General features: G+C 44.3%; 6 protein-coding genes and 1 pseudogene across 16 annotated transcripts; 3 read left to right on the top strand and 4 right to left on the bottom strand.

Moving 5' to 3' along the window:
• Nucleotides 1-70,890: 70,890 nt before the first annotated feature.
• Nucleotides 70,891-142,303, top strand: EGLN1 (egl-9 family hypoxia inducible factor 1). Of its 7 annotated transcripts, none has more exons than XM_059900462.1 (6): nucleotides 70,969-72,069; nucleotides 117,247-117,366; nucleotides 122,540-122,676; nucleotides 124,540-124,630; nucleotides 125,355-125,422; nucleotides 126,465-129,005. In XM_059900462.1, the coding sequence occupies exons 1-5, from the start codon at nucleotides 71,158-71,160 to the stop codon at nucleotides 125,379-125,381; spliced, it is 1,287 nt and encodes a 428-aa protein (XP_059756445.1). In that variant the 5' UTR covers nucleotides 70,969-71,157; the 3' UTR covers nucleotides 125,382-125,422; nucleotides 126,465-129,005. The 7 variants fall into 7 exon arrangements, 6 of the variants coding, with proteins under 6 accessions (XP_059756449.1, XP_059756448.1, XP_059756445.1 ...); XR_009498037.1 differs by lacking the exon at nucleotides 124,540-124,630 and having other exon boundaries at nucleotides 70,978-72,069; nucleotides 126,465-126,796; nucleotides 127,462-129,005; XM_059900461.1 differs by lacking the exon at nucleotides 124,540-124,630 and having other exon boundaries at nucleotides 70,978-72,069.
• SPRTN (SprT-like N-terminal domain) lies at nucleotides 135,698-148,025 on the bottom strand. Of its 2 annotated transcripts, none has more exons than XM_059900457.1 (5): nucleotides 147,460-148,025; nucleotides 146,340-146,439; nucleotides 142,323-142,451; nucleotides 139,328-139,595; nucleotides 135,698-138,053 (listed from the first exon to the last, which is right to left on the bottom strand). In XM_059900457.1, exons 1-5 carry the CDS (start codon nucleotides 147,678-147,680, stop codon nucleotides 137,314-137,316), a joined length of 1,458 nt encoding a protein of 485 aa, XP_059756440.1. In that variant the 5' UTR covers nucleotides 147,681-148,025; the 3' UTR covers nucleotides 135,698-137,313. The 2 variants fall into 2 exon arrangements, with proteins under 2 accessions (XP_059756440.1, XP_059756441.1); XM_059900458.1 differs by lacking the exon at nucleotides 147,460-148,025 and adding an exon at nucleotides 146,855-147,034.
• Nucleotides 148,026-148,165: 140 nt separating this feature from the next.
• Nucleotides 148,166-152,976, top strand: EXOC8 (exocyst complex component 8). Its single transcript, XM_059900349.1, has one exon. The coding sequence runs from the start codon at nucleotides 148,288-148,290 to the stop codon at nucleotides 150,463-150,465; it is 2,178 nt and encodes a 725-aa protein (XP_059756332.1). The 5' UTR covers nucleotides 148,166-148,287; the 3' UTR covers nucleotides 150,466-152,976.
• Nucleotides 152,977-155,855: 2,879 nt separating this feature from the next.
• LOC132350800 (transmembrane emp24 domain-containing protein 2-like) lies at nucleotides 155,856-156,536 on the bottom strand (annotated as a pseudogene).
• Nucleotides 156,537-171,416: 14,880 nt separating this feature from the next.
• GNPAT (glyceronephosphate O-acyltransferase) lies at nucleotides 171,417-202,282 on the bottom strand. Its single transcript, XM_059899081.1, has 16 exons — nucleotides 202,019-202,282; nucleotides 193,441-193,623; nucleotides 188,764-188,940; nucleotides 186,703-186,832; nucleotides 183,505-183,632; nucleotides 182,748-182,823; nucleotides 182,343-182,494; nucleotides 182,065-182,195; nucleotides 180,360-180,583; nucleotides 176,806-177,048; nucleotides 175,312-175,391; nucleotides 174,307-174,447; nucleotides 173,930-174,029; nucleotides 173,752-173,845; nucleotides 173,202-173,263; nucleotides 171,417-171,727 (listed from the first exon to the last, which is right to left on the bottom strand). The coding sequence occupies exons 1-16, from the start codon at nucleotides 202,094-202,096 to the stop codon at nucleotides 171,684-171,686; spliced, it is 2,043 nt and encodes a 680-aa protein (XP_059755064.1). The 5' UTR covers nucleotides 202,097-202,282; the 3' UTR covers nucleotides 171,417-171,683.
• On the top strand, nucleotides 202,021-222,518 carry C16H1orf131 (chromosome 16 C1orf131 homolog). 2 transcript variants are annotated; one of them, XM_059899082.1, is made up of 7 exons: nucleotides 202,021-202,471; nucleotides 204,409-204,752; nucleotides 219,228-219,284; nucleotides 220,253-220,348; nucleotides 220,471-220,557; nucleotides 221,122-221,174; nucleotides 222,217-222,518. In XM_059899082.1, exons 1-7 carry the CDS (start codon nucleotides 202,384-202,386, stop codon nucleotides 222,353-222,355), a joined length of 864 nt encoding a protein of 287 aa, XP_059755065.1. In that variant the 5' UTR covers nucleotides 202,021-202,383; the 3' UTR covers nucleotides 222,356-222,518. The 2 variants fall into 2 exon arrangements, with proteins under 2 accessions (XP_059755065.1, XP_059755066.1); XM_059899083.1 differs by lacking the exon at nucleotides 202,021-202,471 and adding an exon at nucleotides 203,046-203,143.
• Nucleotides 222,519-232,096: 9,578 nt separating this feature from the next.
• On the bottom strand, nucleotides 232,097-280,615 carry TRIM67 (tripartite motif containing 67). Of its 3 annotated transcripts, XM_059899380.1 has the most exons (12): nucleotides 280,494-280,615; nucleotides 279,875-280,391; nucleotides 279,578-279,805; nucleotides 246,747-246,842; nucleotides 245,031-245,153; nucleotides 243,822-243,932; nucleotides 241,882-242,041; nucleotides 239,676-239,821; nucleotides 236,705-236,843; nucleotides 235,295-235,598; nucleotides 233,308-233,470; nucleotides 232,097-232,162 (listed from the first exon to the last, which is right to left on the bottom strand). In XM_059899380.1, exons 1-12 carry the CDS (start codon nucleotides 280,613-280,615, stop codon nucleotides 232,097-232,099), a joined length of 2,175 nt encoding a protein of 724 aa, XP_059755363.1. The 3 variants fall into 3 exon arrangements, with proteins under 3 accessions (XP_059755363.1, XP_059755362.1, XP_059755361.1); XM_059899379.1 differs by having other exon boundaries at nucleotides 279,578-280,615; XM_059899378.1 differs by having other exon boundaries at nucleotides 241,888-242,041; nucleotides 279,578-280,615.
• Between the last annotated feature and the right edge of the window lie 7,743 nt (nucleotides 280,616-288,358).

The raw sequence follows: 288,358 nt of genomic DNA, 5'->3' as shown, positions 1-288,358 counted from the left end.
AGCTTTCACTACAAAAATAAATACAAATTTATTGGAATCCATTATCTTTTTAGACAAAGCTGAATTTGCTTTGCTATTGTTTTGTTTAGGATTTTTTGCATCTATCTTTATGAGAAAGATTGTCCTTTAACTTTTTTCCTTATGATTTCCTTGTTGGGTTTTGGTATCAAGATGATGCTGGGTTCATAAAACAAACTTAGGGAGTGGTTCTTCTTTTCCTGTTCTATTTCTCTGAAAGAATTCATGTAATATTGGCATCATTTATTCCTTAAATATTGGAATTTACACTGAAATAGTCCATGAGTTGTGTGTTTGTATGTGTGTGTGCGAAGGTTTTAAATTTTGTATCGACTTTCTTTAATAATTGCAGGATTATTCAAATTTTTACTTCATTTTGCGTTTTTGAAAAGAAACTGTGTTCTATAATTGCTAAGTGCAATGGTATATACATATAAATTAGGTCAAGTTTGTTCATTGTGTTGTTCAAAATAGACCATATCCTTACTGATTTTTAAAAAAATCTGCTTATTCTATCAGTTACTGATAAAAGTGTATGAACATCTAATATTGTGGATTTGCCTATTTCTCCTTATAATTCTGTCAATTTATATATGTGTGTGTGTGTGTGTGTGTGTGTGTGTGTATGTTGGGAAACGCAGTCATGTACATACAGTCTGCCAGCCCCTGCTCAGCTGCATAAGAATGGGCCGTGGTCCTGGAACACTTCCTTACTAGGACATAAAAAGCCAACACAGCCTGTGCTGGGCTCTTGGCCTTGTGAGAGAATACCTTTTCCTGTTCTGGGCTTGATGTATATGTACTCCTTTGTTCTGCTTAAGCTTGTGTGTCAGTGGCCATCAGGCACGCCCCCAGCTTTCTGTATTTAGACCCTGAGCGGGAGGGGTTCGGGTCCTTCCACTGCAGCTTGATGTGAGATGATGTGGTCCCCTGGTTGGCTGCAGAACAGATCCGCTGGTCATGGGGGACCAATGCATCGCAAGAGGCTGGATCTTGTGCACATTTTATCACTCTTTCTTCTTGCTATAAGTAAACACTGGATTACTTGAGCCTGGTGTTTCTGTCTTCTGTTCTCAGCGACCTTGAATCATGCACTGGTTTCTTCCTTGGTTGGCACTTATCCCCCGTTTAACCTTGACCGCACTTCTAATAACATAACATTCCATCCTGTGGCACAGCCTGACCACCCAGTGAGCAGTAAAACAATGTATATATAGTGCTATACAATTATTAGTTCTTCACAATTTATATGTTTTACATGCAAATTGTGTGTGTGTGTGTGTGTGGGTGTGTGGGTGTGTGTATTCCTGTTAAATTGAAATCTTGGTTTAACATTTGCTATTTTTCTTTAAGAAGTGAACCTCTTTATCTTAAGGGTTTTTGCTTTAAAACTCAACTTTTTGTACGTATATTAATATAGAAGCAACCAGCTTTCTTTGGGTTAGAGCTAGCATAGTGTCTTTTTCCATATCCTTGTATTTTAATTGAACCAGCTAGTCTAATTACATTTAATGTAATCACTGGTGCATTCAGTTTAAATCTACCACCTCTCTATTTGCTTTTTATTTGTTTCATCTCCCCTGTGTCCCTCCTTCCCTCCTTGCTTGCATTCTTTTGGATTGACTTAGTGTTTTACAGTTCTTTTCCCCCAGCCATTCTTCCATTTCTCAGCCTTGTATTATATCCTCTTTTAGCTACTTTATTAGTGGTGTCCTAAAGGTTGCAACATGCATCCTAGACTTATCAAAACCTAATGTTATTCGGTACTTTTACCCACCTCCTGAACAACAGAAATACCATTTTCCTCCTTTCGATTTATGTGCATTGTTGTCGTGTTGTAAATTTTTCTATTATTTTAAATTCCACAAGGTAGTATTATTATTAGTTTAGGTAATGAATACTGATTGGATTAACTCCAGTGTTTACCATTTTCATTGTTCTTTATTGCTTCTTGCATCTCTGGTCTTCCACCTGGGAGTATAGTTTCATCTGCCTGAGTAATACCATTTAGTATGTCCTTCAGTGCAGGTCTTTTCATGGTCAATTCTCTCAATTTTTCTTGGTCTAAAAATATTTTCTCTTTTCTCTTTATTAGTTGAAGGATATTTTCTCAGTTGGTAGTTATTTTCTTTCGGCTGTTTAAAAATATCATTCCATTGTGTTCTGGCTTGCACTCCTTCAGTCTGGTTGTCAGTCAATCTAATTGTGGCTCTTTGTTATGTTTATCAACAAATATTTTTAGAGTCCTTTTATTTTGTTTTGGTCTTTTGGAACAGATAATAGAGAAATAGAATAACAAGCATGTTTCTTTACCAGTCCCTCTGTGAGCCACTGATTTATGCTGATAACAGGCTTTTAGGAAAAGGAGGCAGGGAAAACACGCTCTCAAACTGTGAAGAGCTATTTTTCATATGTATTGCTTATTTCTTGTTACTTAAAATTGCCTTCAAATTACATACAGTAAATAAAACTAGTCAAGCAGAAACAAATATCTCTATTGGTTGTATTTTAAGAGCTATAAGAAGTTTTATTTATTTGTAAATCTTTATTTTTTTTTTAACCACAGAACACAGCGTGGGATTATTTATTTGTTGAAAAACTGGATTATTCGTGCAGTGGAGTTTTCTATAGTCTGGATTTTGCTGATTACACCTCTGTGGCGTGGTTCAACGCGTTCCTCTTTCCTCATATACTCTGTGTTGGTAGTTTCTGAGAGTCACGCTTCATTTTTTGGCAAGATTTTTTCAAAGATTGTTTTGTGTTCTTCCATCAGGAGGCACATAACGTTTGATTGTTTTTTGTGTATAATGTTAGCAGCCATTGATCATCAATGGTAAGATCCATTAATTTATTGCAAATGAATTATATCCAATTCAATTATTTCCTCTTTGCTTATTATCTGAAATACTTCTCTAAAAAATAACTTTCTGTCATCTACTGTTTAGTTACTCAGTAGCAGAGTGTGTATAGGAAAGGCAGAATAAATGCCCGATTATTTCACCTTTATTTACCAGTTTTCTAAATGATGGCTTGGTTTACCAGCATCCTCTAATGGTAACCTATATAGGCTATTTTTTTCGGGGGAGGGGTGTGTAATTAGGAACTTGTGGATTTAAATATATTTGATGTGTTTCAATCTGTTGCAGTTATCTTTGTTCTCAGATTGTTCCAACTTTGTCCTGTCCTATTTCTGAACATTCTATTCTTTCTTAGTTCTGTTTTCCACTAGCATTTGACTGGTTTCTTCAAGCCCTCTGAATGTATCTTTAGGCCCAGGTATTTCCTCAGAGAGACTCTTATTCTGTGTCTTGGCTTCATAAAATACCGATTTGCTTCTTTGATCATGTAGTTCAAATCTGACATCTTTTTAAAATTTCTTCTATTTCTTTCAAATTATTTTTAAACTCTGTGTAAACCATTTTTCAGTCACTTGATGTGTTCTATTCTTTATAGAAAGGAACACTCCCCAAAGAAAACGGAAAATGAAGCAATTCTAAATAAGATGGCACAAATCCGGGCATTTCATGAAAATCTAACCTGCATTTAAGGTCCGCATATACTTGAATATAGCATCTTCGTATATTTTTTCACTAAGTTTTTAAATTCTAAGTACATCCCTCTTCACAGCTGTGAGATCTGGTAACTCCACTGTACTTTTCAGCCGGTCTTCCCTGTCTAGAGGTGTGTCTTCTGTTGGAGTTACCCCTGAGGCAACATTTTTGACAATATTCACTTCTTCGGATACTTCTGTGATGGGCAGGCCGTCTTCAGAGACACTGATGTTTCTGTTCTCACACAGATCCCAAGAACCTACATCTTTCAACGTGTCTACACCTTCTTCAAGGGTTTTCATTCTAAATGACTTCTTCCTTCTCCGGAAGCTTCCTTTTTTTTCCTCAAAACTTCAGCTGAGAAGTAATCTTTATTTATTCATCTATGTTTAACTTCAGTTTTATTTATTATTGCTTCACATGTTTCACAGAACTTTCATTTAATATTTCAGCAGCGGCTGGTGGTGTGCTTTCCTCCACTGAAGATTGTGCGTGCAGAGGAAAACAGAGCAGATTCTAAGCATCACACAGTGCAGCGGCCTCTTTTTCTTTAACACTTATTTCTTTTTAATTTATTTATTTTTAAAGAAGTATAGTTAATTTACAAAGATGTGTTATCTTCAGGTGTACAGCAAAGTGATTCAGTTATACATATACATATATATGTACATATATATATTCTCTTTCAGAGTGTTTTCCATTATACATTATTACAAGATATTGAATATAGTTCCCTGTGCTATACAGTAGGTCCTTGTTTTTTATCTATTTTATATATAGTAATGTGTATCTGTTAACCCCAAATTCCTAATTTGTCCCTTCCCCTGTTTCCGTTTTGGTAACCATAAGTTTCTTTTCTATGTCCGTGAGTCTATGATTTATAAATAAGTTCATTTGTGTCATATTTTATATCACATAGAAGTGATATCATACGATATTTGTCTTTCTCTGCCTGACTTACTTCACTTAGTATGATAATCCCTAGGTCCATCCACGTTGCTGCAAATGGCATTATTTGTGAATCGCTTTCATTCTCCACCCTTGAATTTTCGCCACCTAAGGGTGAAACTTTGTCTCTACCACATCCAGAAAGTGTCACTTCCAAAAATGAAAGACTTTGATCAGCACTAGATCAGGTCTCCTACTGTACCAGCTTCAGCTTTGATCCTGTGCTATGTGATGTGGATTCTGTCTGAAGGATATGCTGGCGTCTGAAGTATTCCTTAAATTTTCGTACAGCAAGGCAGTTGGCTTATGCTGACACTATTCTCTCCGTCCACAGATCTCCTTGTCGTGGAATCTGAAGGACCAAGTTGTCTTCAGGTTGCTCAGTCCTAGATTTTTTTTTTCTTTTCTGTATCCACAAATTTCTGAAAGTCTTCACAATGTTGGAAGAATTCTTCTACCACAAGTTTCTCTTTTGTTGTTTTCTATAGTGTCCCCTGTTTCATTATTCAAAACTCTTTAGAAAATCTTGAAATCTTTTGATTATTAAGGAAGTATACAAGTTAGAATCAGTTTCAATTGTAAACAACAGAAAACTCAAAAAACAGCTTAAGATACAAATTTCTCTCGCATACACATAAATAAAATATGATCTGAGAGGCTCTGTCTGATGGGTGTTTATCCCAGTTTTACTTGCTGCAATATTATATGACTGCTTATTTCCCAACCTATTCCAGACTGTCCATTAACAGTACTTTGTTTCCTTTTTTTCCGTTTCCTACATTCCATTGGCTACACCAAGTTTTCTCCTTTTACTTTGCAAGTTTTCCATTCTGTATTTTTTTATCTTATGATAGTTGCCCTTATCTCAAGAACCAAACTGAATTGATTTCTTAGACTTCTCCACATCTCTATCTTCCCCTATTAAGACACGTACCATAGCACACTCACGTCACTTTAATCATGCCTCTGCCAACCCCACATTGATTAGAGATACAATTTTAGTTCTGAAGAATTTTTAAATATTTTTGTTTCAAAAAATTTGTGTCCTTGTTTTTTTTTTTTTTGTACACTTTTTTTTTTTTTGGCTGTGTTGGGTCTTCGTTGCTCTGCGCAGGCTTTCTCTAGTTGTGGTGAGCGGGGGCTTCTCTTGTTGCGGTGCATGGGCTCTAGGCGCGTGGGCTTCAGTAGTTGTGGCACGCGGGCTCAGTAGTTCGGGTGCGTGGGCTTCAGTAGTTGTGGCACGCGGGCTCAGTAGTTGTGGCACACGGGCTCAGTAGTTGTGGCTCACAGGCTCTAGAGCACAGGCTCAGCAGTTGTGGCACACGGGCTTAGTTGCTCCACAGCATGTGGGATCTTCCCGGACCAGGGCTCGAACCCGTGTCCCCTGCACTGCCAGGCAGATTCTTAACCACTGCGCCACCAGGGGAGTCCTGTCTTTGCTTTTTCACTAATTTGTTTCATCATATTTATTTTCTATATCTCTTGCAGCATCCTCAGGAATTGTTCTCATTTGAGTGCTTCTCCAGTAGTATTTTTTTTTAATCGATTTCTGTCTGACAAACCTGAAGAATTATATGCCTGGTGATGTCTTTAATATTGTTAATGTACATATTTAAATGACAGTTTGACTGAATATAAAAGTCTAGGTACAAAGAACTACTTCAGTGCTTCAAAATATCACCCCAGGCTTCCCTGGTGGCGCAGTGGTTGAGAATCTGCCTGCCAATGCAGGGGACACGGGTTCGAGCCCTGGTCTGGGAAGATCCCACATGCCACGGTGCAGCTGGGCCCATGAGCCACAATTACTGAGCCTGCGCGTCTGGAGCCTGTGCTCCGCAACAAGAGAGGCCGCGATAGTGGGGGGCCCGCGCACCGCAGTGAAGAGTGGTCCCCACTTGCCACAACTAGAGAAAGCCCTCGCACAGAAACGAAGACCCAACACAGCCATAAATAAATAAATAAATAAAATTTAAAAAAAAAAATCACCCCACTGTCTTCCTGTATCCAAAGTCCCTTTGTCTGTATGATGTCAATCTAATTCTTGTTTCTTTGAAGAAGACTGGCTCTTTGTGTGAGCTTTTTAACATTATCATTGTCTTTGCTCTTCTTAAATTTTATTATAATATGTCTAGGTATAGGTTTTTCCTTATCTGTCCTCTTTGGCATTCTCTGAGCCCTTTACATGTAGAGTCTTTCATCCTTAATTTTGAGGAATTTATCACCGTTCACTTGAAATATTTCCTCCCCTCAGTTTGTTTTTTTCTTTACTTCATAGGCTCTTTTATCCAGATATTGGCACTTCTACACTTCATTTCACTTACCTTTATCCTCTTCCCCCTTCTATTTGATCTTATTCCCAAATTCCTGCTTTGGGTGTATCCATCACTATTATTTTCATGGAGCCAGAATATCTGTGTTTAAATCCTGGCTCCGCCTCAGGCAATTTACTTAACCTCTTTGTGCCTCAATATCTTCATCTGTAACGTAGGAATAATCCTAGCTCCTGCCTCACAGAGTTATTGTGGGAACTAAATGAGTTAATATATGAAACACACGTAGAGCATTGCCGGGTACAAAGTAAATAATACATACATTCAAACTGTTACTATTATTATTATTAATAATTGTTCTTCTATTTTCATACCTGTCATTTCTACTTATCCCTTTTTTGACCTCTTGTATCAGCTTCATATTATTTATGTCTTCTGTGAGGATATATGTTGCTTATTTTAAATTCATGATTCATCTGTACCAATAACTCTGCTTTCAGAATTCACGTGGTGTACGCTATTCGGTTTTGTTGTTTTTCTAGTTAGCTGTATGTTTTCGGGAAGAGCCATGCCTAGGTCTGGTTTCTCTTCTTGGTGACTTTAAGGTAATAGAGAAGATGTGCCTCCGTGCAGAGAGCCCCAGGTACCACACAGCAGCGATCCGTAGCCCTGTTTCAGGCCACCACACTGGCAAACTCCTGGTCAGGGATTTGCTCTTAAAAGTGTTAGCGAGATGCTGCCGCGCTGGAAAGAAAGAATCTGAGCATGTGATGCACGGGTCCTGCAGTTCGGAGTGGGAGTGGGTGCAGGTGTGAGAGCTTAGCACCTGCTTCCATCAGTGTCTCACCTCACCCCACCCCAGCAGGGCTTCTAGGTCGCCCTGAAATTACCCTGAGACACCATCTGGCCTGGCTATTGCTTCCGTGATGATCCTCTCAAGGCCATGTGTGGGAGAAGCCAGGTTAGAATTTAAAGCTCTGGTCTGGCTTCCTTGGTCCCTGGGCGTTCTCCTCCCTAGGCCGAGGCCCCCTCTGGCCATCCCCTCACTCACACCAGTTTGTGAGTCCTCCTGTCTATACTGGGTTTCCCACAATGTTTCTGTTGGGCCTTCAGACCCTCACTTGGCTCTCACTTCTGATTTGGGGAGATAGAACCAGCAGCCTAAGAGGGCTGCCTTCTTATCAGGAGCCAGGAGTCTCCTCTTCACAGGAAACTTCTAGGCCTTTTTCTCTTTGGTTTCAAAGATAAACTTAATGGTCAAACACTATGAGTTTCTTGGATGACACTACTCACTCTTAAGGTCACCATTGACCTGGGCTCTTTGAGATAAGGATTCATGGAAAGAAGACCACATACTCCCTACCTCCCACCCCAGAGGAGGGACTATTTTTTCTTTCTCTCTCTCTTTTTTTTTTTTTTTTTTTGCCTTTCTTTTCTTTTCCTTCTCCTTCCCCTTCCCGTTCTTCTTCTCTTCCTCCTCCTCCTCCTTCTTCTTCTTCTTTTACTTCTTCTCGTCCTCCTCCCCCTCCTCTTTCTCCTTCTTCTTTTCTTCACAGAGCCTTGCACATAATGGCCTCTTGATAAATACATAATGACGTGACTTGGATCTATATCTAACTCTTGTCATGCGATGTTTTCAAATGAACCAATGAGACCACCTGTAATAGAAAGAGACTGGAGCTTCCCTGGTGGCTTAGCAGGTGAGAATCCACCTGCCAATGCAGGGGACATGGGTTCGAGTCCTGGTCTGGGAAGATCCCACATGCCGCGGAGCAACTAAGCCCGTGTGCCAGAACTGCTGAGCCTGTGCTCTACAGCCTGTGAGCCACAACTACTGAGCCCGTGTGCCACAACTACTGAGCCCACGTGCCACAACTACTGAAGCCCACGCACCACAACTACTGGGCCCGTGTGCTACAACTACTGAGCCCATGTGCCACAACTACTGAAACCCAAGTGCCTGGAGCGTGTGCTCCGCAACAAGAGAAGCCACCGCAATGAGAAGCCTGCGCACCGCAACGAAGAGTAGCCCCAGCTCACCACAACTAGAGAAAGCCCGTGAGCAGCAACAAAGACCCAGTGCAGCCAAAAATAAATAAATAAATAAGAAAGAGTCTGCCTTTCTTTTCTTAATTTTAAGTCTGAGTAACTGAAAATTCTGATGAAGGGTGCGTGCAAGTGTATAACAAATTCCTTACGTGATTAGTCAAGCTACCCGACTTGAAACAAGTTTTATTTTTCTCTCTGTTACTGGTAAACTGCATGGCCTACTTTTACTTGGCTCAGATCAAGTTTGATCAACGTGTTTGGCACATAAATGAATACATCCCTAAATAAATCAACCTGTTTGGGCAAAACAAATGAATCTATTATGACAGGAGCCAAGCAGAAACTTCCCCTGCAACTTTCCTACGAATATGACACACGATCAGTGTCTAAAGGTTTCCCCACCACCTCAGGGAGCAGAGCTGCACCTGCCTTGCTGCACGTTGCAGTTTACACAGACTGTGTCACACTGTTGCTTTGACTAAGAACTCAGTGATGGACAGATTAATTTACCTGGAGAGTGTCCGATCTTAATCTCAAATCTGCCTCTGCTTTTGGTGCGAATGTTGAGAATTCTGAGAAAGAAAACAGAAATGCTCTCCTATCTGGCATGTGAAAGACAAATGATTAATTGTGCTTTAATTTTTAACAGCATTCTTTTGAAAGTGCCTACATAAGCCCATGGAAATAGAAGTTTCTGCCATATGCATGTTGCTTTCAAGTCCACTGAAAGTATAGTTTCTCACACTTGGTAGTTCATAGTGAATTATCTTGGTTCTCAGTGATGAGTGGGTACCTGTATAACAAGGAAATTTGTGTCTCTTTTTTAAAAATAATTAATTAATTAATTAATTTGGTTGCACCGGGTCTTAGTTGTGGCAGGAGGGTTCCTTAGTTGTGGCATGTGAACTCTTAGTTGCGGCATGCGTGTGAGATCTAGTTCCCTGACCAGGGGTCGAACCCTCACCCCCTGCACTGGGAGCGTGGAGTCTTATCCACTGCGCCACCAGGGAAGTCCCAAATTTGTGGCTCTTGACGGTTCACACACAGCCTCAGATATTCTATACTCAGTTATGTATATTTGAGATGACCACTGGCAGCTAAAGTATATTCTTGGACTGCAGTGAGGCTTATTTTAGAGGCAGCACTGAGGAGCAAAGTAACATAGTCTTGGGAATTAAATAGACGTCAGATTGAGCCCTGGCTCTGCCACCAAGTTAAAGCTCCAGGCATGTAACGTCATCTTTCTGGGCCTAAGTGTCCTCATCTGCCTATGATGGTAATTAAGTGAGATGATGTATGGAAAGTGTCTGATACATAAGAGATGTTTAAATGATAGTTTCAATGAGCCATTAAAGTTGTAACATTTACTTAATAAGCATTTATTTATTCATATTGTGTGCTGATTTCCAGGAAAGGATAAAACACAAATGTTTTCTGTCTTTCAATCACGTATATCTCAATACGTAGAAAATTTGTTACATATATGCATATTGGATTCATGCATATGAATAAATATGTCACATACCTCCCATATAACTCTCAAAATTAGAAATTGAAGAGTCAATGGGAAATTCCACTTCTTTTTTTAGAGTTTGAATTGCTCCAGATCCTTGGAATGACCATAATATCAATTGTATATAAACTGAAGTATTATATAGCTACATATTTCTGATTTATCACATTCACTTGTTCAGGGATGCAATAAAATGTTGTGACATCTTACTTCATCACTTTTATTCATGCCCTTAGCTTCAGCACTTTTTATTACAAATTTTAGAGATATATGAAATAAATCATTTTAGACCTGTTTTTAAAAATTTTGCATAAGACAGAATACTTCCAATATTTTAATAAAATTAATGCTGTTATATCAAAACTTGATAAAGATAGCACCAAAAAAAATAATAAAACCCTTATAGCCCATCTCACTAATACATGTCACTGCAAAAATTGCAAATAAGGTTATTTTCAATGGAGCACAGTAATACATTCATAAAATAATTCATAAATATCAGGTAGAGTTCATTATAGGAGCATAAGAATGGTGCAAAATTGGGAATTCTATAAATGCAGTTCCCTGTATTAGTATATAAAAAGCACATGATCTGTGGTGGGTTTGTAATGTGTCAACGTGTCCAGGCTGAATCAAATTCCTTCCCTTAATTATAGAATAAATCAGTTGAAGTAATGAAAATATTAACAACTATGAACAATTTGTGCATATATAAGCAATGACAACTCCTTAAGCTGACCAAAAGCAGTAATAAAATGTTATCAATTTTAAGACATATTCTGATTTCAGAGGTTTAAAATGTCAAAAAGATGTGCCTCTAATAATCAGTGAAATATGGCGTTTCAAATTGTGGAGGAAAAGATGGGATATTTATTGCAGTCAACACATTTGACAGTACGAAAACCATTCTCTTTGACAAAATAAAAATGTACACAAATCACAAAACAAATGACAAATTATAACAGTTATTTTTAAAACATGAATGGGGAGAAGTATGACAAAGGGTTAATTACCTTACTATAAAAAGAATTCTTATAAATTAATAAGGAAATGATCAATAGTTAAGAAAAATGGGCCAAAGACATAAGCAGACAGATCTCTGCAAAGAGACATATGGACAAGAAATCAGTGACAGTGTACTCAACTTCACTCTTTAAAATGCAAATTAAAACAAAATACTATTTACACTTATCAGATTGGCAAAAATTTTAAACTTTGATAACACCCAGTATTGCTAAGAGTAAGGGAAACTAAACACATTTATACACTATTATTGGTGGAAGCATAAATGGCACATCAAATTTAAAATTTTGTTCTTGGCTTTATAGAAATTATGTCAGTGATTTGTAAAGTCCTCTAAAATGGAGTATTTGAACACAGATTTATCAACCATGTGCTTTTGTAATCAAACCAATCTAGATGAAGGCTGGGCCTTAGGATTTGATGTCGAGAAGGAAAGAAGCTAGGCTCCTAGTAACCCTATATATATATACTTCAGGGTTTTCTTTAAGGTCCGTTCACAACTCCATGTAAGTGCTTGTATACATGGTTCTGCCCGTAAATGCCGCTTGGAGCTTGGAGCCTGGCAGCCCTGTGGGTGTCTCTCATTTCCAGTTCTTACTTGCCGTGGGACTTGGGTAAGACACTTTCATTAAGACTTGGAAAATAGGTAGAACAATAGCTGTTTCCCAGAACTGTGATATGAACGGAATGAGATAACTTATATAAAGCTTTTATGATGTTACCTGACACATAGTATACTTAATAAATACTGTTATTATTATTTTATAATCAGCTCACAATCTTGGCTATTGGCCCATTTTAAAATGCTGTCTTGTGCTTAATTTAATAGGGTTCTGGAGAAAAGGAAGCTTTTTGGATTCAGCAGTTCATCTGTAAATGCCTTTCTTTTTGTAGACATCCACGTGCCGATTGTTGTTTTTGTTTTAATTCTTGACATAAAGTTCACACCTCACATCTTTGGTCAACACTCACGTAGTGTTCCAGGCCCTTCTCCTGTCTTAAGATGACTTCAGGTCAGGATAGCCATGTGCAAAAATATCCTGCATTTCATGATGGTTCAACTTCTCTGTAGAAGCCAAGTTGGCTGAAGGGACAGCTAACTCAAAGAATGTCACACTTTGCTGGTTGGAATCTGTAGTTGGAACTCTGGTGGCATCTATTCATAGCAGTCCCATGGTGACATTGCATTTGTGTTTTGGAGGGAGACTCTGAGGAAAAGCTACTTACTGCTCTTTCAGAACTGAAAAAACTCCAGGTGAAAATCAGCTACAATGAAATATATGTATATGTGAAACTGAATATTGAATATATATAGAATATTGAAAAATATATATTTCATATATATAATATATACATTATATATTTTTTAATCAAAATATAGTTGTATCTTGCTTTGAAATCAGAGAATCTGACACGCTTGAGCCAGGTACGAAGAGTGGAGATTTGAGTGGATTCGATAAAGACCTTAGTTGGAACCAAGTAGTTGAACATGAAGTGATGTTTACCTCTGGAATGCGATCATGTCAGTTGATACGTGCACATGTCCTGTTATATGGAGGAGTGAGAGCTAAACTATAAACACATGCATTGGGCTAATTTTATGAAGTCATCTTAACCGTGGAATAACTTCTAGCTTTCAAGCAGAAAGAGAAAGTTAATTATTGCTGAATTAATAAGCCCAAAACTGCTCTGGAATCATTGGTATTAGTATATCTAAATGGAGAAGGTAGGAATCAGAAGGGGGTGGTGAGCATCAGAAACTGAGAGGTCAGGAGGGCACATCCAGCTGCGTCTAAATTGATGAGCCACACAACTCACATCTTTTGTCCTGATTGTACGCTGCATCTGAAAGATGCTCTGGGCTGCAAGTAACAGAAATCTCAAACGGTCCTAAACGTGAAGGAAAGGTATTATTTCACAGAGCCGGAAGTCTAAATGTAGGACAGGCTCCAGATGCAGCGTAATGAAGGCTCTGGCTCTGTTTAATTGTTATTGTTCTGCCCTGTGTGTCTAGCTTTGCCCTTAGCCTGTTTCCACTATTATTACAAGAGGAGGGAAAGGGAGGCGAGGAGAGGGAGGAGAGGAGGAGAGAGAGGGCTTTCCCATCAGCCTCATTAAGTAGCAGCTGTCAGTGGCCACTATTGCATCGCACATTATTGCCATGGACACGTCACGTGCTGATTGGCTTAAATGTCATCCCTGAGTCAATTACTTGACCAGAGGATGGAATTAATGTTATTGGCCTAGACCAGAGAGAGACCTCAAATCTCCCAATTAGAGGATAGAGTCAGATTCCCCTTTATCACACAAGCTGCATATGAACAAAATTGGAGCTCGGTTAGATAGAATATGATGGGGGCTGGATGGGGAATGTATGCCTGATAGACAGCTAGCAGATTATACCACATATACTAATTAAGCAACCTCTGACCAGGAATCAAAATTTTAAAATTCACTGTCCATAGGGCATAAAAGACTGATCACTTTGCAAGTTATACCTCTCATAAGTTAATATATTAGCATCTGAGTTTATACAATTATCTCTCCAGGTCTTCACAGGACTAAACCATTCTTGATGTGTCGACAAAACAGGTATCTGGGGACTTCTCTGGTGGTACAGTGGTTGGGAATCTGCTTGCCAACGCAGGGGACAGGGGTTCGAGCCCTGGTCCGGGAAGATCCCACATGCCGCGGAGCAGCTAAGCCCGTGAGCCACACGGCCCACGTGCCCGTGCTCGGCAACAAAGACAAGCCACCGCGATGAGGGGCCCGCGCACTGCAACGAAGAGTGGCCCCTGCTCATCGCAACTAGAGAAAACCTATGCGCAGCAATGCAGACCCAACGTAGCCAAAAATAAATAAATAAATTAAAAAAAACAAAACAAAAAAACAGGTATCTGTGCCTGCATTTCTGAGGACCAGCCACACACCACAGAATATAATGATTTCACCAAGGGGGCTTTAGTTGGCGTTCACTGATGACCCCCTTCTTGTCATATTTCGAGCTTTCATCATTCATATTCTATATTTCATCAACTTTCAGTACATAATTGCTCTAAATGCATCAGTGGGAGCACTCTAAGTTTGTACCCTGGTTTAAAGTCTCAATCCAGTGCAAATACAAGTCCAAATGATTTCCTTTCCTCCCCACTTATTATGTTCTTTTAATTCTTATATATTTATATAACTATATAAATTTATTTAAACGTGCAACATTTTTTTGTTTATTATCTGTCACATCCACTGGACTAAGGGTAATGAGGACAGAGGCTTTGTCTGTTTTATTCACCACTGTAGCCCAGGACCTTAGTCTAAGCCTGGGCACTATTCTGTGCCAGGCATGTAGTTGGCCTTCAATAAATTCCAGGCAGTCCTTGCTTTGCACTGTTAGTGTGATACCATAAAATGACTGTGTAAAGCATTCTTAATAAACTATGGAAAAAGTTAGAATTGTTCCATGATCATTAAAAATGTTTGTCGAAACAAAAACTCTAATGTCAGTTATAAATGCATAGCAAAATGAGAAAAGAGTGAAACTCATATTCACTTAGTATACTGTAGTTTAAAAATTAGAAACATAGGAAAAAATAAAGTGTTTTATACCTTTGCAAAAAATTTATTGAGTGGTTTGCTTCTGTATGTCTATTCTCTACTTCACTAATTCCTGGTTTTACATTCAATATATTCACCCTTGTGCTTTCTTTTGTTTTATACTGTTCTTTTCTTCCTAGCTTTTTGAGCTGCAATTTTTTTAAAAAAAAATTTTATTGGAGTATAGTTGATTTACAATGTTGTGTTAGTTTCTGCTGTACAGCAAAGTGAACCAGTTATACATATGTCCACTGTCTTTTAGATTCTTTCCCCATACAGGTCATTACAGAGTATTGAGTAGAGTTCCCTGTGCTATACAGTAGGTCCTTATTAATTATCTATTTTATATATAGCAGTGTGTATATGTCAATCCCAATTTCCCAATTTATCTCTCTCCTGCCTTTCCCCCCGGTAACCATAACTTTTTACATCTGTGACTCTATTTCTGTTTTGTAAATAATGAACCACAAATTTCGCTCATTACTTTTTGTTCTTTCATTTTTATTGAAAAAGTATTTATTGCTATTAATTTTTCTCTAATCACTGCTTTAAATACATCCTGTAGATTCTGATATATAGTGTTTTCATTGCCTATTACTTGTTTAAAATCATATACTTTCAGCTTGTATTTCTCCTTTTAGCCAAGGGTTGTTTAATAAAAGATTTTGTTTTTATATCTCTGTGACTATTCTGATATGAGGACTGCTACCTCTGCTTTCTTTTTGTTTCCATTTGCCTGGTATACTTTCATTCATCCCTTCATGTTTAGCCTTTCTGAAACACTTTGTTTTAGGTGTGTCTCTTGTACATAGCATGCAGTTGAGTTTAGTTTTGTGAGCAAAATTGGAAATCTTTTTGTTTTAATAAATAAATCAAGGACTTCCCTGGTGGTGCAGTGGTTAAGAATCCACCTGCCAATGCAGGGGACACAGGTTTGAGCCCTGGTCCTGGAAGATCCCACGTGCCGCGGAGCAACTAAGCCCATGCGCCACAACTACTGAGCCCGCGGGCCACAACTGCTGAAGCCCGTGCACCTAGAGCCCGTGCTTTGCAGCAAGAGGAGCCACTGCAATGAGAAGCCCTCGCACTGCAACAAAGAGTAGCCCCCGCTCGCTGCAACTAGAGAAAGCCCACACGCAGCAACAAAGACCCAACGCAGCCAAAATAATTAATTAATTAATTTTTAAATTTTTTAAAAAACCACTCCCTGCTCCCCTCTCCCCCCCCAGCCCCTGACAACCACCATTCTACTTTCTGTCTCCATGAAGCTGACAACAGTAGGGACCCCATATAAGTGGAATCATACAGTATTTGTCCTTTTGTGACTGGCTCATTTCACTTAGCATGATGTCCTCAAGTTTCATCCATGTGGTAGCATGGGTCAGAATTTCCTTCCATTGGATGGATAGACTACATTTTGTTTATCCTTTTATTTGTCAATGGACACTTGGTTGCTTCCACCTTTTGGCTATTGTGAACAATGCTGCTGTGAACACGGATATATAAATATCTCTTCGTGTCCCTGTTGTCAATTATTTTGCATATATACTGTTACTATAATTTTGATATAATTTTTAAGTTTATAACTTTTTCATCCCATTATTATTTTCCATATTATTTTGTATAATTTGAATGACAAAGTTGTAAGGGACTTTACAGATGACCTGGCCCAACTCTCTCATTTTTCAGATGAAGAAGCTAATACCCAGTAGGCTTTAGTAGATAAAGTCTCACAATTATTTCATGGCAGAATTGAGACTAGAACCCAAGTCTCTGGACTCCTAATCCAGAGAGTTTGCTATCATACAGGCCCCCCCTGTGACCCTGCTAGTGATATCCACCCCTTCTCCTGCTTGAATCTAAAAGTTGTTGATGACAATCTTATATGCACTCACATACTTGATATTTTGAAAACTGGGCAAAGTTGTACTGCCTGTACCTAAATTAATAACTTTTATCTCTGGAAGAGAATTAACTAGCAACTAGCAATGTGTACACGCCTCCTCAAGACTGGCACCCAAATCAAGACTCCCCAAAGGCAGATGTGCTACGACAAACATCTTTACGACTGGTTACTTGTCATGGCAACTGCTCGAGGAAGAAAAACAAAATCCTAAACTCTCTGGCTTCTACAGGCTTCTAAGAGCCAATTATGCACCTCTCTTCCCAATTCCACGTTTGGTGACGTAACATCGGCAGCTTGAAATCAGCCATAGTGGAAGAGTGTACACCACAGAAACCAGCAGATGCTACGAACTGTGCCCCATATTCCCACTGAAAGCCGGCGGTTAAGCATTTATCACCACCTACTGTTGCCAGGCACTGGGCTCAGAGTTATGGGTGGTGGCGGCAATGTTATTTAGTCCAGCTTATAATCGATAAACCTCAGTCATTTAGTCATATTAAGCCAATCATTTATTCTTTTTTAAAATATTTATTTATTATTTATTTGTTTTTGGCTGCATCGTGGCGCGCGGGCTTCTCTCTAGTTGTGGCGTGCAGGTTTTCTCTCTCTAGTTGTGGCACAAGGTCTCCAGGGCGCGTGGGCTCTGTAGTTTGCAGCACGCGGGCTCTAGTTGAGGCACAGGGGCTCAGTAGTTGCGGCACACGGGCTTCGTTGCCCCGAGGCACGTGGGATCCTAGTTCCCCAACCAGGGGTCGAACCCACATCCCCTGTATCAGAAGGCAGACTCTTCACCATGGACCCCCAGGGAAGCCCCCCAATCATTGATTCTTACTCTACTAGTTATATTTGTTTCCTCAGGTGTAAAAAAAAAAAGCAACAGAAATGTCATCTATCTCCAGGAAAATTGTATTACGATAACTCGGTAAGCAAGGGTCTCAAGGGAGAACTAATGCGTGTGCTTGCCTGGCACCTCAGATCCAATTTGCAGGAAGTGCAAGAATCCTCAAAAAACAAGAAGCCAACAAGTGTAGTGTATGGAGAATAGAAACCTTACTCTGAGGAGAACAGAATTCACATACCCAGGGCACAGGTTGATTCCTGAGGCAAGGGATATTTGGGGGTGTGATTCTGTCATGCCAGACACCCACCTTCCCACCAAGCCCCAGAGACATGACAAGGGAACTTAAGAATGTGGCCTTGGTTCCTCGGAGTCTGATAGCTTCATTACAATTCAGGTGCAGAGAGGACCTGACGGAGAGGAGTGGCAGGTCATCAGTGAGCAGACTAAGGTAAGTTTCTTAGAGCAGGGGGTCCCCAACCCCTGGGCTGTGGACTGCTACCCGTCCTTGGCCTGTCAGGACCTGGGCCGCACAGCAGGAGGTGAGCGGTGGGCAAGCAAGCGAAGCTTCATCCACTGCTCCCCATTGCTCCCCATCGCTTGCGTTACCGCCTGAACCATCCCCCCCGCCTGCCCCCCAATCCGTGGAAAACTTGTCTTCCACGAAAGCAATCCCTGGTGCCGAAAAGGCCGGGGACCGCTCTCTTAGATGGAAGACACAGCAACACACTCAGCCCTTCTGGGGGTAAAACACCAAGAAAACTCAAATGGAGACAACCAGAACTTGCAGGTTAGTTGGGTCAAAACACAGTGTCTGGACTGGTTGTAGGTCCCAGCGACCCTGGCGGATATGGAGTCTGAACCAAGTGTTGTTTTTGTTACCAATGAAGTTGTAACCTACTCCCTTATTTGTTACCCAGGGTGGGTGGTTTAGGAAACTCAGGGTTATAACAGTTCAAAGAGAGGATAAATGACAATCTTTCCACCACGTATACCGCATTTGATGTCCGCATGTGCAAGAAGAGAAGTGTCCTCTTCACCCTCAGTATTCTTAAGTGCTGTTGATCATGTAGTTGGTCCCTACTTTATTGCTTGTTTAATAAACAAATTCATGGATCCCTTTCTTTCCATTCCCAGCACCACTAACAAAGATCAGGCATAAACACTTAGTACCTATGATGTCCAGGCACGGTGCTGGAGATGAAAAGACAAAGGTAGAATTCTTCTCCTCAATGACTTAAGGTCAATAAAAGGAAATGAACATGCTACAGCAGTAGCCCTGTGACTGGTCTCCACTTCCTTGCTCTCCTTCTACTCCAACCCATAGTGGATGTGCTAGTAGTTTCATTGTCCTGAAAGACCATTTCGATCATGTCACCCACCCAATCATCTCTATGACACTCCCACGCCGGTAACGTCCAGTCCAACCTCCTCAGACTGGCAACGGAAGCCAGGCTACCCCAGGCCAACTCCTCTCTGAAGCTCTCCAATGTTGCCCACGACTCTGCTACACAACAGCCTTGATCCAGAAAAACCAATTTCATCACTGTTCATTGAACGTGCCCTGTGCTTCCTCTACCCCTTTAAAACATACCTCTTTCCCTACACATGCCCTCCCCGCTCATTTTTCCTATCCGAATCCCTTCTGCCTTCCAAAATCCTGTTCAAATTAAACTTTACCCAGAGTCTTTCCTCCACCTTAGAGGTGAGGCTTATTCATTCATTCAACAAGACAAATTAGCTGAGTCTTTACTGGGCGTGAAGAACTGTACTCAGTGCTAGAGACGTACAGCACCTGGAAAAAATGCCTTACATGTAATAAATTCTTAAATAATTATTGACTTGCCGTGAAATAGAAATTCTGGTCCTATTTAATCTTGCCCTTACCCAATGAATGTCGGTCAGCCTATTAAGAACTTGATGAAGTGATTGAAACTTCCCAAATTAAAGAATATTATAATATATATCTGTCTTGTTTTGACAGTTCAAGGAAGATTATTTGTAATCTCTACAGAAATAAGTGATAGCTGTTCTTTTGTCAAAGTGAACAATGCATTCTTCCAGGTAAAAAAAGTCTGTCCTTGTCGTCACAGTGGCCAGTTTGAAGTCCTTTGAGCTTGAGATTTTAGCACTTATTGTAACTTGTCCCACTATTAAATATTGCCTTGTGCCTTGTGAGTCCTGTATTCTATAAGATACATTAAAAATGAGTTTGTCGCGATGAAGAGTGGCCTCCGCTCGCCACAACTGGAGAAAGCCCTTGCACAGAAACGAAGACCCAACACAGCCAAAAATAAATAAATTAATTAATAAATTTAAAAAAAAAATTCCTTAAAAAAAAAGTTTGTTTTTATTTTCATTACTCTAGGAGGTGGGTTATAAAAGATCTTGCTGTAGGACTCAGAGGCAAAGAATATACAAATCAATTTTCACTGCAAAGTAAAGGAGCTGTTACAGTGGAGGATTACTGGACTGAATGTCAATACTATGACATAGTGTGAGTGTGTTTCATGTTTGGTAATTGCAATCATTGTTGCTTTTGTTGTGGTCATCCATGTACAATGCTTGGTGTCAGTCGATTTATCTCTTGTAAAAATAAAATACAGTGTGTGTGTGTGAAAAAAAAAAAAAAAAGATCTTGCTGTGATTTATGTTAAAGAGTGTTTTTCCTATGTTTTCCTCTAAGAGTTTTATACTGTCCAGTCTTACATTTAGGTCTTTAATCCATTTTGAGTTTATTTTTGTGTATGGTGTTAGGTAGTGTTCCAATTTCATTCTTTTACATGTAGCTGTCCAGTTTTCCCAGCACCATTTATTGACAGAATAAATTTAAAGACAGAGAGGCTGTCTTTTCTCCACTGCATATTCTTGCCTCCTTTGTCATAGATTAGGTGACCATAGGTGCGTGGGTTTATCTCTGGACTTTCTATCCAGTACCATTGATTGATACAGCCACTGTGAAGAACAGTACAGAAGTTCCTTAAAAAACTAAAAACTACCATATGACCCAGCAATCCCACTACTGGGCATATACCCTGAGAAAACCATAATTCAAAAAGACACATGTACCCCAATGTTCATTGCAGCACTATTTACAATAGCTGGGACATGGAAGCAACCTAAATGTCCATCGACAGATGAATAGATAAAGGTATATATAATGGAATATTACTCAGCCATAAAAAGAAATGAAATTGGGTCACTTGTAGAGATGTGGATGGACCTAGAGTCTGTCATACAGAGTGAAGTAAGTCAGAAAGAGAAAAACAAATATTGTATATTAATGCATGTATGTGGAATCTAGAAAAATGGTACAGATGAGCCTATTTGCAGGGCAGGAATAGAAACGCAGATGGGGAGGTGGGATGAATTGGGAGATTAAGTTTGATATAAATACACTACCATGTGTGAAATAGATAGCTGGTGGGAACCTGCTGCATAGCACAGGGAGCTCAGCTCGGTGCTCTGTGATGACCTAGATGGGTGGGATGGGGGGGAGGGCGTCCAGGAGGGAGGGGATGTATGTATACGTATAGCTGATTCACTTCACTGTACAGCAGAAACTAACACAACGTTGTAAAGCAATTATACTCCAATTAAAAGAATGAGTTTGGTTTATTTCTTTTCACAGTTTACTTAATTTGCTTAGAAAACAAATGTATTATAAAACTTTGAAAGTGTTACTATACATTTATAGAGGGGACCTGCAAATTTCATTCACATTGCAACTCAAACAGAAAAAAATGTTTATTTTTCTCTGTAACTGATTTGGGCTTCCTCACAAGCCCCTCTATAAATGAAATAAAGTTAAGATTTTTGCCTCATACGGTCATCTTTGCCTGATGCAGTGATTTAAACTTCATAAATCTTCATCTCTTTAAGATAAGAACCACCAGTCTCAGATTTCCTCTCTACCCCTCCCTTACTTCTGTCCAAGAAAGGAAACGGTGTGGCTTGCTGTGCCTTGTGGCCACAAGGGAAAAGCTTCCTCAGAAATGTGCTCTTTCCTGTGGCCTCGGTGGTGAAGACAGTGTCCTCCTGGTCACACTGTCCTCAGAGCAGCCTGGGGTGACGTCCACAGTCAGTGTAACGTGCACTTGGGGCTCTCAGCTGTGTGAAGCTAGTGAAGCTCCCCGTGTAACTGGGCCTTACTGATATTGATGATCCTTCTGCATCTTTAATCTGTCTTCCTTTATGCTCTGGCCCAGGTGGTCCTCCCCTCAGCTATGGCTGTTTTATGCATATTAGGCCCCCGTACCTCCCAGCTCAGCCATGTGCCATGTACTCTATCAAGGGCTTGCAGGAACTCCTGGGCCAGCCCAAGCCATGCAGGAACTGAAGCTAGCTAGGGAAAGTTAAAGTTCTCACACCTGGCAGAATGGTTACCATCAAAAAGACCACAAATAACAAGTGACGGCAGGGATGTGGAGAAAAGGGAACTCTTGAGCACTGTTGGTGGGAATGTAAATTGGTGCAGCCCCCATGGGAAACAGTCTGGAGGTTCCTCAAAAAATTAAAAATAGAACTACCATATGATCCAGCAGTTCTGCTTCTAAGTATTTATTGAGAGAAATGAAAGCACTGACTTGGAAAGATATTAGCACTTCCATGTTCGTTGCAGCATTATTTACAATAGCCCAGACATGGAAACAACCTAAGTATCCACCAAAGGATGAATGGATGAAGAAAATGTCATATATATAGATATATATACATATCTATCTATCTATCTATCTATATATATATATATATATACGCCATGGAATATTATTTGGCCATAAAAAATATGGATATCCTGCCATTTGTGACAACATAGGTGGATCTTGAGGATGTTGAGGATGTTGTGCTAAGGGAAATATGTCAGACAGAAAAAGACAAGGGCTGATGATTTTAGTTATGTGTGATGTCTTTTAAAAAAATAAACCAAAAAAACCAAGCTCATAGATAGAACAGATTAGTCGTTGCTAGAGGTGGGGCTTTGGTCTGTGGGAAAATGGGTGAAGGGGGTTGAAAGATACAAATGTCCATTTATAATATAATAAGTCCTTGGGATTTAATGTACAGCATGGTGACTACAGTTAGTAATACTGTATAGGGCATTTGAAAGTTGCTAAGAGAGTGGATCTTGGAACGTCTCATAACAAGAAAAAAAATTTGTAACTCTACGTGGTGATACATGTTGACTAGATTTATTGTGGTCATCATTTCACAATATATACATAGAGCGAATCATTATGCTGTACACCTGAAACTAACACAATGTTATATGTCAATTATATCTCAATTTAAATAAAGAACTATTTGACTGTTAAGCTGACCTTGACTTTAGTCCGTTTGATTTTGCACATCCTCATTTCATACATTGTATATTCTCATCCCTAAACTGCTTTTAAAATTCCACCTTCCGGACTTCCCTGGCAGCGCAGTGGTTAAGAATCTGCCTGCCAATGCAGGGGACAAGGGTCCGAGCCCTGGTCCGGGAAGATCCCACATGCCGCGGAGTAACTAAGCCCATGTGCCACAACTACTGAGCCTGCGCTCTAGAGCCCATGAGCCACATCTACTGAGCCACGCACCACAACTACTGAAGCCCACGCGTCTAGATCCCGTGCTCCGCAACAAGACAAGCCGATGCAATGACAAGCCCGCGCACCGCAATGAAGAGTAGCCCCTGCTCACTGCAACTAGAAAAAGCCCTCATGCAGCAACGAAGACCCAACGCAGCCAAAAATAAATAAAATTTAAAAATTAAAAAAAAAACTGCATTAAAAATAAATTCCAGTTTAGGACTTTTGCATATCAGCTGACAAATGAATACTTTGATTCAAAACTTGGTGGAGCTGTCTGCCTACCAACAGTTCTATTTTGTAATTTCTCAATCTTAGTTGTGTAATAACTAAGTTGTATAATTATTTAAATATTTGCTTGCATAGTGTTCTATTTCATAAGAATGTGAGAAAATGGAAAAATGAAAATGCAGATTCTAGAGCTAAACTGAGGCTCACAAACTTAATACAGTTGAGAAGAATGTAGAAATCAGGTAAGCTGTTGGTCATAACTTTATAAATGTTCTACAGGTCTCTTTCAAAAGCAAAAATTAGGTCCCAAAATGAGAGTGATGAAACTTGTCTCTCAGAAGGTAAAATGCTTTTGCTTTCTTATAGCTACTAACATACCCACTTTAAGACAAGTTTTACATGTGGCTTATGTATTAGTTTTCTGGAGCTGTTATAACAAAGTACCACAAAACACAACAACAGAAACTTATTTATTGTCTTACTGTTTTGGAGGCCAGAGTCCAAAATCAAGTTGTCAGCAGGGCCATACTCCTTCTGAAGACTCAAGGGAACAGGGGAAGAATCCTTCCCTGCCTGTTTCCTTGCTTCTGGTGCCTGCTGGTAATCTTTGGTTCCTCGTCTTGAAGCCGCGCCACTCCAATCTGCCTCCATCCTTATCTGGCCTTCTTCCTGGCATGTCTTCACATCATCTTCTTATAAGGACACTAGTCATTGGAATCAGGGCCCACCCTAATCCAGGATGACTTCATTTTAACTAATTACATGTCCAAAGACCCTAATGCTAAGTAAGGTCACATTTTGAGGTTCCAAGTGGGAAAAAAAAAAGAAAATTCTCGAACCAAATAATGTGGAAGTAATTCTGTTTAGGAATCAGAGGCTTATTTCATCTAACAGTTAAATGTTCTCATATGCTTCCCAAGACGTTATTTGGTTTCTAAAATTATATATAATTGCATATATTTTCTTCCCATCACGCTAAACAAATAATGAGCAATTCTTAAACAACAATACTTAGACAATACTTAACTTTCCAACAATTAAACAGTTGGATGGGCAGAAAATTATTAAATTGAGACCCTCGCATGTCTTAATATAGTCCTAGGAAGAACAAATGAGCCTTGGAGATTGAGCATATGGAAGCAGGGAAAAGAGGAAAAAGACACAAAAGGTGACAGATAATTTGCCTTGACTGTATAAACCTGCAAAACTGTTGATGAAGAGTATAGCAGCCCAACCTAGCACGCTAGTTCATGCTCTCTCCTTAATCAGATAGTATACGTTCTACACTTTCAATGTTGAAATTCACTTTCATTATTTTCAAATGTGTGAAACTACTACTCTGTTAAGACAACTGCAAGGTCTTACCTTCCATTTAAGTATGGAACTTCTATGGCAGGGCTTCTTCATCACATTAGGGTCATGGACCTCTTTGATAATTGATAATCTGATAGTTGAGGCATGTTATGGTGTTTCTCCCAAGAAAAATGCAAATACTACACTCATACTGTGTGTGCTGTTGTAGGTAATTTATGAACTGTCTGAAATCCACTCATGGATCCCAGGTTAAGTTCCATGCTCTATTATTTTTTATTCCTTGGAAACTCAATCTTAATAGACTTCTGCAAATGGAACATCTTTTGTATTTGTCCACCAAGCATCCTGTTCCTTGTTCTGGTATATTTATGGAGCACTTTACAGTTTAAAAACATGCATATAAAATTGATAAAATCTACAATGTACTTTGTAAGCATCATCATGTATATTTTTACTCAGGGAAGCTTTGATAAAATGTATTTATTAAGCACCTACTTTTTGCCAACTCAGACTATGTTACTGAATTTTAAGAACATAGTTCTCATGTTCTTGTGGTGTACCACCATGCATAAATAGAAGCTTAAAATGGTTTTAGGGTTGTTCACAGAGACATCATCTATAAGAGAGAAAAAGTGGAAACCAACTAAATGTCTTGTCTGTTGTTACAAAAGAATGATTAACCTATTGAATGAGATATGTTGCAATCATTAAAAATTATGATTATCGTGAGTTTATAATTACATGGGAAAGAGTTTAATAAAAATGTGTCTCATTTGATAAGCAACAAAAAAAGAAGACTACAGATTTCCTCTTTCTGTTAGGATGTACAAAGTCACAAGAGACCATCATTCTTACCTTAACAACTAAAACAAGATAGATAGGTTATAAAATAATATTTTAAAAACTCATCAGGGGGACTTCCCTGGTGGCACAGTGGTTAAGAATCCACCTGTCAATGCAGGGGACATGGGTTTGATCCCTAGTCCGGGAAGATCCCACATGCTGCGGAGCAACTAAGCGCATGCGCCACAACTACTGAGCCTGCACTCTAGAGCCCGCGAGCCACAACTACTGAGCCTGAGTGTTGCAACTATGGAAGCCCACACGCCTAGAGCCCGTACTCCGCAACAAGAGAAGCCACCACAATGAGAAGCCCACGCACTGTGATGAAGAGTAGCCCCTGCTCGCTGCAACTAGAGAAAGCCCGCGTGCAGCAACGAAGACCCAACACAACCAATAAATAAATAAATAAATAAATAAATAAATAAAACTCATCAGGGGACTTCCCTGGTGGTGCAGTGGTTAAGAATCCACCTGTCAATGCAGGGGACATGGGTTCCATCCCTGGTCCGGGAAAATCCCACATGCCGTGGAGCAACTGGGCCCATGCATCACAACTACTGAGCCTGTGCACTGGAGCCCACAAACCACAACTACTGAGTCTGAGTGCCACAGCTACTGAAGCCCACACGCCTAGAGCCCGTGTTCCGCAACAAGAGAAGCCACCGCAATGAGAAGCCTGCTCACCACAATGAAGAGTAACCCCCGCCCCCCGCTCACTGCAACTAGAGAAAGCCCACGTGCAGCAACAAAGACCCAACGCAGACAAAAAAAAAAACTCATCAGAAAACTAAGGATTTTCAGTGAACTGAAAAAACCTAAATAAACTAAAATTCAGAAAGCAATGAGTCCTTCACAGAAGAGAAAATGTTCCTAGCTGCTCTTCTCCCTGTGAAATGCTGCAAAGAGGGCTCTGCCTGATCTGGTGGCAAGGAGAAGCCAACCAAAACTTTAACAAGTTTAACAACATAGGTGGTTGGGTGTGACAGATCAGAATTCAGAAGAGCTCCAGTCACATAGCAAGTTTGTACCCACTCACCAACTCTTTCAATAAGTCTTCACAGAATACTGGAGAGCAATATGCCAATGGCTGGGGCAGGATAAGAGGCCTGAGACACATCCATTTTCAGGTGTGCAGGGCCTCTCCTAAGTGCAAGACAGATGCCCTTAGAATAAGAAGGCAGATCAGGAGAGCTGACAGAAGTCTAACCTAAATGCCTATGGCTTTCAGTTCCAAATGCTGGGGAAGGAGAAAAAGAACTGAGAGAAACTCTGCTCAAACAATCTGAGTTTCCACAGAATAGAAGGCAACTGTACCCCACAGACTGGTAAAAGTACAGCAGGACAGACAGAGATCTCCTGAGTTGCAGAAATCTGGAGCCAGTACTGGAGAACAAAGAGAACTCCTCAATAACCCCAAAAGTTGTCAACCAAGTTATAAAGCAGAAAAGCATCACCAATAGTTTAAAGAACTGATAGCTCAGCTGTAAAGTACAAAGAGATCTCTGAAAACTTGCCATTGCTCAGATCTTTCACCCTGCAGAGCAGAAAGTCCTAATTCCACCATCAAAATATTTAGAAACGATGTTGAACTAAATCCAGCTAAAAATACAACAAAGTCCAAACCAAGGTCAACTATTGAACAAATTGACTCAGCCCCCAACTCTAGTGGCCTGACACAAAAAGGGCATGCACCTTTCTAGAGGAAAATATTTACTTTATCCTTTACTATTTTTATATCAATACATATCATTCAGTATGCAATCAAAAATTACAAAACACATGAAGAAGCAATAAAATGAGATCCATGGAAAGGAAAGAAAAGAAATAGTCAATAGAAACAGACCCAAAGATGGCCTGAAGTTGGAATGATCAGACAAGAACTTATAATAGCTGTGTTAAAACGCTATAGGGTCTAGTAGAAAAGGTGAACAATATGCATGCAAAGATACAGAAATTTAGCAGAGACATAAAATCTATTACAAAAAGAACCTCATGGAAAAGTTAGAAATGAAAAGTTCAGTATCAGAAAAGAATAATTCACTAGATAGGATTAATAGCAAACCAGATATAGCAGGAAAAGGAGAATCAATGAACTCGAATATGAGACAACAGAAAGCATCTAAGCTGAGAAAAGACAGTGAGAGGGGAAAAAAAAAACAAAACCTGAGTGTCCAATATCTGTGGAACAATACCCAATGGTTTAATATATAGGTAATTGAAGTCTCAGAAAGAAAGGAGAGACAGAATGGAGAAGAAATATATGAAGAGATAATGACTAAGAATGTCCTGAAATTTGATGAAAGACATCAATTCATAAATCCAAGAAGTTAAAGATACCTCAAAGAAAAAAAAAATCTAGGCATATCATAATCAAAAGTTTAAAGCAAAGATAAATAGCAAATATAAAATCAGTTAGAGAGGGAAAAAAAAAAGAAACAAAATCAGTTAGAGAAAAAAAGGCACATTAAATACAGGAAACAATAGCAAATAGATGAAAATAAAAGTTAAAATGCTAAAGAAATAAACTTAATCTAGAATTCTATATCCAGTGAAAATATCCTACAAAACCAAGGCAAAATAAAGACATTTTCAGACTGACAACAGCAGAGAGAATTTATCCTCAGAGATCTGCACTACAAGTTTTTCAGGCTGAAGGAAAATGATGCCAGATGAAGCTCAATATATGCAGGAAGGAATGGTGGGTAAATATGCATTAAAAAAAAAAAAACTTAAAAAAATCTTCACCTTTTAAATATATTTATTTAAATTTTTCTTTTAAAAATTATTGATGTTTTAAAACAAAATGTAAAGTAATAATGCATTGTAGGGTTTATGGTATATGTAGAAGGAAAATATAAGATAATAAGAGAACAAAGAGTGGATGTGGGTAAATTAAAACGTACAGTTATAAGGTTCTTATACTATCTATACAGTTGAATATTATTTGAAGATAGACTAGGGTAACTGAAAAATACTTATTAAAATCTCTAGAGCACCTTCTAAAAATAACACAAAGTTGGATATAACACTAAAAAGTGAATAGATGAGGCAAAATAAAGTACTAAAATTAACACATGATCACACACACAAAAAGGAAGGACAGGAGGAATGGAGACCCAAATAACGAATGGGAAAATAAAAGCCAATAAAAGCCCAGTGGTTGATGTTGGCTGCCATCAGCAACCTCTCTCGGGCCAGTAGCTGGAACACTTACGCGTGGCCTCCCTGTGTGGCTTGGGGTTCCTCACTCGTGGCACTGAAATTCAAGGGTGCACATCCCAAACAGAAAGAGAGAGCTAGAGGGGACCTGCATATCCTTTTATGACTTAACTTTGGAGGTCTTATTTCCGAGGTCATTACAAAGAATCACCACATTCAAGGGTAAAAGGCCTTCCACTTCTTAACTGGGGGAGAGGCAAGTTTCTGGAAGAGCTTGTAAGACTGGAAATATGGTTGCAGTCATTTTTGGAAAGACAAAAATCTGTCACAGGCTCCATTTGATGAGGTAGTGACTTGGTTATTTTTCAGGTTCCAAGCCATTACTAGGCATCTCTCTTCAATTACAGGTAGGCCAGATGGTCAGTTATCTCCATGATCAGAGGTGGACAGGATCCTCTAACATTCGTAGGGAGTGGGCTAAAGGGGATATTTTGATCACTCTTCCTAAATGAAGTAGCACCAAGGCCTAGATATGAAGCAGTTTTTGTCAGAGAGATTAGGGCTTGGCAAATTATTACTTGAGGGCCAAATCCAGCCCGCAACATGTTTTTGTAAATAAAATTCTATTGGAACACAGCCACCCCTATTTGTTTATATAATATCCCTGGCTGTTTTCACATTACAATGGCAGACTTGAGTTGTTGCAACAGAGACCTACAATATTTTCTATATGGCCTTTACAGCAAAAGATTTCTGACCCCTGAGATGGAGTACTCATACCTCATCATAGGAACAGGTGGATGTACTTTCCTGTCTCAGGATCTCGGGATCTGAAAGGAGATTTTCTCAGTCTCCTTCAGTCTCATTTGTTTGATTAAGATGCACAGGGGGCGGGGCTGGTAGGACGCTCTACTTTTAAGAGGTGGGAGGATGGTGGACATCTTGGCCACCAAGTGTATTAATGACGCTAAACGCACCACAGATCGGAGGTAGATGTCTATACAGATATTTCTTAAGAAGATCTCAGACTAGGTGGAGTCTTATCCACAGACTCCAGATCACTTCTTGTCCCATCTATTTACTAAGAGTAGATGGCAGAGTCAATGGAACAGCCTTTATTGGGGTTGGGGTAGTCTGACACAGGAATGAATCAAAGAATCACCTCAGAAGACTTCTCTGTGGGGGGGATTGGATGATCAGGTCTTCCGGATCACTGCTTTTCAAGCATACGTATTTCTGGGTTTTTCCTTCTATCTTATGCTGATTACTTTTTTTGTCTCCAGTAAAGGCTCTTTCCGTAGCATAAACAGGGAGTCAGTTGTCATGGGCTCTCCCTTAATAACAGCAAGTTCATGGAAATAGGCATTCATGGAAACTGTTTTATGAAAGCGTCCTCCACGTCTTGAATTCTCTGCCTGTAAATATTTGTTTCCTCTATGTTGACAATTTCTGTCCAGTCCTTACATTCTTCTTAAATCAATTTGTTTTAAAGAATGTCCATCTGCTCAGGGAGTTCTCTAAGAGCCTCTATTTTTAGGACTTTGTATTTATTTTCCAGTTGTGCTTTTGTTAAGTGCAGTGATCAAAAGATGTTACAACGTTTTGTTGTTGTTCTCCCTCTTCATGCCCAGCTCACACTTTATCACTCATTTTTTTTTTTTAAACAACAATCCCTGATTTTTTTTTTTTTTTTTTAGGAATTCCTTTATTTTAATTTTGTTTATTTATTTATTTATTTTTGGCTGTGTTGGGTCTTCGTTTCCGTGCAAGGGCTTTCTCTAGTTGCAGCAAACGGGGGCCACTCTTCATTGCGGTGCGCAGGCCTCTCACTATCGCGGCCTCTCTTGTTGCGGAGCACGGGCTCCAGACGCGCAGGCTCAGTAGTTGTGGCTCACGGGCCTAGTTGCTCCGCGGCATGTGGGATCTTCCCAGACCAGGGCTCGAACCCGTGTGCCCTGCATTGGCAGGCAGACTCTCAACCACTGTGCCACCAGGGAAGCCCCATCACTCATCTTTGATTGTAGATGGTCTCTACCATTTTCAACTAATACTGATGTAGTTTTGCAATAGGGAAGAACAAATCTGACTCCATATTAGATCTGTTCCTTTTTACTTTAACCTTTGGTGCTCTGTTGCCTGTGCTTAGTCATGCTGGCTCTGCACCTTTTGTAAAAGAATGTTGCCCGTAGCCTGAAATATACAGGATAGCTTTTCTCAGGGCTCTGACCTTTAAGAGTCCCTTCATGTAGAGAAAAAAAGTTGCAGAACAGAGAATAACATTTGTTGGAGGTGTACAGGAACATCATGACCTGACCTACATGCACAGTTGCAAGAACAAAGGATTCGGACCCCAAGAAGTTTGCAATAACTAAACACGCTCCTCCCTCACCTTGCCTTTAAAAGTGCTTTGCTGAAACCCTTCAAGGAGTTTGGGGTTTGGGGGGCATGAACCACCCATCTCCTTGCTTGGCCCTGCAATAAACCTTTGTCTGCTCCAAACTCCGACGTTTCAGTATTGCTTGGCCTCACTGTGTGTCAGGCACGCAACCTTGCATTTGGTAACAATTTTGGCAAAGCTAGTCTAGGAATCTGTGCCCATGGCAGGTCAACAGGTCAACCCCTTTGCTGAGTGTCCCAGCAGCTGCCAGAGCTCATTTTGCTCTGGGGACCTCGGAGGGGCCGGCCCCAGAGGCACCGGCAGCCCCACAGCATGAGGCTGCTTGGAGCCACGAAACGTTCAGAGCTGCAGTCTACATTTGGAGTCGCTTAGGGGTAAGGAGCTCTAGCTTCAGCAGATGGGGAATTCTCTCCACTCCATTTGGGCTCATCCCCTTGTGGCAAGTGAGCCACTCTGGGTGTGTTCTCCTTCGAGAGCTGGGCCACTCTATTTGGAGGCCTCCGTCTGGGAGTGGAAGTGGAAGTTTTAGACTACACCTCCTCGGATTTTCTGTCTGTGCAATCATAGCTTATTTGTTGTTTGTGGGTTTTGTATGTACTGTATATTTGTTGTTTGTATGTGTGTGTGTATCAGTACTTGCATTGGCCAGTTGAGATGTCTTTGGCAAATAACGGGGCTCGCGTGTGACCACACCAGGGTATCCTTCCCTGTTGCATTGGGTTTTGCCTGTGGTGGAGCATTGATTGGGATTTTCCCTTTTGGTCTAGCCTTGGTCATTCATTCAGCTTCATCTCTGATGGGGCATTGGTTGGGGTTCTCCCCGTTTGGACTGACAGGGCATTGGTTTGGAATCTCCCTTTTGGGGCTAGGGAACTGTGACTCTGAGAGACTGATGTAAGTTGTTGTTTGCTTGATATTTGATAACACCGGTCGTGAATAATTAAGTACGGATAATCAGAGTTCTGTCCCATCCTATAGTCCCCCTAGGGTGTATTTTGCAAAACTGGGAGATCTTCATCTATGCTCCCATAAATGAAAGAAAATGATATTTTTACTGTAACACTGTGTGACCTCAGTACTCCCTGAGATCTGAAAAACAATAGCTCCCAATGCTCTGCTATTATATCAAAGTGGGCCTTTTGCATTTGCTTTGGATTTTACCTTGGAGGGGTGTGTGTGTGTATGTGTGTGTGTGTATGTCTCAGTACCTGAGTCCAAATCCTATTCTCTCTTCCTGGTTTTGCTGAAAGTGAGGCATGTGAATGTGAACGAATTTTATATATATATATATACACACACATATATATATAATTGTCTATTGCTGTTATTTCTTTAGACTGAAGTGGATATTTGGGAACTAAAAAAAATAAGGAAGTTTCTTTAAAAGAAACTCAGGTGGACAAACTGTGGGAACTCTGGTTCTGTCTGCCTTTATGTGGGAATTGACTTGTACTTCTAGGTATAGGGGAAGTTGGACAGAGCAGATTTCAGGTTCACATGATGTGGGAAATATTCAATACTGAATCATCTGCTGCTGAAGCTAGCTTAAGCTTGTTGGTTTGATTAATATAGACATTTGTCAGCAAGGAAAATAACTTAATATGATGAAACTTTAAGTAAATGCAAATGAGATAAGAGCTTTTAGGTAAACTCTATAGGAATAATTATGTTTTGAAAATGTCTATCTAAAACAGTCTCTCCAGATTTTGGTAACTTGAAACTAAACTAGGTTGAATGGTGAGAATTCATTGACCATCTGGGTCATTTCAAACAGGATAAAATATTAGAACATTAGTTGCTGGGGAGATCTAAGTTTACCTACCTTTGCCTTCTTAGGAGAGTAAAACTAAAGCATACGTTTACAATCAGGAAATGCTGGTATGACAAACAGTTCACAATTACTTGCCTCTTGGTTTTCACTAGAAATTAAGGTTTTTGAGAGGTGAGGATTTTAATTTAAATATGTAATTAACGCTACTAAAATAATAAAGGAAACATTTCAGTACACAGTAGGAGAGTAGGATGTATGTTTTGAGTAAAAAAAGGAGTTTTGTGTACGGTCAGTCTGAGATTAGATTAAACTTAATTAGGTAAATGGGTTTTGTTATGAAAAGTAGGCTGCTGCAGGACTAGATTTGGTTCTTCTCTGCCAAGAGCACAAGTTTACTTAAAATGCTGCTTTTGATAACAGATTGTGTGAACTTCCTTGCCTTTAAGTGATCTGTATTTGTTTTTAAATATTCACAGTGACCTATGTTTCTATCTGACCAAATGTTTTTAAAGCTTTTTGATATTTTTGACAAACTTTCTGTCAAATTCTAATTAAAGTCCTTTTGACTTCAGCTAAATTTGGGTTGCTTCAGAGGGCCCCTGAGGCATCTCAGAAAAATATTAGACTAACTAGAATTTTTTGGTATGTTGAATTACATGGGAAGCATTGTCAAATGAGTGATAAGCCTCCTCAGAATATACTACATGGATAAATGTTATTAATATAGACAGTCTAGAAAGTTTCCAAAATTTGGATATGTCTTAGTATAATGTCATAATTCTAGTTGTTATCTTAACATACTGTATGTCACAGCAACTTGATTGAGCTTCTTTGTCAAAACATTGTAATCGGATCTTTAACCTTGCCTTTTTAAGTCTTGTATAGACAGCTAAACTGATGCTTTGCAAAACTGCTGCATCTTCAAGAAGACTCATAAAAAGGACCTTTTTTGATAAGTACAATTTTCATTTACATAGTAAAGCTGAACTGGGTAAGATGTTTAAAAAGTCTAATGAAAACTCTGATTTCATAAAATTGTTGATAAAAAGGACTAATTACATAGGATTGACTAAACTGATGAGTATGGTTATAATTTTTTGGTTTCGTCTGAAATATTGTTGGCTTTTAATCTATGTATTCTGATTTAACTGTTTACCAAATGTTTGTCTATCAATATTGAAAGTTATTGTTTTACTTCTAACCACACTGTTGCCCCTACTGTTTAGGATAGGGAGAAAATTCTCTAATGGGGTTGCCACAGAGCATAACTACTCATGATGTGTAACACCACTTGCTTTAAGTCTGTTGCTAAAAGCACATGTACATCTGCTTTGGCCATTAAGGAGGGGAATACATTTGAAAATCAAAATGGAGTAGCTGTGGTTCAGACATCCAAGGTAAAACTAGGTGGCCATTGTGGACCTGATTTCAGACAAGTTTCTGTATTGCTGAGAACTTTAGTTTTCTGAGCTGTGTCATACTCGGATGCCACCAGCCACTCTCAAAGCAGTGTCTGCTGGCAGCTGGTAGCTATAACGTTATGACCTCACAGTCTCCTCTTGTAGGTGTTAAATTTTTAGACAATAAAATTGCTTTAGATCAGATGTTAGCAGAAAAAAAAGGAGACATGTAGTGGCCAACAGCTCCTGTTATGTATATGTTAATACCACATCAGAAGTTAAAACCTACTTTTGTAGACAACTGGCTACCTGGCTACAAGTCTCCCCAAAATGCCAGGTCCAGACTGGTTTTCAGGTTTATTCTCCTGAATACCTCAGGGAATGAGGTCTTAATCTTACAAGACTTGAATCCAGGACTTGGAACTTGGGAATATTTCCAACTCAGTGTCCATTCCACAAATCAAGGTAGGGCTATGCCCCATTTCAGAAAGAAGTAGCCAGAGCAGTTGTTGCCCAATTCCCTGAAAGATTTGGGGAAGGATGAGACAGGATTGGAGATTGAAATTGAGTTCCCCAAAAACTGAATTCCTCTGTCAAGTTTGTGATTAACCTCTCTATACAAAACATTATTCACCTTCTTGTCCAACACCTGTTCTCCTCAAGATTGAGGAGTATCAAAGAAAAGGGGGGAAATGTATTAGGGAAGAACAAATCTGACTCCATATTAGATTTGTTCCTTTATACTTTAACCTTTGGTGCTCTGTTGCTGGCTCTGCACCTTTTGTAAAAGAATGTTGCCTATAGCCTGAACTATACAGGATAGCCTCATCTCAGGGCTCCAACATTTAAGAGTCCATTCATATAGAGATAAAAAGGTGCAGAACAGAGAGTCACGTTTGTCTTATTGGAGGTTTACAGGAACATTGTGACCTGACCTATATGGACACCTGTAAGCACAAAGGATTCAGACACCAAGAAGTTTTCTTTTTTTTTTTTTCTTAATGCATGTTCAACTTAAATTTTTTACTGTGAAATAAAGCATACCCACAAAATAATGCAAGAAAACATTTACATGCACCTTAAAAGCAATAATAAAACAAGCACCATGGAGCCACCAGCCTGGTGGATGCAGCACTGACCCGGGGCCCCTGTGGTCCCCCCTTAGCAAGGAGAGTATCAAGTGATAACTTTTCTCCTTCTTTTTTCTTCTATCTAAACACACTGGGTAATCCTTCAATAAACAGATTAACTACAGGGTTCAGTGGTAGGAGAGAGACACTCCAGTAGCTCCAAGCACACCAAGCACTCAGTCCGTGGTTCCTAAACAACCTTCCCCACTAAAAGGAACCGGGGGGAAATGGCCGATTCCAGGGCTGAGGCAGGGAAAGTACAAGCTAAGCCTGAGTCTAGTTAATGGCAGATAGAGAATGCTAAAACAACAAAAATGACAGGACTCTGTCAAAGAGCCAGCCAAATTTGGGACAAGGAGTAAGTAATGACCATAAGGGATAACACCTTCAATTAAAAAATAAAAAGAATCCGTGAAACCACTGACTCTAAAAATAAGACTTCCAAGTGTAAATAAGGAGAGGCAAAAGGGGAGAAAAGAGGGCTCGGCCCAAGAAGAGCGCCAGCAGATAAACGTGAAAGGGACGCATGAACTACAAAGACCACCGTTTCAGACCCCATGTAGTAAATCCTCAGTGCGCAGACACCAAGAAGTTTGCAACAACTAACCATGCCCCTCCCTCACCTTGCCTTTAAAAGTGCTTTGCTGGGCTTCCCTGGTGGCACAGTGGTGGAGAGTCTGCCTGCCGATGCAGGGGACACGGGTTCGAGCCCTGGTCTGAGAAGATCCCACATGCCGCGGACCAACTGGGCCCGTGTGCCACAACTACTGAGCCTGCGCATCTGGAGCCTGTGCTCCACAGCAGGAGAGGCCGCGACAGTGAGAGGCCCGCGCACCGCGATGAAGAGTGGCCCCCGCTCGCCACAACTAGAGAAAGCCCTCGCACAGAAACGAAGACCCAACACAGCCATAAATAAATAAATAAATTTATTAAAAAAAAAAAAGTGCTTTGCTGAAACCCTTCGAGGAGTTCAGGGTTTTGGGGGCACGAGCCCACATCTTGCATGGTCCTGCAATAAACCTTTCTCTGCTCCAGACTCCGATGTCTTGGTATTATTTGACCTCACTGTGCGTTGGGCACATGAACTCGCGTTCGGTAACAGTTTTTGCATACAGGACATAAATCATCTCTTTTCTGATCTCTTAGCACCTCATTCCAAAGATCTACCTGTTGTCCATTCACTAATTTACACCTTTCATTTTCTCTTTTGTTATATTGTATTTGCCACCTGATTCAGAATGAAGATCTGGCTATTTCAGTTGCATGATGCAATGATTAAAATGCTTAGTTTCATCTTCCTTGTACACAAGAGTCCTTCTGTGTCTTTCTGAGACTTCTGAATTACTTAGGTTTGTCCTTCTGGTAAGTTCTGAACTCCGGGCTGCTGCTTCCTCCTCCATGCTCCTCTCCAGGCTTGTATTTCTTCTTCAGTAGGAAGCAGGACTTTAAACTTTACCGTCACTTCATTGCCTCTACTTCATTGGGGATATTTATATATACATATATATATTTTTTAAAATTATTTTATTTTTTTATTTTTGGCTGCATTGGGTCTTTGTTGCTGCGTGCGGGCTTTCTCTAGTTGCGGTGAGCGGGGGCTACTCTTCGTTGCGGTGCGCGGGCTTCTCATTATCGTGGCTTCTCTTGTTGTGCAGCACGGGCTCTAGGCACGCAGACTTCAGTAGTTGTGGCACGTGGGCTCAGTAGTTGTGGCTCGCGGGCCCTAGAGCTCAGGCTCAGTAGTTGTAGCGCACGGGCTTAGTTGCTCCACGGCATGTGGGATCTTCCCAGGTCAGGGCTCAAACCTGTGTCCCTTGCATTGGCAGGCAGATTCTTAACCACTGTGTCACCAGGGAAGCCCTATTTTTTTATATTTTTGAAAAAATTTTAGAGTTCCTTTTAGAGTTTGAGTTGAGTTCCATGGAAGTTTGTCACTTACCTGTGTTCCTGAACTATGAAACTATGAACTAGTAATATCTGGGTTAAGGAATGGTTTCTCTTGATAAATACATTTTATAAGTACTTATAACATTTGTATAGATTTCTATCTTTTCAATATTTTATCCCACTTCTTTACATAATATTCTTTTGTTTTCTCTGTCTTCTTCAAGCCCAAGGATTATACCTTTAATCCTAATCCCTCCATTAGAGATATTTGTATTTTTGTCTATTGGTTTCTCCAAATATTTGTTTACTCTTAACAGTCCATCTTTTTAAAATTTGTTTGTCTCTAGAATTTTAATCAAACCCCCAGATCTTGCCTTTCAAATATTCTGGAGTTTCAAATTTTTTTTCACTACATCCAGTACGTTTGTCTTTAAAGAACTGAAGTTCTTGTCCAGGTTATTTCCCACATTGCTGGCTAGAATTTCTCCCTGGACAAAATGTAACCTTGGCCCTATGGTGTGTAGCATGACTTTAATCAGAAGGAATGTTGAGAATCAGTATATTTCTTGACCTGACTTACAGTCAATTTGTCAACATGAGATGTCTTATTATAAGCAATGGTTTCATGGGACTACTTTTTCTTTACCCTTGTACAGGCAGAATAATCAGGTTATTGATTATTCTGAGTTGACTGATTTTCTCTATCTATGAATTTCTTCAAGCCCTCATGACATGCGTAGTAGAATTCTATGTTAGGCTCCTTAGTAAAGCTGAATATTTTTGTTTTCCATGGAGTCCTCATTTTTTACTGCATAGAAACTCTTATTTAAGTAATGAATATCTCTCTGTCTCTGTCTTTCTCTCCCAGACAGAAGAAAAAGTGAAGGGAATCCCAGGCAGAAGAAAGAATGTAACCAAAGACACAGGCATGAGGGAACTGCACTTATCTGTGGAAGAACTCATATGGGTAAAATGGGAGAGGTGGCAGGAGCTGGGGCTGGAAAAGCGGAGCGGAGCCAGTGTGTGGAGGGTCCAATATGGTCCCCCAAGGAGTCTGACTTATCATGCTGAATGGGGAAGCATCTAAGTTTGTTTGTTTGTTTCAACACAGGAGCAGGGACTTCCCTGGTGGTCCAGTGGTAAAGAATCCGCCTTCCGATGCAGGGGACATGGGTTTGATCCCTTGTCAGGGAACTAAGATCCCACATGCCATTGGCAACTAAGCCCACACGCCACAACTAGTGAGCCTGCGCGTCGCAAACTACAGAGCCCACGTGTCCTGGAGCCCACGTGCCACACCTAGAGAAGAGAAAACCCGCACGCCACAACTAGAGAGAAGCCTGTGCACCACAACGAAGATCCCACGTACCGCATCGAAAGATCCTGCATGCCTCAGCGAAGATCCTGCGTGCTGCAACGAAGACCCGATGCAGCCAAAAATAAATAAAATCAATCAATCTTAAAACAAACAAACAAATAAACAAAACCCCCCACAGGAGCAGTACGTGGTTTCCATGTTGAGAAAGATAATTCTCAACTAGTGGTCTTGGAAGGTGGATTGACAGTCGGGATAGGTATTGGCAGCAGGGAGACCAGTCAGGAGATGGCTACAATAATCTAGGGAGAGCTGGGGCAGGTGAGTTGTGTCTCAGCTCACGGCATCCTTGAAACACTGAAGGGAAAGCTCCAGTGATCTGCAGGAGTGACCCAACCTGGCACGCCAGTGAGGAGGAGGGCTGGCATGGGAAAGAACTGGACGTGGATGGAACTCTTGGTAGCCTGACCAGCGCCTGACTAGTCCTTCAAGACACGATCCTGACTGGATTCGATCTTTCTGGCCTTCCTGCCTGAGCCGGAGTGCACTTGGATTTCGTGACTACCCTGCACTGTTTCTTAAATCAGTGTTACATTCCTGTTCCCCTTGTGGATTAACTGGAGCTGGCTATGAATGCCTTCCCAGTTTCTGCCTGTGCAGTCCAGACACCGGACCCAGTACAAGTGGTGATGGGGACACTCAGGAGGCTGACTTGAGGACCCTTTCATGACTATTCATGATTGGTTAGGGCTTACTTGGCAACTAAACAGATGTGGAGAGATAAACAATAAGAAAAAGAAGCCAGTGGCGACTCTGATGTGTCCATCTCAGACAACTGCATGATTAGCAAAGACTTGAAATGAAAGAGTAGGCTGGGGTGAAATCTATTTTAAACTTTTGGAGTTCGAAGTGCCGGGAGGACATGAAGGTAGCTCTCTGGCAGACAGCTGGAAGCACTGATAGTGTCTTCTCCATTTGGAATTCTTCACCTGCAGCCAAATGCCCACAGGTCATGTCAGACAGTACGTAAAAGCCTAGCCAGAAGCTTCCTGTTTAAAATACTTAAAAAGAGTGTGTTGCACCTTGTTTTTCTGTTATGGTCTTTCCAGCACTTCAACCCTTAATTTATACTCCAACTTTTCCTGGTATCTCCTTGGTTTTCTTTTTTTTTTTTTTTTTTTTTTTTTTTAATTTATTTTTATTTATTTATTTTTGGCTGCACTGGGTCTTTGTTGCTGTGTGCGGGCTTTCTCTAGTTGTGGCGAGCGGGGGTTGCTCAGCAGTTGTGGCGCAGGGGCCCAGCTGCTCCGCGGCATGTGGGATCCTCCCGGGCCAGGGCTCAAACCCGTGTCCCCCGCATTGGCAGGCGGATTCCCAACCACTGCGCCACCAGGGAAGTCCCTCCTTGGTTTTCTTGCTTAGCATTATCAGATTCTAACGTGCCATAATTATATTTACCTTTTTCATTGTCTTTCTCACTGTGTGCTACATACAAGTGAGGATTATTTTTCTGTTTTATTCACTATTGTACCCCTAGTGACTAGAACAGCATCTCACATATGCTAGGCATACAAAAAATACCTTTTGAATAAATGAAAGAAAAAGTAAATAACTTTTTAAAAAACATTAAAAAAAACTTTTTAAAAAACATTTCACGTATATTCAAACCTTATATCCATTAGCAAGTAGGCCTACATGAGTGGAATTATAAAAAAGTATTATAAGATATTTGTAAATATGTTTATCAAAATGACTATCCACTCTACTGATTCCAGATCTAATTACACTGGAATAATTAATTGCTTTATGTCCTACTTAGAAATTTCTCAAAATTATAGCATTAGGATGTTAATATTATCTCCTAAACTATAAAATGACGTTTAATTTGCTTCTTCATGTAAGTTAAACATAATTAGAATGCTTAGTGGGCCAGAAAGCAATTTTGTTTGATGAAGCTGGTCTTTCTCTTTTAGTGTTAGATTCACTTAATATAAAATGACATTATCTTTATAGATCATTTAAATTTTATATGGATTACCTTTACAAAATATTTCTAAAATACAGTCATTTCATTGTTACAGTGTTACTCATGGATTAGTTAAGATCCACTTGAGGAAATCTATTATTTCTACTTCCCTCTGAAATAGTTAAAGTGTTCATAAAACTTAACTCATCAGAGAGCATGGGAGATGTCATACAGATCTTGATGGCATAAACATTCCTGAAGAGTTCTGAAGTATTTTGATCATTTTGAAAATAAATTTAAAATCCAGTTAATAAAGAAGTGATTTTCTAAAATGTATGCAACGTAAGTAGCAAGGGAAATTCTTTAGAAATTTCATTTTAAACACTTTGTTCAAGAAGTAAGTCTTCTCTGAAGCAATGAATTTCTCACCATCTTCACTTGTTTATTATATTCAGGTGATTGGTATTAATCTGCCTCTTCCTTCTTTTTGCATCTCCATTTTGAAGTCTTATTGGAATTCATCCAGTACAGAAAATAATTTAATTTTCATTGAGGCCTTTTCAGACTATGTACATCTGCAAAAAATATCAAAGGAATGATCCAGAGCACCAGCTACTACAAAGGAAGGATCTTTGTTAGAAACCTGAGTAAGAAAGCATCCAAAGTTATTAATCATTTTCTCAATCCTTTCCACATCCTTGCCAGTGATTCCTAGGATACAATACTAATAATATTTCCTCTGACATAGGCATTACTATAACGAAAACTCCCTTTACATAGTAACATTGACTCAATCGGGAGTCAAGTGCTGAGAAATATTTTTAGAGGCCATTGTTTGCAAAAGATGCCTTCTTACATTTTTTGGAATTGCCATGCATAAGCAAAATTTGATCAACAGAAAAGAAATTGTGATGGACATTCTGCAAGGTCCCAATGGTTCTGACAGCAAAAGAAAAGAAAGGGTCTAGTGAAAAAGCAATTTGCAGATGGATACATAAGAGTATAATATCATTTCTGTGAAAAAAATTCCAATACACAAGACTACACCCTTCTATTACGTACACAGAATGGTGACTGTAGAAAGTATGTGGGTAGCAGTTTCCAGAAGGGTGCTGGATTTCACTTGGTATTCTTTTTTTTTTTTTTAATTAATTAATCTATTTATTTTCGTCTGTGTTGGGTCTTCGTTTCTGTGCGAGGGCTTTCTCCAGTTGCGGCGAGCTGGGGCCACTCTTCATCGCGGTGCGCAGGGCTCTTGCCGCCGCGGCCTCTCTTGTTGCGGAGCACAGGCTCCAGACGCACAGGCTCAGTAGTTGTGGCACACGGGCCCAGTTGCTCCGTGGCACGTGGGATCCTCCCAGACCAGGGCTCGAACATTCTCAACCACTGCGCCACCAGGGAAGCCCACTTGGTATTCTTTTAATGTATGGCCCTGAGATTATATATAATTACTCATGGAATAAAATGTAGAGAAAGACTACACATGATTATAGAAGAAAAGATAAAATGGGTCAAAAACTCAACTCAAAACAAATTTTTGAAGGTGGCTCTAAGGAATTAGTTTGGAAAGGTAGTGGAGTATAAATGTGCTCTACAAAGCCCTTTGAATTAGCTGTGTAAATTGTCTCTTTTAACTTTTACAACAAGATTAAGGCAGGTAGTATTATTTGCTCTTTACAGATGGGCAAACTGAGACTCAGGAAGGTGTCTCACTTTCAAATCTCACATACATATTAAGGGAGTTTGAATTTGAATTAGGTTCTTTCTCCAAAATCCATCCTTCTGCCAGTGCAACAGATTGCTTCCAGTAACTTTGTCAATTTTCTTCTGTGACCACCTACTAACATCTTTTGTTTTTAAGTCCTTTAATCCTTTTATTATTTGAACACAGTTATTCTATTACAAACAAACGATTATATAATTGCTTGGTTCTTTTAGATCAAAACAAATGTATTTAACAAATGTTTTACACAGTTATTGTAGAATCACTGCAGAATAAGAAAAGATTAAAGAAGGAAAAAACTCTACATGTCATACCATTTAAAGGTAGTCACCGTTAACATTTTGGTAAACATCCCATTGCAGTACTGTTTTATACTCAGCTTTTACGAATTACTCATTCGGGGGACTTCCCTGGTGGCACAGTGGTTAAGCATCTGCTTGCCAATGCAGGGGACATGGGTTCGAGCCTTGGTCCGGGAAGATCCCACATGCTGCGGAACAACTAAGCCCGTGTGCCACAATTACTGGGTCTGTGCTCTAGAGCCCGCAAGCCACAACTACTGAGCCCACATGCTACAACTACTGAAGCCCGCGCGCCTAGAGCCGGTGCTCTGCAACAAAGAGAAGCCACTGCAATGAGAAGCCCACACACCACAATGAAGAGTAGCCCCCACTCGCCGCAACTAGAGAAAGCCCGCATGCAGCAACGAAGACCCAACGCAGGCAAAAATAAATAATTAAAAAAAAAAAAGAATTACTCATTCAGGACTTCCCTGGTGGTGCAGTGGTTAAGAGCCACCTGCCAAAGAAGGGGACACGGGTTCGATCCCTGGTCTGGGAAGATCCCACATGCCGCGGAGCAACTAAGCCCATGCGCCACAACTACTGAGCCCACACTCTAGAGCCTGCAAGCCACAACTAATGAGCCCATGCGCCACAACTACTGAGCCTGCACTCTAGAGCCCGCAAGCCACAGCTACTGAAGCCCACGTGCCTAGAGCTCGTGCTCCGCAACAAGAGAAGCCACCGCAATGAGAAGTCCACGCACCGCAACAAAGAGTAGCCCACGCTCGCTGCAACTAGAGAAAGCCCGCGTGCAGCAACCAAACCCAATGAAGCCAAAAATAAATAAATAAATAAATTTATTTTTAAAAAAAAGAATTACTCATTCAACAAGTATTAATTGAATGCTGAAATGTATTATTATATAACAATGTGTTGTAAACATTTTCCCATCATTAAATATCTTCTATGGTCACACTTGTTGCACTGTAAAATTTTAAGATCGATCTCTATCCTTTTGCGTATTTAATGGAGGATACAAGCTAATATTTTTGTATTTAATGAGAAACTCCAGAGAAATTAAATTTTAGTGATAGAGTCTCTAAGTTTTCTACAGAACCAAGTGTCATAACATTTTTAATTTGTTTTATCTGCTTTGAAGCCATTTCGTTTGGGTTGCTATATGTTGGAGGTTGGCAAATTATGGCCTGAGGGTCAAACCTGACCCACTGTCTGTTTTTGTGATACAGTTTATAGGAACACAGCCACATTCATTTAGTTACTTGTCTTTTGCTGTTTTGTGCTACAACAGCAGAGTTAGTGGCCCACAGAAAGAGTATGGCCCCCCAAAGCCTAAAATATTTAATATCTGGGCCTTTACAGAAAAGGTCTGCTGACCCCTGATACATACTACAATGTTGATTCCTGCTCAAAGCTCCTCTGGCCCATATGCTCACAAATCACCATATTTTGGTACTAGAGACGTGATTCCAAATAGAGCATCCAGGTCTAGAACATAATGTCAGATGCCCGAATCAGAATCTGTCTACACAGCCTCCCCCAAATCCATAAAATCAACAAAATGCAAATAAAACCATACATTACCCAGCCTGCAGCATTAGTAGGAGACAGGGAACAACTCAAACATCAAATTACCTGTAAGAAGAGAAATAAATACCAAATTCCAATAGAACTCCTGCTCCTACAAGCTTATGGAGGCTAAGAGTAGGGGGACAGTGGCTTAAACAACTCCATTTAAAAGAAAAGAGGGGAGCAAAGGACTTAAAGCATTGACCAAAATCACCCCAGGAAGAAAACGTTCCACATTGAGTGTTAGCACTCAGGTCTGGGAGGTGATCATTCATAGTCCTGGATACATGGAAGACGCTTGAAGGTGATGGGGCTGGAAGTAGCTGCCTCCAATCAGGACTTGTCCTGCGGGGTGTCAGTGAACAGAGAGGGGGTGGGGCGTCCTGGAGACACCACAGCGAGGGGAAAAGAGAAAGTTAAATCAAGGATCCTAAACAATAGGACACACCAACACTTTCACTCTCCAACACTACCGTAAACTCATTTATTTAAAAGAAACTGTATGTCCATATCCTGGCTGAACTGGGCATTCATATTATGTGTTAAATGCCCAGGAATAGCAAAAAATTAAATCAACTCCATACAAAGCAACTATAAGAACACAAAAACAAAACAAACAAACCAAGAATCATACTTTTAGCTGATGAAAACTCTCTCCCCCAAACCAGCCACCAAGTAGTATACTGTGACACAAAATTCTATGAATTATATATTCTCAAATAAGCATGTAAAGATAATTTTGTAAAACACCACTTAGAATCATAAATTCAAACACTAAGAAGAAATATGGACCTCCCGCCACAAAAAAACAAATAAAACAAAACAAAAAAAAGTAAGAAATGCAAAAAGAATTGATCAAACTCAGCAAAGTAATTGAAGAAAAAAGCATAAGGTCTAAAAAATGAAGGACTACAAAGTGCCCAAGGAAGAAGGAATTCAAATAAAGACCTAATAATAAACAATGAAGAAAGTGAGTAAAACAACAAGGGGATGAAACTGAGATAAAGATATTTTAAAAGGGATTAGAGAGAATATGATGGGAATGGAAAACAGACACACACAAAATCAACATACACATAACTGGAATCTCTGAAGAAAAGAAATGAAACAAGGGAATAAAACTAGTGTTTTAAAAAAAAAAAACTTTCCAAAAGTGAGAAAACGTTAATATAAATATTGAAAGGGCTTACCACATACATGGGAAAAATGACCTGCTATGATGAACTCTGAGGTATAACTTAGAAAAATCAACAATGAAATATTCTCAATGTTTAAAATGCAATTAAAGTTACTGTACACTAGAAACTAACACAGCACTGTAAACAAACTATACTTCAATAAAAAAAATTTTTTTAATTACTAAACCTGCAAAGAAGCAGAGAAATGTAATCCATAAACAAAGAAAAATTAATCCAATTGCAACAGACCCAGAAACGGTGTGGAATTGGCAGAGAAATCCTTTATTTATTTTTTTATTTTATTGAAGTATAGTTGATTTACAATGTTGTGTTAGTTCCAGATGTACAGCAGAATACATATATTCTTTTTCAGAGTCTTTTCCCTTATAGGTTATTACAAAATATTGAGTAGGTCAATATTTATTTATACAGTAGGTCCTTGTTGGTTATCTATTTTATATATAGTAGGTGTGTATATGTAATCCCAAACCCCTTATTTATCCCCCCCTCCCCTTTCCCCTTTGGTAACCATAAGTTTGTTTTCTATGAGCAGACAAATCCTTTAAAACACCTTTTATGAAAACACTCAAGGAGGTAAAGAAAAATACAGATGCACTGAGGGGAGAAATAGAAGATATAGAAAGAAAAGGCCAAATGGAAATTCCAGACCTGAAAAAGATGATGTAACCAAAATGAAAAAAATCACTGGATGGGATTATCAGAAGACTAGACATTGGAAAAAAAAAAAAGATCATGTGCCTAAAGATACAGCAAAAGAAATGCTTTCAAGTGAAAGCACAGAGGGGACAAAAAGACTGAGGGGGAAAAAACAAAAGAACTTCACTTCAGTGATCTATGGGACAATATTAAGTTGTCTAATATACGTATAATTTGAATCTCAGGAAAGTGGGGGCAGAAAACTCTTTGAAGAAACAATAGGTAGAATGTTTTCTGACTTGATGAAAACTATAAACATACGTATCCAGGAAGCTCAATGAAGTTAATCAGAATTAAAACAAAGAAGACAACACCAAGTCATGTTATCGTCAAATCACTGAAAGCTAGTGAAAAAGAGAAATGTTTAAAAGCATTCAGAAAATAAAACACGTTAGAAGTGGACCAAAGGTAATAAATACCAAAGATAATTTTCAGAAACAATAGAGCCAGAACACAATGGAAGGACAACTTTGTTTGGCTAGAAGAAAACCCCTCAACTTAGAGTTCTATATCCAGCAAACATATTTTTCTCTTTTTTTTAATATTTATTTTTTTATTTGGCTGCACCAGGTCTTAGTTGCGGTATGTGGGATCTAGTTACCCGACCAGGGATCGAACCTGGGCCCCCTGCATTGGGAGCATGGAGTCTTAACCACTGGACCACCAGGAAAGTCCAAAAATATTTCTCAAAATAAAGGCAAAATAAAGCTTTTTCAGGCAAACAAATGGTGGGAGAATTATTATTATTATTTTTTGGCCAGCCAGACTTGTACTAAAGAAGTATATGGAAGTTCATTGTGCTTAAGGAAAATTATGGCAGAAAAACACCACTCTACCAAAGAAGAACAGGAGAGAGAAAGTGAAGGGGCAGAAGAGGGTAAGGAAGAGAAGGAGAAAGAAGGTGGAGGAGGAGGGGAAGCAGAAGCAAGAGCAGGAAATCAAGAACAGAAACAGAACAAGCAGAAGCAGAAGAAGCCTCCTGTAAATAAGACGGCCATGTGCATATGTTTATGTATTTTCTATACCTGCTTTCACATTACAATAGCAGATTTGAGTAGCTGTGACAGAGACCAGTTTACTATCTGGTTGTTTATGGAAAATGTTTGCTGACCCATAGTCTATATATTTCAGTTAAATGGTAGAGACTATCAGATTGAATATAAAAGCAAGATCCAACTATATACTATCTCCAAGAAATGTACTTAAAACATAGAGACATAAGTAAAAGAATGAAAATAATATACCATACAAACACTAATTGTAAGATAAAGTGGCTATATTAATATCAAAGTAAGCTTTGGGAAAGGTATAATTAGCAGGAATAAAGGGGGACATTTTCTAATGATAAAAAGATCAATTCAGTAAGAAGGCATACAATTTCAATTGTGTATTTAACAGAGCATTAAGATATAAAAGAGCAAAACCTCACAGAACAGAGAGAACAAGAAAAACCCATAACTATAGCAGGAGATTTCAACATCCTTTCTCAACAATTGATAGTACACAGAAAATAAGTAAGAATACAGAAGATTTGAACATTATCAACCAACTTGACCTAACTGACATCTGTAGAACACTTGACTCAGCAACAGCAGAAAATACATTCTTTTTAAGCATACAAAGACCATTCACCAGAATAAACCATAGGCTGGGTCATAAAATAAGCCTCCAAGATTGACAGAGGATTGAAATCATAGAGAATATGTTCTCTGATCAAAATGGACTAAATTAGAATTCAATGGAAGAAAGACATCTGGAAATTCCAAATATTTGAAAATTAAGTAACACATTTCTAAATAAGCCATAGGTCAAAGAAGAAATCACAAGAGATATTAGTGCAAAACATATTTTACTGAATGAAAATAAAAACACAACATATTAACACATATGGATTGCAGCTAATGTAACGTTTAGAGAGGAATTTATACCTTTAAGTGTATGAAGTGTAGTATATCTAAGGCTAGCTAGCAATTGCATATATTTTCTTGGTTGACATGTTACTAGAGACTGCTTTACCTGGAAACAACTAAAACCAGTATTTTCTCAATAACTCCATGTCAGTATTACATATGCAGCTCATTTTGTATAATTTTAAATCCTGTTCCTGTTTTTTAAAAGTCAGATGTCCAAAGTGCTTAGAAAAGAAGAAAGGTCTAAAATCATTGACTCAAGTTTCTACCTTAACAAACAGAAAAAGACAGCAAATTAAATCCAGAGTGAATTGAAAAAGGAAATTATTCACATAATAGCCAAAATCAATAGAACAGACAACAATAAAGAAAATCAATGAAAACAAAATTGCTTTTCTAAGAGAAACAAAACTGACAAGTCCTGAAACTTATATACTATTGTATATCAATTATACCTCAAAAAAAAAATAACACAAAACAAATTTTTAGCTAGATGGATTAGAGGGGAAAAAGACAGAAAATACAAATGATCAATATTAGGAAATTAGCTAAATGTTCAAACATAGGAGTCTGGTTAAATAAACGATGATATATTCACATGATGGAGACCCATGCAGTTGTAATAAAAATGAGGAAGAACTCTAGGACAAGATATGTGGTGGTTTCCAGGATACATTAAGTAAAATAAGTAAAATGCAGAACAGTACATGCAATATGCTATCTTGTGTATAAGAGAAGAGGAAATAAGAAAACATACACAAATCTGCTTATAAAGAAATATAGGAGACATTACAACTGATACTACAGAAATGCAAATAATTATGAGAGACTACTATGAATAAACATATGCCAACAAACTCGATAACCTAGAAGAAATGGATGAATTTCTAGAAACAGAAAACCTACCAAGACCAAATCATAAAGAAATAGAAAACCTGAACAGACAACTAAGGGGCATGGAGATTGAATCAATAATCAAAAACCTCCCAAGAAAGAAAAGCTCAGGACCAGATGGTTTCACAGGTGAATTCCACCAAACATTTAAAGAAGAATTAACACCAGTCTTTCTCAAACTCTTCCAAAAAATTGAAGAGGGAACACTTCCAAATTTATCTTATGTGGCCAGCAATACCCTGACACCAAAGCCAGACAAAAACACTACAAGAAAAGAAAATTACAAACCTATATCCCTGATGAAGATAGATGTAAAAATGCCTAACAAAATATTAGCAAATCAAATTTAATAGCACATTAAAAGGATCATTCACCATGAGAAAGTGGGATTTATCCCTGAGATGCAAGGATGGTTCAACATATGAAAATCAATAAATGTGATATACCACATTAATAGTATGAATGAAATGAAATATTAAAATCATATAATCATCCCAATAGATGAGAAAGCATTTGACAAAATACAGCATCCTTTCATAATAAAAATGCTTAGCATAATAAAGGCCAATATGGCAAGACCACAGCTAACATCATACTCAATGGTGAGAATTTTAAATCCTTTCTTCTAAGGTCAGGAACAAGACAGGAATGCCCACTCTCACCATTTCTATTTGACATAGTACTGGAAGTCCTAGCCAGAGCAATTAGGCAAGGAAAAAAAACAATAAAGGGCATCCATAGCAGAAAGGAAAAATTAAATTATCTGTGTTCACAGATGACATGATCTAATACATAGAAAACCCTAAAGATCCAACAAAACATAGTTAGAACTAATAAATGAATTCAGTAAAGTTGCAGGATGCAAAATCAACACACATAAATCAGTTGCATTTCTATAAACTAACAACAGACTATTTGAAAGAGAAGTTAAGAAAGCAATCCCATTTACAATAGCATTGAAAACAATAAAATACTTAGGAATAAATTTAACCAAGGAGGTGTAAGACCTTTAGACTGAAAACTATAAGACATTGAAGAAAGAGGTTGAAGGAGACACAAATAAATAGAAAGATATTCCATGTTCTTGGAAGAATTAATGTGGTGAAAATGTCCATACTACCAAAAATGACCCACAGATTCAGTGTAATCCCAATCAAAACTCCAATGGCATATTTTCACAAAAATAGAAAAAACAATTCTAATATTTGCATGGAACCACAAAAGACTCCAAATAGCTGAAGCAATCTAGAGAAAGACAAACAACACTGGAGCCATCACAATACCTGATTTCAAGCTATATTACAAAGCTAAAGTAATCAAAACCATATGGTCCTGGCATAAAAACAGACACACAGAACAGTGGAACAGAATATAGTTTAGAAATAAACCTGTAAATATATGGTCAACTAATTTTTGAGAAGGGTGTCAAGAGCACACAATGGGACAAGGGCAGTCTCTTTAATAAATGATGTTGGGAAAATTGGATATTGTCATGCAGAAGAATGAAACTGGACACCTATATTTCACCACTCAAAAAATTAACCTGAAATCAAATGTAAGCCCTGAAACCGTAAAACTTTTAGAAGAAAACATAGGGGAAAAGATCCTTGACATGGGTCTAGCTTTCTTGGATAAGTCACCAAAAGCACAAGCAACACAAACTAAAATAAACAAGTGGGACTACACTAAACTAAAGAGCTTCTGCACAGCAAAGGAAACAGTCAGTAAATTGAAAAGGCAATCTACAGAATGGGAGAAAATATTCAAAACCCACATACATGGGCTTCCCCGGTGGCGTAGTGCTTGAGAATCCGCCTGCCAATGCAGGGGACGTGGGTTCGAGCCCTGGTCCGGGAAGATCCCACGTGCCACGGAGCAACTAAGCCTGTGCGCCACAAGTACTGAGCCTGTGCTCTAGAGCCCGCGAGCCACAACTACTGAGCCCATGTGCCACAACTACTGAAGCCCGCGCACCTGGAGCCCATGCTCCGCAACAAGAGAAGCCACCGCAGTGAGAAGTCCATGCACCGCAACGAAGAGTGGCCCCCGCTCGCCGCAACTAGAGAAAGCCCGCGCGTAGCAACGAAGACCCAACGCAGCCAAAAATAAACAACTAAATAAAATAAATAATTAAAAAAAAAAAAAACCCACATACATGATACAAAACTAATAGCCAAAATATGTAAAGAACTCACACAACTCAATAGCAAGAAAAGTGAACAATCCAATTATATATTGAGCAAAGGACCTGAATAGGTTTTTCAAAGTAGACATACAAATGGCCAATAGGTATATGAAAAGTTGCTCAATATCATTAATCATCAGGGAAATGCAAATCAAAACCACAGTGAGATATTACCTCACACCTGTTAGGATGGCTTTTATCAAAAAGACATGAGATAACAAATGTTGGCGAGGATGTGCAGAAAAGGGAATCCTTATACACTATTGGTGGAAATGTAAATTGGTACAGCCATTATGGAAAACAGTATGGCAGTTCCTCAAAAAGATTAAATTGAACTACCATAGGATCCAGCAATCCCACTTCTGAGTATATATTTGAAGAAATTGAAATCAGTATCTCAAGGATATCTGCATACCCATGTTCATTGCAGCATTATTCCCAGCAGCCAAGACATGAGAACAACCTGTTTGTCAACCGATGAATAGATAAAGAAGTTGTGGGTTATATATATATATATAGAAAATTCAGATATGAGAAAGGAAAAAATCCTGTCATTTGCAACAACATGGATGGACCTTAAGGGCATTATGCTAAGTGAGATAAGTCAGAGAAAGACAAATACTGTATGATCTCACTTATATGTGGAATCTAAAAAAGCTGAACTCGTAAAAACAGAGAGTAGAATGGTGGTTTCCAGGGGCTGGGGATGGGGAAATTGGAGAAATGTCTATGGGTATGAACTTTCAACTAGCAAATAAATAAGTTCCGTAGCTCTAATGCACAACAGATTGATGACAGTCAACAATACTGTATTATAAACTTCAAAGTTAAGACTGCATCTTAGTTGTCCTCAACATAAAAAAGAAAGTTCTGTGACATGACAAAGGTATCAGGAACACTAATCATATTGTAATATATAAATGTATCATATTAACACGCTGCATGCCTCAAACTTACATGATGTTATATGTCAATTATATTTCAATAAAGAAAAATACAGGATGGATAAACCAGAAAATAATAAGACTGGTTACTCACAGAGGCAAGGAGGTGAAGTGGATGGATGGAAGGAATAGGGATAGATACTTCTCTGAATGTAACTTTTTTAATAGTTTCCCTTTGAAATCATGTTAATGTTTTACATATCTAAAAAATTAAATCAATAAGGAAGGGTGAATGCCCTAACACTGAACTCAAACACAACCAAACAACCCTAGCCGGACTGCAAATTCATAACACTACAGCACTGAAGGCAATAAAAACAAAAACTAAATCAATTACTTTTGAACATAGTACTTTGACTATATATTCTCAATCTAGGAGAAAAAAAAGAACTTCAGACCAATCTTGAACTCAATATTTGTTTTTGTTTTGTAGTAGTGGTAGCAGTATGTGTGTGGTAATTATGAAACTATTTTACTTGTAGCAAATTGTGTTAATGTCTGTAGCCATAGTTCACACTACAGACGAAGGGAGATACAAATAAAGAACAGGGGAAGGCAAGGAAGAACCTTGTGGTATTGGATTGGAATTGGAGGTATCAGTATGAACTCATGATTACTTAGGTCTGTAGGCTGAAAGGGTCTAGAACCAATGATATCCTAGTTGCAATAAGCACACTTATAATCTAGATCTTGGTTTCCAGATTCCATTACTCACTAAAAGGATGCAGGGCTCACTGAATAAATGACTGATCCCAGGGTTGAGGCAGGGAAGGTATAAGTTGAGCCTGGAACATCTTGTAACCAGAAGTGCTCAAACAAACAAAATATATGTAGCACGGAAAAAAAGACACAGAAGTCTTGAAGGAACTCCCACTATCCATGTCTGGGACACTTTGAGCACAAAAATAAATAAGGATGCAATGGATTATAATCCACTTAATTAAATAGGATCCATGAGTCTATACTGATGATTAAATAAAGAAAGGAAGGCTCTTCCTCACAGTAAAATGCTCACTAGTTAGCGTGAAGGGAGTAGTGGAGTTGGATAAACACTATTTTGGTTCAGGCAAGAATTGCTAAGGAATGTTATATCTAGTTTGATGAGGTCTTAAAAAGTGTCTCCCCACAGATTACTTATTAATTCCACAGAGAAAAACAGTAACTATATAGCGGAGACACAAGACGATACCTTGACCAGATGATCAAAACTAATATTACCAGTTAAGGACAGATGGACACCATGTACCTCCAAATGTGATATCCAGAAAAGGACACGACATTACTTCCTTAGTATTTCAGTCAGAGAGTGTATAATCTGAATCTAGCTCTAATCACGAGGAAGACAAATCCAAACTGAAGAACATTCTGTAAAACAACTGACATATATTCTTCAAAAATGTCAATGTCATAAAAGAAAAAAAAACGTTGAGAATGGAATAAAAATGCCTTTTAAATTTAACAACTAGAACATCATTACCAATTTGGTAGCGATAGAGATAGAAATCAGATCCCAGTGGGCTCAAAAAGTGAATGGGAACTAAAAACACAGCATCCAGGTAACTCCTGTGAGGAAAGGAGACAGGGTGAACAAGGTACGCCAATTCATAAATGGTTAATAATATACTTTTGTGGAGGACATATTAGGTTGAGCGACACGAATATGCTATCTTTATGGGGCAAATGGTGTTAGAAAAACTGTATATTTACATTCAAAGAATGAAATTGGATGGACCCTTATCTATGCCATACACAAAAATCAACTCAAAATGTATTAAAGATTTAAACATAAGACCTGAAACTGTAAAGCTCCTAGAAGGAAACATAGTGGGAAAGTCATAATATTAGTTTAGGCAATGATTTCTTGGATATGACACATAAAGGATAAGCATCAAAAGCAAAAATAGACAGGTGGCACTACATCTCACTAAAAAGCTTCTGCACAGCAAAGGAAACAGAAACAGTGAAAAGGCAGCCTATGGAATGGAAGAAAATATTTGCAAACTATATATCTAAGGTGCTAATATCCTTACATAAAGGACCTACTGCAACTACAATTCAATAGCAAAATAAATAACCCAAAAAATGGACAAAGGACTTGAAAGGACATTTCTCCAATGAAGACATACAAATGACCAAAAGGTACATGAAAAAGTGCTCAACATCACTAATCATCAGGGATATGCAAATCAAAACCACAATGAGATATCAACTCAAACCTGTTAGGATGGATATTATAAAAAAACAAAACAAAGCAAAAACAAAAAATAACAAGTGTTGTCAAGGATGTGAAGAAATTATAATCCTTGTACAGTGTTGGTGGGAATGAAAAATGGTGCTACCACTATGGAAAACATTATGGAGGTTCCTCAAAAAAATTAAAATAGATCCAGCAATCCCACTTCTGGGTATATATCCAAAAGAATTGAAATCAGAATCTTGAAGAGGTATCGGGACTCCCATGTCCATTACAGCTTTAGTCACGATAGCTGAGATATGAAAATAAATATGCATGGATGGATGAATGGATAAAGAAAATGTGATATAAGCATACAATGAATATTATTCAGCCTTAAGGAAAGAAGGAAATCCTGCCTTTTGCAACAACATGGATGAACCTGGAGGACATTATGCCAACTGAAATAAGCCAGACACAGAAGGACAAATACTACATGATATCACTTACATGAAGTATCTAAAGTAGTTAAACTCATAGAAGCAGAGAGTAGAATGGTGGTTGCCAGAGGTTGGGGGGGGGGGGGGGAAACAGGGAGGTATTAGTCAAAGCATACAAAGTTTCAGTTATACAAAATGAATAAGACCTAGAGATCGACTGTATAGCATAGTGACTGTAGTTAACAATACTGTATTGTATAATTAAAAATTTGCTAAGAGGGTAGATCTTAAGTGTTCTTATCACAAAATATAACAGAAATAAATAATTAGGGCAGGAGGAAACTTCTGGAGATGGACTTTTTATGGCATAGACTGGTGACGTATTCATGGATGTATACTTATATTCAAAGATATCTTTTGTAAAGATTAAACATGTACAGCTTTTTATGAATTAATAATAGTCAATAAAATGGCTTCTTAAAAAATAAATTGTAGAATAAACATCTATGTTATTTTTGAAATAAAAAAAGGAAGTTTGAAACAAAATATTTGAACATGTTGAAAAAAAAGAAAGAGTGAGATGTAGAGATCAAGATGGCAGAGTAGAAGGACGCTGGGCTCCCCGCCCCTCATGAAAACATCAAAACTACAATTACATATAGACTGACCCTCACTGAAATTGACCTGGGGACCACCAGACAGCTCTTCTACAACCAACGCTGTAAAGAAAGAGCCACACGGAGTGTGGTAGGAATGGAGAAGAAGTGATCTGGTTGGGACCCACACCCCTAGAAGAGGAGGATATCACAGGCTCAGGGATTCCTGCCCTGGGGAGCAAGGGGTTTGAGCCACACTCCAGCCCTGTGGTCTGACACCAGGAAGACAAGCTCCCTTAGTGGGTTTGGAAGACAAGGTCCCTTAGTGGGTTTGAAAGACAGTGGGGCTTACCAGAGTGCTGTAAGAAACCAAGCCTCCTGAACACACGCACAGCACGGAGGCAGCAGATTGGAAACTGCCTGGGGCTCTGGCCTGCCTGCCAGAACCACCCCAGTGCACACCCCACAGCTCACACCAGGCTCCTGCTCCAGCCCCTCTTGCTCTGGCATTGCTCCCCACGAAGGCGGAGGTTGCTGTTTCCAATGAGAATGTGTATTCTTGGAGGGAGCAGAGCCAACTCAGACCCCGCCCATGCCTCTGGCCAGGGCTGAGGCAGCCATTGCCAGCATGCGCTTTGGTGCACACACTTGGGAGGGAGTGAAAGTAGCTCCCAGGCAGAGACCACCTTCTCCAAAGCTCCTTTCCCTGTGCACACTTGCGAGAGGATGGGGCCAGCTCAGTGGTGAGGCAGCAATTTCTCAGGCCCCAACCCAGCCTCTAACCAAGGCTTGCACACTAGGGAAAAAGTGAAACCAGCACAGAAGTGCAGCCCTAAGCCCTCAGGCCTCAGCCGCATCCCAAATCAAGGTGGAGACTACCATCACACCCAGGAAAAACCTAACTCCCTCAGGGCACCTGCTCCTGACCTCACATCTGAGAGGGCTGTGATGACCAGTGAGCACAGCAGAAGCCCTGGCTTGCACGTAGTTCTGGCTTTAGCCTCTCCAAGCCCAGCCTTACCGCCTACATGGCAAACACTGCCAGCACACCACTGGGAAATAGGCAGCCCTGCTCACTTCAAATCCAGCTCTTCCACCAAAGCCACTGGACACGTGCAAACTGCACAGGGACACTCACACACAAGGGCACACCTTCAAGACCAGATAGGTAACTGTTTCACCTAATTTCATACAGAGAAAGTTAAACAGAATGAGAAGACAGAGAAATATGTTTCAAAGAAAAGAACAAGAAATAAAAAAACCCTGAAAAAACCTGAATGAGGCAGAGATAAATAATTTATCTGATAAAGAGTTCAAAGCAAAAGTAATAAGGATGCTATTGAACTGGGGAAAAGAATACATGAACACAGTGAGAATTTTAACAAAGAACTAGAAAATATAAAAAAGAACCAGTCAGAGCTGAAGAATACAGTAACTGAAATGAAAAAATACACTAGAGGAAATTAACAACAGGTTAGGAGATACAGAAGAACTCATAAGCGATCTGAAAGATAGAATAATGGAAATCATCCAATCAGAATAGCAAAAAGAAAAATAAATTTAAAAAAATAAGAATAGTTTAAGGGACATCTGAAATAACATCAAGTGTACTAACATTTGCACTATAGGAGTCCTAGAAGGAGAAAGGAGAGAAAAGGGGGTAGAAAATGAAATGATGACTGAAAAATTCCCAAACCTGAAAAAGGAAACTGATATCCAGGCACAGGAAGCACAGAGAATCCCAAACCAGATGAACTCAAAGAGACCCACACCAACACATATCATAATTAAAATGGCAAAGTTAAAGATAAGAGAGAATTCTAAAGGCAAGAAGAGAAAAACAGAGTTATACACAAGGGAATCCCCATAAATCTATCAGCTGATTTATCAGCAGAAACTTAGCAGGCCAGAAGGGAGTGGCATGATATATTTAAAGTACTGAAAGGGAAAAACCTGCAACCTGGGATATTCAACCTAACACTGTCATTCAGAATTGAAGGAGACATAAATAACTTCTCAGACAAGCAAAAACTAAAGGAGTTCATCAATACTAAACCAACCTTACAAGAAGCATTAAAGGGTCATCTTTAAGTGAAAAAGAAAAGACTACTACAAGAAACAAGAAATTATGGGAAGGTAAAAATCCCACTGGTAAAGACAAATATATAGAAAGGTTATGGCTCAACCACTTAAATGGCTAGTACAAAAGTTGAAAGACAAAAATTATAAAACCAAATATAACTACAATAAAGAGTTAAGGGATAGACATGAAGATGTAAAATACATCAAAAACTCAAAACATAGGGGAGGGGAGTAAAAAATGTAGAGCTTTTAGAATCTGTTGAACTTAAAATCAGTTTAAAACAAGTAGATATAGTTATAGGTCAACATATATGAACTACATGGTAAGCACAAATCAAAAACCTACAATGGATATATAAAAACTGGAGAGAAAGGAGCACAAACATAACACAAAAGAAAATTATCAAACCACAAGGGAAGAGACTAAAACACAAAGAACAGAGAAGAACTAGAAAAACAAGCAGAAAACAAGTAACAAAATGTCAGTACGTACATACCTATCAATCATCACTTTAAATGTCAATGGACTAAATGCTCCAATCAAAAGACATAGGGTGGCTGATTGGATAAAAAAAACAAGACTCATTTATATGCTACCTACAAGAGGCTCACTTCAGAGCTAGACACCCAGACTGAAAGTGAGAAGATAGAAAAAGATGTTCCATGCAAATGGAAATGAAATCTGGGGTTGCAATACTCATATCAGACAAAGTAGACTTTAAAACAAGTCTACAATAAAGGACAAAGAAAGACATTATATAAAGATAAAGGGATCAATACAAGAAGAGGGAATAACATTCATAAACATATAGGAACCTAATATAGGAGCACCTAAATATATAAAGCAAATAGTAACAGACATAAAGGGAGAAATTAACAATAATACAATAATAGTAGAGGACTTTAACAACTCATTTCATTAATCGACAGATCATCCAGACAGAAAATCAAAAAGGAAACCGTGGTCTTAAATGACACATTAGACCAGCTGGACTTAAAAGATATCTACAAGACATTCCATCCAAAAACAGTAGAATACACTTTGTTGTCAAGTGCGCATGTAATGTTCTCCAGGATAGATCACAAGCTAGGCCACAAAACAAGGCTCAAAAATTTAAGAGGATAGAAATTATATCAAGAATCTTTTCCTTCCACAATGGTATGAACCTAGAAATCAATTATAGTAAGAAAAATGGGAAAACACAAACATGTGGAGACTAAACCACATGCTACTAAAAAAACCAATGCGTCAATGAAGATATCAAGGAGGAAATCAGAAAACAACCTGAAGACCACTGAAAATAAAAGCACAACTTTACAAAATCTATGGAACGCAGCAAAAGCAGTTCTAAGAGGGAAGTTTATAGAAATAGAGTCATACTTCAAGAAGAAAGAAAAATCTCAAATAAGCAACCTAACCTACAATTTAAAGGAATTAGAAAAAGAAGAACAAACAAAGTTCAAAGTTAGTAGAAGGAAAGAAATAATAAAGATCAGAGAGGAAATAAAATAGAGACCAAAAAACAATAGAAAAGATCAATGAAATCAAGAATTTTTTTTTGAAAAGATAAACAAAATTGATTTAGTCAGCTTCATTAAGAAAAAGAGGATCTAAATGAACAAAATAAGAAATGAAAGTGGAGAAATTACAAGCAATATCACAGAAATACAAACAATCATAAGAGAATACTATGAACAGTTATATGCCAACAAACTGGAAAACCTAGAAGAAATGGATAAATTCCCAGGAACATAAATCTCCCAAGACTGAATGAGGAAGAAATAGATAATCTGAACAGATATATTACTGGTATTGAAATTGAATCAGTAATCAAAATACTCCCAACAAGCAAAAGTCCAGGACCAGACAGAAGCACAGGAGAATTCTACCAAACATATGAAGGGTTAAAACCTATCCTTCTCAAACTATTCCAAAAAATGAAGAGGAGGGAATACTCCCAAATTCATTCTACAGGGTCACCATTACTCTGATACCAAAACCAGACAAAGACTTTACCAAAAAAAAAAAAAAAAAAAAAATTACAGGCCAATATCCCTGATGAATATAGATGCAAAAATTCTTAACAAAATATTAGCAAATAGAATTCAACAGTATATAAAAAGTATCATACACCATGATCAACTGGAATTTATTCTAGGGATGCATGGATGGTTCAATATCTGCAAATCAATTAATGTGATACACCACATTAACAAAATGAAGAACAAAAAATATCACGATTATCTCAACACACACAGAAAAAGCATTTGAAAAAATCAATACTCACTCATGATTAAAAATTCTCGGCAAATTTGGTACAGAGGAAACATATCTCAACATAATAAAGGCCATTTATGACAAACTCACAGCTAACATCATACTAAATGGTAAAAAACTGAAAGCTTTTCCTCTAAAATCAGGAACGAGACAAAGATGCCCACTCTTGCCACCATTTCCTACTGAAAGGAACCAGGGCTCTTCGGAAAAAATGACTGATTCCAGGTCAGGGACAGGAAATGTACAATATGAGTCTGGGCCATCTTGCGCCAGAAAGCAAGAAAAATATCAAAGATTAATGTGAACAAATCTAAAATACATATGAAACAACTTGAATAATTTCTCATTGGCCAAAAGTGGGACAATTTAATCATCAAAAATAATAATTAAAATAATTCAAATATATGAAAATCAGTGCATTCACAATAATATTTTAAAAGTCCTCATCTGTCACAATTGGAAGGTGCTAGGACACCAGCTCAATATTCTGAAAATTGATAAATAAAACCTATCTTTCATCTACAAATTGTATGTCAGGGTAACAAAAAAGTTGATGAAAAAAGTTCTCTATGGTAGAATTTCAGTTAGTAAATTCAGAAGGAATGATAGAATTAAAAATTCTTTTTTTTTCAACCTCTAATGAAATGTTGGATCTAGTCACAATCATCAATTGCTAAAACAATCAGGTGAAAAGTTGATGAAAAACGTTCTAATGCTGGAATCAAGCTGACATCACTTAAACCCATGAGCTATATTTCATCATGAAAAATGAAACTATGAGACATTATGTTTCTCAAAATGTGATGGAATAGGAAGCATACAACAAGCACTATGAAGTATTCTTACCTAAAATATAGAGCCTGAATCTAATAAAAATTCTAGATCTAACTGTCTATCTACAAAAATAAGAGGACTATCATACGGAAGCAATCAGCTAAATCCAGGAAATATTCTACAATACAAGTGACATAATTTCTCCAGTAAATTAATGGTATGAAAAAGAATGGCAGGGTACTAGCAAAATTGAGTAAAAGGGACTTAAGAAACATGACAGTCAGGTGCAATGTATGAACTTTGTTTAGATCTTAAATAAAACAAAGCAACTGTACAGAGGATCTGTGAGAAAATCAGACAAATTTTTTAAAATTAATTTATTTTATTTATTTATGTTTGGCTGCGTTGGGTCTTCATTGCTGCGCGTGGGCTTTCTCTAGTTGCGGTGAGCGGGGGCTATTCTTCGCTGCGGCAGGCAGGCTTTTCATTGCGGTGGCTTCTCTTGTTGCAGAGCACGGGCTCTAGGCGCACAGGCTTCAGGAGTTGTGGCACGTGGGCTCAGTAGTTGTGGCTCGTGGGCTCTAGAGCGTAGGCTCAGTAGTTGTGGTGCACGGGTTTAGTTGCTCCGTGGCATGTGGGATCTTCCTGGACCAGGGCATGAACCTGTGTCCCCTGCATTGGCAGGCAGATTCTTAGCCACTGCACCACCAGGGAAGTCCCCAGACAAATTTTAATATTTGCTGGATGATGGGTAGTATGAGGAGATTTTCTTAATTTTGGTGAGTGTGATAATGGCATGACGGATATGATTTTATTTAAAGTCCTTATTGGATATGCATATTGAAGTTGAGGTATGATTTATAATAATACTTCAGCCAAAAAAAAAAAAGGATAAAATTGGAAACTACTATGAGTAAATGCCAACAAATTGGACAACTAGAAGAAATGGACAAATTCCTAGAAACAGACAACCTACCATGACTGAATCATGAAGAAATAGAAAATCTGAACAGACTGATTACTTGTAAGGAGATTGAATCAGTAACCAAAAACCTCCCAACAAACAAAAGTCTAGGACCAGACAGCTTCCCTGGAGAATTCCACCAAACATTTAAATAAGATTTATTACCTATCCTTCTCAAACTCTTCAAAAAATTCAAGAGGAAGGAACACTTCCAAACTCATTTAATGAGGCCAAACCAAAACCAGACAAGGATGCCTCACGAAAAAAAAAATTACAGGCCAATATCCCTGATCAACATAGATGCAAAATCCTCAACAAAATATTAGCAAACCAAATTCAACAATACATTAAAAGGGGGCTTCCCTGGTGGCGCAGTGGTTGAGAATCTGCCTGCCAATGCAGGGGACACGGGTTCAAGCCCTGGTCTGGGAAGATCCCACATGCCACAGAGCAACTGGGACCGTGAGCCACAATTACTGAGCCTGCGCTCCGCAACAAGAGAAGCCGCGATAGTGAGAGGCCTGCGCACTGCGATGAAGAGTGGCCCCCGCTTGCCGCAACTAGAGAAAGCCCTCGCACAGAAACGAAGACCCAACACAGCCATAAATAAATAAATAAATTAAAAAAAAAAAACACCAATACATTAAAAGGATCATACATGATGATCAAGTGGGATTTATTCCAGGGATGCAAGGATGGTTCATTATCCACAAATCAATCAATGTGATACACTATATTAACAAAATGAAGGATAAAAATCATATAATCATATTAGTAGATGCAGAAAAAGCTTTTGACAAAATTCAACATCCATTCATGATAAAAGCTCTCAACAGAGTGGGTAGAGAGGGAAACATACCTCAGTATAATAAAGGCTTATATGATAAGCCCACAGCTAACATCATATTCAATGGTGAAAAGCTGAAAGCTTTTCTTCTAAGATCAGGAACAAGACAAGAATACCCACTCTCATCACTTTCCTTCAGCAGAGCATTGGAAGTCCTAGCAATAGCAATTAGGCAAGAAAAAGAAATAAAAGGAATCCAAATCACAAAGGAAGAGTTCTCTATTTGCAGATGACATGGTATTTATTATGTATACAGAAAACCCTGAGACTCCACCAAATAACTATTAGAACTAAGAAATGAATTCAGTAAAGTTGCAGGATACAAAATCAATATACATATCAGTTTGTTTCTATATACCAACAACAAACTATCAGAAAGAGAAATTAAGAAAACAATCCCATTGGGCTTCCCTGGTGGCACAGTGGTTGAGAATCTGCCTGCTAATGCGGGGGACACGGGTTCGAGCCCTGGTCTGGGAAGATCCCACATGCCGCGGAGTGACTGGGCCCGTGAGCCACAACTGCTGAGCCTGCGCGTCTGGAGCCTGTGCTCCGCAACAAGAGAGGCCACGATGGTGAGAGGCCCGCACACCGCGATGAAGAGTGGCCCCTGCTCGCCGCAACTAGAGAAAGCCCTCGCACAGAAACGAAGACCCAACACAGCCATAAATATAAATAAATAAATAAATAATTTAAAATAGCTTATAAAAAAAAAAAAGCCCTTTCCATCTCTAAAGTGCAAGGATTCTCTAATGGGGCAACATGGACTATAGGAAAAAAAAAAATCCCATTTAAAACTACATCAAAAAGAATAAAATACCTAAGTATAAATTTAATCAAGGAGGTGAAAGACCTATACACTGAAAACTGTAAGACACTAATGAAAGAGATCGAAAAAGAAACAAATAAATAGTAAGATATTCTGTGCTCATGGATTGGAAGAATTAATATTGTCAAAATGCTCATACAACCCAAACAATCTACAGATTCAGTGCAATGTCTATCAAAATTCCAACGGCATTTTTTCACAGAAATAGAAAAAACAAATCTAAAATTTGTATGGAACCACAAAAGATCCTGAATAACTAAGGCAATCCTGAGAAAGAAGAACAATGCTGGAGACATCACACTTCCTGATTTCAAACTATATTACAAAGCTGTAGCAAACCACAACAACCAAAAAACAGACCTTGGGTGAAGGGGGTCAGAAGGTAAAAGGAAAAAAAATCTTTTCCCTGAAATGCAAAACTGTAGTCAATTTAACTGTATGTCCTTGGGTTAGCTGCTCAGTTGCACAAAGATTGAATTTTCTTATATGTAAAATGAAAGTCCTAACAACATCTACTCCATAGTCTCATAGAGCATCATATGAGAATTTGTATGTGCAAGTCCTTTGTGAACTGTAAAAAACTACATTAAGGTTAGCTGGGTGTTTATTTACACATGCTTTTGTATACACACATTTTGTGAAAGTAATGGGATTTCAGATGATCTTTGTAGAATGGGTAGGAGTTGAATTTGCAGAGAATAGAAGGGATGAGTCAGTTGTGGGAAAATGGTATGATATAATAAAGAGCAATTAAAAAACAAAAAGATGGAGCTGAGTGGGAAAAAATTTTTTAATAAAATAAAATAATGACTAGGGGCTTCCCTGGTGGCGCAGTGGTTGAGAATCTGCCTGCCAATGCAGGGGACGCGGGTTCGGGCCCTGGTCTGGGAAGATCCCACGTGCCGCGGAGCAACTGGGCCCGTGAGCCACAGCTACTGAGCCTGCGCGTCTGGAGCCTGTGCTCCGCAACAAGAGAGGCCGCGATAGTGAGAGGCCCGCGCACCGTGATGAAGAGTGGCCCCCGCTTGCCACAACTAGAGAAAGCCCTCGCACAGAAACGAAGACCCAACAAAGCCATACATACATACATACATACATAAATAAAAAGAATGTAAGCAGACAAGAATAGCATTAAAAAAATTAAAAAAAAAAATAATAATGACTAAATATTAATAAGAAGGAATGTAATGGAGGAAAAACATTCTTATTTAAAATTTAGACTATGACTACTTTTGCCTTCTGAAGGTGGGGGAAGAGTGTGTAAACACCATATCAATAGGAATATAAATCACATATCATTTCCTTCCATATTCAGGCACTAGTATATAGCAGAGGATGAAATTTCAAATTCGTCCAGTTCTGGGCTACTCAAGAGAAAGTCTCTGAGTATACTGCCTTAGAGATAATAGTGAGCAGTTGGATATCTGAAGGTCAGCCCAGAGCCCAGGGATCAAGCTACATAGTGAGAAAATTCAGGTTCCTTAAGAGGTTGTGTGAAGGATGTCCCAAAATGGAGTAGCCAGAGCAATGTAAAAAGACTCCTGAGGGGGGACAGAAGAAAAAGAGCTTTAAAAAGAGCTGAGTGTTGAATCTAGGTTCTTTTTGGAGCAGAAGAAAGAGAACAAGGATAAGAGTGAGATCCTTAGTTCAATGGGAGCAGAAATTCAGAGTCAGGGATGGCCACAAGAATGGAAACTGTGCTCCCCCTGCCCCTGTCCCCCATCTTTTTGCCCTTGCTCAGAGCTTTGCAGATCCCTGGGGAGGGAACTGGACTTCCCATTTGATGTGGGTAGAACTCTCAACACATTTAAATAAGAATGTCTCCTGACAAAGAGATGGGACCAGGGAAAATGTATATAAAAGATGAAAAAAACACACAAATGTATGGTATTGGCATTAAAAAAGACACATAGATCAAGGGAACAGAATAGAGAGCCTAGAAATAAATCTACACATATATGGTCAATTAATTTATGACAAAGGAGCCAAGAATATATAATGGGAAGAGGATAGTCTCTTCAATAAATGGTGTTGGGAAAACTAGACAGTCACATACAAAAGAATGAAACTGGACCACTATGTTACACCACACCAAAACTCAGCTCAAAATGGATTAAAAACTTGAATGTAAGACCTGAAACCATAAAACTCTTGGAAGAAAATATAGGGGGGGGAAGCTCTTTGACGTCTGTCTTGGCAATGATTTTTTGGATTTGACACCAAAAGCAAAGGCAACAAAAGCAAAATAACATGTGGGACTACAACAAACTAAAACGATCTGTACAGCAAAAGAAACCATCAACAAAATAAAAAGCATTCTACAGAATGGGAGAAAATATTTGCAAATCATATATCTGGTATACTATATGTATTACAGAAAAAGAACAAACAACTCAATGAAACAGTGGGCAGAGGATCTGAATAGACATTTTCCCAAAGAAGACATACAGATGGTCAACAGGTACATGAAAAGGTGCTCAACATCACTAACCATCAGGGAAATGTAAATCAAAACCACCATATCACCTCACACCTGTTAGAATGGCTATTATCAAAAAGACAAGAAATAAGTGTTGGTGAGGATATGGTAAAAAGAGAACCCTTTGTGCAATGTTGATGGGAGTATAAATTGGTGCAGCCACTGTAAAAAACACTATGGAGGTTCCTCAAAAAATTAAAAATAGAACTACCATATGAGCCAGCAATTCCACTTCTGGGTATTTACCTGAAGAAAATGAAAACACTAAGTGGAAAAGATATCTGCACCACCATGTTCATTGCAACATTACTTAAAATTACCAAGATATGGAAGCAGCCTAAATGACCATTGATAGATAAATGGATAAAGAAAATGTGGTGTATACATATATATGTATATATATGTGAATATTATTCATCCGTAAAAATGAAGTACATCTTGCCTTTTGCGACAACATGGATGAATCTCAAGGGCATTATGCTGAGTGAAATTAGTCAAATAGAGAAAGACAAATTCTGTATGATCCCACCTACATGCGGTTTCTAAAAACCGAAAATAAAAAAACTGACTCATAGATACCAAGAATAGATTAGTGGTTGCCAGAGGCAGTGGGTTGGGGGGGCGGTGAAATGGTCCAAAGGTGTGAACTTTCAGTTATACGTAAGTCTGGGAGATCTAATGTACAGAGTGACTATAGTTAACAATACTATATTGCAGGTTTAAAAGTTGCTAAGAGAGGGGCTTCCCTGGAGGAGCAGTGGTTAAGAATACGCATGTCAATGCAGGGGACACGGGTTCAATCCCTGGTCTGGGAAGATCCCACATGTTGCGGAGCAACTAAGCCCATGCGCCACAACGACTGAGCCTGCGCTCTAGAGCCCACGAGCCACAACTACTGAGCGCACGTGCCACAACTACTGAAGCCTGCGTGCCTAGAGCCTGTGCTCCGCAACAAGAGAAGCCACCGCAATGAAAAGCCTGCCTGCCGCAACAAAGAGCAGCCCCTGCTCGCCACAACTAGAGAAAGCCCACGCTCAGCAACGAAGACCCAGTGCAGCCAAAAATAAATAAATAAATAAATAAACAAATAAAAAAGTTGCTAAGAGAGAAGATCTTAAAAGTTCTCATCACAAGGAAAAAAGACTGTGTGTGAGGTGATGAATCTTAACTAAACTTCCTATGGTAATTGTTTCATAAAATATACATATATCAAATCATTATGTTGTACACCTAAAATGAATACAATGTTATATGTCAATTATAACTCAGTAAAAAATAAATTAAAAAAAAAAGGCAAAACGGAGGGAATTCCCTGGCCGTCCAGTGGTTAGGACTCCGCACTTTCACTGCCGTGGGCCCGGGTTGGATCCCCTGGTCGGGGAACCAAGATTCTGCAGCCAAAAAGAAAAAAAAAAGAAAAAGAAAAGGCAAAATGGGAGGGCACAAGAATATAAAAATGTTGATAATTGTTGAAGTTGATAATTATTGACCTAATCAGGGCCGAGGTTGATTATACTACTATTTCTATCTTTGTGTATGTTTACCTTTTCCCACAAAAAAAGAGTTACAGAAAAAACTGAGCTGTCTTTAACCTGGGTTGGTGTAAGTTACTGATTGGGACTACATTAAAAGTGGGTTCAACATTAAGGTAATGTTTGTTAACAACAACAATGACAACAAAAAAACAACTCATAGTGTAATTATATTAACCCATTATATTTATATACATTATATAAATAAATCAATAAATCATTATAATGAGGAATGATTCTAAAGTTTCATGTTATATTTCTTGAGATGATCAATTTTTAACTGGATTAGTAAGTTTTAAATCATAAGCTGATAAAGTGGGTGATAGATGAATTTTCCTGAATATATACAAAGTCTATTTAAATATTTTATTTTCATAAGGGAACCACCTTGGTAGACAGTAAACCTGGTTCGACGTACGTGGGGAAGCACAGCGCATGTGTGCATCTGGCAGAACACCCAGTACAGAAGAGAGCAGGTGCTGTTTTCCAAGACACCTACTTGTGCGTGTCCCGATACTATAGTTAGAAAATGGCTCAAATTTTTAGTTGCTTTTCCCAGAACTTGAAGATCGTCTTCCTGTTTATCTTGGTGGGATGCCTATGTTGTACTTGTGATTTTTCTGTTCTCTGTAATGTATTAAAACAAGATTGTCACAGATGGGGAAACAAGAGGTCATTAGTTAACAATCAGATGTGTGATTTCCTGAGCAGAAAAGACGCTCTCTTGTGCATTTTAAACATTTTTAAAGGAGAAATAGGGCTAGTCCCTTGAGGGCAAAGCCTGTTCACTGGGCTTTCCTCAAGACTCGACACAGTCATTTCTAAATTCATTTCCTCATTTAATTCTGTCCTTTGCATTTAATCTCAGTTTTGCCTCTATTTTTCTGTAAGTCTCTCATCAGTTCATAGTGGTTATTGCTTTATAGTTTTAAGTAAACATTGCCAGAAGAACAAAGGAAAGTGAAAGAGGTGGTCAATTAGCTTTGGTCCAAGTTGGTGTGATATGGAGATGACAGCACCTTTCCTTGAATTCATCCTTCAGGTTTTAGACCAGTTGATCTTCATTAGGTTTGGGGCAGGGAAATAGTTGTACTAATTACTGGCTTTGGGAGACACAAGCCTTTGTTCTCCTCAAAGTATTAGGTAACACTCTTAGTGCTACTCATCTCATTGCCTTACTCTTGTTTCATTTTCTATAAATGGACATAATAATGGTACCCACCTCACGGCGATTGTAAAGATTAAATGAGATAATATTTGTAAAATGCTTAGAACAGGGATTGGCACATAATAGTAAGTACCCTGTAAGTGTTTATAAGATAAATTCCTGCATGACAGTGTGGATCTTCTCTGTAACATTTGAATAAATGACAACAGCTACATGCCGGTGGAGTTCTAGAATCTCCTTGGTGAACTTGTCATTCACTGGCTATTGCATGGTCAGCAGATGGTTTGGTGAAACCTCACTAATTTGGAATGAGTTCACAGGTTATTAAACCCGAGTAAGTGAAAATTCTGAAATCATCGATCTTTGGAAGTATTTGAAACACATTTTATATTTGTTCTATTCATGAAAAATTTGAAAGTGTCACATTTGACTAATTATTTTCAAGATACACATGTTCAGTTTGTGATTTTGTATACTTAATTGGAACAAAATGAAAGCTAATAAAGGTTTTGATACGGACATCTAATCTTTTAGGTAGATATCAACGAAAATACATGAAAAAAGCATAGAGAGATGTAAATACACTTCTTTGCATGCCGCAGACCTAAATAGTAATTTTTAAAGTTATTCCTGGACTACTTTTAATATCTACAAATAACTAAATTTAGAAGAATCAAGTGTTTGTAGAATGAGTGTTCCCTAGCAAACTTGAGAATACTTAATCAGTTATCATTACTACAGCAAAAGGAGGCCAAGGAAGTCTTAGATTTCACTTGTATTGAAATTATATTTTACTTTTATAATTTACGTATGTCAAAACGTTTTAAAAGCTAACTTTTTAAGCCATTTTAAAGACTTTCTAAATTAATCGATTTGAAATCTTGATTAGTGCAATGGGCAGGGCTAGCAATTCCTTTTTCTGTGTTCCCACCCCGTCCTATCCACCCTCTCTTAGGGCATTTACTCTGAGCTCTAGGTTGTCATTATTTGTTTACACGTCCGCCCCCTGCACGGAACTTATCTGTCTTCCAAAGGCCAAGCTAATTGGAATTACTGTCCTCTTTCACCAGATTGGATCCCCAGAGTACTGTTTATTTATATGGCAGAATTTAATGACAGTTTTAAGTTCTGTGTAGTTGATGAAGAGTTCTTGGATTCAGGCTAGTTTTTAAAAAAATATTCTACAAAGTGGTTTATAAGTCCTTATATTATTCTGCTTTTAACCTTACACATGTCAGCTCTTGTGTTGTTAATCTGGAAGGCTAACATCTCAAGGACTGCTGAAGTTACCTGCAGTCTATTCAGATGGTACAGAAGCCCAGCACAGCATTTCCCACATTAGCAGGTGCTCAATAAAGATGGTGAACATCGCAATCACAGCCCTTTTTATTCCAAAAATAAATGGCAGGGCGGAAAGAAACACCGTTGGCTTATTTCTGGTAAGGTTTTTAGGTACTATAAAAGAAAGAATTGTACTCATCAGCATAGCACAAATTCTAATAATAAGAGATACTTCTGTTTAAACTTAAAAGTCGTTAATGCAGTAATGCCCATTTGCCTTCCCTCCGCCCCGCGCCCTGGCCAGATCCACTTCTCAGGAGCAGTTCCAGCAGTTTGAGCTTAAGTGCCTGAATGTGGACCCTGAAATGAGCTTTGATTACCTTAGTCGACTAGGTAGCCAAACATTTTTTCACGAGGGTTTAAACTCCGCAAGATTTCACAGGATTTAAAAATGGTTTAAAAAAAAAAAAAAAAGCATCGAATTTCAGTACCTTTAAATTTGGCTGAAACGGGGGCACAGGGGCTTGGACTGACACCGCAGCAATACTTAGTTTTGTTTTTAACCATTTCGGGCCTTCCTGAAATACAGGCTGTATTGGCGTAATGGAAAAAGGAGCCTTGGAATCCTAGAGTCTGGTTTCTGGGTTCCGTCCCGGTTCTGCGTGACCTTGGGCAAGTTACTTTACTTCTCTGAATTTCCGTTTCCTCCGATGCAACACGACGATGGCAGTAGCCACCTTGCAACGTAGTCTGGAGCGCGCCTGGAACACACCCAGTCGGCCGCACACAAACAGCAGCCATATTAAGGCCGCCCAGCTCCGCGACGACCTCGCGGCCGCGCTCTGCCCAGCAGGTGTCGGTACCGCCCGGAGCGCGGGCCCGGCGGCGGCGGCGGCGCGGACCCCTCCCTTCCGCCGCTCTCGGGCCTGCCCCTCGGCGTCCCCGGGCGGGCCGCGGCAGCGTCCCGGGCCCGCCCCGGACGCAGTTGGCGAGGGCGGCGAGGGCCCCGAGGGCACCAGACCGGGCTCCGAGCCCCAGTCGGCCCAGTGCGGGAGAGCGGAGGCGGCCCGGGCACCGCCTGCGCCCGATGCGCGAGCGCGCGGCCACCGCCCCCTCGGCCCACCCCTCGCCCTGCCCCGCCCCGCCCCCCGCCCTCGCGCGCCGCCCGCCCGGGTCGCAGCGGGGCCGTGGTGTACGTGCAGAGCGCGCAGAGCGAGTGGCGCCCGCACGCCCTGCGCTGCTCCGCGGGCCGAGCCGGGCCGCCCGGGACGCTGAGGCGGCGGCGGCCGAGGCGGCGGATCTCGCGCGCCGGGCCCGCGTGCCCGAGCGGAGGTCGCCGTCCGCCGCGCAGGCCGCGCTCCTTCAGCCCGCGGCGGCGATGAGGCGCTGAGGCGGCGGCCGGCGCCGCGCGGCGGGACCGGAGGACGAGGAAGCGGCCCGGCCGAGGGCGCGGGGCGCCGGCCTCCCGAGGCGAGGGGCGGCGGGTGCATGGCGCAGTGACGGCCCTTGCGGCTCCGCCCGCTCCCCGGCCCCAGGCGAGGCCGTCCGGCCGCCACCCCTCCTGCTCGGCCGCCGCCTCCACCGCCGCCGCCGCCGCCGCCGCCATGGCCAATGACAGCGGCGGGCCCGGCGGGCCGAGCCCGAGCGAGCGAGACCGGCAGTACTGCGAGCTGTGCGGGAAGATGGAGAACCTGCTGCGCTGCAGCCGCTGCCGCAGCTCCTTCTACTGCAGCAAGGAGCACCAGCGCCAGGACTGGAAGAAGCACAAGCTCGTGTGCCAGGGCGGCGAGGGCGCCCTCGCCTCCGGAGCGGGCCAGCCCCAGCATCCCGGCCCCGCGCCGCCGCCCAGGGCCGCCGGGGCCGAGGCCAGGAAGGCGGCGCCGCGCCGGGACAGAGCCGCCGCCGCCGAGGCCGCGGGCCCGCGGGTCGCCGGAGACGCGGCCAAGGCGAAGGCGAAGGCCAAGCCGGCGGCCGACCCCGCGGCGGCCGCGTCCCCGCCTTGCGCGGCGCCCGGCGGCCAGGGCCCGGCGGCGGCGACCGCCGCCGAGGCGGAGCCCGCGAAGGAGGAGCCGCTGGCCCGCTCGTCGCTGTACCAGGAGAAGGCGAACCTGTACCCGCCGAGCAGCGCGCCGGGCGAGGCGCTGAGCCCCGGCGGCGGCCTGCGGCCCAACGGGCAGACGAAGCCGCTGCCGGCGCTGAAGCTGGCGCTGGAGTACATCGTGCCCTGCATGAACAAGCACGGCATCTGCGTGGTGGACGACTTCTTGGGCAAGGAGACCGGGCAGCAGATCGGCGACGAGGTGCGCGCCCTGCACGACACCGGCAAGTTCACGGACGGGCAGCTGGTCAGCCAGAAGAGCGACTCGTCCAAGGACATCCGAGGCGATAAGATCACCTGGATCGAGGGCAAGGAGCCCGGCTGCGAAACCATCGGGCTGCTCATGAGCAGCATGGACGACCTGATCCGCCACTGTAACGGGAAGCTGGGCAACTACAAGATCAATGGCCGGACGAAAGTAAGTGTGTGCCGGGAGTGGGCGCGGGGCGAGGGAACGCGGTGTGTGTGTGTGTGTGTAAAAGGGGTTTCCTTCTTGTGCAGCACCCCGTGGAGCAAACGGATAGCATCCACCTCCTGCCGGCTCACACCCTCCTGCGTCTGATTGCACGGTCTTCTGGCTAAACTTAGGCTCTCCCTTGAACTTTGCAGTTTTCTCTTTTCCCTCGCACAGTGAGTCGGCTCAAGCCTCGCTGGAGCTCTAGGCGCCCGACGGGGATGATTAGAGTGCTACCCGAAGCAAGTGCTGATTCCGCATCAGCCTTGTGTTTGCAGCGGCTCTTAAAGTCCCCGTGGGCTTTGAACCACTCATCAGCTTCCGACTTCCACAGTCGAATGTTGTGTTTAGTGAGGAACCTGCCAGCCGCCCACAGAAAGGTGCATTTAAAATAAGCATTTAGGCCGAAGACTCCTTACATTCAGGAAGAGCCCGGCCGTTCCCCTCCCCCTCTTACAGCTCTCATCCCTCTCCCTGTTCCTGCTGTTTTGAAACCCACTGCTATACGGGGGAAGAAGTATTTCCGTTTTCAGACCGCTCAGTGTAGGTAGGTTACATTTTTAGCATAGGTTTCCTTTATTTGCTTTTGTTAGTATAATCCCGCTGTTGAAAAAGAACTGTTTTGTAGCTTCCTGGAAAAAAAACCCAAAACCCCCATGGAATTGGAGCAGGAGAGAGGGCTCCCTCTTAAGTCTCGATTTGGTGAAATCTTTGTTTTCTCTTGACTGTTGTAGTTTTTCCCCAACAGATTCTTCCGTTCCTACCTGGTCTGATGGCTCTTGCCTCCTCACTGTGGTAAATGATAGACTCTCCTTCTCTGTACTCTCTTGTGGTTCTTTTCCATTTTACTCCCCAGATCTTAATCTTTTCTTTGTATCCAGCTCCACTCCGGGCCACCCTACTCCACCCTCCTCCACCATCCATCTCTGTCTGATCTTGTGAGTTTGAGGAGATTGTTCAGGAGATCATCGCACGTGGGTGTTTGTACACAGACACTGACTCTTCCCAGTAGTTCTTTTGTGTGTGTCAGACCATCTGTTTTGACAGTCATTACGTGTGACTCTCAGACTGCCCAAAAGGCTAGGCATAGGCAATGAGGAAAGTTCTAAACGGGAAAATTTGGTGGGAAAAGACAAGGTAAAGTCTAGTTTACGCATTGCTGCTTCGTTGCTGGATGAAGGCACGTGTCTTAATATCATACGGTCGCCAAAAAAAAAAAAAAAAAAAAAAGGTGAACACTTGCTTAACACTAAGCTGGAAGGAAAAAAGAACCTGATTAAATGCCAACTTCGGTCTTTAATGCAATTCTCATTTGTATACGTATATATTTTTTTAATTTGTTATGGATCAAATCTGAAACTAGCCATCATCCCTAGAGGAAGGAAAGTTTGAAAAAGCTTGAAGGCATATTAATGTAACTGTACAAAACTGACCGAAGTGTGTATATAGTTGGGGCACAAGCTTCAGGTGAAGTCATGAAGAAGATAATGTCCTGAATCTTCCTCGCTCTGCTTTCCTTAGTTAATTTAGCTTTCCAAGTTAAGCTAAATCCTCTTCTCTCCTATCTTCCTGTTTTTACCTGCCCTTCTCAGGGAAGGGACAGCAGTCAGCCTACCTCTTACCAAAAGGGCCTCCTAATGGGGAGGCTGTTAGAGAATAGCCACCTCTTCCCTCAGGAGTGCCAGTGGTTGAAGGGCCATTTAGGTTTTAGATCACCTGACTACACAGGTCATGTGAAGGAAGGATGGATTTTAAACTCTTTAGATTTTGATCTTATGCTCACGTTAATTTTAGGGGCACAATTTCAGGATCTGTGAATGGTTTTAGGGAATCCCTTTCATTGTACTTGGTTGAGAGAGGTTTTGGTAATCTTGTTTGATTGTGTAGTTTAAGCATTCCTAAAAGAAGCTAAAGATGCTTGCTTGGGGGGAATGGAAAGGCAATCAGATTACCAGCCACCATATATTGAGCAACCTCAGTGTGCTGGGTGCCAGGTTAGGCTCGATACAGCCATGGTCACAGTAATTTTAATCCTATGACATCGGTAGCATTATTCTTACTGTACGTTTGAGGATATTTTAGCTCCGACTTGGCTAAGGCCTGCCACTTATGATAACCTAGCTGGGATTCAAACTTAGGGTCATTCAGACATCAAGCCCTGTGCTTTTTCTACTACACTGGATATGGGTAGGATATTAAATGAGAAGATGTAGATTACTTAGCACACTCTTGGAACTAAAATTTGATATACATATTTTGTTGACAGTGAGAGCATTAGCCTTGTATGTGAATAATTGTAGTTTATCTTTGGACTGTAGGAACTTCTTTTATTACAATGTTTGTTTCAGATAGTGACTGAAAAGCCAGTTAAATTTATCTGCCTGGATCATGCTTATACTCCTAAGAGAGGCAGAATATGGGTACTATATGTGATTGCAGAGAGGGTCTTCAGTTAAGGGTTTTATTATCCTTTACGACATTATAGTGATTTTAAAAGGTATTTGCCTCAAATGTGTGGTATTTTTCTCACATAGATTTTCACAGCAACTCTGTAAAATATTTAGGTTGTTGGTGTATTATCCCTGTTTACAGATGAGGAAAGTGACCTCAGGAAAGGTCACTTGTTGGAAATCCTGCAGCATACCAGGACTTAAATTCAGGTTTTCTGACCGAGATTTGGTGTTCTTCATTTACACTGTCTATCCTGTATGGTCTTTGTGCATGTCAGTGCCTGATAATCAGATGATGTATAATTTATAATTGGCTGTGGCTCATTCAGTATATTCTTGGATTTCTCCCAAGTTTCTGCTTCCAGCGCGCTTATCTGGCCACTGTTTGTCCAGCTACTTTAAAAGAGGAACCACAAGGGAAAGATGAAGAAATACAGGAAAAAAACAGGAACATGATCATGGCCACTGAGCTCCAGTTTCCACTTTCTCTGGTCCTTTTTTGGGATTTTCCCCCTTTTTGCCCTTAAACTGCCCTTTGATCCTTTATCCTTTCTCACACCCTTTCTTCCATCAAGAAGACTTGCAGCGATGTCCAAGAGGAAGGAGGCACGGCCTGCTGATTTGTGAAGAGTAGCTTTGGGTGGGCTGTAAGAAATCATAGGTGCCTTTACTTGGGGTAGAGGAAGAAGAATGCAGAGGAGTGCAGATCCTGGGAAAACGTGCAACTATTCACTTGGAGTTTCTTTTTTTTTTTTTTTTTTTAATTTATTTGTTTTATTTATTTATTTTTGGCTGCGTTGGGTCTTCGTTGCTGCACACGGGCTTTCTCTAGCTGCGGCGAGCGGGGGCTACTCTTCGTTGCGGTGCGCGGGCTTCTCACTGCGGTGGCTTCTCGTTGCAGAGCACAGGCTCTAGGCGCGCAGGCTTCAGTAGTTGCGGGACGTGGGCTCAGTAGTTGTGGCTCGCGGGCTTAGTCGCTCTGTGGCATGTGGGATCTTCCCGGACCAGGGCTCGAACCCGTGTCCCCTACAGTGGCAGGCGGATTCTTAACCACTGCGCCACCAGGGAAGCTCTCATTTGGAGTTTCTTAACCACTCTGAAGGAAAACATTTGCCTGTTACAATAAAACTACTAGAATCATATACATGTTTTTGGAATTTTGTCTAGAACTTACTCTGTTCAATTAAAATGTACATAAAGAGAAGGAGTGATAAAATAAGACCAATAAGCAGCAGATTCTATTCCTGAGATTTTTCACCAGTCCTGCAGTTAATTGGGCAGCTCTAGCTGATTTTGGCTTTTAGAGCAAAGGGTAGGATAAGGAAAGACCTGATCCTTTATTATCACTACCATAGAGATGTGGTGTCAGTCCTCTTAGATGTTACAAACAAAACCAAACAAAACTGCCTTCTCAATCTACTTCTGCCACTTTCTCTATACTCTTGGCTCCCAGGATGTACTAATTGAAACAGCTTGTTTAATGTTTTCATAGCTACATCAGAGTTCAAGATCAAAGTCAATTATTCTGTATTCAGAAAGGCTGAAAATATTACAACTTCCGTAATAGCACTTTTGCATAGTGCTTTACTGTTTTAAAAGAGAGGCAGGTGGACTGAAAGAGTAGTCTTAATAGGTTGTGGCAACCAAGTTCAACTTTGTAGGAAAACATTTTGTACGGTGAATTAGTGTACGTGTAGTTCACGTATATGGTAACTTCTTTAATTCTAAAGGAATTTTAGTTTAAATTAACAGGTTGTTGGTTTTTCAAAAATGTTTATAGCTCTTCCCTTATCTACCGCCTAATAAGCCACAAAAATTTCCTGCAAAACCTTAGTCACACAGGAGGAGAGCATCTGAACGTAGAAGGATAGTGGACTTTGTGCTGCTGTGAAACCTGGCTTGGATTCTGGATCTGCCACTGTTTCTGTGTCCTTGAGCCAGTTGCTTAAGCTTTCTGAGCCTCAGTTATTCCATTTGGAAAATGGTGTTAAATGATGCCTGCCTTTTCTGTCTCTCAGGCTTGCTGTGAGGAACGTATATAATCTTGCACGTAAAGGCACTTTTTTAATTGTAAAGCACTATGCAAAAGTGTCCTTAACTTATTACTCTTCTCATTTAGAAAATTTTCTAGTTTTCTGATTTCTTTCTTTAAAAGAGTTCTGTGCTTTTCCTGTCTTTTCCTCTTTAATAAGCTAGAGGAAAAAAGACTTTAGAATGATCACCCATTTTTGACTATTTTTGACTTCCCCTCCAGACACACACACACACACACACACACACACACACACACACACACACACTTTTTTTTTTTTAAACAGAGGAAATAAGTCCCAGAGAGGTTAAGTGCCTTGTTCAAGGTCAGAGAGCTGGTTAGTGATTTACTATATTCTTATATCTGCACCTTAATGCTGCATCTCATGTAAAAATCACGTGTTCCCACTTAACTAATTTTGGTGTCTTTTATGCCATTTTTGAGGCTACGCTTGAACATTTATGACTTCCTTTTCTTCTCCCTTTTACTCCTGTCACTCTACAGTTTGGCTTATCTGATATTCTAGTTTAAATTTTCCTCCTTTCGATAATTCCTCCCTAATTTCCCTAGATGTTCTTTATTTGCCTCCTTTTTCCCTCTTTTTGTTAAAGCCATTTTCCCTGAAGCAGGCCCACTCTCTCTTATTTCCTTAGTTGGAACTGTCTTTCTGCTCTGTGTGTCTGATTTAAATGTTTATTCTCTGTTTTCCTTTCCCCCTTTTTCCCCTATTAGGCATGAAGTCTGTCTTTGTTCATCTTCTAGCATGTTCTCTGAAGCCTGTGCCTTCCCAGTATGCCTTTGGATTGATGTTATCAGCTTAGTTGTTTTTATTTAATTTTTCTCTTTAGGCTTTTAAAGCAACACCAAATGTTTCAGTCTCCCTTTCGTTTGCACACATTCCTGATCAGTGTTTCATAGATGCATTTTAGTGCTGCATTTGCATTCTACCTCCTTTTCCACTATGCCCTTGTTTCTGCACCTGAAACATTGTGACCACAGGATGGCATTCAGATGATTATTTGAACCACATTCATGGCTTGTCTTTGACTCTTTCTGTTCCAGCTAAAAACTTTCTATTCTAAAAAACAAAACAAAGAAACAACCAAAAAAACTGACAGATGATTAACCAAAGTCTTCCCTTAAAATGGTTTATTTCACACCTGTATTCCTTGGCCCAGACTCTGAATTGTTCTGCCATCTTTATTGGAATGTTTTGTGTTTCATTATCACATTTTTCCAGAACCAAGTCACTGTTTTATTTCTGAAGAGCTTGGATCGTATCTGTACCCTCTGTCTGTTTGCTCGCTGAAATCACCGTAAAATTTTCTTGGGTCTGGAGTTCTCATTTTCTTTATTCAGTGTCCCAAATCCCGTTTCTTTACCAAAGCGAAATACACGTACTCTTGCTCCTCCTGTCGTGTTCTCTGAGTCTTGTTTTGATAGTCTTTTCATGCGTTCGTTGAGTCAACAAATGACATGAAGTGAGTACTTTGCATGCACAGGTACTGTCCTAGGAGCTGGAATACCTGAACAACAAGAACGAAAATGCCCCATTCTCATGGAGCTTAAATTCCACTTGAGGCAGGTGAGGGGCAGGGAGAGACAGTTAATAAAGAGATGGATGAGTAAGTGCATGACACGTTAGGTGGTAAATATTAAGACAAAAAAATAAACAAGGTAAGGACAGAGTGACCAGGGGGTTTTCTTTTACATAGGATTGATAAAGTAATACGATATTACGTAGAGGCTTGAATGAAGTGAGGGCCCGGGTTACAGGGGTACGTGGGAGAAGAACATTCCAAGTAGAGGTACTAAGTAGCACATACAGCGGCCCTGACGTGGGGTGTGCTTGGCGTGTTCAGAACACAGCAAGGAGGAGGTCAGTGCGGCTCGAGCGGAGCGGAGGGGAGGGGATGGGCGAGAGCATGGTAGGAGGTGGGGTCAGTAAAGCGGGGCTTGGGAAGTAAGGTTGGTTCCTGTGGGGTTTCGCCTGTGAGCCGTGGCAGGAGCTCTGGGTTGTATCCTAGGTGACACGGGAGGCCCCTGGAGAGCTTGTTCTAGGAGATCTCCGTGGCTGCTGTGGGGGGCAGATGGGAGGGAGCGAGAGTGGAAGCAGGGGCACCAGGTGGGAAATTGTTCCAGCAGCCTTGGCCCCAGGAGGTGGTCGCTCCCATTACAGCAGTAGCTGCAGACCTGTGGAGAATTAGTTGGATTCTGGATATATTTTGAAAGTAGACTCAGTGAGATTTGCCGATGGATTAGTCGGAGGAATGAGAGAAAGGAAGGAGTTGAGAATGTCTCCATGTTTTTGGCTTGAGCAACTGGAAGGAGATAATTATTATTTCATCTTGCTCCAACCCTCCTGCTTTCCTCCTCTTGCCCGGCTCTTTCAGTTTCCATTTATAGCAGATTGTTGACACTTATTTCGCAGCTCAATCCAGAGGGGAAAAGTTCCGTGCTCTGCTTGTGCACATTCCTTCAGATTGGCTGTGCTTGCTGCTACTGCTGTTGACCTCACAGCGCCATCCTTTCTTCTCCAGAGGCTTTATGGCTTCTTTGCACAGTACGCTCTCTTCAGCTCTGCCCCTGGGGCTGCCTGCGGGAATTACTGCACGACATCTTGCTGAACTCCTGGTGCTGTCGACAAGTAGGTCTGTGCTCTCTTACATGAACTGCTCACTTAAGATGGCTTGTAGATACAAATCCATGTAAAAAGAATTACAGAGATTCTGAAATTTAGGGAAACATTGGAGAAAATTGAATGGTTCAACATGAGAGACAAGCATAGATTTAGAAATTTCAAAATAAAATTAGAAATAGAACATCTTTGTTTAAACATGCTGTTGGAAGTAAAGCTATTGTAGAAAATTGAGAAGAGGTAGAATGACCGTGAAATATCAAAAATAATTCCTGACATATAGATGCAAACAACTATGTGATAGCTTAGTAGGAAAAGAAGGGGGAAGTTTATGATCCCTTAGGGATCTGAAAAGATAGCAGAGAAATACAGCTCTCATCCCCTTGATGAGGGGCCTGACCCTGGAATTAGAAATAGAAGTACCACCTGTCAGATGGGAAGAGATAGGGTTAAAATTAGAATATAGTATCCAGGCCTTTTAAGCATAAGAAAGCTTGCTTTTGACTTTAGGGTAAGGAGGGTCACAGAAGTATGGGTAAACATTAGAATACTCTATATGAAATGATTAAAAAAAATTAAAACCTGAAAGGTCAAACTTGAGCTCTAGAATTGAGGAACCTTATAATCTCAACTTAATTCAAACAACTTCAGTTTCAGCCTGATTTTTGTATACATGGGAAATGTCAGATCCAGCCAGTTAATTGAAAGAGTCTAATCAGGAGTTTGAGTTATTAAAAGATTGGCCGCATCTGAATTTTTTCTCATTAATATTGGTACTCAACTCTCATCTGTAGATGGTAACTAGAGGTTCTGAGTCCATAGTTTTGTCAGTAATTATCCTCTATTCTATCTCTAGGCATTTTTTACCGTCTATTATGTCTTCCACTGACTTCTGTTAGCATTACTTCTCTGAAATACAACCTTGAAAGTTACTTTTTAATTAGAAAATTGCGTGATTTTCCCCCATAGGCCAGGTCTTTCGTGCTGCTTCAGTAGCACTATTGACCACCCCACCTCTAAAATCTTTGATCACTCATTTACTAGCCTGGATCTGAGCCTTTCAAGTGTTGTTTTCTCAGAATACTTTTCAGAATTTTCCTTATTTTCTCAGCTTCTAACTGTAGTTTTTTCTTAAAGCTCAGTTCTTAGCTTTCTGCTCAGCACTGTGAGAAGACACATGTCGGGGGAACTTGAAGCATCTATATTTCTAGACTTTTCTTCTCAGCTTATATTAGTTATCTGTTGCTATGTAACAATGTAACAAGTTGGACCAAAATGTAGTGACTTAAAATAACACACATTTATTATTTCAGCTTCTGTAGATCAGGAACCTGGGCACAGCCTAGTGGCTTCGCTGCCTCTCACGAGGCTGCAGTCAAGGCGTCAGCCAGGGTCGGTGGTCTCCTCCAGAGGCTCAGATGGGGAAGGATCTGCTTCCAGGCCCACTCAGTGGCTATCAGCAGCGTTCAGTTTCTCGTGGGTTGTTGGACTGAGGACCTCAGTTCCTTGCCATGTGGGCCTCTCCAACACAGCAGCTTGCTTCATCAAAGTATGCAAATCAAAAAGGCAGTAAAGAATCCTCTATCAAGACTGAAGTCCCAGACTTTTGTAACTTAACCACAGATGTGACATCCCATCACCTGTGCTGTATTTTTTTGGTTAGATCAAGTCACTAGGTTCATTTCACACTCAAGGGGAAGTAATTACACAAGGGTGTGAATACCATTTCTTAAGTTGCTTCTTCCTTTATAGTGTTTCCCCCTGAAGTGATACGGTTTGTTTTATTTATTTATTTATTTATTTTTATTTTATTTATTTTTGGCTGTGTTGGGTCTTCCTTGCTGCGCGTGGGCTTTCTCTAGTTGCAGTGAGCGGGGGCTGCTCTTCATTGTGGTGCACGGGCTTCTCATTGCAGCGGCTTCTCTTGTTGCGGAGTATGGGCTCTAGGTGCGCAGGCTTCAGTAGTTGTGGCACGTGGGCTCAGTAGTTGTGGCTCGCGGACTCTAGAGCGCAGGCTCAGTAGTTGTGGCGCACGGGCTTAGCTGCTCTGCGGCGTGTGGGATCTTCCTGGACCAGGGCTCGAACCCGTGTCCCCTGCATTGGCAGGTGGATTCTCAACCACTGCGCCACCAGGGAAGCCCTGAAGTGATAGTTTCAATGGTCTGTGGTTTGTCTTCTCTTTTTGCTCTGGTCTATATCTTTTTCTCCCTGGGTGCTCTTATGTGCTGGAGGAAGCACAAGTTCTTAAGCTAGTTTGCCTGTGTTCAAGCTCTTGTTTTGCTACTTAATTGCTCTCTGATTTTAGGCAAATTTTCTAACAATTAAAGTATCGCTTTCTCATCAGTATATTAGGAGTTAATAATGGTACCTAATTCAATAAGGTTTGTTTAGAGATAGGTGAGATACATGAGAAATGCTCAGCAGATTATCAGTGTTCATTTAATATTAGCTGTAACTATAATAACAGAAGGAGGAGGAGGAGAGCAACCATGACTTCAGCTATTAGGATTTCTTCAAGACTCCTTGATCCGTCTCTTACCCTGGCATCTGTAAAGGACTAATGGACGTCTCCACTTGAATGTTCTACAAGTACTGCAAACCCAGCATGGTTAAGACTGAAGTTTCCTCTTGGAGGGGATCAGGGTTGGTGGGGCTCTCTGATGGGAGAACAGGTTTAAAACTGAACCTGTTTGCAAAACCCATTTATTTTTTCAACAACTATTTACGGTGTCTAATATATGCCCGGATCAATGCTAGGCACTGAGAGTACCATGATGCCCAGGTCAAGGTAATTCTCTCTGCCCTTCCCAAGTTTATTGTCTGAGGGGAAGATAACACTGAACCTGCAGTTCCATGTGTGATGGATGTTTATGAAATGTACTGGAGCCCATGGGAGCATGTTAGAGGAGACCTAGGTTGGTCTGCAAGCCAGGAAAGGTGTCCTTGAAGAAGCAGTTATTTAGACAGACTTCCGATGGATGAGTTCATTTCAGTGGAATAAGTCCAGTGAAAGTCTTCAAGTCTGAAAAAGCATGATGTTTTAGAGGAACATTCTTTCCTTTATCAGTATGTAAATTTTGCTCACTTAAAAATTATTTCCTGTGTCTTGTTCCTCATTCCCGTTTACACTTTCCTAAGAGACTCATCCTTGTCTCTGTCCTAGATCATTAGAAACGCCTACTTTTTCTCTTTTTGGATCTTTCCTTACCAGTCCAGTCTATCCTTTACCTCTCGTGTTATCTTTCTAAAACACAGATCATATCACTCTGCTGCTTGAAAAATATGTTTCCCCTTCAAGTCTTGGTATGCCATACAGATATTTTTTTTTTTTTAATAAATTTATCCATTTATTTATATTCATTTTTGGCTGCGTTGGGTCTTCATTGCTGCACGCGGGCTTTCCCCAGTTTCAGCGAGCGGGGGCCACCCTTGGCTGCAGTGCGCTGGCTTCTCACTGCAGTGGCTTCTCTTGTTGCAGAGCACGGGCTCCAGGCACGCAGGCTTCAGTAGTTGTGGCACACGGGCTCAGTAGTTGTGGCTCACAGGCTCTGGAGCGCAGGCTCAGTAGTTGGGGCACACGGGCTTAGTTGCTCTGCAGTATGTGGGATCTTCCCGGACCAGGGCTCGAACCCGTGTCCCCTGCATTGGCAGGCGGATTCTTACCACTGAGCCACCAGGGAAGCCCCATACAGATTTTTTTTTTAAGGAATGTTTCATTTCCCATCGTGTACTTTCTGCTGCAGCCACTGGAGCCTACTTGCAGGTTCCTTGAACTGCATTCATCTTCTCTCTCTGCATTTCTACCTCTCTGCATTTCTGTGTGGAAAGGTAGTAGGGAGGCTTCCCCAGCCTCCTTGCCCCAGTTCTTCTAAGCAGAATTATACCTCTGTCCTGTCCGTTGCTGTGGCACTTCTTATCACTGATGGAGCACCTTCGACAGTGGTGGGTTTCCTCCACTGCTTGTGAGCCACATTAGGATAAGACCCCTGTCTTACTCATGTTGATAGACTCAGCTTCTTGCATCGGGCACTCAGTATTATATTTGGATTTTCACTGTACCACCCTGAGATTTTTAATCGCTTTATACCTGGACTGTTATACAATATTATTATTTAATTCATTCTTCTCCATGTACCACCTACATCTATCTAATATAAATTTACTAACACTTATAAAAATCTTACTCAAAAGTCTTCTGAGGTTTATTTAAAGGATACAATTTGATTCCTAGGCACTTAATGCTCCCCAGCTACTTAGGCCCACCGCACCTATCCACCCTTATTTGCTACCCCTCTTTGAAATACAGCCACTATTTCAGCCAGACTATTTTCTGCCTTTTTGCTTCACTTCTCAATCCTCCCAGCACGTCTGTGAGTTCTTTGACTGGTTTATGCTCCCAGGATTCAGATCTTATGCATCCCTTAGCATCTAGCTTAAGTCCCATCCCCCATATCTCCCTGAACTCTGAATCTCCATTGATCTCTCTTTTCTCAAAAACTTTGTATATCTTTTATTCCTGAAGTATCTTCTCCAGAAAGTTATAAGGGCAAGGGGAGCCGTATTATATACTCTTTGGTCTTACACAAAGCACCTTTTGTTGTTCTTGTTATTTATTATTCATATGTTAACACTTAGTGAATTGCCCTCAACCAACCTGCCGTGTACCTCACCTCTGCTTCCCCTCTTTCTATCCATTTTCTAAAACTACAGTAAGACTTTTTGAAAGTCTGTGAGCATTTTCATCCTATTGTGGTCACTCTCCTTTCTATGGTTACTATGCTATTTCCAGTCCCTATTTTCCAGATAAAAATAACCCAGGCCAACATGGCCTAAACTATTTTTAACTCCAAGTACTGGGAGAAAGGTCTGAAAGTGAAATGAAGTTTTAGCCACTGCCTTGGCCCACGGTCAGTTGGTAGGTTATGCATTGTGGTAGAAGCCCGCACGTCCATGAATCTCGAGGGCAGAGTGCATGTATGTCTTGCCTCCCTCATCCCCACCGGTGAGAATCCCCAGGGAACCTGTGTCACTTCAAAACAAAGCTGCATAATAGACACGATGTTGAAAGTGACCTCTTACATACTCTTCTCTGTGACCTAGGAGAGAAGCTTGTGCCTAGCAAGCTGACACAAAGCTCGACATTTTCTATACCGTGGGATTGATGTGCAAAGTTAAAATTTTTCAGGAGCAAAATTATCATAGTTTTGATTTGGTTTTAGTATTTGGTAATTTATTCAAAATTTTAGATCACATTAAAGGAGTTGTATTTACATTTACATTTTTATGCTTAAAAAGAATTTCACTTTCCAACTTTGCTTGATTTTGGTATTTAGAATGTATTTTCATTCTCTGAGAACAGTTTTCTAGTTGGAGGAAAGTAGCTTGAGATTTAATGTTTACCGCAGATAATTTATGTGCAAAGAATGGGCGTAGTTTTGGGTGGCTACAGTCCAGAGTATTTGGAATCAAATTTCTTCAATGAAGAAAATTTTGGCTAAAAATCACGTATGATAATAAAATAGCACCCCTCTCCAGTAGCTTACACTTTTTGTTTCAAGGTAATTATATACACTTGTGGTTCATAACTTTGTTTTGCATCTGGACCCCTTTAGGAATCTAATTGTAGCCATGCACCTTCTCACCCTAAAAATGAACATACCTGCATGTTTTGCTTATACTAAAGCCCATCCATAGACCGTACAGTAAGAACCCCTGTTATAAGAAGAGTTCTAAAGAACAGAACAAAACAAAAAAATTTTAAGCTTTTCGTGTCTCCCCCTTTCCTTTTCGTGCCTGGTTATGGTTGAGGGAGGTTTCTGTATTTATTCAGTTGCCGTTCTCGACCCGTGTCCACAGAACTCTGCTTTGAATTTTTTCCCTCCATGATAGTAGTCAATTTAAGTTATGGAGACCCAGATAAAGGATATATACTATAACTTAAATCTAGTGGTATAGATGTACAGACTTCTGAAAGATGTTTGCCTTGTACAATCTGGCTATATAACAAAGCAAAGTTAACTGTTGTGTACCAGGTTGGAAACCGTGACCTTAGGGAGAATGCCTTCCCAGAGGGCACACCTCTGCAAGTATGTCTGCTAGGTTATCCTTGCTTTAGAATTCTAGATGTGCAGTTTTGCCATAAAAGACTGAGATCCTTTATCACCAATAAATAACACTGGATTGTGATTCTTTCTCTTCTCCCTCTTTCCCTTTACACTGTGTTGTTTCCTGCTCCCACTGCACATGTTCATGTGTTCATGTGTATTTTGCTTTTTTTTTTTTTTTAACTTGTAACTGACATTTCAGTAAGATTAATCTGAATTTTTTAAAAAATAAAAACCTTGGTAATAATAGAGCATCAGGGTTGGGGGGGGGTTGGGGTGCAGGGGAGGAGTGCCCTTAAAACAAAAATGAAACTAGAACTCATATTGGTTGGTTTTGTTTTTCTTAAAAATAGTTGCTATAACTGTTAGATATGAAGGGTCTCTTGATAGTTTTGGTAGAAAATATTTTTAATACGTGTAAGAATAATTTGTCCATCTTGCTTATCTCAGGATCTGTGCTTTGGTGTTGGGTAATAACTGTAAGGTTTTTCTCTGATGTAAAGATTCTTGCAGGTGTTTCTTTATCTCAGAAGTGTCTAGAGTCAGGGGTGATTGTTAACAGAAGCCAGGAGTAGGAATAGGACCTGCTAGCAGTACTTTGGGTGCTTGTCGTCGGGCTCTCTTAGCTCTGAGCAAGACACTCAGCACTCCTCCCGGTCTCCTCGTCTCTGAAATGGGAATAACGTTGGCCTGATTAACACAAGATATGTTGAGTAATTGATTATTGTAAGAAGCTTTTTAAAAAGGTGATTCTGGCTCTCATCAATGCCTTTTCAAATCACTAGGCCTTGGCCTTGGCAGTCCTTAACTCTCCACCTTTGCCCCCGTTTGTCGTGTTGGTTAACCTTAGCATTACACAGGAAAGTTCAGTTTTAGATGAAGAATTCTTAACTTGCTTTTAACGGGATACCAGAACCTTATTTTTCATTAAGAGCAATCTGTTGTTGCTTAGGCAGTTGGTACGTAGCCTTGGCACTGGGAAAAAAGAAACTGCTCAGTTGATAAGGGCACCTTGAACTGAATTTCACAAGTTGTGTTACATCATGGGTAGTGAAATAACTCAGTCCAAGGGACACCTTGATCAAAGGCTCTTTCTCTCTCCATGTTCTCCCCTTTAGCAGAATGAAGTCAAATGGCAATAAATATTTTATTTATAATCATGAATTGAATTATTTAAGGTGCATTTAAAAAATTGAAACCTTTGGACGTTAATTACTTTTAAGAGCTAGTGGTGTACACAGATGAGCTAGTACCTGTAAAATGATCGGATCAAATCTCACACAAAGGAGTTTATACTTATTTTATAGTTTTTATTGATGTAAACATAGATCAGATTGTTTGGTGATTTGTTGATATTAGTATTTACCTTATTTGCCATATAGGCTGTAAGTTAATAGGCTTTTAAAACAAAATCTGAGAAGTTAATTCTTCCTTCCCTAAAATAATGGGGGTGGGTGTTTGGGGTTAGCTATTTTTCAGTCATGCTTTATGTCTTTTATTACCCTTAGTAATAGCATCTTGTGGCTATTACCATTTCATAGCATTACTTTGGTGTCTGCACTGTTGAATTCAATTCATAATGGTAATAATTGTGATTCTAGTGAAAAATGCATTTTAAGAAGCTCACGTTATCCTTGATATAAGAAATTACTTGTAGCTTCCACATTTTTCCTAAAATTGGTCATTTTTAACAATTGAAACCAGTAAGATGTGAACTACTCTACTTACATATTATAGGAAGTAGCTTTTTTATGTTGACACTGGACAAAATTATTTTAGTTGTTTACAAAGAAAATAAAGCTTATTTGAAAATAAAGAATTGAGAGGAAAGCAAAGTTAAACTACATGTATCCATATCTGTATTTTTCTTATAGAAATATATGCTATCGAGATATGGAAGAGTGATTTCTTTGAATTATACAGTACTTTTAATAATATAGATTATATACGTGTAATTTTCGTGCTTGCTATCTTTTCAGCTTGGGAATTGCATGTATATGTTAACTAAAGAGCTTACGTATGGGAAGAGAGATTGCTCCTTTGTTTGTGACTTTATATGTTTTCTGATAATAAAAATAATCTAGCGCTTCAAAATCCATGAAGCCAAAACTGACAGAATAGAAAGGGGCAATAGACAAATTAAAAATTACAGGTAGAGATTTCAGTACTTCGTTCCAGTAATTGTTAGAACCAAGCAGACGGAAAATCAACAAGGGTGTATGAAAGATTTGAACACTGTCAACCAACTTGACCTAATTGACATCTGTTGAACACTCCTTGAAATAACAGAATAAAATACACTTTTTGCAAGCACACATGGGGAATAGACCCTATGCTGAGCCATAAAACAGGTCTCAGTGGACTTGAAAGGACTGAAATCATTTAGAGGCCGTTCTCAGACCACAGTGGAATTAAATTAGAAGTAAATAATAGGAAGAAATCTTGCAAATCCCATATATGCGGAAATTGAAAAACACATTCCTAAATAATGTCAAAGAAGTAATAGATATAGACGTAGAGGTCAATGGGCAGGAATAAGAATCCAGAAATAGGCCCACATTCAAAACATCAATTGATTTTTTTGTTTGTTTGTTTACAAAGACACTAAGCTAATTCAATGCAGGATAGTTTTTTTTTTAATTTTATTTTTAAATAAATGGTTTTGGAATAGGTGGATGTCTATACGGAAAAAGTAAACATGACCCTTACCTCACTTCATACAGAAAAAATTAATTCAGAGTGGATCACTGACCTAAATGTAAGACCTAAAACCATAAACATTTTTAAAAGAAAAAAATAAGAGAAAAATTTTATGATCTTAAGATAGGCAAAGATTTCTTAGGACCAAAAAAAAAGGATGAACGATGAAGGGAAAAATAAATTGACAACTTGGACTTTAAACATTAAAGCGTTTTGCTTATTGAAAAACACCATTAAGAAAAAGACCCTTTTAGGAGAAAATATTTACAAAACATATCTGACAGAAGACTTTTATCTGGAATATAGAAAGCTTTCTTATAACTCAATAATAAGAAGGGAAACAGCCCAACAGAAAAAAGGGCAAAAGATTTGAACAGATATTTCACAAAAGAAGATATGTGAATGACCATGTACGTGAAAAGATTCTCAACATGATTGGTTATTAGGGAAATGAAAATTAAAAGCACAATGAAAAACCACCGTATATACACTAAAATGGCTAAAATTTAACATACGGACAATACCAACTTTTGGCAAGGATGTGGAACAACTGGAATCCTTACACGCTGATACATTCCTTCATCACTTGTGGGGATGCAGAGTGGTACGGCTACTTTGGGAAACAGGTCAGCCACTGCCCCAAAAGTTAAATACATATAGACTCATCATATGACCCTAAGTATCTAAGTATTCTACTCCTAAGTATCTACTAAGAGAAATAAAAACATGTCCAGATAAAGACTTGAGTATTACTCATTATCCTCAAAAATAGGAAACAACCCAGATGTCCATCATCCGGTGACTAGATAAATAAAATATGGTACATCATACAGTGGGATACTCTTCAGCAATAAAATGAACTACTCTTTTATTCAACAATGTGGATGAATCTCAGAAGCACTGTGCTCAGTGAAAGAGTGTACCATAAATTATTCAGCTCCTTGTGTTGGAAGTTTGGGTTATTTCTAATTTTTTGCTCTGACAAATAATTCTGCATCAGATATTCTTGAAGGTGAATCTTGTGCATTTTAGTAAGGTTTTTATAAGAAAAATTTCTAGAAGTAGAATTGCTGGGTTGAAGATTATTATATACTTATATTGCTAACATTTACTCAATGCTTACTATGTACCAACCACTATTATTAGTACTCCTTCTACCCAGATTATCTTGTTTAATTCTCACAACAACCATATGAGGTGTAGATACTATTATCTTCCTCATTTTACAGTTGAGGAAACTGAGGCACAGAGATTTTTTTTAAAAAAAACTTGTCCCAAATCACACAGCTAGGGACTTAGGAGCCAGGGCACAAACCAGGATAGTCTAACTGCAGAGCTTGACCTCCTAGGTAAGACATGTGAAGTATGTTTCTATTTATGCATGTTTTAGGGGAATTGTATTTACTTTTATGTTTCCTACTTGATCTTGCTCAATGCATTATAGAAATTTCTTAATTTTAAAACATTGGGGATAAGCCAAATATTTATCAAGCGAGTCTTTCTCTTTCCTTACTGAAATAATTTCAGAAATGCACTATTGGAATGTTGTTTAATTTCAACACAGACAAACTCATACTCAAGAAAAATACAAACTGTTCACTTAAAAGAACAGTCTTTTGATGGTATACAAATATAGTGTACAATTCTTTGAACAGGTTAGTTTTTTCACATAGATCATAAAAGGTATTGGTCAAGTAGTAAAGTTCATATTAACCTGTAACGATTTTCAAATAGGCTGTATATGCAGAGGGTGTTGTAGTTCCTTTAAGTGTGTAAGCTTTGCATTAGAATCATGTTACTGTCAGGGGCCCACTAGAGATCTTCTGAATCAGATTTTGAATCCCAGGAGAAGGCCAGACAACTTCTTAAAACTTAATAGAGATCCTAGTTCATATTTGGGTCTGAGAAAACTGGTATAAGATGTATTCTTAATCGATAAGGGATATAAGAAATGTGACATCTGATATCTCAGATACCCAAAGGACATTTATTAACTATTCTAAATACCTCTTAACAACCAATAAGTTGGCAAAGAAGAAATCTTTTATTAATGAAAACAGCTGGTTTACATTTTCTTGATTATATTAATCCCATAAATTAATGCTCTCTCATCTTTCTTCCCCAAGGCTTCTATACAAGTAGGCGATACCATCTGCCTTCACTTGGTCATCACTTATTTATTCCTTAACCTACTTATAACATGACATGCGCGTTCAGGTGCTGTTTTGAAACTAATCTTTTGAAAGGTATTATTCCCCTGTTATAAGTGGACCTGTCCTTTTCTTTCTGCTGCCTTTTTTCTCCTGTTTCTCTGTAGCACTTGATTGGAGGTAGTGTGTTATATTGGTGAAGAGTGTAGGATTCAGAGTCAGAATGCCTGGATCCTAAGCCTAGCTCTGCCATTGGCTAGTTGTGTGATGCTAGCAAGTTACCTGCCTTGTGTTCACATTTGTTTCACGGGATAAAAAGAGTACTTATGTCATGATTGTGGAGAGGACTAAATGAGCGAATGTATGACAAGCATTGTAGCTGGCATGTGGTAAGCTAGCAGAATTCCTGCTTCTTGTTGTTCACCCCTCCCTTTTCCTTTCTCCTTCCTCAGCTAACGTGATACTGCACCGCCCTGGCTTTCTGTAATCTCTCAAACCATTCCTTCTCTGTTGGCTTCCTTTCTTCTAAGTGTAGGTATTTCCCTCCCTTTGGCATCAGCATTCTTCTCTTTACCCGTAATACGGAGATCAGCCACTGGCTTTGAGATCAAGCAGACCTGGGTTTCAGTTCTAGCCCTGTTGCATGTTAGCTGAATGACCTCAGATTTTAACCTGAATCCTTTCCAAGCTCAGGTTTCTGACCTGTAAAATAGAGGCAGTTCCTTTTTTCCGGGTTATTGGGAGGATTAGAGATAACAGAATGCCCAGTATAGGGTCTGGCACACTAGTCGCTGAGTGAATGGGATCCGCTGCTCCTGCTGTCATTTCTAGCTTGTGTCATCCACTTGATCTCTTCCAGTTCTGTATCTTCAGATACCATCACTGAACTGTTGATTCTTTTTTTTTTTAATGTTGTGTATTTTATGTATTTATTTATGTATTTATTTTAGGCTGCGTTGGGTCTTCGTTGCTGCGCGCGGGCTTTCTTTAGTTGCGGCGAGCAAGGGCTACTCTTCGTTGCGGTGCGTGGGCTTCTCACTGCGGTGGCTTCTCTTGTTGCGGAGCACGGGCTCTAGGCGAGCGGGCTTCAGTAGTTGTGGCACGCGGGCTCAGTAGTTGTGGCTCGCGGGCTCTAGCGCGCAGGCTCAGTAGTTGTGGCGCGCGGGCTTAGTTGCTCCGTGGCATGTGGGATCTTCCCGGACCAGGGATTGAACTAGTGTCCCCTGCACTGGCAGGTGGATTCTTATCCACTGGGCCACCAGGGAAGTCCCGAACTGTTGATTCTTAGTTCTGTTTCCCAAGTTGCATTTTCTTCTCTCCCTGTTAAGGTGCGCTTTCTCTATTTCTTACTGGTATTTTAGAGTTTTCATATCTGATATCAAATTAATTCTCTATCATCTTCCCTCGGAAACTTGCTCTTTATTGTGTGTTCCATTTTTTAATCCTTGTTCTTGACATCCTCCCAGCCATGGTACCTTAGCATTGGGTTGATTCATGCTGTCTTTCTGTCTGTCTCTGCTTCCTCTCTCAGCATGGGTTCCATTCTCACCAACACTGAGGCTCAAACACCCATCTTTGGCTTTCAGTTCCCACTATCTTTTTTTGTGTGCTTTTTCCTAATAGCCATGAATGTCATCTCCCTGCTTCCAGTATTCCTTGTTCTCCCTAGTCTATCCTTTACATTCAACTTTACATTCATCTTCCTAAAGTGGGGGGGTTAGTAGATTTTTCCCAAAGGGCTAAGTGTTTTAGGCTTTGGAGGTCCAACATTCTTTGTTGCAGTTACTCAACTCTGCTGTTGTAACGGGAAAGCAGCCATAGCAATGTGTAAATGAATGAGCATGGCTGTGTTCCAATAAAACTTTATTTACAAAAACAGGAGGTGAGCTAGCTTTGGCCCACAGGTCAGGGTTTGCTGACTGCTGTCCTAAATGACAGCTCAGATTATTGTCAGTGCTTGCTTATATGACTTCAGGCATTCTGTAGCTTGAAAAATGAGTCTGAATTCCTTAGCATAGGATTTGAGATCTGCCTCGAGTTAGCTTTATTTCCCTTATCATACGTTGTTTATTCTAGCAAATGAAACTACCTCCTGTTCTTCGGACATGCCATGCTTTATTAGGGCATCTCATGGTTCTTTTGTTGATTAAGGTTTTAGAGTAAGCACTCTGTGTATTCTTTTTAATATTCCTCCCTCCCTCCCTTCCTTCCAAATTACTGCTTTGCATAGTATTTCTTGAAATAATTCCCTTTTTAAAATACTGACTGCCAGGTGGAACAGTTTTCCTAGCACCCCGCTTTCCTATTCTTATCTAAAGTATTTTGGTTTTAAGTGTTTTACTTCTCATCATTTGGAGAAGAAAAATATGATGCAATTACAAGGTTCCAGAAATATTAATTCTCATGCCAGTTGCTCTGAATGGTAGTTCCTAACACTTTCTTAGCCATTCTAGATGCATGTGTGAGTGATGCCGTGGTACATGGAAGTTCTTTGGGAAAATAGCTTTAGGTCTGATGGGCTTAGTGGCAGTTTCTTCAGAACCTGTTTTTTTTTTTTTTTTTTTAAAGTTACATTTAGTTGCCTTGGAAATATATTTATTTATTTTATTTTATTTTTGACTGTGTTGGGTCTTCGGTTCGTGCGAGGGCTTTCTCTAGTTGCGGCAAGCGGGGGCCACTCTTCATCGCGGTGCGGGGACCACTCTTCATCGCGGTGCGCGGGCCTTTCACTATCGCGGCCACTCCCGTTGCGGGGCACAGGCTCCAAACGCGCAGGCTCAGTAGTTGTGGCTCACGGGCCCAGCTGCTCCGTGGCATGTGGGATCTTCCCAGACCAGGGCTCGAACCCGTGTCCCCTGCATTAGCAGGCAGATTCTCAACCACTGCGCCACCAGGGAAGCCCTCAGAACCTGTTTTGACCTCTGTATAGTAGTATTCTATTTCTCCTATCTCATCTCAGCCTTTCCGATCTCACTGAGTGATGAAGGAACATCTCTATTTGATTTTTTTCTTAAAAAATTTTTTAAAAATTTACAACTTCCAGAGAAGTTGCAATATTATTACAAAGAATTCCTGAATGCTCTGCATCCAGATTTCCCAAATGTTAACATTTTAGTGCATTTGCTTCATTTTTTTCCTGTCTCTCAATATGTATTCTGAAATATTTGAAAATAAATTACAAGCATGACACCCGTTACCACTAGCTACCTTAGTACATTGTTTTATATAATCACACAACAATAATCAAAATCAGAAAATTAACACTGATAATTCTGTTATCTAATATACAGATCTTATCCTGATATGGCAAGTTATTCCAATAATGTCTTTTATAACAAATGAAAATCTTGGATCATGCATTGCATTCAGTTATCATGTCTTTTAAGTTTCCATTAATCTGAACCAGTTCCTCAGATCTCCTGTGTTTTATGACACCTACATTTTTGAAGTGTACAGGCCAGTTATTTTGTAGAATGTCCTTCAGTTTGGGTTTGTCTGACATTGTTTAACCATTAGATTAGGGTTATTTGACTTTGTCAGGAATATCACTCAAGTGTTGCTGTGTTCTTCTCAGTGCCTCTTACCAGGAAGCACATGATGTTGATTTGTCCCTTTACTGGGACATTTCTGTTGGATACTGTATATCTCCCTTAGGGGTTGGGGGCATTCTGTATCAACTTGGTGGACACGTGAGCTCCTTAGAGCTCCCTTATGAGCCCTTGGAGCTCTTCCTAGCAGCATTCTAATTCCTTAAGTTAATATTTTTTAGTACTTTCTCTAGACATGTGCTGGGGACATAAAGACAAGTAAAACACAATCCTAGCCTTAACAGTACTCATGGTGTAATGCAGGGGTCAGCAGACGTTTTCCCAAAGGGCCAGATAGTCGTTATTTTAGGCTTTGTGGGCTACATGGTGTCTGTTGCAACTACTCGAATCTGCCGTAACGTAAGTGGCTAACCATGGAACAGAATGTAAAATTGAAATGACTATTTAGGATAAAACTGAGCCTTGCAAGAAATGTCTTGTTTATAGTGAGCTTCTTAGATCTGTATCTGCAGGCCCTTCTGCTATTTGCTGGAAAACTTTGAAAAGCACTGCTAGGCGTTTGGAGCCATTGAAGGATTAGAGGAAGGCAGGGACATCAGATTTTGATTTTAGAAAGTTAACTTGGATGGAGTACAGAGAATGGTTTAGAGCAGGTCATGGCAGTCCTGGAGGCAGGGAGAGGGGTCAGGAGGCTGTTACTAGGAATCCAAGGAAAAGATTAAGGACCTCTTTTAAGATAGAAGTACTAGCGGCGTAGAGATCCAGACATACCTAGCAAGGGATATTTGATCTGATTGATAGTATAGGGCAAGGGGAGTGGAGAAGGGTAAGTCAAGGATGATTTCTAAGCTTCTCTTGGGAAATTGACCAAGGTTGCCACTTGGTAAAGGAAAGAATATATGAAGAACATCAACTTGAAGACCAGGGATGACAGGCAAATAAGTTGTTCTGGAATTGTTGAGTTTAATATGCCTGTGTATGTACAAGTGGAAATTGGTTTTATAGGTCTAAGGCTGCAGAGAGCCATCTGGACTCTGGTGGTCAGCATATAGATCATAGCTGAAGCCACAGGATTGAGTGCCGTCCCCTGGAGAAAGAATTTTGCATACCAGTGCTAGTGCTAATTACAGAAGCCTTGTGGGAAGGAAAACTTCATTGGTGGAAAGGGCATGGGAGGAAAGCATATTGAAAGAAAAAGAAGGAAACCAAAAGACAGTGGTGTTTTAACCAAGGAAGAATAGAGGTGCAAGAAGATCAATAGTATGAAACACAGCAGAGAGGGTTAATTAGGATTAGAACTTGAGACATATATTGCTTTTATTAAAAAGGTGGGGGGGGGCATAGTTTGGGACTTTGCCCAAACTTTAATGGTATCTAGGAGTCACTTGAAGATCTTGTTAAAGTAGAGATTCTGAATCAGTAAGCCTGGGGTGAATTCCAAGATTCCACATTTCCAACAACTTCCGAGCAGTGTGAACGCTGCTATTCTGAGAACTACCTAGACCACCCACAGTTATCAAATTGTGCATTAAGGCAGCCCAGGGCACTGTAGCAAAGTCACAGGGGTGCCATGAATATTTTTAAATTTCAAGGGAAATACAGCAACATCTCTTGGACACCACACCATTAGGTCACTATATTCCTTTTGGTGATGTCATACCTTTGTGAAGCTGGGTTTTCAGTGCTTACTGTGATTTTTTTTAAAAAGTAAGTACTGCCTAAAAATCAGTGTGAAACAGGAAATGAGGCTGATTCCAAGGTTTGAAAAGTTATGCAATGCCCAACAGACGCTAAATTATTAGGATTTAAATACTTGCTAAGTGGTTTGGCCCATACGACTTAATGAAGTGAACAATCAGATATTCCTTTTGGCCTAGGAGTGCCATGAAAAAATTACTGTGACACTAATTACTATGTGAACCAAGAAAGTCTGGGAACCATTGGCATAACTGTTCTTCATAGAAACTTACCTGTGGAGCAAAGCGGCCGAGAAGATTGGGTGGTAGCTGAGAAAGGGCTTATTTTAAAGTAGAAAAGACAGGTATGTTACATGCTGGGGGAGGGAACAGCTGAGAGAGAAACAGATGTGAAGATACGCAGGTAAAGGTGTTGACTTAGAATGAAAGGTCTCTGAGGAGATGAGACAAGATGGAATCTAGACCCTGCTTTTCCAAACCTTGCTCCAAACCCGCAGCATTGGTTTTCTGGAAGAAGCGCAGAATCTCATGTCCCACTGCAGACCTCCTGAATCAGAATATGGATTTTCAGTAAGATTCCCAGGTGATTAAATGTGTGTTAAAATTTCAGAAGCACTGTATAGGCAGGATTATCCCTCCATAGGAGAAAGAATGCCCCTTTTGTTTATTCCATCACTGTGTTGTATATCTTGTACACGCCAGCCGTTCTGATTGAGGGAAGTGAGGTGATGAGGCCTATAGATTAGATACATTAAGAATTCTGAGAGTAAGAAGTTGAAGAAGTTTCTACTTGATTGCCTTAATTACCTCATAGAAGTAGGAAACATCTCCATCTATTGAATTAAAGAGTTGGAGCTGAAATAATGGCCGGAAGAGGTAAGTGATGGAGGTTTGGAATAACCATTTTGAGGAGTACAAATAAATTGACGAGGATGAAATTGCCAAGCAATTCTGAAGGTCCGGCTGAGGTCAGAGACCCCTGTCAGTTGTTTAGGTGTTAGTCTGCATGGTAATAACTTTTTCCAGCAGTGCTGAGTAGCTTGGGTGTAAATTTGTTAGTCGGCAGGGTGAGGTTAAAGAAAAAATAAAAGGGCTAACAAAAACTCTATCCTGGATAAAGAAAGAAATGAAGCCACAAGGAGAAATATGAGAAGGAGGGGTAGAAGGATTGGAGGTCTTCTTGAAGGCCTATGAGTTCACACATCCTGGATTTGGAGGAGTTCTGCCCTTGTTCTTATCTACCAGGAAGAGGAAAATTCTTTTTTGTCAGGCTGTAGAGATTTATCAGGACTTAGTGATTGATTGGCTAAGAGGGAAGAAAGCTCAGTCTAGAATGACTCCTAGAATTCTGGTTTTAGAGACTGCTTAGAGTACATTATTAATCAGTGAGGAATTGATCTCCAGTGAGAGTTTTGTTTTGTTTTGTTTTGTTTTATATGGGGAAGTGTGGAGGCAGGATAAGATCAGATTTGGAAATGTCAAATTTGAGGCTGGATAGGGGACTGTCTAGGTGGAGATGGCTAGTCCACTGATAATATAGACATGCTACTCAGGAGAGGTCAAGTATGAAGATCAATTTGGGAGTCAGTGGTATAATAATAGCTTCTATCAATTGAGTGTTTACTCACTGTTAGGCAGAAGACTGAGCAGTTTATATGCATTATCACATTTATCCTCTCATCAAGTAGGCTTACACAAATTGTCTGTGGTCACACAGCTAGTAAGTGGTAGAACCAAATCCACGCCCTTCTACTACATTCTGGGAGGTGATTGATACCAGGTGTGTTAGATCTTCTCAGGTGTAAGTGACAAAAGAAAATGAAAATTTCCTCAAATGGGCTTAAGCAAGCCAAAAAAGAAATTAATTGCGTCCCATAACTATAGGTCTAGTGATTGACCTTCTGGCACAGTTGGAACCAAGGGCTCAAGCAGTACCATCAAAACTTGATCTCTCAGCCCTTGTTTTCTGTATTAGTTATTCTCTTGTAAGCTCTCTTCATCCTCTTCTCTCGCCAGTAGTTTCAGCCTTACATCCTGGAGATACACAGTTGACCCTTGAACAGCAGGGGTTTGAACTGCAGGGGGTCCACTTATAGGATTTTTTTCAAAGTAAATACAGCATGATCTGCTGTTGGTTGAGTCCCCAGATGCTGAACCACAGACATGAAGGAGCTGTGTATACAAAGGACAGACTGTAATTTATACTTGGAGTTTTGATTGCTCGGGGGGTTGTTGTCCCTAACCCCGGCATTGTTCAAGCGTCGCTGTACACAGAAAGAGAGCTTCTGTTTACCAGGGGCTCTGACCAAAATCCTTGAGTCGAGTCCCGTTGGCTCTGATTGGCCTGGGCTGTGTGCTTATTTGTGAACCAGTCTCTGACCAGGCTTGAACCATGTGCGGAACCTGGAGGGTACAGAGTGAGCCTCACCCGGACATAGGCACTGAGGATGACAGATGAGCATTGCCCTAGGGAATGAGGCTGCTGGAACGAGAATAGGGGGAAGGGACGCTGCGCAAACCAAAGCAGATGTCCACACACGGGCAGGGATGAAGTCCCCCTGTGACTGTGTGAGGAGTGTACCAGGAATGATGATAGTAGCTAACATTAATTGGATGCTTACTGGGTACCATGTGCAGTGCTAGCCCTTTATATGCATTCTCTTTTTAATCCTCGCAGTAGCCCTTTGAGATATATACAGTCCACCCTCCTTACCCGTGGATTCCGCATACATGGATTCAACCAACTGTGGATCAGAAATATTGGAAAACAATATTCAGAAAGTTCCAAAAAGCAAAACTTGAATTTGCTGCAATGCTGGCAACTACAGTTGACCCTCGAACAACACAAGTTGAACAACACAGGTCCACTTACATGCACATTTTTTTCATTAGCAAGTACTGCAGTACTATACTATCGGCAGTTGGTTGAATCTGTGGATGCGGAACTACAGATCCGAAGGAACCTCAGATACAGAGGGCCAACTAGAAGTTATACTCAGGTGTTTGGCTGCGTGGCAGGTCAGTACCCCTAACCCCTGTTCAAGGGTCAGCTATATTCACATAACATGCACATTGTATTAGGTATTATAACTAACCTAGAGTTGATTTTAAATACATGGAGAATGTGCGTAGGTTATTTGCAAATACTGTGCTATTTTATATAAGGAACTTGAGTGTCCATGGATTTTGGTATCCAAGGAACAAATCCCCGTGGATACTGAGGGACAGCTGTACTGTTCATATCCCCACACGTAGCTAGTAAGTAGCAGAGCTGAAATTATAATCCAGGCTGGCCAGCTGCAAATCTTAATATACTTACTTAACCATTATACTATAAGTTGCTTTCTCTCCTCTATACCACCATAACATTTCTATACCACCATAACATTTTTTTTAAGGGCCTTTTATTTATTTATTTTTATTTTATTTATTTTATTTTTGGCTACATTGGGTCTTCGTTGCTGTGCACAGGCTTTCTCTAGTTGTGTTGAGCGGGGGCTACTCTTTGCTGCAGTGTGCGGGCTTCTGATTGCGGCAGCCTCTCCCATTGCGGAGCACGGGCTCTAGGTGCATGGGCTCAGCAGTTGTGGCTCGTGGGCTCTAGAGTGCAGGCTCAGTAGTTGTGGTGCACGGGCCCAGCTGCTCCGCGGCACGTGGGATCTTCCCAGACCAGGGACCGAACCCGTGTCCCCTGCATTGGCAGGCGGATTCTTAACCACTGCGCCACCAGGGAAGTCCCCGCCATAACATTTTATTTGTGTTTTTTTTCGTTGTATTTTTCACAGTTTGTCTATTATAGCTGGGGAGTTACAGTGGTTTAGAGCATAGTGAATCAGACCTAGGTTACCATTTGTTCTGTATAATATGCTTTTAATAAACATTTGTTAATGTGACTTAAATAACATTTACCTTAAATGTTATAGTGGAAATTCCTTGTTATTTTAAAAATTAAATTCTCATTTTTTCCCTTTTAAAATGTTTTGTGCCATTTATTTATTTGGGCTGTGCCGTGCGGCTTGTGGAATCTTAGTTCCCCGACCAGGGATTGAACCCAGGCCCTCGGCAGTGAAAGCACGGAGTCCTAACCATTGGACCGCCAGGGAATTCCCTGTGCTTTATATTTTAACCTCACAAGTGGCTTTTTATATTTAGCCACAGAACACTTTCTTTTTTTCTAAGACTTTTTATACCATCCTTGAGTATGTAAAATTCTAGTTGAATTGTTGCATTTTAGTGTGTCTCTAGAGATTATGAAAATTTTTTTTGTTAATCTTGGTTGAGCCTTTATAACAGTAGCTTCAGAATCTTACCCAGTATTTCTGTAAATGTTTTCTTTTTCAAAAAAACAAAACAAAATAAAGCTAATAGTGCTTCTGCAAGGCTTTTGTCATCAGAGTAATTTATTGAGGTCACCCCGTTTATTTATTAGAATTGGATATTCACAAAACTGAGCCGATATCCTAATGTGTCCGCATTTGAGATGTTTATTTTAAGCAGTGAGTGTTCTGTACTGACTAATAAAGTTTGAGTTTTTAGACCAATAAAAGTGACCAAGTACTGTTTAATTTTGGCATCCATTATTACGTGCATTGTGATGCCAGTCATATTTCTGCTAGTCCTGTCGGTTTGAAATGTCTCCTCTATGTCATTATAAAGGAAGCAGTATAGGATTGGAAATTGGGAGACCCAGATATTTGTCCTTTGGATCTCTAGTTAGAGGGGTCTCTTAAATGAAGAGTTTGGACCAGACCTTTATGGTCTCTTCCAGTTTTAAAATTCTAGAGTTTCTGTTTTCAATTTCTGCTATATCAGAAGTACTGCCAGATGGAACGTATAGTCTTCGAGCTAGATTGGAAGGTTCTGTAGTGCAGGTTCCTCGTTTGAGAGCTAGAGAAAGCTGGCTGGACGACGTGGTCCACGAGCTCCGCCACTCAGCGGCAGACGTAGCAGGGACGGGGGGTTTCTGCCTCTGCTCCTCTTTCCTCAGAACAGTTGTGCCAAGGGGAGCACAGCTAGCATGCGTTTGTGTGACTAAAGAAACATTTTATTAGGCGTGTTGCTAGCTGCCAAGATGCATGAACGAGGGGACGCGCGTGAGAAGCCACATAGCGTGGAGCCTCAAAACTGGGCTGTGGAGTCCGGCAAAGCTGGGTTCACAGTCAGCTGGCTGCTTAGCTCTGCGGCCTCAGGTGAGTGCGCCATTCCAGATCTCAGTGGCCTTGTCCATAAACTGAGGACATTAGCATTCTACACAACTGTTGTAAGGATTCAATGAGATAATGAAGATTCTATCAGTGCTTCGCAAGGTGCCTGGTGCATAGGAGGCTCTTGTAGAGATTATAATGAAGGTGTTCGTGAAGGAAGAAAGGAATTAAGATGTACAGAACTCTTTCCTTTGTTGTCTTGTTTAGCTCACGTCCTCGTGTGAGATAGTGCTAATTCTAATTTCTCAAATGAGGAGACAGCTCTGAAGGTTTGGGACTTCTCCCACGCCCCATAGCTGTCGGTCGTAGCTAACGCGGCTAACGCTCTCTGTTTCCCAGGCTGTGTTTTAAGCACTTTTTGTGTCCTAGCTTATTTGCCATGCAGGTCAGGTATACCGTTGTTATTTTCACTTTACAGACAAGAGAAATCAGGCACAGCAAAGTTAAATAACCTCCCCAGTGACCCAGCACATAGAGTGCAGGCAGTCCCTGTGTCCTTCCTTTATTTCATGTGGTGTTTTGGGAATGTAAAAGCCATGTTGCAAACTGGAAAGCACTACGTAAGATGGGGTGCTATTTTACCTTGGTCCCTGCACTCTGGAGATGACAGTCCACTGGGGATGTGTCTTCTCCATGCTAAACCTACTCACTGCTACCACTGTTACTTACTGGACATTGTTTGGCCATTCTTTTTTCCTTAATAATACTCCAGCTTGTCAGTATTCTTCCTCTAATGTGTCCCCAGAAATGGATACAGGCTTCAGATATGGCCTGAGTAGTACAGAATCTAGGAACTGTTTAATGTTGCCTAATGTCGCAGTAGCTTTTTAGTAACACAGTGGCTGGTTTAAGTTTATGGTCAACCCAAACTCCTAGATTTGGGGAGTTTTTTGTTTTTTAAGATATCTGTTGTCTAAACTGTCTTACCCCCATTTTATAGTTTACTCTGCCCCCCAGGAGTTGTGAGAATTAAATGAAAGAATGAGTGTAAAGTTCTTGGCACAGTGACCGGCACGTAGTAATACCTCAATAAATGGTGGTTTGTTTTCCTGTTATATATATTTATCTAAACTCTTCCCCTTCAGGAAAGTTATACTGATAGATTCTTCTATTTTTGTGATTCAAGATCATTGATAATGATCAAAATTTGTGGTCAGGTTGCTGAGTGGCCACATTTGGGTAGAAATAAATGTAATTGAAGTTAAGTTTAAGGAAGGGTTGTAGAGAAATGGGAAGTAACATTTGAGAATCATATAAACTATTCTCACGCTTCTACTGTTTGTTTTAAATTCTGTTAGGTAATTTTAACCATTGTGGTTTGGTTTGCATGTTAAGTGTTTGGGAGAAGAAAAGTTTGTATTGTTGCAGTACTACCCTCTGCAAAGCCTTTGAAGATATGAGATGTTTACACACACACACAAAAAAAAAAATTGATGAAAAGGTAGATTAGGTAGAGGCTAAAGACAGAATAGAATCTCCAGGCAGACAGGGGCCAGATGCGGCATTTATAGAGAAGCAACCTGTTAGTTTGTCCAGCTCATGTTTCACCGTCTTATCAATCAAATATATGAGAATTTTTTCAAGGTGTATCTGGTTGGTTCTTCGTAATTAATTTACTTAAAATTCTCTCAAACTGTATACAAAAGTGGAGCCTCACCTTAAGACTTCTTGCAACATTCTCTGCAAATTAATCACATCCTTATAACAGTGGCCCATCTCATGGCCCATCAGTGACTTTGGTTAGAGTCACTGGGCCCCATCGCCCTCCAGAACCAAAACAAAACTTCCCCTTCCGTCAGCAGCGTATGTAGAGATAATATTGAATAACAGTTGGTAAAATTCTGCCTACAGTAGATTTACACATAATGATGTTGATCAGATGAGCTGGATAGATCTGTTAGTAACAGGATTCAATAAACGTTGTGACATAAAGATTAACCTGGGCCAGCAGAAAACTGTAGCTCAAAGAAATAGGTGGCTCTGAAGAAGAGGGGAGAAGAAGCAGAGTGGCACAGATGCTTGTTCTGGAGGGCAGTGGGAACAAGGGTTGGAAATACTGGATGTCAGTACTTAGTTACTGGCAATATGCCTGGAAGTCACTAGGCATAAGGGTTTAGAGAACTTGAATTCTTAATAGTTGTTATGGAAATCTTGTATTCCTTTTAGACTGTTTTTCTAAACCACTCACTAGGTACACTTGAACATTCTTAAAAATAAGCTATGCCTAGGGCCAAAATAAAGTCACATGGTACTGAATGAAAACCAGTCTGTAGGCTTAATTTAGTAACCCTGCCTGTGTGTGTGTGTGTGTGTGTGTGTGTGTGTGTGTGTGGTGTGTATGTTATTTTTGTCATTCCTTGCAACTAGAAAGCTGTTGAACTTCAAATTTACTTCTTATGACCTAATAATACTTCTGTCAACCTTTAGCATAGATGGTAAAACTCAACTTCTATTTTAAATGTATTAAAGTTGTTTACATTATTCCCAACCTCCCCCCTTAGTCATTAATTGATTTATTCAGCACATAGTTGAGCACTTACGTTTGGCACAGATTAGTAAAGCCTGGTTCATGCCCTGTAGGAGTCCAAAATCTGATCGGAAAACCCAGAAAATAAGTATTATAAAGGTGTCTAGATATGGCAATTTATAAATAGTTAAGCAAGTATCCTCAGGATGATGTCAAAAACAAAGAACGTTAAAGAGCATTAAACTCACTCCAAGTGATAAAAGTAGAATAGAGGTTAACTGTATTTGAACCGGGCCATAATTATTTTCTAAGACCAGATCTGGCTCTTTCTTACATGGATTACATTCCCGTGCAGTGATTTGGAGAGGCATATTAAACCCTTCAGCACTTAAAACAAGGCCCAGATAGGTTTATTTGTAAAACGTAGATAGTCGCTTTCCTGCATGACTCATGGAGCCGTTGCAGGACTGAAATGAGATGCGCTGTATGCAAGTCCTGTAAACTGGAGTTCTCTCCCAGTAAACTCATCCTCACAAATGCTGCAACCTGAATCTCTGTCAGTCACGCCACAAAAGCTTTTCAGAAGTGCTTGGTTCTCTGCCTACAAAGAGAGTTGTGCTGTTATTATTGAAAAAAAAAAGAATCAGCTCATTATTGGAATTATTGATTTCTTAAGAGTCTGGAGTTATGTTTTTATGACCATGAGTTATATGTTCTTATGAACTCAGAAAGAGTGCTGACTCTGTCTATTAAATCTTAAAATGAAACGAGCATTTTAGTGACTACTGAATATCTCTCCAAGCATTGAGGTTAGGGCTAAGTTTAAACTTTTAAGTACTGCATTTGAGCCCATTCATTTTGGGAATATTTTTAAAAATCTGACTTTTGTTGTTACCGTTGCATTGATTCTACATCAAGAACATTAAAAATAAAAAACAAGCATTTTGATAAACCGTTATGGAAAAGAATATAAAAAAAGAATGTCTGTACATATATAACTGAGTCACTTTGCTGTACAGCAGAGAGTGGCACAACATTGTAAATCAACTACACTTCAATTAAAAAAAAAACAAACACAGGATTTGGAATCACAAAACAAAACAGAAAAAACAACCCAGGGGCTTCCCTGGTGGCGCGGTGGTTAAGAATCCGACTGCCAATGCAGGGGACACGGGTTCGAGCCCTGGTCCGGGAAGATCCCACATGCCGCGGAGCAGCTAAGCTCATGCGCCACAACTACTGAGCCTGCGCTCTAGAGCCTGAAAGCCGTAACTACTGAGCCTGCGCTCTAGAGCCCACGAGCCACAACTACTGAAGCCCGTGCGCCTAGAGCCCGTGCTCCACAACGAGAAAAGCCACCGCAATGAGAAGCCTGCGCACCGCAACGAAGAGTAGCCCCCGCTCACCACAACTAGAGAAAAGCCTGCGCGCAGCAACGAAGACCCAACGCAGCCAAAGGAAAAAAAAAAAAAAACCAACATTTTTTCCTCTATAGAGTAACCCAAAAGAGGAAAGAGCTAGCTGTTTGCCAGCTCCAGTAAGAAAAGCAGACTCATTACTTTGCAGCTATACTTTGGTGCTACTCTATCACCTACTCAAGTGAATGAAAACTCAGAGCTGATTGTATCACTTCCTAGCTCAGAACTCTTCGGTGGCTCCCTGTTACCCACCAGATAAAATCAAGTTAATTATCGAGGAGCACTCACCTTCCAGGAAGGGGCTTTGCGTGTGTCCAGCCTCGTGCTCACACTTGGGGCTCCCCCTGCTGGCAGCTTATACACAGCACACGCCTGAGCGCGTAACACCGGGCTGTTCCTTGTCTTCATTTGTGACTTTTCCTTTTCCTGGAATGTTCTCCCTCTCCTCTTTGCCTAGCTAATTTGTACTCTTCTTTCAAGACCCATTTATCAGGAAGCTTTCCCTGATCCCAGCTTCCTCCAGTGGAATAATGCTTAGTGCCTAGTCTGGTCATTTTAATTGTTGGTTGTGTTGAAATGATTAGTTTTCCTTTCCGTTCCGCTGGAATGTAAGTCCTTCAGGAGCGGAGACTGTCTTCCTACCAGCGTGCTCGTGAACCCTGAGTCTCCACGTGTTCAGAACTGGACCCCTCGTCTCCCGCCGCCCCTGCCCTAAGCCTGTGCCACCTGTTGTCTTCGTTCGTTTAGGGTGGTTGCCGTTTTCCAGCTTCTCAAGCCAGAACCTTGGAGTCGTACTCTCTCTCTTGCCCCGTACCAGTCCCTCTGGGAATCCTGCTCGTGCCGCCTTCAAAACAGAATGAGAGTGCAGCCGCTTCTTACCAGTGTGGTCCAAGCCGTCAGCGTACTTCGCCTGAGTTATTGCAGTGGCCTTCTCACTCACCTCCTGCCTTCCACCCTTGCCAGCCTTCATTCTGTTTTCCACATCAGGGGTTGCAGACTTTCTGCAAAGGGCCAGATGGTAAAAATTTTAGGCTTTGTGGACCAAACAGTTTTTGTCACAGCTACTCAGTCCTGTCGTGGCATGAAGACAGCCATAGATGATAATACGTAAACGAATGAGCGTTCCAATAAAACTTGACTAACAGAAACGGGCAGTGGGCGGTAGTTTTCCAGCCATTGCTCCACGTGGCAGCCAGATTGCTCAAAGCCCTCCAGCGACCTCTCTCTTACTTAGTCCTTTCAGTGGTGTCTGCAGCCCCCAGCTCTTCACCTCTGACCTCATCTCACACTGTCCCCTGCTTTGCTCTCTCCTCTCCAGGCACACTGACGCTCCTTTCCCTCCGACCGGCCAGGCACACTGTGCCTGGAACATTCAGTTCCTCATCTCTTTCAGATTTGCTCAGACGTCAGCTTCTCAGAGAGGTCTGCCTGACCACCCCATTAATAATTACAACCCCAGCATTGTATTCCCCATTCCTGTTTTTTTTTTTTAACAATGCTTATCTTCTCATGTACTATTTATTGTGCTCTGTGTTGACTTAATTATTATGTTTGTCCTTTCTGCTCCTAACAGAATATGTTCCCTGAAGGCAGTCACTTTTTTAATCTGTCTGTTCATTGTTGTACCCCAAGATCTAGAACAGTGTCCGACATATAGTAAATGCTCAGAAAATAGTTGTTGAACGAATGAACAAATAGTGGATATTTTTAAGGTTGTTGTTGTTGTTTTTTTAATGCGTTCTTCCTTCTCTGTCACGGCACCAAATCCTGTCTGTTTCACAGTCTTAATTTTGCCTTAGTTTTCCTGTCCTCTCCAGTCCCGTGCCCCTTCATCCGGGCTCGCATCTCTCACGTGCACGTCAGTAACCTCTAATCCCCGGTCATCCACTCCATCCCCTATGAGTAGCCTGAGTGATGTTTGGAAAGTTGAAATATGATTATTTTGCTACTATTATTTGAAATTTGGCCCTTTGATAATCAGAATCCTATGGAGTGCTTGTTTAAAATTCTGAGCTCGTAGGCCTCATCCCATACTTACTAAATCAAGATTTCAAGTATGGGGTTTGGAGCCATATTTTAAGAAGTAGACCAAATGATTCTTAGTGAACACATTTGGCTTCCCTGGCTTGTAAAACAAACTCCTGAGCAAGTCGTTGAGAGCCGTTCTGCCGGCCCCTGCCTGTCTATCCTGCCTCATCTCCCCCCGCCGTCCTGCCCCACCACTTCATGTTCCAGCGGTGCTCACCTGTTTGTGGTCCTCTCAGGGTGCCGTATTTGTTGCTGCTTTTTCCAAATATTGTGTTTACTCAGAATCTCCCCCTACTCTGGAAGAGTTCTGTTTTTATCCTTCAAAATTCTGCTCATTTGTCACTTTCTCCATAAAGTATTTTCTGCCACCCCATTCCCATGAGCGCACTGATCATCTTTGCTGTCTGGATACCTTGTATAAGACTCTGTTTTGTTTATTACACTGTCCTGGATGCCTTTGTGTGACTGTCTCCCCGTTGTGACCCGCCTGAGCCAATTCAGTTGTTCAGGTGTTAGGCTCTTTTTGAGAGATACTGCTCACGTTTGCAGCTACAGATAAGTGAGTACTGTTGATCTCCTCCTCCAGAACTGAGCTTCCAGATGGCATGTTACTATGAAAACAAAACTCAGACTGAGCTCTGCCACACACACAAAAATAGTCTTAGAGACTGTTTTCTAAACTGGATGGACTCTCTACTCTCCATTCGTTTAGAAACTCTGACAAGCACCTTTTATGAAAGGTTTATTCCAGGCAGAAGTGCTAATGTGGTTTTAGTATTCATTTTAACCTAGATGAGATCAGACAACAGAATTCCCTTAGAGGGGACTAATCACAGAACCAGCAGGAATCTTAAGGCCTAGGGAACCATCCCAAAGCGTATAGACCACTGGGTTCCCTAGACGTCTATGTATGTGCTCATGTAAGAGCAGTGGTCCCTGTTTGATATCTAGCCAAACCACATGGCTTACTCACCACTCTTTTCTAATACTGTAGTCATTTCTAATATCGATTATGCTAATCACCAAACTCTCTGGATTTGAAGAGAGATAAGGATCCTGGGCTTACCTGAGGTTTCTGATTAGAAGCTTTCAGCATTAACCAATGACTGTCTGTATCCAGGAGTGGTTTTGCAAACGTTAACTGGCAATCCAGGATGAATATCAGGACCCTCTAATCCAAGCCCTCCCGTCCGTTAAAACAAATGAGCACTCTCTATGCTGAAATAATTTAAATAGTTTAAATCACACCTCTCTTCCAGACTCTGGAATTTCAGGAAGCAGGTGTTGAACTTTCATCTCTGTATCCCCAGGCCTAGCGAGGTGCTGAAGTGAATGTTTGTAACGTTAAGCAGCTGGGGGTTTTGTTTGTTTGTTTGAATGCTAAATTGCAAACTCTGCCAGAGAGTTATATCAATAATAAAACAAGTTTGCCATAGCTGTCAGAGACTGTGTCTTACCTGTGCACCTCCTCTCGTGGGCTGGAATGCAGTCGTGTGGCTCCTGGAGATCCAGCGGAGGCCTGCCCGGGATCCCCACCTGCTTGTGCAGAGAGGTTGCTCCGTCCTCCTCCTCAGGTTTCAGCTTGGGGTGCTGCGGGTGACTGCCGTACACACAGAGCCCAGCTTAGGAACCTGAGGAAGAGTTGTGCAGAGCTGGTGAGATTGCAGCCGGGGCTAACAAACTCCAGGTCTCCTCTGACAGCAGAGCCAGGCGGCTCAAATATAAACTGCTTCCCCAGACCGACTCCTGATGTGTAAAGTAGAACTGTATCAATTCCTTGCTAAAAGGGAAAAGGAGTGCAGTAAGGCGTCATTATATATCTCTACATTACACTGCCTGTTGGGACATTGCTCTTAAGCAGGTTGATTTTTAAATGTATATTGAAGTTTTTTTTCTTTGGGGCTAGAATTAGGGCCCAATAAGGAAAGTAGTGTGTCTGGTGTTGGATTAAACAGTCCATCATTGTTGGGCCATTTGAGGAGTAATTTGGAGCATTACTATTTATTATGTTTCCTTTTTTTTTCCTGCATTTTTCATTCCTGTGAGTATGGAGAGAAGAGTCTCTTGGACTCTTTAATTTATATTAGTAATTATTATGGTTATACTCTGCCTTACTACACAAATTATAACTAGCTTGTGTTAAAATATTCTATAGGAGCATAGTAAAAATGTTGAAATTGTTCTTGTATTATATGATAGAAGATTAATACAGAGCTCTCAAAAATCAGTAGAGAAATGGTGAATAACCCAAAAGGAAAGTGAATAAAGGATGTGAGTAAGCAGTCAACAAAAGAATTAAATAGCAAGTAAACGTGTGAAAAATGTTTACTCATAAATTGAGATATGATTAAAACATTAATAATATAAGTTTTTACCTATTTTAAAAGAATAGAACTTAACAGCCGGGTTGGCATATGGGTGGGAATATATATGTACTCATACAAAGTATAGGGTTCTGAAGGACATTTTGGCAATAAAAGTTTTTAAAGATTTATGTTTCACTTCCAGGAATTTGATTTCAGGGAGTTATTGAGGATGTTTACAGTGATTAGGGCTCCAAAACTGTTCTCGATCACAGTATTGTTTATAATAACAAAAAGTTTGAAAAAACATTTTAAGGAAACAACGTAAATGCCCTTATATGTCCTGTTTTATGATATGTCTTTAATCATTTACAATTAGTCAAAAAAGAATTAGTAAAAAAATTAGTCAAAATTCATTTACAATTGGTCAACCTTCGGCTGGTTATTTAACCGTTTTCCTGTGATGAGGAAAGCCACAAAGCTTCATGCGTTCTTCCTCTCAATGAGCTTATTCCGTAAGAACGTGACCTCTGTTCCTTCTCTCCTCCCTACGCTCTCTTCCTTCCGTGGCACTCTGCGGCAGCCGCATCGCCTCCCCGTACCCTGTGAAGAGGGCGCCGAACCCACATCTCCAGCCACATCTCCGTGACCTCCTTTTGGAGTTCCAGACTCGCATTCCCAACTGCCTTTTGAACATCTCCACCCAGACGGCCTAGTAGCATGGCAAACTCAGTATGTCCACAAAAAGGAGCTCATCTTTCCCAAACCCAGATTCCCTACTTCCATTAATGGTCTGTTCATCTCAACCAGACGCAAACCCTCTTAAACCGTCTCTGACTCCACTCTGTCCCTTGCTCTGTCTGTGAGAGCGCGTACTAAGTCCATTCACTGTTCTCAGTCTTTACCCCTCCCCCTTCTGCTGATACTGTGTCTTGCTCCCTCTTTCCCACACCCTTCACAAAGCCCCTCCTCTCTATCAGGCTGTCATTTCTTTTCTTTGTCTATTGCAGTTGTGATCCGACTGGTCTCCTCAGTGTCATTTTTCTTCTGCCCCCTTTCCCAAATCCATCTTGTATTCTACTTGTCATGTTTCTGAAGCACAGTTCTCTGATAATGTTGCTCCCTTGCCCCAAAATGATGGCTTCCCTCTACCTGTAGTATAAAGGTTCCTTATTCCTAAGTCTGGCCCATCTTACCTTTTCCGTTTTCTTCCCCCTTCTCATGAACCCTGGGCTTTAGCAAATCTGAGTAATGTTCTTTATTTTCTCGTTTAAAACTTCCCTTAGTTAGTTCACTCTGTGAATTGAAGTGCCCTCTTCTTCCATAAAGTCTGCCATGATCTATCATAATACTGTCTCGGTACCTCCTTTTACATTCTCCTCTTTCTCCCTGGAATTAGTCGAGTAAGTTTTATCCAGTACTGATCTTCTGAATGGTCTTTATCGCCCTGTGTGGACTGGAGGCTTGTACCAGGAGAAACTGCCCTTGTTCTTATCACTATTGTCCTTTTTCCCTGTGCTAGTTTTATTTTTTCCATGATACAGATTTGAAAATTTTACCTCCCCAAACACAAAGTCGAAGTTTATTTATGGTGAGATGTGTTATTTATAACACTGAAGTTTAGCAAATAAGTCAAGAGACTTAAAATTTTAAATGCCTGTGGATTGCCCTTCCTCATTACCCCTGTTTAACATGCTAATTAATGCAGTGAACAAAATTCATAACTTTATGAAGTTTTTAATTGTCTCTTTTAGGAAATGAGGTGAACTAAGCAGGTGTAATTGAAATCTGCAGTTTTAAAAACTAGATTATTCTTATAGTAAATACCAACTTGCTGTTAGTCTAGTTCTCTTGATGACCTATTTTCCCTGTATTTGAGCTAGGTTTTGTGGACCCCAGAGGTAGTGATAGTGGTGGGTGCGTGTGCTTTGGGAATGAAGGAGGAAGAGACTTAAAAGCTGTAACTGCAGGGCTGGAGGCAACCTTCTGCAGCACATCTGGACGTGGGAGGACCAAGCCTTACGCACGTGTGTATCGCTGCGGCAGGTGGGCAGTCAGGCCAAACAGGGCCCCACTGGAGCCAGGAACTGAGGAGGCTGGAGAGCCGGCGATTTTCCCTCTGGGCTCCTCAGGGTCTCTGGGGCCTTTGGCAGGCTTTCTATTCTCATTATAGTTCAGTTTTCTGATCTCCAAAATGGAGACATTAATTGTACCTAACCTCATAAACTTGTGAAGACCAGATGAGACGGTAATCCTTGCCTGGCTCAAGGTAAGTGCTTCCTAAATGTTAACTGTCAGCATCTACGAAGGGCAGAGGGCTGGCAACCCTGGGGCAATATAGTTTAATAGAATACATTTTCAGATAGTAAAGCTTCTCCCCTCATTCAGGGTAAATGTAGTACTTTGATAGCCTGTAAAATTTCACTTTTCTTAGCTTTGAATCAATGTTTTAAAATCATTCAGTTCAAAAAGGAAAAAGGAAAAAAGTTTCCTGGTTCAACTTCATATTGAATACAAGCCTTCCAATGCCAGAAATAAATGTCTTCAGATTCCAAAGAGGTATCGCAAGCCTCTTCCTTCCTTTTATTCTTAGAGTAAAAAAACAAATTTATGGTGTTTCCTATCTTAAGAACGCCCTCAATCATGTATATTTTCATATCAAAAGAAAAAATAGTATTTAATTGTTTTGCTTATGTTTAAATAGACTTTTCCTAATGGGAAACTGAAATATTTAAAGTTGGTGTCTCAAAGAGATGTCAGATTAGGAATGTACCTCAGAATGATATAGTAGGCAATTGCATTGCTTCTTTTTCAGGCTAATGTCTAGACTCTTCCACTGTCTTCCAACCCAACCCTTATAGGAGTGTGAGGTCGTGTCTGCTACTCCTCAGAGAGGACAGAAGGATAACCAGGGAGTATCACTCCAGTCCCCAACAAATCTCTAGGGATAGAGATATTTCAATTTTTCTTTGTAGACTTTAATGCCTTTCCTTATCCTTAGGACCAGTACATACAGTGTAAATCTCTTGGAATAATTTTATCCTTTATAGGTGTGTCTTAGTCCATTTGGGCTGCTATAACAAAATACCACAGACTGGGTAGCTTATGAACACAGAAATGTATTGCTCACAGCCCTAGGGGCTGGAAAGTCGAAATCAAGGCGACCATGCTGGTCACTGTCTGGTGAGGGCCCTTTACTGGTTCGTAGCCAGCGACTTCTGGTTGTGTCCTCACGTGGGGGAAGGGGCAGGGTTACCTCCAGAGCCCCTCTGTAAGAGCACTAATCCATTCATGAGGGCTTCCCGTTTGTGACCTCAGCACCTCCCAAAGGTCCCACCTCCTAAGTCTTTGGGGGTTAGAATTTCAACATGTGAATTTAGGAAGGGACACAAGCATTCAGACCATAGCAGTGTTCATTATCTTACAATAATCTTTCATATAAATCCCAGAATAGGGAAGCTGCCTTCTTAAAAGCTTTTGTTGTGGCCATCGCCCCCCAAGGACCACAGTGGCTCACTGCTGCTTACCTTTTATGTCCTTCTTCGTCTGCTGAATTGTCAAGATTTCATCCTATTTTTACCAAATTAACTTTACTACTTAAGTAATTAAGTGACAGAGCAGACCGTTATAAAAATACCCCACTGTCCCCTCAGCTGTTTCCCATGTTTGTCATGCTTATACTGTTTGCTTTTTATCCCTTCACCTTTACAAACCACATCTGTCCTTTAAAGATAAGCTGGGGTCATGTGTAGCTCAGAGCCTTGTCCCTTTATTTTATCCCACATGAATAATTCCTTTTTTTCAGAATTCTTTTTCTGTTTATTATTTGCACTACTCAGTTTTATCAGTTGATTTGTAAGTGCCTGGTGTTTTCTTTCTTTCCAGTTAAGTCCTTTCAGATAGTTATCACACTGACCCTTTTTGTAGTGTGATATGGTAGGTATTCCATAAATATTTTTTAATACTGCTAATGACTTCTAGACTAATAACGTGCTCAAGCAGGTAAAATCAGGTGTAGAATGAGTTGTTACTAGTTGCTTTATCAAGAGATTAAGAGAAAATACATTGAATTTATTAAAAGTATTGTGAATAAGAATCTGCGTATTAAAACAAGAACAGTAATATCAAGAGTCTTTTTTACACAAATATATATAAAATATACCAAGAAGGGCTTCCCTTGTGGCGCAGTGGTTAAGAATCTGACTGCCAGGCAGGGAACACAGGTTCGATCCCTGGTCCGGGAAGATCCCACATGCTGTGGAGCAGCTAACCCAGAGCGCCACAGCTACTGAGGCTGCTCTCTAGAGCCCACGAGCCACAACTACTGAGCCCACGAGCCACAACTAATGAAGCCCGCATGCCTAGAGCCCATGCTCCACAACAACAGAAGCCATAACAATGAGGAGCCCACACGCCGCAGCGAAGATCCAACGCAGCCAAAAATAAATAAAATAAATAAATTTTTTAAAAAATTAAAAAATATATATATATAGCAGGAAAACAAAATTACCAGTTAAGACATAAAGCATAAATATTATTTCAAACCTGGAAGCACTATGTTACATTTAAGGAACTTTAAATTTTGATAATCCAAACCATAGCTAAGGATAACTTTATTTAAATATGAATACTTACTTTAAATATAACAGCTTCCAGATCTCATGAGATGTTACAGAAATACCTTTTTATGTTTTCTAGAATCCAAATGGGGAGGAGTCTCAGGACACACATGAATGGCTAAGTGCAGTTTCACTGTCATTTTTAGGCCACACAGATACTTGAATGAATTTATGACCCTTCCAAATCTTTGCATGTTTCCTACAAAATTTATCTTTCCCCGGAACCTCTAGGAGTTTGGCTCTTTTGGGTCTCAGGTTTTCCATGACGATCTGCTTTTTCTGGGTATGCTTGTCTCTCCCTTTTCCTCTTAAGAGTCTCTAGTTACAGGCACGGAAGGGCTTGTCTGTGTTCTGGGATCAGGATCGCCTTGCTTCCTTCTCATTTACGCATCCCTCTTATTTTATAGCCACCCGCAGTTAGCTGTAATTATTGAGAGGCCGTCTAGTTCGCTGGGTTACGCTGGTGTTTTGCATTTTATCCTTTTACAGTTGTACTAATGTACTGCTGCCTTTCCTGCGGCTGGTATTGACAGGTCAAGCTGGCAGATGAAATGCAGGCCTTGTGTATCACTGATCCCCTTCTCCTTCCTTCCTTTCTCTACATTTGGTGGCGTCCCTGCCACCAGAGCAGAGCTAAAGGGATCTAGGGAACAGCAGACCAGGCTAAAGTGGTAATGGCACCTCAGATAATACATTTAGGTGGGCGTGAGTGAGCTATATCAGGGATTACAAAATTTAATTAATACAATTGTTTAAAGCTTTTATTGCATCTTTTATTTTTTCCAAAAGTCTCACTTGGAATTCAAAGGACACAGATAAGTGCTGCCCCTAGTTGAAGGCTGGGGCAAGACCAAACAAATGTTTGGCCTCTTCTCATTTCACTGGACCCCCCGCCACCAGAGTGGCCACCCCCAGGTACCTCCAGTAACCCTAAGGAAAGCGGAGTAGAAGTGACTGACACAAACAGATCCCGTTTTGAGGCATAATTCTGGTGTCTTCAATTCTGTTCTACTCTGGGATGTCTGGCTCATCGTGACTGTTGCTGAGAAACTCCTTTCCTACCCTGTGCATGTTACTAAAACCACTCTTTCACCTAGTGCTTCCATCTTGGTAAATAGTTAGCTCCATTCACTCAGTTACACAGGCTGAAACCTGCAGTCACCCTTGACTCTTTCCTACTCTCCGCTTCCAGCCCCTGAGCACATCATGTTGGTTTTCTGCCTTCAGGATACATCCCACCTTGCCACCCTGGTCAGCCTCTTTTTTGTTTTTCTCCTAGAAACAAACTGCGGTAGCCAATTAGCAGTCTTCTTTTTTCACTCTCCCTCCGCAGTCCCCCAGCACACACACCACAGTCTAGTACAGTGGTCAGTTACACGGGTTCTGAAACCAGACTGCCCGCATTCATACCTGGGTCTACTGTCATATGGCATTAAGAACATTAATTAACCTTTCTGGGCCTCAGTTTCCTTAACAGTTAAATGAAGAGGAGGAGGATGGTACTAGTTACCTCATACAGTTGTGTCAGATAAGTTATTATACATAAATTACTTAGAGTAATGCTTGGCAAATAGTAAACGTCCAGTGAATGTTAGGTAGTGGGTGCTATTGAGGTTATTGCAGTTGTTATTTTTTATTCATACAGAATCTAAAGTGACCTTCTTCAGACACTAATCAGATGTCTGCTCCGTCGGCCTCCTGTCACTTTTAGAGCAGTACCCAGAGTCCTCACCACGGCCTGCTGGACCCCCTCTGACCGTCCTTTGCCCGCGCTCCTTTTCCTGCAGCGGTCCTGCTGCTGTTCTCCGCCTGCCCCGCCACTTCTGCCTCTGTGCTCGTGGTCCCTCTGCTGGACGTGCTCACCCCGCACACGGACACACGACTCGCCACTCCCTTCCTTTCGGCTCTGCTCAGTGTTAGCCCCTCAGAGCGGTCCTCCCTGGCCAGTGTTCCAGAGTGTCGTTCTGTCATTTTCTGTATCCTTCAACTTAACACGTTATTGACCGGAGATGTATTAACGCCACAGACGTTAGTTTCTGCAAAAATCCCCCAGTCAATAACGTGTTGTCTTCTCATAAGATACGAAGAAAATCATCGCTACCTAACATCACGTTATATATCTATTTGTTTGTTGATTATTTACCCCACTATGCTGAGTGCCATAATCAATGAAAGCAAGAGACCTTGTTCATCATTTTAGCCCCAGGGCCTTTCATCTACATAGTAGGTGCTCAAGAGGTGTTTGTTAAATGCAGGGATGGGATGGGGTGGGATGGTGTGGATGATCAAAGAAAGATTTTCCCATTTGTTCTTACACGAGAAATGCTGAGGTTACAAACCAGGTAGTTGGAGGGAGGCCTGAGTAAACTTTCTCGAAATGAGAACTCCTTAGGGAAGAGTTCAGGTTGATTTTTCTTTTTTTTTTTTTTTTTTTCCCTTCTTTTTTGTTGATAAGAATGTATCAAGGAATTTACCATAATTGTCTCAATTAATCATATATGGATTAATTGCATTATTAAATTAGTACCTTTTTATAGTTACTGTTCAAGGTCTGCTACATATGCCTTTCCTTTGCAGCTAATGACAGGGAAATCGGGTTTATCTTTTATTGAGCGTTATTAAATGCAAGAAGCATGTCATTCTCCCTCTTATTACAACCTCAGGTCACAAGAAGAGGGATTTAAAGTCTGTCCAGAATTATGAAAAATAGAGACATAAGTAATCTTCACCAAAAATTCTTCTTCTGGTAAAGAGCAGTAGGTCCAGGTGTCTATGAAAATGTGATATTTTTTTTAAGCATTCAGGTTTAAAATGCTTTCTAGTCCCTCAGAGATAGAACAGAGTTATTTGTTCACTTAGGAATTTTAAAAATTAGCATTTGCCATTTATTTTAAATAATGACGTAATTTAATTACTGTTTGGTGACTTTATACTAATTCATTGATATTAATACTGATCCATTAACTTTAACACGTGGAGAAATTAGAGAAATAAAGAATTTTAAGAATAACTAGTAATCTTGAACATCTTTGTTTTTGTTTTCTTTGTAATTCCTGAGATTTGAAAAAAAAATTACCCTTACTAATTTCAGTTGATTATAATGTACTGCATTTCTAGGACATGCAAGTTATTTGGTGCTTTTTATTTTGGGCCTCTCTTACGCCTTCATACTTAAACCCAACAGTCTTCTGAACTACATCTTGTTATAATCTGAGTGAAAAAATGACTTTCTGATTCGAAGAGGGGTTTGTCACATGCTAATTTGTCATTTAGCCTTTTTTTAAAAATCACTGACGTTAAATGAGTTAGCGTTTGGAGTTGACCTTCTAAATTGTGCCTGTCCAAATTGGTACCCCTCAGAGACGGTATCAGAGGAGGTGTGTGGCTGTCGGACGGTAACGCGGGTGTTCTGTGGCGAGCTCGGGGAGGGTGGCCATCTCTCACGGAGCAGGACAAAGCCCACCTGATCCTGATGAGCGGCATGAGTAACGATCACGAAAGAGGGTCCTGCGGGCTTTCCGATCCTTCCACGTTAGCTTTTCCCATTGCTGTGAGGCAGAATTCACCACACTTTGCATTGTTCACCAGCCTACCCTGTGTTTTTTATTCATGTCAACATAGAAGATTTTTCCCTCTTCTATCTACAAACATGATTTTTATTAGAGAAAGAATTTAAGTGTAAGTCAGAGTAGCCAGAAGTCAGAGATCTTTGCTGTGAGCGGTTTTCCCTTTTTATTCATACGCGGACTTGTTACTTTATTATTGTTATTATTATTATTGCAGGCCATGGTTGCTTGTTACCCAGGCAACGGAACGGGCTACGTGCGTCATGTCGATAATCCAAACGGAGACGGGAGATGTGTGACATGTATATATTATCTTAATAAAGACTGGGATGCCAAGGTATGCCACCTCATTGAGCTTTTTTTTTTTTTTCTTACAGGTATTTTTTCCTCACAGGTAGTGTTAAGATTCATACTCCTCATAGGTGAGACTGTCTTTAAAACGTGGAACAGTTAAACATTTCTCCTTAGATGTGTTTCACTCAGGTGTTAGGAGTGGATCTTTGTTAACATGAAACAGATCCTAATAGAACTCAAAAAGTAGATTTCCCTTACTTCGGATGTTGAAACATTCATATCCAAAATTTAACTTTTCCAGAAGTATCTTCTATTAAAGTAATATCCCTTCTAATAGTTTTTATAAAAACACTTCCGAGAATGTTTGTTTTATCATGACTTTTGCGGGAGATTATGTGTTATGATTATGAAGAGTTATTTGCTCTTTAGCGCCTGCATTTCGTGCTTTGCATTGTTGCAGAGGTGTTGTCTGGCCCTGGGCTATGGGTTATTGGAGGCAGGATTTCTTCGTCCCCGGATTATGAAAAACTAGAAGTTTATCGGTACTGAAAAACCCTGTAAAACCAGTTAGAATGTACAGCGCATCCAATTTCTCGTGTTGCAAATATTTATTCCCTTAACATCAGCCTGAGTTTCACTTAAGTTTAAATGATTTAAACTTTAGAAGTGTGTCATGTATTATTGCACTGGAGGTTGTATAAACTAATTTTTCGTTGATTTTTTTTTAAAAAATCTCTTTTTATTTACATGTACTGAAGCAAAATATTTAGATAGAAAAGTGAACATAATGTATAGCCCAGTGGATTTTCAGAGTGAACACACTTGTGTAGCCAAGGTAATTTTTAAAAAATCAAATAACCTTTAAAACACCTTCTTCCACCACACGCATACACACACAAATGGAAATCACCAGGTCTTAAATGTGAAAAACTTAGTCCTGTTCTAAAAGCAAATCCTAAAACTTAGAATATGCTCACAGTGATCCAGTAATCTTTCTATATCATACTGATTTAAAGAATTTCCTCTGTCCTTGGGCTTCCCTGGTGGCGCAGTGGTTGAGAGTCTGCCTGCCAATGCAGGGGACACGGGTTTGAGTCCTGGTCTAGGAAGATCCCACATGCCGCGGAGCGGCTAGGCCCGTGAGCCACAGCTACTGAGCCTGCGCGTCTGGAGCCTGTGCTCCGCAACAAGAGAGGCCGCAACAGTGAGAGGCCCGCGCACCGCGATGAAGAGTGGCCCCCGCTTGCCGCAACTAGAGAAAGCCCTCGCACAGAAACGAAGACCCAACATAGTAATCAATCAATAAATAAATCTTTAAAAAAAAAAAAAAAGAAGAATTTCCTCTGTCCTTGATACTCTATGTAGAAAACCCTAAAGATTCCACACAGAAACTGTTAGAACTGATAAATGAATTCAGCAAGGTAGCAGGATACAAGATTAATATACAGAAATCTGTTGCATTTCTTTACACTAACAATGAAATATCAGAAAGAGAAAGTAAAAAAAATTCTGTTTAAAATCACATCATAAAAAGAATATATCTAGGAATAAATCTAACCAAGGAGGTGAAGGACTTATATGCTGAGAACTATAAGACACTGATAAAGGAAATCAAAGATGATGCAAGGAAAAGGGAAGATAGTCCATGCTTTTGGATTGGAAGAATTAATATAGTTAAAATATGGCCATATAACTCAAAGCAGTCTACAGATTTAATGAAATCCCCATCAGATTAGCCATGACATTTTTCACATAACTAGAACAGATAATCCTAAAATTTATATAGAATCACAAAAAACCAGAATTGCCAAAGCGATCCTGAGGAAAAAGAACAAAGCTGGAGGCACAGCCCTCCCAGACTTCGGACTATACTCCAAAGCTACAGTAATCAAAACAGCGGGGTGTTGGCACGGAAACAGACATATGGATCGGTGGGACAGAATAGAGAGCCCAGAAACAAACCCACACACCTACGGTCAATTAATCTTTGACAGAGCAGGCAAGAATATACAGTGGAGAAAAGACAGTCTCATCAGCACGTGGTGCTGGGAAAGTTGGACAGCCGCATGTAAATCAGTGAAGTTAGAACACACCTTCACATCATGCACAAAAATAGACTCAAAATGGCTTAAAGACTTAAATATAAGACATGACAACATAAAACTCCTAGAAGAGAACACAGGCAAAACATCCTCTGACATAAATTGTACCAATGTTTTTCTTAGGTCAGTCTCCCAAGGCAATAGAAACAAAAGCAAAAATAAACAAATGGGACCTAATCAAACATAAGCTTTTGCACAGCAAGGGAAACCATAAACAAAAAGAAAAGACAACCTATGCACTGGGAGAAAATATTTGCAAACAGTGCGACTGACAAAGGCTTAATTTCCAGAATATACAAACAGCTCACACAATTCAATAACAAAACAAACAAACAACCCAATCAGAAAATGGCAGAAGACCTAAGTAGACATTTCTCCGAAGAAGACATGCAGATGGCCAACAGACACATGAAAAGATGCTCAGCATTACTAATTATTAGAGAAATGCAAATCAAAAGTACAATGAGGTATCACCTCACACCGGTCAGAATGGCCATCATCAAAAAGTCTACAAATAATAAATGCTGGAGAGGGTGTGGAGAAAAGGGAACCCTCTTGCATTGTTGGTGGGAATGTAAATTGGTGCAGCCACTATGGAGAACAGTATGGAGGTTCCTTAAAAAACTAAAAAGAGTTACCATATGATCCAGCAATCCCACTCCTGGGCATATATCTGGAAAAGACGAAAGCTCTAATTCAAAAAGATACATACACCCCAGTGTTCATAGCAGCACTATTTACAATAGCCAAGACATGGAAGCAACCTAAGGGTCTATCAACAGAGGAATGGATAAAGAAGATGCGGTACATATATACAATGGAATACTACTCAGGTACAAAAAAGAACAAAATAATGCCATTTGCAGCAACACGGATGAACTTAGAGATTATCATGCTAAGTGAAGTAAGTCAGACAAAGACAAATATATGATATCACTTATACGTAGAATCTAAAAAATATTACAAATGAACTTATTTACAAAATAGACTCAGACATAGAAAACAAACTTATGGTTACCAAAGGGGAAAGGGGGGAGGGATAAATTGGGAGTATGGGATTAACAGATGCACACTACTATATATAAAATAGGTAAACAAGGATTTACTATATAGCACAGGGAACCGTATCCAATATCTTGTAATAAACTATAATTGACAAGAATTTTTTAAAAAATATAGATATGCACACATATATGTATAACCGAATCACTGCTGTACATCCAAAACTAACACAATATTGTAAATCAACTATACCTCAATAAAATGAATAAAGTTTAGAATTAAAAAAAAGATCAAGTAACATAACAAATGCAAGAATAGAAAGTATTACAGAAGTGTGACAAGTAGTTAAAAGTAAAAAATGTTACTTTTCTGGGAAAAAAAGAATTTCCTCTGTCCTACTGCAAGTTCAAAGTAGAGGTAAGTTTTACTGTTAAGTATATTTTGAGGCATTATGTCAACAAACATGTTTTTTTGTTACAGCTTTTAAAGTTTGAAATAGAGACATAAATTTGGTAATTCACCTCGAGCCCAACGCACAAAACAAATTGCTATAAATTTGGTTAAAACTTAAATTTTTTTTCTGATTTTGTGAGTATCTAGAAAACTAGGAATATGTTTGATCAACTCTTAAATTCTACATTTTGTTAGAATCTAGGTTCTTTCTAGGCTGATCTTTTAATTTTTATATGACCTGTCCAAGGTCATTAATACATTGTTTTTAAATTAGCATATAAGCAGAAAAAGTCTTCAGTATTTTTATATGTAAAACTGAAAACTTTCACTGCAAGATTGCACTGAATATGTACACTGTGGCAGAAGTTGTTCTGGGTGCTGGAAACAGCAGAAATAGAACTGTCCCTTCCAGAGCTTGGGCTGCAGTGGAGGGTACAGGTCAGTAGACGGACGATTAACAGTTGGCTTTGCCAAGTGCAGGACAGATCGCTGTGGGAACACGTGGGAGGCCGCCTAATTCAGTGATCAGGGAACGTTTCCCAGAGGAAGACCGGACGCTTCAACTACGTGTCTCTGAACATTTTCAGCATGTTCTCGGTCACAGTCTAGAGCTCTTGTAGATGTCTGCATGAGTGCTTTGGGAGTTGCTCGGAACAACGCTGGAACCTGAGGAAGGAAGGCAAGGGAGCCGAGTAGCTTGAATCTACCTTACTTGACAGTGAGCCTGTAAACAGCTTCTCTGGCTGTCATGGAACCGAGGAATAGCCTCAGCCTCCGTGGTGTCCTGATCAAGTATCAATGTGCCTTTCAATTTAAGAGTCTACCTGTTAGGAGTTTAGTTCTCCAAGGGTGAAGAGCTACTCACTTGGGTGGGGTTTACCTCGCTTTACTCCCCCCGCCCCCCAGATTATAATTACCACAAGGACAACATCTGCCTGAATTATTTCCTACTCTGCACCCAGGGCCCAGGACAGGTCCCAGAACAATAGACACCCAGTCAGTATCGGAGTGAATAGGTGAGTCCGTCTGGTCCCAAACAGAGAAGGATATTTGCTGGGGTAAATAGTAATGATCCTTTGTGAGGGGAGTCCAGTTGTACAGGCAGGGAGTCATCGATGTGTCAGGCCCAGTCTGGGGAGGGAGAGCTACAGTTTCTAATAATGACTGCAGCGCTGATGACAAATGACACTTTCTACTGATTTAGTGAATTCCTTGAAAGGCATTAGATTTGTGACTGCCCAATTAAGGGCAGAGAGCTAGTTCTTTGACATACTTAAACCATTTGCAGTAATTTAGTCAAGATGACTAGATATGGATACATTTTTAAGAGTAGGTTAAGCAAATCATCACCATACATAAATAAGAAATGCTTACTAGTTTTTCAGGCTTTCAAGTGTCATTTTAAGACTTTTGAGTTCAGATCATATACATCTGTCTCATCAAGTATTTACAAAATTCCCTAAAAGAAGGAATGAATGTTTCCTTGTATTGGTGCATGTACTTGAAATCTCAGCTCACCTTCCAACCTCGTTAACCGAGATATATTTGTGAATAATCGATTTAAGACTTCTGATATCCTGAATCGGTCTTTTTCCCCCCTAAATTTAATTTTGTAGCATTCTTGGTCACTCATGCTTACATATTTGGCCCTTTTCCTAGGTAAGTGGAGGTATACTTCGAATTTTCCCAGAAGGCAAGGCCCAGTTTGCTGACATTGAACCCAGGTTTGATAGACTGCTGTTTTTCTGGTCCGACCGTCGCAACCCTCATGAAGTACAACCAGCATACGCTACAAGGTAGTAGTCCTCCCTTTAAGAAAGAATTGGTAAAGAGCATGGTAGGGTAGGAGGGGGTAGCTAGGATAAACGTGAACATTTTCTAATGCGTATTTTCCTGTTCTTCACTTGCCTTTATCATAGGGCCTCGGTCGTAACTGTTTAATTTGAATAATTCTATAAGATTGATTCACAGTTGGTACCAAATGCTTGTGAGTCTCTTTGCACAGCCTCTCCTTGTCTGGGGTCAGACAGGGAAGCACGGGGCTCCCGTCTTCCCAGCCCTGTTTCCTTGTTTTGTGCATCTCTTAACTACTATCCGTTCTCGGATCTGGTGAGAGTATTCACGTGGGAAATAAAGATTAGATAGAGAAGGGAAAGGGCAGCTTTGTTAAAGGTGGTCCGTCAGGGGTGGGGGGCAGAGGGATGACGTAGAAAAATGATACAGAAAAGAAAAACACATAACCAGAGAGGAGACATACAGAGGAAGAAGAGTAGAGCAAAGACAAGTAGAGAAGAGGTATTTGGGAGTTAATGTTGGAAAAATCACCCTTCAGCTTTAACAGTAAGCATCTGTCAGGCTTGTTACACGCTTCTCCGCATTATTTTCTACGTTACACTCTCTTCCTACCAAGTTTAGTTTTCTAAACCTATTACGTTTCATGTATTCTTAAAAACATTTCATTTACCATTTACCATGACCCAATTAAAATGTTTAGACTATTAAAATGGAAGATGTTACAGACATTGTTACCAAAATGAATATTTGGGGAAAAAAAGTGCTACTCTTTAAATACCTATTTTTCATTATAGAAGGGACTTTGAACATTACAGTAGTGAATCACCGGCATGCAGTTGCCGAGATCCCTTGGGTACGCAGGGAGAAGAGCTGCCTCTTGATAATGATGTCAGAGACGGGCCAGCATTTGATGCGGTTCAGACTCTGAAGACTCTGTCACCTGTCCCTCCTTCTTGCGTCTCTCCGAGCCGTGTTGCCTCAGCCCTGATGCATCGTAGTGAGTGCTGGCTGAGCAGGGTGGCTAGCGGCCAAGAGAGTCCCTGGGTGGAGGCCGGGGTGCCGTCACATCCCACGGCGCGCCGTCCTGAATCCCCGTCTCGCCTCTCGTTCCCCCCAGTGCCCGTCTCTGCCCCAGAAACCGCTTCACAGACCTTCCTTTTTATGGAATCTCGAATACGGTGTGGTTGTAGCCTTTCTAGATGAAGATAGAACCAACATTTTAGGTGGTAAATAGATGCCAGACGATTATGGAGTGCTCCAGGGGTTTGGAGGAGGGAGACGGGGCTGTTGGATTGGAATCGATGGGTCCAGTGTCGCCACTGGGCCTGGAGTGAGGAGGAGCGGGGAGTAGGGCAGCGTCGGCAAAGGCCGGGAGCGAAGGGCGAGGCTGTGGAAGTCCAGCAGAGGTGGCCGTGGGGAGGAGGAGCCTCTAGACAGATGGGTGAGGGGATAGGGCAGGAGAAGCAGGGCGACGCCTGGTACTTTACAGCTGTCTTCTGGGAAGGCCTTGGGGCAGGTATGAGAACTCTGATGACTAAGTAACTAGAAGTTTAGGGCAGGTGCAGAAGACACAGGAAAGTGTTTGTCTGTGCACCTTCCCTATTGCCACGGCCACCTGACAAGGATAGAAGAGGCTGCGTGGTAGGAGAGGGGCTGGAGCTCTGGAAGCCGGGAGGCCAGACCTCGAGCTCAGCTCTGTCCCTTTCCAGCTGAGTGGCCTGGGCCTTTGGCCTCCCCCGCTGCCCAGACTCCCAGACTCCGACTCTACTCTGCCTTTGACTCGTTGCTTCCGATGTGTTACAGGATTTAGTTCTGTCACGTTTGCTGGCTCTTCATTTGATCAGTCAGTGTTGCTTTCCCCCCAGCGAACACTGGCCAGAAGCCGCAGGACACTCTGACCGATTGCTACGTTCTACTCAGGAGCTGATCATTTGTAGCATGCTTTCACTTCCTGTGGTGTGTGCACATTTTCCACGTTATTGGTACCAAAAGCTGTAACTGAGTGCCTTGTGGTATTTAATAAACCAGAGATTCTTCATTATTTGTGAAATGAGATATTCCAAGTGAGTGATGAAATTTTCAGAAAAATGAAACAAAACATAGTATAACTGCTTTGATAAAAATCCTAAAAAATGCTTAGCATAATTTAACTTTCTGGATGACTCCAGGTTGTAAAATTGTAAACCCCCATCACGATTTTTTGCCGGTATGTGTGTATTGATGTCCTCAGAAGTGGTGGAGACTGTCAGCCCTCCCTTGCTCTACAGGGCCCCTGGCCTTGAGTCCTTCTCTGTTTCTCTTCTTTTCTTCTAGAACTTGTGCTATTGATAGTGTGCTTTTTCTGTAACAGCCACTCTTACCTTCTTGTTGTCTGTTTCTGATCTGCTGTGGGCTTGCAAAACAGATAATCAAGTAGGTTAAGTAGGTATTAAGAAAGTCATAAAAACTCATCAACTCTGCCACATAAATTGTAGCTCCTCCTGGTTCTCTGCGATACTCCTGAGCATTGGGACGGCTGATTAATAAGTAAGTGGGTTGTCACTGTGCTCCCTTATCATCCGATGTCACCCCCAAGTTAGGCACTGTTTTGGCATTGCAAGCTTTAGTAGACCTTTGCAACAGCATATGCTTTGTTTTCCCCAGTGTGATCATTCTTACGCTATTCTGAATTTTCTTTTAGGTACGCAATAACTGTTTGGTATTTTGATGCAGATGAGAGAGCACGAGCTAAAGTAAAATATCTAACAGGTAAACATTCGGGGCCAGGGTACACCGGAAGGAAGAGACCCCGCAGCCAGGCAGCGCTTTCCACGAGCCAGAAGACTCGCTCCTTGTTTCCGGCAGATTCTTAATTCCCCTATTTAAGAGGACTGCTCTTAAGTCATCTTCATTGTTATCTTGAACCATCAGAATTGCCCAAAGATGAGGAAAGTTTGAGACAAAGAAGTCTGGGAAAATCATTTGAGTACAAGCTGAGTTTTTCTGTGATAATCCTTTTCAGTCACAGGCTGGCTTCCTCTCATTCTCCCCGCAGAGGAAAGGTAATAATATCCTTTCCTTTTTAGATGTACATGCTCTGAAGAGTACTCCAGGTCTTCCATGTTAAATGTGGACATGAAGAAAATTAATACAAAGGAGATGAATTGAGATGCTGAAGTCAGTAAAGCAGACAGGCACGTGGAGTCCGTGTCTGCCAGTGGCGTCCATAGGTCACCCCCAGTTACGGAGTGTCTCCTGGAGCAGTTGGGTCTGAGGTCTCCATCAGATGGACCACTGACCTGTCTTGTCTTTAACCCTACCTTGTATCTCCACACACCTGCTCAAGTTCGTTCATATTACTGATTTAACTAGCTGGATTTTTATGAGCCCGTTGATAATCCTGCATCAGCCTTTTATAAAACTATAGAAGTCGAATGTTCGCGCATTTTCTGTGCATTTTTAAAGTCACTATTTGTGCCAGAAGCCTAGCAGTGCGCCTTCGGTGATGCTGGACACACTGCTCTTACAGCACTTCGAGTTGCTTTTCGAATAAAAGGAGACAAAAATCGTTCTCTCTGTGTAGAGGAGGACTTTTCCCTGTGAGCGTTTACTAGTTCAGCGTCTGTGCGTGCCTCGTAGTACAGTCCTGAGGGTAGCTTTCGGAAGTGCAAGCGTGATCATTTTCAGATGATGTGTGTTTGCAAAGCTGAAACACTGTGCATACTGTTAGGGACTCAGTGGGAAGCAGTAACAGAAGCTCTGTGGTGCTTACTGAATGAATGAATTCTTTTTTTTTTTTTTTACCTTGCAGGTGAAAAAGGTGTGAGGGTTGAACTCAATAAACCTTCTGATTCAATTAGTAAAGATGTCTTATAGAGCCTTTGATCCAGCAATACCCCACTTCATCTACAGTAATTATTGACGCTATTTGTTAACTTGTGAATACGAATAAATGGGACAAAGAAAATAGACCACCAGTTGGCAATTTAAGGAAACAGAAACAACTTTTTTGTGTTGCATCAAAACGAAGATCTTGACTGTGTGGCTTTGTACTGCATGATTGACTCCAAACCTGCGATGGGAGGGATATAAGTTATCAGCTGAAAGTGGCATTTACATCCGGACATGAAATAAGTGCCCTAGGTAGAAGTTTTTCATTCTTATATTTTGCCAGATCTGTCATCTAGCTGACTTCATTTCATCTCTCCCTTTTTTATATAGTCAAGTTTGAATTTGAAGTAATTTTTGTATGATCAGGTACAATTTATCAAAACTGAATTGAGAAAAAAATTACAGTATTATTCCCCAAAATAGCATCAATCTATTTTTGTAAACCTCTTCGTACTATTAAATTTTGCCGTAAAAGGCCTCTTACAATGATTGTTGCCAGTGACTAATGATTACTTTAATTTTCTTTTTACTTAAAATAAGAAAAGGAGCACTTTAATCACCAACTGAAAAATCAGATTGTTTTGTAGTCCTGTCTTACACTAATTTGAACTCTTAAAAATTGCTGCTGTTGTTTTTCTGACATTGTTAATAGTGAAACATAACAGTAAAACCATCACCGTTGACTACCAATAACTTTTAGTTCATGTTTTGTAAGAAAAAATACACAGTAAAAAGGTTTTATCTTGTAAGTTACATTTAAAAAAAACTAAAGTGACTGGCACTAAATGAACTTGAGGCGATCCTCAGCATCAAGTTCCCAAGATAAAGGGCTTTCTTATGCTTTCAGGTATATATATCCTATAGATGTAGAAGATACTGTCCCCTTTGCTAAGACTTTTCCTTTTGCTTCCCGTCAGGTTGATTGTACTTTCGATTTTGCTGTTACGTTTTCTTCCTACTCCTGTGCCCATCTGGTCAGCAGGTCAGAACCTCGTTCCTGTTGGGTAGCGTCAAGGGGAGACTGTGTGTATCCAGACTGCACGGTGTCGTTACAGACTTAACGTTAGTGACGCCCCAGACCACTGCTGACGCACTCCCCAGACACAGCGCTCTTCGTCAGTACCGAAAGATGGATGTTTAGCTTCAAAACACAAAACACGAAGCAAAAAAACAGACACTTTTATGTTTTATGAGTTTGCTTTTTTACTTTTCAGGAAAAAAAGAGGGAATACTACAAAATCACACAAGGCCTCCCAGACTTCTGTTATTTAACACCTGAATTAGGACGGGTGTCTTAGACTTCAGTTTCCTAGGCTCTTCAGCAAAGCCCAAAGGGTGGTATCTGTATTTTGCATGAATTATGGGTGTAAGACCTTGCCCACTTCAGTTTTCCATCTCTATCCTTGATCTTCTTTGCCAAAATAATGTGAGTGTACAGAAATATTTCTGTATATTTCAACCTATGACAGTTTTAGCATCTGTATAGTTTGTACTCAGTTAGAGACCTTTTCTATGGAAAGCTCAGTAATTTTTATTAAAAGATTGCTATTGTTCATGTAAAACATGAAAAAAAAATTGTTTAGTGAACTGACAGTGTGGACTTAGGGTGGGATTAAATATTCAGTATTGTGATCCCACTTCCGGAGAACTTGCAGGAGACAATTACAGTTGACTGTTGTTTCTCCTCACCCGTGCGCAGTTTCGTTCCACTTCCTCTCCTAGTTCCATATAATACAGCGGAACGTCTCAACAGTAAGTGCCTCTGCCCCCTGCCCTCCACCCTCCCCGAGCGCAAGTTGTCTTTGCCAACTGGCCTGCAGTGCAGGGCGCTGCCTGAGGCCACAACTCAAAAGCGCTGTTATTTTTAGGTCTAGTAGAAATCGTACGATGTGGATGGGAGGCTTGTCTGTGAAGGTGTACAGCAACGGCCTTTTAATCTGGGAGCCCCTGTGTCATTCAGATGTGTTCCTCTGCAGTTGTGCAAAGTGTCAGATTCTACTACCTGTGGGTTTTGCTCGCCAGACAGGTTTTAAGTTTTGGGTTTTTTGGTTTTTTTTTTTGGAAAAGTTTATATAAGTTCTTGGAGATTGTTGTGAAAGGATCGAGAAATCGGGATAGCCATTCCTTTAATATCCATTTAAAATCTGTTCATTTCATGTTAGTGGGACCGTTAACTTGTCACCAAGCAGGACTCTATATAAGACAAAATTTAAAACTTTTTGTGGCCTATATGTGTTTAATCCTGGTTAAAGATAGAGCTTCTAATGCTGTTTTTATTCACCGTATTAACCAGCCGTAAAACACAGACCTTTATCAACAGCAGGCAAAGAATTTGAGGATTCATCTACAGATAGACTATAAAGTCATGTAATTTGAAAAGCGGCATTTCATTATGAAAAAGCTCTCAAGATGCTTGTAAAGCTAATCTAATTAAAAAGATGTATAAATGTTCTTGAAAAAATTATGCTTATTTCCGCCTGTCTTCTGTTGTTTTTTTTAATCCTTTATCATACACTGACTATCTTAATGGGCCCTTCCGTCAGATAATGTGCTTTTCTATCACACGTCTCTGGTTCAGTCCAGAGCGTTTGGTATTGCCTTTTATAAATGATAACAGGGGGAAGAGAGAGAACAGTAAACATGGGAGCCCGACAATTTCAGTGACATCCTGGGAGTACCTGGACTGGGTCCACGGGCTCCATGAGTTCTCTCTGGATTCTCCACATTTGGATTCTTGCCCTTTTACTAGGAGTTTTACACTGTCGAGAATATCTGTGTCACCCCTCTGCTGCAAAAAGGAAGGGCCACTAGGTTTTATCGCTGACCGTCACAGGTGTCCTATGTGTGTATGCAAGAAACTGAAGAGCTCTCACAATATGAGGTCAACGTACATGTTCATTTATCTCTTATTTAAAATATTTTTTGGTATGGTGTTTTTGTTATATCCCAACCTATCCTAGGGCATTTGGACAATTGTGCTGAAATACACCTGCGTGGATTAAAGGAGAGGGCAGATGAGTTAGGGATGAAGACTTAATTAAATTTGGTAGTGTGGTAAAAAGAGCCCAGACAGGATTGACAAATCTGTTTAGTTCTGGCTCAGCCACTTAATTGCGTGACCTTCGGAGCCCTTTTCATCTGAAAACAAGCACAGTAGCTCCAGTCTTAGAGTTGTGTGTGACCTAAGTGAAACACGTTTTTCCCAAGACGCACAGGGTTCAAGGATGAGAGCTGTCTCTTGGTTGTGGATGGCAATTTTATGTATTTATAGCACATATTTAATAATATAATTGTACATGGACTTTCAGAAGTACCCAGTCTCCACTGCTTCAAGAATAGGTTTTTAGACATCTTAATGCCAGGAATACGTTCCCCAGATTCTGCTGTTGATTTTAAGGCAGAGTCTTCTCATGATGTTGACCAGCAATTAAATTTCACCTGAAACATGGCAGTGCTCAAGGACGGACCATTGGACCAATGATATGTATAAAGGGCGTGGCCTCATGAGCCGGGAAGAGTGTTACAAGTAGAAAACACTTAAATATAAACCAGTTCATAAGACAGGGAGAGCCCACACAGCTGCAGGCGGCTAAAGCTCTTATCGAATGGATCACCTCTGCACTCTGAACAGGTGGTGTAGACGTTATTGGATAGGGAGTTACTGGATGAGATCTTTCATTGAGATTAGGCCTTTTTCTGCCAAAATTGTTATATTTCTATGCTCTTCTATAAAATGCCTTTACAGTTTTCTAAGTCAAAGGTATAAATGCACACGTAGCTAAGTCAACTTGTTCTGTAAGGGTTGTTAAGGAAAACGGCCCCTTGTGTTCTTCCCCTGAGAAAAGATTTCAACTCTTCTAAGTGATTCTTTGAGTACGTGCCCGGTTAGTCCTTAATAATGCAGTTGCGTCGCTACATTCTTGATTCTTCAGTGTTTGACATTTATCTCCTAACTTCCCCACATGGGAGGTAAGAATACAGGGGTCTCTCCAGCCCTCCTCCACTGCCCCTGCCACACCTCCCCGATCTCCTTACATAATTACATTGTAACTTAGGTCACATTAATGTTAGACTATCTCGGACTTCCCTGGAGGTCCTTCCCTGGTGATCCAGTGGTTAGGACTCTGCGCTTCCACTGCAGGGGGCACGGGTTCGATGCCTGGTTGGGGAACTAGGATCCCACATGCCGCGCGGCACAGGCGGAAAAAAAGAAAAAAAAAAAAAGGCTATTTGTGCTAATTCAAAGGTGAGACGCAGAATAAACCATGATGACTTTCCCGCAGTTTACTTTTTTCTTAATGTCTCGCTTGATCTTTCGTTTTCCCCTGTGGCGTCTAACCTGCAAGAACCTGGAGTGGTTGTCCTTTGTGCCTGGCGCACAGCCGTCTTCCCTAGACGTCCTTCCACATTGTTCTGGAGGTCCTATCGCCACTCTCCGTTGGGTCTCCCATTACCTGGGTCCCATGTCTTCCTCAATCTGGTGGGCCTGGCCTTCAGCACGTTCTGTGAAGGAGTATGTGGGAGCTCAGTTTTCTGAGACCAATGTCTTTTTTTTTTTTTTGACCCTCACATTTAATCGGTAACTTGCCTGAGTTTAGAAATCTAGCTTGGAAATAATTATCCTTCAGAATTTTGAAGGCATTGTCCAGGTTCTGAGTTGCAGTGTGGTTGCTGAGAAATCTGAAGCCGTTCCAGTTTCTAATTCTTCACACGTCATCTGCTTTTCCTCTGTGGAAGCTCACGGAGTGATTCTTTGTCCCCAGGGCTCCACCGTTTCACGGTGTGCCCGTTCTCCGCCAATACGCTAGGTATGCGAACTGTAAATTCGTGCCCTACATTCGGGGACGTTTTCTTAAATTGTTTCTCCCCTCCATCCTCTCTGCTCTTTCTGAACCCCCGTCATTCAGACAGTGCACCTCAGCTTTGAGCCAGTTGCTGTCGTCTGCTTCCTCTGCATCTTTGTCCTTTTCCGAGGAGACATGACTTTTTCAGTTCTGCCCGCGAGGGTTTCATGTCTGCTCTCACGTTTTTAATTTTCAAGAGCTCTCTTTTATGTTCTCTGAATTTTTAAAATATAGAAAAACCTATTCTGTTGAATAGACACAGTATTGAACATTGTTTTCTGTTGGTTTTAATTTTTGTCTGTCAGGTTAGAAGCTTTCCTCCCACATCTGATAGTTCTTGCTTGTGTGTTCATATTCAAGGGGGGAGTCCTTGAGCTTCTGGTTTTCCAAGGAATAGTAGTTGCTGCCTAAATCCGAATCTCTTTCACTATCTTCCCAACAAAGTCACCTGTAACCTGTACCTGCCGCATAACTGTGAGACACAGAAAAAAGTTCAGCTTATGGGAAACTAGAGCCGGCATCAGAATTCCTATGAAGGCAGAGTCAGGTGGAAACTATATGGTAAAGGGACAAGGGCAGGGGGCCTAGCGGTGGCAGCACACAGGGCAAAAACAGGGCCCCCAGCACGAGTGATGGGGATACTGGCACCTCACACCAGTGCATCACAGCGCTGCCCACTGGAGCATCAAGGGGAAGTCTGAATGAGATTGAAGGGGGCTGTGTGAGGAAGGTACCGTGTCTGGGACAGGGGGAGATGTCTCCTGGAGGCTTGATGATAAAGTGAAAGAAGGAAGTAAGGGTCTTACAAAAATAAAATTACAGAATCAGGTGAGACTCTAAGCCCCTACCCCCTCACAAAGAAAAGTGTCATCTCTGAGAAATACCGTATTTCACTGTTCCGACAGAAGAAAACACTCTTGAATCAGAAACCCCTCACCCTTGCCTACATCGAACCAACTGTTTCTGCAAGTCAAGGAAAAGAATACCTTTCAAAATGAGCCAAAAAGGGAAGAAAATATCTACAAACACTACTATCTATAAGAAGAAAAAAAACGAGAAGTATAGCTGCTGAAAATTCTCCCCTCAACCATAAGGCAGAAGAAAACTGCAACAATATTCGGTGTGAACTAAATATCCTCCAACAGGACTTGACTTGGCAGGAATAAAAATTAACACCTGAAATTCGAAATTCAAAATCTCAGAACAAAAATGGACCAAAAGATTCCTCAGGAAGCTGTGAAACAAGAGCTGATGTAACTCAGTAGAGAAATTGAAAATGACAAAATTAAAAAGATTAAATTGTGAGGTACCCCAGGAAGAACAGATTCAACTGAATATATAATGAAGGTCATTAAAAAAAAAAAGTAGGAAAGCAGCCCAAAGTACAAAATAAAATAGGCACAAAGAGTCAGAAAGCAGAATGGACACATACACGCCTGCTATACCAATGAGAATGAACAGTCTACAAATAACACCGGTGGCTCTCACAGACATGCCAAGAAGCTGGACTCCATCCTCCCCTCTGGGGTCCTATGGAGGTGGCTATTTGAATATCTGATGTTAAGAATGCAACTGAACAGGTGTCTGGGTGCATCTTACCTATGGAATTATTTTAAATGTATACAAATACATAAAGGAATCCTGTGAGGAATCTTTTGTTTAAAAAAAAAAATCCAGTTTTCTTTCATGTAGATGCAGATTTTCATATATTTAGTTTGCAAGGCATGCTTATAACCTGGAATGATTTGGGTCTTAAGAATATCCTATCTTGAAAATACACACACTTTGATTCTTCAGGGAAGTATGGGGAAGAGTCAGTGTTACGTTCAGATGTTTTTGCAAAAGCAGGTAACAATGGAAGTTGAGAAGTGCCTCGCCATGTCATTCACTTAACACCAAGGACGTAACAGCAAGCTGCCCTTCGTTCTCCTGGACCTCTGATACAGGGGCAAAGGGCATTACGTCCTAGGAAGCTTTCAGACTAACCTAGATTATGATACACAACAAAATAAGAAGTGCCAGACATTCAAAGGAAGAGTACTATGGTTTTGAAAGCAGTAGAAAGTGTAGGTCCCACCGTGTCTGGAAGACTGTCTGTTGGGGAGTACCATGTTTTGCCGTATGTTCGTTAGGGTTCAGAGTGGAACATGAGGTGAAAACAAGTCTAGGGAGGTTAAGGTGCCCTGTAGATCGGTCCTCGTTTGTTTGAACAAGCACACACTCTTGGCCATGCTGTGTCCCCTCCTCTCTCAGGACTTGAGATCCTAACCTATCTATCTTCTCCCTTTGTGAGTAGCAATTACTGTTCCCGTTGAAGTTTCTCCCTTATATCCTTTTGGCTTTGCTTTGCCTCCGGTTTTTCGGAGAAATTTAATTTACTAAGAGCGCCATCTGGTGTTCAGTTAAGCCAGAGGGTATAAATCTTTTGGTAGGTTTATTCGCACCAGAACAGAAGAAAGCGAACAGCGGCTTGTTTCTGTATTACAGTCTACAACGGTGTAAATTTTAATATTGAGATGATTCCTGAGTCACTTAAGAAGATCAAGTCTTTCACTTTTCATATCAAAAGGTGTGTGATGATGTGTATGGAATTATATAACTTCTAACATTCTAGTGGAATGTTAGAAAAATAAAAGAAAACCAGAGCTGATCTCCACATTGCATCCTTTTCTGTTAATTTCAACTCCCCAGGCAATTTAATCTGTAATAATAATTGTCCGATAGAGTTTCACTTCATTTGGTGGATATGCTACTTAGTCAACAACAAACACAACAGATTGCTAAAAAGGCACCAATAGCCTCAAGGACAAAAAATTGAGACAAAGAACAACAGGAACCCACTGCCCCTCAATAAGGACTAAACTGCAAAAAGAGCTCCGCTTTTTCACCAAGCAGCCCAGTGAGAGGAGATACCGCGTGTGCCCCAGGCACAGGATCCCAACTGGGGACTAAATCTGCAGGAAGATACAGCGCCTGTTTCACTTTGACATTCTAATTTACTTAAAACTCCTCTAAGCTTTGGGGAAAAAAACAAAAAACAAACCACAAGCTCAGAGCTGTAGGACAATGGGATACTCTGAGATTTTTGTCCCATTTTCCCACCCACCTTAGAATTTCCAGTTAGGATACGCATTTATAGTCTACTATAAAAGTCTACTATACTTTCTAAGTCTAAAGTTGCTTTGCTAGACATTGTATAACCTTGACTTTAAAAAACAGCGAATTCTTGTAGCAGTCAAGTCTGCTCCCCTTCTCCCCACCCCATCTCTCCAACATGAAGGGCAACAACATTTAAAGGTTGACCCCAAATTACTAGCTGTTATTAGGATAGGAAATTTGCTTTAAAAGGGAAAAACAAACCAACAGAACAGAAAACTCTTTTTCTAATATAAATGACAGATTTCGGAGTATCAGAATTCTGAGCGATTGACGCGAAGGCTTATTTAATCCCAGATTTAAAATTAACTGCCGTTTTCTTGCCAGCTAACATATTGCCATCCTCCCTTAAAACTGACCAGCTCTTGATTTTACAACCTGAGTATTTCTCGAACCCATCCTCTCTCTCCATCCCTGCCACTGCCCCCCTTTCTCCCTCCTGTCTCTGTTGCCCCCGGAGAACCCGTCAAAACACTTCTCGGATGTTCCTGGCTGGCTTGACAAGCCTTCCCAACCCTCCCTGCACCGGCCCCACCCGAATCACCAGATGTGTGTGAACAGGGACGATACACACCGGACATGAAGTGGAGAACGTGACAGATGGGTCTCTTTGCCCCCCAGCTCTGCTTACATCCGTCCTGTCTGCAGTCCTTCTCCTTCTGCCATCTTACCCCTCACATCTTACACACACTGTGTCCACTGGGAACGGCTTAGTCCTCCCAGTCGAATGTGCCCGTCTGTTTCCAAGCCTTTGTGTTCCTTCTGTGCAAGGCCCCTTCTATCCTCCCCCCACCCCAGGCGAACCTGACTTGCCCTAGAAGACTCAACCGGATGTAGAATTTGTCTCCTCCATTCCCTGAAGCCCTGGGCTATTACACTGATTGATTGTCCTTTTAAGTTCCCACAGCACCTAGCAGAAGCCCATCAGAGCACTTACTATGCTGAAACCGCTCTGCTTCTGTCTCACTCCCCAGCTAGGCTGTAAAGCTCCTTGAGGACATGGGCTCTTACTTACTTCACAGCCCCAGAACCTTGTACGGTTTTGCACCCCTCCGCCCCCCAAAAATGTTTAACTGCACGAAATTTGTTAAACTGAAGTAGAGAAAATGATCCTCTATGAAAGTGTAACGGTATATATTCAACATAATACACATTTTAAGTCATTTATCTATAAATATTTATTAAATACTATTGTGTAACTTCACGCTTAAGAAATATCAAAACTCGTAAACACTCAACCAGACAGGCTAAAATGAAAGGGACCGACAGACAACAGCATTAGGACCACTGAACAACAAGCTCTCATACACTGCTGGCAGGACTGTAAACTGGCAGCATTTACTAAAGCTAAACACAAATGCACCTGGTGACCCTGCATTCCAGACTGGGGATATGCTCAGCAGAAATGAGTAAGAATGTTCTTAGCAGCATTATTCAGAATGGCCAGCCCCAAACTGGAGATAATTCCAATGTCCATTAATATCAGAATGATATATAAACTCGGGCATATTCATACAAATACTACAGAGCAATGAAAAGACTGAACTTCTGCTACCCATAGCAACAAAGGTACTACTTCATGAAGTTTAAAAACAAGCTAAACTAACCTGTGGTGACAGACAAAAACAGTGGTTACTCTGGGGTGTTGGGTGTTGACTGGGAAGGGGCGCCCATGAGGACACTTCACAGTAACTGAAATGTTCTCTAACTGCCCCCGGGTAGTGGGCACTCAGCGGGGAACCCAGCTGCACCTTATGTTATGTGAAGTCATGTTGCAACAAAGTTAAGAAAAAGAGAACCTGTGAACTAAGGCCCTGAAACTATGCCAACACGCTGGCGGTAGAGCCATGAGACAAAAAAGTAAATGGATCAAACTATCTCTGACCCTTTGCTGGGACGTGGAAAAGAATGTTTTTTAAAAGAAATATACTTTTTTACATACACAAATGGTATTCCTAAATGGTTTCAACTTTGGCTTAAGGTTCATAATACTGTTTCCAGATGATGGTCCACTTGTACATAAACTAGGCAACTTGGTTATGTTATATATGCCAGTTACTTAGTACCGAGTTTTAACCAGTCATTTTGCTAAAATTCTGAGAAATCAGCTCAACTCTGGCCTACAGAATTACAGTGGCTATTTGTTACTAGCGATATTCCAAACGAAATTTATTTTACTCTGTTTATCTACTTTAACCTAAAATCTGCTGCCACCTTTTAGTGAAACAGAGAAATTAAAATCTTTATAATATAGGAAATTGTATTTCCTGTTAAAATTTTGAAGAAAAAAAAAAAAAAAAAAAGAAAAACCAAAAACCTTGAGTACTGGAAAACAACTAGGTTGTATTTTTGGTCAATATGTCCGATACTATGAATATTACCAGTTCTGGGAATGAGTTTTAATATTAATAAAGGAATATTCAATTTAACCAAACACCTGACAGGATTCCTCACTGACTATTTTACGGAAAATATGCAAATAAAAAGATTAACAGATTTAAATACTTTTAAAAGCAAGAAAGAACAAAAGTATCTAAAAATTATACATGTAGGCATCCAGAACAAACTCTGGGCTACAGTATACCTAAGAGTGAATTACAGCACCTTTAGACATAAAATGTGTTAAATTACAATTTCGTATATGTATATATAAAATAGAACATTTAATACGGGTGAACTAGGTTATAAGCGGCACTACGCAGACCTTCCTGAGCGGCTGACACTGTGCTATGAGGTGACCCGGGGGGACGGGTGAGACCCACTCATCCTTCAGGGATTTGTTTCAGCACCTGCAAGGCACCAGTCCAAGTGCTCGTTAATCTGAGACTCCGCAACTTCACTCTGACAAACCGGACAGTGAACCATTCTGCTCTGACGAGATGAACTGCCGGCGTTCTGTGCTGCAGCCGTAGGACGTGAACCGCACGCTGGCTCGTTACCACCACTCTGCGTTTGCTCGTTCTTGATAAAAAAGTTCTCGAAAACAGTCCTGTCTTCGAGCCTGGGTCGTTTACGTGGGAATTTATCTTCAGGCCCACCTGCATCCTGGGGTGCAGCCACAGACGTCGATTCCACTGCTTTGAAAGGATTTCTTCGGGGTATCTTAGAAGATGTCACCCTCCTCTGAGCACTAGAAGAGACCGAGTTTTTAGTGACGTCACCAGCCGTGAGGCTCTTCATCGGAGACCCACTCACACTTCCGAAAGCCTCGCGCTTGGGGACCGCGACGCTCGAGAAGTAGTTGCTGACAACACTTTGGTGACCGGAACTGAGGGCAGCGGAGACTAGGGAGGTTTTTCCACGTGAACCGTTCTGTTCAAATGTCACCTCAGGTTTCGAATTGGGTCTTAAGGCATTTGCTGAATGGCCCTGATTTAAAAGATCCTGGGTTTTAACAGCATGTGAAGTGATACATTTCCCAGATGAAGGCAAATTGCTGGTTTCCCCTAGAACATACCCTTTCCCACTGAAAGGGATTAACAACTGTGTCTCTCCTCTGTTCGGTTTACCTGCAAAAGAAGCAAATAAGATTCTTCCTTGGCTCAAAGTTCGTACCGTAACAAATATTAAGCTAATGGACAGCTTTTCCAAGTGAAGAACTACTCCTTCTGTCCTGCATCGGAACTGTGTTGTAGCTTTCTACTACTGGGAGCCGGACAATCCTCGGCAGTAGAAAGCTGTGGTACTGAGAAAACATACGGGACAAAAACACCCTCTCATATCGAGATAAGCAGTTCCATCACGCAAACATCGACAGCAAAGTCACTTTTACCTTGAAAATTGCTTTTAGTATTCTTAAGTGTCATTCCAGAAAGGAAAAATCTGCTACCGCATTCTTATCTTCCCAACTCACAAAATTGAGGACATAATCTCTCCACTTAAATTCTTCTATCACTTCTCAACTTACTAATAAACACTTCAGAATTTGAGAAACACAGTGTGTGTCTGTTGAGTCCTTATCACATCAAATCCACAACTTCCCAAGGGAAGAAGCATTAACTTTAGTAACCTTGTTACCCCTTCAAAAGGCAGTTACTCTAGGGGCTTCCCTGGCGGTCCAGTGGTTAAGACTTCGCCTTCCAATGCTAAGGGGTGCAGGTTCGATCCCTGGTCAGGGAGCTAAGATCCCACATGCCTCCAGGCCAAAAAACCAAAACAGAAAACAGAAACAACACTGTAACAAATTCAATAAAGACTTTAAAAAAAAAAAAAAGGGAAAGACATCATAGAGCTAAAAAAAATTTAAAAGAAAGAAAAAAAAAAAAAGGCAGTAACTCTGAACTGCACAGGAAAGGGATAAATCTTGAAGATGAAGTACTAGCATAATACATGTCATATCCTTTTCCCATTCTTCTCCCTATGAAAATACATACATCAACAGAAGTCACTTGGATAGGCTCCAACTGATAGGAAGGGGTGTAGCTAGGACTTACATTCCGGGCATTGTTATTTGAATTACTGTTTTCATTTTGACAATCTTTTTGCCTTCTCTTTCTATCCTAATGACCCAGTGAGTCAGGATAGGGAAAGGGACTTTACCCTCAAATTTTAGCAGTGGAAACTACGTCTACTTTTACTCACATCTATATACAGCAGAGGATATTTTTCTACCACCATTTCATGGACAATGGGATTTTTGTTTTGTCCCTTAAGTCCACACTTGAAAACGTCTACACTGGAAACGATCCTTAAGCTCATCTAACGCCAGTTCTCTGATGGACAGCACTGTCTTTGCGTTACAGCCACAGCCGTGGAAAAGCTGGAAGAACATAAGCAGAGTTACCTTTATTCTCTGCTTCTGATGCTGGCTGCTTTCCTAGTTTTGTCTTTCCTTTGCCTTTCTTTGAGTAGCTCTCGGGCTCCTTGATTTTGATGTAGGTGCCGCCGCAGGTTTTTTGGTGCTCAGCCCACCAGCAGTCCTGCGCAGAGGGCGCCCTGTTGGTGGCGCGCTTCACGTAGCCGTAATACGGCTTCCTGTGCTGACACGGCCCATCGCAGCGCCACCAGTGTCGCCGGTACTCGTCCACCTCGTCGTGGAAAGTATGGTACACCTGGGTCGAGACAAAGCTGTCAGCGTTAAGTAGGCAGGTTAACAAGTGTAAGAAAATAGATGAGCAATATATAAGCAGCCCCCCGCCCCCTTTTTTAACTTTCCAGTTTCCCAGAGCTTTCTGCAGTTGTGCTTTGGGAAAGACAGTAACGATATTTAGCTTCTCTTCAAAAGTTCATTTTAACGGGAAACAGCAGCACTTAATTTAGTGCTTCATGAACTGTGTAAAGACAGAAAAAGGTGAGACTAGAAGACAAAAAAATTAAAAATAAAAAAAACAAAAAGCTTCCATAAATGCTAAAAGTTTTAGAAACCCTATTTCTAAACGACAAAAAACCAGGATAAAGACAAGATTTTATATAATGCTGTAATAAATAAGAATTGTTCCCACTGCCAAGTTGGAATCTTCCCCTGTAAGTAACCAAAGGGCTCTGAGGACTATTTCCTGTAAATGCTGGACCCAAACACAAGCGCCAGGCCTCGCGCAGCGTCTGTCACACCCGCTCTGCACATGCGCCCGGCCCCGCCCATGTCTTCATAATAAGCCTTCGGGCTATCACTTCATCTGATTATAGGTGAAAAGCTCTCCAGGACTTGAATGTTCTCAGCTGGTACCCCTAGTGGCTATTGCCGGCCTGGCACAGGGAAGGTGCTCAGTCTGAGTGAAAAGCTTCATTGAGTCAAATAAAATTCTCTGTAAATGTGCTTTTCAGTCCTTAAACAGGATCCGTTTGTTTCACCCTCTAGATGAAATCTTACTTAGAACCTGAGCAGGAGACAGAAAGGACGGTTAGCCCTCCCACCCTGGTAGTACCGAGGATGGCAGGGCGCCATTTAAAAATTGATACTCCTGAATGACTCTGAGCACCTTTTCCTTCTGTCCTGTGAGTGAAACATTACTACTTAGAGAAGGAGCAACAGCATAGGAGTTTTGCATTTAACTCTTTAGTAAAGTCCCCTTGTGGGAAAGAATGCTAAGCTTTCTATAACTCTACAGATAAATAGTTTCATAATCACCATCTCTCCATTATAAGCAAACAAACTCTATTATTTGGCAAGCACGCAAACAATGCAAATTATAGCCGGTGCAGAAGAGACTGGAGGACAGAGGGTCTGGGAGCATGGAGGTTTGCAAGACCCTGCCCGCTCTCTCATGTTGAGAACACCCCGCTTAACAATTCAGCGGCAAAGACGACAGGGAACTGGATCTGTTTTGCTTCCGACTTCTGTACTTCCTATAGCCTGGGGATGTAACTTTTTAACAATGTAGTCACTAAAATAAAATTGTTCTCAATGTGGATGCCCTGTGGAGTCTGCTGTAACCTGATGTAACCCATGAAAGCAAGGGGTGTCCACTTGATTAAACCTCCTAGATGAAAACACAAAGACATCCAAGTTAAAAGGGCATATCCTCTTCCAACTGAACAACAGGAAGTATACTAGGATTTTGCTTAAAGTGTAAATTCTAATGAAGAAACTAAAAGTCTTTTATACTAGCAACTCCGTAATTCTTTTGCTAATCTGGATTTTATGTGATTGTGTTAATGCAAGCCGCTTCCCTGATGTCGAAGGAACTCTGTCCGGTAATTAAATGAGCTCTCTAGAAAACTAAAATGACGGCTAGAAAATAATACACGGGGGGTGAGCACTTCTAGCTTTCCATCACACTGGCCTTTATTGCCTTTTAAAGGAAGGAAATAGCTGAACACACCAAGGCATTTAATCTTTGTAGGAATTAATATTTCTGTTTGGTTCCATTCAATATTTGCTAAGCGCCTGTGGAGGCACTACATTACAGATCTTATGCAGAGGTATGTAAAGATAGGCAAGAGCCATCCTGTGAGAGGTATGAAAGTAGAATATAATAGTGTAAAAGGTTAAATATCTGCTGAGGAGGTCCCGAGGAGGGAGAAGTTGTATCTCACTGTAAAGATGGAGATCATTTTGACAGAAAATAGGAGAAGTGGCATATTTTAGGAAGAGGGTATATGAGGACAGGCACGGAGGTGCAAAGTCCAGTTAGAAATGTTAAGACATAAGCAGGAGGGTTGCAGAAGGTAAGAGAAAAGGAAGAGCAAGGTTATCTGAAAAAATGAATCAGTAATAACAAAAACAACTAATATTTAACGAGTATTCAAACTGTGCTAAAATGTTTTGCACGTACTTCCTCTAAGCCTCACAGGACCCGACAGGTAGGTGCTGTCATTACCCTCCTTTCACGTGAGTAAACTGAAGCGTAGAAGAGATCAGCGGGTCCCACAGTGAATCAGTGGCGCCAGCGTCTGGACGCAAGCAACCTGACTCTTCCTGCTTTTTTGACCCCAGGCTCCGCCACCTCCTACGATATCATGCAGAAATACGAATCAAAGACTTCTGATGAAGGGAATGACATATGAAATGGTAGCAGAATATGGGACAGACTGGAGGGGGAGACGACAACGAGGCAACAAAATCAGGAGCGGACGGTAGTCGTCCAGAGGAGAGGCACGCAGGCCTGCAGTAACCCTGTGCAACGCGCTGCCCTAGTTGTGGCTGGAGCCTTCAGGGTATCGCTGGTGCGGCCGCCCTCGGCCTACGTGGTCCTCGACAAGCCAGCCAGCTTCTCTGGGCCTCTCACTTGCTGTGGAAAATCCTCAAACACAGTATTCGTTTCTACCCACTTCTCTATTTTCAGGAAGTACTGAATAAATAACTACTGAATATCATAAATGTGTGTGGCTTTATATACCGTTATATTGGCTCCCGTCAGGCGATTGATGCGATGCATATGTTTACAAAACTCTGGACCGTGCCCTTCCCGATCTTTATCGTTATTCGTGACAAATAAATAGGCATGTATCATCTCATGCAAGAGGGTCTGAAACAGAAAACAGTCAAATTAATTTGTTATGGTGCTTTTGAAAATAAAAATGCATTTTCTTACTCTACCTGGGGTCTTAACCTTCTCTGGATCACAGGCTCCGTTCAGATACTGAACAAAGTCATGAACGATCTTTCTAGAAAACTTACATAAGCACACATTCACAAAACTTTGCCTCTATAATATCCACAGCTCTGTAGGTCCCAGGCTAAGAACTCCCTATTCCAAGAAAGTCTTTTTAATTATTAATCAAAATCCAGTAGAAAAGACTGACAAATTCAACTACATGAAAATTTAAAAATTCTGTATGGGGAAAAAATTTTATAAGTAAAGCGAAAAAAGAAACTCAGAAAAATACAGGTGCAACCATCTCACAGCCTATTAATTCCTAAAATATAAAGAACTCCTAAAAGTCCACAGGGAAATGACCAACAATCCAATTTTAAAATAGGCAAATGTCACGGACAGGTCAGAGAAAATGAAACATAAATGATCCGTAAACATATGAAAAGTGTTCAACATCATTTATAAAAACAGAAATGCAAATTAATACATTAGTATACCACTTCCTGCTTATCAAGATTGGTAAAACTCCTGAAGTTTGACACCATTAGTAAAGCTAAGGGAAAATAAGCACTCCCATATATCACTGGTAGGAGTGCAAAATGGTTCAAATTCTCCTCTCCCTGGGGAGGAGAATTTGATAACATCTAACAAAATTACAAATCCATTTATCGTTGAACTCAGCAATACCCAGACTAAAATGAAAGGCCGTACATATGAGGTATTTTCTCGGTGGCACTGCTTACAAAAGCAAAAGAGTGAAAACAGTGTTTAGCAATAGGGGCCTTGTTGAAAGAAGAGCCACATAATGGAATTCCATGCAGCCATAAAAAAGAAGGAAAAATTTCTCTATGAAATGATTTGGAGGAGGCTACAGACTATCATTTTAATGAAAAAAGGCAAAGTACAGAAGAGTATACACAGAATTTTGTATAAGAAGTATGCTCTGTGGTGGGGAGGGGATAAGAGTGGATATAAATATTGGCAAAACAGAACGATAGAAAAAAGAAACTAATAACAGTATCCTTTAGTAGGTAGAGAGTTCAGAATAGAGGGATGGGGGAGATCAAGATTTCTTTGTGTACAGCTTTCTATAGTTTTGGGATTCTGAATCATGTAAAAATTTAAAACAAACAGTAAAACCTGCTCATTCCACACCAAGGATGCGTTTAGGTGCAAAGTTAACAAAAGCACTTAAGGCTGCTATTTCATACTTTATTCTAAAAAAATGTGGATACAAAAAGTGAAAATCATAAAGGTCTTCAAAAGCATACCTTTTTCATAATCCTCCATAGTTTTGTGAAAAAAAGAATTTCCATCAGAAGAACTAGACTGGCATTAATGAATTTTAGTCTTATAAAATTATGCTGAACAGCAAAATGGGAGAATCAAACATTTTAACTTGGTCATTATGAAACCATCCCTTTTAAAATGATCAACTCTATCTTTTCAAGAAAATGTCACTCTATTGAGACTTAGAGTCAAAAGCCATTCTAAATTTCAGACGTCTCTCAACATTCTGAAATAATGATAACTATTCTCAGAAAGGAGAAACTACTTAGGTTCCCGATATTTGGTTCAATTTAAACACATCTTGAAAATGGGACATGGCATTATACTGAACACTTCTATTTTTATATATCTACCATTTTCCACATTTAGGCTCTACACAACACGGTCCCAAAATACCTCTATGTCCCACCACTGTTCTATATCTGGCCAAAACCAACTACTTCTGATCCTAAACATGCCATAAGTTTAGTGGCCTCGCTTTTGTTCACAGCACTCCCATTCCTTCTGCCAAGACAGTCTCCTCTACTCTGTGTACATGTGAGAATCCAACCTGTCCTGTCACGCTCACCCCCATGTTTTAATTTGCAGCAGTAACAGTTCTAAGGGGACAGGACAAGAGCTTTAGAGCAGGGAAACCAGAGCCTAAACCAAGGATCTGGTACTCACTCTCCACGTGACCCTGGACAAGTTACAACTCGCTCCTCATCCTGAAAATGGAGATATCCTAATCTTGCAGGGCTGTGGTAAAGGCAAACACTAGAATAACTAGGTTAGTCCGGCACACAGTAGGTGCTCAATAGTGAGTGGTAGGCGTGGTGCTGTTACTAGTAATAAAATCCACATCTCTGAAGCTTTTCTTGACCTCCTCAACCAGTTTAAGTCTTTTTCTTTTCTGAATCCTACTGATCATAATTTAGGCAGCTACTTTCTATACAGGCCAGAGTCCCCCTATTCTTCCTCTGTCCACCTTCCTGATCTGATGTTAGAACTTTCTGCCAACAGCAAATGCTCACTTGAAGCATTAGCACCTATTTCCCATTTTCTTCTTGCCCATTACCTTAAAATGAAAAAAATTGTTCATGTGTTAATCATTTATGCAACAAATATTCATTAAGCAGTTTTCAGTTAGGGCTGTTCCAATTAGGGCTCCTGGTAAGGTTGATCTGGTTAATCATATTGTTCAACTTTTTGTTTTTTTTTTTAATTTTTACTATTTTCTTTTTCTGCTTATTCATTGAATTACCAACGGAGTTCTGTTAACATCTGCAACTATGACTGTGGATTGATTATTTCTCTTTTTGTTTCTGCTAATTGATGCTTCATGTCGTTTAAAGCTATGTTATTACTTTTAGGGTCATTATGTGTTTTTACTTAATAGATTATTCTATCATTATAAAATGTCTCCCTTTTTTCTAGTAAAACTTCCTCCCTTAAAATCTTTAGATTAATACTAATAGAGCCATAACAGTTTTCTGTTGTCTAGTATTTGGATGATATGCTTTTTCTCATCCTTTTATATTTAACATATGTGTGTCTTTATTTTAAGCATGTCTCTGTTAGTCTAGGATGTCGTTTCATGTTTTTAACTGGAGTGTTTGGTCCATGTACATTTAACACAATAACTGCTGTTTTAATGTCCACCTTTCTCTTTATTTGACCTGGGCTTTGTTCCTTTATTCTTTTCTTTCTTATTAATTGAGTTATTTCTGTTGTACCATTTTACATTTAGTGACTATTTACCTTTTTAAAACTATGGTAAAAAAAAAAAAAAAGTAACATAAAATTTACCACCTTAACCATTTTAAGTGTACGGTTCAGTAGTGCTAAGTACATTCACATTGTTGTGAAACCCATTACCTTTTATTACCCTTAAAAACATATTTCCAAGCATGTTTTAACTTATTTCCCATCCAACCTCTACCACCTATGCCCTCTAGTGCATACGTTTCAGGTGATATAATTGGGGCAAGACCACTCACACTGGCTGTATCTTGGGGATCTTCAGGCAACTATTCGACTCAACTAAACATAGTCTGACAGCTCCTACAGCTCCATTTTGGTAGTAGGAGTGACCACCAGCTCTAGATATGCAGTGTGCCCTCACGCTGGTTTGTTCTGCCAGCTCAGCTACACGTCCTGGGAGGACACCATGGCGGCTGAACAGAGGAGAATCAAAATCTGTGTGTCTCAAAACAAAGATCTGGATCGTAAGTTTCTCTCTGCTTCTAAACCAACCACTTTGCCTCTCTGAACCTTGATTATCTCATTTATAAAAATGAGGACAACACACCCTGAACATAAACAGGATTACCGTAAAGATCAAATTGGGTGACGGACCTGAAAGCCTCTATCTTCGAAACACGGTAAGATTATAAGGGAATCACTATTATTTGCCCCACAATAAAAGTTCGCAGTGAGGGAAAACGGGTTTTTTCTTCTTCACGTGCACAAGTTAATTTACAGCAGTCTAAACCAGTAACACGCGTTTCTGAATTACTGAGCTAAGCATCAGGTTCACGCAAAGAATACCTCCACCAGATCCTTTCTTGGTCTCAACTTTAAGAGGGGTTCACTGAGGCGGATGGAACACATTCCGCCCCTGCCTTCGTAGCTGCATATCCCAGCGCACCTGGAAAACAACCACCACAAAACCGTCGCTTAGCAAACATACGCGAAAGGGAAGCGGACGGGAAAGGGCAACCGCTGGTTCCTTGTCGCACGGTCCAGACTGAGTGGGCTCTGGGGCGGGAGGGGGGCGGCTCTCTCGAGAGCGCACGCGCAGCCGCTCGGCGGGGCGGTCCCTGCCTTTAGCGCCAGTTAGGGAGGCACGTGAGCAGCAGGGGCTCCCCGAACCGCAGCCGGGCCGTAAGAGCTCTCGAAGAAGGCCGTCCCGTTCTGCCGCTCCCCGCCTCCTCCCTACACGCCACCGTCGGTCAGTCGTCGGTGGCGGTGACGGCCAGGTCTCCAGCAGCCTATGTCCAGAAGTATCGAGGAAACCCACATACGCAGCAGCATGGCACTAGAAACACACTTCCGTGTCGTACCTTCATCTCTTACTTCAGGGCGCTTCGCCTCCATCCAAGAGCAAGCGCGGTGGCCTCGAACCGCACCGTCAACTTCTCAACTCCGTTCGTATGCAGGAGCAGGTTACCTGGAGCCGGCATTTCCCGGACTCGGCGTGCCGGAAAGGGCTGCTTTGAGACGCACCCCGCCCCCCCCGAAGATCCCCTGGACCCAGAAGTAGGGAAACGCCAGCCCCTTCCCGACCCCGACCCGCGAGCTCGCGGCCCAGCGGCGGAACCCGCCGAACCCGGCAGGGACTGCACGCGTCCCGGGGAAGAAAGCAAGCCGCGGCCCAGGCCTCCTTTCTCAGGGGCGGGTTCCGGCTGCTTCTCCCGCCTGGGTCCTAAAGCGCTCCCGTCAGCCCCATCAGAAAAGGGTCAGCTCATCGTCCTAACGCCAAGGAACGTCCCCTTACAAGCCAAACCGCCGCGGGGTGGGCCACAGGGCTCCCCTGACGCTGTCTGGGCGGGACAGAGAAGGGCAAGGAAGGGAAGGGACACAGGACCGACGGGCCGCCTGCCCGCAGCTCCAGAGCCCGGGCTGAGGCCGCCGGCGCCCCCCGCCCCCGGCGCGGCTCGGGACTCACAGCGTCATTCGCATGCTCCACTTCACCTCGACCGCCTCCAGACAGCCCCAGAAGAAACGGTCGTTGAACTGCACAAACAGGGCCTGCAAATCGGGGGTGGGGTCCACCAGCTCCCAGGACGCGTCCACCAGAGACAGGGGCTCCTGGGCCAGATTGCGCTCCGAGACCTGCAAGTTCCACTCCTCCTGAAGCCGCAGCGCCAAAACCAGGTCCTCATCCATGGCTGCCGGGGTCCAGGCCGGGGGACTCCACGTCCCGGAGCCTCGGACGGCCGGGTCGAGCTCCTCCTAGGAGATACCGGCCCGCGGGTCAGCCCGCCGATCTCGCGAGACTCAGGCAAACTGGCTCGAGAACGAAACTTGTCCCAGACGCCAAAGTCAAGCTTCTGAGGCTCAAAAAAAAAAAAAGAACCCCCCGTGACAGCACCTCCCAGTGGGCTCAAAACTTGGGTTCCCAGGGCTTGAGCCGGAGGCAGGTTTCAGAAACCTGGTTACCCCCTTCACGGTTCGCGAGTAACGTCAAACACCAACGTCACACTCGGTTCTGGCGCAGTACCTACGTCTCTCTGCCCCGCCCTCCACTCGCTTCCGCGATAGCTTCTTCGGCGCATGCGCCCTAGGCCGCTGGCGCTGCTGCGCAGGCGCACCGCCTGCTCCCGGCCTCTTGCGCAGGCGCAGTGTCTGAAGTTCATAGCCGGGCGCAGGCGTACTCGTCTCTCTTCCAGCCTGCTTCCGCAGCCCTGGAGTTGGACCCGGCTTGAGTGGGCCTCGACAGCGGCGGCACCGGCGACGGCGATAGTGACAGGGACTGCGTGAGTCCCGGACGGAAATGGCGATGGCGATGTCAGACAGCGGGGCGAGCCGCCTGCGGCGGCAGCTGGAATCGGACGGCTTCGAGGCGCGGCTGTACGTGAAGCAGCTCTCGCAGCAGTCGGACGGAGACCGAGACCTGCAGGAGCACCGGCAGCGCATCCAGGCGCTGGCGGAGGAGACGGCGCAGAACCTGAAGCGCAACGTCTACCAGAACTACCGACAGTTCATAGAGACGGCCCGCGAGATCTCCTACCTGGAGAGCGAGATGTATCAGCTCAGCCACCTGCTGACCGAGCAGAAGAGCAGCCTGGAGAGCATCCCGCTTACCTTGCTGCCGGCTGCCGCCGCCGCGGGGGCCGCCGCCGCCTCCGGAGGGGAGGAGGGGGGAGGCGGCGCGGGGGGCCGCGACCACCTCCGGGGCCAGGCTGGCTTTTTCCCCAGCCCCGGGGGCGCCTCCCGCGACAGTTCCGGGCCAGGCGAGGAAGGAAAGCAGCGCACTCTCACCACCCTGCTTGAGAAGGTGGAAGGCTGCAGGCACCTGCTGGAGACGCCGGGTCAGTACCTGGTGTACAACGGGGACCTGGTGGAATACGAGGCGGACCACATGACCCAGCTGCAGCGGGTGCACGGCTTTCTCATGAACGACTGTTTGCTGGTGGCCACTTGGCTGCCACAGCGGCGGGGGATGTATCGCTACAACGCCCTCTATCCCCTGGATGGTTTGGCCGTGGTCAATGTCAAGGACAACCCGCCCATGAAGGACATGTTCAAGCTGCTCATGTTTCCCGAGAGCCGTATTTTTCAAGCGGAAAACGCAAAAATCAAACGAGAGTGGCTGGAAGTGCTGGAGGAAACCAAGAGGGCCCTCAGTGAAAAAAGACGCAGGGGGCAGGAGGAGGCAGCTGCCCCTCGAGGGCCACCTCAGGTGACTTCCAAGGCCAGCAACCCATTTGAGGACGAAGACGACGGCGAGCCAGCTGTTCCCGAGGCAGAAGAAGAGAAGGTGGACCTCTCCGTGGAATGGATCCAGGAATTGCCTGAAGACCTGGATGTCTGTATTGCCCAGAGGGACTTTGAAGGGGCCGTCGACCTGCTGGATAAACTGAACCATTACCTGGAAGATAAGCCCAGCCCACCTCCTGTAAAAGAACTAAGGGCCAGAGTGGATGAGCGCGTCGGCCAGCTCACTGAGGTGCTAGTGTTTGAACTGTCCCCAGGTCGGTCCCTGAGAGGTGGTCCCAAGGCCACCCGCCGGGCGGTTTCTCAGCTAATCCGGCTTGGCCAGTGCACGAAGGCTTGTGAGCTCTTCTTGAGAAACAGGGCAGCGGCTGTGCATACTGCGATACGCCAGCTTCGCATCGAAGGTGCCACTTTACTCTACATTCATAAGCTCTGCCACGTCTTCTTTACCAGCCTTCTGGAGACCGCCAGGGAATTTGAGACGGACTTTGCGGGCACCGACAGCGGCTGCTACTCTGCCTTTGTGGTCTGGGCGAGGTCCGCCATGGGCATGTTTGTGGATGCTTTTAGCAAGCAGGTGTTTGATAGTAAGGAGAGCCTCTCCACGGCGGCTGAGTGTGTAAAAGTGGCCAAGGAGCACTGTCAACAACTGAGCGACATCGGCCTAGACCTCACCTTCATCATCCACGCCCTCCTGGTGAAAGACATCCAAGGGGCCTTGCACAGTTACAAAGAAATCATCATCGAAGCCACTAAGCACCGCAACTCTGAGGAGATGTGGAGGAGGATGAACCTGATGACTCCGGAGGCCCTGGGGAAACTCAAAGAGGAGATGAAGGGCTGTGGCGTGGGAAACTTCGAGCAGTACACGGGGGATGACTGCTGGGTGAACCTGAGTTACACGGTGGTTGCTTTCACCAAACAGACCATGGGCTTCTTGGAAGAGGCACTGAAGCTGTACTTCCCGGAGCTGCACATGGTGCTTTTGGAGAGCCTGGTGGAAATCATTTTGGTCGCTGTTCAGCACGTGGATTACAGTCTTCGGTGTGAGCAAGATCCAGAGAAGAAGGCTTTTATCAGACAGAATGCATCCTTTCTGTATGAAACGGTCCTCCCCGTGGTGGAGAAAAGGTTTGAGGAGGGTGTGGGGAAACCCGCCAAGCAACTCCAGGACCTGAGAAATGCATCGAGACTGATTCGTGTGAATCCCGAAAGTACAACGTCAGTGGTCTGATGCCTGGACCTGTTTATGTGTATCCGTGTATGTTGCTTATGGATTATTTATATTAAGTTGCAGTAGCATATTCTTTATAGTCTCAAACATGTCTTAAAAATAAAAGATGCTCTCTGGGATAGAAGTGCAAAAGCAAAAGGAAAAAGAAAAAAATGTTAAATTAAGGCCATATGACAAAAACGTTGGAATTATTGAAATATATAATATGCTTTCCTTTTAAATTATGCAGCTCTCTAATGCATATATCATCACACTATAGCATTTCAGCTTATCCTTTGACTCACGACACACTTTCTCACAGTGCAGATTATGCAGCGCCGATAAACAATATCTGTAAATACAGAGTTTAAGTATGTTGTGAATGTCTCCCCGTTCACAAAAATGTTAGGTTTCTTAAAGGGTACTGTGCCATATAAAACACCCTGCGCCCTATACTTCCACATCTTAAAATGTGTTTGAACAATTTGGGGGAAAGAAAGGAGTTGAGGAAATTGGTTTTAGGGTAAACTTTGGTCAAAAGAATTCCTTCGTGAAGGTAGCTAGTGTGCGGACTTGAGTACTCCAATCCTTATAGAGCACAAGGGGAAGCTGTCATAAACACAGTTCCAACGTAATTTAAATGGTTCATCATTTTTAGCTGCTAATTAGCAGCTTGATAACACTTGATTTGAGAGCATTTACTTGAAAATCTTAAGAACTATCATCAATTTTTTTTTAACATATTTCTGAGTTGTCTGAAGTTCCCCTTTAGAATATTAAAAAAAATAAAAAATGAGACACATCGAAGAACCTGACAGCACTTTTGGTGTGGGTTACACGTAGCGGCTCAGACTTCATGCAAGTGGGAGAAAAGTTTTCAGATTTCAGGGTCTGGGTGGGTGGGAAATTAGGGAAAATCCTATGCAGACCCCACAGTGTTCTTAAGTATGACTGCTTTGAGCAGAGATTTGTTTTTGTTTTTTCGTGGCTAAGTGGATAGTTTTCCGTGGCTAAGGGTAAGTGTTTTTTCGTCTCACAGAAAAGTGAGACAGTGTGCCCAAAGGAAGGAGGGGAAGAACCTTTGGTGACGCCTAAAATGCTCCAGGCTGCATTTTTCTTGTTTTATTTTTTAATTTTATTTGTTTTTCAAACTGAATATAATGCTTACTTCAGATTGTTTAGTAAACAAAAATAACTAAAGAAATTCGAGCTTCCCGAGCTTTCTAAACTTGCATCCATTGTATATTGATTATCTGGCCTTCCTCATACTTGGAGACAAACTGCTATGACCCATTTTCCCCCTAACTTATAGTTGTGATTCTTGTTCCTAAGTGTCATTTCTGATGCCGATGACTTCAAAAGGTCGTTTCCTTTATCTGAAGGAAAATAGTGGTATTAAGACTGTGGGAATTATGTAAAACCTAAAATAGCTTCTAATAGCAGGTTAGGGTTGTAAAGCTCCTTGACTTAATTACTCATATGCCTGACGAACCTCTTATTTTATATTTAGCTCTGCATATCTAAAAGGTTGGAAATTATCAAAGTTAAAGATTTTCTTTGACATTTTTTTCACATAACTTTAGCATTTGCTAGATAGTAACTGTAACTGGATATCTCAGTTGAACAAAAACAGTTATAATCTGCCTTTTTGTTTTTTAAGATCACTGGAAACTTGAATTTGATAAAAATGTTATGATTATTTTGTGCCGCTTAAAGTTTCTAAAATCATATTGTATGAAACATGTATTGTGTCAGTATTTGATGCTGGGTCCATGAAATGATACTTCTGAAATCAAAACTTCTCTTACGGCATGAAGTGATAAAAACCTCAGTGCGTATGTGCTCAGATGCTGTTTAAATGGTAGACTCTTCACAGAACTGTCTGCTTTTTAAAACTGGAAGTACAGAATTTTCTTGTGTTAAAAGTTGTGTGTTCCTTAATCAGAGTTGTAGCTGGAGGAATTAGGCTGTTGGTGAATCGGGTCGTGTGGGAAATTGATTAAAGACCATCGATGTTGCAACGTGCCTTTGTGCCAGGACAGAGCAATTTCGCTGCATTTCCTCCAAGTGGGGTCAGAGCTCTTCTCTCTAGTTCTCGTTCAGTTAGACACCAAAACAAGGTCTGAAAATGGAATGCGGTTAGAGATTGCCCAAAAATATAGTACGTACGGTATTATACCATTTAAGTGTTGATTGCCTTGTCTCGGTTGCTTCGAAGATAACACTGTCACTTGAGCTTGAAATCAGACTTGATTGAATTAATTAGTGTTGAAGAAAGACGCCCTGTGGAATTGTCTGTTTTTGATTAAAGCCTCATTTCACTTAAGTGCTGAAAACTCACTTATTTTTGTTTAAAACACTACCTGTGGTTGTCATCAGCACTTGTACTTTGCAACTTGCTTTCCTGGGATTGGGAATTCGGGACTTGACGTGTAGTATAAAATCAGTATGTGTACATTTTGCTTATTGGTATGCTGTGATCTGAGGGAGTCTTGAAATGTTTTACCAAAATAAAGCTGAAAATTTTTCTTACACTGGATAAAATCGATTGATATTACAATGTTATATTTATTTCTTTTCTTTAATGAGGATTTAATATTGTTATGTTCATGTTACTGAAATGTTTTAAAAGCCTAGGTTGTTTTCTACTTTTTGTTTTTCTGTATGAGGAGTAATAGGTACAAAACTGTTAGCTTTATTTAAGTAAGTGTTCTGCTACTATCAGAATTGTGAATTAAGTCAGATTGCAACTTTTTAGGATTCCCTTGAACGGGAGATTTCAGATGTACAAAATGTGAATTTACTCTAAAAACTGGGTGTTAGGGACTTCCCTGGCGGTCCAGTGGTTAAGACTGCGCGCTTCCAATGCGGGGGACGTGGGTTTGATCCCTGGTCAAGGAACTGAGATCCCGCATGCCACAGGGCACAGCCAAAAATAAATAAATAAGTAAAAATAAAAATATAAAAAGTGGGATTCATACCATCTGCACATCTTTCAGTGAAGAAAATATAATGTGGGCTATATGACCTAGGAACTAGGATCATAAATGACAAGGATCTCTTTTTTTTTTTTTAAACGTGGATATTGCGGGAACTATCACGCATAATTGATTTAACAATATTTAGCGAATGCTATGCCTCACATTGACTAAAATGCGGGGTGGGGAGGACAAAATAAAGTTAAGCATGCTTTCACTTAATATGCTTAAAAATTGGTGAAAATAGAGAATAAAAACTTGGAAAAAATAAATTAGCAAATGAAAGGCAAAACTGTTGCAAATTAAATTCAGCAAAATTAATTAGTTTATCAATAAATAATTGAATAATTGCAAACCGTGTTGGAAAAAAAAAAAAAAAACAAGACCAAACAACCTGCGTGTCGCAGCTTAAGTGCCATGGGAATGCTGAGAAGGAAGAGGGCAGTGTTACTCTGAGGAGTTTGGAAAGGCCTCGTGGAATTGTTGGCCTTGGAGCAAGTCCTGGAAGAAGGGACAAGATTTAGGTGTGCAAGGAAGATGGGCATGCAAGTGTGAGCAAAGACACACAGCAGGAGCGCGTGCGTGCTTGGGACAGTCTTGTGAAGTAATGTCACTGTCACAGCGCCGTTGCAGATGTGCTAGAGATTTGAGGAGAGGAACGCTGTGTCTGTAATTCATCCCTACTAAGGAAGCTTCCATCGTGCAGAGGGTAGGAAGTAAGAAGTCCACGTCATCCTGCCCGAGCCCCCGGTGACCCCCTCAGCATAGGTGCCACTGGTAAGAGCTTCTCATACATCTTTTCCCCAGAAATTGGACTGTACGGCACCTACTGTTGAGCTCTTGCTCTTATTCGAGTGCCACCAGTTCAGTATTTCTCAGAAGTGCTCACATCAGTACCTCACCGGGCTGGATTTTTCTGTGATTGAACAGCACCCAATCACAATGAATGGATCTGTCAGGATCGCGCACTTTCCAATTACTTTGCTGTCTTCAGGTTTTTTTCAGGTTTTTTGCCAAAAATCCTGGAAAAAGCTCTCGGTGCATGTATCTTTGCTTACATGTGTGACTGTGTCTTAGGACACATTTCCAGAAATTGCTCGGCCAAACCGTACATTTTAAATTTAGGTAAATGGGACTTCCCTGGTGGTGCAGTGGTTGAGAATCTGCCTGCCAATGCAGGGGACACGGGTTTGAGCCCTGGTCCAGGAAGATCCCACATGCCTCAGAGCAACTAATTTAAATCTTTTAACTCAATTTTGAACTGTTTTCACACACACACACACACACGCACACAAATTGGCATGCAACAGTTGTCCTAAGGTAAAACACAAGTCACCTTAAAACTGTTGCAAGTATTTTCACCCAAGGTTGAAAAATTGTTTATCCTGAACATGAAAACCTGTAACAAATTTAAATTAATTATATAAAACTCGTTACCTGTAGTTTTCTCCTTGCAAAGATCCAAAAAAAAAAATGTCCAAGTAACTAATATACATCAGTCACAACATGGTCCTGGATCATCCCCACACCAAAACTAGATGCTCCTTTAATTTTAAACCCATCATCAGAGACCAAGAGAACATCATTTCGTTTTATACAAAACAAAATTCACATGTGCCGAAAAAGAAAGAGCCAAAAAAACCAGAAACAAAAACCCTAGTACTGACAGTAACGTTCAGTACACTAATTAGTGGCCAAAATGCCACTGATCAAAAAATAAAATAGTGGCTGTATATCACTGCAAAGAAATCCAAGAGGCTTTTAACCCTTTGGCATCAGAAATCCAGATTTTTCCAATTATGTGAATGCATACCTCCTACGTGCCAAGAATAGAGAAAGTGTATGTGCCGGCATACAAAGAAAAAGAACTACCGTTCACTGCACCACCCAGAGAATTGGCTTTAACAGAGACTTCTTACAAGGTTAGGCAGAAACCAAAAAATGGTTATTAGCTGCTTGTGTCAAGAATTTTAAGTGGAGGTGATTGATTGAGTTCTAAGGTTCAAAGTAAAACTTTAAAGGGGAAAAAGGTTAGGCTGGCTAGAAAATGTCAAGACTCAGATTGTTGTTTCTGATAAGGACTCAACAAAATGAATCTTTAATGACTTGAACTGCAGGGTAAGGGATCCCAAGGATGCAGTCATTTTTAGTAAAGTGCTATCAGTAAAGTACTATTCTGAGCAAACTGCATTTTATGATGACAAGAAAAGGAAAGAAGATGTAATAAGGACTATACACCTATATTCCACTCACAGTGTTTGAGTTCTGGAAGGACCTGCATAATGAAGGAAGAATTCAAATGTGAAATCATGCCAATCACATGTCAAATTTTCACTGTAACTTTCCAAAAAAAGTGTTTTCCCCCAATATCTGTTAATCACAAAGAAACAGAAGCTGTGAATGTACATTTCAGAAAATAAAGATGGGGAAACTAATGACATTATTATGACCAAGATGTTTGGTAAACAGTGAATTATGAATTTGGGATCATCGGGAAAAGGCTTTTTAAACAACCCTCCGGACTTCAAAAAATCTCTTCAGGTAGTAGATCTGTCCCAGTGTCATAGAAACTAGAACAAGAACTTCAAAGAAGGACCAAAGGGCCACTCTGCTGTTTGTGTTGTCATTGATTGCTCTGTGTCTTCCCTCCCAAACTTCCATGTATTCCTGTTCATGCTTTACAGCTGTCATCGCCACTGCGAGCTCATTAATCATTTCGTCTAGCTTGTTCTGTTGAGCTTCTGTTTCCATGTCTTGTCCTTTTGGAGCCTCCCCAGTATCAACGGTGAACATCACTTTGTCTTTGGGGTCATAGTGGACATCCTATTGCCAAAACAAAACTTATTATGTTCCATACACGTGAGCAGCAAATGTGTATTTCCCACTGGACTCCCGGTCTGCTTTATAAATTCCTGTATTATCAGGCCCTGTAATTTCCACGTCGATGTCCAGGAAGCTGCCCTTGGCCACCTCCAAGATGAGGCCCATCTCGGTGCCCGAGGTGACCCGCTGGAAGAAGCACTCCTTGGCAGGCCCGTCGATGCTGACGAAGTAGCCCGAGGCCGTGGCCGGGAGGGCGGCCAGGAGCGCCAGCAGTTCAGCAAGTGTTCTCATGGTGGGGCTGGGTCCGAAGCCAGGACCCAGGACCGGGACTGCGGCTTCCAGACTATTCTGATTGTAATAAGATTTATTCATTTTTACTCATCTGTGAAAAAAGCTTTCCAAGTTTTGCTTGTAATTTTTATGAGTGAGATTCAGCAACCTTGTATTTCTTTTTTTATTAAGCTCCCTACATCCGTCCTTTGCCATTCTTTTCTTAGATGATCTTTGTCTTATGGTTTTGTAGTTTATAGTATATTTAGGAAATTAATTTTTCATGTGTACTAAGTGTTACAGATATTTTTCCCCTCTTTTGTCATTTATTCATTTATCTTATTCATTTATCTATTTAGTTATTTATTTTTGGAGTACAGTATATGTTAATCCATTATGAAGCCAGACTTATCTGAGTTTTTTCTGTGTGATTCCTATGTTTTCGGTCAGACTTTGAAAGGCCTTACTCACTTTCGGATTCCAAAAACATTCATGCTTTTCTTCTAGCAATTTAGTATATTGTAGTATTTGAAATTTTGCTCCATCTGTAATTTGTTTTAAAGAATGTTGTAAGAATCCCATTTTCCCACAACTATCAATAATTAGCAAATTGCTGCAGTAATTTTGAATCATCTTTCTTTTTCCCCCCCTTACTTGAAATGCCATTTTAATAATTTATTATAGTTGTACTAGATGTGTATCTGGGTACATTTTTGGCTCTATGTTCTGTTTCACTGATATTTTGATTTCTGTGCCATTATCAACCTGTTTTAATTGTAGATTTATAATTTAATAACAACTAGGACTGGTCTCATTCTTCTGCTGTTTCAGTTTTTTCCTAAGTATTCTTACATATTTATTATTCAAATTGCATTTTGAATAATTTAATGACATTCCTTACCATCCTCCAAAAGAGTTGGCATTTTGATTGAAATCATATCGAATGTAGATCAATTTAGGGAAATTTGACATCTTTATAATTTTGAAACTTCTTATTTATTTATGCAAGTGTACTTTCATATTTCAGCAGCATTTTCAAATTTTCTTCAGGTAGATCTTGCACATTTCTTGGTGAGTTTATTCCTCGGTACTTCATCTGTAATGCTTTTGTGAATGAAATCTTTACCTCCATTATGTTTTCTGATTGTAGGTAAGAAATGTACTGATGTTAGTTTTCTGGGTTTTTTTTTTTTAAGAGTTTTCCAGTATATAATCATCACATCACCCAAATAAGGATAATTTTGCCTCTTAAAGTTTTATACATCTTATGGGGTTCTCTTAATATTCTATATTAAGTTGAACATCCAAAACTATGTTAAATCAGAGTTTTTGCTTGATATTAATATCAAGGAATTAGAAATTATACCAGATATGTATCTACTAGAAGTGTTTTTCCTGTTTTTTTTTCCCTCAAAGCCTGATGTTGGCTTTTGATCATTATGTTAAGGAAGTGATCATCTCTTCCAGTTAACTAAGAGTTGTGGTTTTAATTTTTTTAGGTCAGGAATGCATGTTGAATTAATAAATGAACCTCAGCATCTATTGAGCTAATCATTATTTTTCTCCTCTGTCATATTAATTTGGTAAGTTTTTAAGATAGATTTCCTAACACTGAACCACATTCACACTCTATGAATTAATTCTATTTGGTTGTAATGCATAATTCTTTTAATATAGTGCCTGATTCTAATGAATATTTCCTTAGAATTTTTGCATTGATAACCAGTGCTTGTGTCATTCATCAGGTGAGTATGTGCAGCATGATAATAATGATGGTGAAGTGATGAGACACATCAGCATTCCTTTTGATTCCTGAACAATGAGAATGAAAAATCATACAGTGTGACACAGGTGACTTGTGTCACTTCACGTATAATGAGCCACCCTAAGCTTCCAGGACAGTCAGAGCTCTTAAAAGGAGGTAAGGAGGTATTCCATTGAATCTCTCTCCCATTTCACACTGTGTCAGAGATGTACGAGATACGTAAGCTGTCTGTATGTTAAATACATTCTGTATGTATTGAGAAACACATGTATGTTTCATTCACACAGAATATTTGCATTTCATTTTTTCCCATCAACTTCCCTAGAGCAGTGTTGGGCATAACATAGATGATAAAAGCTTATTAAATAAATACTATTGAGCACATTTCTTTAATAACTAATGACAGTTCTCATTTATGAGGTGACTAGTTTGCACCAGGCCCTTTATTACATGCTTGATCTCATTTGATCCTGACAATAACCTGGAAAATAGGTATTGTTTTACTCATTGTACAGATACAGGAAGAGACTCAGCGAAAGCCATATACCTGGCTAAGGTGTCTCCCCGCTGAGTGTCAGGCTGTGTTCAAGACCAGGTCCCAGGCCCAGTTTTTTCACTCTGTCATTAACTAGACGATCACTTATATACAGAATTATTTCAAGCTGGTGTTTCTAAGTAAAGTTTCTGAAGACAAAATTATTTTGGCATGTGCCTCAATCAATAAGAATCAGAGGGCTTCCCTGGTGGCGCAGTGGTTAAGAATCCGCCTGCCAATGCAGGGGACACGGGTTCGAGCCCTGGTCCGGGAAGATCCCACGTGCCGCGGAGCAACTAAGCCCGTGTGCCACAACTGCTGAGCCTGCGCTCTAGAGCCCGCAAACCACAACTATTGGAGCCCATGGGCCACAACTGCTGAAGCCCGCGTGCCTAGAGCCCATGCTCTGCAACAAGAGAAGCCACCGCAATGAGAAGCCCGCTCACCGCAACGAAGAGTAGCCCCTGCTCGCCACAACTAGAGAAAGTCCGCGCGCAGCAACCAAGACCCAACGCAGCCAAAAATAAATAAATAAATAAAATTTAAAAAATAATAATAAGAATTAGAATACCTGCATGAAAAAAATTCAAGTATGACAAGCAACGTGTGGTAAGACCCTTTAACAAGCTGTGTGGTAAGCCCCTTTAACAGGTTATTTAATCTTCACATCAGTCTGTGAAGGAATTGCGGTTTTGTGAAATTAAATAATTTGCAAGTAATCCAACCTACAAGGGGGTCCCTAACTAAGTGGCCCAGGAGGGACTTGAACTCAGAGGACACTCCTCTAGGGCTAGTGCTCTAAGCCATTGAGCTGTGTGATTGGAACCTGGCTGATGTTGACATCTCACCAGGATAGACTGCTCTTTTTTCCAAAGGCTTATCCGTACACATTTTGGGTACTCTGTTAAAATTATACTTATTATATTATGTCAGAGGATATTATTATTTTTTATGATTTCCTTAGAAAAAATAAAGTGGCAGGTTTGAGTTAATGAGATAGTTAGATTATTGCCGTTAACACCAATTTGTACATCATCAGTGATGTTAAACAGGCTCAAACGTGCAGAAACTGCATCAGGCATTAAGACGGGTGTAACTTAGCTCCCTGCAGAGGCGAGAGAAGCTCCTAAACCACTGGGCAGGTGTCATTTTTAAAAAATCTATTTGGCTGCAGTGGGTCTTAGTTGAGGCATGCGGGATCTTTAGTTGGGATCTTCAGTTGCAGCGTGCAAACTCTTAGTTGCGGCATGTGGGATCTAGTTTCCTGACCAGGGATCGAACCTGGGCCCCCTGCATTGGGAGCACGGAACCTTAGACACTGGACCGCCAGGGAAGTCCCCAGGTGTCGTTTAAGTAGAAAAGTTGCAGGAAAAGAGGTGTTTCTCGTGTCAACCTTCATTAGTTTTGCCTGATAAGTTGACTTACTTTCAGATTATTATACCTGCTAAACACATTAAACAAAGTTATAGAAGCCAAGCCAGAATTGATATTCGTGTCTGTGGTCTCATGCATTGCTGGTGGGGATTACTGTAAACTGATTCACTGGATAATTTGAAAATGCAGAATTATACAAGCCCTTTCACCTGGCAATCCAGTTCTGGGGATTTATCCTAGAAAAATCTTCACGTACTTCCTAAATGAGGTTTACCCATTAAACAAACGTAGATGCGGTTTATGAACAAGTTTTTAAGAACACTTCCAGTCTCCGGTCCGGCACGTAAGGTGCTTGGAAGTTGCCGCTCTGTTCTAACAGGTAAAAAGCTGAAAAGACTGAAAAATCAACACCTCTTCCTGGATCCATAAAAAGGGAGGACACAGGGCAAACGAGTGCCCCCAGGATTGGAGAGACGGACAGGCAAACACAGGGGGTCTCAGGTTACGGGACCAGAGGCTCAGAGTGAAAGCCACCAGCGGCCGGTGCCCCTGGTAGGACACCAGAGCTGGGCCTGGCGAGGTGCTGGCAGACCAGCGCAGACAAGTCTGAGGGTTAAAAACTCCAGGGGAACGCAGTCGAAGGAGAGGGGGCAGTACTGTGAAATTTACCTGCCACCAAGCTCGAACTGTGAATATCAGAGGAAAATCCCTCAGGCTTCCGGCACGGGGAGGCGAACGGGACAACTGGAAATAGGATGGAGCGCTCTACTCTTAACAAGCCTGCCCTCAGGAGGAGCTAGTTAACCGGAGACTAAGCTGCCAGGGTACTAGCAACCTAGCTGAAGGGAGATCCCCAACTTCAGCCCGCTCTCGCCATCCTGTCCCAGCTGAGCGGGGAGAAAAACGCTGAGAAACAGTTGTGAAGTTCACGGTCCAGGAGCACAGGCTCCTTGAAAGAAAGAGACGTAACCCCAGAACTATTAGCAGGCTCCCACTATGCCCACACTCACCATCACATCACTAAAGGCCTGTTTCCAGCAGCTCCTGTCACCTGGTACAACAGGAAAAACAATTTCAAGGCGTACCCAAAGGCAAAACGCACAATGAAGAGAGAGAGCCAGCATCAGATCAAGGAGTGACAGGGATGTTGGAATGATCAGACCAGGGATTTATTACGACAGTCATTAATGTGTTAAGGGCTCTCATGGACAAAGTAGGCAGCAGGCGAGAACAGATGGGCAGTGTAAGCAGAGATGGGAATCCTAAGAAAGAATTTTAAAGAAGGCTAGAGATAAAAAACAGTCATAGGGCTTCCCTGGTGGCGCAGCGGTTGGGAGTCTGCCTGCCGATGCAGGGGACGCGGGTTCGAGCCCTGGTCTGGGAAGATCCCACATGCCGCGGGGCAACTGGGCCCGTGAGCCACAACTACTGAGCCTGCGCGTCTGGAGCCTGTGCTCCGCAACGGGAGAGGCCGCGACAGTGAGAGGCCCGCGCACCGCGATGAAGAGTGGCCTCCACTTGCCGCAACTAGAGAAAGCCCTCGCACAGAAACGAAGACCCAACACAGCCAAAAATAAATAAATAAATAAATAAAAATTAAAAACAAAACAAAACAAAACAACTCACATTATTTAAAAAAAAAAAAAAAAAAGAGTAAATCAGGGACTTCCCTGGCAGTCCAGTGATTAAGACTTCACCTTCCAATGCAGGGGGGTGTGGGTTCGATCCCTGATTGGGGAGTTAAGATCCAACATGCCTCATGGCCAAAAAACCAAAACATAAAATAGAAGCAGTATAGTAACAAATTCAATAAAGACTTTTTTTTTTTAAATTAATTTATTTATTTTTACTTTTGGCTGCGTTGGGTCTCTGTTGCTGCGTGTGGGCTTTCTCTAGTTGCGGTGAGCGGGCGCTACTCTTCATTGCAGTGCGCGGGCTTCAGTAGTTGCGGCACGCAGGCTCAGTAGCTGTGGTGCACGGGCTTAGTTGCTCCGTGGCATGTGGGAATCTCCCCAGACCAGGGCTCGAACCCGTGTCCCATGCATTGGCAGGCAGATTCTTAACCACTGCACCACCACGGAAGTCCCAATAAAGACTTTTAAAATGGACCACTTCAAAAAAAAAAAAAAATTAAAATGGAAGGGTAAATTAGATTCAGCATTAGTGACCCGGAAGGCAGGTTAGAAAAAGATACTCAGACTAAAACACAAAGAAACTTTTAGAAGGGGCCTCAGTGACATGCGGAATGTGGATAATTAGAACCTCAGAGGAAAAGAATATTTTATTTTCCAATTTTCGTCTTTATTTTCTCTTTTTGCCCTAATTTGTGAGAAATGTCTTCATCTTCCAACCTTCTACTGAGTTTTTCATTTCCTATCTGTTTTCATGTTTATTTTCCCTGAGCTCTCTTTTTGTCTGACTGTCCCCTTTATAGCGTGTCTTTTATCGCGCGGAGGCTATTAAGAATATGTGGTTTCCTTGTTGCCACTATGAAGGTGGCCCTCGGGCACACCCCAGGGTCTGGGTTCTCCATGCTGGCGCTCCTCACCCTGCCCCGCCTGGCGCCCTCGCCCCCACCCAGCGTCGATTTCTGGACTCAACAGTAGATGGAGTCCCGCAGGACAAACCGCTCCCCACTCCCCTGGCCCCAAGACCTTCTTTCTTTTCTGAAGAACTTCAGGGCCAGGTGCAGGAGGCGAGAGGCAGTGGGCAGGAAGCAGGCATCTCTCCCTCCCGCTCCTTTCTTGGGGCCCTGCTTCTTCCTGAAAATCCTATTTTCTGCCTTGGGTTTAAATCAGTGAAAACAAAAGCCAAAAAGCCTAAGAGGGAAACATTTTGCGGGTGATGTTTCTGCCTTCCACCCCACTGCTGACTTCCCCCAAGACAAGGAGGATGAAACTGGATGATGTGAGCGGTGAGAAAGGAAAAGAAAAAAACATATGGAGAAAAACGAGAACATCGAGAAATATTCATCCACAGGTGTATATAGCACATATGTATACTGGGTCTCACCAGGATGGTGATTTTAAATAAAGAATGAGAGAGAGAGAGAGAGAGAGAGAGAGAGAGAGAGAGAGAGGAAGGAGGTGATGGGTCTCGGTAATGACAGTAAAGCTGCCGTCCCAGCGGGAAGCCCTAGCAGCCTCCCCGTGGGAACCTGTCTCCACTCCAGGGCGATTCGGTCCTTAGCTGGGTCCCAGGGCATCTTAAGTGACCCACCCCTACCCCTTGGACCAGCAGTTTTGCTGCCCCAGGTCCCGCCCTGAGCAGCTCTGGGCCGTTGCCTGGGCTCCTGCAACTCCATCCCTTTGGCCTCTGGCCTGAGATTGGACGTTATCATCCTGTTAGCCCCTACTTGTTTCACGAAAAGCATTTGGGGAATGGAAACAGCAAATGGAAATGATTTAAGTCATCACGTCACGGCAGGTCTGTGCAGCTCGCTTTCCTCGTGGATAAAGAGAGGATGATCTTAACGGGCACGACCGCACGGTCGTCCTGAGGATCAAACGAGCTAACACTCGTCAGGCTCTCGTGACAGTGCCCGGCGCGGAGCTGGCCCCCTGTAAGCGCTGGCCAAGCAGAAGCAGTCAGGCCCGGGTTGTACCCCCGAGGGACCTGGCAGGGACACAGCAGCCCAACGAGGCCTCGCCCACGTCCCGACCTCAAGCCCTTCGGTTCAGAGGTTGCTGCACCTGACAAACAGCACAATGGGTTAAAGGAAGCTTCAGTTTTCTGAGCAGAACATTACCTTCGATTTCAGTTCATGAATTTGACACTTAAAGAGCGTGATCTCCTCCTCTGAGGCCAAGGGCAGCATGAGCCAGTGGAGATCCCACGAGCGTCCCACCAACAGGGATCCCGGGTAACCCGCATCCCTGGGGAGCGCTCTGCTGGCCGCGAGGGTCACTGCCCACAGGACAAGCTGGGGACGAGGGGGGCTCCCGGCCTGGGCAGCACCCACGTGTGAGCACAGACGAGGGCCAGCAACGACCTGCTGGGGTCAGGTATCTGACCCTTACTGGAGGCTCCCCGTGGGTTAATGCGCCCCGGGTGAAATGGGTACCCTGTCATCCTCACGGAACAGAGGAGGAAGCTGAGGCATCGGGGGGTGGGTACAGGGTGGCAGGCTCCCGAACAGCAGGCTTGGGCCTGGGTTGGCGCCCGGTCCAGCTGGGAACGGGCCGCACGGCTGCCCCACGGGCACGCGGACAGGAGGAGCGCAGCCGGCAGGGCCGCCTGGAGCGTGCTCTGTCCCGCTGCCCTCTGGGCCCCAAGAAGCAGGGGCCGGGGGCGGGCCGTGGCCCCGCTGCCCTCGCTGCCCCCCCCCCCCTCCCGGTCCTGGGGGAAGAGGCCGGAGGACTCCGAGGGCCCTTAGCCCAGCTCCAGCCCTGCCTGCCCTTCCTCGTCTCCTTCCCGGCGCCCACGCGGTCCTTTGCCCCAGGAGGGAGCTCTTTCCCCTGCTTTCTCCTCGCACGTGGAGTCTCCCCCCCCCCCCCCCACCCCACACCCCCGACCCCTCGCAGTCGTCACTGCTTTCGTCCTCAGCCGGCTCTCAGGGCCAGCTCCACGGTACAACGGCTGACTGACATCTGGTTCCTTGAGCTTCTCACTGTGTGAACTGGGGTGAGTGATTTAACCTCAGCCTGTTTGGTCAGCCACGCAGCGGAGTGATAGCAGCATACCGTCTGCAGGAGTAAAGGACACAACACACGTAAGGGATTTAGGACGGTGCCTGGCACACAGCAGGGGCTTAATATACGTTAGCTGCTACGATCACCGTTGGTCTTTAAGGGGCAGGCGGCGGCAGCCTGAATGGGTGCCCAGAACACCCGCGATGGGAGGCAAGGGGAGACGGGGCACTGAGCGGTCCAGCGTGGACGGGTCCTGTCCCCACCGAGTCGGCAGAGCACACACCAGGGTTCCTCTGGGCGCAGCACTGGTGCGGGCGGCTGGAAACCTGCAGAGGAACGTACACGGTACAGCTCTCCTGCCCTGAAACGGGACTGAGGTCTTCTAATTTCACACTCTTTAACGCGCTTCCGAAGGAGTCTAGTCCCAACTCACAAAAGAAGCATCGTGAACAGATAAGAAAGAAAAACAATGTCATTGAAAAAATGTAGACGTTGATACTGCTTTGCCCAGTAAAATTAAGTTAATAAGTGCTCCTGTTTCAGAGTATCATTTTTATTTATTTATTTATTTATTTATGGCTGTGTTGGGTCTTCGTTGCTGCACAAGGGCTTTCTCTAGTTGTGGCGAGCAGGGGCTGCTCTTCGTTGCGGTGCGCGGGCTTCTCATTGCGGTGGCTTCTCTTTGTTGCAGAGCTTGGGCTCTAGGCGCGTGGGCTTCAGCAGTTGTGGCACGTGGGCTCAGTAGTTGTGGCTTGCGGGCTCTAGAGAGCAGCCTCAGTAGTTGTGGCGCACGGGCTTTGTTGCTCTGCGGCATGTGGGATCTTCCCGGACCAGGGCTCGAACCCGTGTCCCCTGCATTGGCAGGCAGATTCTCAACCACTGCGCCACCAGGGAAGCCCGAGTATCATTTTTATTTATAGAGAATCCGCATCTGTTGCTGTCCCTGCCTGCTGGCAGGGTGCTACCTTCCTGGTTTGGCTAAGGCATCGTGAGTCCTGGCCCTGCCCCTCCTTGCATGGGGAAGCTCATCATGACCCGAGAACTGGCCACCTGGGGAACCTCGACTGGCTTCCGCCCAGTGTCCCCGAGATGCGTGCCTCCTTAGAGCCGTCAGATGTAGGTGCTGTGGTTGGAACGCCAAATCCACCCTGGTGGGGCGGCCTGAGAATCTGTGTGTTAAGCCAGCTCTCCAGGTGATTCTTAGGCAACTAACACATAAATACTGCTAATTACGACCATATGGATGTGGTCTGCTTTAACCGCCAAGCTTGCCTGAAGAAACTGATAAATCGTCCTACCTATGAGAGTTTCTCATGGGAAGAGGAAGCTGGACAAGTCGCTTTGTCTCTGCTTTGTCAAACTGAAGCAGCCAGAAAATCTCATTTTTTCATTTCCAGTTAATGCAGCTGAGGCAGGATCACACTTTCTAAGAAAAGTTCATTTTTATGTTAGCTATTTGTGGAATTGTTTCCTTTTTGTTCTCAGTATTTAAGGGCTCAATTCCCAAAGAAAACATAGGTTTCAAGCCCTGAGTCTACATAGAAGCAGCTAAGACTTTACTGGACCCCAAATCCATATTTTTCCCTGAGGTAATTGTAATCTTTCCTCTCAGCTCCCTCTTATTTCATAGTCAGTAACTTCTAATAGGTTTCTTGTTTCCTGATTACCGGGAGCAGCTCTCTATCTGGTTTGGTCCACACAAAGCAGCAGAAGATGCTACTTCAAGCTTCATGAACCTCCCAAGCCAGCAAGGTTTGGTCTCAGGGATACACCTGTTCACTAGCTCTTTGCAGATCAATATAAATAGGTACTTGGTGGCCCAGGGCCCCTCTAGACTGGCTCAGATCCTTCTGGTGTAGCCTGTGATGGAAACTTTCTCCCCACAGGGCAAACTGGTTTTACAGAAGATTACCTAATAAAAGTCACAATTAAAATGACAAAAAATTCAGAAGGGCCATTCTTTCACAAAGAGGTCATACGTATGCTTCCAATATGTATGCGCAAACATTTTTTTTTTTTCTGAAGTAGGCAGCTAAGAGAAATCTGGCTGAAAGATTGCAGGTTGAATGCTTGTAAACTGAAAGCCAACAGTTTGATGGTAACTGAGTAGGAGATCTGAGCCTTAACCTGCAGGAGATGAAGCCAAACAGTTTGTGCCATAGACCCTAGAGAGCAGGTCTTAATAGCTGAGACATAAAAGCAACCTACGTGTCCACTGATAAATGAATGGATAGAGAAACTGTGGTATACATATACAGTGGAATACTACTCAGCCATGAAAAGGAAGGAAATCTTGCTATTTGTGACAGCATGGTTGGACCTTCAGGGCATTATGCTAAGTGAAATAAGTCAGATGAGAAAAGATAAATACCATAAGATCTCACTTACTCTAAAGAAAAAAAAGAAAAAAACTGAGGTCATGGATATAGAGAACAGACTGATGGCTGCCTGAGGCAGGGGTTTGGAGGTGGATGACATGGGTCTGGGGTCAAAAGGCACAAACTTCCAGTTATAAACCGAGCAAGTCCTGGGGGTGTCATGTATAGGCTGGTGACGCTACTTAATAATACTGTATTGCATATTTGACAGTTGTTAAGACAGTAGGTCTTAAAAGTTCCCATCACAGGAAAAAAAGAATTCTGTTACTATATTTGGTGATGAGTAATAACTGGACTTATTGTGGCAATCATTTTTCAATGTATACAAATACCAAATTATTATATTTACACCTGAAACTAATATAATGTTACATCAATTATATCTCCAGTTTTTAAAAACGTGGAGAAGAGGGAGACAGAAGAGAGGACCAGGAGGACACGGTGTGAGGACACAGCCTGACACCACAGCTTTGAGGGAGCAGGAGCCAGTGAATGTGGGCCGCCTCTGGAAGCTGGGAAGGCGAGGGAACAGATTCCCACTAGAGCCCCCAGAAGGAGCGCGGCCCTACTGACCCCTGGATTTCAGCCCGCTGAGATTCCTTCCAGACTTCTGACCTCCTAAACAGTACAATAATACATTTGTTCAAGCCACAAAAACTCCCTGAGAACAAAGCACATCACCTGCAACTTTAGAACTGAGATTCTAAAGACTTTCTGAGAAAGCAGTTTACATTCAGGAATCAGAATGTTCTAGTCAACTTCAGAAACCAGAAGACAATGGAGAAATGCTTTTCAAAATTCTGAAGGAAAATTATTCCTAACCTAGAATTCTATGCTATTTTCTTTCTTTCTTTTTTAAAAAAATTTAATCTATTTTTTGGCTGCATTGGGTCTTTGTTGCTGCGTGCGGGCTTTCTCTAGTTGCGGCGAGTGGGGGCTACTCTTCGTTGCGGTGCACGGGCTTCTCATTGTGGTGGCTTCTCTTGTTGCAGAGCACAGACTCTAGGTGTGCGGGCTTCAGTAGTTGTGGCTCGCAGGCTCTAGAGCGCAGGCTCAGTAGTTGTGGTGCACAGGCTTAGTTGCTCTGCAGCATGTGGGATCTTCCCGGACCAGGGCTCAAACGCGTGTCCCCTGCATTGGCAGGCGGATTCTTAACCACTGCACCACCAGGGAAGTCTTCTAACCTAGAATTCTATACCCAGCTAAGCTATCAGACAACGATGAGAGTGGAAAAAAAGATATTTTTAAACAGGTGAAGTCTAAAATATTAATCCCTCATACCCCTGGAACATGGGCTTCACTGACATTAATAAACAAATAAACAAAAAGAAAGACATGGGATCCAAGAGGGAGGGGAATCCCATGCAGAAAAGTGAAGGGAACTGTTAAGGTCACAGTGACGGGAAACCCCAGGTTGACAGCTATACAGCAGGCCTCGAAAGCAACCAGCCCAGCCAGGGTGGGCTCTAGAAAAATGATGTGTGTGAACCTACTGAGGGGGATTCACACTTCTGTCAGAGTTGATAACTTTAATCTGGAAAAAAAAGAAGTAAAGATACGAACAAGTCAAAGAAGGCATCAAAATCTGTTTTCTACCCCACGTTGAAGGATTCCATTCTATTGGTGGGAGGAAGAAGGGATGTCGGGAAAAGCTGTGATTTCCACCAAGGCCCAGCTGGCCTTGGAAGATGGCAGGTGTCTGCGAGAGAGAGAGAGAGAGAGAGAGAGAGAGAGAGAGAGAGAGAGAGAGAGACAGAGAGAGAGAGACAGAGAGAGAGAGAGAGAGACAGAGAGAGAGAGAGAGACAGAGAGAGAGAGAGAGACAGAGAGAAGGAGGTAGAGATGGAGCAATGCACCACCCCATAATGCTGTTGGGCTGAACAGCTGGGCTGAGACCTGCTCTAAGTCAGGGATGCGAGTGCCTAGGGCCATACTGACCACTCCAGAAGCACCCAATCTCATTTACTCTGAGAAGCCAAGGAGGGTTTGTCCCCGTCAGGAGTAGCAGTAATAACAGGTTACACTTACTGCCAAGGACTGTTTCAAACATTTTACTGACACACGTTTCTCACAACTCAAGAGGTATTAGCATCATCCCCATTTTATGGATAAGGAAACTGAGGCTCTGAGAGTTTAAGCAAATCACATGTGAACACAGGGCTACTGTATGGCAGAGTTGGATTTCATAGCCAGTTGGGCTTTGGACCTTGCATTCTTAGCTGCTACATTATACTGTTTGGATGGGAGACTGTGCTGGAAAACCAGATGCTAAGGGTCTTTCTTTTTACTTACTTCAAAGCAGGGGCAGCTCCAGAATTTATAGATTGGGCGGGGGTGTGGAGGGGAAGGCCTTAGGAACAGCAGTGTGGCTTGCAACTGCGGTGTGTGCAGGAGCTTGTGTGCGGCAGGGTACAGGATACACGCTTTGAAGCTCTGTCGGCATACGAAGCGTGCTGTTCTTTGACTAAGACTTTAGGTTGACTTGGGTGACTTGGGAGGGTTTGAGGAGACTGAGAGGGGAAAAGTGGCCCCTGCCACCTCCCACAGCTGTCTCCCTCTGCTGCAAGGCCTCATTTGGTTTGGGTTGCACCCCGTTTTCCTGCCTCTCCTCTGTCTGCTTACTTGTGTGGTTCTGATGCCAGAGCTGGCCAGGAGACAAGTCTAGAGCCACGTGCACCCAAAACTCCAAGGTCTTTGTCCCCAAACCTGAAACGCATTACGAACAGGTCTCAAAGTAGATAAAAGTCACCTTAGTCTTCAACACATACACTCATGGCATGAGAAGAAAACAAGTAACCAAACTGGGTGTACAGGGATTCTTTGTAAGGCATGCCTACGCAGCTAGAATTGGCCAGGACCCCGCCTCCCCACTGCTCTGGTCTCCCTGGAGGGCAGCAGCTCAGTGCTGTTTGGCTGGCACGCCATACAGCCCTCAGCCAGGAACAGCCCAATTGACTCCTCAGCTCTTAGGCAGCCTCAACACACGCCAGTCTTCTCTGGCTTCCCAAACAAGCAGAGCCACACGGAGGGCCCCTCTGCCCCCCACACACGGACTAGAGCAATGGCTCTCCAATCCGAATGTGCAGCAGAAACAGTTTGGCCTCTGGGGAACAAACGCACATTCCAGGAATTTGCACACAGACAGTCCTACAACCACATGTCGAGAAACTTTTCAGCATTTCCCACGGCACTTATATTCCTGTTCAAATGTTTTACAGGAGTCTCTAAGCCACTACAGATGTTGAGCCCTGCTGCTATGGACTCAATGGTGGCCCCCAAATTCAGATATTGAAGCCCTAATCCCCAGTGTGACATTATCTGGAGATGAGCCTTTGGGAAGTAATTAGGGCTAGATGGGGTCAATGGGGGTGGGGCCCTCATCTGACGGGGTTAGTGCCCTTCTAAGAATAGACAGCAGAGAAGACTGTTCTGTCTCCGGGTGCACAAAGAGTTAATGTGAACACACAGCAAGACGGTGGCCTCCTACAAGCCCAGAACAGAGGCTTCATAATGAAACCTACCTTGCTGGCACCTTGGTCTTGGACTTCCGGCCTCCAGAACTGTGAGAAAACAAATTTCTGCTGTTTAAGCCACTCACTCTGTAGTATTTCATATGGCAGCCCAAGCAGACGAATACACCTGCCTTTCTTTTAAATTTCACTTCCCATTAACTCTTGTTTCAGCCACATTTCAGGTCCTTTGGAACCAATCCCAGGACATTTCGATCACTATTCTTTCTGCACACCCACCCGCCGTACCTCCTGTCACCTCAACCCCACACTTCGAGGACTGGCTCCTCTCACCCTAATTCTCAGCTTAAATGTCACTTCCAGTAGTGGCTAGCTGTCAAGTTTTTTGCTGTTCACCCACCTTATTTCAAACTTTTCTTCCCTTGAATTGTTAAGCCTATTTATGATACTTCTCCTAACTTCTCTTTGTTCCATGTACTTTCTCTAATTCAGTTTTATTGATTAAGGCCCTTAGGTGGCAAAATTTACTGTAAGCTAGCTACCATATTACAGATCTCTGTCAAACGTGCACTTGTTTGAGGAAACTTTAATTAAAGAAAGCCAGGAGAAGTCTAAGATATGCCCTTTCTAGTAGTTTTCTTTTGATGGCCAGAGCCTTTAGACTCGATGCTGCACTTTAATTCAGAAGTCAACGTAACAGTTTAATACATGTAATAAGTTAAAAAGTGTTAGTGAAATAGGAGCTGGGTTTTGTTTTTCCAAACATGTTTCCGAAAGCCTGTTTTATTTTAAAACACACACGGAGTTGGACACAAATGCCTTTTTAACCATCGTGGAGGAGATTTCACGGATTGCTTAAATTGGTCACTCTTCCTCTCTACTGAGCCCGCCGTTCTTGACACCTTATGAAGGACGAGAAGATGGGTCTCTTCCTTTGCTTCCCTCTTTGTTGTAATACGAGTCCTTGGATGACAGTAATTATACGACCAATTTTTCCGTAACCATTTGGCGATCACTAAAGCTTTGCAGTTGCCGGTTTTCCTACCGGTGTCTTACCACCTAAGGGAGAAAGACAGAGATGGCTCATGACATGATATTGAGTTTGCCCTTCCTTGTACAACTGTTTAGGCACTGGCAAAAGAGAAACACATGACACTTGTGCAGAGTTTTACAGACTGACAAAGCACCAATGGAGACAGCAGCGCCCTTCGCAGAAGAAGCAGCGGTGTCTCAGAGGCGATGGGCATGGCCAGCCCCACAGCCATGTTTCCTGAACTTCACGTCTAGCATGGTCTAGTACATTCACACTCACATATCTGCCTTCCGAGAGGAAGAACTCAATCCCGTCGTCCTCACGACGAGGGCTTCGGGGTTTGTTTTAGCTTTATGCCCCTCTCACCAAATTCAAAATTGAGTTTCAAGGTTACGTATTCCGAAAGTTCAGACATACTGTAAATAGAAGACTGGGGGGAAATTCCCTGGCGGTCCAGTGGTTAGGACTCCGCGCTTTCACTGCCGAGGGCCCAGGTTCATTCCCTGGTCAAGGAGCTAAGATCTCGCAAGTCACGGCGCGGCCAAAAAAAAGAAAAATGACTGGGATTTCAACCTACGTATTTTCTTCAACAAGAAATTAGTATTTTCACCTTCCCTATCTCTGTCAACTACACCTTTGCCCTCTATACTTTTTTCTTCAATGACTCTCCTTTAACCATATGCCTGCCCTGGTTTTCCCCTAATCCCAACAAACATCTATCTAAAGCTCTTCTGTACAGGTTTGACAAGTGTACTGAGTTACGATTAGGTACAAAAATACTACTTGTAAGAATATCCACTCAGTGAGCTAGTCCTTTTTCAATATAATCAGCAGACAACTATTTTTTTCAAAAGCTAACACCCTCCCCTTCTAAAGTCACCCCATCATTCCTATGAGAAGTGTTCTCTACCTCCTCTGACCTTTCAAATCTGTTTATATCAAAAGTCTTGACTCTTACTGTATACCATAAACAAATGGCCTCGCCTTTTGGGGCTGGACTATTTCTTTATAAGCTGATAGGACCTGCAGAAGAGTCTGGATTGGATTATTCTCCCAAGGATGTGCTATCAGCCCCCAATTTCAAGTTCAGAGTCTACATATGATGTGGACATTGACCCCGACCCCTCCCACGGGAAAGAAGAGATCTGAGGGTGGAGAGGGAGCAAATGAATCCAAGGACCAAAACGAGAGGAATTTTCTTGATGTTCACCAGGGCTAGATGTAAAGGGTCTAGATCTTGGACCCTGATTAGTTATGTTAGGAGCTGATCATTTTTATGCTGTATAAGACCGCCTATTTTATGCCTGTTGTGTCTTCTCTGTTAGTTTTCTCCTTAGTTTCCTTGAGAAAATTCTAGATGATAGAAATAGTTCTCTGCGTATACTAAAACTCTACTGCTGTTCATTTTGATCAAGTATTTAGTGCCATACTTTCTTGTTTTACTATATGTTGATAAATGCAATGTGCAAACCCATCATATTTTTATTAAACAGCACTTACCAAGCATTTCTTCTAACTTTGTTGTGGCAGGTTCATTCACAGTAAATATATAATCATTATTTCTAGGAGAAAAAGTAACAAGCTTTCTTATTGAATAAACTAAGAGGAAAAGACAACATTCATTATTTATATAGTAAGACTACTTTGAAACAGTCTTCCTCAGGGCTAGTTTTAAATAGTTGAAAGTTGTGTGTATATATATGTAAGATTATACATACATACACACACACACACACACACACAAACACTACATGCCCCGCCCCCCAACTTTTCTTATAATTAACCTATAAATTTCCATATTAGGTCGAAGCTAAAACGCTGGCCTAAAGCACTTTCTTTCTTTGCTTCAATATGGTTTTTATTCACACCCACAATAAAATTCGCATGGTAACTCAGAGTGACTTAGCTAATCAGGACATGGATAAGTGAAGCATGATGTAATGTTTCCTAGATCCTGCATTTCCGCATCTCTCTCTCGACTTGGTGCTCAACTGTTCTGAGCTGTCGCTGCCCCCTGAGCTCACGCTGGGCGCCGTGCACAGTTACTTACACCTTCTTCTTCTGCACCACACCGAGCCTCACAAAAGCTGCTAAGGCATTTTTTTGTACATCGGAGGATAATACATCGTAACACTGTGAGGCACCTAAGAGAGAGGGAAAGGGAGAGTTAGTGGCTTACTTTCTGTGCTCAACTAACAGAAGTTACCCCCCACAGAGGTGTGACTCACCTTGATCGAGAAGCTGACCTGTGAATTTTCTAACTTTCACCAAGTACTGTTTCTCAGTGAAGTAGTCTTCTTCTTCGTTCAAGAGGTATTTGCAAATTATCTGAGTTTTAAGAGGGAGGATGAGAGGAACAGGAAGTGAAAAAGAGCAGCCAAATACAGGAGAAGAGTAAATAATTTTACACTGCCCCTCTTAACAGAATGATACATTATATGAGAGCAGAATAAAGACCTCCCCCCGAACCCCGCCAAGAAAAGTTCTACCTTTCACCTGGGGAAGACACTTGCTCTTCAGACCAGAAACAAGCACAGGGTAGGAAAAAGTCTTAGTTATATCTGCTATGGGAGGATGAAGGAGAACTTGCGAAAGATTTACACACCTGGTAAGATTCCACAAAAGGTTTAAAGAGTCCTATTAAAAACTCTAACACAGTATTTCCTTTTTCTGTAACTAGGACGTCCCTTGTCGTCACTTGCACGGCCTCACTTTTACAAAGCAGGTAACAGCCTTCTTCAAAGTCCTGCAAGGGGAGGGGAGAAGACAGAATGCGTCCTCTAATTTGTAACTCAGGTCAGCGACCCACTGCTGGGCTCAGCACGTGCAGCCCTGTGCCCTCCGAACAAGGGAGACGCCAGCTAACTCTGCAAGCCTTCCCGGACTGTTGTGGCGGTCAGCCAGGAGCCCGCGCAGCACTGTTCCAGCACTCACAAGGCTGAACCTCAAGTACAGCAAACACCGAAAACCTGATGAGCCTCAGAAATCGTCACCTGGGCCACAGATTTGCCTTCGCTTTGCACTGACGAGCCATACTCCTTGCACTTGAATAGAAGTGCATGCAGCAAGTCCAAAAAGTACTGAGAGTCATGTTATGCTGAGAACGGCAGTCCTCATTTCCTACTGAATCAAACCTGTGGCCCTCAGCATAACGGACAGACACTTAAGCCAGTTGTCAATGCTGGCACTGCCCCCAGCCCAGCAAGCCAGAAGTCCAGCTCTGGGAGCCCGATCCTTCACCTGCTGTCTACACCACCAGGCAGGACCACTGTTGTCTAATCGCAAAGCAAAAGGCCCTACTCATTCTAACAAGTGGTGCTGGAAAACGTGTGCTGGTTGCTAAATTTTCTAACAAAACAGAGTTGGTTTATTTACAGTGGCTGCACTGATGGTTCAAAGATTTGGTTCCTCTCACCAAATAATCCCTACATTATTGATTAAACCTGACCAAGAATTAAAACAGAGTTTGTTGAACTGTGAGTGTCCATGTTTCTCTTTTGTTCTGCTGCACGTAGCCTTGAAGGGAGGGAAGACACACCCGTGAATCCAAGCCTAACATTTCCAGAACTCACACCGCAAACACACTTGCTCTTTGGCAGTAAGGATTTACCTTTAGTGCATTTCCTGGAAGAAAGATGAACTCATCTGAAAAAACATTGCATAGGAAGCGAAAGCAACTGTAGACATCCTCTGGAAATAAATTCATTACATAAAATTACAACTCTGCTTTTTAAACATTCAGGGAGTACCAAGAAGTCCATGATACTCCAAAATGCAGTATTTTAAAGGCATATTATTCATATACCAGGGACAAGAATTCCGGCCCCCAAAGGAAGCTATAACCAATCCAAATTTTACCTACAGAGAAACTATAGGCTAGCATAGTTTCAATGGTTGAGACTGAATTACAACCAGGTCTCTAACCGGTCAGTCTGGTAACGAGCAAGAGGCCACATTCCGCAGAAGCCGGGGTACCTCATTTCCCCTGTACGTGGTTCCCTAGCAGAGAAGGAGAGGAATGGCTTCCTTCATTCCCTTCCACACTCATATCTGCTGATGTCTCTACTGTACCCTTAGCGCTAGGACACACTGGCACACAATCATAGAGACTACTGTCTTAACCCTTGGGCGTGTGGGTCTGCCCTGCCCGTCGGCTATAGACCATCTTTCTGATGTGAATTTTCTCATTAGAAAAATATACATCCATATGGACACAAACGGTTGCCTCCAATTTCAGGGTGTTCACACTGAAACACTCTAGAAGACCACGTATGTGCCCCTCGGTTGTGGACAAATCCCAATGTAAGAAGCCTCAGACAGAACTAAGATCAAGCTTTGAGCTTTCTGTGTCCTGAACTAAGTTGTCTGACCTCTCTGGGACCCAGTTTCCTCATTCACAAAATGAGGGTGAACGCTGGACCTCTGAGGTTCCTTCCAAGGCTAAAGGTCTGTGGCTGAGCCCAGTGTTTCTCAACTCTGGCTTTTCCTTATAATTATCTACAGAGCTTTGAAAAGCAAAAAACAAAAACATCGATTTCTGGCCCACACCCCAGACCAGTTGCATCAGAAACCTTTGGGGATGGGACTCAGCCTCCAAAAATCCTAAGGTGCAGCCCGGGTAGAAAACCCCTGGCCTTGACTACAGGTTTCTGTGAAAAAAACCAGTTTTACTCATTATTATACTCCTCGGTGCGACCAGAATGCTACCGTGTGCTGAGCTGGACTGTTTACCCGCCCTGCCTGCTTCTGTCAGACGAGGGAAGTGACGTCAGAAAAAGAGCATCCGACCAGCAAATGGGGAGCTGTGCTCTAGTCCCAGATCCTTAAGAGACCAGGAATCTCTGGGCCTCATTTTCCTTATTTACAAAAGGAGAGGTTGAGATGAGATGATTTCTTAGGTCCCTTGCAATTCCCAAATTCTACGGCCAGGTATGTAGGGGAAAAAATCCTAACGAGCTCTGACTAGAGGTCCCATCCCTTGCTGGTGTGTGGGCTGCAGGCATGTGGCAGAGCATTATAATACAGGGCTTCAAGCGTTGCTCTCTATATGGAACTCAACGGCCAGGTCTCTTCCAAAACTCAAGACCACCTTCCCGCAAGTTACCTTTCCTGAACCCAGGCGTCATCTGCAATGCCACAGCTACTAAGGAAGGACGGACAAAAGCGTTGAGCAGCTGGTTCCTGTAAGCCGAGCACATGAGGAGAGTGACGTGCTGGAAAACAAGCCCGTCGACCACTTCTGCGTCTCCAGAGTCCACTTTCAGAGTCACCCGGTCTTTGGCGAGGCTGACGACGTTGGAGTGCAGCAGAAGGCTGGACTGGACCACTTCCTCAGCAAGTTCACTGTCTACATGCACACAAACAATCCGTTCAGGCAAATGGCGAAGAAACGGGGTGGTCACAGCTGGGAGTCTCAGGCCCAGCACGAACCAACGCTAGTGACCCGACACGCTTATTCTCAAGTGCCGCGGACGGGTTTTACGCTCCACCAATTGAGGTAATGATACCATGTGTGAAGGATATTGTAAAAGCACTATTTCATAAGTCAACTGCCTCTGAGGACATGTAACGTGCTTTCTTGTCTACCCCAAATCTGTCAGCCATTCTGAAACGCACATCAATTCCCACTCTGAAAACCAACGCTTCCTCAGGAACCAAGGTTTTGTAATTGCAAGTTACGTGACAAGAAAATCACATATATGGGAATGTAAGAATACTAACACAAGAAGACATGCTTCATACACACATACACACACCTCGCTTAGACCAATTCCGAGATGGCAAGGATATCGCTTTACAGCTTTGCACGTAAACCCAAGGGCAGCCCAGAGAGGCACTCTCCTATAGCTTCAGGTCTCTCTGAGCACAGAGGGATGCCGAGGAGATTTTTCTGGTTTTCCTACATCAAAGATAACTAAAGAGGCAGGCTCATAACAGTTCCTGGTAAGCCATCACCTGACACTACACCGGCCTAGAGATAGCCGAGGAGTTAGAATTGTAAGTACGATGAAGGGACGGTGATATTTAACAGCGTTCTCGATAAGGGAAATGCTTTTATCGCTCCCCTGGGCCAAAGAGCTGGTTGACAGGTGGGCTAGGCAGGCACACTTCTGGAGCTGGGCGACAGGCTCCGCCGCTGCTGCGTCACACGAGGGACAAGTGGGAGGTGTGGGTTTCCTTCCGGACTCGACCACATTCGCTTGGACTAATCTGCCTTGTCTCAGCCCGCGCAAGGTAAGGGTGCAGCACCTGATACCATATATATAATACAAGATGATTTATCTTACACATACAGTATAATGCTATGTATATCATAAAAAGGCCTAGATAGAATGCTTAAGAACATATGGGGTAATCTGGGTAAAAAAGCAAAAAGGAACCGAATACACGTAACACGTTCTAAATTAGGAATAGTGTTTGATAACTACATGATTTCTGGTACTTGGATACCAAGCGGCTCTCACTTTGTAACAACTGGAGTTGTCGTGGCAGCTGCACAGGTACTTTTCGCTGGGGACTGGCCACATATTTATCCCCTCTTGAAAAACCAACACCTCAGAAAGACAGGTGCCTCTGCTTTCACACGTTTCTGGGCCAAACATTCCTCTTTCACGACTTTCTGCCTTGTATTACAGTCGACATGTCCTTTGTTTCCCATCAGACTGTTAACAATACTGGGATTCGGATTCATCTTTACTTCCCTCCCGGTGACCAACGCTCAGCTGGCCAGCACTCCTGTTGGCAATTCTTCCCGGCCTCTCTCAGCCACACCGCCCTCTGCCGCTGCCTGGCTCGGCTTCCTGAGTTCTTACCTACGCACGGCAACCTTCTCGCTTGTCTCCCTGCCTCCAGTTTCTCCCCACTGTGGTCCATCTTTAAAACTGACATCAGGGGACCTCCCTGGTGGTCCAGTGGGTAAGACTCCGCGCTCCCAATGCAGGGGCCCCGGGTCTGATCCCCGGTCGGGGAACCAGATCCCGCATGCCACGGGGCAACTAAGCCCGTGCGCCACAACTACCGAGCACGGGAGCTGCAACTAAGAGCCTGTGTGCTGCAACTAAGACCCAGTGCAGCCAAAATAAATTAAAAAAACAAAAACATACCTCCTTATAAAAAAAAACACAAAACCTGACACCAGGCTGCTTGCTAAAGGCCAATCCGTCACACTTCCCTGCCTAAAACCCACGCCCGCGTCCTGTGACCTACAGACTCCAGTCCAGATCCCCAGGCAGCGGGCCTCTATGATCCAGCCTCTGTCCACATCTCCGTCTCCATCACTCCCTTCCCAGAGCCAGTGTTCTAATGTTACCAACCACCAGCAGGGCAAGGGATGCCCGGTGCTGTCACACCCGCCATCGCATGCTTCCTGATCCCTACATTAACAGCGCTCCTCGCCATCTGTCTTCCTGAAGCGCTCCTACCGTCCCACCAAGATGCGCTCAGTGACTTCTATGAAATCTTCCCTGCGCGTGGGCCCTTAACTACACAGCAGTCTCAGTAAGCCCCAGCAATGTGTCCATAGCTCTCTGTCTTTATGGCACCCAGCCCTCTCTACTAGTTTACACATTACTACCCACCCTGTCTTCTACACACCAGCAGAACCTCCAGAACGGGGTTGCATCTAGTTCATCTTTGTACCCCTGGTAGTTCCCAGCACGCACTAGGTACTCAGTATAGGTTTAATGAGTGGACAGTAAATACTTGACTATAAATAATTATCCGGTCTTAAAAAGACTGCATTTCCAATTGTAGTCAAAGAGATTGAAAACAACTTAAGCTAACTATTGTCATATACATCCCAAACTCCCAGCATAGTCTTCATAACTCCAATGAGGTTTTTACAAAGTTGTTATTATCAGAGAATTGTATACAGTTCTCCAAGATCAGCCCTTTAATCCTTACAATCCAGTGAGGCAAATGGGTTGCAAATATAATGTGGTAGAAAGAGGTGGGTGTAGGGGTTTCCCTGGTGTCGCAGTGGTTAAGAATCCACCTGCCAATGCAGGGGACATGGGGTCGAGCCGTGGTCCGGGAAGATCCCACAAGCTGCGGAGAGACTAGGCCCGTGCGCCACAACTACTGAGCCTGCACTCTAGAGCCCACGAGCCACAACTACTGAGCCCGCGTGCCACAACTACTGAAGCCCGCGTGCCTAGAGCCCGTGCTCCGCAACAAGAGAAGCCACTGCAGTGAGAAGCCCACACACTGCAATGAAGAGTAGCCCCCGCTCGCCTCAACTAGAGAAAGCCCGCGCGCAGCAACGAAGACCCAACGCAGCCAAAAATTAAAAAAAAATAAATAAAATTAAAAAAAAAAAGTTTAAAAGAGAAAAAAGAAAGAGGCGGGTGTAGAGGGAAGAATATGTGGAGTACAGAGTCATTGTTTAGTCTCCACTCTGCCAGGTAGCAAGGGCGGGTATTCTGGTCCTCTATCTACTCAGAGCCTCATAGGGAGAAATGACATGTAAACCGTTATTCTCAAATAATTGATATGCTACGTTCAATGTCCTAGAGTGATAAAAACAGATTAGGCTTTCTTTCTTTGAGCAATGCTTTGCTTAAAGTCCTATATGGGTTTTTTTCACGTCTAGGCTACAACGTTTCCAAATTAAGAGATAAAAAAACAAGCATTCTCACCACATATGTCCCACATACATACCAGGCCAAGTGAGAAAACCCCCGAAGGCCTGGGCTAAGCCTTTCAGCCATAAAGTCTTTTCCAACAGGGCATCGAAGTCCATGGATGGCCGGTTCTGAAGCAGAACAGCAACTATTAGTGGCCACGGGCTCAGAACCAGGTTTTGAATTTGCAGGAGCTGCATTCTATAGGCAACTTCAGTGACAAAGGCGTGCATGTCCTCTGACTGTTTCTGAGGAATATATCTAAAAGGAAGAAGACAGAACAACCAATTACAGTTCTGCTACTTAGACAATGTGAGTGGAGAAGGGAATGGGAGCAGACAGACCCTTTAGAAGGTTTCTCATACTTTCTGCCAACTGAATTCTCTCAGGTCACGCTGCAAAAATATACTTTCACTTTACTAGAGTGGGATCTGTCCATTCGTCTCTGGACTATGCTCTTGAGAGGTGCTTAAGAATACTCAAGGTAAGAGGGTTGGTTCTATTATCCCTGGTTCCAGGCCAAAACAAACAGACAAATAAACAGACAAAAAACACTTGCTGCTGCTTTGTAAGTGGCTGCATCACTTCTCCTGTGAAAACCGATGCCTCCTCCCGTGTACTGAACTGCTTTGTCTCCCGAGAATCCACGGTACTTTGAACACGTCTCTTGCAGAACACACCTAACAGGCGATGACATGATATGTATGGCAACTGCTCGTGCCTGTACTGACAGGCTGCACCGCTGGCCTGACTACTGCTACACCGCCCTTCCGAGCAGCTTCAGGGCACCTGCTAAGCACTGCCTCGGTCCTTGCCTGACAGATTCCTCATGCGTGGATCACCCGGCGTTGAGTCAGATGATATCCGGAACCTACCCAGAGCCGGCTGGAGCGAGGATGTATGCGTAGGACCTAACAGCAGCCACATGATAAGGTGGCTTAATGTGAAAGCTGTAGCCAATGAGCACTCCCTGGTAATGGATACAACCGGCCAATTTGAGATGGACAAAGTGAAAGCTCGTGGCTGCAGAAAGCTAACATCTGCTTCTGAGAGCTGACGAAGCTGCGAGTGCGGCTGCCGGCCGCTGTGGGGCCACTGGCGCTACAGATAAATTATGATGCTGCAGTCATGGAAGCCTGGCTGGGCAGGCGGTTTGTCCCCTTTACTCCTGCGGGTGTATTTCTCTACATTAAGAAAACCCAAATGTGTATCTGTACCTGCACCCTGAAAGAAGCTAACACAGTTCCTTGCCCACAAAACTATAACCTTCTTGAGAACAGGGACTCACTCCCATTCATTATTATCAAACAATCATTTCTAGGATCAAAAACAATACTTAGTACACACTTCGGCTGGCCTACCAATAGGAATTGTGCTCGACAATTCCCATACATGCACTTGTTAACACCAGCTTATTTCTTCACACTTTTAAGTCAGTAGGGTACTAGGGAGGGAGCTTGGGGAGAAGGAATCAAAAGAAGCATCTATTACTTTGAGAGTAGGCAATGGGTTTTGTCTTTTGTTTTGTTTGTTTGAGCATTGTCTGGCTTTGCATGCTTAATGTATATATCCTGCAGTTAAGTGTCTGGCGAACATACTAATTGAAGCTTTCTGCTTCTCCGGGGTGTGATCTCAGATAACCAAGTTTCAGTGCCAGAAGTGGTCAACTCAAGAATCGCAGTTTACACTTTCAGATTTTCATCCTTGTTTCTATGTCAGTTATGAAAACACAGGCCTTGCACCTTGGAACCAAGTTATATGGGCTCTGACGCATCCTCCCAGCTGCCAGAGATCGAAGCGACACAGGGTCTCCGAAGTACACATGAATGTTTCCAAACTTTTCAGAGAGAATCTTCCTGGCTTTCAACAATCCCTGAGAGTACCACAACAGGGGAAAAGAAAACAGGAATACATTCAGAAATCAGTTGGTGTATAAAGTACATCATAAATAAATATAAATTGAAAGAAATTTAATTTCTTTAAATGCCAGTACAATCAAGCTTGGCTACCCTTTACGTACAGTTGTAGATTCTTTCGGCTTAGGAACCCCTAGGAGCTCATAAGCATACAGAGTTTCTTCCAATATCCTGTCGTAACTGATGCTGATTGGAACAAGGTAGGTATCAAAAACTTCTCTTTTAAAAAACGGTTCCATCACAATATTCAGAAGACCTGTAAACGTAGGGAGAAATGATTGTTCAAACATATTGAAAAGGAGAGCAAACAAGGCCACAGGAACATACTAAAAGTATACATTATATACCAAGCCCATAAATAGAAAACAGTTGAACTTAAAGAAACAGTTATACTTATGAAGTAAAGAACATCTTGCAAAAAAAGTGTCAAGTTCTATTTAGCAGCTACGATGACACCACGCCTGAAGCCTCTGGGTTTGTGTTTTCCCTTCAGTCTGTAAGGAACCTACCAAATTTTGGAGTCAGTGTCTTGGCGGAGCGGCTTCTGGTCCCTTCGAGGAAAAATTCAACAGGAGCATAACCATTCTTTAAAGAGAAAACACAAACAAACACAACAAAACACAAAACCCATTGCCTACTCTCAAAGTGATAAATGCTTCTTTTGATTCCTTTTCCCGAGTTCCCTCCCCAGCCCTCTGAGCAAACACTGCTCACAGTGAAACTTAAACAAGAGAGTCACACAGAGTAAACAGATTGCGCAGGTTATGCACATTCCTTGAGGGGGAAAAACCAGCTAAGCAGTCCATTCAGAAGTTACGAATTTAGGGCTTCCCTGGTGGCACAGTGGATAAGAATCTGCCTGCCAATGCAGGGGACACAGGTTCGAGCCCTGGTCCGGGAAGATCCCACATGCCGCGCAGCAACTAAGCCCGTGTGCCGTTAACTACTGAGCCTGCGCTCTACAGCCCGTGAGCCACAACTACTGAAGCCTGCGCGCCTAGAGCCCCGTGTTCCGCAATGAGAGAAGCCACCGCACCACAACAAAGAGTAGCCCCCGCTCGCTGCAACTAAAAAGAAAGCCCGTGTGCAGCAATGAAGACCCAATGCAGCCAAAAATAAATAACTAAATAAATAAATTTATATAAAAAAGTCTATTAAAACAAAAACAACAAAAAAAAGAAGTCACGAATTTAAGTAAGACCTTAGAGCAAACTTCAGTGAAAAGAAAATACAGCTTGCAAGTACTCGGTAATTATTTGCACCTACCCGTAACATAGTTTTCACATATTGGGAGAACACCGCCCAGTAGAGTTTATTGCCACCAAAGGTCCGCCGCATGAAAAATGCCCCCGACATTCGCAGCAGCTCACTAACCATCTTCATTCCTAGGAAGTCTACGAAAGAAACAATGGTTAATGTTTATTTGCAGACCTTGAAGCTTTCTATAAATATCTCAACTCAGATGCTATTAAGATAGATTTCACGTATGTAAGACATCCCTAATCTTAAGAAGAAACATCTAATGGAATTAAGGAAAGAAGGGACTCTGTCAGCAGGTGCTGGCTGGGAGGTTACCTTGTGCACCCCACTCTCCATGCACCTCTGCATTTACAACCAGACCAGCTAGAGATGGGGGAAGAGCAGGCAATGGGACAGGCTTAACTACGCCTTCATGCCAATTTCCTTAGTCAGCACTGCTGCTGACCTCAGTGACAGACCAACATATATCCTCCATGCTCTGGACAGTCAGGGCAAACTAGCTCTCACCTTTCCTGTTTAACCATCAGGTAAAAATATCAATCTTCTTTTAGTGGCACAGATTAAAAAAGAAAAGCAAGTCCAGAATGAGAGAAAGAGTTCTACCACCAGTTTTAAAACAGTTCTTCTCATTTTTCCCTAATTTTCAAATAACTTCCTCACGTGTCTATATAGATGGAAATGCTTTCAAAGTGCTTAAGGTCCTGGCAGTTTTTACCTTACTGTTTACTGTGTTTATTAGCAAAGGTGTAGGCTTGAACCCCAGCTTTCCTGGCTAGCTTATAAGGGAGATGATAAACAATTTATTTGCCTTAGCAATCCTACTTTTTGGAATCAATCCTACAGAAATAAAAGCACTAATATGAAAATGTATTGAAAGCTTGTTTGTAACAGCAAAACTACCACATTATGATACATATACACTGCTGAATATTATATAGCAATGAAAATGTTAGACATGAAGTTGGAACCTTACCAAAAAAAATCACACCACATACAAAGATTAACTCAAAATGGATCAAGGACCTAAATATAATACCCAAGACGATAAAACTCTTAGAAGAAAATATAGGGGAAAAGCTTCATGACATTGGACTTCGCAATGATTTCTTGGATATGACACCAAAAGCACAGAAGATAAACAACAGATAAACTGGACTACAGCTGTCCCTGGGGTTGGGGGGAGTCTGTGGGGCATTAATTCCAGGACTCTCCACGGATACCAAAACACTTGGATGTTTAAGTCCTTTATATAAAAGGGAAGAGTATTTGTATATCACCTAGCACGTCCTCATACACTTTAAATCATCTCCAGATTACTTATAATTCCTAATACAATTGCTATGTAAACAGTTGTAAATACCATGTAACTGCTATGTAAATAGTTTCCTGTGAATGGCAAATTCAAGTATTGCTTTTTGGAACTTTCTGGAGTTTTTTTTCCTGAATATTTTTGATCAATGGTTGGTTGAATCCATGGATGCGGAACCCGTGGATACAGAGGGCCGACTGTACACCAAAATTAAAAACTTCTGCTCATCAAACGATACAATCAACAGAGTGAAATGGGAGAAAATACTTACAAATCACATATCTGATAAGGGGTTAATATCCAGAACATATAAAGAACTCCTTCAATTAAACAACAAAGAAAACAACCAACCAAAAGGACTTGAATACTCCTCCGAAGAAGATATAGAATTGGCCAACAAGAACATGAAAAGATGCTCAATATCACTAATCACCAGGGAAATGCAAATCAAACTCATGATGAGATACTACTTCACACCCATTAGGATGGCTATTATTAAAAACAACAAAAAAAACCCCTAAAAAAACAGAAAATAACAAGTGTTGGTGAGGTTGTGGAGAAACTGAACCCTTGTGCACTGTTGGTGTGATTGTAACATGGTGCAGTGACTGTGGAAAACAGTATGGCAGTTCCTCAAAAAATTAAAAATAAAATTACCATCTAACCCAGCAATTCTACTTCTGGGTGCATACCTAGAAGAATTGAAAGCAGAGACTCAAACAGGTATTTGTTCACCTATGCTCACTGCAGCACTAATCACAAGAGCCAAAAAGTGGAAGCAACCCAAGTGTCCAGGGACGGATCAATGCATAAACAAAATATGGTATATACATAGAGTGGAATATTATGCAGCCTTAAAAAAGGAGAATTCTGACAGACACTACAATACGGATGAACCCTGAGGACGTTATGCTGAGTGAAATAGGACAGCAACAGAAGGACAAATCCTGTTTGACTCCATGTACAGGAGGTATCTGGAGCCGACAGATTCATCGAAATAGAAAGGCGAATGCTGGGTGCCAGGGGCTGGAGGGAGAACAGAATGGGGGGTTAAGTGTTTAATGGAGACAGAATTTCAGTTGTGCAAGGTGAAAAGACTTCTGTGGATGGATGACAGGACAACAATGTGAACTTAATGCCACTGAATGTGCACTTAAAAATGCTGAAGATGGTAAATTTTATGTTTTGTGCATTTTACCACAATTGAAAAACATGGTAAAATAATTTAGATCTATTTACTGACCTACAGAGATAGCCACTGATATATTATCAAATAAAAATAACAACAGCAAGTAATACATCCAGGTCGTATAATCTCATTTTTCAACCTGAACCAAAAACCCTATGTGCATATATGCTTGCTGACGTCTGGGTAGGTGCAGTAAAGCGCAGTGCAGAGGACAGAATCCAAACTATTAAACACTGGGACTGGTAGAAAGAAGGGAGAGGGTTTCCCTGGTGGCGCAGTGGTTAAGAATCCGCCTGCCAATGCAGGGGACATGGGTTGGAGGCCTGGTCCGGGAAGATCCCACGTGCCGCGGAGCAACTAGGCCCGTGAGCCACAACTACTGAGCCTGAGTTCTAGAGCCCGTGAGCCACAACTACTGAAGCTCGCGTGCCTAGAGCCCGTGCTCCGCAACAAGAGAAGCCACCGCCATGAGAAGCCCGCGCACCGCAACAAAGAGTAGCCCCTGGTCGCCGCAACTAGAGAAAGCCCACGCACAGCAATGAAGACCCAACACAGCCAAAAATAAATAAATTAATTTAAAAAAAAAAAAGAAAGAAGGGAGAGGTTATTTTCATCATTTTCTTCAAATAACCTCGGCACTGTTAAAATCATTCCCGTGAATGCCTTAATTTTTATAATTAAAAAAAGGGAGAAAACCAATGCATACCCATTCCTGCTGCTATGACCGGCACAGGTAAGTCGTAGTTGTATAAAAGAAAAGACAGCATCAGAAAGTCAATGTAACTTCGATGACTGGGCAACAGAACAACAGGATGCTCCTGGATGGCTCGCTGTAGCTTTAAAACAAATGTTACACTTTGAATAATTTCAGCTTTCATATTATTAAAATCGTATCTTAAATCAGAAAATGGAAGAACGTGCGTATGTACAGAGGGAATACGAGTAACGTTTTTCTGTCTCCCTACCACGTACGCAGAACTTACTTCAGAGTTCTAGTTAAATAATCTCCCATAACGCAAGAACAGCAAAAAGATAAATTTTACGGATCGTAACAACGATGGTGATGATCACTAACACGTAGTAGTTGAGGAGCAGACTAAGCACTTTACAGGCGCTGTTTAATGCCACGTATTTGTACATAAGGCCTAAGCCTCAGCTTCCTCATCTGTGACGTGGCCACGCCTCTAACACATGGTGGAGCTAGGCCTGGATCTGTCAGTCTGAATGAAAGTCAACTGTCAGCCACTGCGCTAGACTGACTGCTAGTTTGTAGGAAGAGAAAACAAAACTCCTCTCAGGGAGATTAAAAACAATTACCAATTGTTAGGACCAAGGAAAGGACTGGTATTTCTCTATCTATGCACCGGGCTCACTGCCAGGGAGAGTGGGTGCCTCGTAGCAGGGAGGGAATGCATCCGAGCTCCCCGATCCACTCCTCGGGCTGTCAATCCCCAAAATACCCACTGTGTCAAGGTGTGTCTGTCTTCCTGAAATCTAAATATGTAACCCACTGAGGCAAGGTAGTCTGCGATCAGTTAAGACGTAGCCAGCAATATCCCCCGCTCCCAACACTGTAGCAAACGTTCTCCGACAGAGATGCAGACGGTTAAGTCAGCAATCTAGAAATCAGTCACGGCAGGAAGAAATACTTGGAAGCAAAGCAAATGACTGAATAAAAACAAAGCATTAAAAGGCATGAGGAGGAAGGCCGGTGAAGGTAAGCGCTTCCTAGTAAGAGAAAAAAGGTATTAAAAACAAATGAATAGAAATAATCTTCATAGGGAAAGCTCTGACTTTCAGAAAAAAGTAAACAATTAAATGACAGGAGTGATAGAATTAGAAAAAGCACCATTTGGCAATCGTAAGAGTAATAACTGATTCAAGCAAAAAACATCAGTGGCTGTAAAAACGAGTGGAGGAAAGTATGATAAAAAACAGGACACTGAAGCATCCTTAAAGCCTCTTGTCCCAAGATACTTATTAATTACAGGGGGACAAAGGGTAACTCTACAGTGGCAAAGAGCACTGCAGCCAACTGATGAACGTGAACATCACCAGGAACAGGCAGACAGAGGCCACGTGCTTCTGGGCTGATACACTGAGAAGGACACGGCCTGAGCCTAATCGAGAAGACATCCCAAACCCAAATCTAGGGACACTAGAATATAACTGGCCTGATGTCTTCAAAAGTAGTATCATGAAACACAAACAAAGACTCAGTAATTGTTCTAGATTAAAAGAGTCTAAAGAGATACAGAAGCTGACTGTAACACACGACGCAGGACTTTCTTTTGCCTAGACAGGACACAGCTGGGACAGCTGGTGAAACATGAATAAGATCTGTACTACCAGCACTGTGTCAATGTTCATTTGCTTATTTTGATAATTACATCGTAAGAGAATGTCCTTGTTTATAGGGAAAACACACCAGAAACGTGTGTGAGGAAAGGAAAAAGAACATGTTGTAGGGGCATCTTGGTGAAGAATATACAGAACTTCTTTGTACTACTTCTGTAACTCTGTGAACATCTGACATTAGGTTAGTCTGTAAAGTCTGTAACTAAGTGACTAAGTTAGTTTGTCTGAAGCCTGTAGATCTGAAGGTACGAGGAGAAAACACCCTGCAGAGAGGCGGAGTCTTTTCTGCTCAGGCTGGATGCCACCTGCTAACCAGGGCCTGCTCATCTAGTGCAAAGCGGGATGCCTTTGAGTTGAATAAATTGTCAGGGATTGAAGAAGAGGTTGCTTTTTTACAAGCAATACTCACTTTCTGAATACCTTCTTCATTTACACACACTTTCGAGAAAATTTGTTTAAATACTTTGCTCAGGGCAAAGGCACAGAACCGAATGGCTCCCAGACGCAGTTTGTGGTTCATTTCATCCAGGATCTCACAGGCTTCCTCTCGCAGGACCTCGGCAGATTGAAGGGATTCCCTGGAAAGCTACAAGAAAAGGGAAAGCAAGGATAAATTTCTGGAAAAAAAAAAAAGAAGTCAAAATTCTTTTTGCTCAAATCAGTAGGACCAGTTCCAAATGGACCAATGTTATTCTATAACTCAAAATGGTATGTTTTCTTCTTAATTTAAATTGATATAATTTAAGCTTACATCCAAATTCTCTAAAATAAGTTGTTGCTCAAGATCTAGTGTCCGAGAGCATACACTTAGTAGTTACTTTCAGTAGATTTTTGCAGCTGATTTTTTAAAAAATTTATTTTATTTATTTATTTTTGGCTGTGTTGGGTCTTCGTTGCTGCGCACAGGCTTCCTCTAGTTGCGGCGAGCGGGGGCTGCTCTTTCTTGCGGTGCACGGGCTTCTCACTGCGGTGGCTTCTCTTGTTGCGGAGCACGGGCTCTAGGCACGCGGGCTCAGTAGTTGTGGCCACGGGCTCTAGAGCACAGGCTCAGTAGTTGTGGCGCACAGGCTTAGTTGCTCCGTGGCATGTGGGATCTTCCCTGAGCAGGGATCAAACCTGCGTCTCCTGCATTGGCAGGCAGATTCTTCACCACTGCACCACCAGGGAAGTCCCACAGCCTACACATCTGAGGAATCAGGATCAGAAGGGAAAGAGAGCACTGGAGCATTGCCAGGAGAGGACCTTCCTCGAGACAGAAAATGCTCATGCCCGTCTGAGCCAGTTGAGAAGGCTGGGGAGTAGGAAAGACAAGACCCCTGGGGACAGGAAGGACCTGGATAGGTGAAGAACACAGGTGAAAAGGCCGGTTTGTTCAGAAGGCACTGGAGGAAAGCAGAGAAGAAGAGAATGACCCGGCCTCTTAACCTGTGCACCTGGGCTTCTCATCTGCCCAACTGATATGCTGTCCCTACAGATCCCTCTCCCTGGAAACCTGAGAGAAGCAACGGTCTTACAAGTCCTTGTCCCCAGTGATGTCCCTCTTCAGTCTCTTCTCCACGTCACAAACCTGAGCAGTCTCTTCAACGCAGAAGTCATCACATCCTTCCTTGGCTAAAGCCCCTTCAATGGCTGCTACTGCACTGTGCAAGATAAAGGCAGCCTGAGCTGGAGAAGCGGCAGCAGGGATGGGAAGAGGTAGACAAGTGCTATTTTTAGAAGGGTACGTCATTTTTAGCAGAGCACATCAGCAGCTCTTAGTGCCTGAGAGTGTGTGAGAGGAGAGTAAGAAGCTGAAGATGGCATCCAGAGTTTTGGTTCGAGCAACTAGCATATGAGGGGGGGGCATTCTTAGAGACAGGACAATCTGGGTGGGAGGGGGGAATATACACAGTACAGGGGTGGGGTGGATCCAAGACTTTGATTTAGACATCTTGAATGCTTTTGGAGTGCTTTTAGAATTTCCAAGTGGATACCCAATAAACTATAAAAATATATGTATGAAACTCAAAAGAGATCTGGGCTGAAGCAACAGATACTAATTATCTATATTACTTACAATAATATATTATTTTTGTATAGTAATATTATGATACGGAGACATTAGCATAAGGAAGGTACTTAAAATTCTGGCAATAAATAAAACTGCCCAGCGAGTGGGTAGATAAGAAGGGGCGAGAACAAAATCTTGAGGAACAGCAGCATTTAAAGAGACAGGCAAAGGAAGAGAAGCCCATAAAGACAACTGGGAAATAATCAAAAAGATGAGGTGGGCAAGCGGGAGAGTACGGTGTCAGGGAAAGGAGAGAGCGTGTACCAAAAGCTATCCAGGATTTGAATGAGGTTGATTTTAGCCACGAGGAAGGAGGTCATTCACCATCTTGGGAAGAGCTCCTACAGGGCGCTGGAAGACAGATTCCAGTGAGTTGAGTGGTACACGAAGGGTGAGAAAGTAGGGCAACGAGCATAGAAAACACAGCCAACTTCTTCAAAGAGCAGAGCAGAAGTGGGAAAGGAAGAGATGGGTAGTAAGTAGAGAAGGAATGTGGTCAAAGGAAGTCTAATTAAGTTGGAAGAGAAGTGAGCATGTTAAATGCTGATGGTAAAGAGCCGGTAACAAGGAAGAAGTTGAGACAACTGAGGGGACAGAGGACAGAGCAGAGTCCCCGAGGAGGAGGGGGGAGGTGGAATTCGGAGCAAAGGAGCAGGGTGGGGATTAAACTCGAACAGAAGGGGACCCCTGTTCCATTCTAGTAGGAGGGAGGAAGAAAATGATGGGTGTTAGATGCAGGTAAGTTAGGAGCCAGATCTCAGGGAGCTGAAACAGCCCTCACTTATATAATGGCTTACATTTTCTTTGTGAAGTAGGAAGAGAAGTCATCTGTCCAGAGTAAGCAGAGAAGGTAGGGTTGGAGGTTCAAGGAGAATGGGGCAACTGAAACTGCCGTTTTGGAGACAGGGAGAGAGTTTACTAGGGAGACAATCAATGACTGGGTAACACAGAGGGCCCAAGGGTGCTGCGTAACCGAGAATTTAAAATATTTCCAATCTACCTCGATTATATGATTCTTCTCAGCAGTACATTCAAGTCCGAAAAACACTGGCTTAAAACAGTCACACTTAACCTGGCTGTGCATTAGAATTACATGGGGAAACTTAAAAAAAAAAAAAGAAGAAGAAGAAAAGAGAAATGCCTGGGTCCTAACCTAGACCAATTAAACCAGAATCTCTGTGGATAGGACCAAAGTATTTTTTTTTTCATTCATTAATTCAAGAAATATTTATTGAATGTGTACTACGTGCTAGACACCAGGAATACAGCAATTTAAAAGAGAGAGAGAGAAACTTGACTTCACTTATGAAATAAGTTCAGTCAGACAAGATTAATAGATACCCCAAGATAGATCACAACAATATGATTAAGAGCATAGGTCATATGTCCGAATCAGAATAAAAGAGACAGCAAATAATAAAGATAATAAATAATTTTCCTGGGAGCTCCCCGGCGGTCCAGTGGCTAGGGCTCTGCGCTGTCACGGTCTGGGCCCGGGTTCCAACCCTGGTGCAAAACAGAGCACAGCTTCTCTCCCAAGCCCTCTTCTACGTCCCTATCTCAGTGAATGGCTCTAACAGCCTTGATTCTTCTTTCCTTCACTTCATTCACCCGACTGGTCATTTCTTAAGTCTGTCCACTTCTCTGTTTCTATAACCACTTGCCAGTCCAGGCAGCTACGATCCTACCAAGGGATTACTGCAGGAGCAGCACACACAGCCCTCCCGTCTCCTTTTTCGGCAGAACGGCGCCTCTAAAACATAAACTGATCGTGCCGCACTGCAACCGGAAACCCTTCCACGGCTTTGCACTGTATGTAGGATAAATCTAATTCCTTTGGACGGTTTACAAAGCCCTTCACGACACGGCCCCGGCTTTCCCCTCCAGTCCAACTCTTGTCACTGCCCTTCCTTTGCTCTCTTCAGTCTGGTTCCATCGAACACCTCTCAACATCATGAACATACACGCGCGCTTCTCCTTAAAATAAGCTGGTGGTTCCCAAACTTCACTATACTTGGGAATTGACTGGGCTTTTAAAAAACTTTGGACGCCTGGCTCCTCACTCCTGACATTCTGATTTAATTGGTGTGAGGGTGAGACGTAGGCACAGGGATTTTTAAAAGCTCCCTGAATAATTTTTTTTTAAACATTCCTTTTTTAAAAAAAATTTATTTATTTATTTATTTATTTTTGGCTGTGTTGGGTCTTCATTGCTGTGCGCAGGCTTTCTGTAGTTGCGGAGAGTGGGGGCTACTCTTTGCTGCGGTGCATGGGCTTCTCATTGCGGTGGTGTCTCTTGTTGTGGAGCACGGGCTCTAGGCGTGCGGGCTTCAGTAGTTGTGGCACGTGGGCTCAGTAGTTGTGGCACGCGGGCTCAGTAGTTGTGGCTCGCAGGCTCTAGAGCGCAGGCTCACTAGCTGTGGCGCACAGGCTTAGCTGCTCCGTGGCATGTGGGATCTTCCGGGACCAGGGCTCAAACCTGTGTCCCCTGCATTGGCAGGCGGATTCTTAGCCACTGTGCCACCAGGGAAGCCCCTCCCTGAATAATTTTAATGTGCCATGAGGTTTGAAAACCACAGGGATAAAGTTATTTGGTCTGCTAGGAACACTCTTCTTCACCACTTCACCTGGAAAACCCCCAAACATCTTTCAGGCCTCATTTATAAAATCACTTCTCTAACTCCCTACACAAAATTAGTTGCTCTTATAACTAATTAATGCCCCTGTACACTGGCCTCCCAGTAGCAATGTCTTGTATCATATTTCACTGTAATTGACTGCACAACTGTCATCACTCCCTATTAGACTATACACTTAAGAGGTCAAGAACACTGCTCAACTAGCTATTAGACACAAAGTCTAGCAAAGAGGCTAAGACGCATTACTGGGTACAATAAACATTTGATGAATGTGCTGAATATAGCAAAATCTAAAAAGATACATTAAAAATAGCAAAATAAATTCACAGAATCAAGAAGAGATAGAACATGCTGACAATGAACAATTCTGGCTATGGCTGAAGGGGGAATCACTTACCTGTTTAATGACATAATGAATCTCTTCAGAGTTGAGAACGCTACATTTAATCTCACTTGGCTTGCAAGGAGTAATTCCCTTGTAGACAAGAGGTGTGTAGCATTTCATGGCAAATTTCAGGTCGCTGACATGCCTCCTCTCCTCCAAAACATCTTCAAACTCATCCCACTTTTTGAGCTCCTTCTGTGGGTAAGGCAAATGAAAGAAAGTGATGCACATGCTGTAAAACTGCGTGGGTAAGGTTTCATCGTAGCCCAAATTCTTATTCTGTGACACAGAGTCAGAGCAGAGTGTTCTGATGTTAGGTTTTCATACAGTAAGAAAAAGAAATGTAGCTATTGGACTTCCCCGGTGGTTGAGAATCCACCTGCCAGTGCAGGGGACACGGGTTCGAGCCCTGGCCCGGGAGGATCCCACATGCCGCGGAGCAGCTAAGCCCACGTGCCACAGCTACTGAGCCTGCGCTCTAGAGCCCGCGAGGCACAACTACTGAGCCCTCGTGCCACAACTACTGAAGCCTGCGCCCTAGAGCCCATGCTCCACAACAAGAGAAGCCACCGCAATGAGAAGCCCGCACACTGCAACGAAGAGGAGCCCCCGCTCGCCGCAACTAGAGAAAGCCCGTGTGCAGCAACGAAGACCCAACGCAGCCAAAAATAAAAATAAAAAAAAGAATAAAATTACCAAAAAGAAAAAGAAATGTAGCTATTATTAGGATCAATGAATTGATGATATTGAATTATAATATTTTATTATCATATTTCTGATTGCTATCTTTATAAAGCCAGTGCCCCTTTATGAAAGTTAACAAACATAGCAAAGGTGGGACATTAGGCTCTAGAGTAATCTGATCAACTTTACAGGTTTCGTCAATCACACCAATAAACTTGTTTTGTCTGCCTCTCTCACTTAGTTTTAAAAATTAAAGCGTACATCAGAGAGTCAAGATTATGTCAAATCAAATAAAACTACATGGCTGCAAACCCAAGACAAACGTGCTCCCATATAAGCTACTGTGGAGCAGTCTGTATTTTGCTGTGTTACTTTCTTTTCTCCTTTCAACCCACTGCAATTCAGCTTCTATCCAACCAGCCCCTGAAACTGCTCGTTATTAGGCTACCAACGACTGCTGAATTGTTAATTCTTAAAAGTTTGTTTTCCTGATGATAAAAGTAATAGCAGTAATAATAAGTACAGCTAACACGCGTCGTTGCTTCCTAGGTGTCAGGCACTATCCTGAGAACGTTACCTGTATGAAGGGGCAATCAATTCTCACAACAAACCTATGAGGTAGTTGTCACCACTACCACGTTTCACAATGGGGAGATCAAGGCACAGAGAAGCGAAATAACTCAGCCAAGGTCCCACAGCTCTCAGAGGGCAGAGACATGATTCAAGCTGAAGCCTTATCGCTTCACAGACCCTTTTCCTAACCACTACCCTATACTACTCAGCATGCTAATTATGGAAGATTTGGAAACGTGGAGACATACAAGCAAAGATAAACTGCCCACAATGTTACACCCTGGGAATAACTACTCTTAACACTTACTAGTTCCCTTATTTTTTTCATTCATAGATACAAAAATACGTATTTTTAAATTTAAAACATGGACCCTACCAAATATAGTTTATCTTGCCTTATCAACTGTATTCTGAATACTTCCCTATATTAAATATTGTTTTAAAATATTTTAGTGGCTGCACCGTCACCTTTATATTCCCTAATTTCTTAATATAATTTTTTAATTACCAAAGTGATACATGTTCATTATAAAAATTGAGGAGATACAGAAAAACCCAAAGAAGAAAATTAAAATCAACTGTCTCCCAATGAGCCAGAGACCATTTCAGTGAATGCTTTTTTCTGTGCCTGTGAAAAGTCCCTCCCTCACCACACGTACATTTTGATTTGTCTCCTGATTTTTTTTTTACTTAATGTTATAAACGCTCCTCCATGTCATTTAAGTTTCTCCCACAATATTACTTTTAATGTTCGATATTTGGACTCTTTTTTTCATTCATTGCTACTATAAAAAGCGTAACAAACATTAATATTTCTTTCAAATCTAATCATTAGACCCTGGCCTCTTGCAAGTCTTTGTCCTCCTAGATCTCCCCACCGTGGGACACCATTCTCAAGCACTCCCTCCTTTTATTACCTACAACTATTCTGAAATGTTCCTACTGTGGTCTTTAATTCATGACTCTGTCACAGCAGAAAACCCACCTCATTTCTCTAATCCAGAGATTCTCAACCTGGGGGAAATTTTCCTCCCCCGGTTACAAATATGCGTTCTTTCCTCCCACTTCCTTTAATGTATGTTAACATCTCCATTCCTCTTTTCTTCACGCCACACGGTGCTGAGTACTCTCACCTACTCAACTGGTTTCAAATATTTATGCTTCTGAATCCCTTGCCCTGTCCTCCTCTCCCATCTGGCTTTTCCAAAACCGAACTCACTTCTCCTCTGCACAATCCTACACGCTGATTATTTTCCTGAAAGCTCAATCAATAACCCCACACCATCTACATCCCTCTGTCTACATCACTCTAGACCTTTCCTCCCTCACCCTTCACATCCAATCCGTTCCATCCTGCTAACACGGCCTTTAAGGATCCATCACGTCTACTCCTCATTCACATGCCCAGCCTGTGCTCTTTATCACAGCGGCTTCCTCACTGGTCTCCTTGCCTGTGCTTTGTCCCTTTGAATCAGTCTTCCATGGCACCATGCGCCCTTTTCAAAACACAATTCTGGCTTAAAATATTTACATGACACCCCTCACCTCCTTCAGAATAAGACCTAAGCCACTGCTGGCGTCATATGAGAACCTCTATGACCTGGCTTTTCCTTCTCACCACACTCATGGCCCACTCAACAGTGAGTGATTTGATTTCCCCAACACAGTCCATCGCTGACAGGCCTCGGGGCCTTTGCACGTGGCCATCTCTGCCTGGAATGCCCTTCTGTTCCTGTCATCCTTGCTTTGGCATCACTCTTCTGTGACAACTCTCCTTGACTTCCCCTGATGGAAAATGACTCTGCCTTCCTCATTAGGACTTCTTTACCTTCTACATACGTCTACTGTGGTATGTATCCCATAACATGTAATCGTTTGCATGTCTGTCTCCCTACTAAAATGCAATTACCTTGAGGGCAGGACAGTTTGTGTCCTCTTTGTATTTCCATCATCTAGCTGTGTTTGGAATATAGCACAATTGATCAATAACTGACCGACTAAATGTTAAGGTAATAAAAAAAAAACAAACAGAAAAACTGAGACCACCATTAGGCACAACGAGAATACAAATAGAAGCAAAGAGCATTTATATGGAGTTTAAGTGTAAAAGGATAGCATGTAAAACATGTGAAATACACAAACATGAACATTTTTATGCCTACATATATAAGTATAGAGAATATATGAGGGGAAAATATTCGAGCTTGGAATTCTGGTGTAAAACTGCAGTCGCTGTAACATATCGCATACTCCTGCTTATAAGGCTGAAGAACCTCAAATTTCACGGTTCTCATTAATGAAGTAATGGCATAAGTTATACAGGCTCAGACTTGGTAGAATGCCACAAATTACCATTATAAATGATATAATTTTAGGGACAAAAAAGATCTTAGAGACTTCCCATTTAGCGGTCCTGGGTGTGGGAACAGAAAAGGATCACAATCAGTTGGGGAGGTGTGTGTGGGGTGGAGGAGGTGGGGGGGGGAAGAGAAAGAGAGAGCGGAAGGGGAGGAGAGAGGAAAGGGGGAGAGGGGAGGGAGGGCGTCCTCAGAACAAGAACCTGCAAGGCAGAGCAGCACGTATGTACCCAGCAGGTATGTAACCTTGCCAGCTGTGATCATCTGCAATCCTTCCACGGTTCTGTTAACTGCAGGATCAAGCTCACACTTCTCACCACACGAGCCAGCTATACAAAGACCTAGTTGCCTAAACAAGCTATGACATCTCATGGCTCCCGCAGCTTTGTTCAAGTCACCTCTAAGAAGGGCATTCCTATCAAACACCTGAGCATCTGTTATATGCGTGCTATTGTGGTATGTGTTGGGGATATGTGTTGTCTAACCAAGACGGACACAGCCTCTTTTGTCAGTAACCCTGTGCATGGTGGTACCAGTTGTTGAGACAGGGCACTTACAAATGGCCATTCGCCACCGTTCACCTGGAAAACACTCAGCCATCAGCCACAGCTTTTCTGTACACCTCCTCTGTGTACCACTTCCAGATTCTCCCTTTAACGCAGGACCAAAATGGTCATCTTCTCCATTGAGTCTTTAGGGAATCCTCATTACATTTTCATCTAGAATACTTCAATAAACTTGTCTTTGGTGTCTCCCCTACAAGATTGTGAACTTCCTGTCATGTGTCTTATACATTTTTGTATTCCCAGTCCTTCAATCATTGTTTGTGGAATGAAGAAATAAATTACTAAATGAAGCCACTTCTTGAGCCCTGTTGATGACAGCTCTCCAACATTCACAGTCTAAAGCTCAAACTTCTCCCAATCTGGTCTAACTCAATGTCTAATCCAGTGGTTTTTAACCCAGGCTGCACATTAAAATAACTTGGGGAACTTAAAATATTGATGCCAAGGCCCCCCTAAAGATTCTTGATTAATTTGGTCTGGGAGGGGTACCTGGGTTATCAAAAGCATTTTTGAAAGTACTCTAAGTGATCCCTACATGCAGCCAGGGTTGAGTGTTACTGCTCATTAACTGGCCTTCCCTACGCCATGCTGGAGAAGTATTTACCATCATAAAATAAATACTCACCCAGGAGCACGATACAATGAGGAGGCCAAGTGAGAAGAATGAGGTGAACGATTTTCCCCCCATTGTTCGTCTTCCCTATCTTACTTTGCAGAGTGGGCCTCTCCTGATTGCCAGTTAAACAGGCCTCTCCTTGTACCTCCCTTTCAACTGCTCTGGTGGATCCATTCATTCAACAGTTACTGACAGCCCCAAACGTACCGGGCACCGTTCTACAGGCTAAGAACATGGCATGAACACGGTGGACAAGGAGCGTGCCCTGAGGGAGTTGAAGGAAAGGCGGACAACAAACAAACAAGGTAAGTTCGCTTAGGGATGCCACCGGTAGCATGCTGGTAAATGTGCAACTACGGGAGAGCCCTGGTTTATAGCACCTGCCAGTTTCTGGGGTACACACGCTCCCAGCGTGGCAGATTTCAAGCTACCAATACGACCTCACTGAATGTGGAGTTGGGAGGAGATGCAAGGAGCCACCGTTCTCCAGGATTTCCACCTTACAGTGTGACAGATGGAAATAACTTCAAGAGCGTGGATAACAGGAAAATTTAGTGAAATAATTAGGAAGTGCTGAGTTCTGAGTATTAACTATTTTTAACGGAATTTGTTTAATTGTAAATGTATATAACAACCTTTAATTTTTAATAATGGCAGTGTTTTAACAATAGGCTCATAAGCTTCATACAAATTTAACAGTCAGCTTTGAGAGCCAGTATAAGACTGCTGTAGCACAACACTGACAAGAGAATATAAACAAAATAGAGGAACTAATGAGGAAGAGTGATTGGAGAGCTACTTTCGATTGAGTGGTGGGGAAGGGCCTCTTTGAGCTGGGACCTCAATAATAAAAAAAATCAGCCAGCAATGCAAGGTTCTGGGAGAACAGAGCACACCACACAGAGAGGGCTACAAGCACTCCGAGAAGGAAGCATGCTTACTTCTGAGAAACGGAAGGCCAGTGCGGCTGGACCAGCGAGCAGGATTGGTCATACCAGAGACGGAACAATTACCTAATTACGTAGAGTCTTGTAGGACACGGTAAAGAGTCTAGACTTCCCATTCAGACTCCAACAGGGAGCCATCATTTGGGTTACGGGTACACCGGTGATTACGCAATCCCAGTCTGCTTTTCATCTGTGGTCTCATTGGAGGATTTCAAGCAGACGTATGGCTTCAGACACCACCTACTGGCGGAGGCTGCCATATCTGTATATTTAGGCCAGACCCTCCTCTTCTACTCTGGTACCGCATTTCTAACGCTCTTTGGAGGTCTCCCCAACACTTCGTGAGGTATCTGGTCCGTTAACAGGATAATCCACAAGTTAAAAATCATTAATTTTGCCTCTTTCACCTCAAACTCAACACATCCTAAGTTGAAATGACTGTTCTATTACCCCGACCAAATCTGCTCCTCTTCCTCTTTCTCATCAGTGAAAGGCATCGTCGTCCGCCCAGCTGCCAGATCGCAGAAACGGGGAGTCAACTTCAGACTGCGGCCTCTTCCCTAGCTACCACATTCAACTGCCCTGAATACCACACAAACTCACCCGCCTCCCTCCTCGCCAGACTCACGGCCACTGCCTCACTGCAGGCTTTCGTCACCTCCCTGGATTTACTGCGACAGCGTCCTAACTGACCTCCACGCTTCCGGTATCAGATTCCTTCTGCAACGAATTCTCTTTCTACAGCCTCTGCTTACACATCGATAAAAGAGGTTACCCACATAATCATGCCAGAAACCTAGTAGTCTTCTCAGACTTTCAAAAATACAAATCCTATCATCCTTAAATGGTGTCCCATAGAATGAAGATTTTATCCTGAAGGGCGTTTAAAAACATAAAATTCCTTTAGGAAATATCCTCTGCCTACTTCCTTAGTTTCGTTTCTCACGTCCCCTTTATTCTACCCTTACCTATCTTGGTTCCCCCAAACATGCCAAGGAGTGGTCTTCTTACACTGATGCCTAGGACAGTCTTCCTCTCCCTCACCTCCCGTTCATACCTCAAAATCTCAGCTCAGGTGTCACATTCTCTTAGAAGCCTCCTCCAAGTCCCCAGACAGGTCAGGTGCTCCTTCCCAGCCCTCCCACAATATACTGGGCACGCTTCAATCACTGGGCTTCTCTCACTTAACTGCGATTACTCCTTTATTCTCAGGACATCCTTTGAAGTCCTTAAAGGCAAGGGCTGGATCTTTAACTTCCATATCTTGCACATTGAGAATACTGACTAGGACACTGTTAAGTACCTACAGCTGCAACGTCTGCTGCAATCAGCAGTATCTTAACTATCTCTAAGACTAGATTAGAGTATTGCACAATAAGAGTGTGGCCCAGGAAAGAAACAAGGGCAGTCTGAAACAGTAAGACAAAGTTCAGGTTAACATGAAAGTTAAGACTGCCGTCACAAGAGGAGTGAGGGCGGCTGTCCAGCTTCAGAAGCAGTAACGGCTTACATGCAATTAACTGCTTTAGTTTTTCACGTGAAAAAGGTGACCAAAGTCTTATCATTGGTGAATGGGGAAATAAAAAACCAACTCTTTCCTTCAATACACATGTGGAAAATTGCTGTAATTCACAAACCAGTTTAGGGCTGAAAAAAACTACCCATGGGAAGTCAGAGCTACACAGCAACCCTCTTTCCCTACATTTCGAGGTTGAACTATTTCACCACTGCGCTGTGCGGTGAGGTCAACGAAGAGAGAGGTCCAAGTGATAAATCTTGGGAAAGTGGACAATTTAGCAGCAATCATAAGTCCAGAGCTCTTGACAGCAAGGGAACAGAAGTTTCCCCATGTTCCACTGGTCTCCCAATTTGAAGGTAGCCATAGGTATATACATTCTTTTCTGAAACTGAGTTTTTTATCTTGCTCTTTCGTGTTTTCCCTGTTATGACCTTCCTACATAAATTAACATTATATTTAAGCCAGAACATTGGTAACATGACTTTAAACTGCATTCTTTTATTTCCTCCTAAGGTAGATAAAAATTAATTTGGTTAAAAAAAAAAAAAAAAAAAGTCAGTTGCTCCAGGGTTGTGAAATACTTCCACCTGGTAATTCCTTCATGACAATTCTGAGTGACCAACATTCCGTCGGCCAAAAAGACCAGTTCAAATCAGAAGAGGGGGTTGTGGGGTGAAAGGGCCAACTGGAGAGAGGCCGGGGGGCATTAGCTCTCTTCCAAAATGACTTGTGGAAAAAGTACAATGATGGGCAGAAGACAGATACACAATACAAATTTCCAGGAACTCCAAATCTTCTTAGATGAGAAACGTAAAGTCTTAGAAACTCAATGCCCACAGACAAGCCAAATACTTTTTCTCCCGGGAATATCACAGCTGCGAAAGAGCGGGGTGGGTTGGGAGCCACGGGCTACCTCAGGCTGAGTCAGACCCGCAGATTCCTCGGGTTCGACCGAAAGGTAGCCCGACACGCCTCGCAAGAGATGGAAAGACTCCAATTCTCCCCGCCTCGTTCCCGTGTCAGGGGCGTTCTGAAGGCCCAACGCCTGGTGGAGGGGAAGAGAAGGAACGAGCGGGAAGGAACCAGTGGAACCATCACCAGGAGAAACTTCTAAAAGCACACGGACATGCCCACACGCAGCGATACAACGTTGCCCTAGAAACCAAATCAACCACCTACTCTCTCCTGGGGGCGGGGGGGGCGGGGGGGGCGGGGAGGCTCGGACCCACTCTTCTGGGCCCTGGGTCGCAGCCCGGAGGAACCCGGGACCAGGAGAAGGAGGTCCTCTCCCGCGGCCCCGCCCCAGCCTCGCTCCCCCGGGCGCATACCGAGTAGAGGAGCACGACAGCGCCGGGACTGGTGGAGCCGACGGAGAAGCAAGAGCTGGACGACCTGGAAGAATCCATGCTGCGGCCGCTGTCCCGGGCGTGGCCTGGGATTCTTAGCTAAGCGGTGGTTGGGGTGCTGCTGGGGGCGGTTCTTCCGCACGGGGCGGCCCGACCTCGCCTAGGGCGGCAGCACCCTCTACGGCCCCTCCGGAGGACCCCGGGAGCCGCCATCTTAACCAGGACGGAAGCCGCGCGGGGACCTGCAGCGCGCGCGTGCGCAGCACATCGGAACCCGGAAGCGGGCGCCGCGCGGACGGAGTCCCGCGCGCTCCGCGCTGTCCCGCCACGCGTGGCCGGGCCCCACGATGGCGCAGGAGCCCGGGTTAGCCGCCTCCGCACCTCCCGGTTCTCAGGCCCTTCTGGACGTTGTGCTCCAGAACCTCTACGACTTTGGTGAGTACGGGCCTTCGGAGCCCACGTGGAGAGCGGACTTGAGCAGCCCGGAACTGGGCCGGCCTCCGCTTTCAGGCTAAAGGTTCTTGAACGTCGAGCACCTCTCGGCTCGTCCGACCCGGTTCTGACAGTGGGTCCCCCACTCGCTTCCGTCGGAGATCACCCTCCCCCCCTCTCCCGTGACCGGAGTCTGTTGAGCGTTTTTTATGAATTAAACCTCCCAGCTCGTCCCTCGGTGGGGACCGGCTTGCGTGTCGGAAGCACCAAGGCTTTCAGACTTACCGGGGAGGTGTTCGCAGGACCTCGGGCTCTCGAAATAGCACCCCTTGTTCCCGAATCGCTTTCCGCCGGGAAGCCCCCTTTCCCCACGCACCCCCCAGACCCGCCTGACCCTCGGGCATTGGTGCCACCTTGTCACGTGGGGATCTCATCCTTCAGTGTGTCCCCTGCCAAGGACTTCGGAGGGCGGTTTCACAGGAAGCTTTTCATGACCTGTCATCCCTAAGTTGGCTGACTTATGCTCTCCTTCCTTTAACTTGACTGGGGAAGAGGAAGATAAAAGAGCTTACCGTTAAAGATTGGCAACTCCTGGCACTTCAGGAGGGAGACCGTTCCATGCACTCTGAAGAACTTGCCCCAGGGAAGGTGACATCCTTTGTTAATGCACCAAAGGTAATCGTTAGGCATTAGTGCCTTTAAAGGCCAAACGTATTTCTTAAATTTGTAGCGTGATGTTGCTATTTTATTTTGGAGCCATTGCTCAAAATTCTAAGCTCATTACACAGTAAAAATAATAGCTAAAAAAAAAAAAAAAAGCTAAAATCGTATTGAGAATTTACCATACACTCCATGCTTTACAGGTATATACTCGTTTAATTTTCACAACGATCCTATGAAATAGATGTTGTCATTAATACCATTATTACAAGACAAATCCCATTATTGTAGAAACAAGCACTAAAGGTTAAAAAACTTGAAGTTCACCCAGTTAGTAATTTGCAGAGCTTGGGTTCCAAGCCCTACACTCTCTGGCTCCAACCCCTGCACTTGTTATCGACTTGAACTGTGGACAGAGCATCTCTGTGCCCTTGGGAATGTCGGAAGACAGAGAAGACTTAGCCTCTGACCTTGAGAAGTCCTGGAGGAAAGGACTATTCTGCAAAATCCTAAATATAGTTCGTGTTAACACAGCCTGGAAATTATGCTTGGAGCTCTGAAGGCATGGGCTGTATCTACTCATTTGTATATGCCTAATGCCAAAGGTTAGTCGACTCAATACGTATTTACTGAATCAAAGACTGAGAAAATAGAAGCAAACATAAATAGCTGATGTTTGGAGAGCTCTGTGATATTCATACTGTCGATGAATCGTTAGGCCTAGAGTTCTCATCAGAACCTTCAGGTGACTGGTCGGAGTTTGAACAGCTGAAACAGAGGGGAGGTATGGAGATTTAGTTGAAAATAAAGGCATTCAAATTAAGCCAGTTGTCTTAGGTTCATCTTAATTCATAACCGCGAAAGGAAATAGGAAGACCACGGTCCCCACCTGTAACCCTAGAAAGTGTTAAAAAGAAACACCGGCTGCAGTGGCAGATGTACTAACATTTTCACTACGAAGTGTGAGCCAACGGGGATTACCAGTTTCTGGGGTATTGCGATGACGACACTTAAAGTCAGGACCAAGGTGAGGACTAAAGTAATTGTGCTAGTAAGAGTCAAAGACGTAAATATAGTTACCTGGGGAAAGATGACTGTGCACTTTGGATTCTATAACTTGTGCAAATACGACCCTCTCGGAAGAAAAATAGTTTTTGTCTTTGTGTGTACTTCTGCGTGTTTGTAGCTGTGACACACGTACACGTGCATTCGCATGATTTGGTACTGGTGATAGCTAAAACACAAAATATTGATTTTTCCTTTTGTGTTTGAACAAACAGGAGAGACGGAAGATGAAGCAGAGCAGAAAAGGATCAGAAAGAAAAGAGAGAAGAAAAGAGAGATGGGGACCCCAGCGGCCTTGGTAGCGGAGCCGGCTCTCCAACCTGGATCTCTTGTCAGAGGCCAGAGGAAGAGTGCTTCCGGCTTCTTCCAGGAACTCCAGGAGGAGCTGCAGGGTGTTCCCGCCGTGACCCCTGGTGGTTTCCCTTCAGGACCTGTAGTCTCTAGTGCTGCGGTAGCCCCCTCTCCCCCGAGGAGTGACAGGGAGCCAGTAGAAGTGGTGGAATTTCACAGCAGAAGTAGAAAAAGAAAACAGAAGCCCGATCAAGACGAGAACACAAAGGTAATGAACTGGCTTATGTGGTGAAAACCCCGACGTTGTCCTGCCACCGTTCTAGGCCCTGGGAACAAAAGGCAAAAACTGCTTTTTGTTCAAAAGGCATTGAACAAAAGGCAAAAACTGCTTTCTCTCAAGGACCTTACATTCTGATGGAAAGCAGTGTGACTTTGCTGAATAGCAATCTCAGGCTGACTCAGAATTCAGTCTATGAGAGAAGCATGGGTGCTTATCCAAACTTTTTTCACAAGTTTTTGTCCAATTCACTGCAAAAACCCAGACATTACATTTCTGTTACTTTCCCCATGTCCTGTACACTTTTGTCTGTCATAAAAAGAAAGAGGATTGTCTTAGTTTCCTGGGGCTGATGTACAGAAATGTATTCTTTCACATTTCTGGAGGCCAGAAGTCCGAATCATGTTGTTAGCTGGGCCACGCTCCCTCTGCAGGGGGAGGGTCCTTCCTTGCTGCTTCCAGCTTCTGGCGGCTGCAGAGCTCTGGGCTCTTCCTCTGTCTTCACAGGGACTTCTTCCTAGTGTCTGAGTCTCAAATCTCCTGCCTTTCTCTTAGAAGGACACCTGTCATGGGATTTAGGGCCACCCTAAATCTAGGATGGATCTTATCGTGAGATCCTTAACTTAATTACACTCCAAAGATGCTTTTTCCAAATCAGGTCACATTCGCAGATTCCCGGGGATTAGTGCATGGACATATCTTTTTGGAGACCACGATTCAGTCCACTACAAAGACAGTTAGGCTTGCGTATTCTTGATGAACATGTGAACACGTGCTAGTGACTGGTGTTTACCACATCTTTTCTAGAATTTAGGTAGTACTTTATGTCAAGCTCACCAGCATCTCTTCCTCAAAGATTATTAATGCATTCTGTAACCATATCTACCTTTATTTTAGGATTCTAGGTCAGCTTTCCAATTCTTACAGTATCCAAATACTGGGGCAACGGGAACTGTTACAGGCAGACCAAGAAATGGACTCCTTTGGCCCTTGCAGCCAGAGCCCCCAAGCCGGCCAGCCAGGGAGCTTCCAAAAAGACTGGTATTACCACAGTGTACCGCAGTGAGCCAGACGTATATTAGTATTTTCTCTGTGTGCCACGATGTGAAGAAGGTTGGAAAGCACTATTGTGCAATACAATTACGTGTTTGGAGAATTTAACTGACATAAAGCATCTAGGCACCCTCCCTTGTTTCCTCAAAGGTCTCGGTCTTCAGTTTCTTCTTACACTCACTTGTGTTCATCTTTCTGGAATAGAGAGTTTTCTTTCTAATAGAAAGGACAAAAAAGTTGGCATTGAATGAGTCTGCATCTCCCTGTCTCCTAATAATGGAACATGTTTAGCAGGCTGTTATTCTTCTTTTTTCTGCTCCAAAGAATCCCTTTTCCTTGTAGTTGGCTTTTCTCAGGAACCTCAGCTCGTTTTACATTTTGGACTTCCTCAACTTGATGAAATTTTTAGCTTCCTTGGTGGTTCTCCCCTTTTCTTTCTTTCTTTTTTTTTTTTTTAACTGGAGTATAATTGCTTTACAATGTTGTGTTAGTTTCTGCTGCACAGCCAAGTGAAACAGCCACACCCATACACACATCCCCTGCCTCTTGGACCTCCTCCCCCCCGCCATCCCATCCCACTAGGCCATCACAGAGCACTGGTCTGAGCTCCCAGTGCATTACAGCAGGTTCCCACTAGCTATCTATTTTACACATGGTAGTGTATTTATGTCAAACCTAATCTCCCAGTTCTTCCCACCCTCTCCTTCCCCCCATATGTCCACACGTCCATTCTCTACATCTCCCTTTCTATTCCTGCCCTGCAAATAGGTTCATCTGTACCATTTTTCTAGATTCCACATATATGCATTAATATACGATATTTGTTTTTCTCTTTCTGACTTACTTTACTCTGTATGACAGACACTAGGTCCATCCACATCTCTACAAATGACCCAATTTCATTTCTTTTTATGGCTGAGTAATATTCCATTGTATACATGTGCCACATCTTCTTTATCCATTCATCTGTCGATGGACATTTAGGTTGTTTCCATGTCCTGGCTATTGTAAATAGTGCTGCAGTGAACATGGGGGTACCTGTGTCTTTTTGAATTACGGTTTTCTCAGTAGTGGGATTGCTAGGTCATATGCTAGTTCTATGTTTAGTTTCTTAAGGAACCTCCATACTGTTCTCCACAGTGGCTGTATCAATTTACATTCCCAACAGTGCAAGAGGGTTCTCTTTTCTTTTTTTTTTTTTTTTTTTTAGAGGGTTCTCTTTTCTCCACACCCTCTCCAGCATTTGTTGCTTGTAGATTTTTTGATGATGGTCATTCTGACCGGTGTGAGGTGATACCTTATTGTAGTTTTGATTTACATTTCTCTAATAATTAGGGATGTTGAGCATCTTTTCATGTGCCTCTTGACCATCTGTATGTCTTCTTTGCTGAAATGTCTATTTAGGTCTTCCGCCCATTTTTTCATTGGGTTCTTTGTTTTTTTGATATTGAGCTGCATGAGCTGTTTGTATATTTTGGAGATTAATCCTTTGTCTGTTGCTTCATTTGCAAATATTTTCTCCCATTCCTTGGGTTGTCTTTTCATCTTGTTTATGGTTTCCTTTGCTGTGCAAAAGCTTTTAAGTTTAATTAGGTCCCATTTGCTTATTTTTGTTTTTATTTTCAGTACTCTAGGAGGTGGGTCATAAAAGATCTTGCTGTGATTTATATCAAAGAGTGTTTTTCCTATGTTTTCCTCTAAGAGTTTTATAGTGTCCAGTCTTACATTTAGGTCTCTAATCCATTTTGAGTTTATTTTTGTGTATGGTGTTAGGGAGTGTTCTAATTTCATTCTTTTACATGTAGCTGTCCAGTTTTCCCAGCACCATTTATTGAAGAGGCTGTCTTGTCTCCATTGTATATTCCTTTGTCATAGATTAGGTGACCATAGGTGTGTGGGTTTATCTCTGGGCCTTCTGTCCTGTACCATTGATCTATATTTCTGTTTTTGTGCCAGTACCATACTGTCTTGATTACTGTAGCTTTGTAGTATAGTCTGAAGTTGGGGAGCTTGATTCCTCCAGCTCTGTTTTTCTTTCTCAAGATTGCTTTGGCTGTTCGGGGTCTTTTGTGTTGCCACACAAATTGTATAACTTTTTGTTCTAATTCTGTGAAAAATGCCATTGGTAATTTGACAGGGATTGCATTGAACCTGTAGACTGCTTTGGGTAGTATAGTCATTTTCACAGTCTCAATTCTTCCAATCCAGGGGCATGGTATATCTCTCCATCTATTTGTGTCATCTTTTATTTCTTTCATCATTGTTTTATAGTTTTCTGAGTACAGGTCTTTTGCCTCCTTAGGTAAGTTTATTCCTAGGTATTTCATTCTTTTTGTTGTGATGATAAATGGGATTGTTTCCTTAATTTCTCTTTCTCATATTTCGTTGTTACTGTATAGGAATGCAAGAGATTTCTGTACATTAATTTTGTATCCTGCAACCTTACGAGATTCATTGATTAGTTCTAGTAGTTTTTTGGTGGCATCTTTAGGATTCTCTATGTATAGTATCATGTCATCTGCAAACAGTGACAGTTTTACTTCTTCTTTTCCAATTTGGATTCCTTTTATTTCTTTTTCTTCTCTGATTGCCATGGCTAGGACTTCCAATACCATCTTGAATAATAGTGGCGAGAGTGGACATCCTTGTCTTGTTCCTGATCTTAGAGGAAATGCTTTCAGTTTTTCACCATTGAGAATGATGTTTGCTGTGGGTTTGTCATATATGGCCTTTATTATGTTGAGGTAGGTTCCCTCTGTGCCCATTTTCTGGAGAGTTTTTATCATAAATGGGTGTTGAATTTTTTCAAAAGCTTTTTTTGCATCTATGGAGATGATCATATGGTTTCTATTCTTCAGTTTGTTAATATGGTGTATCACATTGATTGATTTGCGTATATTGAAGAATCCTTGCGTCCCTGGGATAAATCCCACTTGATCATGGTGTATGATCCTTTTAATGTGTTGTTGGATTCTGTTTGCTAGTACTTTGTTGAGGATTTTTGCATCTATGTTCATCAGTGATATTGGTCTGTAATTTTCTTTTTTGTGGTATCTTTGCCTGGTTTTGGTATCAGGGTGATGGTGGCCTTGTAGAACGAGTTTGGGAATGTTCCTCCCTCTGCAATTTTTTGGAAGAGATTGAGAAGGACAGGTGTTAACTCTTCTCTAAATGTTTGATAGAATTCACCTGTGAAACCATCTGGTCCTGACTTTTTGTTTGTTGGAAGATTTTTAATTACAGTTTCAATTTCATTACCTGTTCATTGGTCTGTTTATATTTTCTAATTATTCCTCGTTCAGTCTTGGAAAGTTGTACCTTCCAAGAATTTGTCCATTTCTTCCAGGTTGTCCATTTTATTGGCATAGAGTTGTTTGTAGTAGTCTCTTATGATCCTTTGCATTTCTGCGGTGTCAGTTGTAATCTCTCCTTTTTCATTTCTAATTTTATTGATTTGAGTCCTCTCCCTTTTTTTTCTTGATGAGTCTGGCTAAAGGCTTATCAATTTTGTTTATCTTCTCAAAGAACCAACTTTTAGTTTTATTGATCTTTGCTATTGTTTTCTTTGTTTCTGTTTCATTTATTTCTGCTCTGATCTTTATGATTTCTTTCCTTCTACTAACTTTGGGTTTTCTTTGTTCTTTTTTTTCTAGTTGCCTTAGATGTAAGGTTAGATTGTTTATTTGAGATTTTTCCTGTTTCTTGAGGTGAGCTTGAATTGCTATAAGCTTCCCTCTTAGAACTGCTTTTGCTGCCTCCCATAGGTTTTGGATCGTCGTGTTTTCGTTGTCATTTGTTTCTAGGTATTTTTTAATTTCTCCTTTGATTTCTTCTGTAATCTCTTGGTTATTTAGCAGCACACTGTTTAGCTTCCATGTGTTTGTGTTTTTTACAGTTTTTTTCCTGTAACTGATTTCTAATCTCATAGAGTTCGTCGGAAAAGATGGTTGGTACGATTTCAATTTTCTTAAATTTTCCAAGGCTTGATTTGTGACCCAAGATGTGATCTATTCTGGAGAACATTCGGTGTGCACTTGAGAAGAAAGTGTATTCTTCGGCTTTTGGGTGGAATATCCTATAAGTGTCAATTAAGTCTATCTGGTCTATTGTGTCACTTAAAGCTTGTGTTTCCTTATTTATTTTCTGTCTGGATGATCTGTCTATTGGTGTAAGTGGGGTGTTAAAGTCCCCTCACTATTACTTTGTTACTGTTGATTTCCCCTATTATGGCTGTTAGCATTTGCCTTATGTATTGAAGTGCTCCTATGTTCGGTGCATAAATATGTATAATTGTTATGTTTTCTTCTTGTATTGATCCCTTGATCATTATGTAGTGTCCTTCCTTATCTCTTGCAACAGTCTTTATTTTAAAGTCTATTTTATCTGATATGAGTATTGCTACTGCAGCTTTCTTGTGATTTCCATTTGCATGGAATATCTTTTTCCATCCCCTCACTTTCAGTCTGTATGTGTCCCTAGGTCTGAAGTGGGTCTCTTGTAGACAGCATATATGTGGGTCTTGTTTTTGTATCCATTCAGCCAGTCTGTGTCTTTTGGTTGGAGCATTTAATCCATTTACATTCAAGGTGATTATCGATATGTATGTTCCTATTACCATTTTCTTAACTGATTTGGGTTTGTTTTTGTGGGTCTTTTTCTTCTCTTGTGTTTCCTGCTTAGAGAAGTCCCTTTAGCATTTGTTGTAAAGCTGGTTTGGTGTTGAATTCTCATAGCTTTTGCTCATTTGTAAAGCTTTTGAGTTCTCCGTGGAATCTGAATGAGATCCTTGCTGGGTAGAGTAATCTTGGTTGTAGGTTTTTCCCTTTCATCACCGTAAATATATCCTGCCACTCCCTTCTGGCCTGCAGAGTTTCTGCTGTGAAATCAGCTGATAACCTTATGGGGATTCCCTTGTATGTTATTTGTTGCTTTTCCTTGCTGCTTTAATATTTTTTCTTTGAATTTAATTTTTGTTCATTTGCTTAATGTGTGTCTTGGTGTGTTTCTCCTAGGGTTTATCCTGTATGCAACTCTCTGTGCTTCCTGGACTTGTGTGACTATTTCGTTTCCCATGTTAGGGAAGTTTTTGACTATAATCTCTTCAAATATTTTCTCAGACCCTTTCTCTTTCTCTTCTTCTTCTGGTACCCCTATAATTCGAATGTTGGTGCGTTTAATGTTGTCCCAGAGGTCTCCGACACTGTCCTCAATTCTTTTTATTCTTTTTTCTTTGTTCTGCTCCATGGCAGTTATTTCCACCATTTTATCTTCCAGCTCACTTAACTGTTCTTCTGACTCAGTTATTCTGCTATTGATTCCTTCTAGAGTATTTTTAATTTCAGTTATTTTGTTGTTCATCACTGTTGGTTTGCTCTTTAGTTCTTCTGGGTTCTTGTTAAACGTTTCTTGTATTTTCTCCATTCTGTTTCTGAGATTTTGGATCATCTTTACTGTCATTACTCTGTATTGTTTTTCAGGTAGGTTGCCTATTTCCTCTTCATTTATTTGGTTTTGTAGGTTTTTACTTGCACCTTCATCTGTAACATATTTTTTGTTGTCTCATTTTTATTGATGGGTGGGGCTGTGTTCCCGTCTTACTGGTTGTTTGGCCTGAGGCGTCCAGCACTGGAGTTTGCAGGTAGTTGGGTAGAACTGGGTCTTGGAGCTGAGACGAGGACCTCTGTCTCTGGGAGGCTTCACTCCAGTTAATATTTCCTGGCGTCTGAGGTTCTCTGTTAGTCCAGCGGTTTGGGCTCGGCCCTCCCACCACAGGAACTCAGGCCTGACCCCCAGCCTGGGAACCAAGATCCTGCAAACTGTGTGGCACGGCAAAAGAAAAGAATAAAAAAGGAGCGGTACAATAACAAAGAATAAAAAATAAAATAAAATTAGAAAGATAAAAAATACATTAGGAAAAATAAAAGTAGAATTGAAACAGCTACAACAAGGTAAAACAGAACCGCAAGAGAAAAAAGAAAAAACAAAGAGGAAAAAAAGAAAGGCCGGGAAGGGCCTTGGCTGTGGGGGGCAGCGCTTAGGCGGGGGAGGGGTTTAGGGTGGGGCGGGGCCTCGGCTTCGCACCTGCACCTGCGCGCTGCTGGGGGAGAGGCAGCGTGGCCCGAGGGGGCCTCCGGAGTGTGCAGTTCCGGGGTTTGGAGGTTGGGCCCTCGGTGAGGGTGTGTGGGTGGGCTTAGGCCCAGTGTAGCTGGAGGGGGTCTTGGAGTGGGTGTAGAGGCGGGGCCCCGGGTGGGGGGCAGGGGCGGGGCTTGGGCTCTGCGCTGCTGAGGGAGCCTCGGAGGGTGGGGGATTAGGCCCTGGAGCGCAACAGGCTCCCTGGTGCCCGAGTGGGCAGGGAGAGCACTGGCTGTGCTCCCTTCCGTGCCTCCGCTCCCCTGAGGGTCTCCCCTGCCGCCGCTGAACCCCTAACCGTGGGTGGGCTCCGTGGAGGGGAGGAGGGGAGAAGGTATGAGAACTCCTCCCCTCCCCCAGCCGCCCCTCAGGGGTGCCGGTCCCGGAGGTCCGACCTTTACTTCTGCTCCCCCTTTCCCCACCCCGCCCCCAGGACCCGCGCGGCTGGAGGGGGCCTCGGTGGGCAGAGGATCAGGCCCGGGATCTCAGCAGGCTCCCCGGGGCCCAAGTGGGCAGGGGAAACGCTGGCCACACGCCCTTCTGACCCTCTGCCCTCCCAACGGTCCCTCCCCTTTCCCTCTCTGGGCGTGGGATCCCTTCCCCTCCCCCAGCCGCCCCACCCCGTCCTGCCTCCACTTCTCCTCCTTCACTTCCCCACGTGCCCCACGTCCTACCCACTCGCTGGGGGTTCCTCCCGTCCCCTTAGGTGTCCGTGGTCCCCCACCGGGGCCTGGTAGGTGCCCTAGTTGTGCGGAGATGCAAACTCCGCGTCCTCCTAGTCCACCATCTTGACCCTTTTCTCCTTTTTAAAGTTTATCTTCTGAACATGTGAATGTGTGTGGCTAAGGAGACAGTATATGTGAACACAGTAAAAACACATACGCCCATAAAAAGACTTCAGAATGTTGACATTGCAACATATAAATAACTGCAAATTAATATAGAGCTAGTTTTTGTGGCATATCCTGGGTATAGGGCATGCCAGGCAAAGGATAGACCATTGGAGTAATTAAGACACATAGTGCTATGCTAAGAGTTTGTGCAACATGGGAGCATGTACATGTGGCCCCTGCTCTCTGAAGACTTACAAGTCACTGCAGGACAGTGCAGACAGACATGGGGTCCGCAAAAATACGTGATCAGATAATGATAGCCTCCATTGACAGTCGTGCAATCAGCTGGCCATCTTTGAAGTTTTCTTTTTATTTCTGTTTTCCTTTTATTTTTCCATTTATGTGGCTCCCCCCACTAGTCGAGTCTCCATGTGAGTTCCTGTTGCCCTCTGTTGTCTGAAGTATTCTTGAGAACACAAGAGGTACTGGCAAGTAAATGACCTTCTTTTCCCAGAATTTAGGCTTGTGCAATAAATAATGATTAAACTACATAGTGTATTGAAACAGATTTTCATGGGTGTGACATGATGATTTATAATAAGAAATATTAAATATTTGTCCCTGTTTCTAGCACAGAGCTCCTAAAACCCTTGGAATTTCTTAAGAGATGAGAGCAGTAAAGGTGTCTTTTGTTGTGTTAGTGAAGTGACTTGGAAAGCGTCCTTGAATGGGGACTGGTTGCCAGGAGAACCAACCTTGTGATTAGAGAACCTATGCCCTGACTTCTGGGGAGGGCAAAGGGGCTAGAGGTTAAATCAGTTGCCAGTGGCCAATGATTTACTCAATTATGCCTGTGTGATGAAACCTCTGAAACTCCAGAAGGACGGGGTTTGGTTTGGAGAGCTTCCAGGTTGGGAGAGTGGAGCCTGGAGAGGGTGTGGAAGTTCCTCGCCCCTTCCCATGAGCCTTGCCCTCTGCATCTCCTCCATCTGGCTGTCCCTGAGTTAACTCCTTTTAGAATAAGCTGGTGATCTAGGAAGTAAACGGGTTTCTTGAGTTCTATGATCCGCTCTAGCAAATTAGTTGAACCCAAGGAGGGGGTCATGAGAACTTCCAGTCTGTAGGCAGTCTGTCAGAAGTACTACAGGTAACAACCTGGGCTTGCATTTGGTCTCTGAAGTGGGGACAGTATTGTAGGACTGAGCCCCTTCACCTGCGGAACCTGTGCCGTCTCTGGTAGATAGTGTCAGAATAGCACTGAACTGTAGAACACCTGGCTGTGTGGGACCGTTGCTCCCATGTGTGGGAAACTCTCCCCCCTGCATCAGAGTTGGTGACCAGAACCCCTTTTAATGGACTTATCTGGGAACTTGGTCAACATTTGTTTAATATTTTACCCATTCCAGATAGCTGACCCATAAATGAACTTCCTGATCATGTCCCATTTGTAAAGCTCTATAGATGTAGTCTGCCCAGAAATCTTATTCATTCATTTATTCCACAAATAATTGGGTGCCTACTTTGCCAGGCCCAGGAGATCCCACAGTAAACAAGGTACAGTCCTCTGCTCTCATGGAGTATATGGTTTACTGGTGGGTTAGGCAAACCCTGAATAAATTAATACCAATAATATACTTAAGGACTTCCCTGGTGGCACAGTGGTTGAGAATCCGTACGCCAATGCAGGGCACATGGGTTCGAGCCCTGGTCCGGGAAGATCCCACATGCTGCAGAGCAGCTAAGCCCGTGTGCCACAACTACTGAGCCCACGCACCTAGAGCCCATGCTCTGCAACAAGAGAAGCCACCGCAATGAGAAGCCCGCACACCGCAACGAAGAGTAGCCCCCGCTCACCGCAACTAGAGAGAGCCCGTCAGCAGCAACGAAGACCCAACGCAGCCAAAAATAATTAAATTTATTTTAAAAAAAAAATTAAATACTTAAAAAGAGCTATAAACCCTCTGAAGGAAAGATACAGGGTCCTGAGAGTAACAGGGAGAACTTCCTTTAGAGCCAGTGGTCAGAGGTGTCCGAGGAGGTGACTTTAGGCTGATGCTCTGTTGCAGAGTGCTGGGAAAGGAGGGAACAGAGTAATGCAGGCGGAGGGAAGCTGCCTTGTAAATGCTCTGAGCTGTAGAGAGGCCTGCTGGGTTCCAGGAGCTGCTGGAAGACGAAGGGGAGGGGGACGGAGGGGGGAAGGTGTGGGCTGTTGGAGAGACAGGCTGAGGCCGGCCCGCACCAGGCCCCGGAGACATAGAGCCTTTGGAGTTAGTTTAAAGCACATGGAAAGCCACCAGAGAATTTAAGCAAGGGCACGAAGTGATCTGATTTATATTTTAAAAAGATGGCTCTGGCCCCTGCATGGTAAATGGATTATAGGTGAGCAGTAGCCAGAGGCATGAGGGGACTGAGTGAGGAGTTTACTGCAGGGGTCCAGGTTCAAAACAGGGTGGCCTGGACTTGTGATTTGAGGATTGAGTGGATGAACTCACTCTTTAATGAGTGCAAGGCTGCCTATAAGGAAGAAAATTCCTATGCTCTTAAGAAATGAAAGGGTCAAGTGTAGCTTAAAATGATTCAAGTATTGTCTGGCCTTCAGAGGTGTGTCTGATCAATGTGATTTTTCCACCTCTAACACTGGTCCATCTCATGAACCTTATGGCCTCCACAGAAAAGAGACAAGAAAGATACAGTAGAAGTAATAGAACAGTGTACTGTAGGTCAGAAGCGACGCCTGGATCCTGTGGCCTGGACTGAGGTACACATACACTGCTTCTGAACGTGTAAGGAATTGCTGAGCAAAGATTTACCAGTATTTCCTGAGTGCTTACTGTGTACTAACCGTGATTATTTACATTCATTAACTAGTTCAGTATCTCATTAGGTCTTCACAGCGTGACCTGTCTTCATTTCCTAGAAGAGGTTGATGCCTAGAGAGGCTGAACTATTTGCCTGCATTTAAGCAGGTACCCCACCATCCCATATCTGCAGTTCCAAAACCCCAGAGCTTTGGAAACCACAAGTTAGGTTGTTTTTTTAAGTTTGACGCAAATTTATTTGGCAGTAAAACCCAACCTGAACTGAAGTGAGGCTTAAGAGTTATTTCTGTTGGTTCCATTGGGTGTGAATATTCATAGGCATTGCTGCAGAAACGTGAATATGCTTAATTACGGGTTGCTGTCTTGGACAGTATTCAGTATATTCACAGCATTACCATCTGAATTGTCTCAGAATTCCAGATAAAGGATTGTGGATGTGAAATAAGTGCTAGAGCTCAGGTTCAGACCCCAGGCTTTTGGGCTTAAAAGCTGTGTGCCCAACTACTACACAAGCGAGAGGGAATGTAGGTTAGTTAGGCTGTTTGTCTCTTGAGGAACACAAGTGTACCGCACCAGAAGCTTCACTAGACATAAAGACATTCTGTCAAGTTATTGCCCCAGGTTCTTTTTTTTTTTTAATGTTTATTTTATTTTTTATTATTTATTTATTTATTTTTGGCCACGCCCCATGGCACATGGGATCTTAGTTCCCCGACCAGGGATCCAGCCTGCGCCCTCTGCATTGGAAGCACGGAGTGTTAACCGCTGGACTGTCAGGGAAGTCCCTGCCCCAGGTTCTTACTGCCCTCATAATCTCTGCAGTATCCCAGGGCTGCCCTGAAGTCCATCACCCTTTAGCTGTACCATGTCCCCTACTCTTTAGTACATCCAGTGTCAGATAGGTATTAAGAAGAAAGTAATCTAGTTGAAATAATTTACGCTCAAGAAGATATGAAAAAATTTCTCAATATTCCCAGAACTGCTGGCATAATTAAAAAGAGAGTGTTTATTTACCTAACTCTTCTCTAATTGGACAAAGTTTGGACAGTGTAACTAATAGAAGAAAAATCTTACCAGTGCAGGAGAAAATACTTTTGGTCAGCAAGTCAGCCCATGAGAAAGTTCCCTGAGTCTGGTACTCAGTCTGAGTCTGCTTCTTATAGCTTGCTTTCTTCTTCACTACCTAACAGACAGGTTCTCACAATCTCCAAACGTTTCTCTCTCCCGTGTGTGGGACAGTGAGGCTTTATCAGTCAAGAGAGGGGAGACAGGGTTCCATAACCAGTAGTCCCTACGTCTCAGTGGTTTAAAGGCAGAAGTTAATCTTGTTCTCGTGTTACATGTTCATCAGGATTGTCAGGGCAGTCGGCTGTGATTCACACCATCCTAATCTAGGGACCCAGGGTGATAGGGGCTCCACCATTTGGTGGAGAAGGGGAGGTGATGAAGCCTTTTTAAATTTTTTTATTATTTTTTTACTTTTTTGTTTTTTGGCTGTGTTGGGTCTTCGTTGCTGCGTGCGGGCTTTCTCTAGTTGCAGTGAGTAGGGGCTACTCTTTGTTGTGGTGCGCGGACTTCTCATGGCGGTGGCTTCTCTTGTTGTGGAGCATGTGCTCTAGGTGCACGGGCTTCAGTAGTTGTGGCTCGCGGGCTCAGTAGTTGTGGCTCGCGGGCTCTAGAGCGCAGGCTCAGTAGCTGTGGCGCCCGGGCTTCGTTGCTCCGCGGCATGTGGGGTCTTCCCGGACCAGGGCTCGAGCCCGTGTCCCCTGCACTGGCAGGCTGATTCTTAACCACTGCGCCACCAGGGAAGCCCCCGTGAAGGCTCTTAGAGGTTTCACGTGGAAGGGGCACGCTTCCCTCTGCTCACACTTTGGCCAAAACAAATGATGTAGCCGTGCCTAACTTCAGGTCGGCAGCAGAGCCCAGTTCTCCTGGGAGCCTAGAGGTGGAGGAGGACCCGGTATTGCCTGTGGGCAGTAGTGCCCCCTCCCACAGTGAGGGCAGGGGAAAGAAAACAGGGGAGACCACTGATTATTTCTAAACGCAGGTGATGCATTGTGAATGTATACTAAAGTGGTTTTAAAGCTAAAAGTAGAAATTAAAGTTAAGGTAGTGGTGGGGGTCATGCTAATAGACTCAGCATCATGATAATTAGGCAAGAATTTTTTTCCAAATGTTTGCTTTTATTATAAAGAAGGATCTGTTACCGAACCAGGTCCATTTGCCTGACGTGCAGCAAGCCAGACGCCGAGATGCCGAGGTTTACAGTTTATTCATGAGGCAGCCAAGTGAGGAGATGGGAGAACAAGTCTGAGATCACCTCCCAACAGCGAGGGGGCTGGGCTCTTTACGGGATGAGCACGGTGGTCTTAGGCGTGGGGAAGGGTGATGGGAGGAAGGGGAGGAGGTGAGGTAATCGGTGTTCTGCGCAGGCGTATCTGGGTTACAGGCATCTGTGTTCACAATGCGGTGGTGCTCAGCACGATCGGAGCTTCCTGGCCCCTGACCTCAGAAGGCCCTTCCTCGGACACCCGCGCAGGCCCAGCTTTAGGGCTGATGACCCGGCCAGCCTTAGCCAGCTCGCACGGGGCAGGAGCTGACTCCAAATTCCTGCAAAACACCTGGGCTACGAGAAGTTGGGTAGGTATGCAGTTAAAAAGAGGGGAAAGGAAAGAAAAAAATAACTAAAGCGAGCTTCATCAGTGAAGGCAGGTTACAAGCAGAAGGGTTTTAACAAGCCATTCCCCTGTCCGTTGCTCTCCGCACAGACTCTGCCCTGCTGAGCCGGAGGCCAGGACTGCTTTTCTAGATGCTGCATGGCTGGGATGGCCCGAGGTTGAGTAGAGACCGCTGTCCTTGGCCAGATTTGACAGTAGTTTCCTTGAAGTCTCAAACTTCTGGTCAATTCTATGGATTGGTAACCACAGCCAGGGGATATATTGATGTAAAGAGTCACATATTTTGATGGCATTTCCAGTATCATTATTTTCTGTGGGGAATTATAAACCCAGTCTCCATCATTTCTAGAAATCTGATGTTCCTGAAAGAAATTTTCGACTCAAGAGAGTTTAAGAGAGTTAGCCATTATTCCAGTGGCTGGATAGGAGGGAAGAAAAGAGGGAATTCTTTCTCTCTCTCTCCCTCCCTCCCTTCCTTCCCCTCGCAGCTTGTGGGATCTTAGTTCCGCGACCAGGGATTGAACCCTGGGCCATGGCAGTGAAAGCGCCAAGTCCTAACCACTGGACCGCCAGGGAATTCCCGAGAATTATTTAAATATGACCTTTTTACCCTCTAAAATTCTGCTCAGTTATCCTTTTCTAAACCCCCCACCATACAGAGTTTCCCACATTTGGTGTGTGAGATACAGACATTGGTCTCTCTCTTACTCTCTTTTCTTTTTTCTTAGTTTCTCGTCAGTCTTTTCTTAAACTTTGAAACCTTAAATTTATTTTCTCCATTTTTCTTCCATTAGCTGTTAATTAGGCTTCTGTGCAACAAGCATGTGTTATTGTTTGTTATTTAGGCATCTGGGCCAGTTTCAAGGCTTTTAAAAACATGAGTGTGCTCTTGGTGTGATGGATACTATAAGGAACAGATGACCTTAATAAAGAATGTTTTCTTTTCCTTTTCAGACCAAAACTAGTATCCTCGAGAAAGATGTGGATATACAAGAGTTTAACTTAGAAAAGGTATGTGCTTTGAAATTATTAATTTTTTCAGCTTTGTAATACCAGAAATGAATATGTTTACATGTTGTCCAATGGTTGGGGAAATGGTGAAGCAGATCACACTACATTTACTTGATTGAACAGTGTGCAGTCCTTTAAAACATGTCGGTTTTGTGACTACAGTGTCAGCGATACAATGGTAAGTAGGAGAAGCAGGGATGTGTGTGTCCTGTGGCTGTAACTAGGTTTTAAAAATGTGCGAGAGAGACTTCCCTGGTGGTGCAGTGGTTAAGACTCCACCCTCCCAATGCAGGGGGCCCGGGTTCGAGCCCTGGTCGGGGAACTAGATCCCACGTGTATGCCGCAACTAAGAGTCCACGTGCTGCAGCGAAGGTCCCACGTGCCGCAACTAAGACCTGGCGCAGCCAAAATAATACATAAATAAATAAATAATTTTAAAAAAATTTAAAAAAATGTGTGAGAAAAAAGGAAGTAATTCAGCTGCCAAGAGTGGGTATTGGTGACTTTTTCTCTTCTACAATATGTTTTTAAAGAAAGAACATGGACCTGTGTTTGAAGCTGCTGTGATAAAGGGTTTCCACGTGTGAGTAGATGTGTTTGGGAAGGTACTTTTAGTTGTTGCCTTTATGGATAGTAGCTTGTTTTAGGGCACATCCTAAAGTACGGCAGAGCTCTGTGGGTCACCCTCGTTTTGTCACTCACTTGTGTGGAGATAAGTCTTTGCTTCGACTGCCCGCATTCAGTGTGGGAGAATGGCGTGGGGAGGTTATGGACCTTTGTGAGAGACTCCACAAAGCTGCTTAAACCACACCGTGACAGCACTCTTGCGAGCTGTAGCCCCTGCAGGTCCTCCATAAAAGTGCTGGGCGTGTAGCCCATCGCGTCTGGCAGGCAGCACTCCTAGGGCTGTGTTTCCTCTGTGGAGTTTCTGGAAGGCACTTGGGCCTGACTGTGCTTTGTGTCTGCAGGCTCGTTTGGAAGTGCACCGGTTTGGGATCACAGGTTATGGAAAAGGAAAGGAGAGAGTCCTGGAGCAGGGACGCGCCATTATGCTGGGCGCTAAGGTGAGGGCTGCTTCTGCCTCCCACCCCCAGACGGGGTACAGCAAAGGGGGGCGGCCCAGGCAAGGCAGGGCGGGGGCAAAGGCAAAGTCAAAAATGATGCTGAGTGTCCTTTCTCATTTCAGCCTCCCAAAAATAGTTATGTGAATTACAAGGTTTTGCAGGAGCAAATCAAAGAAAAAAAGTCAGCAAAGGAAAAAGAAAAGAGAACGGTAGGTGTGATAGCCTTTTCTTAAACTGGAACAGAAAGGTGGTTGCAATTTGCTGGACCCCGCTGCTTGGAAAGCAGTCTAGACAGCAACAAATCTAGAGTTAGGTGAATGTTCTTCCCCTCTGTTCAAGTCAGCTACATTTTGTGATACCAGCCACGTAATCTGACTTATTTACCTGAAAGGTTTGCTTTGAGATAGCAAACTCCTGTTCAGGTACTGTGAGCTACTTTGACCTTTTCCCTATATGCAGTCATTTTTTTTTTTTGCCTTTTACATTGTATAGAACACACGGGCTTCTGAAAAACCACAAGGGGAATAGATGTTACACTCCCTCCCTTTCGCCTAAAATGGAAGATTTGACATTTCTACTGTCCATTTTCTCTGAATGGCCTTTCACAGTCTTGAAAGGGTTTTAGGATGAAACTTTGTATAATTAACATGCCTACTTGAAAAAAATATTAAAAGTAAATGGTATCTCTGGCTTTTGGTCACAAACCTCTTGCCTTTTTTTGAATCTCCGTTATCCATTACTGATACGTATGTTTTCTTTAATTGTGAAATCAGGCCCAGGACGCAGATATTTTCAAGAAAAAAAATAGGAAAGGACAGGAAGACAGGTGAGTGATACCATCAGGTACTCGGGTGGAATGATTTGGATAAACCTATTGGTTAGTTCTGAACATAGTACCTTGAATTGATGTGGTGTTTCTAGCCTGTTACAGTGCTGCACTGTCTCTCCTGAACCTAAATCAAGCCCTTGAGGGGGGAGACAGGATTCAGTAAATTGTCCAAGATCAGACAACTCCCTCAGAATTGAACTAGGAACCTTCTCCAGTCTCCCATTTTCAAAGACCAGACATGCGCAGTGACTAGTGGAAAAGCTGAGATTGACGTTTCCAGCAAGACCTCTGTCCCCTCCTAAGAGAGCCTGTGCTGCCTGCACTTCCATGACCACATGAGGGAGAGCACCGTGGTTTGAGTAATGGAGCATTGATTTTGTGCCTTTCTGCTTGTTTCTTAGCTTTTGTTCAAGTACCTTTTTCTCTCTCCTCAAATTACTGTTTCAAAATCTACTTTTGTCTTGAGCTTTTTCTTGGAGCCCTAGTGAGCTTGCGCATGCTGGAAGGTGGTCATCTGTTCTGGTTGTGTGGTCTGTCAAGGGCCCACTGTGCGCTGGGCACATAGGTGTCTAGGTGTTGGGCTTACAGCCATGATCACACTGAGGGTCCCCGCCCTGGAGGAGCTTACATTTTAGGGAGGGAAACACACCAAAACATCTAAACAGATAAGTAAGGGCATGTCAGGTCCTGGCAGGTTTCGTGAGGAGGTTGAAACAGTGCATCGTGAGAGAACGTCACTGAGGGTGGGCTGGTGTGTCGTTCTAAGGAGGCCACATCTGAGTCGAGAACTGAGTGGGGAAGATCCAGACAGATCTGGTAGCAGATATTCAACGTGGAAGAAACCAGTGCAAAGGCCCTGGGGCAGGAGGCAGTTGGCATGTTCAGGGATGCAGGAAGCTAGTGGTGCTGCAGTGGGGCGGGGGCCTTGCATGGGAGGGGCCGGGAGGTTGCAGGGCCAGACCTCGGTGGCCTGGTTGGTGGTGCTGAAATCCTTTTGTATAAGCTTAATTATAGTACCTTCCTCTCACTTTAAATGTAGGAAATCCAAAAAGAAGAAATCGGCTCCCAGTATTTTGTCAAGTAGACGGATTGGACAGGTTGGAAAATTCAAAAATGGGACACTGATTCTGAGCCAAGTTGATATCAAAAAAATAAATTCTTCCAGAGTGGCTAAATGAAGTACTTTATAAAATAAAGAGAGAAGTGGGAAAGTGCCAACGTACTGAAACTGGACCCCTACAAGACTTCCAGATTATTCTTATTTATTTCATATTTCATAGACTGCTCTTTTATTTTAGGGAACAAAATCAAATTGAAATAATAAAATTTCTATCTGCTGAAGTGTCTGATTTTTTTTTCTTTTTGGTGATAACCGTGTTGGGCCAACTGTGATGTGAATCTGAAGTAAAACTGAAACCGTGTAACTCACTCAGATTGGGACTTGAACTCATGGTCTTTTAACTGAGATCACACACCTGGTCTTAGGACTTAATGAAGCTCAGGTTCTGGATGTCTCATCACAGAAAGAATTCAGCGAGAGACAAAGTGATAGGTTTATTTAGAGAGAAATACACTCCACAGACAGAGTGCGGGCCATCTCAGAAGGCGGAAGTGGCACCAGGGTTTGGGGTTGTCCGTTCTTATAGGGGTGGGTAATTTCACAGGCTAAGGAGTGGGAGGAGTATTCCAGATGTTTTGGGGAAGGGGCGGGGATTTCCAGGAATTGGGCCGCCGCCCTCTTTTGGACCCTTGTGGTCGCTCTTGGAACTGTCCTGGCACCTGTGGGTGTGTCATTTAGCTTGCTGATGTGTTACTGTGAGTGTATACTGAGGCTCAAGGTCTAGTGGAAGTCGACTCGTCCGCCATCCTGGACCCATTTGGTTCTAATCCGTTTATGTCGTGTCCTCCGGCTGTGTCATTCTTTCAGAGGTTGTGCCCTGCCCCCTTCCCTCCTGTTTCAAAACTATTGAGAAGGATGTTTTAATATTCTCCATCAAGGTTCACTCGAGTTTCACTTTCACTGGTGTTCTGTGCATTTGCTTGTAGATATTTCATAATTTTATGGATTTGTAGATGCTAATAATTAGCTTAAAATTGTTTTTTAATTTTCTAAAAATGATTTAATGTTACTATATCATGAAAGAACTAAGAATGTGATCATTTGTCAGTTTTGTGGGAAAAGCATTTTCGATTTTCAGCCAAAGTGTATAAAATCTACTTTGTAAGAATGTGTATAAATAAAATACAACTTTTGTGGTAAAAATGACCATGACTATTAAATAACACAACAGATGAGTTAAGCAAATGTTATCTCCTTCTAAGTCATCACCTGGGGTAATCATACATATATTTTTAAATAATATTGCCCATGTTGAAAGTGTCTGGAACTTCTCAAAGCTTGTGGAACTTTAAAAAAAAAGGTCTTCAATTTTGTTTTGTTTTGTTTTTCATTGCCAAAAAATTCAGATCCAAGCCTAACAAATAATAAAGTTTTGGTGAAAACAGAGGGGTACTTCTCACTGCTGGCTGACTTTCTTAAGTGACTCATACATTGACTCTGAAGGCATTGCCATTGTTCAAAATATGCTTTAAATTGAAGCAAAATTGGAAATGTTTTATTAAATTAAAACACTGTAATTGTTTTACTTTTCAGGTTCATTTTGAAAGGCAGTATTCGTTAGGGTGTATATTTTGGCAGTTTTTAAGAGGGACTTTTTAAGAAGGTGTAGAAGATCCCAAATATGGCAAAAGCCCTAGGAAAAATCTCAGGAGCTGGAAATAACCTACTGGAGTGGACACCGGACCCGTTTAACTCCCTTTCTTTATCTGCAGGGAGCCAGGAAACCTAGCGGCTCCACCTCACCCCACCTCCCATGAGCTTCAGTGGCTCAGATAACTGAGCACTTGGCCCGACTCTGGACCAGAGCCCCAGGCTAGTCAATTCTGGAAAAGCATGCAAATTCCTAGTATAAATTGCTTACCTCGTTTTTGTTTAACCTTTTAAATATTTACCGAGCAGTTTTGTGACCACTGGGTGCTCTGGAACCACCCAGAGGTCTAGAGGCTACAAGCAACCTGCACGGTAAGGACTGATGATCACGCATAAGACTGTTCTTTTATCTCCCCCTTGATGAGGCTCCTTCCAGCCAGGATAGAAGCGGAGAGAAGTGACAACGGAAAAGGTTCTTCGTGGAAGACAAGGGGCGTCTCGCTGCAGCCACAGAGGGAGGAGCCCTGGCCTGGGTGCGCTGGGTAAGAGCTTCGTCGCGGTCTCTTCCATACTCACCGCCCTCCCCCCTTCGCAGAGCGTCTCCCCGGTCGTGGACACATCGCGTGGATCGGTCCTGGTGCCACGCGACACTCCCGCCTGCCCTTGCTCCCGGTGGCCCGCTTAGGGAACTTGAGGTTCCCGTCCCCAGAACCCTTGGCCTTGTGGACCTAGAGCCCCTACTTTGCAAAGAGGGAAGCAGAGAGCACAGCTGTGTCCCCCTGAACTGAGGCTGTTGCCTGCGCGAGAAGAGACACCACCTCGCGGGGGTGATTGGGCCTGACCAGCGAGAGCAGGTGGGGCTGCCGGCACCCAGGGGCCAGGGAGGAGTCAGTCTGCGCCCAGGTGGTCACCCAGGCGTCTCTAGTACTCCCTGTCCCCAGTGTCGGTGGTGAACAGACAAGTGCCGGAACCCTGGACTGCGAAGGGCCCGGAGAGCTGAGGGTCAGATCCTCCCCGCCCGCCCGCAGAAGGTGAGGGTCTGAAGCAGGTGCTGGGCGAGGGCGGAGGGGGTCTAGGATGAGGAGGAGAGGGCGCTGACGGTGAGTGTCTGGGCAGCGCCAGGCCCGGTGAGGCTTCCTTGGCGCAGCTCCCCTCGCTGGGACTCTTCAGGGAGGCGCAGATGTATGGCACGGGGGGTGGGCCGGTGGGCCCTGCGATGTCCCCCGCAGACCCCCCGTCGGGAGTAAGGACTTGGTCCCTCTGCTGGCCTGAGCGCTGAGCACACAGCCTTCGGCGGCCAGCGCTCTTCAGGGACTGCCCGCCCCCTTCCCGTGGTGGCCACGGGCAGCGATGATTGACCTGAGGGTATTATTTTTCTTATTTTTAAATATTTATTTATTTTTTATTTATTTGGCCGCACGGGGTCTTAGTTGCGGCATGCAGACTCTTAGTTGCGGCACGCGTGTGGGATCTAGTTCCCCGACCAGGGATTGAACCGGGCTCCTCTGCATTGGGAGCGCGGAGCCCTAGCCACTGGACCACCAGGGAAGTCCTGATGTGAGGGTGTTCAAGCCCAGGCTTGTCATCCCAACTCTGGACGACTCCAGTTGAGGTGTGAGGCCCTCGCTGAGTCTCCCTTGGCCTGATTCCGCTTCCTTCTCTTTGTGTTGATGCCAAGAGCTCTCTCCAAGGGACGTCCTGCCCTCTGCTCTCAGAGTCTGCAACTGCCCCCGACCCTGCTGAACCACTCGGTGGTCTGGCAGGCGACTGATGGCTGAGGCCAGGTCCTGGGCTGGGGGAGGGGGGCATGGGAGATGGCTGCTCTTGGGGAGCATAATTTGAGGAAAGTTAAGAAGGGACAGAGTTTTCAGTCAGACACCAGGCTCGGTCTGTGGGTGAAGGGACCGGTCAGTCTCCTTCATGCTCCCAGGTCACTTAGGACATTTCCCCCAAATCTTAGCTTCCACTGTAACCCATGATCGATTTTTCATATGTGAATTTATCTTTAACCATATGTTAACTGTTACCAATTTCCAGCCTTATTACCTCTTGCAAAAATGAATTCCATGGACTGCTTGAGATGGTACCTTATAAAAGAGAGTCAAATGTAATCACTTCACGATTTCCTGGGTCACGCCGCAGAAGCACATTGACCTTGGGGTCCCTCCACCCCGCCCCACAGTCTCTGCCCCATCCAGCTGGCACTTAGGCCGCTTTGGAGAGAGGCAGACCTTGCCGCTGAGCAGTAATCACAGACCATACCTTGTCTTTCAGCTGTTGGCAGTGTCAAAAGAATTTATTTCAAATCTGCTTAAGACTGTGGTAAAACTCAGGTTTTCCAAAAGGCAATACACGAAGTTCAACCAACCCCCAAGGACCAGAAAACACAGTGTCTGCAATTCAAAAAATACAAACGCTTGGGATACCAATACAAAAATTAGAAAAAAGTTGCATACCTTCCCCCCACTTCCCTCCTCCGTGTTTCCAGTTGAACGTGAACACCGACGGGACCAAGAGCTGCCACCAAATGCCAACAGCTCCCAACAGAAAGTGGATGCGGTGGGGGAGGGACGGGGGGAGGGAGAGAGCGGGGTAAAGAAAGACAGGAGGATGGAGGTTCTGTCGACAGCCGAAACAAGGACACAAAGCTTTTTGTTACTCTTAAAATTCCGTTGCCAACGTTAAACACACATCTCTCATGCTTGATACAACAGTTCAGTGCGAAAGCAGCAATTCTACATCATGCATTTCACGTTTTCTGCTTTGCTCGTTCTGCACTTCCTCTTGGTGCTGAGCAACCCCGGGGTCTGGGCCGTCCGGCCACCAGGTGAGGAGTCGCAAAGGCCCTCCCCAGGCCGCAGCCTCCCCCAGGAAGCATCCGCCACGCTCCTGCGTCCACAGCCGCAAGCAGTCACTTTTCCGCACCTGAAGCCTGTCTTGGACTCTCCTCGGAGGCTTCCTGAGGGCCTGGCCTGGGGACCAGTGCCCACCTTGCTGGCCCGAGAGTCCCCTGGGTCTCCCGGGACCCGGCCAGGCAGCCCCCGCCCTGTGGGAGCCGCGCCCTTTGAGAGAAGGCGATGCCTCCCGCGGCTTAGAGATTTGCCTGGACTCTCAGCTCCCACCTCCTGACTCAAGGCGTCATGGTTCATCGCGAAAGCCAGGAGCCCCCCTTACCGGGTAGCGCAAGTGAGTCCCAGCCTGTGATGAGAGCAGCCCCGCCGCCTAACCGGCCTTCCACGCTTAGACGCTGGCTTTCAAAGCCGCTCCCTCTGCTGAGATCTTTGGGAACAGAGGAGACACATCATCGGCTGGGGGACCCCTTAGATACTAGAACTAAGGTAACCAAGGAGGCAGGAAGGCGGTCACTCTCCTTGCGTGTTTCAAGGGGGTCTCTGCCTGCAGACGCCCTTGGGGACACTGCCGCGTAGCCTGCTGACGGCTCCTCTGCTCTGACAGTGGGAACAGCTGCTGTGTTGCTCTCTCTGTGCTCACGTGCAGCCGGTTTTACCCCCTCGCGGCCAGGCAGCTGTGTAATCAACACGTGCTCCTGATCGCAAGAGGCTTGGGTGGAAGACCCTGGTCAGAGAATGCTCGGGAAGGTCACCGCACGTCCTCTGAATGTGAGCTCTTAGCCTGGACTCCATAGACGAAAGGCGCCACTTTCTTCTGTAAGGAGCGTTCTCCTGTGTTCCTCACAGCACACCAGACGAGGTAGGTTAGTGTGGCCGCTCCCACGTTCAGGCGGGGAGACTGAGGCACAGAAACACTGAAGAGATTTGGCCGCACCGGTACCAGGTTAAAGGAGAGGCGTTTCTGAGGGCTGAGCCTGGTCTCCCGCCCCAGACCGACTCTTCACTGTCTTAGAGTCCGTTTAAAGTTAAAGCTGTGGATCAAGGAATGTGACCAATGAATAGCTCCTGGCTCACTTGCAGAAGAAAAGCCGAGATTTCCCAGGACCTGCATAGGCCTTGAATAGCTTTTTTTTAACATCTTTATTGGAGTATAATTGCTTTACAATGGTGTGTTAGTTTCTGCTGTATAACAAAGTGAATCAGTTATACGCCTTGAATAGCTTTTTGATGATATCTGATGAGATTTTTTTTGACTAGCTGAAGGCCACACCCCTCCGAAGTTCCTTCCAGTCAAAAGTGGAAGGCAAAAAGCGCGCAGGCAAAAACACGGGTAAGGAGTTTTGCTTTCTAGGCATGGGGGTGGGTTGGGGACGTTTGGGGAATACAGAGTGGGACCTGACGGATTGGCTTCTGTGAGAGGCCCCCCTCATTTTACCGACCTGCCCCACCTGGCAGGACACTGCAGACCTGGGAAAGCCTGCTCGTGGGTGTCGAGATGAAGCCCCCAGCCTCGCGGTACAGGCTTTCCGGGGACCCCAGCGTGGACACCTCACGCGTCACTCTACGTATGGACGCGTGACAGACTGCCAGCATAACCCGGTGGTTCCCAGCCAGGGAGTCTGCAGACGCTTCTACCTGTCACGACTAATTTGGGGCGTTACTGGCATCTAGTGAGTCAGGGCCGCTTCTCAACATCCTGTAGTGCACAGGGCAGGAGCCCACAACAGAGAAATATCCCTGTCACCCTCGCCCACCGTGCCAAATGTCAATAGTGCTGAGGCTGAGAACTCCTGGCATCGCCCACGGTCTTGGGATGGTGTTTTTCAGCATTTGCAGGCTGAGTCCCCTGGGGCTGTATCCACGCTCCCGACCTCACAGCCAGCAGGCGCCCTGGGACCAGCGGCAGCTTCCTGTACGAGCGGCCTGCTCGCCTGCTCTGAAACCCGCCTTCTCAGGGGACCAAGCCTTTCAGTTGCAACTAGAATTAAGGCTTAAAAGCAAATATCCCTGGAAGAAGCACACATAGATCCTGCATCCTGGTCGTTTCCTGAGTGCTCTGGTAGGCAGAGGGCAGGGGCACCAGAGACGTGGGGCAGTCCTGGGCGCTAAGAGCAAGGAGGATGGGTGTGTCGCCATCGCTCTCTGAACCCCTGTTCTGCCCAGGCTCGCGCCGTAAGCATGACCCTCCCCAGTGTCGGCGGGCCACAGGGCGCCTGAGGTTGCTGTCCAAAACTACAGATACGTACGTATAGGGCTGAAGGCTCAGCCTATAACCATCTACAGTTTTATAGTTTTTAGGTGAGTCACTTTGTGGGTCAGGATGACGGATGCCCGCTTTAATTGGAATCGTTGTTTTCCCAAACAGGACAGGGGGAAGCCGGGCTGTGTGTAATGTCTTACCTTGCTTTGAATTAGGAGCTAGGATGTTATGCAGTGAAATGCTATTGGATAATTTTTAAAGAGATTAATTCTAAAAGGAAAGGCATACACTTGGACCAGACTGGCTCACTAGCAAAGAACAAACTGCAGAACTACGTTGCCGGGGGGTGCGTTATTTACAATGTAATGGAACTTGACACTTTAAATTACTTTGAATTCCTTTCTCACCGAGACCGCTTGATAGACGAATACCAAGGTATCCGTCAGCCAGCCCGACCAAAGCATCATCTTGATATCATTTTTATGTACAAACACGTCACCGCATTGTAAAGGAACGGGGAATTCGATGGCAGATGAGAAGCCCGTGACCTGTCGCTTCTACTCTGAATCCCAGGCCTCTCGAGAGGGTGACCCAAGGCCACGAGTTGTTGACGAGTCCCTTCTTCAGTCTGCTGGTTCCTCGAGAACACAAGTGTGCAGCACGGACCTGCCTTCTCCCTGAGGTCCGTTCTGGTTCCTAGAAGGTGTTTTGTGCTGAGGACAGGAGAGGTGGCTGTAGGACAGCCTGACGCGGTCCCCAGTATCAGCCGTATTGCTTCTGGGCCCCTGGAGGAGCTGGGAAAGGCACGTGCTCACCGGTTCCGCACTCACAGCCCCTCTGGGCCGCCGCGGCCATGGGGAGAGAGTCCCGGCGGCTTCTCTCTGAGCCGCAGGTCATGTTCTCCCTAAAGAGGCCTCCCGTCTCCCTTTCCCATCTCCCTCTGACCCAGGTGCTGGCTCTCCCGAGGCTGGTACCAAGTCCAGGCTGATGCCCAGGAGATCCTCCCCAAAGATGCAGGGCCAGGGCCGCATGGTCACCCGGCTTCCGTGATTCTGGGAGCTCCCCAGCCTTTCACCCAGACTCCACCGAAAAGAGCCACTTCCGCCGGCCGGTCCCACGAGCTCATCTTTCCCAAAAGACATTTCCCAAAGCCGACGCATCTGGCCCTGCCGGCCACGGCTCCCTCAGCCCTGGGAAGGCTGTGCCTCCTCTGGTTCCTCCAACCTTCAGGAACCTTCCGCACCCTCCAAGCCGAGGCCACCGGGGCCATGGCCCAGGAATGAGATGGAAGGGCAGTGGCAGCGGAGACGGGACAGGCGGCTGGGCGGATGGGGACCCGGCAGCCGGGGCGCCGGGCCATGCGCATCACCTGCTGGGCTCCTGCCGGGGCTTCGGGTCGGGATGCGGAGCACCTCGGGGTGCCCTGGGAACCACCCGCTGGACAAAGAGGATGGGGCAAGACCTCGACTCCACCGAGCAGGTGGTTGCCAGGATCTGGGCGGCAGGGGCTTGAACACAGCACCAGGCGGCTCCTGCAGACGCGGGGCAGCCGGCCTCGCAGGCCACCCCTGCGGGCGTGGCCGGACAGGCAGCCTTCCGTCCGGGAGCGGGGGCTTGAGGTAGGATTGTCGGATCTGCTGAATAGAGGGTAGGATTTGCACAGCACTGGCCGGGCTGACTCGGAAAGCAAGTGCAGTGTCTAAACAAGCAGGTAGAACTGAGTAAACACAGTTGGTGCCGGTTTCCGGGCTGAGTTTTATAAAAATCCAATCCAGCAAATAGACAAGTTACCCCTCGACCTCAAAAATAATGCTTGATAAAATATATTCTTTTAAAAAGGAGAGAGAAAGGCGTACTACGAGTTGGAGATGGAGGCGGTGGAGGACAAGGAAGAAGACACGGGGGAGGAGGGGGAAGGGCTCCGGGGCCAGGACGGCGGCCGCTCCGGGCTCGGACCCTGCGGCGGGCTCTGTCTGAGACGCGGACTCAAGGCAGAAGGTTAGCGTTCCCAGCAGGCAGGGGACAGCTCACCCCAGAGCCCCGCCCTGGCCACGTGGGCTCTGCACACCCAGGCTGGCGGACAAGCAGGGAGGCCAGGAACACGATGTTGTCATCTGTTTCCTGCCTTCTGCAGAGTCCTGCCCGCCCCGTCAGGGCAGAGCCTCCCCTGCCATCGGGGCCACTTCTTGCTCTCATGATGCTTTCACGTTGACAGTAGATGGTCTCAAAGTGAAGGTGGACTGAGTATGAGAGACTTCCCCAGGGTCTCCCATCTCACACGCTCGTGAGTCTGAGAGCCTCCGAGCTCGGAAGAGTAACTCAGGTTTGCAGCTAACTTCGTGGGGAGTCAGCTCCCGAAAAAAGCCATCACCACGTGGAGACTCATCACATAGTGATTCAGATTCCAGTGTTTTCTTTTGTGTTTAAGAACTGAGTGAATGAATTGTAGCAGACTGGTGTGTGTGTGTGTGTGTGTGTGTGTGTGTGAAAGAGAGAGAGAGAGACAAAGACAGAGAGAGAGGTTGGTGGATTAATGAAGGACCTAAGGAAACCATTTTAAAAAGTTCTCAACAGTTCAACGAGAGCGGCAAAGATCATGATGAATGATTAACATCCCTCTCTATCCACCCTGGATTAGGTCTGCAAGTGGCATAACGTACTGAAGTCTCCAGAACCGAAAAGCTAAAGGATAACAACGTTTCCTGGCAAAGATGGGAACCTGCACCCTTGGTTCTCTGAAGGAGCGGAGTCCAGCAAAGACTTGATGCTGAGGCCACGAGATTCCCGAGCGTCCCCCTGCCGCCTGCTCTCAGGATTCACATCTCAGAGCCTGCTCTCCTCTTGCCGCCCCCAAAAGACAAACTTTGAAATCGGAAGGCAGGAAACAAAATGAAACCCCGAACGCTTCCTTGCTCCCTTGAGAAAGGTCCCTCTTCGTATCTGCGACGGCGGGTGGAATGAGGGGAAACACACACCCGTGTTCACCACCGACAGGGGCCGCAGTGAGCACAGACTGCAGATCATTCTCCGTCCCCCAAAGAAAGCGGGTCTCTAAGATGCTCAATGGCTGCTGGGTTGCACCCAAGTTGTGGCTGTGCTGCCCTCGGGGTTATGTGAGTGCAGTGAGGGACAGCCGTGCAGAGCACGGCCTGGGAGGCTAGTTGCCCGACAGCTTTGGCCGCCCCAGGTTGGTTGGCACTTCCAATCCCGTGTGCAGGGTGACCTGGAAAAGAAGGTGCGGTGAGCGAGGGCAGGAGCTGCCGCCCGTGAACCCTGAGCGCCGAGAGCTCAGCAGCTGCGCCGGCCTCTGCTCCGGGGTCCCCACGGGCAGCAGCCCGCCTTCTCCGTGCTGTCGAGTCTGCTGTTTATCATGCTCAGCCTCACTAACATCCGGCCCAGGAGTCTGCCCCGAGGGGCTGGTCTTTGCCTCCTTCCTCACACCGCCCCAGCTGCCAGGAGCCCCGGCGAGGCTGACGCTCTTTTACAGTCGGGGGACTGGGGCTCCGGGTTTATACTCGTTTCTGCTTTCTTTCCATGGCCCTCTTGCCTTTCCTGCATCTGTTCTATTAACCCTGTGGAAGAGCAGCCCATATTTCAGGCTGCCCCAAAGCCCTTTTGCAAGGACTGGATGTACAAATCAATAAGTGACAGTATTCAGGGTGAGTGGGCACCACGAAGCAGGCCTCTGCCCCCCCACCCCATATACCTGCCGGGGGGAGGAGCAGCGTGCCAGAAACAAAGGCTGGCACCCTGCTCCACGCTGCCCTCCAAGCTTCCCTCACACCCTCACCGGGCTCCCATTTTGCCTCTGTATGTGTCGGGCCTCCTGGGCCGGCGGTACCCACCCCAGCCCCCAGGACTGGGCCTGGCCCTGAGGGCCTGCCTGCTTCACGCAGGAGCCGGAGGGGCAGGGAGGGTGAGAGGGAACCCTTAGGAGAGGTCTCGCCTCAGTTCGGTCTCTCCTCTCGGGGGAAAGCCACATGGAGACCCAGCACACCCCGGGCCATCAGGGCCCACGCCGGGCAGGGGCACCGACCTTCCTCTCTCCCAGAACATGGAAGCAGGACTTGCCTCCCTCCTCCACCCTCCCTGGCCCTCTCCACCCTGCCTGTCACCCGCCCCCCTTCGCACCCCGCCCCGAAGCCGCCACCTAGAGCCTCTGCTCGTTTCAAGCGGACAAGCAAGTAAACATCATGCCGGAGAGGGGCGTCTCCAGGGGATGGGCCGGTAGGTAAGCTCCCTGCCTGGGCGGCACCGCGGGCGTCTCCTTTAGAGCCCCCTTTGCCCGGCGCACTTCGGAGGCCCACGGGCAGCGGGGCCGGGGCCGGGGGGCGGCAGACGGGCCCCGGCCCGGAGGGCGCGTGGTACCTGCACGTTGCGGTTGAGGCTGAGGGCCGGCATGAAGACCCCGTCCACGTGGCTGAAGGCCGTAGGGCCCTGCTGCTGCCCGTTGATGAAGAAGGTCAGGGTGTGCTCGTTCAGGTCCAGCAGCACGCCCACGGTGGCCCCCTTGCACACGCCGCCTTCCGTCCTGGGAAGAGGAGCCCGGCACGCAGGTGAGGACGCGAGATCACCGAAACGATGCTGGGGATACCCTCGCCTAGAAACACAGCCCCCGCGGCGGGGCAGGGCGCTGGCCGCCCCACGGTGACCCGCGGCGGGGCACAGGGCGTGCGTCCTGACGCTCCTGGCACCTGCTGCGAGGCTCCGTTTCGTGGTGGCTGGGATTCGCCTCCACCGGGCGGGGCCGGTCCTCAGGCGGGCAGCACCAGGGGCGGGCAGCACCAGGCGGCCGTCGGACCGTCCCGTCCCGTGGTTGGGGCTGAGGTCGGCCGGCCTTGACACTGGCTGCTCTGCTCGGATCACCAAACCATCCTTGTCCTTTCCTGACTGGGCATGAGCTGGTCAGCTGGAGGCTGATGGTGGGCTGGGAGCACGGGAAACGGCGAGGAGCGCTCGCTGGGTGTTTTCAGAGGGCAGGTTTCCCGGAGGGTGAGCCGGGGCCCAGGGCAGGAGCCCGCCGGTGGGGAAGGGAACCGGCAGCGGGCCCGTTGGTGCTGTTCAGATGCTGACCACCAGGTGGCGGTAGTGACCCGCCTGAGGCACCGGCGTGAGTCCCGCCCAAGCGGCAGCCTCCCCCCGGGTCCCCCGGCCCACCCCCCGCCCGCTCCGCCTCGCCCCTGCCCCCCGGAACTGGAGCCGGCATCCTGAGTTAAGCCCTGACACCGCCTCTAATGAGCCCTGTGACTTGGGCGTCAACCTTAAGCCCCAATCTCATAACGTGCAAAATGGCGATCACACTCGCACTTTCCCGGGGCCCAGATGGAATCGTAGGAGCCAGGGGCTTCCCGCAGCATGGGGCACGAAGAGAAAGCTCCGCACCTGCCCCCTCTTGTTACGCCCGTCCCAGTGTATCTGGGCGCCTGCGTGGCCTAAGCAAGTAGAGACGGAGCTGGTGGGCCTGGCCTCGGCCCCTGCGCGGTCCGTGAGCAGGCAGCCCGCAGCGCCCGCGCAGAGCTGCCTCTGGAGAGACGGCCACTGCCAGTGAAAAGGCAGATGCGAGGGGTCCGATCGGCCTCCATCCCCCACCCCCCCGAGGATCCTCAGGCAAGTCCCTGCCCCAGACCAGGACCCCTGGGGCCATTTGCAGGAGCTGCAGATGGGCCCAGAGCACCGAGAGCCCCCAGAGCTGACCTTGCCCAGCGCTGGCGTGCAGGGAGGTCGGCCTCTCGGGGCCCTTCGCCTCTGCCCGCTGGGGAGAAGGCCCTCAGCAGACTGGGAAGGAAACCCCACAGCAGGGAGGCAGCTCCGAGGGTCACAGCCCTCCACTTGTGGGTTCCTTGGCCAGGGCAGCCCCAGAGGGCCCGTCCCCCCAGCATGGGAGTTTCCCGTGTCCAGCCTGGTGACACCACTGCCAGGGCCGGGCTCAGGGTGAGGCAGTGCTGGGGGTGCCCGGGACAGAGCCACCAGCAAGGAGTGCCCCAAGGGTGCCGCACCACCCGCCAGGCTGATTCGCAGCCCTGCTGGGCTGACGGGTGTGGAGGAAAGCAGAGCCAAGGCCGGAGGAGAACCAGAGCCGAGGGGCGGCCTGCACACCCGCTGGCTCTGCTCTGCTCTAGACTCTGTCCAATTCCCCCCTCTGCGCTGCGGGCCAGCACTCGCTTCTCCCTGGAAGCTGGACGCCAAAGTGGCCGAAGACACTGCCCGCCATCCCGACCCCGGAACGTGGGAACAGCAGGAAGACCCTCAGCCCTAAGCCCCGCGACGGGGAGGCCGGGGGCTCGCGCACCTGTTGGTGCGGGAGCTCCTCCCTCAGCCCTAAGCGCCGCGACGGGGAGGCTGGGGGCTCGCGCACCTGTTGGTGTGGGAGCTGCAGTGCATGAACCAGCTGCGCTTGCTGTCCACGTACATGGCCCAGGCCTTGTCGTCCTTGCCCAGCATCGTGTCCTTGACCACGCTGGCCCGGGCCACCCCGAAGGCGGGGTCCGGGTGGTTGTCGTAGCGGTCCACGTGCAGTTCCCAGTAGTGCACGCCCTTGGAGAAGGCCGCCGTGCCCAGCACCACCCGGTCATCGTAGCTGCTGCAGGTGGCCGTCTGGTTGTCGTTGGATAAAATGATGTCCCGGTGCCCAGAGTTGGGGTCAAACGTGAACCAGGCCACTGGAAAGGAAGGGGCGAGAGGGGCAGGGTGAGTGGTAGCCTGTGACCTGGGCTCGGAGACACAGACTCACCGGCATCTCTCAGGAAGCGGGCACCCGGTGTCGAGTGTCCTTCCCTGTGCGATTCACTCACATACACACACACACACACACACACACACTCACACTCACGTTCCCTCCTCTGTGTTCATCCAAGATCCCAATCCCATGAACCCAACCTCACCAAGGAGCACAGACATTCAGGCCCCCAGTCTACGTGCTTTCGTGGAATCTTGGTTTCTAAGCCCCTTCTGCACGCTTCGGGCACTGTTACGAGTGAGGGGGAGTAGATATCCAGACCCCACCTCGTGGGAGGGGGATTTGAGACGCAGAGGGGTGAAGTGAGGTCACCAAAGGCCCAGAGCTCCAGGCTCTGCTTCACAGCCCGCTGGCAGGTGAGGGCCCCCCATGGGCACCCAGCTGGTGAGCCCATCCCGGGGCAAAAAGCATCATCTGCTCCCATCCTTGGGTGACAGCCCAGGCTGTCACGTGTTCCTCAGGGTGGTCAGAGGATGTGCTGGGATAAACAGTGACACTGAACACAGGGCTGGCACCGTCCTGGGACCCCTACATCATCCCTCAATGCTAAGGACTCAGATGATCAAAATCCCCGGAATGTCAACGTGCTCTTGTTGCCTGAAACCTGAAAGGATGAAGCGCGGCGGGCACGCCTCAGATCTGAGCTCTCGCGCTGGGTATTCGAGGGGTAGGTTCCTCCCTGGCAGCCGCGTGCCTTCTCTTCTCTGGGACCGTCCTACCCGCTCTCGGCCCCTCGGAAGTGGAGTTTAGCCTCCCTGTGCCTCTCAACTCCTAGCCTCCCTTCCCAGCTCCAGCAAATGGGGTGAAGGAGTGTCTCTTTCCTTCGTGGCTGGGGGGCAGGGAGGTGAGGCGTGGAGCCAGGTGAGTGGAGCAGGGGTGGGGCTGGAAGACACAGACTCACCTCTTTCCCCCACTCCCTCACGCTCCCTCAGGAGCAGCTCACAGATTTCCCTTGTCTGTCTGCCGGTCTGTGGGATGAAATGTGGGTTGGGCCTGAATCTGTTTCCCCCGAGACACCCCAGGGCTCACCGTCGGACGTCTGCAGGACGACGGTCTTACTGTAGGGCCCGACGCCAGAGGAGTTGAAAGCCTTGACCCTGGCATTGTAGGTGCTGTTGAAGTGAAGGCCGTCGATGGTGCACAGGGTCTCCTTGCCGACGTATACCTCCTGGAAGAGACCCAGATGGCTCGTCAGGCGCCTCCGTTATGTGGAAAACTTCTCTTAGCCACACGGTGAGGGCAAGAGTGCTAGCATCCCAATGGAGTTATTAATAAGGAGATTTTGGACACGTGGTGGCCGAGCCTCAGGCCACGTCCAAGTTGGACACAAACCCTTCCTACTGGCTGATGGGCCCTCTCCTGTGAAGGTATGAGGTGCAGTAGCGGGGATGCTGCCCGAGACGGTCCTGCCTCCGCAGAGGAGAGGCCGGACGGACAGGACTCCGGAGCCCGGGATTGGGGCTGCAGAAAACCCCACGTCCTTCTCGGTTGGAGCAAGAGGAGATGATTGGTTTCCAGTGGGAAATTAAGTTAGAAAACATGGGCTAAGCATCTAAATAAACAAAACAAAAGATATTTGAAAGGGAAGGGTCATCACACATGATGGGAAAAAGCAGATGGAGGAAGGGCGTGGCCAGGCGCAGGTGGTTCAAGTTGATTTGGCCATTTCTGGAGTAAGATGGGCACTCCACCTCCTTCCCCGCTTCTCCCACCGCTGAGGCTGCCATCTTCCTACTCCTTGGGACTCCTGGAGCTGCTTTTTTCCTGGCCTCCCCAGAGGGTGGGACATTTCTGCATCGGACCCCAAAGATCCTTTTCTAGAACATTTACTTTGTTTCCCGTTTACTTCAAACTTACTCTGTCCTATTAACTTCCCCCAAATGCAGAGCCTTACACCTCACCTATGTCATTACATTCAGCTTAGTTTGTCTAAAACATCTTTCCTGCTTGATTACTCAGGGGTGTTTCTCTTCATTTGTTTTTCCAAGTTATTGATAATAATAGCTGTGTGCCAGGCATTGTATAAGGCATCTTTTAAAAAAATGTTTATTTATGTTATTATTATTTTGGCTGCACCAGGGTCTTAGTTGCGGCACACAGGATCTTCGTTGCGGCCTGCGGACTTCTTAGTTGCGGCATGCATGCAGGATCTAGGGATTGAACCCGGGACCCCTGCACTGGGAGCACGGAGTCTTACCCACTGGACCGCCAGGAAAGTCCCTGTATAAGACATCTTAATCCTCATACAACCCTGGGACACTGCTATTATTTTCGTTATTTTATTCACAAGGATACTCAGAGAAGGTAGGCAACTTGCCCAAGATCTCAGTTAATCCATTTAGAAGCCAGTGTTCAAATCCAGGTCTGTCTGCATTCAGCGTCCATGCTTTCCCCACTATAACACATGGTTCCTCATAAATTCTAGCCCTTGGGTGGAGCTTTTGTTAGTGGTCATGCTTCAAAGGGGAGAAGCCATCTTCAGTTGAGCCCTGTGGCTGCTTCTTTTATTTTTATTTTTTAAAGATTTATTTATTTATTTTATATTTATTTTTGGCTGCGTTGGGTCTTCGTTGCTGCGTGCGGGCTTTCTCTAGTTGCGGCGAGTGGGGCTACTCTTGGTTGCGGTGTGCGGGCTTCTCATTGCCGTGGCTTCTCTTGTTGTGGAGCACGGACTCTAGGCGTGCGGCTTCAGTAGTTGCGGCACGTGGGCTTCAGTAGCTGTGGCATGTGGGCTCAGCAGTTGTGGCTCGCGGGCTCTAGAGGGCTTAGTTGCTCCACAGCATGTGGGATCTTCCCGGATCAGGGCTCGAACCTGTGTCCCCTGCATTGGCAGGCGGATTCTTAACCACTGCGCCACCAGGGAAGTACTGGCTGCTATTTAATATCTCCTCTTTCTTCCCATTTCAAAACCATAAGCTCTCCTCCTGGTTTCTGGTTAGTCAGGGAGCTCTGTCAGTTCCTAGCTCATTTGCACGACCGGAACGGCTGAGGTTCTGGACCCGGTGTATGACCCGCTATTCCTGGCCAAAGCGACCTCAGCTTCTCACTAAAGAGCCCATATCCCCAGGGACTCAAATTATTCCCAAGGGAGTACTGCTGTGATTTCCCCAACTCTGAAATTCTTGAAACAAAGAAAAGAAAAGACATAGGCATCAATCCAGTTGAGGGAAGCAAAGAGAATATTGATCGTTGGCAAGAGACGTTGAATGGGTGCCACTTCCCAGGAGAAGAAGTATGAGAGTTGTTAATGACTGCGCTGGTTTGTTAGAACGAGTCTTTATTTGGTCTCTCGGGGACAGAAAGGTGGCGCTCTCAGCAGACCCAGAGTTTGTGCTCCCTGGTGTTCCTGTCAACACAACAGCTGGACGGGAGCCTGAACTTCACTGTGTGACGTCTCACGGTAGAGATGTGTTAGGGGGCTGGCTTGGGGTGGGGAGCCATCCAGGTTTGCTACCACGGGCCGAGACTAGAAGATGCACTTGTGACTCACTAAGGATATTTACTGTCCGCACAGACTTCCATCACTGGGGACATGAATGTAGACGGTCACCCCAACCCAACAAACATTTCTCAGGTGTCTTCCCACCTTGCCAGGTGAGCTAAGCACTGAGCCGGGCAAGGCAGCTGTGAAGGAACCTCAAGGGGATGGGGAGCGGCTTTGGGGTGCTGGGTGGGAGGGTGCTGACCAGATACCACTGCGCTGCTGGGCCGACTGGAAAGTGGGTACTGCGGGGGACACCTTTTCGGAGCTCTACCTCGGCCTCCGACCTGTGTCAGTCTTCACAGAAAAACCATCCAGAACTTTCTGTGGCCGCCGCCTCTGCCTGCCCAGACCCAGCCCTTGGTAGGGAAGCCCCACGTCCCGTGAGCCCAGGCCCACTGGCTCTGTGTCCTGGGGGCCGATGCCCTCGCTGGTGGCATCACAGCTAAGGGCAGCCCCCCGGGCTGGTGCAGAGGCTGGGACAGCGCGAGTTCCCCCCGGCAAGCAGCGGGGCCTCACCCGGAACTGGCCCCCATCTCCGTCGTCCAGCTCCAGGATGTAGCCGTCCACGGTGCTGTGGGTGAAGGGCGGCGTCCTCCAGGCCAGCGTGACGCTGTTGTTCCGGGTGCAGCACTTCTCCAGCTGCAGCAGGGGCACGGGCGGCACTGTGGTGGGGACAGATGTGCTTTAGTGCACAGACCCCTGCAGGGCACAGGGCAGCCGCGTGGACCCGGCCGCCCCCCAGGAGGAAAGGTGGCCACCCTGCGTCACTCCACCCCTCTGGGTCCGGAGCCCTGAGGAAGAGCTGCCCCCTGCCCACCTGCCCACTGAGAATCACTGGTTTTGACTCGGCCCCACGAGCAGCTGGGGAGGACTTGCAGCCCGGCCTCTGTGGACCCTCTGCACAGGGCAGCAAGCAGCTCGCACCTGGGGCCCTAAGGTGCTCTCGGGGCGGGGAAGGGCAAAATGCAAAGACCCACTGAAACCTTTGTCTGGAAGCATGTTAAAGGCCCAGGGAACTAGATCCCGGAAGGAGAGGCAATCTTACAGTATCAGACAGTCAGTCCGTGGAATTAGGGATTTGAGTCAAGTGTATCATAAATTCTATGAAGGTGAGATTGGGAGAATGTTTTTATTCTCTAGTTATGTTCAGGCTCAAGAGGTTTTAGAAATAGTCCGTGCTGACATTTTCCAAAGGGAAAACTGCAACGTTAGTTTTTGGAAAAACTACAGGTTTCAGTTTGGGCCCAAATGTTAGGTCACCATCTTCCACATTCGGTTGACAGTTTAGCTGGGTGTCACCCCTGCCTTTGTCCCGGAGGGCTGGCTCGGTGCAGGCTGGTTCCCGGGGGGACCTCGGGTGATGAGCGTGGAGGAGCCCTCTCTCCATCCCTGGGCTCTGCTGCTTGCTCTCCCGCTTCCTCTGTGAATTCCACCACCCCGTCCCTTCGGGAGCAGCTCCAAGCCGCCGACTTTCCAGAGGCCTCCACCTCTGCCAGGCTCCCTCCGCTCCCAGCACCACGCCTCATTCACACCTGGGGCAGGTGGCATTTCCAAACCTCACCTGAGGTGCAAATGGGAAGGTGCTCTCGGGGGCAGGGAAGGGCAAAATGCAAAGACCCACTGAAACCTTTGTCTGGAAGCATGTTAAAGGCCCAGGGAACTAGATCCCGGAAGGAGAGGCGATCTTACAGTATTGGGCAGTCAATCCGTGGAATTAGGGATTTGAGTCAAGTGTATCATAAGTTCTATTAAGGTGAGATTGGAAGGTGAAAACTGAGTATGGGAGAAAGCACAGAGATGCACAAGAGACTGGGTGTCTCTGGTTTAAAAATGGCCACGTATTTTGCAAGTAAGGATTTTCCTGAGTTCACAGATTCTGTAGGTGTGGCACTCAGCCCTTGGATATATCGGTCGTAAAAAACCAAAGAGCTTCATTCCCTCTCCTGAACGTACCCTTAATGTCTCTGGAGAGGCAGGGTGACGTCACTTGCTAATTTTGTAACCTGGGGAAAGTTATGCAAACTTTACTTAACCCTTAGCTCGTGTCCCCCGTGGGTCTCTGAACTCACTGCTACGATCCACCACCTTCTCCCGTCTGCTCTCACCTCTGACCTTCTCGCTCTTCTTGGAACATAGAACACTTATACCTGCCTTGGGGCCTTTGCACTCACCACCCCTCGGCCTTCTGGAATGTTCTTCCCTTACAGTACATCTCTTTCCTCCTCACCTCAAAATACCTCCCCCCCCCAACCCATGTCTACTAATGCCCCCTTCTCAAAAGGCACCTTGTTTGTCCCACCTGCCACTATCAGTTTACATTATACTCTCTGTTGTATTGTATTATCGATGTGTTATCTATTTCCTTCTCTAAATATCAGCTCAGTCTAGTGAGGGAGTCTGTAGACTTGCTCACGGCTGTGTCCTGAGCACCTAGGATGGTGCCTGGCACGTGGTAGACACTCGATAGGTGTCTCTGAATGAACAAATGATCCTCTTTCACAAAGGGGAAAAGTCTGGCTCAGGCTGGGTGCTACCCACAGAGGTCACCCAGCTCGCGGGTGGCTGAGCTGGGACCTGAACCCAGGTCTGTGACTCAGGAGTCCCTCCCTCCCACTCTGCGTCACACCAGTGTCACAGGTCTTCTGATGGCCCTAAGCTGCGCCGCAGAGTGCATGCCTCTTCCATAAGAAGCATCAACTGAACTGGGCCGACCACGGCTCACCCCTACATTTCATCTGGACGAAGTCCAGCTGGTGGATGGCCTGCAGCAGGGGCTCGCTGTCCAAGGTCAGTTCAAACTCTGCAGACACCTTGGGCTCCAGGGCACCTTTGACCCACTGCTCTTGAGACACCTGGACACGCTTGATCAGGGCGTCCGAGATCTTAAAGGAAGCACAGAGTTTAGGGTTTCCGCGTGCAAAGGGGAAATAACGTAGCAGGGGGTAAGGAAGGGGCAGGGACTTTGTGGGCTCAGGGGGCTGCGGTGGCTAAGCACGCCCACTCAAGCCCTGGCAGAGATCATCTTTTTTTTTTTTTTTTTAACATCTTTATTGGAGTATAATTGCTTTACAATGGTGTGTTAGTTTCTGCTTTATAACAAAGTGAATCAGTTATACATATACATATATCCCCATATCTCCTCCCTCTTGCATCTCCCTCCCTCCCACCCTCCCTATCCCACCCCTCTAGGTGGTCACAAAGCACCGAGCTGATCTCCCTGTGCTATGCGGCTGCTTCCCACTAGCTATCTATTTTACGTTTGGTAGTGTATATATGTCCATGCCACTCTCTCACCCTGTCACATCTTACCCCTCCCCCTCCCCATATCCTCAAGTCCATTCTCTAGTAGGTCTGTGTCTTTATTCCCGTCTTGCCACTAGGTTCTTCATGACCTTTTTTTTCCCCCTTAGATTCCATATATATGTGTTAGCATACTGTATTTATTTTTCTCTTTCTGACTTACTTCACTCTGTATGACAGACTGTAACTCCATCCACCTCACTACAAATAACTCAATTTCATTTCTTTTTATGGCTGAGTAATATTCCATTGTATATATGTGCCACATCTTCTTTATCCATTCATCGAGATCATCTTTTAACAGCTTAGCCATGTTAAATGTAAAGAAGCACTTGCTGTTTTAGGCTAAACCCTTTTGTGAAGCAAATGATACTTTTTAAAAGAATTTTTTTACTTTATTTATTTATTTTGGCTGCACTGCGCGTCATGCGGGATCTTCCCCGACCAGGGATCAAAACCACGCCCCCTGCAGTGGAAGCGCGGAGTCCTAACCACCGGACCACTAGGGAAGTCCAGTACTTTTAAAATATACAAAGACAGTCTTCACTCTACCTCTTTTGCTAGATCTAGCACTTTGCAAAGTGAAACATACGAGTGGTTTGTCCCAGGGTCTGAAAGCATCTCCTTCATCCGCAGGAGCGTGAAGCTCCCTCCCTCCCACTGTGTTTCCTCCACGGTGTTCTGCAGTTTCTGCTCCAAACTCTCACTGCATCAAACCCACAGCTCTGTTCCCCTCTGCTGGAAAGCCCTGCTCATTCAGACATTTGCACGTGTCCCTGTAGAGCCATGACCCCATGCACCCTTCCTGGGGACCGATCCAGGAGATTCATCATGTCCCCCAGAGACGGAGGACACAGCTTCCGTCCGAATCACAGACATGATCCCAAGAGGTGCTCGTGACCCCGAGTCAGACTGGCTGCTGGAAGGATACCCAACAAGGCTGCACTGGCTTGGCAGGCAGCGGTCACGTGTCCAGACCTGCCGGACTCCGCACCCTGAGGGAACGGGTCCTGTGGGTTTTGCTGACTCACTCCTCCCTGTGCCATCTTTCCAGCTTGATTGGCAAAGACCGTCTTTTCTCATCTGTGGGGAATATGTTGAATTGGGGTTTCAAGTCGAGGCACGAAAGCACGGCATTTCAGCCCTAGAGATTATGATGTTTGATCTCCTCCTTTAAGGATGACACAGAGCCAGGGTCACAGCTAGCGAGACGCAGAGCCAAGATGAGAACCTAGGTCTTCTGGAATCGCTGAGCACAGGAGATTCTGCTCAAGTCCAAGCCGCTGGGGGGGACCTTCCTAGAACCTCGGCTAGTCTGGGGCATGGCAGTGGATTGGGAGGAACAATGCCCAGCCCGCTCACCTGCAGAAACCCGGAGGGGTCGTTCTCCTTGATGACCTCCAGGCAGTACTCCATCAGCCCGGTGGACTGGCGCAGCTTCAGCGTGCAGTGGTTGATCTGGTCCCAAACCATCTGCCACGAGAAGTATCCCTAGTAACCGTCTCATCGAGGAACAGCAGTCGCCTGCAGCGGCAAGCGGCATTGGTCCCACCTGCCTTGCCCCCTCCCCTGCTGCTGCTCTGTTCCTGAGCTCCACGCGCCCCTCCACGCGCCCTCCTTACGGGGGCGGTAAATGGACCCACTTCCCAACAAGCAGGGTCGCCACACCCAACAGGGCAAACTTCCTGAACTCTGGATAGAAAAGCAGAGAACGTGCACCCTCTGAAGCCCTCCTGGTGACCGGTCCGTGCCCCAGTCTCACTCGTTGGGTGGAAACTCAAGGGGCTCGGCTGCTTTGCGTGTAAACCATGGATCAAACCCAACACTCACTCCTTCTTTCCTTGAAAGTAACATTTTCTGTTTCAGCTGGGAAATGTCTGTAGAACAGATCGAGCCCAGACAATGAGGTGAGTGGTTTCTGTCAAGGCGGGGTGTTCACGGGGCACCTGCCTGGCCCGGGGACCCAGTGCCGAGTGAGGGGAAGCCTCCCCCTCCCGCCGTGGCCACCTCTGCTCTGCAAGATGAGAACAGGCAGTGTCCCTTCGACAGAAAACAGGGGCCGGGAGAAGATGGGAGAGGGTGGCCTTCTGAATGAAAGCAGCAGGATTCAGGCATCTCCCTCCAGCTTTGGAGGGGAGCAGGGGTGCTGATTGCTTCAGGGAAAGTGACATGAGCGTAAGTAGGTCCCGGGCCAACTTGCTCAGCCCTTCCTCTCCCCATTCGTTCATTCGTTCGTTCTTTCACTCATTCGTTCGTTCATTTGTTCATTCGTTTATTCATTTGTTCGTTCATTTATTCATTTGTTCATTCGTTCATTCGTTCATTCATTCGTTTGTTCATTCGTTCGTTCATTTGTTCGTTCATTCATTCGTTCATTCATTCGTTTGTTCATTCATTCATTCGTTCGTTCATTCATTCATTCGTTCATTCGCTCATTCATTTGTTCATTCATTCGTTCATTCATTCGTTCGCTCACTCAGCTAACACCGACCCAGAGCCCACGCTGCGTGCTTCCCCAGGCTCGGCTCGGAGGCCGCAATGGGACCGAGGGCGTCGGCCGCGGGGACGCACCTTCAGCTTGTGTTCCCTCTCTTTGGTGACCTTGGTGAGCAGCTTGGCCTTCTGTCGGGTTAGCGCGTCCACCAGCGCGTCGCACTGGGCCACCAGGCAGGCCTCGTAGTCCAGGCCGTTCTCCTGCGGGACGCAGAGAGCTTTAGCGAGAAGACGCTCAGAAACGCGGCCAGCACCAGACACACGGGGGCCCACCAGCAAGCTCGCCCCGGCGTGAGCTGTCCCGTTATTAGACTGGAAACAGTGCACACGTGCGTCTCAGCACATCTATAGGATGGAGTGAATATTCAGAGTCATCCAAACCATGAGGGTTTGTGAGGGTTTTCAATGTCATGGGAAAAGCTCATGAGAGAGACCTAAGAAGAAGAAGAGCGGCTGCAAGTGTGTGCAGCGTAATCGCACACTGTACGTGCATGTGTGTGTGTAGAGTAGTGGAACAACATGTCAAAGTGATGAGGGGGTCACCTCAGGGGCTGAGATATTGGTGAACCTTTCCTACTTCAGTCTGTTATTCTCTACCTTTCAAAATTTCTGTAACATACTTTTGCTTTCTCTAATCAGAAAACAGTAAAACAAACAAAACCCACTGTTCTTGCTGTAGGATCTGTCTCTCTCAGTTCTAAAAAAAAAAAAAAAAAGACTTTCAATGTAACTCAGGTCGGCCTGGATTCCAACCTCGTGTCATGGGCCGATGGTGTTCAGCCCTCCCACCCCTGCCCCAAGTTCCTATTTGAAGTCCTACCCCCCATGACCTCAGAATGGGACTGTGTTTGGAGACAGGGCCTTGAAAGAAGTCAGTTAAATGAGGTCATCAGGCTGGGCCCTGATCCAATCTGACTGGTGTCCTTACAAGAGGAGATCAGGACACAGACACACACAGAGGGAGGACGGTGTGAGGACACAGGGAGAAGACGGCCGTCTACATGCCAAGGAGAGAGACCTCAGGAGAAACCACCTCTGCCAACACCTTGATCTTGGACTTCCAGCCTCCAGAACTATGAGAAAATAAGTTACTGTTGTGGAAGCCACTCAGTTAATGGTACCTTGTAACAGCAGCCCCATCAAACGGATACCTCCGGTGTCCCTGAAAACATCAGAACCAGGACAGGAAATGCCTGGCGGCTGAATTCTGTGCTTTCACTTATTAGGATGGTTTTTATTGGCTGGTTAAGAATTCAGTGCCCTGAGTCCTCTTTCCCATCCAGACACCGGAATGCTCTACGGTCCGTGATCTGTGTGAAAGTTCCTCCACACGTGCATGTATTTATTCGCTCTCTCCCCGACAGACAGAGCTCCTGGGGACAGAGGCTGTGCCTTATTGATCTGCGCCGGGCTTGTATGTGACACAGCATGGGTGCTCATTAAATACATTTGTTTAGTAAATGATGCTTTTATATTTTGATGTGTTGGTACAAAAGCACCGTATACAGATACCGCCTAGGGCTACGTGGCCACGCAGAGTGCTGCATTATTTCCGCCCAGCTCTCTTTCTAGGATTCTCTCTGAGTTCATGCAAAATCCCTTTCCTATCAGATGTCACAGGGGTGTCAGTGGATTGAGTGGGTGATGTCCTCAACACCTGAGGCAGTGCAGTGGGACAATTAGGCCTTCTCATGTTCAGCACTGAAAAGCGCCTGCCATGGGGCCTTTCCTTTCCTCTGCTAAGCTTCACGTACCTCCTGCAGGGACTCCCCTCCCAGCGGGAGCTATGCTCACCTGGATCTGCTGCAGAATGTTCTTCAGCTGAACTAGAAACTCCTTGGCTTCTTTTGCCTTATCGGAAACTCCATTTAAGGCCTGAGACAGTTGGGCCTAAAAGATATCACAGGTTGAAAAGGAAAATTAGTTGTTAAAGGCACTTGGTCTGCACTTCATCATAAAGGCTCGTGTTTATAAGAGGGTGGAACCCAGGAACCGTCGTCACTTATGAAGGGACCGCTGTTGACTCCCGGACTCTATTGCATGTGCTTATTTTTCCAGCAATGGTTGATAAAGTGTTGGTTGACCAACACTCTTCTGTCTGGACCCCAAAGCTGGGTAGAAGTAAGGAGCATTCAGCTAATTGGTTCAGGCTGACAGGACCCAGGACAAGAAGGCAAGTAGAGCCTTGGCCGGGTCTGGCCCCCTCCCTGCTGTAGCAGTTGTACCCCCCATCAGTAGGACACTCAGACACTTCTGCGAGGGAATCCCAGGTGCCAAGCCACGCTCTGCCCACCCCACCCCTGCACAGGCGCCTTTTGGCCTGAGCGGGATGGGCGGGAAAGGGACCTGGAAGTGAGCCTGAGCCATATGGACCAGGGGTCCCAAGGCATCATGCGGAAGGGGATGATGGTGACCTCCTCCTTAGCACTAGGGATTCCTCACCCTGCCCAGTTGCTGGGACCCAAAGGCAGAGCTGCAGGCTGGGGTCAAATCTACGGCCTTTAGCCTCAGGCTTCTTTTGAATGAAACACATACACACACCATCGAATTTGTCTTCAAAATCTTGCTATTGAATAGACTGGTGCCCTTGATTTTTAACACGACTCTCATGTTTCAGAGTAAAAAGCTGAAGGCAGAGCAAAAACGGGGCCAGAAAGGCTGGGGCGTACCTGCTCTCCACTTTCTTTTTTTTTTTTTTTTTAATTGGAGCATAATAGCTTTACAATGTTGTTTCTGCCGTACAATGAAGTGAATCAGCTATATGTATACATATACCCCCCCCCAGGGACCTTCCTCCCTCCCACCCCGCATCCCACCCATCTAGGTCATCACAGAGCACCGATCTGAGCTTCCCGTGCTATACAGCAGGCTCCCACTAGCTATCTATTTCACACATGGTAGTGTATTTATGTCAAACCTAATCTCCCACTTCGTCCCACCCTCCCCTTCCCCCGCTGTGTCCACACATCTGTTCGCTATGTCTGCATCTCTATTCCTGCCCTGCAAATAGGTTCATCTGTACCGTTTTTTCTAGATTCCACATATATGCGTTAATATACAATATTTGTTTTTCTCTTTCTGACTTACCTCACTCTGTATGTCAGACTCTAGGTCCATCGACATCTCTACAAATGACCCCATTTCGTTCCTTTTTATGGCTGAGTAATATTCCATTAGGTCTCTGCTCAGATATGATGTCAGTGAGGCCTCTTCCTTTGCCCTGCTCTATTCTTCTTCATAACGTTCATCACCACCCAACACAGGTTTGTTTCCTGTCTGTCTCTCCTCCCGAAAATGCAGGCTCCCCAGAACCGGGACCTTGCCTGGTTGCTCACATGCAGAGAGAGCACCATGCCCATGGCAGCATGAAAGAAATATTTGTTGAATGAATGCATCAATGAATGTGATTCTCTGGACCATATCCATGGCTTTCAAAGTGTGGTTCTTGGACTGACGGCACCAGCATCGTCCAGGAATTTGTTAGAAACACAAATTCTCTGGCCTCACCCCAGTCTTACTGATCAGAAACTGGGGGTGAAGCCCAGGAATCCGTCTTTTAACAAGCTCTCCAGGGGGTTCCGATGCAGTTTGCGATCCACTGGATGGTACAAACATAGCCACGGAGTGGAGGAGGAGACACAGGGAGAAGGAAGGGGGCCTCAGACCAGGGTCACCGACGTTCAAGGTGAGGTCAAGGTGAGGTCTGGGCTCTGTCCTGCTGGGAGACGGCTGGGAGCCTGAGGTGTGGCTCAGCAGAGGCAGATTCTGGAGAAGCTCTTCCTTCCTCCACTGGCTTCCCCATGCCCCTCACCTCAGCTGGTGTAGGCCCCCCCCTCCACAGGCACCCGGCGTGGACCACTTTCTGTTGCAATTATCCACGCAGGAAGAATATCCAGTAGACCTTACAGGAACAGCAGAGCGTTCTGTGTCTGCTCTAATACAGCTGCCACCAGCCTGGGCGGCTCTGAGCACTTGAAAGGTGGCTAATGTAACTGAGGGACTGGATTTAAATTTTATTTCAAGTTTTCGGCCACCACGGTTGGCCAGCGGCTGCTGTTCTGGGCAGCACAGATCTTTTTTTAATTTTTATTTTTAATATTTATTGATTTATTTGGCCGTGTTGGGTCTTAGTTGCGGCGCGTGGGCTCAGTTGCCCCGCGGCACGTGGGATCTTAGTTCCCCGACCAGGGATCGAACCCCCGTCCCCTGCACCGGGAGGCAGATTCTTAACCGCTGGACCACCAGGGAAGTCCCTGGGTAGCACAGATCTTTGCACCCATCCTTAGAGGGGTCCAGGTCCTCGGGAAGCTCAGCCTGTCCCTGATGGCTGTGCTCAGGAGGAACCGGAGAAGTCAGCATCACTCGGGCCCGTCATCGGCGCCCAGAAAAGAGTGGCACCTCCCTCCCCACGACAGTCACCCAGAGCAGAGGGCCCACTGAGGCTGCACCCCTTCCCTCCCCAACAAGGGACCGATTCCCAGGAACCTATACAATCCTTCATGGCGGGGACTTTGTTTTTTTGTCTTTGCCTTTCTAGCCAGGCACTGGCACAAAGCAGGGGCTCAAAAACTGCTCACTGGCTGAATAAAAAGCAAAGCAATTGCTCCACTAGAAGCGGATGCTAAGGTAAGATGGGTCCCTGTAGATCCATCACCACGGCGACCACCTTTTCCGGAGAGAGGCTGCATTAGTGAGAGTCCCCTTCCCTCCACCCGGGGAACTGGAGCCAGCGGGGCTCTGTCCCCATCAGCCCCGGCCTCCCCGCGGCCCGTCCCACCCCAGGGCCTGTGGACCTGCTTCCTGCTTGGCAAGTAGACCCAGGACCTTGGCAAGGAGCCCAGAACACAGTGATCTTTGAAGGCCTCCAGGGACCTTAGGCAAACGCCCAGCTGAAAGGGGAATGATCTCACAGCTCAGTAGACACGGCTCCGGCCCCACCAGACTTGCCCTTGATCTTGCCCTCTGCTTTCTCTTGACGCCGTCCGGCCCCGGCCCAGCAGGGTGCTCGCCTGCACAAAGACCTGTGCCCGGTCTGCTGGTCGCCGGGAAGAGCCCAGACACCCATGTGAGGTCTGGTCGCCATCGAGGGATGTCCCGACAAGCACACACTTGAACCTTTCTTGACCCCAGTTCCTTCCTGTGTGATGTGGCCACGAGACACCTCTCCTTGCCCAGGTGACAACACTGTGGAAACTGGACCTGGTTATTCCAGTGGCAAAGGAGTCAGGGTTTGGGCGGTGAAGGTGGAAACCATTTCTCAAGGGACAAGTGGTTCACTTATTGGCAACGTGTTATGGGTTCACGGCATATTGTATTTGGCTTCAGTTTTTTGAAATATGCTCTTCCTCTTTTCCACAGGGACTGCCTAGAGGCCAGCAGGGGACACTGAAAATTGTGTCTTTCTGGTCTGAGAGAAGAGCCTGCCGTCTGAGAAATGAGAATGGATTGTTATGTCTCTGTGGATGTTGGTTATACTATCCTCTTGGAAAGAAAGGAAATATCCAGACTGAAGATAAATTTTTTAAAATGACTGAATGGATTTTAACTTGAATCAAACGTTGTATTTTATGCCTTTTTATTCCTCTAAGGTTAGAACTACATTGCTGCAGAGTCTCTAAGTTTAGACAGACAGCTTAAAAATGTATTTCCAAGTGGGCCAAACCACCTGCTTCCTGACCTAGCATCACATCTTTGCCTGCATCCCAAAAGAGTGGCTTCTGGGTACATGGGGTAGCTTTCTGCCTTTTCCCTCCCATTCTGGATGGTGTTATAGGGCCTCATACTGCATTAAGCAAGAGAACTCTGGGCCAGTACAGTCAAATCTTGGCTCTGTCATTCATTAGCTGTGCATCTTGGGAAGGTTCTTCGTCTCTTTGTTCTGTACGGTCCTCCCCTGTAAGGTGGGAATAACAACCCCTACCTCATACGAGTTCTTACTATTATGCTTAGAAATATAGCCCAAGCTTTCCCGAAATCCTCTTAATTGTTCAGTCTGGGTCTATCATATATGGGTTGTTACGGACTGAATGTGTGCTCCCCAAATCCATATGTTGAAACCTTAACCTGCAGTATGATGGTATTAGGAGATGGGACCTTTGGGAGGCAATTAGGTCACATAGGTGGAGCCCCATGATGGGATCAGTGCCCTTAAAGAAAAGACATGGGAGAGCTCTTTCCCTCTCTCCTCCCACTGCACCGAGGAGAGGCCCCGTGAGGACACGGTGAGAAGGTAGCTGTCCGCAAGGCCCGAAGAGAGCCTCACCAAGAGCTAAGCTGGCCGGCAGCCGGATCTGGGATGTCCAGCTTTCAGAACTGTGAGAAAGAAATCTCTGTTGTTTTATGGGATTTGCTTACAGCAGCCCAAACAGACTAAGACATGAATTATCTAAATTACCCAACTAAGACCTTTCAGAGATAATTCTCATGTTTGCCACAGGCTCTGTGGAGAAGCCCCTAAGTTGTCTCCTTTTATTTATTTTAAAAAATTAATTAATTAATTAATTTGTGGCTGCGTTGGATCTTCATTGCTGCGCGCGGGCTTTCTCTAGTTGCGGCGAGCGGGGGCTACTCTTCGTTGCGGTGCGTGGGCTTTTCACTGCGGTGGCTTATCTTGTTGCAGAGCAGGGGCTCTAGGCGCGTGGGCTTCAGTAGTTGTGGCATGTGGGCTCAGTTGCTCCGCGGCATGTGGGATCTTCCCAGACCAGGGATCGAACCCATGTCCCCTGCATTGGCAGGCGGATTCTTAACCACTGCGTCACCAGAGAAGTCCCAAGTTGCCTCCTTTTAAACTTGGTCTTTGTTCTCTGACATCAGGATTACCCAGTAGAAGTGCAGAGATTAGGCACCAAGGATCTAGACATGACTGCCAAATGCCACCTCCTCTTGATGCTTTGCTCCCCTCCCCAAATGGAACGTGCCCTTGGCACTCCTTCCAGGGCGTGTCTCACTCTCCTTGAGACGGGCAGCCCGGGGGAAATGCATCCGCTCCCCTGTCCTGTCGGCCGCCCTGCAAGCCTGTCCTGTGCACCTCTGTGCAGGCAGTGTGGGCCTCACACCTAGAATGTGCTCCGCAGAGATCCAGTCAGTGGATGGATTCTGTTCTAGATTTTGGCTGACTAGCTGCCCCAAGCTAGTCACGTCTCAATCCTCTTACACGCTGGGCTTAATTAAAATGGCCATGTGGCCACTCTGGACCCGCCATTTCTAGGGCATGAAGCCCCATCTGGTCCTGGGCACTGGCAGTCCAACCCTACCCCGCGGATCAAAACTCTTTTCATGACTTCTGGGTATTAACTGTTTCTAGTTAACCGCTGGCACGGATCCTGCCCCAGTTTAGTCCTACTTGACAGAACCTCCGACGCCCTCCCTCTCCCTGCGTCTGCTGGAAGACCAGAGGGTTCCTCCACCTAGGCCTGCTTCCCCTTTCCTGATCCACCTGCCAACGGCTGCAAAAGCCCCGCTGAAGCGCTGGAAAAGCCCTTCGCCAAGAGGCCAGCAACCAAGATAAATGTGACTGCCCTGGTGGTCAGCCTAAAGTGAGGTTCAGCGACACGGCAGGGGGCCTTGGGTGCCCTTACTACTGAAGCATATGCAGTGACAAGGCTGGAGACTGCATGCGAGAGTACTGTCCCACCCACAGGGACCACACCTGGGGACAGGAGAAGGTGGGTGAGACGGGCACATGGAGGGGCTGAGGGGAGGACCCATACAGGGTGCATGAGACCCCAGCCCTACAGGATCCCCCTTCCCAGTCTGCCCCCATCCAAGGGTCCAGGTTGTAAAGGATGTGTCACACAAGGTGTGAAGGACTGATGTTAGGGCTCCAGCGGAGCAGGGTGGGCCTCGGGTAGAAGTCTACCTAGAGAGCGATCAGATGAATATTTGCCGGGTGGCAGGCCCCTTCCATGGTAGACTGTGGGTCCCAGGCTGAGGGCCCCCCAGAAGCAGAAAGGCTTGTTGGCAGGAGAACTAGGATCCAGGGGCGATGCAAGCAGCCTCTCTCTTCAGCGGATGTGACCTGGATTTGGGGGGGTGCCCTGAGGCAAAACAGCTCAGAGGATCAGCTCCTGTCCCGCTGGCCCCCCGTGTTTCTGGCCACTGAGCCAGTAAGGAGAGGTGGTGTTTGAATGGGGGTCTCCAGACGCTAATCCAGTGCTCTGTTCTGTGCACTGAAGCCACCTCCAACCCCCAGAACCTCCATATGGAGGCCGCTACCATGACTGCCAGCACTGAGACGTGTTGTCTATGAGGACTCCATGGCCCCTGAGTCCCCCCCCAGGACTGATACTCCGAGAGGGTCTACCTTCCCTTGACTCCCCAGACTCATTCGGCCCCCGCATTGTGGGTTCTCATGGTATATTAGCTTCTTGTTGCTGCTATCAAGAATTACCATAAACTCAGTGACGTTTATTCTTTTATAGTCCTGGAGGCCAGAAGTCCAAAGTGAGTCTTACAGGCCAAAACCAAGCTGTCAGCAGGCCTGCTTCCCTCTGGAGGCTCTAAAGAGGGACCCTTTTCTTTTAAAAAAACATGCCCTTGGCTTTATTTATTTATTTTAAAAATATTTATTTATTTTGGCTCCACTGGGTCTTAGTTGTGGCACGTGGGGTCTTTGTTGCCGTAGGTGGGCTTCCCAGTTGTGGCTTGCATGTGGGGATCCTAGTTCCCCAACCAGGGATTGAACCCAGGCTCCCTGCATTGCAAGTGTGGAGTCTTACACACTGGACCACCAGGGAAGCCCCGAGAGACCCCTTTTCTTGTCTTTTCCATCTTCTAGAGGTTACCTACATCCCTTGACTCTTGGCCCCTTCCTTGCATCACTCAGCCTCTCACTTCTGTCCTCGTATCTCCTACGACTATGGCCTTCCTGCCTCCCTCTTACAGGGGCCCTTGTGATGCCCTTAAACCAGCTGAGCAATTAAGGATAAGCTCCTCACCTCAAGGTCCTTAATATAATCACACCTGCAAAGTCCATTTTGCCACGTAAGGTGACATGGTCACAAATTCTGGAGGTTGGGACGTGCACGTCCTTGGGGGCCTTTATTCAGCCTGCCATACCTGGCAACTGAATTGATCTTTTCTAGTCTCATTTCACAGGTGACGGATGAACTGTTCAACGTCTGCTACTTCAGAGGCCTGTGCGCTGGATGAAGTCGTATTGCGCGTACGCAGTGCCGTATTCCCAGCTCGGGCCAGGTGCCAGGCACACGGTAGGGACCAGAAACCATGCCCCATTGAAGGTCTGTCTCCACCTGGATCCTCAGCTCCTTACTGAGGATGCAGGACAGGTATCAGGATAGGAACCGCCCATAGAACTAACATCTACCCCACAAAGACCCTCCCCTAAGGCCAGAATAGGGTGCTTCTTGTGCCACGGGGTAAAACGCAGGCTGCCTGGACCCGGCTGCAACCTGGCACTGTGGCCTCCCCTCTCTTGCCCTGGTACGGCTCTCTGATGCTGATGACCCCGGTCAATAGCTACGGTGATGATGGTAGATGGCATTCACTAAATGCTGACACTAAATTACGTGTCTAATGTTGTTGGTTTCTCACAGCCTGCCAGGGGGGTGCTAGCATTTTCCTCATTTTACAGAAGAGGGGACCGAGGCTCAAGGTCACACAGCTAGAAGCTGGTGGTTGGAGCCAAGGCTCCGACCAAGGTTTCTCTGAACCCAAAGCCATTGCTCCTAGCACTGGGCTGCCTTTCAGATACTCAACCAAGACAGAGGAAGGAGAAACCCTGATTTCCAGCCAAACCCTCCGCAGGCGGGCTGATGGGGAGGGACAGTCCATCCTCTCCTGGCGGCATCTTTACTGTCCCTCACATGCTTCCCGTTCAGGTGGGGCTGCCTCTCCATCGAGTGACTTTCCGCATCTCCCCTCCATTAAAGTTTCAAATGTGCAGCAGCCTAGGGAACCAGAGAAACTTCCGAAGTGTCAAAGCAAGGCCGCCTTCAGCCTGGGTGAGGTGGTGGTACAGCAGTGAGGCGTAGCCTCCCGCCCCCCGCCCGCAAGGAGGGGGTGCCGTCAGGACTCCCGCTCCAGCCCTGCGCGGAGGCAGCCAGCTGGGGCAGGCAGGACCCAGAGGGCGAGTCCTGATGCAGCTGAGGGGTGGGAGGGGTTTATGCGGACAGCCACAGGACACAGAGCTCAAAAAGACGTTTCTCTTTGCGAGTCTGACGCCAGTTTCAACGTGTGGGTTCTTTTCCCCACACCAGGCGATTCTCCAGTGCCAGCTGGCCGTCCTACAATTCAACTCAGTTCGGACACTTTCTATCTGGAAAGAGCGTCAGATCCCGCAGGTTAAGGGCTCAGCCCACAGGTCTGTCTCCCCTTCAGCCAATCGCAACTCCAGGTTGTCACCTGTGCTTCCTGCCGAGTGCCCAGAGATAGGATGTTCCCACATCTCCTTCTTGGGTTTGATGACTTTGCCAGAACTCAGAAACACTTTACTTACTAGATCACCAGTTTGTTATAAAAGGATGTAACTAGGAACAACCAGACAGAGGAGATGCAGGGGGCAAGGTCTGGGGAAGGGCACAGAGCTTCCCTGCCCTCTCCCCACACCTCTGCGTGTTCCCAGCCCGGAACCTCTCAGGACCCCATCCTCTCGGGGTTTTATGGAGGCTTCATTCCATAGGCATGATTGATTAAGTCATTGGTCATCAGTGATTGATTGAGCTGCCAGCCCTTCTCTCCTCCCCAGAGGTTGGGAGGAGGGGTGAGTGGGGGACTGAAAGCTCCAGCCCCTACTCACATGGCCGTTCCCCTGGCAACGAGTCCATCCTTAGGTTACCTGAGGCTTTCCAACAATCACCTCATTATAAAAGATATTATATCGCTCTCATCATTTAGGAAATTCCTAGAGGTTTAGGAGCTCTGTGCCAGGAACCGAGATGAAGACCAAATATATATTTTATTATAAATCACAGTATGACACTATTACACTGGGAGGCTGTGTAATGCAAGAATGGAGAGGTCGGGGGAACATGTAAGCAGCTACACTCTGGGGGAGAATAAAAGGAGGGTTTGCTTTTATCTGCGGAGGGTATGCCCAGCGATTCACTCTCTCTGCTGCCCTTAAAGCTAGATACCCTGTCCCTCAGCCTAACTGCCTTCCCAGGGCTCCGGGGGGAGCGATTGGGAGCCTCTGTGCATCTGCTCACCGGGAGAGCTAGCCGCCCTGCTCCCGCGCTTCTGGGGCACACGGTGAAGGACAGCCGAATTTTCACCGAGTGTCTGGCACGCTCACTCAGCACAGAGGAAGAGGCTGTGAAATGGGGCCACGGGGCATTTCCTCTCCCCTTTTCCTCCTCCACTCACTAATAGGTGTTGGTTTTTTAAATTCGTGGCTGATGATAATCCCTAAAATGAATTTAAAATGTCCTAATCCTTTGACAGAACAGCAGGAATAAAAGAGTGATGTGGAGAACTCGTTTAAGAAAATCAAAAGTCAGGGGCTCCTGGATAAGCAGAGAAGCTACCTTTGAAGCACCCTCCTGAGAGGCCTGAGTGCTGCAACCACTCACTTTCCACCCAAGCAGGTGGCCACCGCACCCTCCCATGATAAGTCCCCCTCCCCGCTGGGGAAGTCTGAATCGATGGAGGCAGATATTCTCCCTGCATCTTCTCAAATGCTCCCTCCTGCCAAGGGGTCCCAAGGACCCAGCCCCTGGGACACCAACAGCTAACCCAGCGGTGACCTCCTGGCCTTGTCACGTGCCCGGGGAGCTTCTGAGCTTTCCTCTCTTAGGTTTATCTTCTGTTTAAGACTCATATGCCTGTTAAGATGAGCAGCCCAACTGGCCCTGCTGATTCGGCAGACGTGGACGTCATGGGCGTGTGTAGGTACAGGCATCTGGCAGGAGGAGAGAAGCAAAGCGGCCAGAGTGCTACCTCTCTATCATCCAGCCCTTCCCAACTCAAGGCTGCACCCTGGGCAGCCTCAAGGGGAGGTGTCATGGGTTGAATTATGGCCGCCTCAAAAGACATGTCAGAGTCCCAACTCTTAGGACCTCAGAATGTGACCTTATTTGGAGACGGTGTCTTTACAGAGGTACGCAAGTTAAAATTTGGTCATTAGGGTGGGTCCTAATCCAATGCGGCTGGTGTGCTTCTAAAAAGGGGAAATGTGGACACAGAGACAGATGTCCACAGAGGAAAAACGCCACGTGGAGATTGGAGTTATGCTACCACAAACCAAGGAACTGCCAGAGGCTGGGAGAGAGGCCTGGAATAGATCCTTCCCTAGAGACTTCAGGGCCCTGTGACACCTTGATCTCAGACTTGGCCTCCAGAACTGTCCCTCATAAAATGGTGTAGTATTTGCATGTAACCCACACACGTCCTCTCACATACTTTAAATCTCTAGATTACTTCAAATACCTAATACCATGTAAATGCTATGAAAAGGGTTGCCAACATGTGCCTAATTCAAATTTTGCTTTTTGGAACTTTCTGGAATTTTTTTCCTCACTAATTTTGATCCACAGTTGGTTGAATCCTCGGATACAGCGGGGCAACTGTACCTTGATACACTCATATCACACACTAATACAAAAGGGTTTAAAGTGGGAGGTTCCCAGTTGTCTTGCTTAAATCATAAACCAGGATAGACCCTGATCTGTTCTGTCCTGCCTGGAAATGCACTCCTCCTTCAGTAAGAAATTCTGTCTTTGCTGGAATCTCTCTCCTCCTGGCCCCTGGGGCTCAAGGTCTCCTCTCCTGTGGCTCTTGCTGAACAAGGTGGGAACCCTTCAGCCTGGCCGTCAAGACCTTCACCCAGTCACTGGGTGATTCGTCAACAGGCACCTGTTGGCCACCTACAGCTGAAGAGGCCCAGTGGTGTGCCGGGGGGGTCAGCACCTCCGCCCTCCCTGGGGCTTTTGAACCCAGACCCCGCCTTCCGGCAGATGCGCTCCCCTTGCTTCCCCCCCCCCCTGCATTGTGAGCCTTCTCCCAGCCGTCACTTGCCCTCACAACACCCACCTGGAGCCCTGGATCAGCCTGCCCAAGGCCAGGTGCACTTCTCCTTTTCCGTGAAGTCTTCCCGAACTCCATGAGACTGTGGGACCCTCCTCTCCTCTGCTCCCCCTTGGCCTCTTGCTTACCCCCAATTTTAGTCCTTGTCACCGTCCGTCTGGCATCTAGTTACTTGTCCACTGGCCCTCGCTGGAGCGAGGCTCCCCCAGTGAGACGTGAATTCATCCGCGTGCCCAGCGCGGGGCCTGCACACAACAGGTGCTCGTTGGCTCGAGTGGCTTGTGAATCGACTGAGTTTAGTGCCGTGTGCTCTGGGGCAGCAGAGAAGCAGGGGTGAGTCTTGGCTCCCTCGGGCGGGGTCCCGGGGTGCAGCTGGAGGCGTCTAGCTTGACTTCTGGGGGCTCCGACGCCTGGCGCCTGTGGCGACCCCGCCTCACCGCCTGGCCCATCCGGCCCATCCTGCTGGGCCTGGGACCTCCTCCCGGGGCTTCTCCCTGGGGGGCCTGCCCTGGTGGGATCTCCTGAGCACCACTCCTTCCCCACTTCACTTGAGTAAAAATAGAGCTGGATACCCTCTGACTTTTCCTCCCTTGGTCCCTCCAAAGTGGTGGGTGGGACGCAGGGTGGTCCAGGGGATGGAGGTTTGAGATCACAGAGTTGTGAATCCTTACAACGGGGGAAGAGGGCCAGGAGTGGACGAGGTGCGACTACACGGTGGCTGGTTTGACATCCCCCGTTTCCCACCCCCGAGCCAGCCACTCAGGCTTTGGCGGACGGGAGGCGGTGACGGGGGCAAAGCTCCCCAGAAGCTCAGCTCAGCCTCCCACTAACCAGGCCGGAGAGTGGACTAAGCTCCTGGACCTGCCAGCCGCGTGCCCGGAAGCCTTGCCGTGTGCGGACTGGACTGTGGAGTCAAGGGCTGAACTCAAACCCTGATTCTATGTGACCAAGTTTCTTTGTGAGCCTTTGTGTCCTCGCTGTTGAGATGGGGGCAATGCTATGCACCCCAAGGGCTATTGCAAGGTTTAAGAGAGAGCCTGCATGGAGAGCCCTGGGCTCAGGGGCTGGCACTCTAGTGACGGGGGTTCTGAGCATAATGAGGTCCCAGAGGGGGCTTTTCCAGACCATCACAGCCACCGCTGCTTCCCTGCTGTTGGCCGTCCATTATCCTTCCTAACGGTACTTTTGTTTTGCTTTGAGAAATTGCCTCTTTCCCTCTAGGTACCATCTGGTAGGACTGAGATCATGACTCCAATACCACTGTCGTCACCCAGCAAGGGGCAGGCACATGCCTTGCTCTAGCTGGGAGTATGCCAGCTCCCTGGAACTCAAAACTGAGAAAGGGGCAAAGAAACGCAGAAATACAGGCAGTTGTGCTATAGGTCCCTGACCAGACTCCTGGGAGTAGACCATTCTTGTAGCTCCTGCTTCTTAGGGCTCGAGAAAGCCTTTGGAACCAGAATGCCAGGTTTGGATCCCAACTCACATCCTCTGTGTCCTTGGGTGAATTGTTTAATCTCTTCCTGCAGGAGGTACCTTGTGGTGTTATTGTGGGATTAAGTGAGTTGCTACATGTGAGGTGCTGAGAACAGAGGCTAGCAAACATGCAGGGCTGTATGTGATCCCTGTTGTAATTTTGAACATGGCTCTCAAAGCTCCCTCGGATTCGGTAAATGCTTAGAAACAAGTATTATTTTTCCAATAAATTTTCTTCAATTCAAGTGAACCAGAGTTGGTTTCTTTTGCTCTAACTGGCTAGGAGGCTAAGCAAACACAGAGATATCTATGCTGTAATTAGTGATTCATGCTGCAGCTGCATAAGCTCAGTCCCTCTGGAGACGGTTGATGGCGACAGGCCTCTCCTCCTCCCTGGCCACAGCTCAGCTTCAGACTCCGATTCCCCAAAATGCTGACAGCTTAGGAGTTCTCGGTGAGCTCCTGCCCCAGGTGTGCAGGGGGAGCAGTTCAGCTTGTCAACAGGGACTTTTAAGCTGCCAGTATTGATCTGTCAGAGCCACCAACCAAACTTCCTTGGTTAGGACTTAACGCTGAGGTCAAAAATGAGGCAGACCTGAAGGGAACTGGCTGCATCACTGCATGTACCCGTGGGCACACGGTTGCTTCCCATTCTGATAAGAGGGTCAGTTAGTGCCAAATGACCCTCAAGAGGGACTTCCCTGGTGGCACAGTGGTTAAGAATCCACCTGCCAATGCAGGGGACACGGGTTCGAGCCCTGGTCTGGGAAGATCCCACGTGCCGCGGAGCAACTAAGCCCGTGCGCCACAACTACTGAGCCTGCGCTCCTAGAGCCTGTCAACGAGAAGCCCGCGTGCAGCAAGGAAGACCCAACGCAGCCAAAAATAAATAAATAAATAAATAAATAAATAAATAAATAAATAAATAAATAATAAATTTACAAGTGACCCTCAAGAGCGCACATGTGCAGGAACCAGACCCAGAATAATTGGAAATTCCACGTCCCCCCCCCAGGGCGTGGGCTTGTCAGTTCCTGTTGGAATGAACAGGCAAGGGCAGCAGCCTGTACCACCTTCAAGACACAAGCCACCTCAGCACGACCTGCCAGGCGGCTCCATCCCTCGACACCCTTGCATCTCTGTTCACCTGCCTGATGCGGTCTCCCCCTTGCTTTGCCAGCACCCACAAGTCATCATTCGAAACTCAGCTCAGACGTCCCTCCCTCATGCTGCTTCCCCTCCCTGCCACCCCCTCAAGGCTGGTGGAGATGCTCCTCTTCTGGGCCCCCGTGCCACCCCACACCTCATTATAGTGTACCGTCATCATGCATTTACCCTTTCTTCTGCTCAGTTGTGTGGTCTTACAGGATGGGTACCCTGGTCTGCTTCATCTCTGTGTGAGCTATCGGTGTATAGTCAATAAGTATTTGCTGAACAGATGCATTAATTAGTTGTTTTTTTATTGGACAATATGGCGGAGAAGTTTATAAAATGAACCAAGGAACAGAAGCAAGGACCAGAGCTCCATTTCTGCTTTGTATCCAACATGCAATGTAACGTTAGACTGGTCATGGAATTTCACTTCTTACACTTTGGGGGTAACTTACTGTCAAAAAGGATTATATAGCCCTCATTTGTCACTAACCATGTAGAGATATCAGGAGGAAAACAAGCTTGCGAGGTACACTACGTGTCTCGCACTGTCACTTTCAAACTTGCTCAGGAAGTGCTAGATTTATGTTTCTCTCAAAAGAGAACACATGGATTTGAAGCAAAATGAAACTATCCAGAAAAAGGTTCAGAGTAAAGACAAGGAGTTCAGAGAAGACCCAAGTAATCAAAAAGGCATCCTTTAGTCACCTCCACACAGCATGCCCGATTCCAGGAGCTGTATGTGTCACAGGGAACGCCTGTCTCTCTATGGTTGAGGGATCATGGAAAAAGCCCAAATTAAAAAAAAAAAAATCAAGTATGAAAGAAATCTAGGTATGGATCTAGTAGAGAACACTGCTAAATTTAAAAAAGTGTTTCGGGACTTTCCTGGTGGCGCAGTGGTTAAGAATCGCCTGCCAATGCAGGGGACACGGGTTCGATCCCTGGTCTGGGAAGATCCCACATGCCGCAGAGCAACTAAGCCAGCGAGCCCCAACTACTGAGCCCGCATGCTGCAACTACTGAAGCCCGTGAGCTTATGGTGAGGGCTAGTCCTCCTCTGTCTGTCAGGCACGGCTGCTCCAGGCACCTTCTGAGACATTCCTCCCAAAAATCTGCTCCATGGACCAAGAGACCCAGAGACCTTCAGCATCCTCTAAAGGAACTTGGTGTCCTTCCCAACCAGTATTCTTTGGCTCCACAACACAGCCCACAAGCACCGCACCCCATGCCCATCCCCTACCCAGTCCTCAGGAAGACACTCCTCTCCCTGCCTCCAGATGGGTTACTTCCTTCAGCTCACAGCCCTGGCCTCCATCTTCTATCAGGGCTGGGACAATCTGCCTTAATCTCCATGAAGAGGCCAAAAATGCAAAAGCTATTTATTTGGTTCCTGGAAGTTGTATGAAGCAAGGCCAGCAGTGTTGGTCTGGTTGTAAAAAGAGAAGACACACTGGTCTTTTATTTCTTATAAATCGCTGTTCTCTAGGTGTTGCTTTCTCCTGGATATTTACAAGAAGAAGCCTGCTCCATGGGACCCACAGCTCCCTCTGCTTGTCTCTGTCTGCAGAAATCTCCCTACGCTGGCATCCCCAGAAGCCTTTGCAGCCTCCTCTCCTTCTCGTGTGGCTCCGCAACAAGAGAAGCCACCACAATGAGAAGCCCATGCACCACAACAAAGAGTAGCCCCCTCTCACTGCAACTAGCAAAAGCCCGCGTGCAGCAACGAAGACCTAAATCAGCCAAAGATAAATAAATTTAAAAAAAAACCTGTTTCCTCATTCTTCTGCAACCAAAGGAAAAGATAGAAATATTTTGACCAATAACCAGGGCATGGCTCAGGCAAGAGACACAAGACAGTGAAATGGAAAGAGTGTGGTTGTATTAGACAGCCTCAGCTTGGTAAGCTGCAGTAACAAACATCCCCCACCAACTCAGAAGCTTCCAACAACAAAGGTTTACTTCTTGCTCACACTGGATGCCCATTGCAGGTCACATGCCCTCTTTGCTTCAGGATCCAAGCTAAAGGAGCATATCCCATATTTGAGACATCCTGGCCTCATAGCAGAGGAAAAGGAGCTATGGCAGAAACACACCTTGGCTGTTAAAGCTTCTCCTGGGAGGTAGCACACATCACTTCCTCTATCATTCATTTGCCCGAGCAAGTTACACGGCCCAGCCTTATATCAATGGAGAAAGAAGTACAGCTCTCCCACAAGGAGAGCAGAAAATATTTTGAACAAATAATTAAATCTAGCAAAACGGTCTCTGGAGTCAGGCAGACTTTGGCTTTCCTTTTCTAGTCATGTGCTCTTGGGCGAGTTCTTACTCTCTTATTAGAATCTACATGCTGGGGATTATACTACCTACTTAGTAGTGACAATTCAAATCAAATAACACATTAAAACACGTGACTTTTTTCTTCCTTCCCCTGGGTCACCCAACCCCTCCTTCTACCATTGCCTTCTCTCTCCGTCCTGCTGCCGACGCCAGTGCGATAGGTTTGGCAGGAGAGTGTTTGCGAGAGGGGCAGGAGAGGAAGATGGCACTCGGGGAGACATGGAGCAGTTGAGAATTGCTTCTTATTTATGTATTTATTTGGCTGTGCTGGGTCTTTAGTTGCAGCACTTGGGATCTTCAGTTGCAGCATGTGAACTCTTAGTTGCGACTTGTGAACTCTTAGCTGCAGCATGTGGGATCTAGTTCCCTGACCAGGGATCGAACCCAGGCCCCTGCATTGGGAGCGTGGAGTCCTAGCCACTGGACCACCAGGGAAGTCCCAAGAATTGCTTCCTAAAGACAAGATCCTGGCTTCATATTTCAGGGAGAGGTAAGAAATAAATCCCTAAAATGTTTTGATGTTTGTATAGGACTTTATCCTAAAGGGAATAATAGGATAAGCATCCAAAGATGTATGTACAAGAGCGGTCATCGCATTATTAAAAATAGTAAAAATTTGTACATGATCTTAAATGTTCAGGAATAATGATTAAATCAGTGATGCTTTATCCACATAAATGAATACCCAGCATCCATTAAAATGGCAACGTGTTTCTATATTGATGTAGAACAATCTCCATAATAGATTGTTCAATGGGAAGAAAAACATTATACCAAAAGCACATGTAAGAAGAGCTCATTTATTAAAAAATTATATACATATATATATGTGGTATATATATGATCACTATTAAGGTAATTATATAAATGTGTGTGTGTATCACACATGTAAGAATTGTAAGAGTATAGGTGATTTTTCACATTTTTCTTTGCATCTCCTCTGTATTGTCTGAATGTTTAAAAATAATGCATATTATTCTTTTATAATTAGAAAAAACAATAAAGTTACTTTCATTAAAAAAATTCATACGTTACTAAGATCTCATTTGAAATTTCTACCCTGGGCAGCTAAGCAATTTTACAACTGAAAGCAGTCACATGCTCTTTCCCCAAATGCCCTCTGATTCAGGACATGTGAACTTCAGAACAATGTCTTGATGCAAAAATACTGTTTCTTATTATAACCCTGGATGGCTAATATTTTCAACATAATTGATTGTGGTCATCTTCATGAGGGCTCAGGGAAAAGTCGCAAGGATGACAAGGCGCCCTTTGAGAGCCCCCTCTCTCCTCCACCCCCTCTCCTGCTCTCCACCCAGAGTCTCCAGGGCCCTCGCTGCCCACCCAACACCACAGCCCCTCTCCCACCTCAAAACCTTCATTCTCCCCGACCCACGACCGGAATCTGAACTCCCACTCGCCTTAGTGTGCCTAGCCTCTGCTCGAAAACAATTCAAATTCAATCCAGCCAAACATTTTCACAGGGTACAAGGAGACAACCAGCTTCCTCTGCCTGGTTGGTAACTTGCAATTGTCTTTCACTGTCCTGATCCTCAGTGCCTCCGAATGTGACTTATAGGGTCACTGCAGGTGTAGTTAGCTAAGATGAGGTCATAGTGGGGTAGAGTGGTCCCTCATCCAGTATGACTAATGTTTTTAGAAAAAGGGAAATTTGGACACAGACACACACACACAGGGGGAAGATTGGAGGTATGTAGCCACAAGCCAAGGCACCGCCTAAAGCCAGGAGAGAGGCCTGGATCAATGCTTCCCAGAGCCTTCAGAGGGAGCACGGCCCTGTGACACCTTGATCTCTGACTTCCAGCCTCCAGAGCTGTGAGACAACAAATTTTGGTTGTTTTAAGCCACCCAGTTTGTGATAATTTGTTACAGCAGCCCCAGGAAACTAGTACACTATGCACAGTTTTTATTCCTATTCTAACACGTGTTCTTTCATATATATTCACTAAATGGAATCATATTACACATAGTCTTTCTCTACACCATAAAATAGGCTTTGGGTTCTTTAGAGAAGAGGGGACACGGCCACGCTGCTTGTACCTTCAGGAAAGAAGTCGGGGGTTACAATAAACTGAGTGCCCTGCAGCTACCATGCGTACCTTTACTTCATCTCTCTTTGTCCTCATACCTTTCAAGTGTGGAAACGGAGGCTGAGAGACATTAAGAGACCTATCTCAAGACATAGCTCCAAACTGAACCCAGAGCTTTTGATTTCAATCCAAATCCTTCCCATGATATCAGTCAGTGATGACCAGAAGATTGGTGCGGGCAGTCCTAGGATAGATCTCTCTAGCACCTGTTCACGTGGTGTGGTGAAGAGGCCCCACCAAGGGGACAACTGCATCATTAGGGTGATGGCTGTGTCTCAGCCCTCCCACAAGAGGGCTCGGGAACAACCTCAGACCCTGAGACAGTCGCCTCTTCTTCCCCACCGTGCTTGGCCTTGACACTCACAATAATCACGATGATGGGGCTGATTATGATTTTGGCTTTCTTTCACTGAGCACTTACTATGTGGTGTGCGCTGCCATGAGTTCTTTTTGTTTATTTATTTGGTTGTGCTGGGTCTTAGTTGTGGCAGGTGGGCTCCTTAGCTGCAGCTCGCGGGCTCCTTAGTCGCGCAAACTCTTAGTTGCGGCATACATGTGGAATCTAGTTCCCTGACCAGGGATCGAACCCGGGCCCCTTGCGTTGGGAGCACGGAGTCTTAACCACTGTGCCACCAGGGAAGTCCCCTGTCATGAGTTCTTAAAATGCATGATCTCATTCCCTGGCAGGTGGTAGAGTTTTAGGAGAGTTGTCTCTAAAATGAACTTTCTTATTCGGTGCATTCTGCTACCTCTGGAGCACTAAAGAGCTCGGGAGTGGCAGTCTAGTAAACTGAGACTCAATCTGTTCTCTGGACAAGATGCAACAGCTAACATCTGGGAAAAATCCCACCAATATTTCCAGCTGGCTTCTGTCATCCCACGAGATCAGCCGATTGTTTCCAGAACCATTAGCTCATCTAATGGGGGAGGGGTGCACCATGCTAATGAGTGTGAATGGCTTTCTTCAATAAGGGGCCCAGAAAAATGCATAATTCCTCCTGCCCTCATTTTCCACACTGTTCCCTGGAGTGCCCCCTCCTGCATGAATCACTCTGTTCCATGAAGCTAAAAGGGACCCCACCGGAATAGTCATTTACGGTGTTGATATTAGAATACATTTTGGTGTTGTCACCATTCACTTATTAAATAGATGCTTCTTGTGGCTTACTGGGTGCCAGCTGCTCTGCTGGGTACTGGGAGTACAAAGGCTTCCCTGGTGGTGCAGTGGTTAAGAATCCACCTGCCAATGCAGGGGACATGGGTTGGAGCCCTGGTCCGGGAGGATCCCACATGCCGCGGAGCAAATAAGCCCGTGCGCCACAACTACTGAGCCTGCACTCTAGAGCCCATGAGCCACAACTACTGAAGCCCGCACGCCTAGAGCCCGTGCTCCGCAACAAGAGAAGCCACCTCAATGAGAAGCCTGCGCACTGCAATGAAGAGTAGCCCTCGCTCGCCGCAACTAGAGAAAAGCCTGCGCGCAGCAACGAAGACGCAACGCAGCCAAAAATAAATAAATAAAATAAGTTTATAAAAAAAAAAAAGGAAACTGAAAGCAGGATCTCAAAGAGGTATTTGCAAAAAAAAAAACAAAAAACAAAGAGTCATTCAGATCATGTTCCAGTGGTAGCAAACCAGCCTGGGATAGGATGGTAGGCGCACAAAGCCCCCGGACCAGAATCCTGACTTTGTCCTTGTACAAAGGCCATTCACGGGGCAAAGCCACGTGATGTTTTTTTTATCACCCGTAACCCAAACTGCCTCTTCATTGGGATCAGGCCAACCGCAGTCACTGGCAACCATAATAGGATGGTTTTTGTGACAGTCATGTCTGATGAGGACTTGTCTCAGAGTTTTCTATCCATGGTCAAATTACAAAAAAGGACACTCTCCTTTTTGTTTGGATACCTCCCTCCTTTCACCTCTCCAAATCCTCCCAGCACTTTGAAACCCAACTCAGCTCCATCCAATGCCCTCCGTGCAGCCTGCCGTCGATCTGACTCTGCTCTGCGCCCGTTTACACTTAGGGTTTAGCCCCAGTTACCTGCGCTCTGGTACTGTTCTTTATTTCTTGTGAGGAAATGGACAGACAGGCCTTCCTGTCTATCTAAAAGGCTAGAGCTAATGACCAGTGCAAAACCGCCGTCTTTATCAACCTTTTCCCAAGTTCCTTCCGCCGCTGCCTTGCTCCTTCTTTTCCCATACAGTTTCCTCACTTCTTTTTTGGCCCCCTTCTCCTCTTAACTTAGCAAAGCAAATTGAGATGTTCAAAAGGGTTTTGCTGCCAGGTTTTACTGGCAAACAGGATAAATATAACAACCTGGGAAAAGAATGCAAATTTACAAGAACTCCAAAAGGATTATAGCCAGGCTATCCCTGTTCTTCACTGAAATTTAAATGAAGCCAACGTTTAATATTTCTTAGGCTCTCAAGCTAGCTGTCCCTTTAAAGGTGGCTTCTGGAATCCACTTCTTCCATCGTTCTCTCACCACTCTCTCCAGATCCCGAATGTTTTCTGTGAGTCTCAGATGCTAAAGGATGGGTAATTCAAGTTCCCTCACTTTTATCAGAAGTGGTGTCACAGTTCTCAAGGTCCCTCTGCTTCGTGTGAATATACGTTCATCCCTGGTGCTCGACCAGCAGATAATAAGCTGTTTGAAAGGAGGAGCTCGATTTTCAATATCTTTTTTAACATCTCACACAATGCCGTACCTTTAAGTCTCTCCTTTCTTTCCCAACTAATAAAACTCCTACCCATCATTCACGACCCCAGCTCAAACACTATCTTCTCCTTAATCGCCCGCTCACTACCCTTTCCACTTCCCCTTCCAAATCTCCAGGCGGAATTAACTGCCTTCTCCTCTCTCGTCCCTCATCAGTTTATTCACATGACAAATATGGCACTTATTCCACTTTTTTATATTGTCTGTACAAACATTAGGTTGGAGTAAAATCATCCTCTCCAGTCGTCTGTGAGCTCCCTGCAGCCTGTTTCAAGTGTATCCACAGCCCTTGGCACAGCCTGTGGGTTACAGTAGGTGCCCAAGGCATGCTTGTCCAGTGGAATGTTTCAGTTGCATCATACAGAGTCATGAGATGCTGTCTGTCTTCCACGTGCTAGAGGAGACACAAATGGACTCAGGAATGAAAGCCCCCTTAGCTGTCCTCATACTTCCTGTGGCCCACACCACAGACATTCCACCACCTTCCTCACCACCATCACCATCACACCATCCAGGAAAACCCCGAGGTCTGTGTACCCCAACCGAAGCAAGGAGTTCGCAGAACCAGAGGAGCTTGGAGAAGTTACCCATAATGTATACAAGCAGAAATCACTTGAGGAACTACCTGCATTTTGATTTAATCTTCCTGTTGGAAGATAACTTTGGTCTCTTGGGTTTTTACAAGTGTTGTCAGCGAGGCACTGATTGCTCTTTGTTCTGGCTATCTTTCCAAAGATGTCTGCATAAACGACCTTGGAAACTGGACTTGCTGTCTCCCTCTGGAGCAAAGAGCTCGGTGCTTACTGCATTTTACAAAAGATTCAGCTTCCCTGAGCTCAGGTTCCTCTTCCGTAATGCAACCTACTGTGTGTGTGGGTGTCATCTGGCTCTCTTCACATCACCCTGGGGGAACTGGGCTCGGGGAACTGGCACAGACGTGCTGATTCTCTGACTGCTGCTGCTGCTGTGAGTGATAAAACCGTCCTCCAACTCTGACCCAGGAGTCTCACGTCTCCTGCCCACATCCATGAACTGTGGCAAGAGCATGTGTTAGCTTGCACACAGGCAAAAATCTCAAAGCTCTTGTGGTTCCTGACACCCCTCAGCAGGGTCTTCTGGCCTTAACGTGCCCTGACTTCCCTTCTGAACATCTTCATATTCCCAACAAGCTACAGGGGTGGAACCCTGCTGGGCTGTGTGAAGGACAAATATTCATCAGTGATAAGCTGCAAATACGTGTACAGGAAGCCGGTTTGAGAGGTGATAATCACACCCTCAAAACAAACTGAGGTATGTGGTGATATTCACATGAAAGATGTGAACCAGGACACATGATCCTGCTGTGAAGACCAGACACAGTCATTTTGGAGTTTCTTTATTATAAGGGACTAAAAGGGAGAAGGGAGCAGTCATGTGTCCCAGTGACTGGGAAAGCCCCTGTTTCTTGATCTGAACATTTCAAACAGTATTTAGCTTTTGTAACAGTGATCGGGCACTGCTCAGAAGTAGGGGACTATCTTTCTTTTTATTATTGTTATTTGTTTATTTATTTTGGCTGCGCCGGGTCTTAGCTGCGGCACTCAGGATTTTCGTTGCAGCATGCGGACTCTTAGTTGTGGCATGCGTGTGGGATCTAGTTCCTCAACCAGGGATCAAACCCAGGCCCCCTGCATTGGGAGTGCAGAGTCTTACCCACTGGACCAACATGGAAGTCCCAGTAGGGGACTATTTTAATGAGGTTTTCCAGAAGTTTCTTGTTCCCTGTGGTTTTATTCAAGCAGGCGACTCATTTATTTATTAACCTAGTTAGTTCAAAAGGGATTTAAGGCAGCTTGCAAGGGTCTATAGAATTCAAGATTGCATAACTTAAAAGAAAGAAAAACAAGGGTGGGAGCATAAAATGGAGGCAGAAATGAGGCTCAAAATTTATAACATAATTACATCCATCGTGCACACACAAAATATTTGGCTCTAAGCATTTTAGCGGCCAAAGAGAAAAGTGAAACCTGACCATTTGCACAATCTAAAGTGTCTATGAGGTTAAAAAAGGGAAACATTTGCATCCCAGAGCTGGCTTGAAGGAGAGATGTGACAGTCACCACAGGAAAGTACAAAGCCCTACCAGGACCCTTATCCCCTCCAGAACAAAAACCTTAAGCCACTGGGGACAAGCAGCAAATCCTGTCCCTCCCCCCTCCCTGCCGAGCAAAGTGAAGACCCCACGTGGCTGGAGATAGGGAAAAGAAAAAACCCAATCTTCCCGGAGAAGATGCAGGAAACACTCATGGGTCCAGACCATTCAAGGCTTCCTATTGCTGGGGAAGGGGCAGGACAACGGAGAAGATGGAAAGGGACTAATCTGTTGACTTGACACAGCCTAGGAAAGAATCAGTGAACTTAAAGAGAGGTCAATAGAAATGAATGAAACTGTAACAGAGACAAAAGGAATGACTACAGGAAAAAGAACAGAGCATCCAAGAACGGTGGAACAATATCAAACAATGTAACATACGTGTAATTGGAATCCCAGAAGTATGAGAGAGAGAGGGCAGAGCAAAAGAATCATCGGAGGAGATAATAGATGAAAAGTTTCCAAAAATAATAAAAGACATCAGACCACAGTCCAAGAAGCTCAGAGAACCCCAAGCAGCATGTGAATGCATACACTTCTCTCCATTCCTGCTGCTTCCCTCCTAGTTCAAGTCCCCGTCTTTATAGCCCAAGTGACTCTCATAGCCTAGGAAGTGGTCTTTCTTCCCCTACTCTTGTCCCCCTACCACACATTTTCCAACTGCAGTCAAAAAGATCTTTTAAAAAATAGGGGACTTCCCTGGTGCCACAGTGGTTAAGACTCCACGCTCCCAATGCTGGGGGCCCAGGTTCGATCCCTGGTCAGGGAACTAGATCTCACATGCGTGCTGCAACCAAGAGTTTGCATGCCACAACTAAGGAGCCCACGTGCCACAACTAAGACCCAGTGCAACCAAATAAATAAATTTAAAATATATATATATATATAAAAAAATAAACATCGCTCCCCAGCTTAAAGTCCTCTAGTCACCTCTCTTTGCATTTACCATAAAATCCCATCTGTTCCCTGTGGCCTGCCAGGCCCTGTGTCCTCTGGACCCTGCCTGTGTCTCTGCTCCTGCACCTTATCCACCTTTTTCATTGTCCTCCAAAGGCACGTTTCTGTCCTTCAAACACAGTGGGTGTCCCCCAACTCTCGTTCTCGGTTCTTGCTCTCCCTGTGAAGCGAGCTGCCTTCAGAACTGTGCTGGGCTGGTTACTTCTCAGCCAATCTTCAAGTCTTGCTTTTCCAACCTTCCCCCTGAAGAAGTCTGCCCAACTGCTTTTTATCACATTATTTTACTTCCATTGTAGTACTTATTACTATCAGAAATTCTCCAGTTTATTTACTTGTTTATGCACGTGTTGATTTTCTCTCTCTTGTGACTAGATCTCTGTTCTTTGAGGGAAAAGAACATGCCCTTCCATGGCCTTGGTGCTTACAATGGTGCCTGGTAGGATACCGGCATTGAAGATTTAAGTGTTGACTGAATAAGGAATTAGGTCGATTGAAGAATAAATACTCATTAGCGGCACAAGCTCAGGGAAATGACTTACAGGTCAAGAGACATCATCAGTTTTTAAGTTATCCTCAGTGAGTGCTAGACCTGACTTTTAGTCATGTGGGTATACAGCTCAGCTGATAGGTTGCCAGACATTTGGTAACACGTTATTTATGGAGAGATGTAAGCCACAATTCTCTGCTTTAAAGAGAACTGTCATTTATGATTATTCATATTTTATTGGTTTCTTGGTTTTATAGATATCACCCAGAATCAAACGATTAGGAAGAACTGGGAGATTGGATAAGCACAAATATTTGCCAAAATTTCCTAACACAACCTTGACCTATTTTTTTTAAACTATGCACAGTCTGGATAGATTTTTCAGATGACATGTGACCAAGGCCCAGACCCTCCTGCTGGAGGGGTCCAGATTCCAGTCTGTTACATCTGTCATTTAGACCCCTTCCAACTCCCTCACCTCCCTCCTTCTGTCCCTTGTGGATCCTTGCCTACCCTTCCCTGCAAACCACTTCTTCCCTCTGCAGCCACATGAAAAATGAAGAGACAGAGCTATTTGATCTTTTAGATTCCCTCCAGCACTCAAGTTCTTTTATCCTATTTGCTCCAAACAAGATGAATTGTGTCCTCCTCACCCTTTTATCTCCTTTTCTGCTGCCCATCTCAGATGAATAAGGGAGGGGTTGTTGCCCCACTCTCTGTCCCCACTTTCTAGACTAGGTGTCCGCTAATCCTATATTTTTTTCATTCCTAATTACTCTTTAGGGAATGCTGTAGGCACCTGTTTTTGTTCAGATACACAGAGCATTCTGTTATTTTTATAGTTAATCAAAACGTACAAGGGAAGAATCGATCATGTTTTTACGGAATCATTTCACAAATTGCAGTGCAACTGTAGCAAGCCCCTTGGCCTCATGTTCCTCACCTGCAAAAGGAAGATGCTGAGATTTACGATCTCTGTTAGGAAACAGGCTACCCTAGGAAGGGCAAGTGCCAAGCAGGGAGGGGTGAATTCATGAGAGCCCCGCAATATCTGCCTGGATTTTCTCCTGCTCCTTTAGGTCTCATGGCTCTGAGAGTTCCAATCTCCTCCACCCTCGGGCCAGGACCTTTAAAACTGCCTAAAGAGTGGACAGAGCGCCCGCTTTGCTTCTTTATAGAACGACGAAGACACAAACCCAAAGGAAACCCAGAGATACAAACAGCAGTATATACGTTTCTGTTTAAACCCAGGGAAGCAGCAAAGAGCACCTGTCCACAATTCCCTTCTCATGAGTCACCTACACTCTGGCCCAGGAGGGCTCAGACAGCACCACCACCCCTCAGAGGTTCCTGCCCATCTCTGGGTCAGGTGGTCTTTGAGCACCATATTGCCTCCCAGCACCCAGAATTTGGTGAACCCGAAGATTCCCAGAGTAATTAAGACTCTGGTTCAAACCTCCGGGACCCCCTAGAGTCCACTTCACACTGCTGTAGATGACTTGCACAGTTACACTGTTGGGCCCAGCGCCCTGGAGCCCCCAAAGCATTCCCATCAAGGTTTCTCAAACTTTAACGTCCATCTGAATCAACTAGGGATCTTGCTAAATTCAAATCGTGAGTCGGTAGGACTGTGGCGGGTCTCAAGGGTCCGCATGTGCAGCGAGCTCCCGGCACTGCTGCTGTTGTTCTTCGGACCACACTTTGAGTCACGAGGTCCTAGTCTAGAAGTCGGCACTTTTATTTTTCTTTTTTTCCCCGTAAAGAACCAGAGAGTAAATATTTTCGGCTTCGCAGGCTGCCGATCTCTGGTCCCAACTACTCAACTCTACCGAAAGCAACCATAGCCAAAAGCAGCCATAGGCAAAATGTAAACAAAGGAGGACGGCTGTGTTCCAGTAAAACTTTATTTACAGAAACAGGCGGTGTGTCAGCTTGCTGACCCCTCTACGCAGTCTCAGAGATTGAGAGATCCCTCTCCTCTAGAACAGTCCATTTCATTGACATCCACAAGTAAGGTCCCATCCACCAAGAATCTCGACCCAGATAAAGGATCTCCCACTGCAGGCTAAAAATAGAACACCTTAGCCGTGGAGTGACCACCAGAGCGTATACGAGGAAACACATTCTTCAGTAGTAACATGGGGTTGTCCTTTCACAACCTCTAAGGTCCTCCTCAATTCTGAACCCTGATACTCCATAAATAATCTTCAAAGAGAAGAGAAAAGCAATTCAAGTTATGGGTTCTTGCCTTCTGTCAAACCCACTTTTTGTTTTCCAGATGTGTGGGACGATGAGGAAAGCATGTACTTCAAAGCTTGTAACATAGGGGTTCTTTCTAATAGTTGTTCCTGAATTACTGAGCTCCTTGGAATTAAATCCAAGCACAAGGCAGGCTACAGCCCCGGTGGCTTTAAAGACAGTGGTGATGTTAACACAGAGGGTGGTTTCAGAAGATGCGGCAGCCTCTACTTATTGGAGTCAGCTTATGTTTCTAGGGGTCTAAGCAGAATTGCCATTGGTTCTCAGGGGCAGACGGAACAGAAGTCAGCCTATGCACTTCATTGCCCAGAGCTTCAGAGTTGGTGAAGGATTCAACATCTCAAAAAAATCCAGGCTTCCACTCAGATTGTGCATATTTCCATGCCACATGCTCTGAGGGCCCTGATGGATTTGCTTAGCAACTCTCGGCTTGCAGCGATTAGCCAGAGATGGAGACTTCAGACCTTCCAGAAGATTTTTGCCAAACATTTCTCTCTACCTAACCCTCTTTTTCCCCGTTCAAACCCCACTCAAAAGTGCCTTAGGGCCTTCCCTGGTGGCCCAGTGATTACGAATCCCCCCGCCAATGCAGGGGACACGGGTTCAAGCCCTGGTCTGGGAAGATCCCACATGCCAAGGAGCAACTAAGCCCGCGTGCCACAACTACTGAGCCCGCGCACCTAGAGCCCGTGCTCTGCAACAACAGAAGCCACCGCAATGAGAAGCCCGCCCACCCCTGCTCGACGCAACTAGAGACAGCCTGTGCGCAGCAATGAAGATCCAATGCAGCCAAAAATAAAAATAAAGAAATAAAAAAATTTTTTAAAAAGTGCCTTAGATGGGCCCTGAAAGCTTGGTCTTTTCAGGGGCCTTAAAATCCAAAAGGGGCTATTTAGGCACTAGTTACGCCTATTAAACCAATTTTTGAGGGAAGGCAGATCACTAACTGGTAGTTAAAAATATAAAAATCTAGATACTTGTGATCCTCTTTTTAAAAATAGTTCTAACAATAATGTAATGAAAGTAGCAAACAGTTATTACTAGAAACAAGGCAACCCACCTTATTGTTTTCCCCAATGGTCCCTGTTTACATGAATTTTTAATTTTTTATATAATTTTGCTCTTGGGAGAAAAAATAGGTATAAACGTTTTGGGAGGCAATTTGGCAACGTTAATCAGACTGTCAGAAAGACAGTTCTCCTTTGATATAGCAACTCCATATTCAGAAACTTAACCTGAGGAGATTATTAAGAATAAAGGCATGGATTTAACTTGAAAAATGCTCCTAACAGCAAAAGACTGAAAACACCTAGATGAAGTCCAGCATCAGGGTGTGGATCAAGTAAAATAAAAAATCCTTACAATGGAATGGCATGCAGCCATCCAAAATGATGTTCATTAATTGACATGAAAGATATTTGTACTGTATTATTAAAGGAAAAAAAGAAAGACAGTTACAAAATAAATATACAATAGAATTCTAGAAGAAAAAACTCCAAAATGTTAGAAATGTTTTTTCTCTGCAAACTGGAATTTGGGGATGATATTTAATTTCTACATCTCTACCTCTGTAATTCTAATTCTTCACAAAGAGCATCTATTCCCTGTGTTATAATGTACTACAAATATTCGAATAAGTATACTTATGATCGTATACAGTTATGATTACACGTTCTGCTTTGGGCATTTATGTGTTATCTCTTTTAATGGAGGAAGTCTTTCCTCTGAGGCTTTAAAGGCTAAAAGCCTTTCTTTATCTCTTTGATAAAATAAGGTAGGACCAGGCTGCTGAGAAGCCAAGTGTCCTTTGGCAGATCCCTGGGGCATGGGAGTAACCTGAAGTCCTGGCTTTCCCGTGATTTTCAGACCTCACTATCTCCTTTGCTCTTGTGAAGTGCTGACTCATTGGGAACAGTAATCTTGGGGTACAATGAGATTTTTGTTTTGATTCTATTCTATTGTCCATGGTTCTCAAAAGACTTTTGAAGAAAGGCTTATCGAGCTGTCCCTTCCTCAGTTCAAGAATCAACTTTTAACCGTTTTTAATTCAGAGTCCTGCACCCAGCAGGAATTACAGTGGTTGCTGACATTCTGTGACATGTCACACTAGGAAGAGGTACATCCCACAGTGACCCTCTCCTTCTGGTTTCAGGAAAATTGGAATTCCACAATCAATAGGCAAAAAGACAAAAGCACTCATGGAAAGCTTCCCTTCCCTGTCCTACCTTTCACAACGTATAGTTTCTTCACATCAGAAATTCTTTGAAATTATTAATCCTCTTCCAGGAGAATCATCTAAAAATGTGTTTAGCCAAGACCTAAAGTGTTTACACTGTTTTTTTTTTAAACTTTTTATTTTATATTGGAGTATAGCTAATTAACAATGTTGTGATAGTTTCAGGTGCACAGCAAAAGAACTCAGCCATACATATACATGTATCCATTCTCCCCCAAACTCCCCTCCCATCCAGGCTGCCACATAACATTGAGCAGAGTTCCCTGTGCTGTACAGTAGGTCTTTGTTGGTTACCCATTTTAAATATAGCAGTGTGTTTACACTTTTTTTGAAAAGTGATAATCAATCTTGTTTCAAAGCAGATTTCAGTGTCACTTACATGTCTCTCTCCCCAAGAATCACTAATTAGATGGCAAGCTCCAGTCACGCTAGAGAAGAATTAAAGCTTTGTTTAAGGCTTCTCCAGTCATAGGGATGTTAGGGAAATATTTCTGTCCTGATTCTCGTTCTGGTAGTGTACCAAGCTTTGTCATGGCTCCTGGGATTTTTAGACGACGACAATGACAACAACAACAAAATCCAGAGACTTTTAAGTTTTACTAAAGAACTTAAACTGCCCTGGTGGGAGTGTGAAATTGAGTGCTCTAGTTTATCTTTCAAAAGTAGTCACCTTCACAGCTCACAATGGTGGTCTAGACGCCTGCCCACAAAGCAAGACCAAACGGTCCATCAAGGCTCCCTCTGTTTTTTTTTTTTTTTTTTTATAGCTACTTTATTTATTTATTTTATTTTATTTTTGGCTGTGTTGGGTCTTCGGTTCATGCGAGGGCTTTCTCTAGTTGAGGCAAGTGGGGGCCACTCTTCATCGCGGTGCAGGGACCGCTCTTCATCGCGGTGCGCGGGCCTTTCACTATCGCGGCCCCTCCCGTCGCAGGGCACAGGCTCCAGACGCGCAGGCTCAGTAGTTGTGGCTCACGGGCCCAGCTGCTCCGTGGCATGTGGGATCTTCCCAGACCAGGGCTCGAACCCGTGTCCCCTGCATTAGCAGGCAGATTCTCAACCACTGCGCCACCAGGGAAGCCCCCTCTGTTATCTTTTGATCTGAGCCCCTAGTTGAGATGCTCATTAAGAAGCACTGAATGATTTCCCTTTCTGTAGAAAAACAGCACCTGCTGAAAGAGAACAGCAGAACTTCTTCTCACTCTTGAAAACAGCTTTTCACAAAAGTATCTCAGAGAATTCCTTCTGGACCTAGGAGGATGTCTTAGTTCCCTGAAGATGTGGCATTAAATTGAGACATTTAGATTCTGCATAGCTGTGTTTCCCACAGATATGTTTCCCACACTCTACTGAGCAAATATCACATATCTTTCCATATTTCCTCAGATAGAAATGTTATAAAACTGCTGTGGACACCAAATCAAGGATGACCAATGTTTTCCCTGCATGATCTTGGTTCCTGAAACCATTTGGTCATTATCCAACTCACTTTTCCAGGTAAGAGGCTTAATCTCTTTTAAGACTGCAAACTCATCTCAACTCGTTTTGGTTTCCACTCTTTGCTAAGTCTAAAAGTTTGGGTGGCAACACCCAGAATTAGTTCTAGCCTTCTAGGCTGTGAAAATTTACCAGCTCGGAAACTCTGAATGTGAACCTTGTCTTGGTAATTGATCACAGCCTCTTTGCAAAAGAGTTCTTTATTTGTAAAACGACTCTCTTCACTTGAAAGATGAAATAAGCAAGGCAGCTACAATTACCCTGAAGCAATATGCAACAAAATGTCATATGAATGTTAACTCACTCAGCAGACATTCTCATTTAGCTCCAAGCTATTTTAGGACTCAACATAAACACTACCACCTCCTGTGTTCTCCAGGTTACCAAGTCCCTGAGGTCAAATAAGTGCTCTTTGCTGCTGCCCTATAGCTTTCTGCAAGTTTGGTGGTGTTAAGTATTAGGACTATAATAATAATAATGATAAATAATACATATTGGTTACTGTGAGTTGGGTACTGTGCTAGAGGCTAAACATACAGCATTATACTTACGCCCAACAACAATTATCTGAGTTAGATATTATTCAGTGGGCTTAAAATTGTGCCTCAACGCTTACAGCAAGTAAATTACGAATGCTGAGATTTGGATCCAGGTCTGTGTAACTTACAACAGGGTTTCTGTCAGAGGCACTGTTGATATTTTTCTGGGTTATTGTTTTGCTGGAGGTTTTCTGTGCCCTGTAGCAGCCTCCTTGGCCTCTACCCCTAGATGCCAGTAGCAACTCCTAAGTGGGATAACCAAAGTTGTCTCCAGACATTGGCAATGTCCTGGAGGGGGAGTGAAATTGTTCCCAAATGAGAACCACTGTTCTAGAATTAGGGATTTGACTCCAGATCGCCCTTTTCTGACCTACTATGCAAATTTCCCTCTCCAGGGTGATTTCTGAAGTGTTCCTCATTTGTTCTTTCCTAATTTTTTTGTTTGAAAATGTTGAGTTACAGTAACAACAGGCATGTTGTAGCAGAAATTATACAGTAACTGTATGTAATAAATCTATAGTATGAATGGTTGGTCCCTTCTTCTCCTCCCATCTATGCTCCCCTTTTTGTCCGTTTCCAGTTGGATGATATGCTCTCATATGGCAAGTTGCCTTACTTTCCCGTGTCTTTCCTCCTCAGTCGGAATACATACTTCCTGTTGGGCTCTTTGGAGATCTCCTGCCTCTTTGTGGGGTTAAGAGTTTACTGGAAAGAGGATACTGAATGATAAGCGTCCAAATTTGCAGTTGGAGTTCTTGAACAAGGGACCCGGATCACTGACCTCGGTAGTGAGTCCAGTTGCACGGCCTGGCCTTTGATTAGGAAATCAAGGTGAATGTTAGAAAAGCTGACCCCACTCTTGCCTTGGGGTCTGATCGAGGGCCTGACCTGATTTTGAAGGTTTCTCTCCTTCTGGGTCAGCTATGAGGATACACTGGCAACCACAGGTGTGTGCGAGTTGCCTGTAGCAGCTGTTCCTTCCCACTTGGGAGGTGGCACCTCCAGGCAAGTCCCTGGAAAGATGGCCCACAGCAGCCTGCAGCAGATGAGTGCGCCCGGCTGCCTTACTAGGTGCTTACTCCACCACACTCCTGCCACCCGGAGTGCCAGTAAGAGAAGGTCTCTCAGGGGGAATGATGTTCCCTTCTTAACAGGGCACATGCCTTAAGTCTCAGATAAGGCGCATGAAGAATTACATCTTCCCTTTAAGCTGAGAGGCATTCTGGGGTTAGAAAGTGCCAGAGACTAGCTGAGAGAGTAGGAAACTTTCTGCTTTAGAAGCTGATGGGAATTCTGCTCTAATGGAGATAGTGTATCCCTTCACTGAGGGTTGGGATAGAACCCTTCCTGCCTTCAGAGAAGATTAACCAAGCATGGGTGGCATCAGACATTTTCCTGCAAGCAGGTGGTAACACTTGCACTTATAAAAAAAGAAAAGAAAAAAAAAATATATGAACTTTTTAGAGGGAGGAAGGGGGCCCTGGGTGTCATAAATCCAGAGGGGCCCTCAAGGTAATTTATTGGTCAATTTTGGGAGTGCAAGAGTCCTGCTTCTGCATTCTAGACCACTTTTGCGTGGAATCATAAAGCCTCAGGCGGGAGGGGACCTAGGGTGTCATCCTTCCATGCCCTTCCCATCTCCAACGCTCAGCTCAGAGTACTTGGAGCTTATTTAACGAAGGGGAGCGCCCTTTTCTTTGCGTCCGCGCCCCACGCCCTGCCCAGCGGGCGCTCACCTTGTGCTGTTTCCACATGGCCCCCAGCGGCTTCACCTCGTGCTTGCCGTGCCGGCCCTCCTCCAGGCACAGATAGCACACCGGGGCTCGGCAGCTCACGCAGTACATGCTGTAGTTCTCCATTTCGTGGTCAGGGCACGTAGGGTACTTGCGGGCCGCGCCGCCCCCCGCCGCTCCGGCGCCGCTGGCACCCGGGCTCTTGCAGCTTCCGCCGGCGCTGGGGGCGCCCTGGGCGGCGCCTGGAGACGCAGAGGCGGCCTCGGCGGGCGCGCGCGGCGGCTGCGGCGGCGGCGGCACCAGGCGGTGCTTGGCGAAGGGTCCCCGGGATGGATGGCACTTGAGCTGGCAGGCAGCGCAGTAGAGCACGTCGCACTGCTCGCAGAGCGTGACGGCCGGCTCGGGCGGGGTGCGGTCGCACAACTGGCACACGGCCACGGCAGCGGCTGCGGACGCCCCCTGCACGGCCCCGCGGCCCTGCTGATACCGCTGCACGATGGCCTCGAGCAGTCGGTTGCGCCGGAAGCCGCGCAGGCCGCGGTGGTCCAGGGAGGCGCTGCGGTGGCACTGCGGGCACGTGATGGAGCTCGAGGAGGCCGAGGAGAGCGAGGAGCAGGCGGCGCCCCGGGCGGCGGCGGCCGAGGAGCCGGGCGGCGCGGGCACCATGGGCAGCACACGAACCCCGTTGGGGGACTTGAGGCTCGGGGTGTACGAGCCGTAACCGCTGTCTGTCTCACTGTACAAGCTCAGCTTGTCCGCGTGGTCGCCGCCGGCTGCGCTCCCGCCGCCGCCGCCGCCGCCGCCGCAGGCCGGGCCAGCCGGCGTCTCGTGGTCCGGAGCGGGCGCGGCGGCGGCGGCGGCGCCTGCGGGCAGCGCTGAGCCCCGGGAGTGCAGGAGCGGCGGGGGCAGGTGCTGCTCACCGTCCGGGGTCTGCACCGCGATGGTACGGGCGCAAGGCAGGCAGACGTTGTGGGAGCACGGCAAGATGATGGGCTCCCGAAACAGCGAGCCGCACACGGGGCACTTCAGCTCCTCCTCCATCGCTGCGCCGGCGGAGAGAGCGGCTCGGGGCGGAGGGTGGAACGGCCCAAGCCCCGGAGACGGGCAGAGGCGAACAAGCGTGCTTAGCGCCAGTGAGAGGGGAGGCGGGCGCATCACACGGTCATGACTGCTTCCCAAGCCGGGGGCACGCCCCTCTCTCTGTCCCGGGGCCACCGCCCACAGACGACTGGGGGCAAGAGGAAGGAGGGCGGGTCCTCACCTCCTGCCCGCGAGGCTCCTGCACCAGCGGCTTCAACCTGCGGCCAGAGTCCGGAGCTGGTCGGCTGCCCTCGCGGTGGCCTGCGAGATGCTTTAGGGGATGAATCAGCACCAGCGCCGCCGCCGGCTGCTGCGCGCGTCTCCCCTCCACATCAGGACCGGCTGCCAGGCTGAGGTTCGCTGGCTCTCCTGTTTCAGCCCCTCGGTTGCAGTGGGCAGCTGCCCAGGGGCCCCTTTTGCCCTGGCCGGTGGCCACCCCCAGTCCGGGCGATCTGTAGGTGAGACGGCCGGCGACCAGGCCTCTTGGCCGTGGGGCTGGGTTCAGCACCACGAGGCGGCGGACAGCGCCTGGCAGCCGAAGCGGGAGCCCGATCTCCGCCCTCGCGGGCCCGGGGGCCTTCACCTGCCCGGGCCTCTGCTCCCGCGGCTACCTCGGGGGGCCCCGCCGGCCCGGAGACCTTCTCTCGCCTCCCTCTCCGGCCGCTGCCGACGCGGGCCGAACGCGCCCTGGGGCCTTCTTTCCGCGGCCAGGACGGCCCCGCTGCTCCGGTTCGCCGCTGCGGCTCCCGCGGCGCCTCTGACCTTGGCCGCGCGACGCGGCAGCCCGCGGGCGGAGGGCGAGCGCCCGGCTGGCTCGGGAATGCCCTCCGGTCCCCGTGCCGCCGCCGCCGCCGCCTCCTCCCGGCGCCGCGCGCCGAGGAGTTGTAATTTCCAGGGCCGAGAGTAGTGGTGGGGCGGAAGGAAGGCGGAGCGAGGAGGGGCCCGCTCGGCGAATGAGGGCTCGCCTCTCGCTGCTAGGGGAGTCCTGGGGCGATGTTAAGGGTTCGCAGAGAGGATCACTGTTAAAAGCAAGCTGTTATTTGGATGGAGACTGCATCCTGAATTAGCACAGCGACCTGTCCCGCCCCGCCCCTGCCAGCATCTCTCCCGCCCACTCCCCTGCTTCCACCTACCACCATAAAAGGGGAACAACAGGGACCTAGAAAGTCGGTTGTTTACAAAGGGAGAGGTAGCACAATTGGCCGTCGCTCCAAAAAGTGCAAGCCACAAAATGTCGGACAGCCTGAAGTCAAAGGGTGAGGTTTTATTTGTGGGTTGAACCACAAGCCATCTCGTCTCTTCAGTCGAGAGTGCCCCTCCGCGATCCATGTCAGTCGTCTCTGCAGAGGGAGGACACGACACGGGGTTTATAAAATGGGGCTTCCCGGCGGAACGCGAAAACGGGCCACTTTAGGCCCGTTGGCCCTCGGAGCAGATTCCCGGGACCCAGGCCTGCCCGGCCGCGGATGGGGCGGCGTGAGGCCGGCGGGAAGGCAGCGAGCGGGGATGTTCGTTTTATGAATGAAAAAGATCTCCACATTCCGCCACGCCAGGCACGAGGAGAGCCTCCCACCCGCGGCCCTGGCTGCTTGGTGTGCGGGGAAGGGTGGGTGGGGAGGCCGCGCGCGCCCAGGGAAGCGCTCGCAGCGCAGCCGGCTCTGCCTACGGACGCTTCACGCCGGCGTCAGACAGACACAGGTTAGGCAATCGCTTGCTTAAAAACCACAGGAATATTGAAGTCACGCCTCTCTCTGTTCTCGGGCTCTCCGGCACTCAAACAAAGGCCAGGGAGGCGCCGCCGCGCCGGGCGCGGAGCCGCAGCCCTGGGGAGGCCCCAGGGCCCCTGGGGACGGGGCCGCGCGCAGGGGGACCCCTGGGGGAGAGGCGTGCTGACGCGGCCCTGACAGAACTCTGCGAGGCAGGATCCCGGGTGGGAATCTCAGCTCCTTCACGAACCAGTCCCCCCACCCTGAGCGGTCTGACTGCGCTTTCCTAGTCTCTGATCCTGCATCTGTCAGCGAGGGTTGCAATGATACTTCTGTGTTGAGAACTCAACGAAGCCGCAGTAAACACAGATTGCAGACCCGGCTTCCTGCTCTAAAATCCTGTGACTGTTCAGTTCAGCTTTGCCCACTGTTGGGCAGCCTGTTTCCAGTTTGTCCTGAAGTTGAAGAGCAGGCCAACCGCGTGCCAGATAGAGCAACACAGAGTTAAAAGACCTGACCGGACTTCTCGTCATCTGCAGGGAGCTTAGAACAATGATGTAACCAGGCGTCAGTATCCCCAGATGGCGGATGGTGACAACCCCGTCCTAATCTGCCTTCTATAGATAAAGCCACAATATGCTGCATCCTGCCTGCGGTGCTTTGATAAGCCTTCAAGAGAGCTGCTATAGCGTTGCTACACTGCTGAGGAGGGCCGGGGTGGGGGGAGGGGTGGGGGGACACATGGGTGTAGGTAGGTATGTGATTGAATCATTCACAAATGCACTTCTTGTGATGCTAGCAGTGTCGTCACTCACCCCAGCCCAACTCAGCGTTCCTGGTGACTACAAAGAAAATAATAACCTCTTATGGTTCTACTGTGAACAGACATGCCTCACTCCCCACCCCAACCAGTGGTCATGTGTCTGAGAGACCTCCTCTGCTTTGTCATTTTCAGACTGCTTGGGGGGTGGGGGTGGTGAGGTGAGGGTGGGGAAGGGCTCCTGGAGGGGGATGGAAATACCCCTGTACAGAAGGACCGACAATTCCAGCAACTCTGTCGCTCAGGCTGAGCATGATTTTGTTTCCCATGGGGAGGAAGCTAATCTAATACTTAAGAATTCTCCACCTATGCCTTTCCCACCTGCCCCCATCCCATCCTCCCCAATCTCATCCCCCTAAATCATCCCCAATCCCCCTAAATCAGCTTAACCTTGTACCGCACTGTTGCTAAGGCATTGCTCACTGGGGGGATTGGCATCCTTCAGCTGCTGTGTAGGAGCTGAGGTTACATAGCAATTCCAATAGTTCACCATAGCCATAATCACAAATGGTTGTCAACATCGTCCATAAAAAGCCCTCTTTCTGTCCCAACTGAGTCATGTACCATATGTATACAGAAAAGCAATCTTACTTCTCTGATCCTCAGTTTTTTTCTATTATAAAATTTAAGGATAGAATTCATTGAACTATAAATTTCCTTTTAGTTCTAAAAGTCTCTGCATATTAGTAGTTGTTAAGAATGATAGGGCTTCCCTGGTGGCGCAGTGGTTGAGTATCTGCCTGCTAATGCAGGGGACACGGGTTTGAGCCCTGGTCTCGGAAGATCCCACATGCCGCGGAGCAACTAGGCCCGTGAGCCACAACTACTGAGCCTGCGCGTCTGCAGCCTGTGCTCCACAACAAGAGAGGCCACGATAGTGAGAAGCCTGCGCACCGCGATGAAGAGTGGCCCCCACTTGCCGCAACTAGAGGAAGCCCTCACACAGAAATGAAGACCCAACACAGCCAAAAATAAATAAATAATTAAATAAAATTAAAAAAAAAAAAAAGAATGATATAACCTCCTTAATAAAAATGACTCTCACAAAGAAATTTGATCCCAAGATTGAATGGCATATCCATTTTTCCAAGTCATTAGTATTTTATTAATGTCTGGGCCTCATGGAGATGGTGAGGCAAGTAATAATACTTCCATCGTAGGACTTGACAGTGTGTCCTCATCTGTTCAGGCTGCTATAACAAAAATGTCATAGACCGGGTGGCTTAAACAACTGAATTTACTTCTCACAGTTCTAGAGGCTGAGAAGTCTATGATCAAGGCACTGGCAGGTCTGGTGTCTGGTGAGAACACACTTCCTCGGTGCCAGACAGCTGCCTTCTTTATGTATCCTCACGTGGAGAGAGGGAGGGCAGAGCAAGCTCTCCTGTCTCTCCTTACAAGGGCACTAATCCCACTCACAAGGGAGCCACCCTCATGACCTAAGGACCCCCCAAAGGCCCCCCTTCCTAATATATTACAGTGGTGGTTAGGATTTCTATATATGAATTTTGGGGGATGCAGACATTCAGTCCACAGCACAGTGTGAAATTATATTCTTGTATATAATCTCATTTAATCCTCACAACAACTCTGGAAGATCACCGTATTTTCTTAATTTTATGATGTACGTATTTTTACATTTTAATGTTGCTGAAATCGGGACGTATACTACAATTGACACATACTTCTCTCTCCATGCTTACCTTGAAAATTTCTTATTAAATTGATAATGCAGCTTCCAATCACTTAGAATCATGGAAATATTTTATTATTTCCAATTTACAGACAAGGAAACTGAGATGAGGAAGTTCAAGATCTTACAGCTTTTAATGGTGGATCTAGAACTGGTCTGACTTCAAGTTCAAAACATTTTCCTTTAAACCACAGTTGCTAATGAGGACTTCCCTCACAGTTACTGGTGGACAGTCTAGGGGAGCTCAGGAATGCAGAAGTCCATGCTCCCTTTCTGTAACAGGGAAGAACAAAATCTGACTCCATGTTGGATCTGTTTCTTTTACTTTAACCTTTGCTCTTCATTGCTTTTTGTTACTATAATCACTAAAAGGATATTGTCTATAGCTATTGGCATACATAATGGCCTGCCTCAGGGAACCCTGCCCCTCCACCTGAATGTTACTAAAGTGGCTCTGTTCAGCTCACAGGGAGACAATCAGACCCTGTCCACCTGTGGATGCCTGCAGAAAAGAAGAAATTAACATATCCCCTCCCCGAGGGTGGCCATTCCAGGAGATATTTTGCAAGACTAATGGCCTTTTTACTTTACTTCCTCACTTCCTCCCCCTCTCTGTTCTATAAAAGAAGCTGGCATCCAGACCCCAATGAGATGGTTCTTTGGAGACACTAGTCTGCCGTCTTCTCAGTCTGCTGGCTTTCCGAATAAAGTCGTATTCCTTGCCTCAACACCTCATCTCCGATTATTGGCCTGTCATGCGGTGAGCAGAGCAAGCTTGGATTCAGTAACATTTTCTCACCCAGGGCCATTGGACATGCAATTCTCTGCCTTCCCAGGCTCCCCCACCCTCCAGGTTAGCTCCTGGAAGTACCCTGTATTATTCCTCTGTAGCCCTATCATTGACCGCTATTTTTGTTTATGTATCTCTCTCCTTTAGACAAGAAGCGCCTCAAGGATTGGGATCGTGTCTATCTTGTTTCCCGGGTGTTTTTCCTCTGCCATTGTCTGGCTCTGACTAAGTTATCCATTTTTGTGGACCAACTGACTGGTTTTCAGTTCAAGAATATCCATCCCCATAAACTTCCTTGAAAAATTCTGGTGGAAGTAATTTTTTTTTTTTCCTGTAGAGGATGTCAACAGGTCCACAGGGAAATTTTCTCTGTTTAATTCTGAGGTTCAAATATGTTATTTAGTTTTTGTTCTTCGGGGTGTGTGTGTGTGTGCACACACGCACACACACCCTTGCATGTCTTCTCTTAATATCCTTTATTTATTCTTTTTTTTTTCAGATTTAATTTTATTTATTTTTGGCTGTGTTGGGTCGTTTTTGCTGCGTGCAGGCTTTCTCTAGTTGTGGTGAGTTGGGGCTACTCTTCATTGCGGTGCGTGGGCTTCTCATTGTGGTGGCTTCTCTTGTTGCAGAGCATGGGCTCTAGCTGTGCGGGCTTCAGTAGTTGTGGCACACGGGCTCAGTAGTTGTGGCTCGTGGGCTTAGTTGTTCCGCGGCATGTGGGATCTTCCTGGACCAAGGATGGAACCCACGTCCCCTGTATTGGCCGGCGGATTCTTATCCACTGCGCCACCAGGGAAGTCCCTTTTATTTATTCTTGATCTTCTTACTGTTTAACCTGATTATTCCTACTTGGTTCTTTCCTCCTTGATCACCTCCATCTCTATTCTGAACTACTTACAGATCTCAGAAAAGTGGCCCAATATTTAATTTCTAGTGTCACCCCAGTTACTCCATTTTCCATGGCCATTTTTCTTTTAAAAGGGAAGCATTTGGACACATCTGAACAACACATTAATAATTAAAATTCTGTGATGCACTCTCATCAAGGCAGAGAAAAACACTGTGTCATGAGTTACTTTATGCTCTAGCATGGTTTTTCTGCTTAAAGTCCCAGAAACACTCAAGACATAAGATGTTACCTCTCTTCCTCAAAAAGCACAAAGAAGTTAAACAATTTACTCTGGGCAACACAGCAAGTTACAAGTAAAACAATCAATCTACTTTGACCTTTGAATTTTAAGTGTAAAATAGAGTGGAATTTAAGGCTTTATCAGCTAAAAATAGATGCTGTGATCTCAAGCGTAAGAATCCCTGAAACACATTTTTAAATGAAAGCTTATGATATTTTTCTTTTGAGTTACCTTTTGTTTGTTTATTTGTTTGTTTTTTTTACAATGGAAGAGGAGTCAGGAAATTTAATAATAAAAATCTACAGCCCAAGAACCATATGGTCTAAAATAATTAGCATTTAACTAGAAGAAAGCAGGCACATCTACCTCTATGCACAGCACACCGCTTCTTTATGGCCAAGTTAATGAGGAACAATTATCACTAGCAACACAAAGCATCCTCTCCAGGGTGTACAACTGGCTTCTTTTCTGGAAGGTAGATTCTATAGAGGAAACTTAAAATCCAGCCACTTTCCCCTTCAGACATCCTTGACTGGTGCTTAACAGTTTCCTCTGTTAACGTTTTGGATGCCAAATAATGACTGTCTCTGTGTCTCTCCCTGCCCACTCCAATTCTAGACTTTTCTTCTCTATAAATCAGGAGACCTGTTCTTGGAAAGCCTGCCCTTCTCTCACTGCATCCTTTGCAAGCAAAAGGTTTAGAATAAAATCTCAAAAGAAAAAAAAAAAGAATCTCAGAAGAAACAAATTGATTCCAATTTACAGGACTCTGTATATCTAGGGAATCTTTATAATGCATGGAAACTAATATTATTACCACAAAAGCAATTTGGGCTTCAAATATTTCCTTATGGTTACACATTTCAGCCATGAAAATTGTAACAGTACTTTCCATTTTCATGGCACCTTTTCATATATATTCTCTAATCTGATCCTTACAGCAACACAGACTGGCCTGGGAGATGGTAAAACTGAAGGAGGGGCCCAACCCCCATAGTAGGTTCTCACCAGCCATGTTACTACAACTAGACCCCAAACTTAGGCACAATTGTTTAGTCCAAGGGTAGTACCTGACCAGACTAGGCCAATCAGAGAATCTTTTCTTCCTGAAATGTAAAATTGAAATCCAGAGAGAGAGTCTGGATGGGCCTCTAACACCCAAGTTAAAGAGTGCTGTGGTCCTAGAGAAAGCAATAGAAACAGTGAAGAATAAAGCAGAAATGCAGAGACAGCAAAGAGAGAGGGCCTCTGAGGGTCCCACATCCTTGCACGCTTCTGAGACCCAGCTATACTCATGCTGTTGGGTTCCATAAAACACCCCTCTACCCTAATGATATTATGATACTGTATTTTCCTTTCAGAAAAGATAGGGGTTCCGAAAGGAGTTCAGAAACAAAAGATTGGGTTGACCCATGTGCTTATTCAAAGGACTGAGGTAATGTCCTTGTTTAATTGGATACTTCAGTCACCTCTTTTTGGGTGTTGAAATTGTTCTGCTCTCATTCTATTGGATTCTGGCCTTGACTGTTCATTGGTTTTGCTCTTTTCATTCCTGCATGCTG

The sequence above is a fragment of the Balaenoptera ricei genome, chromosome 16, assembly GCF_028023285.1.
Source record: "Balaenoptera ricei isolate mBalRic1 chromosome 16, mBalRic1.hap2, whole genome shotgun sequence".
In the NCBI taxonomy this organism is placed as follows: domain Eukaryota; kingdom Metazoa; phylum Chordata; class Mammalia; order Artiodactyla; family Balaenopteridae; genus Balaenoptera; species Balaenoptera ricei.
Note: the sequence above shows the minus strand (reverse complement) of the source record. Positions and strands in the feature narration are given on the sequence as shown.

Excerpts from the sequence above, each read along its gene's own strand:
- EGLN1 (XM_059900461.1), top strand. The coding sequence starts at position 71,158 with ATGGCCAATGACAGCGGCGGGCCCGGCGGGCCGAGCCCGAGCGAGCGA. Across the intron at positions 72,070-117,246 it reads AGATCAATGGCCGGACGAAA|GCCATGGTTGCTTGTTACCC; the intron begins GTAAGTGTGTGC and ends TTATTATTGCAG. Across the intron at positions 122,677-125,354 it reads CAACCAGCATACGCTACAAG|GTACGCAATAACTGTTTGGT; the intron begins GTAGTAGTCCTC and ends ATTTTCTTTTAG.
- SPRTN (XM_059900457.1), bottom strand. The coding sequence starts at position 147,680 with ATGGATGAGGACCTGGTTTTGGCGCTGCGGCTTCAGGAGGAGTGGAAC. Across the intron at positions 139,596-142,322 it reads TGACGGGAGCCAATATAACG|GTGTACCATACTTTCCACGA; the intron begins GTATATAAAGCC and ends GTCTCGACCCAG. Across the intron at positions 138,054-139,327 it reads ATCAGAAGCAGAGAATAAAG|GTAAACCGAACAGAGGAGAG; the intron begins GTAACTCTGCTT and ends CTTCTTTTGCAG.
- EXOC8 (XM_059900349.1), top strand. The coding sequence starts at position 148,288 with ATGGCGATGGCGATGTCAGACAGCGGGGCGAGCCGCCTGCGGCGGCAG.
- GNPAT (XM_059899081.1), bottom strand. The coding sequence starts at position 202,096 with ATGGATTCTTCCAGGTCGTCCAGCTCTTGCTTCTCCGTCGGCTCCACC. Across the intron at positions 177,049-180,359 it reads GGGTTTTCTCACTTGGCCTG|ACAGTGAACTTGCTGAGGAA; the intron begins GTATGTATGTGG and ends GTGTGCATGTAG. Across the intron at positions 173,846-173,929 it reads AGGTCAGCTTCTCGATCAAG|GTGCCTCACAGTGTTACGAT; the intron begins GTGAGTCACACC and ends CCTCTCTCTTAG.
- C16H1orf131 (XM_059899082.1), top strand. The coding sequence starts at position 202,384 with ATGGCGCAGGAGCCCGGGTTAGCCGCCTCCGCACCTCCCGGTTCTCAG. Across the intron at positions 202,472-204,408 it reads CCAGAACCTCTACGACTTTG|GAGAGACGGAAGATGAAGCA; the intron begins GTGAGTACGGGC and ends TTGAACAAACAG. Across the intron at positions 221,175-222,216 it reads AGGAAAGGACAGGAAGACAG|GAAATCCAAAAAGAAGAAAT; the intron begins GTGAGTGATACC and ends CTTTAAATGTAG.
- TRIM67 (XM_059899379.1), bottom strand. The coding sequence starts at position 280,615 with ATGGAGGAGGAGCTGAAGTGCCCCGTGTGCGGCTCGCTGTTTCGGGAG. Across the intron at positions 246,843-279,577 it reads CCATGTGGAAACAGCACAAG|GCCCAACTGTCTCAGGCCTT; the intron begins GTGAGCGCCCGC and ends GATATCTTTTAG. Across the intron at positions 236,844-239,675 it reads GAGATGGGGGCCAGTTCCGG|GAGGTATACGTCGGCAAGGA; the intron begins GTGAGGCCCCGC and ends GGTCTCTTCCAG.